The 288,358-nt window shown below is 44.9% G+C and overlaps 3 protein-coding genes and 1 pseudogene across 5 annotated transcripts; 3 read left to right on the top strand and 1 right to left on the bottom strand.

Moving 5' to 3' along the window:
* Positions 1 to 31,893: 31,893 nt before the first annotated feature.
* LOC144498571 (caveolin-2-like) lies at positions 31,894 to 38,773 on the top strand. Its single transcript, XM_078219881.1, has 3 exons — positions 31,894 to 32,131; positions 32,487 to 32,674; positions 36,021 to 38,773. The coding sequence occupies exons 1-3, from the start codon at positions 31,976 to 31,978 to the stop codon at positions 36,169 to 36,171; spliced, it is 495 nt and encodes a 164-aa protein (XP_078076007.1). The 5' UTR covers positions 31,894 to 31,975; the 3' UTR covers positions 36,172 to 38,773.
* LOC144499379 (U2 spliceosomal RNA) lies at positions 34,887 to 34,987 on the bottom strand (annotated as a pseudogene).
* A 3,908-nt stretch (positions 38,774 to 42,681) lies between the features above and the next one.
* On the top strand, positions 42,682 to 57,971 carry cav1 (caveolin 1). 3 transcript variants are annotated; one of them, XM_078219879.1, is made up of 4 exons: positions 42,682 to 42,827; positions 43,017 to 43,112; positions 46,201 to 46,365; positions 55,597 to 57,971. In XM_078219879.1, the coding sequence occupies exons 2-4, from the start codon at positions 43,083 to 43,085 to the stop codon at positions 55,936 to 55,938; spliced, it is 537 nt and encodes a 178-aa protein (XP_078076005.1). In that variant the 5' UTR covers positions 42,682 to 42,827; positions 43,017 to 43,082; the 3' UTR covers positions 55,939 to 57,971. The 3 variants fall into 3 exon arrangements, with proteins under 3 accessions (XP_078076005.1, XP_078076004.1, XP_078076006.1); XM_078219878.1 differs by lacking the exon at positions 42,682 to 42,827 and having other exon boundaries at positions 42,935 to 43,112; XM_078219880.1 differs by lacking the exon at positions 42,682 to 42,827 and having other exon boundaries at positions 43,077 to 43,286.
* A 101,533-nt stretch (positions 57,972 to 159,504) lies between these two features.
* Positions 159,505 to 287,460, top strand: met (MET proto-oncogene, receptor tyrosine kinase). The gene is made up of 21 exons (XM_078219876.1): positions 159,505 to 159,781; positions 190,057 to 191,280; positions 214,018 to 214,209; positions 238,508 to 238,642; positions 241,436 to 241,609; positions 249,859 to 250,019; positions 251,987 to 252,098; positions 254,427 to 254,563; positions 257,061 to 257,225; positions 257,309 to 257,408; positions 262,753 to 262,971; positions 265,021 to 265,173; positions 270,201 to 270,354; positions 272,188 to 272,331; positions 274,265 to 274,495; positions 275,138 to 275,218; positions 275,384 to 275,565; positions 277,038 to 277,147; positions 282,244 to 282,409; positions 284,738 to 284,874; positions 286,349 to 287,460. Exons 2-21 carry the CDS (start codon positions 190,060 to 190,062, stop codon positions 286,557 to 286,559), a joined length of 4,185 nt encoding a protein of 1,394 aa, XP_078076002.1. The 5' UTR covers positions 159,505 to 159,781; positions 190,057 to 190,059; the 3' UTR covers positions 286,560 to 287,460.
* Positions 287,461 to 288,358: the final 898 nt, after the last annotated feature.

The following is a 288,358-nucleotide window of genomic DNA, read 5'->3' as shown; positions in this document are numbered from 1 at the left end:
TTTCTTCACTGTCCACTATCCCACCAACCTTGGTGTCATCTGCAAACTTACTAACCATGCCACCTATATTCTCATCCAAATCATTAATATAAATGACAAATAACAGTGGACCCAGCACTGATCCCTGAGGCACACCGCTAGTCACAGGCCTCCAGTTTGAAAAACAACCCTCTACAACCACCCTCTGGTTTCTGTCAAGAAGCCAATTTTGTATCCATTTAGATACCTCACCCTGGATCCCGTGAGATTTAACCTTATGCAACAAACTACCATGCGGTATCTTGTCAAAGGCCTTGCTAAAGTCCATGTAGACAACATCAACTGCACTGCCCTCATCTACCTTCTTGGTTACCCCTTCAAAAAACTCAATCAAATTTGTGAGACATGATTTTCCACTCACAAAGCCATGCTGAATGTCCCTAATCAGTCCTTGCGTCTCTAAATGCCTGTACATCCTGTCTCTCAAAATAACTTCCAACAACTTACCCACCACAGATGTGAGGCTCACTGGCCTGTAGTCCCCAGGCTTTTCCCTGCAGCCCTTTTTAAACAAAGGCACAACATTTGCCACTCTCCAATCTTCAGGCACCTCACCCGTGACTATCGATTATTCAAATATCTCGGCTAGGGGACACGCAATTTCCTCCCTAACCTTCCACGATGTCCTGGGATACACTTCATCAGGTCCCGGGGATTTATCTACCTTGATGCGCTTTAAGACTTCCAGCACCTCCTTCTCTGTAATATGTACACTCCGCAGACATCACTATTTATTTAACTCAACAAGGCTCCGTTGACAATGCCTTTCAAACCCATGACCTCTAGGACCTAGAAGGACAATGGCAGCAGACACATGCAAACACCAAGATGTGTATGTTCCCTCCAAGCCTAACACCATCCTTTCTTGGAACTATGTCACCGTTTCAACCATTTCTACTTCATCCCCATTGATGTAGACAGGGACATGTTCTCCACTGCGCTTCCTGAAGTTGATGACTATCTCCTTCATTTTGTTGACATTGAGGGGGAGATTATTGTCGTCGCACCAGCCCACCAGATTCTCTATCTCATTCCTGTATTCCACCTCATCATTGTTTGAGATCCGACCCACTACGATGTTGTCATCAGCAAACTCAAAAATCGAGTTGGAGGGGAATTTGACCACACAGTCATAGGTGTATAAGGAGTATAGTAGGGGGCTGAGGACACAGCCTTGTGGGGCACTGGTGTTGAGGATGATCGTGGAGGAGGTGTTGTTGCCTGTCCTTACTGATTGCGGTCTGTGGGTTAGGAAATCTAGGATCCAGTTGCAGAGGGAGGAGTCAAGGCCCAGGCCATGGAGTTTGGAGATGCGTTTCATAGGAATAATGGTGTTGAAGGCTGAGCTGTATTCGATAAATAGGAGTATGACATAGGTGTCCTTGCTGTCTAGGTGTTCCAGAGTTGGGTGCAGAGCCAGGAAGATGGCGTCTGCTGTGGACCTGTTGCGGCAGTAGATGAACTATAATGGATCCAGGCAATCTGAGAGGCCGGAATTGATTCATGCCATGACTGACCTTTCGAAGCACTTCATAATGACAGAAGTCATAGCCACCGGACAATAGTCATTGAGGCACTCTGCCTGGCTTTTCTTTCAATAGTCATTAAGGCACTCTGCCGGGATGATGGTAGTCTTCTTGAAGCAGGGAAGGACCTGAGATTGGTATAAAGATAGGGTAAAGGTGTCTGCGAATACCTCCACCAGCTGGTCCACACAGGATCTGAGTGCTCGTCTGGGTACCTCCATCCAGGCCAATCATTTTCCACAGGTTGACCTTCGGGAAGGCTGCTCTGACGCTGGCCCATAGGTTTATCTGAGGTTTCCGGTGTGGAGGGCGTGTTCTCGCTGACCTCTTGCTCAAAACGGGCATAGAATGCATTGAGCCCATCGGGGAGGGGTGCGTCGGAGCTAGCGATTTTATTTGCCTTCATCTTGTAGCCTGTTAGGGTCTTGCAAACCTTTCCATAGTCAGCGGGAGTCCGTGTGGCTAGCCTGGGACAATAGCTTGGTCTGGTACTGTCTTTTGGCATCTTTGATAGATTTCTGTAGATCATATCTGGATTTCTTGTATGGGTCAGGATCGTCTGACTTGAATGCCTCAGACGTGGACTTCAGCAAGCAGTGGATATCCCTGTTCATCCATGGTTTCCGGTTAGGAAACACACAGATTTGCTTTTTTGGCATACAGTCTTCTACACACTTGTTAATGAAGTCAGTTACTGTAGTGGCATACTCGTTCAGGCTGGTCACAGAGTTTTTAAATACTGACCAATCTACTGACTGTAAGCAGTCCCGTAGGAGATCATCCGATTCCTCAGACCAACATTGTACGACTTTCTTTAACGGATTCTCCCCTTTCAGTTTTTGCTTGTAAGCCGGGAGCAGGAGGACAGCCTTGTGGTCTGATTTGCCAAAGTGTGGGTGGGCGATAGAGCTGTAGGCATGTTTGATATTTGTGTAGCAGTGGTCTAGGATGTTTGGACCTCTGGTGGAACAGGAGATCTGATGGTGGTATCTTGGTAGGACGCCCTTGTCTTGGCCTGATTGACCTCGTGATGGACCTCCAGACCTAATCGGAGGCTCCAAATTTTATATAAATGAGTTCTGGAAGTCAGAGTTCTAAAGCCGGATCTTCTGTCTGTTGGGCCCTCCCTTGTTAACTGTTTAGTTTTCAATAATATTTGTAATTGTATGTCTTTCCTTCCCCTGTAACAATTTCTCCCAAGGTTCATTGCCCTGGTCCAACCTGGCATCAATCCTCCCCATCTTGCACCCGTTCAACTCCCAAGGTCTCTTTGGTGACTAAGTTAAAAGAACTGGGCACAGGTTTAAATGGTGCACTCTACAATTTGTGCAGGATTTCCTTTGGCTTATTCTATACTGCTACACAATTCAGACTTTTCGCTTTGCTGATCGCTGTTCTACATCTTGAGCACAAGTTGCAGGGGGGGTTCCCCGATCTTGACTGTTTCCACTAAGATATCTGGACTGAGATAAACAGAATGTATTTCATTTGAAGAGTGCGTGCACTCCACACGAAACAACTGGAACTTGCTGATTTCCTTCTTGGTGAATTGAAAGAATGTTAATCGCACGTTTCCACACATCAGACACCAAGTTGGCCAAAACAGAATTGTAGAAGGGTTATGATTACCGAGGCTGGAAGGTTGGAGCTACTTTCTTTGTTCAGCACTTGATCAACCGAATAAAACAGTAATCAAAGCATTTTGGCGAGTGATTGTGTCGTTACCATGGTTGCAATGTTATTTTAATGACATTTTAATCCAGTGATGTAACTGTCTGTAGCTTTAAGCAAAAGGTTACTAAAGCCATGAAGTGTGTAGTTTTAAAAATAAGTTTTCATTTGGCAGAGCGACCGAAGCATTTTGGGGAGATTCTGTGACGTTTGAAAGTGTTTCTGTGGCTCGATGTTTGAAAGGTCAATTCATGTCAACGGCAGCCATCGAGGGTAAAGTCATATCCTCGTACAATGGGGGCAGCTTTCCGCAAGCGCCTCTTTCAGCAGAACCAAGAAAGCAGCCAAAACATTTGTGCAATGTAAACGTGCATCCTTGGTTACGGGAATGTTGTTTTGAACATGTAAGCATGCAAAACCGCCACATAAAGTAACTGTCTCCTAATAACAACCATCTGTTTTTAAACCAACTTTATGACAAGGCTATCCCAAATAGAGTAAATAAGACCTTGCATATTTGAGAGTGAAAACTGAATTCTCTGTGTTAATTATTAGTACCAGTAGACACCGTAATTATTTAGTTCATGGAGACTCTTGCATATGTACCATTCCTAATTAAACTAACTTCAAAATGCAATTAGGGAACATGAGTTCGCCATCCTGTTTTGAAACTGGATGGGTGATGTAGATTTCCTTTTTCAGCCATTCAATGTTAATTTTTCTGAATACTCTCTCCTGCTCTCCGCATCCTCTTGTGTCAAATATGAGGGCAAATTCAGCAACCCTGCGTCCCCAGCATGGAGCTTTAGTCAGATGATTGTTCACATTGGAGATACGATATCAACAATATATTTGATTAATTTATTATTGTCACATGTATTAGCATACAGTGAAAAGTATTGCATCTTGCACACTATACAGACAAAGCATACTGTTCACAGAGTATATAGGGGAGAAGGAAAGGAGAGGGTGCAGAGTGTAGTGTTACAGTCGTAGCTAGGGTGTAGAGAAAGATCAACTTATATAAGGTATGTCCATTCAAAACTCTGATGGCAGCAAGGAAGAAACTGTTCTGAGTCGGTTGGTACGTGGTCTCAGACTTTTGTTGTATCTTTTTCCCGACGGAAGCAGGTGAAAGAGAGTATGTCTGGGGTGGGTGGGGTCCTTGATTATGCTGGCTGCTTTTCCGAGGCAGTGAGAAGTGTAGACAGAGTCAATGGATGGGAGGTTGGTTTGTGTGATGGACTGGGCTACGTTCACAACCCTTCAATCTCTGTCTTAAGTATAACTCCCAGGGGAGAGAGACATGGCCAGGCAGTGCTCTGGCAATGCCCCCGGCATAGGTTGACATGTTCAGGTTGGCACCATGCCACCCTGGCAGTGCCAACTTGGCAGCACCACCCTGGCAGTGCCAATCTGGCAGTGCCAACCTGTGCCAGAGGGCAGTGTCTGGGGTGAACCCTAGTGGGAGCCTGATGGCGGGTTTGGAGGACGGGGGACTCATTTATTTGTGGTAGTGGGGGGAGCGGATGTGGGAGCTTGGGATGCCAGCGATGGCATCCCAGCGATGGTTGGGGGGGGGAGGGGGGGCGGGGGGGGGGAATGTTCGGGGGAAGGCAGGGGAGAGATGCCGGCCCAGATCGCCGGGGTGGGGAGGGGGGCTATTTTTTTCCTCTGATCGGGGCACCCTTTAAAAACAGCGCCCTGGCCTGATTGTGGCCAGGTTTTCCTGCCGTGTTTCAGCCCTGCCCCTCAACATGAAACACACCCACCTTTTTTTTAACAAAGTGTCTGAAGATCTGCAGAGAAATAAGTTGGCTTTCAGTCAGACCCTGATACGTTGCCCTTTTTTGGTAAGATTCTGCCCATTACTTCGATTAACACTCAATCTAAACTCCAAGAGGATGGGAGGGATCTTGAGCCCACACACTCTGTGGCGGGATCGCTGGCAGGGGCACAAAATCCGGAGGAAATTGCCAACCAGGCCCAGGGGTAGGCCCAAGGCTGGTCGTCATGGTGGGGGAGAAAAGGGGGGCTCATCTATTTGTGGTGGGGATGGGGGGGCAGCAGGCACTGAGAGGGGTTGTGATTGCCGATGATGTTGGGGGTGGGCTGGAATGGAGATGTGAATAAGGGCAATGATTGTTCTGGCGGGGGTGGGGGGAGGGGTGGTGGGAGGCCAGTGATGATCATTGTGGGGGGGGTGCGGAGGGGGGTGATGGGAATGCTGGCAATGACCATGGGCTGGAGGGGGTGTAGTAAGCTTTACCTAACAAGGTGCCCTTTAATGATGACATCCCGATCTCTGTGCATCCGGTCTTGCCAGATCGAAGAGTCCCCGCCCCACGACAGTGATGGCGTAAACCGCGCCCACTTTTTTTTTTCAGACAGTGAGGCTCAGAATCTGGAGAGAAAATCAGTCAGTGATGCTGGAGAGCGTCACGCCGGTTTTCTCACCAGAACGGACGCTTTGCTGAATTCTGGCAAGATCGCCCCCGATTTTTAGAAACAACTGCAGCTCTTTTTGTGAAAAGGCTGCAATTTCAAACTTGTCTCAACTTCACTTGGAGTTCAAGTAAAGTTTTATTATGTATGTTACGTGAAACAGGGATGTGGTTTCATGGATTTACAAATAAAACCATTCGGCGCTAACCTACCTGTCTCCGCCAAGTCTTTGTAGCAATTGTAACTGAGTAGAGTTTTCACGTATGTCGAATGTTTCAGGTAGAGCTCCTATCCTGCTGACAGTTCAAATCAAAAAAGACTGGCAGCAGAAGGAGGTAGAAAACAAATAAAAAATAAAATCCTGTTTTTTCCAATTATAGCAAGATGCACGTTCTTTGGAAGCACTGCTTCATTTTTTTATCTATGATGAACAGGTGGTGGGGAAATTATTGGAGTCTATTTATTTATTAGTCACATGTAGGCTTACATTTATACTGTAATGGAGCCACTGTGAAAATCCCCTAGTCGCCACACTCCGGCACCTGTTCGGGTACACTGAGGGAGAATTTAGCATGGCCAATGCACCTAATAAAGGAATAGGGTAACTGAACACCTCAAAATGCTCATCATCATCCCATTCACCGTCATCTTGTACAAAAGAAAAGCCAGGCAGCGTGCATAATTACTATCGCCCAGTGGTTCTGACATCCAACACAACTGTCACGTATGCTCTTAAGTATACTAACTGGGAACTACCCAGGACAAGCCAGCTGTTGTTATTAGTACTTCACCTACCACCCCCAAAACATTGACCCCCTCCACCACTGATGCACAATGGCAACAGTGTGTACCGTCTACAAGATGCACTGCAACAACTCACCAAGGCTCCTCAGACAGCACCTTGCTAATCCGCAGACTCAATCCCCAAAAAGGGCAATGGCAGCAGATGCCTGGGAACACCAACATGTGCAAGTTCCCTCCAAGCCACACACACCATCCTGACTTGGAAATATATCATCGTTCCTTCACTGTCGCTGAGTCAAAGTTCTGGACCTCCCTCCCCAACAGCACTGGGGGCACCAACATGACACGGACTGCATCGGTTCAAGAAGGCAGCTCGCCCCCCATTCTCAAGGACAATTAGGAATGGACTGGCCATCAAAACCGATGTCCTGTGAACACATTTAAAAATGCCAAGAAGTATTCTAAGTCTGGTGGCAATGGCACTGACCTCTGCATAGCAGAATTGCAAATGGGCAGCATAGTGGCACAATGGTTAGCACTGCTGCCTCACAGCGCCAGGGACCCAGGTTCGATTCCTGGCTTGGGTCACGATCTGTGCGGAGTCTGCACGTTCTCCGCATGTCTGCGTGGATTTCCTCCGGGTGCTCCGGTTTCCTCCCACAGTCTGAAAGACGTGCTAGTTAGGTGCATTGGCCATACTAAATTCTCCCTCAGTGTACCCGAACAGGCACTGGAGTGTGGCGACTAGGGGATTGTCACAGTATCTTCATTGCACTGTTAATGTAAACCTGCTTGTGATACTAATCAACAAACTTTAAACTTTGCAGAGGAGGAGACTGTTATACTCACAGAGGAGAAAGGCAGCACTGAGGTGTAGAGGGAGAGGTTGGAGTTTCAAGGAATTAGAGTAAGGATGTCTCTAAGCAGGTGTTGATTACCGGGCGTATAATGAGCACGCATGTTACTGTCATGGGAAAAGGGATAGTGTATTACCATATGCCAAATCATTGTGTTCTTCACCATAGGTCCTTGCAATCAGGAGACACGTCACACGCAATCTGCAGTAAGCCAGGCTTCACCTCCGAGGATGATGAAACAGAATATTCAGAGGACACGCCTTCCACCAACACAGAGACCGTCACCTCAGTTAATCACCATCATCCTTGACCAGGACAAAGATGTTGTGTTCCTCCAGGAGTGAGGCAAAGTTCTTGCTGATCTGAGTGTCCATATACAGAAACAGGATGACCACAAGGAATACTATCATAAGACCAAAGGAAGTCTTGACGGGGTCTGGGTAAACAGGCTCCCAATCTTGTCACCACCACACTTCAGGAAGAGTTGAGTTCAATCCCAGCTTTAGATTGGGGATTCAGAAAGGCCCGGGTTACCTCAGTCTGCAGGGCGCTTCAGAGGCTGAGCAGACACTGCCCACCCACCGCCATGTTTATGAGAGGGAGAGAGCATTGGCTAGGGGGGTCACAATCTGATGATCATATCACAGGCATGCCGTCGTAGCTGGTGAAAGATTTGACAGTCGGAAGATTGCTGGACCCCCCTGCTGATGATGGGCCTCTGGGAACAAACACACAAAACCTGCTAGAGATCCAGAGACAGGCAGGGGAACATCTAGTTCCATTATCCCACTTGCGTCTTACAAAATGATGGAGCGTATATAGTTCCATCCATAAATATCTCCTCAATGTAAGCAAAATGTTGAAATGTTTGAACATTTGCTAACTGCTATTAATTCCAGTCACATTAAAATCTCATGATTTATTTTTCTCATACCTAAGTATGGTTATGTAAAATTCTGTCTGTGTTAATATTTGGGAGTTTCACACACATAACTGGTTTCTACAAGAACAGTGCATTGATTTCACTGCATTCTTTTAAATATACACCCATTTTTTTCAGCGTTTTTAGTCAGTTTCTTTGCTAGCATTGCAAATCGCAGAGGGATAGAAACAGCAAAAAGTTTTAAAATAAGCAAAGCTATTTTTTGAAAAAAGTAAATGTGCATATTCACATAAATGTCCATTAATGGTCACCGTACTTACTGCACTGAGGAGGGATGGGAGAATGGAATCACAGAGCAAAAAAATAATCCGGCAGATGTTCAAGGAGGTAATGGGATTTAGTAACAGTATTTGCCCAACGTAGATTTCGGGACATTTGCTCAGGCTGGAGAGGAATTTACAGTGGGATGTGGAGGATCGAGCTGTCGTGGTCTATATCGGCACCAACATCATAAAAAGGATGCGGGAGGAGATTCTGCATAGTCTGTTTGAGGAGCAAGGCACCAAATTAAGAAGTGGAACCTAAAAGATAGTAACCTCTGGATTATTACCTGAACCACGTGCAAATTACCATGGGGCAAATAAGATTAAAGCAATGAATGCATGGCTCAAAGACTGGCATGGGAAAAGTTGGTTTTGGTTTGTGGGGTGCTGGCACCTGTACTGGGGATAGTGGGGCTGTACCATAGAATCATAGAATAGAATCCCTACAGTGCAGAAGGAGACCATTCAGCCCATCAAGTCTGCACCGACCACAATCCCACCCAGTCCCTATTCCCGTAACCCCACATATTTATCCTTTAATCCCCTGACACTAGGGTAAATTTAGCATGGCCAATCAACCTAACCCGCACGTCTTTGAAGTGTGGGAGGAAACCGGAGCACCTGGAGGAAACCCACGCAGACACTGGGAGAATGTGCAAACGCCACACGGACAGTGACCCAAGGCCGGAATTGAACCATTGTCCCTGACGCTGTGAGGCAGCAGTGCTAACCATTGTGCCACCATGCTGTCCATACCATTGGTATGGTCTACACATGAACTAAGCTGTGGCTGGTGTTCGAGCAAGCTGCATAACTAGGGATGTGCAGAGGGTTTTAAACTAAATAGTGGGGGCAAGGGATCAGATTTAGGAAGACGGGGTAAACCAAAGAGTAGAGACAAGACAAGAGAGAAAAGTATTAACATGGGAAATGATAAACAGGTCGTGACATAAAAGAACAGAGAGCACAAATCTAAGAGTAAATCAGCAGATAAGGCTAGATGTTACAAAAATAACAAAAGGACAAAACTAAAAGCTCTGTATCTGAATGCACATAGCATTCAAAACAAAACAGATGAACTGATACCTCAAAAAGAAAGAAATCAGTACAATGTGATAACCATTACAAAGACATGATTACAGGATTACATAGATTAGACCTGAATATTGAAGCATATGTGAAATTTAGGAAGGACAGGAAGTTAGGAAAAGGTGGAGGGCTTAATTAATGATGGTAATAGCACATTAAAGAATGGTGATCTAACTTCAAGAAACAAAGACGTAAAAGCATTTTGGGTTGAGATGAGAAATGATAAAAGCTGGAAATTACTTTACTCTCATCAACTTTTACAGATGCACCATAGAAAGCATTCTTTCTGGTTGTATCACAGCTTGGTACGGCCCCTGCTCTGCCCAAAACCGCAAGGAGCTACAAAAGGTCATGAATGTAGCCCAATCCATCACGCAAACCAGCCTCCCATCCATTGACTGTCTACACTTCCTGCTGCCTCGGCAAAGCAGCCAGCATAATTAAGGACCCCACGCACCCCGGACATTCTCTCTTCCACCTTCTTCCGTCGGGAAGAAGATACAAAAGTCTGAGTTCACTCAAGAACAGCTTCTTCCCTGCTGCTGTCAGACTTTTGAATGGACTTACCTTGCATTATGTTGATCTTTCTCTACGCCCTAGCTATGACTGTAACACTACATTCTGCACTCTGTCGTTTCCTTCACTATGAACGGTATGTTTTGTCTGTATAGCGCGCAAGAAACAATACTTTTCGCTGTATATTAATACATGTGACAATAATTAATCAAATTAAAAGATACAGCAATAATCAGGGGGGTTTTAATCTATATATTGACTGGAAGAATCAAATGGATCAAATGCATTTTGAAATTGAGATAATGACCACATCAAGTACACTCCCTCATTCCACCCTCGCTGAGCAAATTTCGTCAGACAAGCCTTTCCAGATGTCTGTTTTCAGCACCTAACCGCGACTAGTTCAAGAATTGTATGAGAGGAGATGATGATTCATTGCCTATCCATGAACAGGGCAACGCTGAAACATAAATATTTCTGGTATCTATTTACTTCTTTTTAATTATCTGTTGTTATCAGGTTACAATATTCATGACCTGAAAGCATTTTTTAAAACGACAATAATTTACTGTGGTACTTATACCACTTGTGAGTTGGAAAATTGAACATTTGCCCATTGTGAGCCTGCATTGTCAATATCAAGCATCGTCAGTTACAGAGTTCATTTTAGACTATCCCAATACTAGCCGAGTGCACTTAATGTTGGGCTATTATAGTTGACAGACAGAAAGCTTCCATTCCAGCAATGTGAGCTGGTTATGACAGGTAAGAACACGATGTGCTAACCCGGTTCACTAATTCAATGCAGACAGATCCTGTTCCCAGGACGTGAATGTTGAATTTGCTGAGAGATTGTCAAGTGACACAAATGGAAAAGGCGGCACAACTGGCTGGTTTCCAAGTTCTTGAACTTGATTGTGGAGTCCAGCCCTTTGAAGAACTTTGTGTAATTAACATTCCTCAGCTACGAACTGGAGAGGGCACACGAAGTGGAGGAACTGGATCTCAACCATAATATTTCTGCTCAAAGGAACAGGGTGATTTGCATCCAAATACAATGGTTACTTTGGTGTGTCGGCCAACCATTATTAATCATAAACAAACCCAGTTTGAAGATCAACTGAAGATTTCTAGGCCATTAAAAGCTTAAGTGAAGGTGCAGCCTGCACACAAAAATTTATAAGGTACATTTACATTACTTTTTTTTTGTGATTCCACTAACACCTCCATTTCACTTTAAAACTCAGATTGACGAAGCGTTCCGCATGCAATTCCGAATAGAAAATATATGCAGAGGTTGAAAGCCGTTGTGATGACCGGTCAGAGTTCACAATGCTGCTGCTGACTTTGCAAATGAATTTTAACGCTGTCTAACACGAACAGCAAAACAAATCCCTAACAGGGAGCGTGTACTACTGCTGCATCATTTGCCAAGAATGTTTGAGGGGAAAGACTTTGCATCCTACCGACACAATATCTGGAAATTCTGTAATTGTTTTTGGTAACACATACAATACAAAAATTCTGCACTGCCCTGCCTGACTTTTGGAAGGATTTGTAATTTCCATTTGTTCAAATATTTTGAGTCTGGTGTTAAAAAAAACACTAAAATCAGAGGGATAAGAAGAACAAATTTGCATTTATCTTTCACACAGTCAGGGTGCATGCAAGTGTATTACAACTTAAGTACTTTTGAAGTGCGCTCACTGTTGTAAGGTATTAAAAGCAATTCACCCAGTGCAAATCCCCACAAATATCACTGAGATAATGACCATTTGTTTCTAATGATGTTGGTAGAGGTATAAACATAAGCCAGCTATTGGAGTTTCTGATTTAACTGCCCACCCGACCTTGTCTGCCTGTTATGTCGGGAGTTCAAATTTTCCCCATTAAACATCAAAGGGACAAAATTTGCCGAGACCTTTCTTTGGCACAGGGTCGCAACGTGTGATCACACCACAAACCTCATGCTGCCTCCACATCTACCGTAGATGTCAGTGTACATAAACAATTCCTCCAAAAACAGGGGTTGACTTATATTCCGTGTACGAAAGTGAATACCAGCATGGGTGAGGATAGTTGAAATGACATCGGCATCCGGCACAAAGGGTGGGAAAAGACACTCCCCCGCATCTTCTGGGGAGAGGGGGGCCTTCTGGGGAGAGGGGGGCAGGGGATGGTTCATATTGGGTTGGGCCTTGCAGGGGGCATGTCGGGTCAGGTCTTGCAGGGGGCCGGTCAGTTCTTGGGACAGAGGTAGGATCATGCCTTGGGGGGGAATGTCAGGTCAGGTCAGGCCTTGGGAGGGGTTTCAGGTTGTGCTGAGCCTGTGGGGTCAATTGGGTTGGGGCAGGCCCTAGGGAGATGTTGGTTCAGGCCTCTAGGGTGGTGGGGTGGCAGGTCGAGTCATGCCTCAGGGGGAGGGTGGTTGGATTGGGTCAGGTCGGATCCAGCCTTGGATGGGGAGTGGGTCAGGTAGGGCCTGTGAGTGAGGGGCAGGGGGTGAGAGTCAGGACTGGCTGGGGGTGGAGGCAATGAGAGTTGGGGCTGGTGGGGGAACAAAAGGGTTGCGGAGTTGCCATCAGGAGGTGGGAAATCCCTGTGGCTTCGGTGTGGGGAGGGAGGGAGTACTGCAAGGTGGAGTAGCCAGGGTGTGGGCAGAGTTTCATAACATGGGGGTAGTTGAGGAATTGTATGACTCCCCTCTGGGTTCATTGGTGTAAGGGGACCCTCATGGGGGGAGTTGGTGTGGGTTTTGTACAATAGCTGCCTGTAATAATTCTTGTTCACCAGTTAAGGGAAAAACAACACATTTATTTACAGGTAAAGGCTATACAGAGGCTTACAACCTAGTGGCTGCGGCCAACTTCTGAGAAGTTTAAACCTGAGCTCATTGGGATGATGCCCCACCCCCCGGTTCCAATTGGTTCCCTGAGTCATGTGACCCTTACTGCGCAGATTGATCCTTAAAGAGATGATCACACGACTCAGAAGTTAGAAGAAGTTTAACTGTTCCAACTTTCTCTGGGTAACTATTAACATAACAAACGGGACCATTGAAATTTTGCAATTTAAGTCACGTTTTCAGAATGTTCCCTGGGCAGTGCAATTGCCCAGGGGGATTTTGCACTTCCAAGCAATTGCTGTACAAACCTTACCTGTGACCTTCCAGGAGTAGGTTCCCCAGTGCATTTTTCTGGATCCCCTCCCGCCCTGCCAATATGACTCTGGAGCTCGTAGGTTACTGCCCAATTTATTGTTTTTAGTAACGTTACATGAATTTTATTTATTTATTAGTGTCACAAGTAGGCTTACATTAACACTGCAGTGAAGATACTGTGAAAATCCCTTAGTCATCACACTCCGGCACCTGTTCGGGTACACTGAGGGAGAATTTAGCATGGCCAATGCACCTAACCAGCATGTCTTTCAGACTGTGGGAGGAAACCCACGCAGGCCTGGGGAGAACGTACAGACTGTGACCCAAACCAGGAATCGAACCCAGGTCCCTGGCACTGTAAGGCAGCAATGCAAACCACAGTGTCACTGTGAATTCTATTCCCCTTTACACTCAGCTATTTCTGAAAATTACAACTACGGCTATTATTCTTTCTACAAGTGATTCATCCCATGTAGCTTTCATTCTTCTCCCCCTGCTCTCATTAACTCAGACTGTGCCATGTTCCTTGAGCAACATCAGCCTCGGAAACCTAAATGGCCATTCTTCTGTGTGAGTGGAAAAACAGGGAGTATTAGGAGGAAATTAAGCACAGTAGCAGGGGTTTAGAAACCAAACCCATCCCTATGTACAAACAGCATTTACTGCATGCTTATGGCAATGAATGCTTAATTTAACCTGATTGTGTTTTTGTTTTTGCTGGATCTAAGGTGAAGATAAGATCTGTAAAGGTGAAGAGTAGAATGGACTTCCACAAAATCCGCAGAGAAATCTGTATTTTCCTCTTTGCTTGAATTATGAAGCCAACTGGTAAGGTCACAGTCACTCACTGAATAGAATTCATACCTCACGATTCACTGAGGAACACTGGTTTACTGATCACGGGAAGTATTGCATTATTTAACCAAACAATGGGGGAATCATCTGTTATATAACTCATTGTGCGCATGTTTTTTTGTCAACAGCTCAATAGCACCCCAGTACCAAAGATGCAAGTTCACCCAAGGTTCACTCATCAATTTGAAACATTTTATCATAGAGTAGGGAGAGATACTCCTGAAACCAGTGACACAGAACTTAAACCATCTTACCTTTCTCTTTATCGTACTGCACCATCTTTCATTGAAGTATACATTTCTACTAGATTTTATGATGAGATTAGTCCTGCATTTTTTCCTGTTAGACTCCATTGCACCAGTGTTTTTTTTTTGTACAGCAATACTCTCCAGTCATTCCAAAATAAGCTGTTTTACTATCTACACAGCATTACTTTCCATTAAGACACACTTCCAAAATTATGTTGAGGAAGATACTTTGCACTAAATCAGATGGATTGAGAAGGGCGGCATGGTGGCACAGTGGTTAGCACTGCTGCCTCACAGCGCCAGGGACCAAAGTTTGACTTCCGGGTCACAGTCTGTGTGGAGTTTGCACATTCTCCCCATGTCTGCGTGGGTTTTCTCTGGGTGCTCCAGTTTTCTCCCACAATCCAAAGATGTGTGGATTAGGTGGATTGGTCGTGCTAAATTGCCCCTTAGTGTCAGGGGGACTAGCTAGGGTAAATGCATGAGGTTATGGGGATAGGGCCTGGGTGGGATTGTGATCAATGCAGACCTGAATGGCTGAATGGCCTCCTTCTGCACTGTAGGATTCTATGTTCTATGTAATATTGAAGCATATAATTGGTAACTTACTTAAAACAGCCATTCAGATTCAACAACTAGGTATTTCCTCATAAAAATGATCTTAAGTGCAGTCACTCCACAAGAATTCTTTAAAAAGAAGCTTTGAGCAGTTACATACATGCACGGTCATGCAAGCCCATGTTGGAATGTTTGCTGAGTGACATGTTAAAAGTGTGAGAATAACACAGTAATTTACTGTATGTTATCCTTGGCACAACTAACTTTTAACATGGTGACTATCTCAAATAACTCTGTACTTCAACATGTGTTCTTAGCCAGAATCAGCCACAGATAGTTTATTTATTTATTAGTGTCACAAGTAGACTTACATTAACACTGCAATGAAGTTACTGTGAAAATCCCCTAGTCACCACACTCCGGTGCCTGTTCAGGTACACTGTGGATGGATTTAGCAAGGTCAATGCACCTAACCAGCAGGTCTCTTGGACTGTGAGCGGAAACCGGAGCACCCTACAGAGGAAACCCACGCGGACACGGGGAGAATGTGCAGACTCTGCACAGACAGTGGCCCAAGCCGGGAATTGAACCCGGGTCCCTGGCACTGTGAGGCAGCAGTGCTAACCACTGGGCCACTGTGCATTCTCATGTTCGTAATGTTGGTATATATGCTTCATACATTTGAGTAACAGCACAAAGCAAGAAGTAGTTTGGTGCATGTTATTATGTCAGGCAAGGAAGCACCTGTAGGAGCAAGATCAGATAAATGGTTCTTCCTTGTTATCTAAGCATTAGATCTGAGATGTGAATGTTATGGTTAAAAGGGGTGTAGTGATAATTGCTATTTTGTGAAGATGAACATGGTCTCAGAGTGTCAGCCTTGGCTCAGTTGATAGCACTGTATCCTCTGAGGGGCAAGGTTCCAGGTTCAAGTCCCACTTCACGGTTTGAATAAAAGAAAACAAAGCTAATGCTCCAGTCTAGGGATGCTGCACTGTCAAAGGTGCAATCTTTCAAATAGGATATCAAACCCAAGGCTCCATCTGCCTGCTTGGGTGGACAAGATCCCATGGCACGATATCAAAGAAGAGCAAAAGGGGTTAATCCCAGTACCCTGGTCAATATTTTACCCTCAATAAAAGTCACAAAAAGAGATTATCTGGTCATTACCACATTGCTGCTTGATGGGGTTTGCTGTGTGGATACTGGTTGCCACCTTTACTACACTTCATAAAGTATTTAATTGGCTTTAAAGTGCTTTGAGGCATCAAGTGGTGGTGAAAAGTCCTATTTAAATGCAGGTCTTTCTATTCCCATCTGGAATATACATTCAAGACTCTCTGATTCAGCATTCAGGCATGCTGCATATGGTTATCAATGCAAAATCTGACATAGAAAGTGATGTGGTGAATTAATAAGACCGACAGAGGAAATGAATGGTATGGATGGAACGGGGAACTGGACTTTAAAATAAAAGAAATATTGCGGCCATCGAAATCAAGTTGCTGTTCACACATATTATTTTCCAATATTCATATATTTAATTGAGTACTCATGCAAGGTTGCCAACCACTTTCAACACATTTTAATGGGGCCAGCAAGTCCCTCATGCTGGAAAGAACCTGCCTGTATATAGCAACTTTCATGTGCTCCGGACAAGTCCACAGCCAATTATTTCCGAACTGCAGTCACTGTCGTACTGTAAGAAAATCAGTTGTTCTGTGCTCAGCAGGATCCCATAAATAACACTCAGACAAATGATCCGATCAATTTTTTCTGGTGATGTTGGCCGAAGAGTAAAATGTAAGCCAAGTCACCCACAGAATTTCTCTGCTCTTCACGTGGTGTCATGGGATTCTTTACACCCACCTCAGATAGCAGACAGGGCATCAGTTTAATATCTTATCTGAAAGTCAGCACTTCTAACAGTGCAGCAGTTTCTCAGCAATACAGCGAAATGCGAGCCTGTATTATGTGCTCAGATCTCAGGAGTGAGACTTGATTGTTCACCTTCTGACTCAAAGACAAGAGTGCTACCTCTGAGCCAAAGCTGCACGAATAAACAATAGGAAGTTTCCACTTAAAACAGCCATCTGAGAGTCAATGAAAATGTAAATTCAGTGAGTAATTGGGACATGGCACACTCCAGTGAGAATACTGACATATACTGTTAATTGAAGAGGTTTTTAGAAACATAGAAGATAGGAGCAGGAGGAGGCCATTTGGCCCTTCGAGCCTGCTCCGCCATTCATCACAATCATGGCTGATTGTCCAACTCAATAGCCTAATCCTGCTTTCTCCCCATCACCTTTGATCCCATTCATCCCAAGTGCTAAAGTGATACTACTTTCTAGTACTACTGTCCCTGTTCAAATATTCAAATTCACAAGCCACAACAATAGATTGTCTCTTTATATGCAGTGGTCAATGGTAAGCCCTCAAGATGTTGATGATAGGGTAACAGCCATGGTAATGCCATTAAACATCAAGAGGAGATGGTTAGATTTTCTCTGGTTGGATATGGTCATTGACTGGCACTTTTGTGGCACAGTTTACTTGCTACTAATCAGCCCAAGCCTTAATGTTGTCCAAGCCCTGCTGGATGTGGGCAGAAACTCCTTCAGTACCTGAGGAGTGGTAAATGGTACTGAATATTGTGCAATCATCAGTGAATATCCCCGCTCTGACCTTATGATGGAAGGAAAGTCATTGGAAATGGTTAGGCCTGAGACACTATCCTGAGGAATTCTTGTTACAATGCCCTGGGGCTGAGAATATTGGCCTCCAACAACCAAGGATGTGCGGGCTAGGTTGATTGGCCACGGTAACTTGCCCCATAGCGTAAGGGGGGTTAGCAGGGTAAATACATGGGGTTGCAGAGATAGGGCATGGATGGGATTGTTGTTGGTGCAGGCTCGATAGGCCAAATGGCCTCCTTCTATACTTTAGGCGTTCTACGATTCTATAAACTACGAGCATGTTCAAAGAACAAAGAACAAAGAAAATTACAGCACAGGAACAGGCCCTTCGGCCCACCAAGGCTGCACCGACCGTGCTGCCCGACTGAACTAAAACCTCCTAACCTTCCGGGGACCATATCCCTCTATTCCCATCCTATTCATGTATTCGTCCAGACGCCCCTTAAAACTCACTATCATATCTGCTTCCACTACCTCCCCCGGCAAAAGCCTTCCTTTGTGCTTGGTATGACTTCAGCCAGTGGAGTGTTTGTTCTGATTCACATTGACTTCAAGTTTTGTAGGGATCCTTGAAGTCACGGTCAATCACAGCAGCAATTAATTTTTTCCTCCCACAGTTGCTATTTTCTACTAATATGAAACACTCCACCAAGTCGGTCACGTGAGACTTGACATAATAGTGACAGGTGACAAACTCTCAGCTTTAAATTAAGAGACCTTACCAATGTTCAAGTCTGTAGCCTGTACTACTCCTGGATGAGGTGCACAATACTTGCTCTGATTGTCAGAGGGTTAAAATGAATCAACAGAAAAGTGAGATAATAACTGAGCCACTTGGGTGAATTTCCATAATAAGGTAATGGTATAATTATTACAGTCGTGAGATTCAGAGATGGGACTTAGTCAGTTGTCACAAAATGCAAATATTATGTGGTTGTTACGGTAACGTTATCAACAAACCAAGCAACTGGCATTAGAACAATTAAGTACTCTGCAATGTGGCTGGTTACCCTTGGTAGGTTCATGATTATGACAAATATGCTTAAAAAAGTGCAAGAATCATGAAACAACAGGAAAATTGTTAACTCTGTTCTACTGTTTTTATACCAAGAAGAGTGAAACCACAAATATGAAATGTGGAGAGATTATAGCAAGTTTGTACAAGTTTGAAAAGCCTCCAGTATTTTATCTGCAGGCATTTGAATGCTGCAATTCTCATAAATGAAGACAGATCAAGGAGCACAATTAGCCTTGTAGAAGTGTGTCAGAAATACAGATTGTTTTCACGGTGTGCATAATGTGTAGAGAGCATTAGCTTTACAATTCCCTGCATATAATCACTGATTGGCTTGTGCCTTTCAAAGTATTCACTAATTTCTAACCATATGATGGATTGCGGGCATTCTTTCCTCCAATGTTATACTGGGAAACCTAGGAAGGCAGGAATGGAAGTAATGCCAGTTCTGATATGTGCACCCATTGATGGGTGAGTATATTATGTTAAGACGCAGATGCCAGGTATATGCCATACAGTATTCTTCCTATCATCTAACCTTAGCAATGTGAACTTGATGAGCACCATCCAGGGTTATAATGTGCAAAGGAGGGAATTTAAAATTAAATAGCTACAGATTGTCTATCAATCAAGAGATATAGTGCAGTATGCAAAGGGGCAGAATTTAAATGTTTTGCAAATTATTTTATGCCTGCTGTATGCTCCACTGACAGCAGTACAGTGCAGTAAGTGTGGGAGGAACCTCCCTACCGCCACCTGAAGTAGACAGCAGCAGAATTTCTGGAGGATTTCCTGCTTCAGTGAAAATCTACCACATTACAACAAAAAGCAAAATCCTTACAGTGAGAAATTTACCCACAATGGACGTAAAGTTAATTGTCTCACAATATCCTGACAAGGTGGCACAGTGGTTAGCAACTGCTGCCTCACAGTGCCAGTAACCCGGGTTCGATTCCCGACTTGGGTCAGTGTCTGTGCGGAGTCTGCACGTTCTCTCCCATTGTCTGCATGGGTTTCCTCCGGGTGCTCTGGTTTCTTCCCACAATCTGAAAGACGTGCTGGTTAAGCCATGCTAAATTCTCCCTCAGTGGACCCGAACAGGTGCCAGAGTGTGGGGACTGGGGTATTTTCACAGTAACTTCATTGCAGTGTTAATGTAAGCCTACTTGTGACACTAATAAATTTTATATTATGTACATAAGGCGTGTTTTGCATCACTACAGGTCAGTTCCTGCAGCCAAACAAAAGCTACACTTACTACAGAATTCCAAATTAGTGACTGGGTTTGGAATCCAGACTGGTGCAGTGATGAATGTTGTGGATTGTTTTACTTGTTGGGTATGTATGAATGAAGCATGTCTGGGCAGTAATTTCTCTGCTTAACATTTTTGAGAAAAGATATAGATCTATCAGCAGTTCATCCATTGCTGCCTTGCGGATTTCTGCTCTGACAAGTAAAAATTATCACCCAGCCAAACTTTGCACACAGCCCGTGGCTGCAGTTGTCTCCGATGAGTTGGTTGTCGTTTGCTTTACAATGTCCAGAATTTACTGTCCTTTGGAACCTTCTATATATCATAACCAGCCAAATCATTCATCATAATTCATATTTTATCATTTTTAAGGACAATCTTATCCATGCATTATAAACAAATGCAGCTGGTAACTATGGAAGTATTTTTCCACAATGCAACAATACACGACAGGACATTCTAGCTATAAGTTCTTCCTGCGTTAAAAAAAGCGTGTAACTTTTAATTTTTTCCACACATCACTGCACATATTAATTAAGAAAACAACTGCAGGAAAATGGGTGCAACAAGGATTTTAACCTATCGCAGGAAGTGCTTATAATAGGAACTCCCTGCTTCGATTACATCATTATTGTCCTTCAAAAAATACAATGGAAACAACCCTGTTTTCAAAACATTTACCAGTCAATGTGCAGCTTTTAGCATCAGTTACATGGTCTAATTAATCAAAAACAAAGTTACAAGGAATTTTTTAAGTGTAGTATAATTACTTAGGGTTCCTCCTTAGTAATGATTACAATTTGGTGTTATCATCAAATAACCAATTACTGTCAAAATTTTATTTTGCCTGGTCTTCGATCCTTAAGTGGTTTTAAAGTCATCCTTCCTTGAAAAACCTTCAGAAGTTTTTGTCACACTTTCATTATCTTGCTGAGTGGGAAAATGCTCCTTGTTCATCTCGAAAAAGTATCATATTAATTGAATTAAAACTTAACCAACAATGTCACTTTTAAGTAACTAACGGCAAAGTCAATCGATATATTTGAGCAGTAAAAAGTCTCACAACACCAGATTAAAGTCCAACAGGTTTATTTGGAATCACGAGCTTTCGGAGCGCTGCTCCTTCTTCAGGTGACTCACCTGAAGAAGGAGTAGGTGGGTGGCCAAACGTACATATCTACAGGATTTGCTTTCGGTAGAATTGCTTCCATAGTTTACAGCAACTATTCTCATTGCTAAGATGATTTGCCAGATGTCAAAAAGTCTCTGAAGTGACTTGACAAGCAAGGATCTAATCTTGTTCACTTTGTAGGTTGGCTTCCTCTCCTGCTGAGATAGGGGCCATGCTATCTATGCAAGGAATTCAAAGTTCAATTCCAAGAAGGTGCTTAGTTTTCAACCAAAATTGAAATGGTAAGTCATGGAGATGTGAGTCATTGTGTCGAAATCCCTGGTCCAGACAAACTTTGGATCAAAAGTGGCCTCATACATAGAAACATACATAGCAAATAGGAGCTTGAGGAGGCCAATCGGTCCTTCAAGCCTGCTCTGCCATTCATAATCATAGCTGATCATCAAATTCAATATCCTGATCCCCCTTCCCCCATCCCTTGATCCCTTTAGCCCCAAGAGCTATATATAATTCCTTCTTGAATTACACAACATTTTGGCCTCAACTACTTTCTGTGGTATTGAATTCCACAGCTAGTGTGGAACCTCTCAATTTCCACCCATTCAAATAATAATCTGCCTTCCTATTTTGGCTACCAAAGTGGATAATCTCTCTCGGTGAAGAAACTTCTCCCCACCTCAGTCCTAAAAGGTTTACCCCTTATCCTCAAACTGTGACCCCTACTCTGGACTCACCCACCATCAGGAACATTCTTTCTGAATCTACCCTGTCTAATCCATTAGAATTTTATAAGTTTCTATGAAATCTCCTCTCACTCTACTAAACTGCTATGAATATAATCCTAACTGACGTATTCTCTCCTCATATGACAGTCCTGCCATCCCAGGAATCAGCTTGGTAAAACTTTGTTGCACTCCTTCTATAGCAAGAACATCCTTCCTCAGATAAGGACACTAAAATTGCCCACAATACTCCAGGTGTGGCCTCACCAATGTCTTATTCCTATGCTCAAATCCTCTCACGATAAAGGCCAACATACCATTTGCCTTTTTTACTGCCTGCTATACCTGTGCACTTACTTTCAGCAACTGATGCATGAGGACATCAAGGTTTCGCTAATTATCCACCTTTCTCAATTTCCACCCATTCAAATAATAATTTGCCTTCCTATTTTGGCTACTGAAGTGGATAACCTCACATTTATCCATATTATACACCATGCAGATCCCACTCACTCAGCCTGTCCAAATCACACTGAAGCATCTCTGCATCCTCCTCACAGCTTACTTTCCCACCCAACTTTGTATCATCTGCAAATTTGGAGATAATGCATTTAGTTCCCTCTTCCAAATTATTCATATATAATGTGAACAATTGGAGTCCTAGCACAGATCCCTGCGGTGCCCCACTAATCACTGCCTGCCAATCAGAAAAAGACCCATTTATTCCAACTCTTTGTTTCCTGTCTGCTAACCAGCTTTCTAGTCATCTCAAGAACTACCCACAGTCCTATGCGCTTTAACTTTACATAGCAATCTGCTATCTGAGACCTTGGGCCCTATTTTACCATTGCGTCGAGCCTGTTTTTGGGCGCGAAAACATGGTAAAGTCGGGTGTGAGGCCATTAACGCGATCCGCGCCCGCGTCCGCGCAGATGACCACTTTACCGAGACCCGGGAATGGCCACGATCCGATTCGCGCCCAAAACGGACGCAACGGCAAGTTAAATGCATTTGCATGCATTTAAATTGAATTAATGAACTGCCCGCCCAACTTTGTCAGCATTTCCCCCTTTACCACAGCGTTCGCCGATCCGGAATCGGGCCGTAATGGACCCGCTAAATAAAAGTCTGAATCAGGCGCTCCAGCTGCAGAAAAGGCGAGTTCAGCACTTCCAACGGCTCCCTGACTCAGATTGGTGGTGGCGGGAGGGAGGAGGGCAGATCATTCTCTGGTGGGGGGAGGGGGGGGGGATGGAATGGGAGTGAGGCCAGATAATTCTCTGGTTGGGGGGGGGGGGTGGAGGGGAGTGAGGCCAGATTGTTGTCTGGTTTGGGGGGGAGGGCTGATCGTTGTCTGGTGGTGGGGAGCGGGGGGCCCACCGTTGTCTGGTGGGGGGGGCAATTGTTGTCTGGTGGTGGGGGGGGAGGGCCGACTGTTGTCTGGTGGGGGGGAGGGCTCACCGTTGTCTGGTCGGGGGGGAGGACCAATCGTCTGGTTGAGGGAGGGAGGTGGGCCAGATTATTCTTTGGTGAGGGGGTGGGGAGGAAGGAGGAGATGGGTCAGATGTTCCTCTGGGGTGGGGGGGGGAGTGAGGCCAGATCATTCTCTGGGGGGGCGGGTGGGGGGTGTGAGTCCAGATCATTCTGGGGGGGGCGGGGTTGAGGCCAGATCATTCTGGGGGGGGAGGGAGTGAGGCCAGATCGTTCTGGGAGGGAGAGGAGGAGGGAGGCCAGATCGTTCTGGGGTGGGGAGGAGGAGGGAGGCGGGTAATATGTATCTCTGGGGGGCAGGGGAGGCCAGATCACTCACTGGTATGGTGGGGGGGCAGATGGATCTCTGGTGGGGGGAATCCGCTGCCACTCTGCGGGCGATCGGTGGCGGGGGAAGGGGGCAGGGGGTCGCGATCAGTCTGGGTAGCGGGGTAGCTGGGTGGATAAGGAGGACAGTGATGTCTGTGGGGGCCATCGCTGCCGCTTTTCGCTCTCGGGCCGCTTTCTCTGCTTTTTGTGGTCCGGGAGTGATCTGACATGGGCGCGCTTTTTCAAATTTTTTTCAAAGTGCGCATGCGCAGTTCAGAGCTCCGATCGTTTCGGACATGCTAAGCCCCGCCCACAATGCAATTCAGACCTGCGATTTGTTTTTCAGGCTGAGTGCTACAGGGAGCGCCTGAAAGCAGATTTCCAAATCGGATCTGAATTGCGCCCAGATTCAGCACTTAGAATGAAAATGGTAAAATCAGGCCCCTGGTCAAAAGCCTTCTGAAAGTCTAAAGAAACCACATCCACCAGTTCTCGGAATTAAATCTACCGTTGTATCCTCAAAGAATTTCAGTAGATTTGTCAAGCATGCTTTCCCTTTTGTAAATCCATGCTGACTTTGTTTGATTACACCACTGCTTTTCAAATTCTGTGCTATGAAATCCTTGATAATGGACTCTAGCAACCACTACCAACGTTAGGCTCACTGGTCGATAGCTCCTTGCTTTCTCTCTACCACCCTTTTTGAATAGCGGGCTTACATTAACTATCCTCCAATCTGTAGGAATCATTCCTGAGTTCAAAGAATTTTGGAAAATGACTACCAATGTGGTCACTTGGATTTTCCATATGCCTTTTCCAAATCCAAACCAGGATGCTTGTGGTTGGTAACTTGATGATAGTTGTGCCATAACGGGTCAGAGAATTTGGTTTGGCCTTCTTTTGTTGGATTTAGTCAGTCTATGGCACTTATTTATCATAAGGGTTGCCTGCCAGTTGTCCAGATCCTGTTGTAGGATGACATGGGCTGCTTCCTTGTAAGAAATTGTGAATGCAACTGAACCATCAGTGAACCAAACCACCTCCCAACGTACAACAGTCATTTATAAAGCAGTCAAAATTGAGAGTGCTAGTCGTGTGATGAGCAGATCTGAAGACAGAATATCCCATTACACACTTCCATTCAATGTGAATGGTATGCAGACAAAAGGGTATTCCTTCACAATAAAGCACCCACATCTGGTATAGGATTATCAGCATGAGAAGGGCAGAGTTGCCAGAGTTTTGGAATTATGGAGAACAACAGAAGTTGTTTGGAACGCCTCACTTCTACAAGTGTTAGGACCAAGTGAGAAGCCTCCTCAATTGATCACAGCAAAGGTTTCAGTTTCTTTTTCATGAGGATATGCCTTTTCCAAATCCAAATGTAGTTAACTATTTAAGCTGTGAGCAATAAGGAGCCAAACAAACAAGGTTTTCTTGAGTTAAAGAAAGAGCAAATGTATTAACCACTTAAGCCAAGAAAAATATAAAATGACATTTCTCACACACACACATGCACGCATGCACACACACACATGCATGCACACACACACATGCATGAACACACACTCATATAAAATTATTGGAAGAAGATACAGTTAAGTGTCCTTTCCTTGTCCTGGAGGCATAGATTTTTAAACGTTGCAGCCAATTTGAGTTAACTGGTGCTGTGGATACGGTCAGATGCAGAATTATTACGAGTTCTCTGTTGACTGATAGATTTCTAATAATGTTGACTTACGAACAGGGTAATGCACTAGTTCCAAATGAGGGAGAGAAAAAACCCAGCTTAACCTTGGAAGGTGGCCTTGCATTTTTAAGTAGTTTGCTCTGTCTCATTTCAAATTGCAACATTTCCAGTCAAGTTTGAATATCATACTTTCAAAATTAAAGCGGCACAGCCTCGTAACACAAAGTTGAGCAGATCATGGGGGTATTACCAACTACATAATTCAGGTTTCGATGGACAATGAGGCAGAAGGGTTATAGTCTAACCACGGAGTTAAAATAAAGCTCGACTTCAATAATTCAATACTGTCTGCTATTGATGCCACAAACAACATGGGATGGTTGTAAGCCACTTCCCAACTCCCAATCTATTCTTTGAAAAGAAAACCAGCATAATTTTGGATGGAGTCTCATTGGCTCTCTGGTAACACAAGATACACATGGAGTGGCAACACATCATTTGCCAAATGTTTTTAGTGATTTTACTGTCCAGACAGCAAGTGAGTGAGTAGACTGGGTGAGATTCAGCTCACCAATCCTACCCAAATGCTTAGGGAAAGGAGGAGAGGCTATGTTAGCCCATATCTTAAGGAGGCTGGAATTCAAATATGACTAAGAGATGATAGTTTATGCTGTCAATTCTGATTGCTTCCATGTAAATCTTTTCTGCACTTTCTCCAATACTATGTTTCTGTTATGAGAACGAGAACTGTACACAGTACTCCAGGTATGGTCGAATCAAAGTGCTATATAAATGTAACATTACCTCCCTACTTTTGTATTCTATTCTTCCAGAAATGAAACCTAACAACTTTGCACTGTTAATGAATTGTTCGGTGCAAAGGCTGAGGGAGGATATCTTGTGGAAGGTGGGGCTTGGTAAGGAAAGTAGAGAATGAGGCCTTGTTTAGAAAAGGCCAAATGGGCGGATCGAGGAATAATTGAGGGAGGAACACCAGAGGAGTAGGAGGGAGAATACAAGATGTGATTGCCATGTTGTAATTACATTCTTCTGCCAGTTTTCCACTACAGCTACTCAATTTTGCAACTCCCAGCTGTTCAATCTATACTCCACAAAAATATCAAAGTATTATATACAAATACAAACATTCTCCCTCTCTCTCTCTCTTCAGGTATCAGGTCCAAAGAGAGTGGACTCTGTGTGGACAAGCCACCTAGTCCTCCAGGAACTCACCGCAACACCTGCAAAAACACCCCAGAGTATCGTAGAATCATAGAATCCTACAGTGCAGAAGAAGGCCATTTGGCCCATTGAGCCTGCACTGATCACAATCCCACCCATGCATTTACTCTAGCTAGTTCCCCTGACAATTCCCCCCAGGGGCAATTTAGCATGGCCAATCCACCTAACCCGCACATCTCTGGACTGTGGGAGGAAACCGGAGCACCCAGAGGGAACCCAGGCAGACACAGGGAGAATGTGCAAACTCCACACAGACATTGACCCAAATTGGGAATTGAACCTGGGTCCTTGTGCTGTGAGGCAGCGGTGCTAACCACTGTGCCACCGTGCTTCCAACTGAAAATTGCAACAGAAAATGTTCTCAAAATTCACATAACAGTACCTGTAATTTAAGTGCTTGATCCTTTAAATAATGCAAATGCAAGACCTACTTTGCAGCAAAAAACTTACTTCTCGCAGAGTAATCAAAGAATTTGTTGCCAAATTTGATATCCTGGCATAAGGACAGCATTAACACAAGGGCTAATGATGAAGCAAAGGTGGTCCCTACATGTGCCCCTCACCACACAGCATAAGGACCTTGAGAGAAATAGCTGGGGGTGACGGGCACCCCACAGAAGTAGCCTTCGGCCTCTTTCGCTCCATTAAAGGCAGCACTGCACAATTGAATATCATATCCTCTACGTATTGTAACTGGTCTTAAATGGTCTGCCATCAAGCCAAAGCCAAAAAAGCATTCCATTTTAGTCATAGCTCACTCATGGAACATTGAATTTTGCAGTGTAACTCTTCCAGATCTGCAGTTTAAAAATATTGCTTAAGTAGAATAGATTAACCTTTACCATGCAACTAAGACATTCCACATATTTCTTTCCACAGAATTTAGTTTAGTTTAAATATTAAAATATCCTGCTTTCTCTTCTCGAGTAGTTAGCTCTTTGACAAGTGCCCCAGATATGGAAGTTTTTATTGCCTTGGCCTTTTTAAAAGGTGCCGGTCAAAATCAGCGCAGACTTTTGCATTTGCAGCCACCATAGCTGGATTGAAATAGTTGCTCCCGATAGCTGGCTCAACCAACAAACCGGCTCATCTTTTAAAAGACACATGAAGAAAGAATAACAGCAATAAACATTCCCTTCCTCAGTGATGGGGCAGCCCAGCATACAAGTGTAAAAGACAAGACTGAGTTGTTTTCAATATTCTCTCATGGGATGTGGTCTTGCTGATAAGGCACACTCCAAATTGCTCTTGAGAAAGTGGCAGTGAGCTGCCTCTTGAACTGCTGCAGCCCATGAGGTGTAGATACACCCATGGTGCTGTTAGGGAGGCAATTCCAGAATTTTCAATGAAGAAACAGTGATATTGTTCCATGTCAGGATGGTGTGTGGCTTGGAGGGGAACCTGCAGGTGGAATGTGAACTGTTTACAATCATCTTTAACCAAATTGCCAAGAGCGGCACGGTGGCATAGTGGCTAGCACTGCTGCCTCACAGTGCCAGGAACCCAGGTTCAATTCCCGCCTCGGGTGACTGCCTGTGTGGAGTTTGCACGTTCTCCTCGTGTCTGCGTGGGTTTCTTCTGGGTGCTCCGATTTCCTCCCACGCTCCAAAGATGTGTAGGTCAGGTGGATTGACCGTGCTAAATTGCCCTTTCGTGTGCCAGAATATGTAGGTTAGGGGGATTAGTGAGGTCAATATGTTGAGTCATGGGGATAGGGCCTTGGTAGGATGCTCCTTGGAGAGTCAATGCAGACTTGATGGGCCAAATGGCCTCCTTCTGCACTATAAGGATTCTATGAATGATCCATCTTGGCTTCCTCCTCAGTCATTCATCACAGAAGCCAATCTTCAGTTAATTTGATTTGCTCTATATGGTATCTAGAAATCGCTGAACACCCAGAATACAGCAAAGGCTAAATGCCCCAACAATATTCCAGCTGAAATGCTGAAGACTAGTACTAACTCTGCCTCTTGTTAAGTTGTTCCAGCTCAGCTACAGCACTGCTGGCATTTAGCCTCCAAAGTGGAAACTTGCTCAGGTATGTCCTGTCCACAAAAGGGAGAACAGTTCAACATGGCCAATTACTGCCCCATCAGTCTACTCTTGGTCATCAGCAAAGTGATGGAAGGTGTCATCAACAGTGCTATCAAGCAACACTTACACAGTAACAACCTGCTCATTGAAGCTTAGTTTGGATTCCAGCAGGTTCACTCAGCTCCAGACTTCATTAAAGCCCTGTGCTAAACATTGCCAGAAGAGTCGAATTCCAGAGGTGTGGTGAGAGTGACTGCCCTTGACATCAAGGTTATTAGAAGAAATTAGATAGAGCCCTTGGGGCTAATGAGACCAAGGGATAAGGGGAGAAGTTGGAGTCAGGATATTGAATTTGATGATGAGTCATGATCAAAATGAATGGTGGAGCAGGCTCGAAGGGCCGAATGGCCTACTTCTGCTTCTATTTTCTATGTTTCTATGTAACATTTGAGCGAGTATGTCATCAAAGTTAAAAGGCTTAGTAAAATTAAAGTAAAATAATCAGAGGGAAATCTCTCCACAGAGTCAATCCTAGCCCAAAGGAAGGTGATTGTGATCAAGTGCATAAGTGTATGGATGCACAGTAACCCAGAGGGTACTGCACAGGCTGACCACAAGTTGTCCCATTTTAGATAAAGCATGTGCACAGCCATCACATAACAAAATGAAATGTTCCACGCATTAAAGTGAACAGACTGTGCACAATAAGAAAGTAGTGAACATTGATGGGCCGAATGGCCTCCTTCTGCACTGTAGGGATTCTATGATTCCAAGATTGACTGTGATTTTTTCATCTAGCCCAATATATTCTTGCAGGAATTCCTCAGGGCAGAGCCACAGGCCCAACCATTTTCAACTGCTCCATCTATCATGTTTCCCCCATCATGAGGTCAGGAGTAGGATGTTCACTGACGATTGCACAGTGTTGAGTTTTACCTGCAACTTTTCAGATCATAAACCAGCCGGTACCTGATCGGGAAAACATTCAGGCTTGGGCTGATGAGTGGCAAGTAACATTTGTGCCATACAAGTGCCAGGCAATGACCATCTCCAACCAGAGAAATCAAATACCTATCAGCAACATTCTGGGGGCCACCACTGACTAGAAACTGAACTGGATCAGCCATATAAACACTGTGGCTACAAGAGCAGGTCAGAGGCTGGGAATTTTGTGGTGAGTAACTCACCTCCTGACTTTCTAAAGTTTATCCATCGTCTACAAAGCACAAGTCAGAAGTGTGATGGAATACTCTCCACTGTTTTAAATGAGTGCAGCTACAGCAACACAAGAAACCTGATCATTCAGAACAAAACAGGCCACTTAATTAGCACCATATCTACCACCTTCAACAGATGGTGTGTACCATCTACAAGATGCACTGTAGGAACTCGCAAAGGCCTCCTCAATAGCATCTCCCAAACCCATCACCTGGAAGGACCAAGGCAACAGGTACATAGGAACACCACCAACTGCAAGCTCACCTCCAAGTCAAACGTCCGATTTGGAACGATATAATGTGGAGATGCCAGCGTTGGACTGGGGTAAGCACAGTAAGAAGTCTCACAACACCAGGTTAAAGTCCAACAGGTTTATTTGGTAGCACAAGCTTTCGGAGTGTCGCTCCTTCTTCAAGTGAGTGAGCTGTTGTATTCACAAACAGGGCATATATAGACACAAGCTCAATTTACAAGATAATGGTTGGAATGTGAGTCTTTACAGGTAATCAAGTCTTAAAGGTACAGACAATGTGAGTGGAGACAGCGTTAAGCACAGGTTAAAGAGATGTGTATTGTCTCCAGACAGGACAGTTAGTGAGATTTTGCAAGCCCAGGCAAGTCGTGGCGGTTACAGATAGTGTGACATGAACCCAAGATCCCGGTTGAAGCCGTCCTCATGTGTGTGGAACTTGGCTATCAGTTTCTGCTCAGTGATTCTGCGTTGTCATGTGTCGTGAAGGCCGCCTTGGAGAATGCTACCCGAAGATCAGAGGCTGAATGCCTGTGACTGCTGAAGTGTTCCCCGACAGCAAGGGAACACTCCTGCCTCGTAATTGTCGAGTGGTGTTCATTCATCAGTTGTCGTAGCATCTGCATGGTCTCCCCAATGTACCATGCCTCGGGACATCCTTTCCTGCAGCTTATCTGGTAGAAAAGGTTGGCCAAGTTGCTAGAGTATGTACTGTGTACCTGGTGGATGGTGTTCTCACGCGAGATGATGGCATCCGTGTCGATGATCCGGCACGTCTTGCAGAGGTCGCTGTGGCAGGGTTCTGTGGTGTCGTGGTCACTATTCTCCTGAAGGCTGGGTAGTTTGCTGCGGACAATGGTCTGTTTGAGGTTGTGCGGTTATTTGAAGGCAAGAAGTGGGGCTGATAGCCAAGTTCCGCACACATGAGGACAGCCTCAACCGGGATCTTGGGTTCATGTCACACTATCTGTAACTCCCATGACTTGCCTGGGCTTGCAAAATCTCACCAACTGTCCTGGCTGGAGACAATACACATCTCTTTAACCTGTGCTTGGCCCTCTCTCCACTCACATTGTCTGTACCTTTAAGACTTGATTACCTGTAAAGACTTGCATTCCAACCATTATCTTGTAAATTGAGTTTGTGTCTATATCTACCATGTTTGTGAACACAACTCCTCGCTCACCTGAAGAAGGAGCGACACTCCAAAGACTTGTGCTACCAAATAAACCTGTTGAACTTTAACCTGGTGTTGTGAGACTTCTTACTGTTGGAACGATGTAGCCATTCCTTCCATGACATTGGGTCAACATTGTTGAAACACCCTAACAACACGGTGACAGTACCTCGCACAGACTGCAGTGGTTCAAGTGGCTGGCCTCCACCTTCACAAAGGCAACAAATGCCAGCTATGCCAACAACGCCCACTCGCCATGAATGAATAATAATAGAAAAACACATTTTGAAAAAGAATAACACCAACTGAGTATCGATGTGCGGTTTACACAGCACCCCAGGTCACCCCCTTTCCCCAAGAAAAGAAAAGCAGGAGGGAGTGCCTTTGTGCTGAAATAAGCTTTGGGATTTGGGTTACAGAAGGAATGGGAATTCGGTGGGAAAGGAGTTGTTGCATCCGTCCACTTGATAATCGGCTGAGTGAAATTGCAGAATTGGCTGAAACATACACAGACACAGGAAGCTTGCCCATTTTGTTAGTGAATTTGTAACCTCCCCACCCCAGTTACAGTCGCTCCCAGATCTCTCCAAGGTGCTCAGTGGGTGTTATTTTTGGAGATCCTTGTTTTGGGGGGTGGGGGGAGGGATAGATGGCTCGCTTGCTGCAGCAGGGCTGTGAGACTAGCTGAGCTGAGCTGACAGCGCCCTAGCTGCGGGCGTGGCTCTGACCCACCGCCCCCATTCGCCCATCGAGCCGGGGCAGAACTGCAGGAAGAGTGTGAACAAGGAGAGGAAGTGGAGTCAGAAGCGGCGGCGGCGGGGGGAGAGAAATGGGAAAGGAAACGGGTCCAATGGAGAGCGGGGTGAAGTTTGAAGATGATGAGTTTTTGAAATCGACCAGATTGCTTCCTCGCCGGGAAGAAACGCTGCCGGAAGAGAAGGAGCGCCGCAAGAGAGACCCTAACGGAATCAACACTCATGTCAAGGTGAGAGCTCGGATACACCCAGTTCCCTACCCCCTATTCACCCTGCCCCGCTCACCTGGCCGAATAGCAGCTTGCAATACAATACGGCTGCAGATACAATTTCCCTTAATGTGTTGAGGACAAGACTCCAATAAAGGGGGAGTTGTGAGTAATTTGTATCAGATTAGTGTCAAGCAGACCCCCCCCCCTTTCCTTATTGTACAGAGGATAGAGATAATGTAGAAAGGATTAAAGAGTTGAATTTGTTATTTTGAAGTGTCTCCCCCTATTCTATATGTTTAAAAAGGCGTGCTGACATGGTGCCTATACTGACATGGTGTACTCTGCATCTCCCTTTCTCTCTGTCGCCCTACAGGTTTCTTTCGAAGATGTGATCGCGGAACCGGCAGCCACGCAAACTTTCGACGGAGTTTGGATTTGCAGCCACGTCTCGTTCGAGTTCAGTAAATTCGTGCTGTACAAAGTGCTCACACTGTTCCTCGCCATCCCCCTCGCCTTTGCCATTGGCATTTTCTTTGCAATCATTAGTTACATCCACATTTGGTAAGTCTAACCTTCTCCCCAAATCCAGGAAGTGTTTTGTTTTGCAACCTGCCTGCACCCATTGCTCACTCATTACAAATTATTTGTCCTGGATAAGGAAACGTTTATCTTCGAGGGTAATTCTTATTATGCTAAGACAGGAGTTTATTTCCGGCTAATAAGAGGCTCGGTTTGCCAACAGAAACCAAACCTTGTATGGCACTGCAGAAATGTTGATCTTGAACTTCTTGTGTGGGTGCTATTCCCACACCTATTCCCCCCCAATCTCAAAATTCCCTATCAATCCAATAGCCTGCATGGAAAAATAGGGTGTAAATCAGAATAAACAGTCAGAGCCTCAAGAAAGCTCTGAGCTATTTGCTAGAGTGGAGAATATCACAGCGTCCTCAGTTAGTTTGACTTCTTCCCTCTTGCTTAGTATTTTACACTGGTTAGCGCTGCCTCCTCACAGCGCCAGGGACCCCAGTTCGATTCCCGGCCTTGGGTCACTGTCTGTGTGGAGTTTGCACATTCTTTCTGTGTCTGCGTGGGTTTCCTCCGGGTGCTCCGGTTTCCTCCCACAGTCCAAAGATGTGCAGGTTAGGTGGATTGGCCATGCTAAGTTGTCCCTTGGTGTCTCAAGATGTACAGGTTAGGGGAATTAGCCGGGTTAATATATGCGGTTACGGGGATAGGGCCTGGGTAAGATGCTCTATTGGAGAGTTGGTTCAATGGGCCGAATGGCCTCCTGCACTGTAGGGATTCTATGCCTCAACTCAAGATTATTTTCCCCTGTAAGTTGCTGGAAGTGCGACCAGATGACAGGCAACTGAAGGAACCACCAGTCTACCTCCTTAGTCACTGAGAGTGAAGAACTGAAAAATAAAAAGGAACTACAGATAAGAGAAGAATTGCAATCAAATGAGATATAGAAAGAGAAGAGAGAAAGAAGGATTAAAGTAAGAGAAAGCAAGGAATAAAATGCAGGAAGGAAAATGTGATTTTTAAAAACAGGCACTATCTCAGCACTGACATTAACGCTTACACATTAATAACAGTGCACCATTAAATTACATAATTTTGACAGCAACCTCTGGGCTGATACATTTCTCTTATCAAGTTTCAATTCATTCAAACACCATTCATGCACAGCAGCAGGTAGATGCAGTTAGGATGCAAATCAGGTACGATCTGAATAGCAGAACAGGATTGAAGGGGCTGAAGAGTTTATGCCTGTCCCTATGTTCATATATTTCCAAGCAAAATTACAGGCCAATTACTGTTAGTGAAGGAAGTTTGTAACAGAGATAGAATCCGAAAAGGACATCCAGAAAGAAAGCAACAGGAGCTAATACTGGAAGAATTGAACAGGCTTTTTAAAAATTTATTAGTGTCACAAGTAGGCTTACATTAACACCAATTAAGTTACTGTAAAATTCCCCTAGTCACCACACTGCAGCGCCTGTTCAGTTACACTGAGGGAGAATTTAGCATGGCCAATGCACCTAACCAGCATGTCTTTCAGACTGTGGGAGGAAACCGGAGCACCCGGAGGAAACCTATGCAGACATGGGGAGAACATGCAGACTCCGCACAGACCCAAGCTTGGAATTGAACCCGGGTCCCTGGCACTGTGAGGCAGCAGTGCTATCCACTGTGCCACCATGCCACCCAGGCTGGGCAAAAAGATGGAAAAAACTCTTTCTGTTATGTATAGGATAGTCACTCAACAATCGAAATGGAATTTCAAGAGAAGCTTCTTTACTGGGAGATTGGTTAGAATTTGGAACTTGGATTGAAATTCAGTTACTGAGTTTCCATGGAGTAATCTAGTTGAATAGCATTGATGTTTTTAAGAGGAAGATAGATAAACAAACAAGGGAGACGTGAATAGAAGGATAATGACAAAATATGGTGGGTGGATGCTCATGTGGAGCATAAACACCAGGACAGACCAACTGGGCAGAATTAATTGTTTCCAATTGTTTTGTGAAATGAATTACAAATGGTTAAGTACCTGCAATCAGGGAAGTCTTTAAACTTTTAGTGTGACTTATGCTTATTCCTTATAAATGTGTTGAAGCAAACAGATGATACAGATCATGTCTTAGTAAGGGCTAAGAAAAGTGCGAAAATAGTTAGTCATAGAGGTTTATAGTATGGAAACAGGCTCTTTGGCCCAACTTGTCCATGCCACCCAGTTTTTACCACTAAACTATTTCCAATTGCCTGCATTTGGCCCATATCCCTCTATGCCCATCTTACCCATGTAACTGATTAAACTGATAAGAACAGATACTACACTTGATCTTTGCCTAAAGGCCGAGAAGGAAAATGTCAGAAGCATTACTTATTTTGCTACAGCATCTGAAAATTTGGTCATAAGTTTCAAAGTACCTCTGAGAAAGCACAGCTGCAGATATATAATTCATATATAAGGCTTTATAACTTGAGATGTGGCCAGTTTTATGGGAAGAGTTGTGCTTGGGTGCAGGGAATGGTAGACAACATAAAATATCAGAGATTTGGACATATTCTTGTTGCGCACACAACTCATTAATTTAAGCCCCAAATTTTTCGACCCTTTAAGCTATGCATTTGATTGGTAGCCAGAATGCGCTTAATACTGGCTGAAAATATGTTGGAAAACCGCGTGCAAGGACTGTATATTTTGGCAACAAATGTGATGAAAGACCAATGTTGTCTTAAAAGGAGTTATTAGATGTTGCTTCCAAATTTTCCTACCTTATTTTTAAAGAAATTTTAAATTTTAACATTTTAAAAGTTTAACCATTATTCAGATAGAATAGAAAAACATATTTGGCACAAGGATAATCAGTGTGATAGAACATTTTAATATTACAAAAAGGACAAGAGTGCAAAATTGAAATGCATAAAAATGAGAAAATACTGAAGATCTCCAAGACAGTTTGTTTCTGAAAGAGAAAGTTTAATGTTTCAGGTGGGATTCCTCATCAAAATAAGCACGATGAGGTGGGAGAAGTGCCTTTTACAGATATAAAGGGGGAGGAGAAAACAACAGGTCGAAGTCCTGAGTTCAAATGAGCTTGGATTTCGACAAATTTATTATATGGGATATTCGCTGTCCCATTTGTATCCTTAATTGGTTCACATACATACAATTAACAGGCTGGGAGCTAAAATAAATACAAAAACTACAAAGCCTATTAATTCCAGGCATCTACCAGTGACAGTATGGAATTGATTTGTGGTTGGAGGTTGTTGCAGCTTTGAGTACAGAGTTAAATTGCACAGATTAAAATGCTGAGTTTTCCACACATTGACTTGTGTCATTATGAATCTGTAAGATGATTGTGAGTAACTGAGTCCAACATTTTAACTTCAGGTTTCTGATGCCCATCGTTAAGACCTTTATGATGATCCTGCCCTCCTTCAGAATCATCTGGAAAACTATCATGGACATGTTTATTTCTCCTCTGTGTCAGAGTATGGGACGCTGCTTCTCTGCTGTCAATTTCCGCTGCACTCGAGCTTAGAGAAGCTAAAAAAAGACGGTTGGTGGTCAAAGAGGACAACCAGTACCTTAAAGGAGTTTTTTTTCCAGATCTATGAAAAAAGACTAACATTATCTACTCTTATACTTTCCATTCCAAATGCACTTTCAGAAAGTAACTGACATCTTTTTTAAAAAGTATATACGCACTTTCGCCTCAAGTTCATTTAGAAATATGAATACTTATAATTGATATTTTCTATTATAAGCCAGGATGCACACTGTGACTGGTAATAATTAAGGAATATTGTACAAAGATATTGCCATGCAATAATTCAATCTTGTATTATATATCAAGAAATATTCATATCCTCTTAATACTCTGATATCCTCATTAGGTTAAAGCAAAATCCAATCAGTTGATAAGAAACAGTTCTAAGTTTTTGATAGGCTTTGAGGGTAGGAAATAGATTAATTTCAGTAATTATTCTGTTACTTGAAAATGTGAGAAGGCAAAACTGGGGAAATAGAATTATTTCACCTGCTTTGGGCCAAACAATGGGCAGTAACTATGCAGAGGGTGATTTGCAAAAGTAACAAGATATAAATGATACTCAATCATAAACAATTTCTAGTAATTAATGCATTTTCAAAATATGATCCCCACTCCTGCAGACTTAATTCGTATGACTAGGGACTTGTGTTGCTCTTACATTGACATATTCTCTCGTATCTTCCTCGCTAGCTTTGTGTCTTCCATCCACCATAATCTGCAACTGGTCCAAAATGCTCATCCATTGCATTTGTCTTTACTGAGCTACAGTGACTTCCAGTTCCATCATATATTAAGTTTAAAATTCTTATCTTCACATTCAAATCCTTCCAACCCCCCCCCCCCCCCCCCCCCACCTACCTTATCTCAACCCTTGTTCAGCATGGGATTTCCACCGACAATCTTTGATCTTCCAACTCTGCCTTTTTCTCCATCCACTTCTCACATTGGTAGCAGAACCTTCCGTCACCACCGTCCTATTTTATTTCATGAAACCCCGTCTCTCATTTTTATACCTTTCAAATCCTTCTCAAAATCCAAGCTTTCAGTCACTGCTCCTAATATCCTCTTCCATGTCTTGACATCCATTCCCTTATCCATTCCCCTTTTCTACTCCTCTGAAAAGTGCATTGCCACATTCTCTGCACTAAGAATAGTATTTAAATGCAAATCAGGATGAGGAGCTTGGGCTTGTACTCATTGCAGTTCAGAAGAACAAAGAAAAGTACAGCACAGGAACAGGCCCTTTGACCCTCCAAGCCTGTGCCGATCATGATGCCCTAACTAAACTAAAGGAAAAACCTTCTGCCCTTACTTGGTCCATATCCCTCTATTCCCTCCCTATTCATGTGCCCATTCAGATGCCTCTTAAATGTTGCCAAAATGCCTGCTTCCATCATCTCCTCCAGCAGCATTCCAGGCACCCACCACCCTCTGCATGAAAAACTTCCCCTGCACATCTCCCTTGAACTATCTCCCTTAAACTTCCCCCCTCTCACCTTGAACCTGTGCCCCCTTGTAATTGACACTTCTACCCTTGGAAAAAGCCTCTGACTATCAACCCTGTCTGTGCCTCTCATAATTTTGTCGACCTCTATCAGGTCTCCCCCTCAGCCTCCATCTTTCCAGTGAAAACAATCCTAGTTTATTCAATCTCTCCTCATAGCCAACACCCTCGAGACCAGGCAACATCTTGGTGAACCTTGTCTGCACTCTCTCCAAAGTTCCATGTCCTTCTGGTAGTGTGGTGACCAGAACTACATGCAATACTCCAAATGTGGCCAAATGAGAAGTGATTTTATTGAAAAGTACAGTATAAAATTCTGACGGAGCTTGACAGGGGGAATTTAGAACAAGGGGACACAGTTTCAAACTAAGAGACCTCACTTTTAAGATGAAGCTGAAAATGAATTTCATGTCTCAAAGGGTCATTAGTGTTTAGAATTCTCTTCCAAAGAGAACAATGGGGGCTGGGTCATTGAGTATATTCAAGGCACAGTTAGAAAGATTTTTGATTGGCAAGGGTTATGGGGGTGGCAGGGAGGAAAGGGGAGTTAAGGCCACAATCAGTGTGGCCTATTGAAAGGAAGAGCAGGCTCTTGAGGCCGAATGGCCTATTACTGCTCCTATTTCTTCTGATCTTATGTAAATCATCACTGGTGTGGTTGAATACCCAATAGTAATACTTTAATTGAGATGATGTTAATCAAAACAATCCCATCTGTTTCTGTTTAAATGATTGGGTTTTACTTTAATTTTATCAAATCAAGTGGATATGAATATTCAAAGTAAGAATACGTATACACACTGCTTTGTTATAATGCTGTATGTTGTAACTATTGACCAAAATTGTGCTATTGTAATGATGTATAATTATGGTGAAATGTTGGTAATCTTTTAGACGTTGTATTTTGCAGCACTTGAACCAATTGTGCACTGCATTTATGTAAAGGACTCTGCTGTGTAATGTTTGTACATCAGTGGATAGCTACACCTGTGTTTTAAAAGGCTGAGCTCTGTGCACAGAATGTACCCAGTTAAGATTTATTTTGAGGTACCATTACAAAGTTATAAATTAAAGCAATTCAGTGGCATGATACTTTCCTATTTATTTACTTTACATCATTTGGTCCAATATTAGCTTGAAACCAGAATCAATTTTAATAAGAGCATAAGAAATATCACTCTTTTTAGTTTATTTCTTAGTGTCACGAGTAGGCTTAAATTAACACTGCAATAAAGATACTGTGAAAATCCCCTAGTCACCACATTCCGGTGCCTATTCAAGTACACTGAGGGAGAATTTATCATGGCCAATGCATCTAACCAGCACTTCTTTTGGACTGTGGGAGGAAACCCACGCAGACACGGGGAGAACTTGCAGACTCCGCATAGACAACGACCCAAGCCGGGAGTTGAACCTGGGTCCTTGCCACTGTGAGGCAGCAGTGCTAACCACTGTCCCACCGTGCTGCCCTATTATCACATGGACTGTACCATTACCGAATACAGTTACAGTAAATTTATTTTTTAAAATTAGAATCTCCCACTCTGACTTCATTGCAGGGCCTGTAATGGCATTTTCTATATTGTTTTGTCAGACAAACCAGATTATGTTCCATGCTGAGTTAACTGACCACAGTCAGGGCAACAACTGAAGGACCACAATTGATTCAATGCCCTTTGGCTATGGAAAGTTCACCACAAACTACCAAGAGGAAGCTTGCAGACAGAACCATAAAGTCGGCCTTCTGGAGGTCAGCTCGTATATTAAGTTGTCACATTGAATGCCTTGCTGAACTGTCTGGCAGTCTTGGACTTTGAACGTAGCTTACTGTACTGTAACCAAGAGAACCCAGTTATGGTTGAGATACTGCACTCCGTTTAATGTGTCTTCATGTGTGTAATGGTTTATACTCTGACTAGTAGCCACTGCCTCAAATGCTGATTATAACCTCAATGCATAATTAATTAAAACTCTGTTTATAAACCTTGATACTTAAACCTAAATACCAACTGTAATCTCAAAGCCTAACTAAATTATCAATTGTAACCTCAGTGTATAACCTAAATGCTGGTTGTAAACTTAATTCTTGACATTGAGGATTTGTGGCAAGCTAAATAGACTACCTGATAAGCCTTGGAAACGTATCATCGATATCTGAGCTAGATTACATGTACAAAGGACTCATAGAATTGTACAACCCAGAAGATGGTCTTTTGACACATTGAGACTGCACTGACTCTTGAAAAGTAATCCAGCTAGTACCATTCCCCATTCTTCATGGGCCTGATTTTTTTCTCCTTCAAGTTGTTATCCTAATCTCAACCACTCATATAAAAATTATTTTCCTCGTATTACCTCTAGTTTTACAATAATCACCTGATATCTGTGCCCTCGGTTGTTGATTCTTCTTGATTGACTCTGTCTGAGCACTTCATGATTTGAAAAGTCTCTATCATATCTCTACTTAACCTTCTCAGCTATAAGGCAAACATCTTAGTTCAAAGATGTGCAGGTTAGGTTGATTGGCCATGCTAAATTGCCCCTTAGTGTCCCAAGATGTGTAAGTTAGGTGATTAGCAGAGTAAATACATGGGGTTACGGGGATTGGGTCTGGGTGGGATGCTCTGCAGGAGAGTCAACGCAGATACAGGTGTGCCGAATGGCCTGCTTCTACACTGTAGGGATTCTATGATCACAAGCTTCTCTAACCTGTCTGAAAAACTGCAATCCCTCATCACCAGAACCTTTCTAGTAAACCTCTTTGCATGCGCGCCAAAATCTTCACAAATTTCCTGGAGTGTTGTGCCCAGAATTTGGCACAATACTCCATCTGCTGTCAAATTGGTGTTTCATATAGATTTAGCATAATTTCCTGGCTTTCATACTCTATTCATAAAACCAAAGCTGAGTGTATATAGCATATTTCAATACCCAGGACATTCCAAAGTACTTGACAATTCAATACTTCATATAGTCACTGTTACAATGGAGAATAATAGGATGGACTTCAAGTGAACCACAGTGATAATGGCCAGATAATCTGCTTAATGATGTTGCTTGAGGAAGAAATGTTGGCTAAATCACTAAGGAAAGTTGCCCTACTCTTCATTGAATCATGCTACAGGGCTTTTTCATCCCAACTGAGAGATCAAGGCCTTGTTTTAACATCTGGAAGATGGCAGCTCCAGCAGGGCAATGGATGCTCAAGGTTCCAGAGTTGGGGCAGGGAGTAGGTTTAAGGCTGGAGGAGGATGCAGAGATACCAGGGCAAGGTACAGAAAGGATTTAATCACAATGATGATTTTTTTTTACATTTGAGGTGTTGATGATGGTAACTGAGAACATGCATGATGGGTGAATGGGGTTTGGCATGTGATAGGATATTGGTGGCGGAGATTTGAAAGAATTGAAGCTTGCAAAGGATGGAGGAGGAGAGATCGGCCAGAGGAACATTAAAATAGTCAAATCCAGATGTTGCAAAGGCTTGGGAGAAGTTCTCAGCTGCAATAGGGAAGGATTAGTGATGTCATGGACATGGGAGTAAGTGATCTTTGTGATGGAAGGAATGCAAATGGGGTTGAATAGGACACAAGTTGTAAACAGTCCAGATCACTGTCTGGGGGAGTGGATGGAATGATAGCATTTGAGATGAGGCAAGAGTGGTATAAAGAAAACAGCTGTGGTCAAGCCAGTATTTACTGTAAGAGACTGGGAGTTAGAGAAGCAGGCTGTTGACAATGAGGCAATGGAGAGGTTAAGAGCATTGGGTGTTTCAGTGTAATGGGCGGTGATCCCATGTCTGTGGATGATGGTACCAACGGAGGTGGAGTGTTCCACCATGTCAAAGGCTGTAGAGATTTTGGAGCACCAACACAGGGAATCACAACCACAGAGAAAGTACCAGAAATCAGTGGAAATGGAAGGAATGTATGCTTGTATGGAGCTTTAATTGTATTGGTAGATTTGTTCTTAAATTATATTGTAGATCAAGACATAGAGGCGTGTTTATATTTTTGATTGGTCGCCTCATCTTTGCCACTGTAGTACAAAACAGGACAAATCAGGACAATTGAGGTGCAGGTAAAGAAGACTTTTGTGGAGTCCTATTATTAATAGGGTGGCATGGTGGGACAGTGGTTGGCACTGCTACCTCACAGTGCCAGGACCAGGTTCTTCATGTCTGCATGTGTTTCCTATGGTCCTCCAGTTTCCTCCCACAGCCCGAAAGACATGCTGGTTCGGTGCATTGGCCTTGCTAAATTCTCCCTCAGTGTACCCGAACAGGCGCCGGAGTGTGACGACGAGGGGATTTTCACAGTAACTTCATTGCAGTGTTAATGTAAGCCTACTTGTGACACGAATAAATAAACTTAAATTAATAATACAATTAAACCCCACCAGTTTTGCTCATTTGATTACTTTGCACGAAGGGCGGCAAGGGTGGCATGGTGGCACAGTGGTTAGCACTGCTGGCACAGCACCAGGGACCCGGGTTCAATTCCAACCTCGGGTGACTCTGTGTGGCGTTCCCACGTTTTCTCCGTGTCTGCGTGGGTTTTCTCCGTGTCTGCGTGGGTTTCCTCCGGGTGCTCCGGTTTCCTCCCACAGTTCAAAGATGTGCGGGTTAGGTTGATTGGCAATGCTAAATTGCCCCTTAGTGTCAGGGGATTAGCAGGGTAAATACGTGGGGTTATGGGGATAGGGCCTGGGCGGTATTGTTGTCGGTGCAGACGCGATGGGCCGAATGGCCTCCTTCTGCACTGTAGAGATTCTATGTATCTTGGTAAATATGTCATAAGCAAATCCCCACTCACTCCCTGTTCACATGTTCATTCCTATTTGCTGAAAACTAAATTTCATCTCTCACTATTACTGCATTAGCTTTCTCCCAATTGCACTTGTATTGACATGCAAGCAATCCGTTAAACTTTCGTCACTACTTTGTCGGAGTTATTTCTGCCCTTTTTGCACCAATACGCCAAGTTTTGCCCTGTCCTTTCTGCTTGTGTATTCAAACCCTCCACCTCACACATTCTCCAGCTCTCTGATGTTGTTTTCCTTGATTTCACCTTCCTCTCACTCAGTGGCATTAACCCATGGCCAGGTCCCGCAGCCCTGCTATGATTCACCGCCTATGCATGTATGTGTGTGTATGTGTGTGCATGCAATTCCCTATTTCCCGCTGTCACTGGGATCCTGGTCTTCCTTGCATTGAGAAGCGGTGCACTCCAAACTCCGAGCTCCCTACACAGCCCAGGGGAACTGGCTATCCGCCACAAAAGCCCAGCGCTCACTACCTAATTCAACATTATTATCTTCCTTCCGCAAGGGTACGAATACATCGGCCGAAGGCTTGCGGCAGACTTGCTGAGAACGTCCCGTTGTTCGGGGAGATATGTCTGGTGACAAGACCGGAGACTTTGAGGTAAGGAAGGGACGCATCCGCCTCATTTGTAACGACGATTGGAGACTGAATCAGACCGGAGCTTGCAAAGAATGAGGGTGTAGTGTAAGGCGTGCAAGGATAGCAGCGAAGGAATCAGTTATAGCCGGGGGAGGGAGCTGGCTTTGCAAGTTGCGCCTCTTGCCCATTGTGAAGGTAAGTGATAGTGAGCAGACACTGCAGGATAGCTGGTGCTTTGGGAAGCAAAATATTCTGCCAAGTATTAATAAAAAATAGGGCTTTTAAAAAAAATTCGAGATTTTTCTTTAAACAAATTGGATTTTTTTAAAACTTGCAAACCAGTGGAACTCCTTGAAAGTTAGTGAGCCGGATTAATATCCGGGAGTGTTTTTTTTCTACTCTTCGTGGAGCAGAAGTAGTTTTTAAAAAAAATCAGGGCTTGAGAACTTCAGAAGTAGGTGTAGGCCATTCGGCCCTTCAATATGATCCAGCTTTGAGATCATGGCTGATCTAACATCAGCCTCAACGTTCCCATTTTGTCCCATGGTTACATCCATCTCTTTCTAATAGACTCAAAGACAGGTTCACAACAGGGTAGACAATTCCACAAAGATTGACTGGACTTTTAATGAAGAAATGTCTCTTCATCTCAATCTTAAATTGACGACCCCTTATCTTGTGAGAGTGGGACTGTGAGCCTGTGTTCTAGACTCCCCGGGCAGGAGGGTTGTGTATTTTTGTATTTCACTATTTATGGCCTTAATTAAGTCGACTTTATCTATCCCGACTTTAAAAAATCAGAGATGCACAGTATCTCTCAGACAGACGAGTGGTAATATAGAGCACTGGTTTGCACCCAGCATGGGGCAAGGCAAGGGGACAACGCTCAGTGAGCCGGTACTGGGGCCATTCTGCACCACACTGTACACATCTAAACTCACAGACCCCACCAGAAGAAGCTCCCCAATCATATCCCTTTCCTGTTAACATTCCCGCTGCCGCTCATTGAATCCCCAAACCTGTGCTGATGTATTAATCCTGCATTTTCTGTTTTTTTTTGTAATAACTTTTGGGAGATTGGGAATCGGAGATGCCGGTGGAAGGCTGAACACAACTCTTCCGAACAGCCGGTGACTGGGGGGGAGTGAGGCTGTACTGGGAGAATCGCCAGCAGATTGTTCCTGCGCTGTGTTTAGACTGCGGCTCCTGGACTCATTAGCTTTCCCTCAAGGAAGATTACCCAGCAGATCACTCCGCTATTTTACTCGGAATGGGAGCCTGGATTTGTTCACTGGATCCCTTGGGAGGTGGGGGAATTTCCCCAGTAAATGGTTGTAGGGTTCTGCTGGAGTCCCACACTGTGTCTCTTAGTGAGAGATTTCCTAATAAATAGTTCAGTGCTGGACTGTCTCACTGTGTCTCTCAGTGAGAGATTTCCCAGTAGATATCTCAGTGCTGGAGTCCCTCACTGTATCTGTCAGTGACAGATTTCCCAGTAGATATCTTAGTGCTGGGCTGTGTCTTTGTGTCTCCCAGTGAGAGATTTCCCAGTAGATAGCTCAATGCTCTGCTGGAGCCTCTCAGTGAGAGGTTTTCCAGTAGATATTTCAGTGCTCTGCTGGAGCCTCTCAGTGAGAGATTTCCCAATAGATAGCTCAATGCTCTGCTGGAGCCTCTCAGAGAGAGGTTTCTCAGTAGATATCCCAGTGCTGGAGTCCCTCACAGATTTCCCAGTAGATATCTCAGTGCTCTGCTGGAGTCTCAGTGAGAGGTTTTCCAATAGATATCTCAGTGCTCTGCTGGAGTTTCTCAGTGAGAGGTTTCCCAGTAGATATCTCAGAGTGGGCTGCTGTGTCATTGTGTTTCTCAGTGAGAAATTCCCCAGTAGATATCTCAGTGCTCTGCTGGAGTCTCAGTGAAAGGTTTCCCAGTAGATATCTTAGTGATCTGCTGGAGTCTCTCAGAGAGGTTTCCCAGTAGATATCTCAGTGTTCTGCTGGAGTCTCTCAGTGAGAGGTTTCCCAGCAGATGTCTCAGTGCTCTGCTGGAATCTCTCAGTGAGAGATTCTCCATTAGCTATCTGAGTGTTCTGCTGGAGTCTCTCAGTGAGATTCTCCAGTAGATATCTCAGAGCTGGGCTGTGTCACTGTGTCTCTCAGTGAGAGGTTTACCAGTAGATATCTCAGTGCTCTGCTGGAGTCTCAGTGAGAGGTTTTCCAGTAGATATCTCAGTGCTCTGCTGGAGTCTCAGTGAAAGGTTTCCCAGCAGATATCTCAGTGCTCTGCTGGATTTTCTCGGTGAGAGATTCCCCCGTAGATATCTCAGTGCTGGAGTCCCTCATTGTGTCTCTCAGTGACAGATTCCCCAATAGATATCTCAGTGCTGGGCTGTGTCATTGTGTCTCTCAGTGAGAGGTTTCCCAGTAGATATCTCAGTGCTCTGCTGGAGCCTCTCAGTGAGAGGTTTCCCAGTAGATAGCTCAGTGCTCTGCTGGAGCCTCTCGGTGAGAGGTTTACCAGTAGATATCTCAGTGCTCTGCTGGAGTCTCTCAATTAGAGATTTCCCAGTAGATATCTCAGTGCTCTGCTGGAGCCTCTCAGTGAGAGGTTTCCCGGTAAATAGCTCAGTGCTCTGCTGGAGCCTCAAAGTAAGAGGTTTCCCAGTAGATATCTCAGTGCTCAGCTGGAGTCTCTCAGTGAGAGGTTTCCCAGTAGATATCTCAGTGCTCTGCTGGAGTCTCTCAGTGAGAGATTTCCCAGTAGATAGCTCAGTGCTCTGCTGGATCTCTCAGTGAGAGGTTTCCCAGTAGATAGCTCAGTGCTCTGCTGGAGTCTCTCAGTGAGAGATTTCCCAGTAGATATCTCAGTGCTGGAGTCCCTCTCACTGTGTCCCTGTGGTCCCTGTGCTGCCCCCTGCTGCCGCTTGGGGAATGGAGCCGCTGCCGCCAGCCCAGGCTGACAGGGGTGTGGTGCCGCTCTACTTTTCCCTTTAAATGCGATCAGGCTCCAAAAAGTTCCGCTTCGGCATCAGGCGGCGGCTACCTTCAGCGTTTTATGTCGGAGCGGCTCTCAGTTTGTTTTAAGAAGAAACTGTGTTCACCTTTCCCAGGGATTTTTATACCCAACGACCATCAGAGACCACGGGAATATTTACAAACCAAATAATAAGATGGAAGATGAAAAGATGAACGAGAAATACGTGCCTGATGTTCACACCAAAGAGATCGACTTGATCGACAGGGATCCCAAACATCTGAACGATGATGTGGTTAAGGTAAGGGAGAGAGATCTGTCAAAGTTGAAGCTTGTGCAAGAGTTTAAGTTAAGCATTTGTTACAGAAGGCAGTATGGACAGAAGGCAGTATGGACAGGGTAATTCCTAACACAAATCCTAACTCTGTATTGGGAAATCCCTCTGGAAGTGTTATTGTTTCCCCTCTCCCTGTCCCCCCGAGAGAGGGTTCAGGGCTTTTACCCACTGTGGTGCGAGGTTAAACTTAGGCACCAGGGAGGGATCCCAGTGTAAACCCGTCACAGGGCAGTGAAAATAAACATGCAATTGATTCAGCAACAAATCAACCGTGAAATGCTCACTGATTCCAGCTTCCGACAAGAACCTGCTCTGTGAGCACTGTGAAAAACCAGGGGTGCCCCGAGACTGCTGGAAAGAGCCTTGTGGACAGCACTTAACTTTAAATTAGATCTTTACCAGCCCACTGTACCCACCCTGGCCCTGACTCACTGCACCCACCCCCTGCGCCCACCCCTCTGTACCCACTGCATCACTCCTCCTGCACCCACCCCTCTGCACCACCCCTCTGCACCCATCCACACCCCCCTGCACATAGTCCCCAACTCCCAGCACCCATCCAAACCGCCTGCACCCATTCCTCTGCACCCACCCCCTGCACCCACCCCCTGCACCCACTGCATCACTCCCACTGCACCCATCCCCATCACCCTGCACCCATCCCCTGCACCCACTCCTCAACCCACTGCACTCATCCTCAACCCACTGCACCCACTTCCCATCTCCCTGCACCCACTCCCCAGCTCCTGGCACCCATCCCCAACCAACTGCACCCGCTCCCCAGCCCCAGCACCCATCCCCAACCCCCTGCACCCACTCACCATCTCCCTGCACCCACCCCCCAACCCACTGCACCCATCCCCCTGCACCCACTCCCCAACCCACTGCACCCATCCCCTGCACCCACCCCCCTGCACCCAATCCCCATCCCCCATCGCCATCCTCCTGCACCCCCCTGCACCCATTCCCTGCACCCACTCCCCAACCCACTGCACAAGCCCACCACAGCACCAGGTTCACTGCACCCTTCCCACTGCATTTATCTGACTCAGCCTAGCCCTCGGCTATTGCACTTGGCAATTAGTTCTGTGTGCCCTGCAGCTCTCCCACTCAGCCCAGCCGTGACTATATATATATACACGTCATCATGTGCAATAACATAATCAATGCAGTACAGGTGTTATTGTTTCATTGTACCTGACACTAAATTTACTTTATTACACTTTAATAAAAGAAAAGTAAAAGTATAGAAACTATAGTGTTAAAGCTCATTATTCAGTAATCACCTACTACTGTGGAAAAGAATTTCTTTGCTATCTGTTTATCAACTGAAGACTGTCCCCCATCATAGAAAGTATAGTGTCTTTAGCTCTAATCGTGGGAAGCATGAGGATGGTAAATTAGCAATTTAATAATCTTTATTGGCATTTTTCTGATGAAAACTCTGCAGACAAAATTATATGTCGCACTTCCAACCACAATGGAAACATAACACATGGAAAAGTTTAGAGGATCATACATTTATATATATTTATACTTGTTAGATGTCCAGTTACTTCCAAAGTCCACACTTGGAATGCGTATAGTAACATTGCAATAAAGTATTGAAATTAATCTTTATGGCAGGAAAATTAAATTGATAGCATGGAGTATCAAAGCAATTCTTCCACATACAGTTACCCGTGACAATTGCATTGATGAACAGAAAGGTGCTTTTAAGTCTCCAAAGATGTCGCTTTCTTTTGAGAGAACCACTTACTGTGATCAAAAGGGTAACAGTCTTAAACAAAGATCTGCGGGATAGGTGGATTGGCCATGCTAAATTGTTTCTTAATGTCCCAAGATGTATAGGTTAGGGGGGGGTGAGCGGGGTATATGTGTGGGGTTACGGGGATAGGGCAGGGGGGATGGGCCTGGATAAGATGCTGTCAGAAAGTCAGTGCAGACTTAATGGGCTGAATGGCCTCCCTCTGCACTGTAGCGATTCTATGAAAAACAAAAATATTCAATATTTTATGTGTATTAGGGAAGGCGATGGCCTAGTGGTATTATCGCTGGACTATTAATCCAGAAACTCAGCTAATGTTCTGGGGACCCGAGTTTGAATCCTGCCATGGCAGATGGTGGAATTTGAATTCAATGAAAAAAATATCTGGAATTAAGAATCAACTGATGACCTTGAAACCATTGTCGATTGTCGGAAAAACCCACCTGGTTCACTAATGTCCTTTAGGGAAGGAAATCTCTGCCATCCTTACCTGGTCTGGCCTACATGTGACTCCAGAGCCACAGCAGTGTGGTTGACTCTCAACTGCCCTCCGAACAAGGGCAACTAGGGATGGGCAATAAATGTTGGCCAGCCAACGACACCCATGTCCCACGAATGAATATTTAAAAAAAATTTTTTAACTGTTTTTCTATTTAAGGTACAATTTCTTCTCTTAAGCAAAAATCCTCAAACACTAAAACTTCTATTATAAAAATGTGAAAGCAACCACAAGTAGAAGTTGTCAGCTGTCTTCATTTGTGTTGCATTTGTAGCTGAGTGTATATAAAAATAGTACACTCCACCTTTTAAAAAATACAGCTGCAAACTTTACAGCAACAGCATGGACCAGGAGTACGAATGATATCAGCATACACTGTTCACTGCAAACCATGTTTGAGGCAATGCATTGGTTTACTCTTAATGTTAGACGGGGAAAGTATAAAAGGACAGGATGCAAAAGCTGTGTGCGAATATTGATTTTGAAAAATATCTTAACTGGAATAAAATACATGCCGCTTTTCATTCTCAATCTATCCTTGAGTCTGTACATTAGCATTTTTCTTCTGTAATCGTTCAAAGCTAACAAAATCCTTCACCATTTTGAATAAACTAACATTCGAATCTGATTTTCTACTTACTACCCAAATCACCGGCACCCAAACGTGGCATTTAACGTATTGCCATGTCTAATTGGCATGTTTGATTTGTATTTCCTTCTGCACTGCCACATTACTCTGGCCAGAGTAACTCGTAACCGATGGCCAAAAAATGCAACTGTTCCTTACACTTATGGGCATGGATTCTGCATTTAATTCACCCACCAACTTTTTGGTTACTTTATTCCTTGGGCTGCAACCACCATAGGCAGTTAAAAGGAGAGCACAAAAGTCTAAGTGATAAATGTAAACTGGGTTCAGTGAATAAAATTCTTTGTTGTTCCTCCCACTCTCCCACCCGCTGAATCATATGGCATTTGAGCATGTTTGGAATTGTGCCACTTTGAACCATGTTTGAGAGGAGAGACTGAGGCTTTGATTTAAAATAAAATTACTAAGTACCTGCAGAGTTAAAGCCAATTTCCAACTCTTGTAACCTGTGTCAATATTTCAACAGTTGGCAGATGGTGGTTGGCCTGTTGGCTTTTGAGGAAAGTGTTAGTGCCAAGGGAATTCATTTTTAGCTGCCAGCAGATATTAACAACTGGTAAAATCAGGCTGAAATCCTACTATGCAGGGGAAAAAAAAACTAGCTCCCGACTTATAGTGCAGGGGAAGAAAAGAACATACATACCTTACTGAATGGGCGGCACGGTGGCACAGTGCCTAGCACTGCTGCCTCACAGTGCCAGGGACCTAGGTTTGATTCCTGCTTTGAGTGACTGTCAGTATGGAGTTTGCACATTCTCCCCATGCGGGCGTGAGTTTCCTCCAGGTGCTCCAGTTTACTCCCACACTCCAAAGATGTGCAGGTTAGATGGATTAACCATGCTAAATTGCCCCATAGTGTCCAAAAATGTGTAAGTAATGAGGATTAGCCATGCTACATTGCCCCTTTGTGTCCAAAGATGTGTAGGTTAGGTGGATTAGCCATGGTAAACATGTGGGGTTACGGGAATGGGCCTGGATATGATGCTCTTTGGGAGAGTCAGTGCAGACTCAATGGGCTGAATAGTCTTCTTCTGCACTGTAGAGATTTTATGGAACAATTATCCAGTCATAGTTGGGAGTCTTCAGAAGGACAACTAACTTACAATGGAGCTGAATTATTGGTGGCGCAGTGGCATAGTGGTTAGCACTGCTGCCTCACAGCACCAGGGACCCGGATTCGATTCCTGGCTTGGGCCACTGTCTTATGGAGTTTGCACATTCTCCCCATGTCTACTTGGGTTTCCTCTGGGTGCTTCGATTTCCTCCCACAGTCCAAAGATATGCAGGTTGGGTGGATTGGCCGTGTTAACTTGCCCCTTTGTGTCATGGGGATTAGCTAGGGTAAATTCATGGGGTTATGGGGATAGGGCCTGGGCGGGATTGTGATCGATGCAGACTCAATGGGTCAAATGGCTCCTTCTCCACTCTAGGGATTCTATGTAAAATGATGGCAGTGCGACAGTGCCACACCAACAAGATGCCCTACAAAAAAAAATACTTTTTGATGGTATGAAAGAGATATTATGATGCTAAACAATTAAAGCGGGAAAAATCGAGGAACAGTGGTTATTATTAGGTTCAAGATAAAAATGTTGAAAAGGAGAGGAAATTATTTTCAGCTCAATAAGTCAAGGAATCAGGTAAATTTGAAAGAAAAAGTAACTCGTAGATAAGACAACAGAGAAGCAATGGAAAACATTCAAGCAGCAGACTTTTAGGGGAGAAGCTAATATTCCGTCTGGTAGATTATGAAAAAGGACTGTAGACAATGTCAGGAGGATGGAGACACAGAGGTTAGCTGGTCCAGTAGGCAGGAGACTGGGGGATTTTCACAGTAACTTCATTGAAATGTTAATGTAAGCCTGCTGGTGGTGATAAAAAAAAGTCAGATTTAATTTGAAAAAGAGAAATACAAAGCGATATATCTTGAAAGGAAGAATGAGAGGAAATGATGAAGTTTAGAAGCATCAGCAGAAGAGGCTTACAAGTTCAGATATGAAATCTTAAGAATGGAGAATAAGTTGACAGCTGTACATAAAGCACAAAATGTTAATTTTTAACAGGTGTATTTACACAAGGAGAAACAAAATGATTTGCATTCAGATAGCACTTTATACATCTTCAGGTGGTCCCAAAGTACCTACCAGCTAATGAATTGGCATTAAAGTGTGGCTATTATTGTGATAGAGGAAAATGTGGCAGCCAAAACGGACACAGCAAGATCCCACACAATAAAAACAATGAGATAGATAACCAGATAAGACAAGGAGATGGGCCTTGGTTGTTCAAATTTGTTCAATATATTAGCCACATGTGGCTACTTGGGAATCCATTTGTGACTAATTGCATTAGCGATTAATAAAATGATTAATACTTGGGTAGGTGATCTCAATTCTCATAGCCACACAGTGTGTGCTTAAAACTTGTTCCGCTATATGTTTTCTGCATTTCAATAAATTTGTCACTAAAAACAGCAACAAAAAACCCTTCATGCGCATCTGTTGGTAAAATAAAAAAGCAGAATGTGAGGGTTTTTATTGCGCATGTTTTACTGCCTCTGTTACTGAACAGTAGTAGATTTATTGTTAATATACACGTGAAGTACAAGTATGAGTGTGTGGAAGCCACTTTCTACGAAAATTGGTTTGCGTCACCAATGCCTTACCAGTGACTAATCAGCAATTTCTGTTGGGCAACACTGGTTTAAAATGCCACTTAAAAGAATGTACCTCTCACATTTTAACACTGCATTGCAAAGTCAACCTAGATCATAGGTTCAACACTCTGAAGTCAGGCTTGAACCCACAACCAATGTCCCTCTGCTGAGCCAAGGCTGCTTGGGGTAATGGTAAACGTATATAAATCGTTGGATAGACCACAGTTGAAATAAGAGTGGAATGTTGTGCCATTTCCCGTGGTGAGTTTGATAGCCCACCCACCTTCTTGCCTCCAACCCAAAGTCCATGACAGGAAAGTCTATAAACGACCTCACACCCCTCTGCCAATTGTAACCTTTAAGTGAGCAATTAAGTTAACAACTGGAAGGCTTAATTTTATGAACATCACTAAAGTAAAGGGAGAGGTTAGAAGGACAGGTTTTGCACTCGAAGAATTGTTAGTGGAGGCTGGATCATTGAATTTATTCAAGGCAGAGGTAGTCAGATTTTTGATAGACAAGGCAGTCAAGAGTTATAGGAGGCATATGGCAAAGTGGATTTGAGACACAATCAAATCATCTTATTAAATGCTGGACTAGGCTTGAAGGGCTGAATGACCTAATCCTACTCCGAAGTCTTGTGTTCCTATGACATGCATTTCCTGACTGAAAAGTAGAATCTTCATTTACTTTCAAAAAATAAGTATTTGAAGAGGAAATTTTAAAAGTGTACATTGCAGTAGTTCTAATGTAACAGGTCTTTCAGAGAGCTGGCAAAGGTGCAGTGGGCCGAATGGCCTTATTTTGTGCTGCAGAGGTCTCGACTCTACCTTCGGAGAGTGGATAAATATGTCCATCACCATTACAAAATGATAGAATGTGGCTATTCTTCAAAAAGGCTAAATTTAAGTTTCCACTGTAGATAGAAAGTTTATTCCTGCCTACATTTGTGAAGCATCATAATTATGCAGATTCAAGTAGATGCCAAACACTATTATGTACAAGATGTGTAAATATTTTTTAGAAACTATGTAAAAATGTAAAATTTTCCACTGTTGGCCATAGCAAAATAATAAACAAGGCACTTATGATTTTGTTATAAATAGCAAATTGTGCAGTTTTTTGCCATATCTATGAAGCTGTAAAGCGGTCAAGTTTGAAATAAATAACTTGCATTTATAGAATGCCTTTGACATCTTGCAGATGTCACATATTGACTGCCCATTTGTGTCATTGCCATGTGTAGAATTTCTCAAACACTACTCTTGTCTGATACTATTCACCCATAAAAGAAAACCATAGTCAATATTATGGACAGCAGTTGCTAATTATATTGAGGCAAGAGTTACAATACTTCAAAAATTTGCAGTTCATTGCCTAATCATTTTCAGTTGAAAACTTACTACCAAAATTTATCTTTTGTACTTGAGCTGTAGTATTCCCAGTACAGTGATGTATCAGAAGATTATAACTGAACAATATCAAGCCATTATTATTTGCATTGTGTGCAAGCCATTTGGTTTAATTAGTCCAAATTGGCCATAATCTGTTTGAGTTAATGTTTAAATGCCATTTCCTGTGTGTGTCCCCATGCACACATGAAAATCATCAGACTGTTGGATGAATGTAACACATTTCCTTAAAGAGCCAAGCTGTTCTATAACTGATGTTTTCTATTCCCCAGTGATATCACATTGGTTGTGCTTTTCCCAGAGGACAATACAACAGTACATTGCTAGCTGTTACATGTGAGCGATGCAATAGAGTTTTTCAACAGGCACTTTGGGGGGGGGTGAAAAAGTCATGGGCAGTACGGTGGCATAGTGGTTAACACTGCTATCTCGCAGTGTCAGGGTTCGATTCTGGCCTTGGGTGACTGTGTGGAGTTTGCACGTTCTCTTCGTGTCTATGTGGGTTTCCATCGAGTACTCTGGTTTTCTCCCACAGTCCAAAGATATGTAGGATAGGTGGATTGGCCATGCTAAATTGCGCCTTAGTGTCCCAAGATGTGTTGCCCTTTAGTGTCCAAAGATGTGTAGTTTAGGTGGATTAGCCATGGTAAGTGCGCAGGGTTAAGGCGATAGGGTGGGTAAGATACTCTTTCAGAGAGTCGGTGCAGACTCAATGGGCCAAATGGCCTCCTTCTGCACTGTAGGGATTCTATAGTTCTATGGAATCCAGATTAGTCCACGGGGGAATTCTCCGGTATCCCAGCCGTGTGTTTCCCGGCAGTGGAAGGCAGCGTGCTGTTCGATAGCAGTGGGATTCTCTGGTCCTGCTGCTGTCAATGGGAGTTCCCAATGATGTCACCCCACGATACCACGAAACCTGCGGGAGGGGGTGCACTGTATGCAGGACCGGAAAATCCTGCCGGCGTGGACGGCCAGAGAATTCCCCCTCCCTCCCCCATGTTTATAGTTTTGGTTATCATTAGAATGTAACATTATCTAAAAACCAGAACTTAGCGTATCAGGAACTATGTATGTGTTTGCATAGCAAGTGTTGATATAATTGCCATTTTCAGTGTATTTACCTGCTTCATAATACAGAGCACCATTCTTCCAAGCTCTCATATATGCTCTTCCAAATGATCATACGAAATATTCTATCTGATTGTTTTGACCATATACATAAAAATTTCTGATTTGACTCATTTGGACACCTCTCTCAGTTTCTCGACTTTAAACCTATCTACGGTTATTGTGTATCCTAATTCCATTGTTTACCACATATATTTTCCAATCTAATTTTCACCATAAACTCTAAAACTAAGGGCGGCACGACAGCACGGTGGTTAGCACTGCTGCCTCACAGTGTCAGGGATCCGGGTTCGATTTCCAGGATTGGGTCACTGTCTGTGTGGAGTTTGCACGTTCACCCAGTGTCTGCGTGGGTTTCCTCCGGGTGCTCCGGTTTCCTCCCACATGCTGATAGACGTGCGGGTTAGGTGCATTGACCCGAACAGGCGCCGGACTGTGACGACTAGGGGAATTTTGCAGTAACTTCATTGCAGTGTTAATGTAAGCCTTACTTGTGACTAATAAATAAACTTTAACTTAACTTTAAAACCAGTTTCTTTTCTGTATTTACGCTAAAGGAGGATGTCAGGAGGATAGAATGAACATCTTCCTGCCTTTCTGTTGAAAAGACCATTCGCGTAATGAACTTTTAACATTTTCAAACTCAATCCTAATGGAGAGAAGCCAAAAGCTAAAATTGTAACCAAAGGGATTGAGAAAGGGTAGAGCTTAGACATTAAACGATGAGGAAGTTGAAAGAAAACATTCTAAACAGAAGATGAATGATTGGAGGCAGCCAGAATGCAAGACACTAGAGAAGAATTTGAAACCAGGGAGAAGTGTGGGTGTTGCTGCGAAGCAGGCGAGCGACGTTAGTTTGCGATTTTGTCTGCTTAGTAGAATTCATAAATAATGAGTTGGTGAATGTGACATATTCCAACCTTTCTGATTCATGGAGAACAACACTTTTAGATATTATCCATGCAGGATAAGCAGTTCAGTATTGTTGCCACTCAGTATATCTTTAACGGTTAATTTGTGTACAAGTCTCATGCATTTTCTGCAGAGGTTAATCAGAATGCTTCTGTATTTCTCCCGTCATAGGTGGATTTTGAAGAGGTGATTGCTGAACCAGAGGGAACTCATAGCTTTGATGGTGTCTGGAAAGCCAGCTTTACTGTCTTCACCGTGTCGAAATACTGGTGCTACCGCCTGCTGTCAGCGCTCTTCGGGATACCTTTAGCAATAATTTGGGGAATTTACTTTGCAATTATAACATTCATCCACATTTGGGCCGTGATGCCCTGCATTAAGAGCTATTTGATTGAAATCCAGTGCATAAGCCGAGTCTACTCCATTTGCATTCACACCTTCTGTGACCCCTTCTACCAAGCTGTGGGGAAATTGTTCAGCGGCATCCGAGTAACAATGCAGAAAGAAGTGTAATTAGGAAAATATTGATAGCAGTGGTTGGCCACTTTATCATATAAGGCTTCCCACCAAATGGAAGTTCAGTTTCCTTTCAGCGAAACAAGTTGGTGCCTTTAACCTAATAGCACTGACATAGGAAAACATTGGTGCATGATCTTTCATTTTATTACTTATCCCTGGAGCATTCTGTTATCCTTTTATGGTACTCTGCATTTTAACACTGATCTAAAGCTTCACACCTCAATTTCTTCACTGTTATATACCGTATGACTGCTTTTGTAAACAAAATTAGTCATTGCCTTTCTTCAGTAACTTAAACTGCTTTTTCACTCCCTTGTGTCCCATAAAACCAGAGACCGATTCTCCGATTCACAGTACTGTAGTTACAAAGATAAAGGATTAAATACTGAGCATAGGATCCTTCATACTGTTCAAATAGTAGAGACTTGCAACAAAATGAGATAAGACTAATTTTGCAGTGAGGTGATAATGGTTTTATTTCCGAAAAGGCAATACGACAAAGAATTTCCTTTGTTTAGTTTTACTTGAGGTGTTGAGTTTTCTAAAAAAGAACGTTTAATTATAATTTACACATTTATGGAGTGTCAGTCCGGTCTAGACTACAGCTATAATCATTGAATAGAATCATAGAATCCCTCCAGTGCAGAGGAGGCTATTCGGCCTATTGAGCCTGCATTAACAACAGTCCCACCCAGGCTCCATCCTCGTGACCCTATGTATTTACCCTGCAAATCCCCCTGACACTAAGGGTCAATTTGGCATGGCCAATCAACCTAACCTGCACATCTTTAGACTGTGGGAGGAAACCGGAGCACTCGGAGGAAACCGTGCAAATGTGCAAACTCCACACAGACAGTCACCCGGAATTGAACCCAGTGGCTGGAGCTGTGAGGCAGCAGTGTTAACCACTGTAAGCTATAATGCCAGCTAAATATTTGTTGAAAAGTCAACTTAATTGAAACAAAACTCCACAGTGAGCTCTGACAAAGGGTCACCCAGACTCGAAACGTTGGCTCTATTCTCTCTCCACAGATGCTGTCAGACCTGCTGAGACTTTCCAGCATTTTTCTGTTTTTGTTCCAGATTCCAGCATCCGCAGGAGTAATGTTGCATCTTGCTACCATCACGATCGACACCTCCCCACCACCATTCAAATTGTAGCATAGTCTTTATTAAAGTTTTCCTTTAGTAAGCGTTTGAGAAAATGTTTGCCTCCTTTGCCTGTAACCTTTTTAAGCACTCTAAACCTGCTCAGGAGTATTAAAGAGAGCAATGGCAAAAAGGAAGTGTTGCAATACACCTGAGGCTTGCACCGTTTGAAAAGTGGTGACAATTTGTCATCGTGCCGTACGATGACCACGCTAAATTACTGAATGTAACTAAGATTCTCTACATTGTACATTGCGATATGTGAACCAGCTTTATATAAAAAAAAGACAATATGCAACCCAAAGGGGTTAATATCCAGAATTTTCCAGCTTCGACAATTCCAGCAATAGCCTAAAGCCAAAAAGCACAGCACATACTACTGAAGCAGGATATGTTTTGATAAGGAGAGTTACCTGTGGAACACTGTATGCGCCACACCCTCCACTTCTTAAACTTTCAAACATATTCATGGGCTCAATCTTTCTTCATACCAAATACATCAGTTATTGTTACCACATTGAAAACATGTAACAAATGTTAAGATAGGGATTGCTACATCTGCTGTTCTACAGAGACCTTGTTGGAAAATTCTTATGGGGGTTGTATATAGTCAAAATATAGTTTAAGGTCTTCCACAAAATTAAAAAGAAATAATTTTATAACCATAGGGTTTTTTTTGCAGAAGCTATTTTATACAAATGCAATTATATCACTTATTAATCATACAGTATATAAAATTTAGCCTTTATTTTTTATTGTCACCTTTTAATTGCGTCATATTGGAGCTTATTGACGCAGTAGATGTTCAACCATTTAAAGTATGTTAGCATGTAAGAGCTGAAATTATTTGAAAAAATAAAGAACCAAATGTTTACACTAATGAGTTTGAGTTATATTATTTTTAATGTATTTTTTCTTCTATTAATATTGCAAAGTACGATGTTCCTTCCTCAAGTTCAATAAGATCAAATTTGGTCTTTGGTACAACTTAATCATAGCCATAAAGAGATACTTTATCTAACATTTCACACCGGATTTATAGAGCAATGGAAGTGGGTGGAATTTATGTTGCATGTTGTTTATGTTAACTGAATGCCTACGGTTGTAGTTTATAATAATCTGACAACATGTTTATTGCTTCACCAGAGTTGTAAAGAGCATTTTTTAAGGCTGACAACACATTAATTTGTTATAAAAATGAACTGTCATTTATACATTAAGATGTTTGACGCCCTGAAGCCACAAATACTATGTCTCACCAATACGGTAACAGCCTCTTTAAATTCTCTTGTAGAATAGCATTTGGTATCATCTCAAGTTAAGTGTAAAAATAAGTGACATACTATTAATATGAACAGTTCAAGAAATGCTCTTACTTAGAGGTGAGCATGTTCAATAATGGATTGTGTATTAATTCCAACGTTATCGTGCAATTTGTACTGTTAATTCTAGATGGACATTACAAACAATATAATGAAGCAATTCTATATACAATGGAATTCATGGAAAGGCAGCACAGTGGCACAGTGATTAGCACTGTTTTTTTTTTAATACTTTTCCTATTCAATCAAATCAAATCCAATTCAGAGTCTCAACAAGTTGAGACATTTCAGATCCAGGCTGACAAGACAGGGCGAGCGACCAAACCACCCTGTCCTGGGCCTGATCTACATGAGCCAAGCTGATTGGAGAAGGGGGAGGCTCCTCCTCCAAGACTCGAGCTCATTTGCATCTTAGCCAAAAGGCCGAGATGCCGCTTTAAAAAATTGCTTCATATGAAACATATGAAGCTTCAGTGCAACCTAATGACCTCAACCAAGTGCGGCCGACCATGGGCTGCCGACCATACTACACTTGATCTTAGCCAAAAGGCCGAGCACTGTGCCTCACAGCTCCAGGGACCTGGATTCGATTCCAGCTTCGGGTCACAGTCCATGTGAAGCTACCCCTGTATCTGCATGGTCTCCTCTCGGTGCTCTGGTTTCCTCCTGCAGCCCAAAGGTGTGCAGGTTAGGTGGACTGGCCATGGTAAATTGCTCCTTAGTGTCCCAAGATGTGTAGGTTAGTTGGATTAGCCATGATAAATGTTTGGGGGTATATGGGGATAGAGTGCAGGAGAGGGCCTGGTTAAGATACTCTGTCAGAGAGCCATTGCAAACTCAATGGCCTGAATGGCCTCTTTCTACACTGTTGGCATTCTATGATTCTCACCTCTGAGTGAGAAGGTTGTGCGTTCAATTACCATTCCAGAGACTTATGCATAAAAATGAGGGTGGCGCATCAGTGTAGTTCTGGGGGAATATACTGCATTGTTGAAGTTCAGATAAGAAATTTAATAAAGGCTCCTTCTGCTTTCTCAAGAGGTTGTAAAAGATCCCATGGCACTATTGTGAAGAAGAACACAGGGTGTTCTGGCCAATATCTATCCCTCAATCTACATAGCAAAACTGAAATCTTTATCTGGTCATTTTCACATAGCTGTTTGTGAGAGTTTGCTATGGATAAATTGGTTTCTGCATTTCTTGCATTATTTAATTTTGTTGTATAGTACTTTGGGATATCCGGAGGATGCCACGTAAATGCAAATCTTTCTTTCCTAGTCATATTCAGGGATGCTGGTAGGCTTCACCAGTTAAGTCACACATTACATTGAGGTGGAAATAACTTCCACAACAGCAAAAGCTTTTCTTAACCAGCATTCTTTTGGGGGCAATTTTAACCCCAACCACTCTCCGTGTGCCCCCAAACCCCATCCTTAGCATGATAGGTAACATTAGCCTTTTAAAATCAACCCTTTATGTGAAGTGATAAATTCTGAAGTTGTGCTAACCAATCACCTGACAAATTTCTATTAAATAAATAAAATATTTTAAAGAACGTATTAGATGGTAACATTTCCAGCCCTTGCCCCTGCACTCCATGTGTGCAGCTCTTCCCAGTGCCTTGAAATGCCAGGATTTCCTGTGCCCAGGCCCTCAGAGACTAATTGCACCAGAGGCAGAGGGTACAGCCAAAATCCCCTCTAATTGCATAGCATCTGGAACTCACAATGCAGAGGACAAACAGGCCACAGACGAGCAGTAGGGCTCTTTAAGATTTATACCAGTGCAGTCTTGCAGCAATTTTAAAGGGACAGTGCATGGCAACAAATGGGTTGCATTCAGCAAAGGGAAATTAGTCAGGACATCAGCAACTTGTAGCAGAGACAGGAAAATGAGGCGCTGCTCTGTGTCGGGCCCTGATAATTTGGGGTAAGGGCCGGGAGAATCAGCTGCTATGTTAGAAAGATGATCTGATAGAGCTATTCAACATTATGAAGTGAAGGAGCTTGATTATGTAGAAAAATAACTCTACTGGGTCAATAATTAAGTAAGTTTAAGATCCTCACTAAAAGACTGACGGGAGAAGTAAGAAGGAACGTCGAGCCAGTGGAGATCGATAAATATTTGAAAAAGAGGCTACAGGAAAAGGCATCAAGTAGACAGTTGTTTCATAGAGTCAGCAAAGGGTACACTGGCCTGAATAGTCTGCTCTGGTGCCATATTTTGTTTCTCTGTGTGTACTAATTTCCATCCCAATTCGATCACTTTTATTAAGGTACCAATTTGTAAATTCTCATTCTCCCCGTTTCTGCATGGATTTCCTCCGGGTGCTTGGGTTTCCTCCCACAGCCCAAAGATGTGCGGGTTAGGTGCATTGGCAATGCTAAATTGCCCATAGTGTCCCGGGATGCGTAGGTTAGAGGGATTAGCGGGGTAAATATGTGGGGTTATGGGGATAGGGCCTGTGTGGGATTGTGGCCGGTGCAGAGTTGATGGGCTGAATGGCCTCCTTCTGCACTGTAGGGATTCTATGACTCTATGAATGAAAAGTCAAAATCCAGAAACTATTCTCCTGAGGAGCAACCATGAAGTATGGAAAAAATAACTATATTCCCGGGTGAGGTATTTTACATAATTTACACATTGAAATAATTTAAATAGTTAAAAGTCACATGTGGCAAATTTAATTATATATACTCATTGTAATTTTCAGTGTGATATCTATTTATTAATAGTGATTCTGTGCTAATATATTGTCCTGTGACACTAACATAATAATAACTAGCTTGGCAGCTCTGAGACCCGGATTTGAATCCTGTCCAAACTGCTGCTATGATTATCTTTTCCTTCACAACTAGCTCTACCAGCGTTCAGCTTCCATCGCAGCACAGGCAAAAGCCATCCAACAGCTCAGGGCCACACTGGCAGCTTAGACCAAGGTTCATGTTTATTGAGACACAGACTGCTGTTATCATAGCTGTGCTCAAAGGAGAAAAAGGGACTTACACTCAACATTCAGGAGACCAAAGTCCTCCACCTGCAAACTTCAAATGTACAAACCTCAGCCCCATTGATTAGGATTCATGATGAGTTCCTGGAAAATATGGAACACTTCCAGTAGCATGGAAGTTATTGTCCACAGAAGGCTGACATTGATGAAGAAATTCAGCAGAAATTCAGCCTGAAAAATGTTGGTGCAGGTTTTGGCTTCCCCAGAGAAGCGAGTGTTTAATGATCAATACATCAAACCTACAACCAAGCTCACTGTCTACCACGGGGTCATAATCTCTTCCTTACTGTGCATGGCTGAAACATGGACAATGTATAGGAGATACCTCAAAGCACCATCAATGCTGCCTGCAGAAGATCTTACGCATTATGTGGGAGGAGAGACACACCAACATCTGTGTCCCCTCCCTCGCAGGCACCACAAGTACTGAGTCTATGATCACCAACCATCAGCTTCATTAGGCTGGTGATATATTTTGGATGCCAGATATCAGCCTCCCAAAGCCGGTCTTCTCCCAACTCAGTCAGGGCAGGTGCACTAGAGGAGGAGAGAAGAAGTGTTTCAAGGATGTGCTGAAAGCCACAATGAAGACGTCAACTCCTGGCAGGCCATCCCCTTAGAGCAAAGCAGATGGCAGCGGCAGGGTTTGTGGGAAGGGTTCCAGCATTTAGGGACCTACTGATGACCAAATGAAGAGGAAAAGCGAGAGGGGCGAAAAGAACACGTCATGATCCCAACTGAAAATATGCGAGCAGACGTACTACATGACAAGAAATGCCTTACACGCCATAAGGTTTGCACATCCCTTATCAGCCTCAGCATTCAGTCATCTTTCAGACTCCTGGATCTTAATCAACCTCACCAATGAAGGATAGCCAACAATAAAACAGATTATCTCTGTCTCTCTCTGAAGGCTTCAGATGGGCTCCTGACTTTTGTCTGTGTGCAGTAAATCCAAATGGGAAGATAGGACAAGTTAAATAGCGCTCTCTCTGAACTTGGAAAAGCCTATGGTGTGATGTTTCTCATGCCTCTTGATGTTTCCAATTTCCATGGTGGGTTCTCCTAAGAGAATTAAAGACATTTATTTTCAAATCCTTCCTCCAGTTTTGGTTAATTCTCTTGGCAATTCCAAGTATTTTCTTTTAGTAGCTTAAGTATTCTAAACATGTATGTACCATGACAAGTAAGTCAATGGTATACTATATCATGAATAATATACTTGATTATTGTAAGAGCCGCATCCCTTTAATTGTGGCCTGAAGCTCTTTAAGAGATGACAGTAAACATTCTGTTCCCTATTTTCCGTGTAGGCCTAATGCAGGCAGGGGCTAACAATCCGTAATGTCATGTTTTGTTTTATAATGCGCCTGTGAAGCACCTTGGGTTGTTTTGTCACATTAAAGGCGCTATATAAATATACGTTGTTGTTGTAATTAAAATTGACTCCAGAAAATCCAACACATTGACTGGAATTCTCTGACCTCATCTGCTGCTGGGGTTATCCAGTCCTGCTGCTGTGAACGGAGATTTAGCTGAGCGCCAAATTCTCTGTTCTACAGTAGCAGGGTGTGCAAGACCGGACAATCCCGGCCATTGGTTTTGCACTATTTAATTAGCTACAAAGCTCACATTGAAGAAGAATATACATAACAGAGAGAAATTTTTGTAACAAGAGCTATGTCTTTTGTTAGTGACACAAAGAAGGAACAGAGATTTTACCAGAAGTAGCACATCAGGCTGCACCATGTCTTTCTTGATTGAGTATATACCCTGCTGCACTGCCTTGTGGCAGATTACCAGCTATTAAAATGAATGACTTGTGATTTCCAAACCTCTGTGTCTACATTTATTTTTTAAGGGTGGAATTCTTTGTATTTACTTTCCTCCCTCACCGTTGACCACGAAGATACGATTCCCAGTTGAGAAGCTTGGCCAGTGGAAGCTGAGAAATGCACTCCCAGACCCTTGCCAATATCATTTCGAGACTGACCTCCCGAAGGTGTGGTCATGGAGACTCTTGCTGAATTTCCCTCTCCTGCTGTTCAGAGGAAACATCTGGCTTCCCCTGGGCTCCCTCTGGTGCCTGACTTGAACAAAATGGGGCATAGGTTTCAACTCGGTGGGAATGGACAATTGACAGTAGCAGGTCATCAGCTATATATCTCTGTTTCTTTCCATTAATGTCCACTGAAGTCAGTGGAAAGGGAATTTGGGTTGGATGTATAGTCAGCAGCTATTCCAACACCACTAGTTTTCTGGTCTAACCAAAATTTGAAAGTTACTCCTCACAGCGCCCTTTGGACCTTATCCCAAGTTTTATCACTCCACTGATAAGGCTGTCCCGGTTGAGTCTGAAAGAGAAAATAAATACATATTTACGTCAACCAGGCTACCCTGTAAACTAATCAGTCTTATTTTCAAAATGGACAAGGCTTTCCCCTAACTAAGCCATTTCTCATACCAGAGGAATTTCTAGCCTTCAGAGTCTGAAGGTTAGACTGGCAGAGTCTAAACTGAGTCAACCTGGCAGAGACTCTTTATCTTTAAAAAAGGCACTCAAGCCCCTTCCTGGAACTGCACAAAGCTCCTTTGCATTTTTAAAGAAGGATTCTGGCCACCAGAAATATGGTTGTGACTCCTAATATCCAATGTGATTTTAATGGCCCAACTATTACCTTTTCCAAAACACAATGGGTTTCAACCCAGGCTTTGTTAGCCAACCTGAAACAATACTGTCACATGACCAAGACTTGAGCTGTCTGGATTCCTCTAATTAATACATTGTTGAATCTTGTCTTCAGTCATTGTTTAATCTCTGAGGGGAACAGGACTCCAGACAGCAACCTGTGGCTGTCTACCATCTCACCATTGAACAGATATCAACAGAAGGAGGTCTGTCCAGGTACAATCACCTGACCCTCAACTACATTGTGAACTACTGGGACATTGGAACTGGTGCCTTTGAAACTAATTCAACCTTACGGGCCTTCTCTCCTCACGGAAGCCCTCACTTCCAGAAAGACGAATCACCCTGCAACAGTCAACCAACCTACCCTCTGAAGAAACGCCATCAGAGCTTTGATTCTGGATTCTGGGCTCAGATGAAACAATAACTTTCATTGTTGTTGTATTGTATTGTGTTGTTGTGGTCTGACCCTGGGTCCCTTTCTATCCCTTATCCCTGTTTACTTGTATGAATGAAAAATAGGCCGGACTTTCCAAAAACCCTTTCCCACGTTCCGTGTGTGTGTGTGAAATGAACCAGCCCCTTTTATTTCATCTTATCTTGAGTTTACTGTCCGAGTTATTCACAGAAGATTGGAACACTCCAAATTTAAGGGGTGGGGAAGATACACCACCATGGACAAAGGGGGAAGTCAAAAAGAAAAAAACGCTTTTCTGTTTATGGGTAGATAGTGAGAGGAGAAATTGGGGCCTGTAAATCTGTAACAGGACATTCATCACTGACACGGGGATGGGGGGAGGGGGGGGGGGGGGGTGCAAGAAGGGGGATTAGATTTTATGGAGCCCACAAGTGAAGAAAACATAGTGCGTTGACGGAATTCGGTAAGATGCAAGATTTCAATTTCTTGATGGTAATTTGAGATGTAGAAATAATCATAGAATCCCTACAGAGCAGAAGGAGGCCATTTGGCCCATCGAGTCTGCACCGACGACAATCCCACCCAGGCCCTATTCCTATATGTTGGCAATGTGTTTGCAGTGTGTCAGGCCTCACACTGTCCTGTGGCAGGTTCATACTCGTGAAACACTTGCATGCCATGAATACTCATTATCGTGAAACTTTTTAAAATAATGTCCCACTTTCAAGATGAAGTCAGCAGTGCATGAGAATCTCGTCGTGCACTATTCACATTTGTTCAAAGATGGCACGCACCAGTTGGCTTTGTGTAGTGGAGTTTGAGGGCAGTAGTTTTTCTTGTTGAATACCATACCACAAGGAAGGGGAGCAGGAGAATGCAAGGAAGCTCAGGATCTGAGAGGGTGAGTCAGTGGTGATGGGGGTTTTGGAGTGGAGCAGTGTCATGGGGAAGTGGAAGAGGGATCCAAGGGAGGACAGAGGGTCAGATTGGGGGCATGACACACATCATTGTCTCTTCCACAATGAAGAAATGTCCTGGCTTAATTGTAATCATCAACGCATACCCAAGCCAGTATATTTAGCTTTCTGACTAAGCTGAGTCTCAACAAGTAACGATGATGCTGATATGAATGAAGGGAAAGCAATTATTTACAAGTGAAACATCTGCACCACCTCTGTGCTCCCAAAAAGTCTTATATTAATGGCAATGTAGTTGGGTAGGAAAGTTTTGATGATAATGCAGAACCTCTCTGTATGTCCAGGAGGTTCTTTTCTGACCCACCCATAGCCGTTGCATAGTCTGCTGAAGATGGATTTCACCACTGAAAAACAACCCCTGCCACTGAATTACACATGTTTCCCACATACACCACTAGCACTTACAAATTTTAATTGTAATCACGTGGCAGATGGAAAAAGTGAGAGAGCAATAGTGGTGCCTACCTCCAGTTTTGCCATCACTGCTAAAGTTCCACCCATAGTGCCCACACTGCTGCATTATGCACTTTGCAATCTTCTAACTTGCCCTTTCAACAGCCCAGTACAATGTGATTGTAACTCACGGGGCGAGATTCTCTGGCCTCCCAGATGCGTGTTTCCCGCCGGCAGGATGTGGCATGTTGTTTGCTAGTGGCGGGATTCTTTGCTCCCAGTGTCAATGGGCATTCCGATCGATGTCACCCCATGCCGGTGGGAAACCCACGGGCGGGGGTGCGCTGCCGGCAGGACCAGAGAATCCCGCCGACGCAAACAGCCGGAGAATTCCTGCCATGATGCCTCAGATATGATTATTCACACAGTCCATAGTTGTAGCAGTAGTTCAAGATCTTCTCGAGGGTAACTAGGGATGGGCAATATATGATGGCCTTGCCAACAATACCCATATCCCAAGGTTCAATAAAAAAAATCTGCATTCATGAATTGCAACATTTTATTTATGGCAACAATAAGTCTCAGCTTAAAAACAGTTTCCTAAATTTGACAATGAGCCATTACTAGCCAGTTTTCAAAAGTAAAATGATAAATTTGAAAGCTGCTAAATAGCAATGCCAATAAATGAAATATTTTCTACTGTGTTGATATGCAGGGAATTGAAAAAAATGAAACTGCATGTGAATTTTAAAGCAAAAAAATTACAGTTATCTTTGCTACTGTTTTATGACTGATTTATCGTTCCATATTTATTTATTTGGAAGTTTATAACTTAAGGCATGATCTGATAATGCTTATTCTATGATTTTCTAAATTCAAGTCCTGTCATGTAATATATCCAGTAAGTACACTGTCGATTATCTTTGTTTGGTCTTGCACTGGCTATAGTTGTATAGATATTTAGCAGATAAAGACAATCTGAGTCATAGAGAATGTGCGCTCACATGAAATCTATCATTGGCAGTAAACCTGAGGAAAATATCCAAGCTGAAAAATGTAAAAGTGTTACAGATAAGTTGGTTCATGTGGATCCAAAAATAGCCTCATCAAAGGCTACAAAGTCTTCAAACTTATTCTTCAACCTTTCCAACAACAGTGCAAGGAGAAGTGGCTTTAAAAATTCAAGGAATGGCACACAGGTGGCACGGTGGCACAGTGGTCAGCACTGATGCCTCACAGCACCAGAGACCCGGGTTTGAGTCCCGGCTTGGGTCACTGTGCAGAGTCTGCACGTTCTCCCTGTGTCTGCGTGGGTTTCCTCCAGGTGCTCCGGTTTCCTCTCACAGTCCAAAGATGTGCAGATTAGCTGCACTGGCCATGCTAAATTCTCTCTCAGTACCTAACCAGTACCCGAACAGGCACCAGAGTGTGGTGCCTAGGGGATTTTCACAGTAACTTTACTGTAGTGTGAATGTAAGCCTATTTATGACTAATAACTAAACTTTAACTTTAACACATTGTGGAGCAGAACTTGGGGCAGGCTTTTATGGCCTCTCTCATCCCGAAACTGTAAAATCCTGCCCGAGGTCAACAGATCTTTCCGTTATCCGCCCCTTGCCCGCTCCGATTCCCATGCAGACGGGGCAGTAAAATTCCTGCCCATGGAGTCTGAGTGGAGCATTACAGCACCCAATTTTTAACTGGCTGTTTAGAAAATAAAATACATTTGGTAGCATAAATCAGGGTTCTGATGACTTCGTAACTTCACTACGACAGCTTACATTGCCATCAGAATCTAAAATACCTTAATTGCGATACAGCCTCGTAACACATTCCCTCTTAACTTGTTTTCTATATGCGTAAGGGAAGGATGGGTTCACTTTAACTTTGAAACACAAGGCTGACAACTCATCAGCCTGGAGTGTAGTTATCAATTTAACAAACAGATCCTATAAATAGCTGAGTGTAGTCTGATATCAGTGGCTAATAGTTTTAAATCTAAAATGAACGCAGAGAATGAGCACCCTTCAAGGAATGGAGGGATGAGTAATTGTGTATCATGCAGGAAGAATGACCAGACTCAATGTTAAAGTTGGGAATTTATGCTCTAATTATTCTCTTAAACACTACAATGAAGAATCTCGATTGCGTTCTAACAAATGCTTTCCCAAATCTTGTGTAAACTTTGCATTGCATCCATCTGAACTGAAAATACATGGAGGTACAATGATACATCTTGTTCTTCTAAACTTGCATTGTATCTGGAGAGTTCATTTGCATGGAATTATAGAATTCACAGCATAAAAGGAGGACAAATGGCCCATGTGCCTCTACCAAAGCTATTCTTTCAGCTGTAAATATCTGGCCCAATTCCATTTCCCAACCCTTTCCACATATTCTTTTATATCTTCCTTTTCAAATAATGATCTCAATTCCATTTTTAAACATCATAATCTTTGTCTCAAGATTTACTTGTAGAGGACTGAGTGTTCTAAGAATCCTCTGTGTGAAAGCCTTCTGCCAATTCTCCCTTCATTCTTCTAGTGATAATCCACAATTTATGCTCTCTGTAACTGATTTGCCAGCCAATGAAAGTTATCTTTTTGTATTTTGCCCTCTAAAGCCATTCACAATTTTAAAAGCGGTAATATTTTCCCCTTAAATCTTCTCTATTCACAGGGAAGGGCTCATTTTTTTGCTAATTCTTTTCATAAACCTAACCTGTAATTTCTGATATTTCTAATGAAATTCATGGTACTTTTTCTATGGCAATACCGATTTCAGCTTTGCTCAGTTGGTGAACCATTGATGAAAAGTTTCGTTTGTATAGCTATAATAGTGCCCTTAATTGTGGCCATCGTTCTCTCTCTTTAAAATGTTATAGCCAAGGATATTTGGGTGCCCATTAACATTCTAGGGTTACCATTCTTTTGCCCCCTCTCCTCCTTTCATTTCTCCCCTCTGGGGGACTCTACTCTCTCAAATCCCTACCGTAATCCAACAGTATTCCTTGATATTCCTACTCTCCTACTGCTGTGCTGGGCTTGCTTCCCTCTAAGATAAGCCAAAGGTTTCTGTCTGTGCCTCCCTTGGCATCCTCCAAAGGGCCTATCGAGGCATTAATTTGTGCCTCCTGCTAGAAGCAGCACCAACATCCCCATAGCCACTCTCTTGCCAGTATTCCAACCCAGCATGCTTACTCGGTTAATCCGGCTGATCTCCGTCAAACCTAATTCACCCCTCCTAGTGCTGCCTCTTAAAGTTAAAGTCAAAGTTTATTTATTAGTCACAAGTAAGCTTACATTAACTCTGCAATGAAGTTACTGTGAAAATCTCCCAGTTGCCACACACCAGCATCTGTTTGGGTAAACTAAGGCATAATTTAGCATGGCCAATGCACCTAACCAGCACTTCTTTCAGACTGTGGGAGAAAATCAGAGCACCCGGAGCAAACCCACGCAAACACACTGACAGTGACCCAAACCGGGAATCAAATCCAGGTCCCTGGCACTGTGAGGCAGCAGTGCTAACCACTCTGACATATGCCAACACATTGCTGTCCGTATTACCCTCCAGAATGTCCGTTCACTTGCGAATAAGACTTTTGACATCCATGAGCTCATTGTGAATGATTACATCAGCATCATGGCCTTGATATAAACCTGGTTGAGGGGTGATGATAACATCCCCCTAACCGAAACCTCCCACCTCGTTATAGCTTGCTCCATCTAGACTGTCACTGTGGCAGTGTGGCTTTTATCACCAAACTACACCTTGGTCTGTCTGCTCTAGTCTTCTGGCACATTTTCCTCCTTTAAGCACCACGCCTTTTTCAAAACACTTGCTTCTCAACTAAAATCCCTATTCTCTACTGTGTACCCAAGCCTTTTCTTATTAACTCACAGGGTGTGAGCAATGTTGGCAAGGCCAAGAGTTATTGCCCATCACTAACTGCCCGTGGGAAGATGCTGCTGAGCCACTTTCCTGAACCTTGTGGGGAAGATACGCACATAGGTAGGGAGTTCCAAAATTTTAACGCACTGACAGTGAAGGAAGGATGATATGTTTCCAAGTCAAGATGTTGTATGATTTGGAAGAATTAGTGTTCCCACACACTTGCTGCTCCTGTGGTTCCAAGAGGAGATCCTAGGTTTAGGAGCAGCTGTGAATGATGCTTTGGCAAGTTGCTAAAGCGCATTATGTAAAGGTTTCACGTGTAGCCACAGTGAATCAGTGTTGGAAAGTTTAATGTTTAATGTGGTGAATGGATGCCAAGCATTTTGGGCTGCTTTGTCCAGTGGGGGTCATTTGATGTTGGGTCATTTGATGTTGGAACCAGTTACATTGCCGTGCTGTACTGTAAACCCAGACTGCCATCCTACCGAAGCAGAAAGAACAGTACAGCACAGGAACAGGTCCTTCGGCCCACCATGTCTGTGCCAATCACAGTTGTTCTATCTAGACCAACTGCCTGTATCTCTCTATTCCCTGTTCATGTGTATATCCAGATAAGTCTTAAATGTCGCTAACGTGTCTGCTTCAACCACCTCACTTGGCAGTGCATTCCAGGCCCCCACCATCCTCTGTTTAAAAAACTTCCCCCGCACATCTCTACTGAACCTTTCCCCCCTCATCTTGAACTTGTGTCCCCTTGTAATTGCTATTCTGCCCTGGGAAAAAGCTTCCAACTGCTCACCTTGCCTATGCCCCTCATAATTTTATAGACTTCTATCAGGTCGCCCTCAGCCTCTGTCTTTCCAGGGAGAACAATCCCAGTTTATTCAATCTTTCCTCATAGCTAATACCCTTCAAACCAGGCAACATCCTGATAAACCTTTTCTATACTTCCTCCAAAGCCTCGACATCCTTCTGGTGGTGTGGCAACCAGAATTGGACACAGTATTCCAGATGGTGGCTGATGCGCGATATAACTCACGAGGCTAGAGGTACTCGGGGAAATAAAGGCTTTTATTGACTACAACAATAGAGCTACCATATATAAGACACGATCCCAGACTAAAGGGTCCCAGACAGAGCAGTGACCTTTATACCTCTCCCAGGAGGCAGAGCCCGACTGGGATGTACCATAAGAACTATATTACAGGTAGAACAGCCCAACCCTAACCCCAACAGTAACATGTAGAACAGCCCAACCCTAACCCCAACAGTAACATATATACAGACTCATAGTACTGGCCAGACCCTGGCTCAGCACTACCTGGTGGGAACCAACAATGGTTCACCACAGTGGCCTAACCAACGTTTTATATAACTGCCACATAATTTGTCAACTTTATTCTCGATGCTCTGGCCGATGAAGGCAAGCATGCCATATGCTTTCTTCACCACCTTTTCCACCTGTGCTGCAACTTTTAAGGATCTGTGGACCTGTACTGCCAGATCTCTCTGTGTGTCTATGTTCCTGATGGTTCTGCCATTTATATCTCCCACCTGAATTGGATCTTCCAAAATGCATCACCTCACATTTGTCCATCTGCCATTTCTCTGCCCAATTTTCCAGCCTATCTATATCCTGCTGTATTCTCTGACAATCTTCATCCCTATCTGCAACTCCAGCAATCCTAGTATCATCCGCAAACTTGCTAATCAGACCAGCTACATTTTCTTCCAAGTCATTTATATATATTACAAACAGCAGAGGTCCCAATACTGATCCCTGCGGAACACCACGAGTTACAGACCTCCATTCAGAGAAAAACACCCTTCCAGCACTACCCTCTGTCTCCAATGGCCAAGCCAGTTCTGAATCCATCTAGCTAGTTCACCCTTGATCCTGTGTGATTTAACCATCTGCACCAGTCTGCCATGAGGTGCTTTATCAAATGCATTACTAAAGTCCATTTAGACAACATCCATGGCCCTTCCCTTGTCAATCATTTTTGCCACCTCCTCAAAAAACTCAATGAAATTAGTGAGACATGACTCCCTCAAAACCATGCTGTCCATCACTAATAAGACCATTCATTTCCAAATGTGTCTCGATCCTATCCCTCAGAATCTTCTCCAGCAATTTCACTATCACTGACATCAGGTTCACTGGCCTATAATTATCCGGGTTATCCTTGCTACCCTCCCTAAATAACGGGACAACATTGGCTATCCTCCAATCCTCTGGAATCTCACCTGTGGCTAACGAGGAAACAAAGATTTCTGTTAGAGGCAGAACAATTTCATCTCTTGTCTCCCTCAGTAATCTGGGATAGATGCCATCTGGTCCTGGGGATTTGTCTACCTTAGTACTTTTTAATACACCTAACACTTCCTCCCTCGTAATGATGACTTGCTTTAGAGCATCTACAAGCAGCAGCACAGAAAAGGAGCTCTGATTGAATACCTGGCCCAATCTACACGGTTTCTATTGGAACATATATACCATTGCCTACAAGACTAATTCATCTCTAACTTCTCGTGAAGGTGACTCCACTGGAAAAGTGAATTATACAGCATCAGTTTTTAGCCTGCTGACCTCCGTGAAGGAATTCCTCATTGAACTCTGATTCTGGACTCTGGATTCCATGTGAAACAATTCTTTACTCTGTGGTATTCGCCCTAAATATTAATTTTCTCTATCCCTCTTTTACTTTATGAGTGCAAAGGAGGCAGAGTTGCAACCCTTCTCCCACATTTGCCTGTGTGCAATTAAACCAACACTTTGAGTTCAGAGCTGCACACAGCACAGTGGTTAGCACTGCTACCACACAGTGCCAGCGACCCAGGTTCGATTCCGGCCTTGGGTGACTGTGTGGAGATTGCACATCCTCCTCGTATCTGCATGGGTTTCCTCTAGATGCTCTGGTTTCCTCCCACAGTCCAAAAATGTGCAGCTTAGGTTGATTGGCCATGTTAAATTGCCTTTTAGTGTCCCAAGATGTGTAGGTTAAAGAGATTAAGGGGTAAGTACATGGGGTTACGGGGATCAGGTCTGGGTGGGATGCTCTGTCATAGAGTCAGTGCAGACTCGATGTGTCGAAAGGCCTGCTTCTGCACTGTAGGGATTCTATGATTCTATAATTCATCCAATCTCGAGTTTTCTGTTGGGGTTATTATTAAAATTTGATCACACTAAAATTGAGGGGTTGGGAAATACATCGCCGCTTATAAAGCGGGAAGCAATTCAAAATCAAAAGACATACCTGTTTATGGATAGATGGTGAGGGGAGAAATCAGAACTGTTCAAATTGAACCCTGTTTTCTCTGTAACTGTATTGTGCCGTGCCTTGCTTAATGAAATGTTCTTTATTGTCCAATAAATGTTTGTTAGATTCTAAATTAGTGATTAGTGCTTTTTGCCAATGTGATTATTCCTCAATAAGAATAGACTCACTCAAGGGTTTAATATGGTGTCCAAGCCCCTAAACACTCCTTAAAATCCTTTCTGCCCTAAAATTTCCTTGTATGGTGCAGGATTAGATTTTGTTTGATAACATTCCCATGAAATGGGAAGTCACTTCACCTGACAAAGGAGCAGCGCTCCAAAAGCTCGTGATTTCAAATCAACTTATTGGACTATAATATAGTGTCGTGTGACTTCTCTTCTTGTCCATTCCCATGAAGTGTTTTGTAAAGATTTACTATGTTAACAGTGCAATACAAAGACAAGTTGTTACCTTCTCTCCTCTCTGTCCACCAGTTTAGCTTTCCACACCCCTACCCCCTCACTGAATTTACTAGCTGAAACTCGCATCCATAGTTCTAATATTGGTAGAAAAATGCTGACTTGCAGTTCAGTTCAGCTGGAGTCCACTTCTCCTGTATAGCCACTGTATTTTCCACAATTCATACCAATCCTCCAGAAACCTGAGTTCCTTCCTGTTACACCACTCTACCTTGAATCTTCCTTGTTTGTCTCTCTTAGGTCTCATTCCAGAGGATATCGGTTTTGGAGTCATATTTCCTGCACAACATTAGTTCTTTGGTCCTACCAAAATCATTCAACATAGATCAGGATGTCTTTAAGACAGAGATAGATAGATTCTTGATTAATAAGGGGAAAAGGGGTTATGGGGAAAAGTCAGGAGGATTGGGATGAAAAAAAATCAGGCATGATTGAATGGCAGAGCAGACTCGATGGGCCGAGTGGCCTAATTCGGCTCCTATATATTATGGTCTTATAGCGTTGACTCTACAGTCTTGGAGACAGCATGCAATCTGAGCTGTGTGAAGCTAGAGCAAAGGGTTGATGGTGGCAATGGAGGGAAAAATTTGAGATATGACCTTGGAGTCCACACAAAGCATTTTTGACTGAAGTGCGATTGATGTCGAATGCAAAAACACCTGGTGATAACATCGAATGGATGACCTTGCTTTTGTTTCCCCATCTGAACAGGGCGAAGAACATTTCCTTTTACCTGATGTTGTAAACAAAACAGAGGCATGGTTTCCACAGCTGCTAAGATACTTTGCTGAGATTTTTTTAAATGACTCATTTTTAGTGCGTGCTGTTTTACTGGCTAGGAATCTGGGAAATTGAGAAGAATCTTTACATTTCATCTAAAAAAATACAGTGTACAGCTTGGCTAGAGTAATGCTATGTGGAAAATGAGTCATGACTTCCCATTCCAAAACTTTCAAAAAATAACATTAAGGCACTGCTGACTGCCAAAACTGAATATTATATCACATTGTCCAAAGAATAATTTCCTAGCACTTGTTCTAAAACAATAAAATTAGTGGCACCTTGTATTTGAACTGATGAACAACTTTCCTACATGGGCTGTCCTGCAGTTTAGTGTCAGCGTAAAACATATAAAATAAGGTTTGTGTTTTACCAGGTATAATTTTGTGAGTTCCAGCCTTTATTATTTCCTTAATTTGTTCACTATTATAGTGATACAATCTTGCGTTCTGTTATTTCTTTTCCTTTACGCTTGATTCTAATTGATTTGTTTTTGTATGTTGCCATGTTTACTGTTCTTTATTCATAGAATCATCGAAGATACAGAACAGAAAGAGGCCATTTTGCGCATTGTGCCTCTGCCGCCTCTTTGAAGGATCTATCCAATTAATTCCATTCCTCTGTCTTTTCCCCAGAGACCTGCAATTATTTCTTCTTCAAGTATTTGTCCAAAACTCATTGGAAAGTTATTCTGTTTCCATGACTCTTTCAGTCAGCCTATAACAACTCAAAGTTTAAAATAACATGTCACCTCTGGTCCTGTCATCAGTTACTTTAGTTGTTGACCATTCCACCACTGGAGACAATTTCTTCTTGTTTACTCTTTTATAATCTTGAACAACTCCATTGACTTTCCCTTTAACATGAGAAGCTCAACCTGTTTATCTCACAGATATAGTTGCACTTATTTTTAAATTCCTGTTGAAGTATTTTGAACCTTTTTTAAATTTTAAAGTCCCTAGGCGGCACGGTGGCACATTGGATAGCACTGTTGCCTCACAGCGCCAGGGACGTAGATTCGATTCCCGGCTTGGGTCACTGTCTGTTTGGAGTCTGCACGTTCTCCCCATGTCTGCACTGGTTTCTTCCGGGTGCTCCGGTTTCCTCCAACAGTCCGAAAGACATGCTGGTTCAGTGCATTGGCCATGCTAAATTCTCCCTCAGTGTACCCGAACAGGCGCCAGAATTTGGCGACTCGGGGATTTTCACAGTAACTTCATTGCAGTGTTAATGTAAGACAACTTGTGACACTAATTATAGAATCACTGCAGTACAGAAGGAGGCCATTCGGCCCATCGAGCCTGTACCGACCACAATCTCACTACTTGTGACACTAATAAATAATCTTTAAACCTTCTCGTGCTCCATTCATGAAGGTTTTGATTCTTGTGAAGAGGTCATTCATGCAGTCATAGAAACACGTAGCACTGAAGGAGGCCGTTGGTCTCATTGTATCTGTGCTGGCTCTTTGTCTGCTCTATCCTGTTGTCCCCGCTCCCCTATTCTTTCTCCAGAGACAAGTACCTCTCCAATATCCCCCTTGAAATCTGCTCCAATCACCTCTTTAGGCTCAGATCATAACAACTCACTTCTAAAGAAAGTTTAATTCCCTCTCTGGTCCTCTTGCCACTGGGCACTGGGAAGCATCCAATATTTTCTCAAGTCAACCTTTGACGTTGACTGTTGCCAGATTGTTAAAGGCAGATTTTTGGCCTCCTATCCCCAGCCCAGTTAGAATAAATGAACACAGCACAGACCGGGGATGAGTCTGAGATCTTTCTTGTCAGTATGCTTCAGCTATCAATTGGATAAAATTGAAGAACCATCTGGGTCCAATTATATCCACTTTTCATAAATACTGTTTTTCCTTGTAATTTTCCTCTGAAGGGACAATTATCGGAACTTGTTCAATGGAGTGACTGAGAGATGATACAGTTCCTTCTCTGCCTCTGGCTGTGATTCTCCTGAACTGGGACTAATTGTCCACGCTAGTGGGAAAATGGGAATGTTTCCCATTGGCATTGGCAGAGGGGCTGTCAGGTGGAATTCACCCATCTGAAAGATGTTAATAAGCTCATTTTGAGCAATCCGCAGGCCAGCGCTGCTATTCAGAGATCAGGTCACCATTTTAAAGGGCTCCCTGATCTCCTCGCTCAGAAACAGGCCCTCTCCCCCCACAAAAAATGATATAGAGCCTCCCTCCCCTCCACTGACCAGGGGACCACTACCAACCCCTGGTCAAAGATGGGCACCCCCCCCCCCACCCACAAATAATGGGTAAACCACACCCCCCTCACACCACCAGGCGTGAGAGTGACCCAAACTAACCCCCATCCCCCGATCTCCTACCCTCCTCCCTTCCCCTTGAGACCTCCCATTCAGGCTCCCTTCCCCCTCAGACCTCCCACTCAGCCCTCTTCCCTTCAGATTCCCCACTGTGACCCCCTTCTCCATCAGACTCCTCACTCAGTCCCCTCCCCCCTCAGACACCCCATTGAGGCCCATTTCCCCCTCAGACTCCCCAATCAGCCCTTTTCCCTTTCAGACCTCGCACTCAGCCTCAACCCCCCTCAGACTCCCCACTCAACTCCCCCTACCTTCAGACTCTCCACTCAGTCCCCCTCCCCTCTGACTCCCCACTCAGCCCCCCTCCCCCTCAGACCTCCCACTCAGCCCCTCCTCCCACTCAGCCTCCAGCCCCCTCATACTCCCCACTCAGTCCCCCCTCCCCCTCAGACTCCCCACTCGGCACCCCCTCCCCTCAGACTCCCCATTCAGCCCCCCCTCCCCTCAGACTCCCCACTCAGCCTCCCTCCCCTCAGACTCCCCGCTCAGCCCCTCCTCCCCCTCAGACCTCCCACTCAGCCCCCACCCACCTCGGACACCCCACTCAGCACCCTTTCCCTTCAGACTCACCATTCAGCCCTCCCTTCCCCCTCAGACACTCCACTCAGCCCCCACCGCCCTCAGAACCCCACTCACGTCCCTCCACTCAGGCCAGATGCCTTGCCGATGCCAACAGTGCTCTGCCCCCTGGCCTGTCGTCTTGGGCCCCGAGGCAGGGGGGGAGGGGGTCAAGGAGGTAGATCCAGCTGCTATTTACCCCTCTGTCGCTGCCAGGCTGCAGATGAAGAATCCTTCAAGGGACCTGGGGGTTGACTGGGCTCAGTTTGGGGGCAAGACTTTGTTGTTATATTTTGTTCCAATCCATGCCAATTCTTTTCACAAATTCTGATCCCTCTTTTTTTTCCTGGCTGTCAAATCAAAAATATTAAACCGCATGACAAGGACAACCAAATCATGCAATGGTGCAGGAAAATCCTCATGCAAAGTCTTGCCTATAAATCAGTATACAGCATTGAAAGGCTTCCCCAATGTGAGACCACTTCCTTCCTGACGTCTTGCATTCCGAAGTTAAGCTTTTTTTAGACACCAACAAAAACTCTTAATGTACTGTTAAAAATTCTGTCCTGGGAAGAGAAGTGGAGGCATGGTGCGAGGTCACATCTTCCTCTCCACTGCAGCTAAGATGAGTCAGTCTGCAGCGCAGTCTGCCAATATAAATGTGGAACAGCAATCATGCAATTAGTATCTCCAGATAGACAGACATTACAGAGAAACTAAGTTTGCCCTTTAAGGATATAGGCAAGCTAAATCCTTTAAGCACTAAGGATTAATGCAACCTGGATAAAATTGCTGAAGGAATAATAAATTATTCCTTACTGATAATGTCTCCATTTTGTCCATGCTTATAAATGATGGGTGTTGATACATATGTTGATGAGATAAATCCAAGAATTTACTGTTTGTTACACATAACCCAGGAGTAAAATATCCTGCAAGCGTCTTAGTGAAGTTAATGTTTATTTAAAATTGACCCTAGTGTCAGGGGGATTAGCAGGATAAATGTGTGGGGTTGCAGGAATAGGGCCTGGGTGGGATTGTGATCAGTACAGGCTCGATGGGCCGAATGTACTTCTGTACTGTAGTGATTCGATAATTAGGGTCACAAGTTGGCTTACATTAACACTGCAATGAAGTTATTGTGAAAATCTCCTAGTCGCCACACTCTGGCACCTGTTTGGATACACTGAGGGAGAATTTAGCATGGCCAATGCATCTAACCAGCATGTCTTTCGGACTGTGGGAGGAAACCAAAGCACCCGGAGGAAACCCACGCTGACAACACAATGACTCCGCAAAGACAGTGACCCAAGCTGGGAATTGAACCCAGGTCCCCGGCACCGTGAGGCTCGATATGCGCGATCTTCTTGGAGATCCTCTCCACTTGGAGCCGGCAGTTTGCCGTGTCGATGGTAGTCATGATGTGGAGATGCCGGCTCACCTGAAGAAGGGGCTTAGAGCTCCGAAAGCTTGTGTGGCTTTTGCTACCAAATAAACCTGTTGGTCTTTAACCTGGTGTTGTTAAACTTCTTACTGTGTTTACCCCAGTCCAACGTCGGCATCTCCACACCGTGCGGCAGCAGTGCTAGCCACTGTGCCATCCTAGGTTCATCAGCATTAATTCTTGTGTGTTGTAATTACATTTTCTTTATGTATGCTCTTTAGAATGAACTCATCAACAAAAATAACCATTTAATAAGCAAGTGTTAGTAAACCTTTGTTTGGTGTTTACTCTCTTTAATCTATAACATAAATGGTAATTTTAATTTTTAAAGTCGCAACATATGAAAATATAACTTCTACACTCTGCAGTGAAATTGTTTGACTTGAAATTTCCCAAATGATTTTAAGCCTTAAAAAATTAAACTTAGATTAAAATTAGGTGGGCAGAAATGTGAGATTCTAATGTAAGTTGATGCCAGAGGTAAAAGATATTCTTACAAAAGTAGGGAAATTATTTGCATAATTGTTAATATTTCATTGGTGTTGTGGTTTTTTTTAAAAAATCCATTAAACTCCCATTTATTTAAGTTATCCTGCCATTTTAACTGCTGTACCAAAGATAAGGAAACACTGTTTTGCATGCACAGTGGAGGAGAGAAATTGAATTAAATCTCACAAGACTCATAAAGATCACATGAATGCACTAATAAAATGATTAATAATAATTTAAAAATCCAGAATGTTAAATAACATTGTGAACTGTTCTCATTATCAACCACTAACTGTACTGCGACCAACTTTTATACTACACAAAAAACTCTGCCACATAACCCATGGCACGCATTTTCTGATTAAGAAGCATAGCAACCAACGAACCTAACCGCCCCCTGCATTAGCCCAAACCTTGCTGGATGTGGCATCAGATGGTGTGTCTTGTGCGATATGAGGGAACATGGAGGGGACATGAGGACATGGGGCCACGGAGGGGCATTGGGTGGGGGGTGGGGGGAGAACTGATTGGGGGATGGCGAGAGGGTAAAGAGTTTAACAATCATGTAGAGGATGGCCAAGTACCAGAGAGATGAGGTAGGTCATCTAACAAGCCTGCCTCACCACCTGCCTGCCTCAGTCGCTGTCTCGGGCCTGCCTAGTGAGGCTGCAGAAGCGAACCTTGCCTTCCTACGTCTCTCAAAGATGAAAGCTTTGTAAGTGTAAGAAGGGTTTGTGCTCCTGGGGTCAGGAAAGGACCCAAATTGCTTTTTCTGAAGCAGAGAGGAAGGTCCGGCACATTTGTTCTTAAAGCTCCTGCCATCCAAATTCAAGGGTATCTCTAAAGTTGGGTAGAAGATTGAGTTGAAAAACAAGGGTTGGATGCTATGAGTAACTCAATGGTACCTTTTACAATAAATTCTAATGAAAAATCCAATTTCTTTATAACTATTGTTTTCAAAGTTTGAAGTTTATTTATTAGTGTCACATTACATTAACACTGCAGTTAAGTTACTGTGAAAATCCCCGACAACAATCTCTGATGAGAAATCCAATTTATTTATATCTATTGGTTTCAGGAAGGAAACTGTGAAGAAATGTCTCCTCTTTTGCGGAAAATTAGTGATTGTTTGTTAACTCTAGAACAATGTAATTTTAAAGCATAGCTTAGTAAACTTCTTATTACATTTATAATACAGGTTTTGGTGAGGTTGATGGAGTACCCCAGAAGAGGTTAGGACAGGCCCCCAGTAGTTCCTATCTTATCTAATCCCTTCATAATTTTATATGTTTCTATAAGATCTCCCCTCATTCTTATAAATTCCAATGAGTATAGTCCCAGTCTACTCAGTCTCTCCTCATAAGCCAACCCTCTAAACTCCAGAATCAAACTAGTGAATCTCCTCTGCACCCCCTCCACTGCTAATATATCCTTTCTCAAGTAAGGAGACCAAAACTGTACACAGTATTCCAGGTTGACCTCACCAGTAACTTATACACCTGCAACGTAACCTCCCTGTTTTTAAACTCCAACCCTCCAGCAATGAAGGACAAAATTCCATTTGCCTTCTTAATTGCCTACTGCACCTGCAAACCAACTTTCACTGACTCCCACCAACTTCTACAGATGCACCACTGAAAGCATTCTTTCTGGTTGTATCACAGCTTGGGTTTTTCCTGCTCTGTCCAAGACTGCAAAAAACTACAAACGGTCATGAACGAAGCCCAGTCCATCACGCAAACCAGCCTCCCATCTATTGACTCTGTCTATACTTGCCGCTACCTCGGAAGAGCAGCCAGCATAATCAAAGACCCCACACACCCTGGACATACTCTCTTCCACTTTCTTCTGTTGGGAAAAGATGCAAAAGTCTGAGGACACATACTAACCCACTCAAGGATAGCTTCTTTCCTGCTGCCATCAGACTTTTGAATGGACCTACCTGGTATTAAGTTGATCTTTCTCTACACCTTAGCTATGACTGTATCACTACACTCTGCACTGTCTCCTTTCCTTCTCTATGTACGGTATGCTTTGTCTGTATAGCGTGTAAGAAACAATACTTTTCACTGTATACTAATACATGTGACAATAATAAATCAAACCAAATCAAAGTCAAATGGGTGGTGGTAATATAAGTTGAGGAGTTTACATGGAGGAGTAAGGATAAGAGGGCAGTGAATTCTGAGGAGTAAAACCATGATGATCTGAGATTGAGGTTGAAATCAGCGAGGATAAGAAGGTGTTCAATGTGGATGCTGAAGGAGGAAGGCAGTGAAGATATCATGGTGAAAATGTTTTCAATATGCTTGGGAGGGCTGGAGCGGACGAGGATTTTAAATGAGGGGTGAGAGGCGTGGAACAGGGTGAGCTGCTCAAAGGAGGAGAAGGTGCCAGAAGAGCAGGGGATCAGGCCAAGGTGTGATCTGGTGAGTCCACACCATCACTGTGACAATTGTGACAGGCAAGTGGCAGAAGATACAGATTTAAGACAAACCTTTTCATCCTGAGAGTGTTTGGAATGGGGAACTTGCTTTAATCTAAAATATCTGAAATGGCTGAGGGTGAAAGGAATAGAAAAGTATGTCAAGAAAGTGAGATGATGTGGGGTGGGAGGAGATTTGTGTGAAGCATAAACACTAGCAAAGTTCAATTGGTCCAAAAGAACAGTTCCTTTGATGTAAATTCTAGTCCTGTGTAGGTTCCTAGCCAGTCAAGTCTCGAGACTGGAAGGCGCGGCATAATCAAATCAGTGTTTAATATGTTTTAAGTTTTAACGTTTGAGGAAGTGCTCCATGATTTGTCTCATCTGCGTCTCAGTATGAGAGTTAAACCCTGAACAGATACCCTTTTCACTTCATGCATTTATTGTGTATCAACTGTGGGATTTTAATATGATCAGCTGCTTTTCTTTTAATTTAATTTCCAAATTTCAAACAAATCTGAGAGCTGACCAGTAAAGATTTTCAGATGATCACGTTACATGTGACTAAATGCTGTGTTTTCATGCTGTGTTTCACGTGACATTTGGGAGTGATGCCGCCGTGACTTTAATGGTCTAACAATGCTGGGAAAGGTTATCTTCAGGGGTTGAATTCTTGCCACAGAGGGTGAGAGACAGGATCTGCATCTGACCTTGGGTCAGAAACACAGTATCATAGAAATCATAGAAACCCTACAGTGCAGAAGGAGGCCATTCGGCCCATCGAGTCTGCACCGACCACAATCCCACCCAGGCCCTACCCCCACATATTTACCCGCTAATCCCACTAACCTACACATCTCAGGACTTTAAGGGGCAATTTTTAACCTGGCCAATCAACCTAACCCGCACATCTTTGGACTGTGGGAGGAAACCGGAGCACCCGGAGGAAACCCATGCAGACACGAGGAGAATGTGCAAACTCCACACAGACAGTGACCCGAGCCGGGAATCGAACCCAGGACCCTGGAGCTGTGAAGCAGCAGTGCTAACCACTGTGCTACCGTGCCGCCATAGTTAGTCATAGTAATGGAAAACAAATTTTAAATTGTTTTTTTAAAGCTGTGGTGGTGGAGAGACAAGGTCTTTGATATAGGTCGGGTTTTTGTGTGGGGAAGCCCTGAATTAGTATCGAGATGTCTTTCCTGTCCACTGTCGAGCCAGAGGGAGTAATGGACATGGGCCCAAAGTTTGGGACTGATTTAGTCTCCCCACAGCAGCCATCAGGGAAGCTTGTCCAAAGCGAGTGATCTATAGATTGTTGCCAAAGACTTCCACACCATCAAAGAGAAGTGAGATGTCGCAGGGGAGCTGTGGGGTATGGCACATGGGGCAACTGGAGCATTAATGCTGGATGCCGTGAGGGAAAGGTCAGAGGGTGGCAGGAGAAGGTACCATGTCATGCAGCAGGGGGCACCTCTTTTTTCAGTGTCATCTTTCTCCACCTTCTCCTCTCATTTCCTGCTTCTGCTCCTTCCCCAGTGAGTTATTGCCTTCCAGGACCTTACTGTCCTCAAGATCCACATCTCTCGAGAGGGCCATGTAATGGAGCATGCAGGAGGCTGCCACTCAACCGGTCTGAGCACCGGAATGTCATCCCCAGAAGGCCAATGTTCTGGCTTCCCGACTGAGCAGCTTGGATTGGTCATTGTCTTGGTGCCTATATCTGGGGATTCTGTGGCGGGGTGGGTAGCCATGTTTTCAAGGGCTGTTCTTTGACCCCTAGGATCCAGGCACTCTAGGGGATGGAGTGAAAATCTGAACCTGCCTGGACTGTGGAGGATGAAGAAGTCATGATAGCTGTCAGGAAAGTGAGCACAGTGGGAGGTCTTGGTGTGGCCGTAGACCCAGTTGGATGTTGAGGGAGTGAACGCCCTTGCCAGTTAAAGGATGTTACTGGCTGCTCACTGAGCATCTTGATGGTCACATGGATGCAATTGATGTTGTCCGGCACCTGGGGGAAATCCAGCAATGATATGATATATATAGAATCCCTACAGTGCCAAAGAGGGCCATTCAGCCCATCGAGCCTGCACCAACAACAATCCTACCCAGGCTCAATCCCCGTAACCCCACATATTTACCATGCTAATCCCCCTGACACTAAGTGGCAATTTATAGCATGGCCAATCAACCTAATCTGCACATCTTTGGATTGTGGTAGGAAATCAGAAGCTGTCCCTGTGAGGCCATGCCCGTTCTCAAATGAATGTGTTTCCCAGCTCTGGCAAAGACATCATCATTGATCAGCAAAGTGCAAGTTGTGTGCAACCATTTGCAAGATGCCACTGTTGGAAAGAGTCAGAAGCAAGAAGCTGCAAGGCCATGGTGACTTTGACTGCTACTGGCATGACATGGCAATCAATGCTACAAGGCAAGGTCACCGATCCCTGGAGAGTTTCAGTTTGCTGTGGGTCTCGATCATCTGGGGATAGCTCCATCTCTGTTGGTAGATACAATGTTGAGAACCCCTTTCCCCTCCTGTGCTCTCTTGATGCCTGGGGTCCTGCTCTTCCTGTGAAGTGAGCTGTTCCTCATCACCACTGGTTCCAAATTCTAAGATCTAGAAATCAGTTATTAGTCAGTATATTACATAGGATTACATAGCATGTAGAAATGGGTCATTTGGCCCAACGAATTTGGCCAAACCATTGTTCTACTCGACTCTCCTTCCATCTTTTCTCATTTAAATCAACCATTGTAACCCCACTATTCCCTTCTCCCTCAGATACTTATCTAGTTTCTCAGCTATATTATTCACTTCAACCACTCCCTCTTGTAGCAGGAGGATCCCATCGCCTTCTATCCGAGCAGATGGTGTCGTCACTTCAGTGCAGTGAGGTCAAGACTGTGAGGGTGGCGTCCGCAGTGGAGACATTGGCGCAGGATGTGCATTCCATGGCAGGAGATGTCCACACCATAGCTCAGCTCATGACCTCCTTGCCTGAGGGCATGAACTCTATGGTGCAGGGCTTCAATTGCGTGGTGCAGGCACTGGTGGGAATCCATGTGTGTCTACACCAGAGGATAGTAGGGCTTCTGGACCTCACTCCAGCTGCCCCTCTATCCCATGGAGGACCACTGGGCCCATCGGGCACCTGAAGGGATGAGGATCGTCTGGTTCACAGCCCAGGTCCTTCCATCCAGGAGATCCTGGGGGTGTCCAGCCTCTCTGAGTCGCCCCTTCCTGTGAGCGACAGTCCTCCAGCCCCACACACTGATGAAGGCAGCACTGCAATAACGTGCTGCCCGAAAGTAGGCCGGGGCCCTCAAGTTCCAGGCCCCCAGGGGATGCCCGTGAAGATCATCTCAGGCAACAGAGTGTGGAAGTCAACAGGCCTCCTCAACCTCAGCTGCGGAACCTGAGGAAGCACCCAGATGTAGGGGGAGGGTGAGTAAGGGTGAGAAGTGATAGGCACTGAAGAAGGGAAAGGGTTCATTTTTTTTTTGTACTCAATGTATTTTGTACCTAAAAGGTTGAACTTTGTACCTGGAATGTATCACAAACATAACCCTTCCTTATGGTTAGTCTCCCCTTTGTTTATATTGCTCCTGGTAGTAGTATAAGCCATTTGTTCATGGCTCTCTCGCTTGTTTATATCATTATGATAAAACAGACAGTTAAATGTAAATGTTGGGTTGTAAGTCTTACTTTTCCCATAGGCTTGTGTATGATTTAAACAAAGGAAGCAGCTACGAAATGGTAGAGTGTGAGAATGGCCATTTGAAGGAGGACTCCCACTGGGACAGCTGCAATCGCACACAGTCATTCAAAGGAAAAGCCGCAGGAAGAGCGGGGGACCAGAGGTGGCATCTTGACTACAACTACCAGGAGAATTGTGCTTTATGACCCAAGGATACCAGATACACTCTGGTTTATGGTTAGAGACAATCAGAAGCTGTTAAAGGAACTATAATTTATGATCAAGGACTGTTAACTGGACTTTGCTTTATGGCTTGAATTGGGAACCCTGATGTATAAATGTCCACGCTTCTTGTGTTCAGAGAGAACTTTGGCTTCCGCTTTCAAGGGGTCAGGTTCTCCCGCAAGCTTGTCGGAATAAAGCCTTACTGTATTTTGACTCAGACTAGCCTCAGAGGTATTTTTACCGACTTCAGGCACCTAGTTGGCATGGGTGAAAGCAGGCACGGGTGTGGAGAGGTGACCACTGTATAGAGTTACAAATAATAAATCACTCTGTTCACTCATCCTCTACTCATGCCACCAACCTCAGTGAACCCATGCACACACCCAGTGCTTCATTCCTGTGGAGTGTGAGAATGGCTGTGCTTTGTCTCTGCCACACTGAAGACAGAGTAAAGAAGCCCTGCTGCAGGCAACGCCCCCCCCCCCCCCCCCCCCCGCCACCCCCAAGCCCCAGCTAGCCTTCCCAGGACCCCATTCATGGAAGGAGCAAACCCCCCCCTTCCCCTCCCACCGATCAGGACTAGAGGGAGAGGGGTTGTCAAGGTGCTGATTGCCTGCCCACCCGGGGTGTAAGATGTAAGTGAAAACTTGGCCAAAAACTTAGAGGGGCCTGCCATGCCTGAGACTATTATTCAAGCTTTGATGAAGCCCATTATGTGCCCGTTCATTGGCAGGGCACATGCAGCTCTGCGTTAGGCAGGAGTCAGTCACATCGCTGAGGATGAGAGAAGCATCGCTTTGTCCTCGCTGCAGATCACCATGATTCTCTGCAGAGTCCGGCCAATGGCTGCAGCCCCCTGCCTTTGAAAACATGCAACCTAATGGTTAAATAATGCTGACATTACATCATTGAGTTGGCCTTGCACCCACTGTGGGAGACCTCACCACCTGCTACTCCCACTCGCCCCGAAATCAGAGGCGATCAAAGCATCCCTTGCTCGTCCCAAATTTCTGGCTCTGTCCACTACCCAGCATTCTTTCTCCTCTTCTCCCTCGGCATCATCAAGCCATTGCCCTCCTCCACATCCTCCTCATCCGACAAGATCTGGCGCTCGCCCAGCATCTCCAGGTCTAGGTTGTCGCCCCTCTGAAATGCTATGTTGAGGAGAGCGCAGCAGACCACAATAATGCAGGAGATCCTCCGGGGGTTGTATTGTAGGGTGCCCCCCCACCCCCGATCAGTCCAGACACCAGAACCGCACCCTCAACAGCCTGATCGCCTGCTCTACCGACATGCATGTTGAAGCGTGAGCCTCATTGTATCGCGTCTCTACAGGAGTTTGTGGCCTCTGCACTGGCGTCATCAGCCACCTCCTGAGTGGGTACCCCTTGTCCCCAAGGAGCCATCCCTCCAGCCGCTGATTTCCCTCAAAGATAGCTGGGATTTGCAAGCGGCCCAAAATGTAACTGTCATGGACACTCCCAGATAATGGGCTTACACCTGCATGATGCACCTTGTGTGGTCGCAGACAAGTTGGATGCTGAGGGAGTGGAATCCCTTGTGGTTCCTGAATTGGACCGCATGCCATCATGGTGACTTAAAAGTCACATGGGTACAGTCTATCATATCTGGCACCTGGGGCATCCCTGTTAGATGGGTGAAGCCCGTGGTTCTGGCATCCTGGCTCGCCTGGTCCTGGTCAAAGTTGATAAACATTTCAGCCCTGGTATAAAGGGCATCTGCCACCTCCCTAATACATTTATGAGCGGGCAGAATAGGAGATGCCACAGATGTCCCCTATGCAGCCCTGGAAGGAACCGCTAGCATAAGGGTTCAGAGCATCTGTAATTTTAAGGGCCACGGGCATTGGGTGTCCTCCAGTTCCATGTGGTGTCAGCTCAGTATGTGGTAGAGGTGACCCACTGTTCCCTGGGGTCCACTGTACCCCGTGGTCCACAGCAGCTCAGATAACTGCAGGAAGATTCTTGGCCACCGCTGTCTCTGCTCTCCCATGTATGGTTCTGCTCCCTGAGCAGCTGCAGGCCACTGGTCCTGGCCACGCACAGCAGCACGTCATTGTCTCTGCTGCTGGCCAATCCTGATCAGTAAAAACGCTCCATGATTCTGACCCATCATGCACTGAAAGGGTGAGAACACCACAGTGAGCGCTGAGGAGTCATCACAGAAACCTGACCCTTATCACTCCATGTGTCTGTGACTTCCACCCCAGTGCTCCCCATTACCTGTGTGAACTCCTGCTCTCCCTCACACCACCCCCTCTGACACTACAACCACATCGCCACATAGCTTCCTCTGCACTCCAGTAGGATGAATAGCGCTGAGCCTCTATTGTCTCACGGCATCTAACCTGCATCTTCCCCCCACCTCAGCCCAGCCAAAGAACATAAGTCCCGACCTTGCATAGCGCTGAAGTGCATCAGAGAGAACGCATGACAACAAGGTCTGCATCCTGATGGGGCATGTCAAAAATACTTCCAGGCATGATATTAAACAGGGCGAGTGGTGTCCGCTATCACTCTCCCACCTTGCCTGGGGGTTCTCCACAGTGCAGAGCTGTGTACCGCTAAGGCTTGAATTGAAAGCTGTCTCTACATTCCTGGGGCTTAGTGTTCCAAAAGGTTAGCCTTGTGCTCCAGACCGTGCAACTAGATCTAGCTCTGGATATTAAACTGGCATGCTGGACTGCTGGAAGAATCGTAAGTTAGTCACTCTGGCAACAACATCCATCTTGAAGCAACACAGCTAAGTGTTGAGAGGTATGCAATTAGCCTTTTAAGCAATTCCCTAGAGAGCTGTCTCATTCTTTGGGGTCTTCAATGCTGTGCAGTTCAGCAGCCTTGCATGAGAACAATCAATGCACTTTCACAGCTGTGCCTGACTTTCGAGTTCACAGAGAGGTGGAGTTAAACTTTCTGTCCCGTAATCCCCTCTGGCCTTACACAATTGACAGAGTGAGGGTTGTGGGTTTCAGTGCATTCACCCTCCCCCAATGAGAGGGTCTCAATGCCACAGGAGGCAGACTAGCTCCCCATCACTGATATCCCCACACTGCCCTGGCAGGCTGGCCTCTCCCAAAGCAGAACCCTAGGACCTTATAGTCACACCCAGTACCGTCCTTCTGTTGTGGCCACCTCCCACTCACAACTCTCTGTAATTCCAACAAGGAAGGGCACCCACTCAGCGACTGTTTGAACAGATTTTCAGGTTTCAATCAGGTGAGCGAATTGAGATGCCCGGCATCTCGATGGCTATCAAATTTTAGATGAGGACAAAGCCTCAAAATGAAGTCTGTTTGCCACTGGTCCGTAATCTCAGCCAGTCAAACTTCCAAAGGTCAGCATTGACCCCAAGCATTTTCATCAGAAGTGATTCTGGTGGGATTGGCGGGGTCAGGGAATGGAAAAAGCTAACAAAATAGAACAGAAAAAGAAAAGAGCATTCAGGCCATTCGCCTACAGAAGTGTTGACCCAGATCAGGTCCTTGTTACATTCTGTGGAACAGCTGAATCATTTGTGCAATGCCTGTTTGCACAGAGTTATAAACCACTATCTAGTCCCTCACAAAAATAATCAAAATCCTGGGGCATTAAACTTGTTTCTTCAGATTAGGTTTAAATCAGGAGCATTTTGAATGCATTGAATTAATCTAAATAACTATCCCTAATGACCATATTTAAATTAACCCTTATTCGGCATGTCTACAATGTCTCTTGCCAAATTCAATAGGTGGCACGGTGGCACAGTGATTAGCACTGCTGCCTCACAATGGCAGGGGCCCAGCTTCAATTACGGCCTTGATTACTGTCTGTGTGGGGTTTGCACTTTCTCCCTGGGTCTGCGTGGGTTCCCTTTGGGTGCTCCAGTTCCCTCCCACAGTCCAAAGATGTGCAGGTTAGGTTGATTGGCCATGCTAAAATTGACCCTAGTGTCAGGGGGATTAGCAGAGTAAATGTATGGGGTTATGGGAATAGGACCTTAGTGGGATTGTGTTCGGTACGGACTCAATGGGCTGAATGGCCTCCTAGTGCACTGTAGGGATTCTATGATTCTAAATGCACCATAGAAAGCATCCTATCTGGATGTATAGCAGTTTGGTATATGGCTCCTGCTCTGACCAAGACTGGAAGAAATTACAGAGAGTTGTGAACACAGCCCAGTCCATCACACAAACCAACCTCCCATCGATTGACTCCGTCTATATTTCCTGCTGCCTCGGAAAAGCAGTCGATCTAATCAAGGACCTCTCCCATCCTGGCTGTACTCTCTTCCACCCTCTTCCATCGGGCAGAAGATACAAAAGTTTGAAAACACGTGCCACCAGATTCAAGAACAGCTTCTTTCTCGCTGTTATTAGACTTTTGAATGGACCTCTCAGACACTGAACTAACCTTCTCTGTACCTCTCTGTAGTTGTAACACTCCATTCTGCACTCTGTTCCACTACCCTGATGTACATATGTATGGTATAATTTGTGTGGATAGCGCGCAAAACAATGCTTTTTACTGTATCTTGATACATGTGACAATAAATCTAAATCTACACTTCCTTTGTGTAATAGCAGTAGCATCAAGAAATAAAGAACTATCATTTCATCATCTGTTTGGCTGCTGATGATTGACTGCTCCACATGCACCCCGAGCTCTTTTGCCAGTTGCCACTGTTGAGAGTTCTCAGGGGGTGCAAAACAGATGTCTTCCTCGACTTACACTCTGGGCTGGGCCCAGCTGTTGGATCTTTTATGATTTTACAATGAGCACATATTCAGCTTTCATGTTGAAATGCCAGTAATGCCACTGGTTGTAACTAAACAAGTAATCCATTGAAACGATAAATATTTTTCACACTGTGATGTTTTACCACACCCACCATACTTAAAGTCACACTGGGGTCCTGCTAATCTGTAACTTTAAAATCAACATTTGTGCTGTTCACAGCGTTAACTTCTTGTTCAATTCATATCCTCCATTCGTGCAAACTCTTATTAAGCAGATAAAGTAAGGAGCAAATTTTCAGTCAATCAATAACTACCCGATTCTCCCCTTTTCATGTTAAGGCATCTAATGGAATATTTGCAAGATTATGAATGTAGCTCCATTACTGAATGTGTCATGACTGTACAACTATCTGTACACACTGGGGAATCCGTTAGCTCAGTTAGTTGGACAGCTGGTTCATGATGCAGAGTGATGCCAACAGCACAGGTTCAATTCCCATATCAGCTGAGGTCATTCAACAAGGCGGGCCTTCTCAACCTTGCCCTTCGTCTGAGGTGTGGTGGTCCTCAGGTTAAAATCTCTACCAGTCAGCTCTCCCCCTCAAAGGGGAAAGCAGCCGATGGTCATCTCGGACTGTGGTGACTTTACCTTACACTACTTCAAGTCTTGCATATACTATCTGTACATTACTACAAAGTCTTGCATATACTATCTGTACACTATTACAAGTCTTGCGTATACTATCTGTGCATTTCTACAAGTCTTGCATATACGATCTGTACACTACTACAAAGTCTTGCAGATACTATCTGTACACTACTACAAGTCTTTCATATACTATCTGTACACTACTACAAGTCTTGCACATACAGCCCCCATCCTATCAACAAACTTTACTTCCTGTTGTCTCAATTTTACATTGATTTTTATGTTAGTATTTAAAAGGAAAAAACAAAACCATTGGAACACAATGGCTGGAATTTTAGTGGCTCGCCCGCCAAGGGAATCAGAGTGGAGCTTGAGAAGGTTCATTGACTTCGGGTGGGATTTTACAGTTTCCCCCGGACGAGCAAGGCCGTAAAATCCTGCCCAATATTAAAGAAGGAAATCCCCATGACATATTGTGTCACGCTGTATATGTAGCCCTCTGGCTGTTAGGTGGTGTTGTGTGACCAAGTTTCTCAGCAATTAACATTGCAGTGCAGCTGTTCATTTCTATACTGTACTAACCTGATTTTCAAGAATTGTCCCAATTTATCGAGTGTTTGAAGCCTGATTGTTTTGTGTTTATATCTGATAACTGGGCACCTGAGAACAGTACCCCCTTAGGCACCTAATTATTAGCTTTAATTTATAGTCAATACGTGACTCAGCCGCCCTGTTGGTTTCCTCTGGAGATGAAGTCCCTGATTTATGTGGAAGTGGGGAAGGAGTGGGGATGACTGATACTGGCTGGGAAACATGGGATTTCTGGGAATACAGAGGCCCTGCCGAGTTTAACAGGAAGAACTCGGTCATTTGATTCTTCTTTCACTGTGACTGACCAGGCAGCTAGCCAGATTGAGAGGCTGGCTGGCTGACTGGTAAAGGCGTGAGGTAGAAACCACAATTTGGAACCAAAGAGTGGGGAGACGAGGAGGGAGAGATACCAGGGCTGTCCTGTTGAATTATGTCCACTGCAGTGGACATAAACAACATGTACATTTGATGCTGATTCCTTGTTTACCAGATTACAGCATAGGACTAAATATCTCTGATAGTTCTCTGCACAGCAGGGGCTGAGCTGTGATGATAAGACATGGTGCAACCAGTCTTTTGCCCTTTGTAATCATCTTTCCTTCTTAACGAGAAGCTGCAGTGAATTACAGGAGGCTACTGCTGAATAATATTGCTGCAATTCTAAACAAGGGAAATGGGACATTGGGTTAGAGAGAAAATGAGCTTCAGTGTCATTGAGGTGGCGCTGGAGGAGTTAGTGGTGAAAATGGACAGGGGGAGAGAGTCAGTTCTGGTCGCCTCATTACAGGAAGGATGTGGAAAAGATTGAAAGGGTGCAGAGGAGATTTACAAGGATGTTGCCTGGATTGAGTGGCATGCCTTATGAGGATAGGCTGAGGGAGCTCGGTCTTTTCTCCTTGGAGAGACGTAGGATGAGAGGAGACCTAATAGAGGTATATAAGATGTTGAGAGGCATAGATCGGGTGGACTCTCAGAGGCTTTTTCCCAGGGTGGAAATGGCTGCTACAAGAGGACACAGATTTAAGGTGCTGGTGGGTAGGTACAGGGGAGATGTTAGGGGGAAATTTTTCACACAGAAGGTGGTGGGCGAGTGGAATCGGCTGCCGTCAGTGGTGGTGGAGGCAAACTCAATAGGGTCTTTTAAGAGACTCCTGGATGAGTACATGGGACTTAATAGGATGGAGGGTCATAGGTAGGCCTAAAAGGTAGGGATATGTTCAGCACAACTTGTGGGGCCGAAAGGCCTGTTTTGTGCTGTAGTTTTTCTATGTTTCTATGTTTCTATACCATTGTTCTACTGGGGGCCAGAAGGTCCTCATGGAGCACCCTCAGAATGGGAGTTGGTGGCCAGAGAAATCAAATCCCAGCATCTGAACCCAAACCTGACAGCTTCTTCACATCAAACCTCCTACCCACTGTTCCACCAGTCTCTCACACTGCTCACAGCACCACATCCCAATCACCCACCCACCACCAGCTCCTGGCACACAGGACTCCCACCTAACATTTGACCTCTATGCCCACCAACTTCCGCCTAACAAAGAAACATAGGAACATAAAAGATAGGAGCAAGAGGAGGCCATTTGGTCCTTCAAGCCTGCTCCGCCATTCATCACAATCATGGCTGATCATCCAACTCAATAGCCTAATCCTGCTTCCTCCCCATAACCTTTGATTCCATTCGACCCAAGTGCTATATCTAGCCACCTCTTGAATACATTCAATCTTTTGGAATCAACTACTTCCTGCGGTAATGAATTCCACAGGCTCACCACTCTTTGGGTGAAGAAATGTCTCCTCATCTCCATGCTAAATGGTCTCTCCCGAATCCTCAGACTGTGACTCTTGGTTCTGGACTCCTCCACCATCAGGAACATTCTCCCTGCATCTACGCTGTCAATAACTGTTAGAATTTTATTAGTCTCTATGAGATCCCTCCTCATTCATCTGAACTCCAGCAAAAACAATCCTAACCTAGTCAATCTTTCCTCACACATCAGTCCCGCCATCCCCAGAATCAGCCTGGTAACATCCACTTTACCACATAATCCATTGATGCTTGCTTCACACCCAGCCTACACTGCTTCCACACACCTCCAGCTATTCGGCTCTGACAGGCATATCACCCAAACACAGTGCAACACAATCACTGACATTCTTTCCTCACTCATGAACACAGAGTCACCCATAACAAGAGGGAGCAGAGTAGAACCGGTGGAGAACAAGGATGCTGCATCTTCTGAGTCTGGCAGAGGGTCTGATCATAAGAGCCAGCTAACATTGTTGAGAACATTGAGGATGATGGCTTGCTTGTTCCTTGTGTCTCTTCTCAACTCGCAACTCATCCTGTTGTCTGGCATGAACAAGCTGTAACCATGGACCTTCTGCTTTCCACACTGCCCCCATTCCCTCATCCCAACCTTTCTGATTTCCTTCTTCCAAAAACCCAAAAACTGCCCCGCCACAGCATACCCAGAGGAGGGAAGAGGACACAGCATTGCACTGCTGAAGACATCCCATCACTTGATCTGACACTCACAGCCACCAGCTCATATCCTGACACTCCACAAACCTCAGAGGCACGTATAAAGTTCACATCTGCATTGGTGAATGGGTTTCAGCCATGTGGTGGGGAAAGGTTGGTTAGTGTACCACCTGACTGGGAGGGGGTGTGGGAAAGGTCATATACAGGTTCTGCTTCAGAGGTCTCAGGTGAGGAACTCACTGGGGAAGCATACAGGAGAACACTGATGATGATTTCACAGGACGCCTACTGTCACCGACAAGACACATGCGGGAGCCAAGCTCCAACTTTGCAGAGGGCATCACACCGAGATCAATTACCTTCCCTGCAATCCTCTGTTTCATTTTGCTGTGATGTTGCAGAGTCCGGGGCCATGTCCCTGTTGCAGCCTTTGTGTGGCCAGATACCAAGTCCTCTGCCCTCCCTGTGAGGATGAAAAAACAATCCTTGTCACTTCCAGAAACTCCCAACACATCCCAAAACACTTCCAATTCTTTCCAAGACTGTGCAATAGCAGCAGGAGGCTAGCTACCCTACATGCAAATTGGGTGCCTGGTCTGTTGGGAAAACTTAGTGCTGGGTCCTTCCTGTCTACCATCTGGTGAGTGACAAGTGGTTTAATCCAATAGACCAGCATGGTCCAAATTTGTGAACTCAGCCTCTCCGGTAGGGCTGAGTGATGCCATGATAGAATGTATTCAGATGTTTCTGGCACATGGAAAGAACGCCCCCACAAGTGGTGATCACAACATGGTGCAGGCCAGGCCAGGCCAGTAATAACTAGAGACATAGAACATCTTAGCATGAAGGTCAGCTTCTTCAATGGCACTGGAGTTCCAGATTGTATACTCTTTAACTTCTCCTCCCCTCTTCTGTCCTCCACAAGAGCAAAGGCTTCCACATTGGCATAAACATATGAGCACATTTAACCTTTTTTATGGGCATTAAAGGGGCGGATAAGGATTTGATGTGGGCAGGGCATCAACAGACTGCCCATCAGATCGGGCTCGTCCATAGGTGCCCACTTGTCCATCCCTATCTTCACATTTCTAAAAGAACTACCTTTGTAAACAGTGCCCCACCAATGCGAAGGCTTTAGTTCCTCTGTTTTGCACATCCTAACTTCCCAGCCTGTGCTGCAAAGAATCATAGAAACCCTACAGTACAGAAAGAGGCCATTCAGCCCATCGAGTCTGCACCAACCACAATCCCACCCAGGCCCTACCCCCATATCCCTACATATTTACCCACTAATCCCTCTAACCTATGCATCTCAGGACACTAAGGGGCAATTTTACCATGGCCAATCAACCTAACCCGCACATCTTTGGACTGTGGGAGGAAACCGGAGCACCCGGAGGAAACCCACGCAAACACGAGGAGAATGTGCAAACTCCACACAGACAGTGACCCAAGCGGGGAATCGAACCCAGGTCCCTGGAGCTGTGAAGCAGCAGTGCTAACCACTGTGCTACCGTGCCGCCCCAAAGAAACTGCTTTGCTTCCCAAACTGCCATACATTTTGCTTCTTAGCTATAAAGAACAGTGTAAAGCTCATAGAAGAAGGACGGAGGAAGCTATCAAAGACACACACAGTTTGGAAATATCAGAGAAATTGTTAAAAGCTGGGAATCATTAGCAAACAGGTAGAAGCTGACCTCAGGTACGGGGGAGAGTCAGTTAATGACTGGAAGGACATGAGGCTGTGACAGCAAAGAGCTCAAGGACATATGAAGTCACTGGTGTCTGCTGTTCTGTTAACTTATTGATTTGTTGATGCACCCACTTGTCCATTAATTCATTAGTTCATTGGTACCTGCTTCTCCATTGATTTATTGAATTTTCTATGAGCTTGATGCTATCTGAATCAATTAATTATTGGTACTTGCTCTTGCATTAATTTATTAATTACCTTGTGCCCTGTTCTTCATGCATTCTAGGAAGCTTCTGGATCAATTGCATTATTGATTTATTGATGAACTCGCTGCTCCAGTAATTCACTGATGCCTACTGCGCTGTTATAGACAAATTCACTCTGAGATCTCCTGTTGAAGAGTTTCTGGTTTAACCAATCTGAAAGTAGATCGATCATATAGCAGAGTTCTGAGGCCAGGTAACTTGCGAGGATGATTCTCCCTGCCCCTTGCGCTGCTCCAGAGACATAGAGGAGGTCGCTTCGCGGGCTTCCCGCTGCGCGCCACGGCCTCCACGGGTCTCCCAGACTAACATTTTCAGCGTAATCAGCTGCACGCCAAATATCGGTGCGGGGTTGATTACAATGTGGAAATCGCAATTTACATTTCATTAGCGGGCCCGGGACTAAAGCCTCCAGGCCCGCTAGCGTCTCCCACACCGCCGGGAGTGGTTCACTCCAGCGAGATTTACACCTGCTCCCCATTAACGGAGAACAGGCAGTCCTGACCCCACTGGATGGAAGAGAGCCAAAGAGGTCTGGGATAAGAGGGGAGTGCTCCTTGAGCGGTGTTAGCCTAGCACCCTGGTACTGCCCAAACGGCAAACTGGCACTACCCAAGGGGCACCTTGGCACTGCCCACCAGGCATCCGACAGTGCCAAGGGGGTGGGGCCAGATGGGGCGGGGCCTATTGGGGGGGCGATTGTTGGGGTGGGGAGACCCGCTGCCATTCTGCACTTGGGGACGGAGGGAAGAGGCGATCGGGGCTGGTCATCCAGGTTGGGGGGTGGTGGGGTTGGAGCTGTCGGGTGCCAGGGCTGGCCGGGGGGGGGGAGGGGCTGTTGGGACTGTCTGGGGGACTTCAGGACTGTTAGGGGTGGGGTGGGGGGATTGGGACATTAGGACTGCCTGGGGGGGGGGGGAATCGGGAGATCAGGGCTGGCTGGGTGGGGGGTTGGGGCAATCAGGACTGGCCGTGAAATAGGTGGGGGGGGAAATCGAGCCCAGGGAGGTCCGGGAGGCCAGCGACTGGGGTGGTGAGGGATCGGGAGGCCAGCGACTGGGGTGGTGAGGGATCGGGAGGCCAGCGACTGGGGTGGTGAGGGATCGGGAGGCCAGCGATGGAGGCGCTGCTGGGCTGGCCAGCAATCGGGAGGCTGGCAATGTGGGGCCACAGCGCATGTGCCTATCTCTGCTCTGACAGATCGGCGCATGCACAGTGGCGCCATGCTACCAGCCTCTCAGGCAAGAGTTGGCCTCACCCTCTGATTTCCAGAGGGAATTAAGCTGTGGCACTCTGTGATGCACAGAGTGTTGGAGATTCATTCTGGAAATCACGCTGAAAAATACAGCAGGATTTACTCCTATTTTCCCACATGTTGTGGACTTGGAATCTTTTTTGGGAGAATCCCAGCCCACAAGACCAGGGGTCAGAATGTGTGCGAAGTATTTCATTGTGTGTCTCGACACACACAACAATTTGACCTTGGAGACAATTCTTGCACCTCACTGTAGAAGGCCAATTTAACCAGCTGAATTTTGCCACAACCGCAACATTGGTCTCAATAGGACGGCACGGTAGCACAATGGTTAGCACTGCTGCTTCACAGCTCCAGGGACCTGGGTTCGAATCCCGGCTCGGGTCACTGTCTGTGTGGAGTTTGCACATTCTCCCTGTGTCTGCGTGGGTTTCCTCCGGATGCTCCGGTTTCCTCCCACAGTCCAAAGAGGTGCGGGCTGGGTTGATTGGCCATTCTAAATTGCCCCTTAGTGTCCCGGGATGCATAGGTTAGAGGGATTAGTGGGTAAATACATAGGGATATGGGGGTAGGGCCTGGGTGGGATTGTGGTTGATGCAGACTCAATGGGCTGAATGGCCTCTTTCTGCACTGTAGGATTCTATGATTCTAACTCTGGTTTGGGAACCTGGAAATGGCCATGATTCAATATTCAGCAGGACCTTCCTGCAGGTAGACAATTAAGAAGTGACGTTCAGGAATATAGTCCAATTCGGGATGGCGACCATGTTCTAGAGCAGGGGTCTCCAAACTACAGCCCGCGGGCCACATCCAGCCCGCAGCGGGCTAACATCTGGCCTGCAGCCAGTGGGGCAGGATGGGATTCCCGCTGCCGAAAACACTCCCACGTCCGGAACCCCGCTGCTGACTCAGGATCCGGACGTGGGGACGGAAGCCACAGGCCGGACATTTGCTGCCGCTCCGCGCGGTGTCTGATGGATCCATGCCCCGCCCTCTTTACCAGCCTATTGTCCAATCAGAGCTGCCGTCCTGTGACTGACAGTTCATTAAACAAATCAGCAATTGAGACATCTGTTATCCAATTGCTGCTCTGCATTGACTGAGTGACAGCTGCTTTATCCAATCCGTAAGCTCCATCTGTCTGAAATGAGTGAGAACAATGACAATGATGGCGGCAATTCAGACCAATTCAGTTATGGAAGGAAAAAATAAAAGAAAAGTGGACAGTGAGTGCTGCCTGTTTAATGAAGAATGGGGTGTAAAGTACTTCTTTGTACAAGCAGGTGATAAAGCCTTGTGGGTCATATGCAACGAAACTGTTGCAGTTTTGAAGGAGTACAATGTACGTCGGCACTATGAGACCAAACATGAACCAAGTTATTCCCAATTCACAGGAACACAGCGTTCGGAAAAATTTGAATCAAAGCAACGCAGGTTGCTTTCCCAACAAGCTTTTTTTACGCAAAAGATAACTGAAAATGAAGCTTTAACCAGGGCCAGTTACAAACTAGCTTATGTGTTGGCTAAAAGAGGAAAGCCATTCACCGATGGAGATCTCATCAAAGAGTGTATAATGGAAGCAGTGGAAGAGTTATGCCCAGAAAAAGCAAATCTGTTCAAAATCATCAGTCTTGTGGCAAATACTGTTGCTCATAGAATTGAGGATATAGGAAGCAATATATTTCATCAAATTGTAGACAAAGCAAGAAATTTTCAGTTGTATTTTCTTGCACTTGATGAGTCGGCTGATGTGTGTGACACATCACAACTCCTAGTATTCATCCGTGGCGTTGACAGTGAATTTAATGTGACACAAGAATTAGCATCAGTGCATAGCATGCACAGCACAGTAACTGGAGAAGACATCTTCAAAGAATTGCAAAAAACTGTGTTAGAATATAACCTGGAGTGGAATAAACTGCAATGCGTGACAATTGATGGAGGAAAGAACATGTCTGGGGTGAAGAAAGGTTTGGTTGGACAAATCACAAAAGCTTGTGAGATTGTTGGATTCTCAAAGCCCATGTTTCTGCATTGCATTATCCATCAACAAGCATTGTGCGGAAAATATGTGGATATGTCTTGCGTTCTGAAACCTGTTGTTTCAACAGTGAATTTCATTCGATCTCACAGGCTTAATCATTGCCAGTTTCATGATTTTCTGAAAGAAACTGATTCTGAATTTGGTGACTTGCCTTATTATACAGCAGTTCGATGGCTTAGTTGTGGAAAGGTTCTATCACGGTTCTTTCAGCTCAGAGAGGAAATTGATTCCTTTCTCACAGAGAAGAATTGACCCGAAACACTTTTATCAAACACTGACTGGCTTTGGAAATTGGCATTTTTTGCAGACGTGACAGGCCATATGAATCAATTGAATCTGAAGTTGCAAGGTGAAACAAATTTGATTTGTGATCTATTCGCGCATGTCAAGGCATTCAGGGCAAAACTGATGCTATTTCAAGGACAGCTGAAAGTTCATAACTTGGTTCATTTTCCATGTTGTGAAAAATTTCATGAAGAAAGTGAAGCAGAATTTCCTTCTTCATTTGCAACAGAAATCATTAAGGACTTGCAAAAACAATTTCAGGAACGATCTTCTGATCCTGATGGAAACACAGATGAAATAAAGCTGTTTCAAAATCCATTTGGCTGCAATGTTGAAACACTCCCAAGTCAGTTTCAAATGGAAATTAATGATCTCCAATCAGATGACACGCTGAAAGACAAATATAAAGAAGGAAATCTGATCCAATTTTATAAGTCTTTGCAGCCGGAGCAGTTTCCAAATTTGAAGCGATTTGCTTGTGGATTTGTATCAGTTTTTGGTACAACGTACCTGTGTGAACAAACATTTTCAAAAATGAAGTATGTCAAGTCCAAATATCGAGCAAATTTATCTGATGAGCATTTGAAGTCCATTCTAACAATTGGCTCCTCAAGCTTGAAACCTCAGTTCAGCAATATTTTGAAATTAAAGAAGCAGTTCCATCATTCCCATTAATCTTGTGCAAAACTTCATGATTTGTTGGTTACGATTGAAAACTCCAATTGTCAGAAATGTGTAGAAAGGTGCAGACTGAATTTATTTTTGTTCGACCTTTATTAATGGTTCAAGTTTATTTTGAATTTCCTTGCTTTGTTTTACTGAAGTTCTTTCTTGGGGCGTGTTTATTTTTCTTATTGTGTGCCACAAAATTGGGCAAATTCTCATTTCAAGTAAACATTTGTAAAATTTCAGTTAATAAAATTAATTTAAAAATGAATAGCCTGCTTTTCTCATCTGCAGTTAAGTAATTGATTATTTTGTCAGAGCATTTGCTAATGTTTGACATTTTTACTCATTCTATATCATTTCTCAGTGTAAGCACGGCATTCTTTCTTTGTAATTGCCACATTTCTCTTTTGTTCTGAATCATATCATGCTGATTACAAAGATAATCCAAATAAAACTTATTCATTCATTTACATTTTATTCATTCATTTATAAAACTAATTTTTTTTTCTTTGGCCCCCGAAAATGTGTAAAATATACGATGTGGCCCTCGTACTGAAAAGTTTGGAGACCCCTGTTCTGGAGTCTACAAGTCTGTTCAGCGTGGCCTGTATGTGGGGATGCCAGTCTCCTTTGCAGTGTGGGCACTGCTGAGGAGCCAGCAAACTTTAAGTTTATTTATTGGTATCAGAAGTAACACTGCTATGAAGTCACTGTGAAAATCCCCTAGTCACCACTCTCTGGCACCTGTTCAGGTACACTGAAGGAGAATTTAGCATGGCCAGTGTACCTAACCAGCACATCTTTCGGACTGTGGGAGGAAACCAGAGCACCCAGAGGAAACCCGTGCAGACATGGGGAGAATGTGCTGACTCCGCACAGACAGTGACCCAAGCCAGGTCCCTGGGGCTGTGAGGCAGCAGTGCTAACCACTGTGCCACCATGCCATCAGCAGGAGCAATAGCAGCACAATGGAGGTGTCTTGAGTAGGAGAAATGAGGTTGCCATTACAGCAAGTCAACATCAGTGAAGATATCAGTCTCCATGAGTGGGTTAGAATGGCTTACTTTTAGGCTGCAATTTACTGCCACAAAATTAATAGAAGGCCAAAAATGTTGCACATCTTGGGCTTCCCATTGCGAATCTGCCTCCATTACATTGTCAGGCCCCTGACACAATAGAGGACTCATGTGCCACTGGGAAAATTTTAATCCATTTCCAGAATAGGGACCAAGTGAACATGAAAACATAGGAATATAGAACTTAGGAGCAGGAATAGACCATTCAGCCCTTTGAGCCTTCTCTGCCATTCATTAAGATCAACCTGATCTGGTTATGGTACTAAATCCACTTTCCTATCTGCCCCCCAAAACCCATGAGTCTTTTGTCTTCAAACAATTATCTCACTCTACCTTGAATAAACTCAATGACCCAGCCTCCACTGCTTCTGTGGTAGAGAATTCTACATACCAGTGACCTTCTGAGAGATAAACATTCTTTTCATCTCAGCCTTAAAAGGGGGATCTCTTATTTTGATCCCTAGCTCTGGTCTCCTCCACAAAAGGAAACATCCTCCTGCTATCTATGCACTCAAATCCCCTCAGGATGTTAAATGTCTCAATGAAATCACCTCTCATTCTTCCAAACACCAATGGGTATAGGCCCAACCTGTTCAACCTTTATTCATAGATAAGCTGCTCATCCTAGGATTACCCAAATAAGTCCCTACCATCAGCAGGCTGGTAGCTGTCGCTGCTGGGAGCTGCTTCCAAGAAAGGCACATAGAGGCGGGAACATATGGAGTTAGCCCAGCACCATTTCATCGGAATTGCCATGCCAACCTCTCCCACTTCTCCCACGGTGGCAGTAATTAGCACTGCTGCCTCACAGCGCCAGGGACCTGGGTTCGATTCCCGGCTTGGATCACTGTCTGTGTGGAGTCTGCATGGTCTCCCCATGTCTGCGTAGGTTTCTTCCGGATGCCCCGGTTTCCTCCCCTGGTCCAAAGATGTGCGGGTTAGGTGGATTGGCCTGGCTAAATTGCCCCTTAGTGTGTTGGGGACTAGCTAGGGTAAATGCATGGGGTATGGGTTAGGGCCTGGGTGGGATTGTGGGTGGTGCAGACTCAATGGGGTGAATGGCCTCCTTCTGTACTGTAGGATCCCATGATTCTGCCCTGGACCAGGCTGGGAAAACTCACCCCAACATGGTCACATGAAAGTTACATTTACATTGTGGCTCATTGATGATCCAATGGAATTGTACTTACACCCATGTGGGAGTTGGGTACCTCAGCACAAGTCAAAGCTGTGAAGTCAAACTGCATGAATATTGCGAAAGTATTGACTTGAGTCTAAGTGTTACACTGAAGCCAGACAGCGTTCCTCAATGCCAGATTATTGATGTAATGAGGATTCAGTGGAGGCAGTGCAGCTGGAGCTCATGGAGCACTCTGGCTTCTTAGCTTTTCTCTGCTGCTGTGTTGGGTCTCGGACAAAAATCTGTTTTCTCTTGAGCTAATTTTCCTTTCTCCACTGGCTTCTGGCCTTTGCTCCACAATTGATGCTATGTGATACTAACGCTGCATTGTCTGTTGAGAGAAAACAGCATCAACCCCATTGCTATCCTACTCAAACCAGGCAAGTTGAACCCTGCCAGCAGTCAACACTCTGCGTTTCCCTCCAGAATGCCATTTCACTCATAACACAAGCTCCTTACCATCCTCAGTATTATTGTGAATGGTTGCACTGATATCCTGGCTTCTACTTAGCCTCTGCCTAATTATTCTTTCCACAATCCACACTGCTGCAAAATGCCTCTAAGGAATGGCAGCAAGCCATCACTGGAAGAGAAGTGTGCTATGTGATCCAGTCTCAGTTTGACTTTAGCCTGTGAGCAGAACACAACGCACACAGCCCTGCTGCTAATATCTTCAAGCTGTCACTGTCTTCAGCTGCCTAGTGTCATGAGCACCTTAATCACAGGAAATTATTCATCTTCAAGGACGAAGAACATTTGGGAAGAATTCATGTTTTAATAGGCATTGTTCCTTAAAGGGAACTCTGATTGCAATTTCTGGAAAGGACAGCCAGAATGTTCTAATCCGCCACGGTAGGCATTTCCCGCAGTAGAGGCACTTTCCATTGGCCACTGGCGGGTCTTCTGGCTTGCCGAAGTCGACAGTGTTTTGCACGGCTCCCTCATCCTGCCGCTAGGGAACCCAGCAGGGGTCTACTTCAGGCCAGGAGATCCCGTTGGCGGGAAGGACTTGAAAATCCCATGTGTCCTTTTACAAGGAAAGGCGATTAAGCAGTTTTAAATAAGCTGGGAAACATCTTGACCTTGGTGGACTGCATACAAAGGAGGGTCACATGATAGATTATGGCTATGAAATAAAAAAATGCCTGACAAAACTGTGCTCAAAAGTTGGTTTTCGTCTTCATTTGAGTAGAAGGACCAACTGCCTATGAAAAGAAGACAGCAGCCATGTGTTCGTGTCTGTGTGTACACATGTCTGTATGTGTGTGTATGTACATATGCATGTGTGTACACATGGAAGGCCACATTTGGAATACTGCGTCCAGTTCTGGTCACCACACTACCAGAAGGACGTGGAGGCATTGGAGAGAGTGCAGAAAAGATTTACCAGGATGTTGCCTGGTATTAGCTATGAGGTGAGATTGAGTAAACTAGGGTTGTTCTCCCTGGAAAGACGGAGGTTGAGGGGCGACCTAATAGAGGTGTATAAAATTATGAAGGGCATAGAGTGAACAGTTGGAAGCTTTTTCCCAGGTCAGAAATGACGAACACAAGGGGTCACAAGTTCAAGGTAAGGGGAGGCAAGGTTCAATACAGATATGCGGGGGACGTATTTTACACAGAGAGTGGTGGGGGCCTGGAATGCACTACCAAGCAAGGTGGTTGAGGCAGACACGCTAGGATCATTTAAGACTTATTTAGATAGCCACATGAACAGACTGGGAATAGAGGGATACAAACGGATGGTCTAGTTAGGAACACATGATCGTTGCAGGCTTGGAGGGCCGAAGGGCCTGTTCCTGTGCTGTATTGTTCTTTGTTCTTTGTGTGTGCACATGTGTGTATGTACAAGTGTGTGTACACATGTGTGCGTGCTGCAGGCATTTCATAAGAATAATTAGTATACTTTCATATTGCTCACCATATGTTAATACACATTGGGTGGAATTTTCCCGTCCTGCCTGCCATGGGAATTGTGGCGGGCAGGGCAGGACCATGCAAAGGCCCTTTGATCTCGGGTGGGATTTTCAGGGCTTGGGGCGAGCGCAGCCAGAAAATCCTGCCCTTTGTCTTTCGATTTGGCCAGATTATAATATTATGTTATAATAAACGAATAGGTTTGTTGTTTATTGTAAGAAGCCTTGTTAAAGTCTCTTCTTTTCTGGGTAACAGTGGTGAAGGTAAGTAATTAGCCACTTTGGTGAGTGAATCAAACTTTTAAACTCATGGTGTGACCTGTGGAATATTGGGATAATCAAACTCCAGGCTCCTCCTTTTCCAGTCTTAACACTTAACATTCTAAATAAATAAATTCAACGTGTTTACACAATCCCTGAAGAGTGATTGGTGCCTTTATATTATTATAAAAACAAGACATACCATTATGCTCTATTCAAAATGTAATAGTGGCAGTGTGGCCCTTATCACTTAATCACACCTTGATCTCACCTCCGATACTTTCTCCTCCTTTACCTACGCCACTTTATTTCAATCCTCATCTCTCCTTTAAAATTCTCAATCCATGCCATTGCAACTGGAGTTATTCTCTGAGATATCCCCCTCCCTTTCCTCCTTCACTTGCATCTCCTCATTCTCAGTGATTTCAGTCTTTAACTCAGCTCCCGATTTCTTTCCTCCTCTCAATTTACTGCCCTCCTTACCCCTCTCTGCCCAGATAAACCTCCCTTCCTATATAAATAGTCAAGCTACTAATTCTACCATCTCCTGGGGCCTCTGGATTTCCAGCATCTTAATCACTGACATGGGCCCCTCCGATTGGTTTTTGTATCCGGCACCCACTCCCATTCTCTATCCCTTCCAATTCCACTTCTTCCTCTATTCAACACCGGGGCAAAAGAATGTTTCTCCCAGCTAACGACAACTGTACTTTTCAGCTCCCAAGCAGCCTCTTCTCCTTTCCCAAAACCTGCTGCTCTGGTACTCCAGGAAAATGCAATAAATCAGTAACTTCTGGCAATTTCTTTTCCACTACCAATCTCCTCTGTCCCTTCCTCCATCACCTCCAACAAGAATGTAAAGCTAACAGACTACATTGTCACCAAAATTGATACCATCTGTTCAGCTGTCTTTACCACTTCCCATATGTCATCTCCTAGTGCAACCCCACCCCCACTCATGCTTCAATAAAGTTATCACCAGTAAGTCAGTAACGTTGGTGGAAAAGTCTCAGAGAGAGCCGTCTCATTCCAGAATCTGTGCTGATACAGTTCTCAGACTGGGCTCCGACTAGCACATATACACAGCCGTAGAGATACAACTTGTTCCCCCCACAGCTTTAAACATCCCTTTAATGTAACCATAACAGAGGAGTCTATTAAAATGAGAAACATGCTGCAAAGTTCTAAAAATGAGCAGCTGGCTGCAAAGCTGGAGCTGTATTGTGGGAGAAGTTGTACATTATAAAATTCTCACTTGAAAGAGATATAAATGACATCTGGAAAGTAATTAGGAACAGGAATCAGAATGATTTTCCCTCTGCACTGTGGGGGTTTTAAACTTGAGCTGGCGAGAATATGTTCAGAGTTTGCTCCCTTACACCGTCTGCATTTCATACAAAAAGCACAACATCTGTTCGATCCTGGGTGTGGGTCTATTTCAAGAAAGGTCTAAAATTTAGGAAAATCTGTCCAAAGAACCCGGAAAAATTCCTAATACATTTGCTTATCCAGCAAGTGTGGCCTTGCGCACATTGGTGACAGGCTTGTAGTTTTGCAGATTCATTTGTAGAGGTCTCCATTTTGCGGATCTTAGCCCCCAACTCCTGTCTGCAAAGCAGGAATATACTTACATATTGCACTTATAGGATCATACAATCCCTACAGTGCAGAAGCAGGCCATTTGGCCCACTGAGCCTGCATAACAACAATCCCACCTAGGCCCTATCCCCATAACCCCACGTATTTACCCTACTAATCCCCCTAACACTAAGGAGCAACTTAACATGGCCAATAAACCTAACCTGCACATCTTTGGAGTGTGGGAGGAAACCGGAGCATCCGGAGGAAACCCACGCAGACATAGGGAGAACGTGCAGACTTCACACAGTCACCTGAGGTCAGAATTGAACCCGAATCCCTGGCGCTGTGAGACAGCAGTGCTAGCCACTGTGCCGCCATGCCGCCTTAAAATAACTATAATTAATCAAGCTCAAACCTAATCATATATACCGTGAATCAACACTTTAATGAGTAATTTTACAGCTCCCCAAAGACTGAGTTTTTTTATCCATTGACTAGGACATATAGGGGAAGATGGATCTAGGCCCAATCCTTGGGCTGTGCTGAATTTCTGATCTCAGCCAAGAGACTAATAGAGGTGTTTGATCAGTGAGTACATCGCCTGGCAAAGGAGAATTGCAGTAAGGAGTCTAACAACTCCAGGTTAAAGTCCAACAGGTTTATTTGGTAGCAAACGCCACTAGTTTTTGGAGCGCTGCTCCTTCGTCAGATGGAGTGGAGAATTGTCCAGGGTTCCTACACCTCAGCCACTGACTTCAGCTGGGTGGGTGGATATCAGCAGAGGTCAGGATCAGGTCCAGCTGTGATCTGCTGACTTTCACTGTTTAGGCTTATCTGTGAATCAGGACTACTTGGGATGACTGTACAAGAGGGCAAAATTGTTACCTAACTAGACAGCAATGAATTCACGGTGCGAGAGGTGGACAGATATTTAGTGGGAATAATGAGGCATTAAAGTATCAAAACGGTACGTGGGTATTTGATGTGGACCTGAAAGAGAAAAAAAAAGTTGACTCACAAAAAGGTGACCGGATTCTGATTATGACGGTCATTTTCTCAGCATTTCTGAGGCTAGGCGTGGAATTCTGTTCATCTTTTTGCACTTGAGAAAGAACTCTCAATGAGTTACTGCACACCAATCTCAACCCGCCACCTGTGGGATAGAGAGGAAACTGCTCAGAAAGCCTGTCAGTGCTGACAAAAGTTGGATCTTCCAGAAACCCATTTCAATCAGTCCTTGATGAAGGACTTGGGTACTTTGATTTAAAACAATTATGATGCTTTTATAATTGATCTGAATGCTGAATCTGCTGTACAATGTGAATAATTGGTTCTGGGAATAAATATTATGAGTAAGCAGGCTTATTACCAAAGACCAAAACATTTTTATTGTTAAAAATGAAAAGTATTTATGCAGAGTGTGAAAAAAAGTTCAACACTCACAGAAAACCATCTTACATTATTGCAGCATATGCACCAAGGGAGAATAAGAACTAATGCACATTTAGTTACTTCATTTACCATAAATAGCTAGATCAGCTTTACATTCTTGACATCTATTCAAACTCTATCTAATTCAAAAAATATGTTGCATTCATCACTTGTTAGATTGTTGGCTTGATCTAACAGTGAAAAAAATAAAACGGTAATTTTGAATCTGTTTTCCATGAGTAAACTGGAATTAATTCTCTGCGATGATGTGGTTAAAATCCTGCATATGAGTAAAAAGATGCCTGATCTGTTTTGAAGCCTGACTTCTATTTGACTGCAATTATAACCCCAATGCCTTTGGGGACAATTTATCATATAGATAAGTTTAGCTTTTGACTGAAGTGCTGCTGTGATAGAATTGGCTGGTGAGGGTCTTATCAAACTTAACCCAACACCACAGAGTTTGCAATGGCTGCTTTGTACTTTTTCTTGTTCCAGCCATTGAGAGTTCCTTCGGTGAAATCCCATAATACCAAGTGGATGAAGATGCTGAAAAAATTACAGTACCCCCTCAAAGAAACAGACCTGTAAACACATGCCTGGAATTAGGAAATTATGTAAGGGAGAAGCCACTTAAAGGGCAGCAGTTGCCCAGTAAAGCAGAAGTGGAGTCATTGATCATTTTTACATAGTGGAGACATGTGGGCGTTTTTGATTCTTTGGATGTTGAATGTTGAAGGTCCTATGCTCCAAAGATAGCCTTTTTCGGAGCTGAAGATCAATGATTGGCATCCTTCTCTCTGTAGAAAATGGAGCTGGCTACTAAAGAGGCTTTGCAGACAGGAGTTGGGGGCTAAGATCCACAAAATGGAGACCTCTACAAATGAATCTGCAAAACTACAAGCCTGTCACCAATGTGCGCAAATCGGACACTCAATGGAGGAATGCTGGAGTAGGGAAAGTAAGTGTAAAAATTGGAGCAAAAAGGGCTATATTGCCAGAGCATACTGGACACAGAGCACTTCCTCTACACCAAAAATGTGTAAGAAAAAGAATTCTGCAAGAAGAATCTATAAGATGACAGGTGAACATGAAGGCACCTTAAAAGATAATGTGCCAAGACAAGTTCGAGAGTTGAAAGTAGGTGCCTTGTTGGTACATGGCAATTCACAACATTTTTGGGTATTCCCAAAACTTGGTGGTAAACTAGTCAAAATGGAAGTGGATACTGGAACTGCAGTGTCATTGATATCTGAAACTATCTAAATTCAGAAGTTAAAACATTGCCTTTGAAACCATCAAATGTTATCCTACAGACGTACACAGAAGAGGTTGTACAACTAAAAGAATACACTAGGGTACAACTGGAAGTGAATGGACCAACAGTGGAGATGTCTCTCCATGTTGTCCGTGGGAACTTTCCTGCTTTATTCGGTAGAGCATGGTTGGGAAAAATTAAACTCAAATTGGGAGCTGCAAATCAACTTGTCGACAACAAGATTGACCGACTGCTACTTCTGGATAGGTTCAAAAGTGTGTTTGAGAAATCACTGGGCTCAGTGACAGGAATTGAAGATCCACTCAAAATTAAGCCAAACAGTACGCCAGAATGTCTCAAAGCCAGATCAATACCATATGCCATCAGACCAAAAGGCGAAGAAGAACTAAAAAGATAAGTCCAAACAGGAATCACTGAACCAGTTACTACAAGTGATTAGGCTACACTAATAAATAGTGCACTAAAACCTGATGGCTCATTAAAGATATGTGGAGATTTCAAGACGATAATTAACTTGGTATTGTGCGCTGATTAATATCCACTGCCATTGATTGAAAACTTATTTGCTGGACAATCAGGAGGCCAGAAATTCAATAAAATAGATGTATCACAAGTGTACTTATAAGTGAATATTGCTTCAAGTTCACAACCGTTCCTCACTATCGTAACACACAAAGGTCTGTTTCGATACCAGAGATTGCCATTTGGTATAACATCCACACCTGCTCTGTTCCAGAGATCTTTGGATCAAATTCTGACTGTGCTAAATGGTGCAGAGTGTTATCTAGATGATAGCCTCATCATAGGTTCAAGTGAGCAAGAACACTTGAAGAACTTGGAAGCTACATTGAAACATCTGCAAAAAAGCAATCTCTCGGGCAAAAAGGAAAAGTGCAACTTTTTCAATACACCTATAAACTACTAGGGTCACATCACTGATAAAGATGGCTTGCATAACGTACCAAAAAAGATGGTTGCAATTTTAGAAGCACCACATCCTCAAAAGGTGATGCAACTGAGATCATTTCTAGGATTGATTAACTATTGAAGCCATTATTCACTTTTCTATGGGGTAGGCATAATCATCTCTCACATCATGCCCTCAAGAGAAGAGTGAGTGATAGCTTTCACTTCATTAACTAGAGTAGAAATGAATTAGAGTCATCCGGAAAAAGAAGTTTTAAGTATTATATTCAGAGTAAGAAGATACCATCACTACCTTCATGGACGTCATTTAACACTTTTGATGGATCACTGACCCTTTATGACAATCTTCAGGCCGTATAAAGATATTCCTTCTTTAGCAGCCAGTAGGTTACAGAGATGGTCTTTGATATTATCAGCACACATCTACAATATTAATTAATCGTCAATTGGAGCAACATACAAATGCTGATGTTTTGTCCAGATTGCCATTACAAATCTCCTTATGACTTTGAGTAAATTTCAAGAAGAGGTGGACAAATTTTTAATTAGTATGGGTTTGAAGGGCTATGGTGAACGGGCAGGTAAGTGGAATTGAGGTCGAGGTGAGATCGGCTATGATCATATTAAAAGGCGGAGCAGGCTCGAGGAGCTAAATTGTCTACTCCTGCTCCTAAGTTCCTATGATTCTTATGAAATCAAGCAAGAACCTGGAGAAAATTTTGTCAATGTCCTGTATTTCTCACAAGTGGATTGTGCAGTCCTGACTTCATCTCAACTTCAGAGACACACAAGAACCGATGCAGTGATGGGGAAGGTTACGGATATGGCCCTAAAATGAAAGATGACTGAAGCACATCATAAAAACCCAGATCTCGAGCCTTACATCAACATGGCCAATCAACCTAATCCGCGCATCTCTGGAGTTTGGGGGGAAACCGGAGCACCCGGAGGAAACCCACGCGGACACGGGGAGAACATGCAAACTCCACACAGACAGTGACCCAAGGCCGGAATTGAACCTGGGTCCTTGGCGCTGTGAGGCAGCACTGCTAACCACTGTACCACCGTGCCACCTGTGCTGTTGAAACATCAATAAAAGTTATCATTTGGGGACTAAAGAAGTAAAGGGGGCAGGATGTTATGTATTTAAAGTGATTGCATCTCTAGTGGCATAACATCACGCGACCTGTAATGATGTAAGCAGAGGGATTTGTGGGCTTTTGAGTCTCTTCCATCTTGGACCAGGAACAAGCAACATCTCCTAAATAAACCTGCAACGTCTTTGACTTAAACCCTCAAGTGTGTCACCTCATTTCTTTTCTCTTTGCTGTAATTCCCGGTCAATATGTAACAGTTATGCAATGGCTTGTGTGGAGATGAGGGAAGCACGGAGGCACGGATGCAAAAGGATAAGAGGCCGAAGGTTGGTTGTTCAGATGGGAATGTGAGGTGCCTGGAGAGAGGGAGGAGTGAGTGGAGCTGCAAGGTGTGGTGTCCTGAGGACTGCTGCAGAGCACAATGTTGAGGATGTCAGAGTGTGAGGTTTGACAATGAGCATGATATCAATCACTATTCCCGTCCTCCTGAGGCCCTGGATCCTCTCCAGGTTGGATGGACCACGCATCTGCTGCTGACTTTCTCAGCCACTTCCATCCACAGCTGTTCAGTTAGAGAGTTTGTCCTCTTCCTCCTGTCCTCGTGAGAGTTCACCTCACTGCAGCCCCTCACATCTCACGGCTGGTAAGAGTGAGGGATCTGGGGAGCACCTTCCACAGGTTCTCCTCTCCATTCCTGTAGTTACTGCAGCCCTCCAGGCGGGTGCGCAATTCATAGAATCATAGAAACCCTACAGTGCAGAAGGAGGCCATTCGGCCCATCGAGTCTGCACTGACCACAATCCCACCCAGGCCCTACCCCCACATATTCACCCGCTAATCCCTCTAACCTATGCATCTCAGGACTCTAAGGGGCAATTTTTTTTTAACCTGGCCAATCAACCTAACCCACACATCTTTGGACTGTGGGAGGAAACCGGAGCACCCGGAGGAAACCCACGCAGACACGAGGAGAATGTGCAAACTCCACACAGACAGTGACCCGAGCCGGGAATCGAACCCGGGACCCTGGAGCTGTGAAGCAGCAGTGCTAACCACTGTGCTACCGTGCCGCCCTTGCCATGTAAAAATCCCTCCTTTGTCAGAATGGAGGCATCATTTCACCCGCCCTCGCTGGTTGGCTGTGGAAGTTGGATACTAATGCCATGAATCTGCGAAGAGCCTTGGCAAAGCCCGCCAATTAGCAAATACAGTTCCCAGCGAGAAAATGGTCTGTCCCGGCAGGGATTAAGCCCAGAAGGTGCACCACAGAAAATACCTGACTAGGTCTACCTTTAAATTTTTTTCTGAAGGACAGTGGTCGGGATTCTCCCACTTCGCCCGCAGCTGGGATTCTCCGACCTTGCCCGCAACTGAGACTCTCCCACCTCTCCCGCAACTGGAATTCTCCGACTTGCCCGCAGCTGGGATTCTCTGAACTTGATCGCAGCTGGAATTCTCCAACCTCTCCCACAACTGGGATTCTCCCACTCGCCCACAGCTGGGATTCTCCGACCTCTCCCGCAACTGGGATTCTCCCACTCACCCACAGCTGGGATTCTCACACTTCACCCGCAGCTGGGATTCTCCAGTCCCGCTGCAGTGAATGGAGATTTGGCTGAGCGCCAAATTCTCCATTCTTGCTGTCAGTGGCGGCAGTGGGTACAACATCGGAGAATCCCGGCCTGTATTTTGACAATGAACCATCTCTCAATATTACAATGCAGCACCAGACCAAAATTTGTTCTTAAGCTATGGAGTGGACTTTGAACTCAAAAACCTCACCACTGTGCCGAGTTGGCATCGACTGTTGAGTTGTCAAGTCAAATATTAGTGAGTTGCCTTACGATTAATTGACTTAAGAAGGAAAGGAAGAGCCAGTTTAAGCTCCCCCAATGGTTCAACAAGTTTATCCAGTGAGATAATTGAACAAAAAAGACCAGGGAAATCTAAGTTTCAATCCTTGCTCTGTGGTTGGTTTGCTGGATGCCATGGTTGACTCCAACATCTAGGAAAATATTGGCTAGGATCCCTATTTTTGTTCAAGAGATGGTGTCCATAAAACCTGTCTGTGTAGCACCTGGATTTTCAGCGCTGTCAGTGACACTTTACCTCCAAAATGGCGGCCACAGCATGTGCACCGACTGCTGGCACTGGCCACATTTTAGTATGGCATTAGCCAAAGCTAATTTGGCACTGGAGCTGCAATTTGGCTCCACCAAATGCCCTCTCTTAAACACAGATGTTTAGTGCAGGAAGGGTCCTGCATAATCAGAGGAATTATAAGCTACAACCAATCAACTGCCCACAAGCGCCATACTGCCTGTATCAGGAGCCACAGTTGTAACTTGGTCCCACATCACGATCCGCAGATTCCGGGGACCTACGGATTTCACGTCTACCGGAAGCTGTGGAAGTCTATCCATGTCAGGTAAGGATGAAATCAATAAACCTTAGCTCCAATAGCCCCATGGTCAAAGTCATTGATTCTCTAAGGGCATACACATTGGCCATCAGGTTCATTTCACTCATGTGCTGAGGGAAGAACTTTCCAGATCCTTTTCTCCAAGTTGGTCTGTGTTTTTATCTTGTTTCTCATCTCTCCCAAGAGATCACAGGGCTCAGAGTGAAGTGGGTGTTGCATGTATTGTAACGCAATAGTCTCTGTATTGTCAGTCCACTGCTTTAACATCCAGTCCTGAGTGAACCTCAGTTTCTTCCAGTTAAACACTGGGAAAAAAAACTAAAGCCCCGTCACAAACTCTGGTCTCTGCATCACTGATTCCCTCCTCCTCCTTCCCAGCGTCCCAGACTGTCTGTGAATATAACTGTAACTAAATTCCTTCAGTACGTCCTGGGACACCCCCACCAGTGGCGGTACAGAGGTATACAGTCCAGATGGAGGGTCCCTGGATCTCCTCAACATTGACTCCGGATTCCATGAAGGTCAAATAAGGGTCAGGAAATCTGCTGTTGATTACCATCTACCGCCCTTTGTTAGCTGGTGAATCATTACTGCTCCATGTTGAACTAAGAAACATTGATTGTTCCGAGTGAGCAGAACTTGGTAGGGAACTTCGCTCTCTCTCACCACGAGTGACTCACTGGCACCACTGCTGCCTGCAGGAGGTGGTGAAATAATCAACAAGGGGAAGCCTACTTAGAGTCACACAGTCATAGAGGTCTACAGCATGGAAACAGGCCCTTCGGCCCAACCTGTCCATGCCACCCAGTTTTTACCACTAAACTTGTCCCAATTTCCCCCGTTTGGCCCACCTTACCCATGTAACTATCTAAATGCTTTTTAAAAGACAAAATTGTACCCGCCTCTACTACTACCTCTGGCAGCTTGTTCCAGACACTCACCACCCTCTGAATGAAAAAATGCCCCCTCTGGGCCCTTTTGTATCTCTCCCCTCTCACCTTAAACCTCTGCCCTCTAGTTTTAGACTCCCCTACCTTTGGGAAAAGATACTGACTATCGAGCTGATCTGTGCCCCTCATTATTTTATAGACCTCTATAAGATCACCCCTAAGCCTCCTACGGTCCAGGGAAAAAAGTCCCAGTCTATCCAGCCTCTCCTTAACTTGGTCCTGACCAGTCTACCTATCAAATGCATCTGCCCATTACAGTATTGTTAGGAGTGGCTGATGCACAAACCTGCTTTCACACTGAGAATCCATTCCATTGTGTTGCATAGCACTACCACCGTGCTGGATGGGATTGACTCAGTAAGATCTAGTAGCTCAAAAATGGGCATCCATGAAACACTGTGGCCATTGTTAGGGACCAGATCAGAAGCTCCAAGATATATTATGAAGTTAGACTAGACCCCAACTCTTTTTGATTTTGGCATTAGTGCAAGCATAAGGTGTTTCGCTCCAGGTGTGATTCTATTGACCAACTAGGAAGCCTTTATTAAAACAAACTTTATTCAACACAGTTAAAATATAACAAAAAGAATCAGCAAAACTTTTACCAAGTGAAATATTTACAAAAGTAAGGCCATTCTTAACAGCCAGCTATCTCTATAGTTCCAATGTAAGCAATATCCCCACAGACATAAATCCCTCTTCAGAATAAGTTCGCGCAAAAAAAAAATTGGCTGATGTGGATGCTAGATTTCCAGCCTTTTAACCCCTCTGGACAGATACAGAAAGACACCTGTCTTCCGACACCCACACAACAGCTTCCAGAGAAAATACTTATTTCCTGGCAATTCCCAGACTCCAAATGCAGAGAGAAAATGAGAGGCACTGCTCTCAAACAATTCCAAGCAGCAACTGACTTGATTTCTCTGTCTAAACCCAATCCTGCCCAGTCACGTGACTTTTCCTGTCAATCAACCTAATCAGGCCTTACTCTGAAAAACCCCGGGAGAAACACTAAAATAACAGAATAGCATTAGCCCAGATTAAAACAAACATTCTAGCAATTAGGATCAATTATGCTGCTGCAGTAACAACAAGGGCCATCGGTTACAGACAAAACGGCACCAACAAATGGAACTTACTACTAAAACAAATACTGCACAAGAAATGTGACACAAATACATTTATTAAAGGCACAATATAGTCACACCATCAGCAGCAAAATTAATTGAACTACAATCATAGCTGGTATAACCCTCACTCCACCATTGCCATCATGCTAGATGACTGACCCTGATTCAGTGAGGAGCATAGGAGAGTATTCCAGGGCAGTGCCAGGGACACCCAGTCATTAGATTCCAATCTGGTGAAGCTACAACACAGGGCTACAGGCATGCTAAACAATTGAGGCAACATGCAACAGATAGATCTAAGGGATTCCATAACCAACAGATCAGACCTCTTCAGTCCTGTCACAACTAGTCATGAATGTCAGTGGACAACTAAACACAGGAGGAGGTGATAAAAGCCCAGAATGGCAGGACAGAAGATAAGGCTGAAGCAGCCTCTTCACCGTAAGTGCCAAATGAATGATCCATTCTCAGCCTCCTGCTGAGGTCTCCATAGCATCACAGATGCCAGTCCATTCACCTCATCATTGCCTCATCATGTACCTTTAAATGGTTATGCCCTAAGTCTCCTCACTCCCCTCCCCTCTACAAAACTCTCCACCTCATCACCTCTCATCCTTTAAGATGCTTTTAGTCACCCATCCTACCTACTATCTCTTTCCTCAGTAATTGCACTCCCATGAAATGTCCTGGGATGTTTTAGTACAGTTTTAGTAAGGGCAGCGTGGTGGCACAATGGTTAGCACTGCTGCCTCACAGTGCCAGGGACCCGGGTTCGATTCCCGCTAGCGTCACTATCTGTGCGGAGTTTGCATGTTCTCCCCGTGTCTGCATGGGTTTCCTCCGGGTGCTCCGGTTTCCTCCCACACTCCAAAGATGTGCGGGTCAGGTTGATTGGCCATGATAAATTGTCCCTTAGTGTCAGGGGGACTAGGAGGGTGAATATTTGAGGTTACGGGGATAGGACCCGGGTGGGGTTGTTGTCAGAGCAGGCTCGATGGGCCAAATGGCCTCTTTCTGCACTGTAGATTCTATGGTTCTATGACACTAGGCCCTTTATATGTGCGTGATATTGCAATACAAGTGCATCAGTATAGCACTAAGGCACACAGACCAGGAAGGACAAGTACAATCATTACGCAGAGCTGAATAAGGTCATCGTGGTTGAGGTGAGGAAGGACAAATCACTACTCTGTAAATCATGCTGGAAAGAATATATATGTGGATTATCCATCTAAATGTCTGCAAGGTGGAAAAGACTACCACCACATCATTGCATTTAAATAGTGACCGCTTAGCTAAACAATATGATGAAAATAGCACCTGAGAAATATCAGCCCAACCTTCAGGAGGTGTAAGGAAAAATTTAGAGAGATAAAGAATGTGGTTAAAAACTGGGATGCAGTTTCCACTTGTTTGCTCCAGTATCTCAGTACAACCTGGGCAGAAACAGCCAAGCCAGTGTGAAAAATCAGTTAGTGTTAAACATAAATCAACTACTGCCAAAACCATTTACATTTGTGATTTCAACAATCCTTTAGCCGGTTTATGAATCAGTTTGCCTGGATTAGGCCCCGTCTACAAAATAACAGTCACTGCTGACATCCTCTGCTCCTCCCTCCGATATGGACAACCACTACACCTAATTAAGCCCCCCCCCCCCGCCCCCCATGAGGCTCCCACTGGGGCCTGCCCTTGGCACAGGTTGGCATGGGCATGATGCCAACCTGGCAGTGCCAACCTGTGCCAAGGACAATGCCAGGGGGCTTTGCCAGGCCACTGCCTGGCTATGTCCCTCTCCCCCAGGGGCCATACTCTCCCGGGTAGAGTGTCGAAACCCACTGAATATCCAGTGAGGGGGGATAATAACATACTAATGGATTGATATGAGCTTTCTGTGGTCCCGTGACATGTTTCATGCCATTTCACCGGCGAGGGGCTGGTAAGATTGGAACTCGGAAACCCGCTGGCGCGAATCACGCTCTCCAGACTTTGAGCAGACGCCGTCATTCCTGCAGACGGAGAACGCGGACTCAAAATCGCCGCCACTGTTAAAGACAACAATTCCATTCTAATATACCCAACAACTCATAAGCTGCCTTGTAGAGCAGCACCATCTGGTGGCAGCACTGTGATATTACCCCAATGCAGTCTAGTCGCTCAGCTCTGGTTAAAGTGGCCCAGAGCTTCCAACCTCCACATGGTCATAACCTGAGGTAACACCCCCAAGGCAGGCTACAGGATCCCTTAAAGATCCCAATGCACTGAGTACACAGAAATTGTCCTGAAGTTTGAACTTCCAATGGGTAATTCCTCTGTACCTGGGTCCCTGGGGAACTCTGAGATAAAGTTGGAGACTTCGGATGGTTCCCGCTCACTTAGCAGAATAGTTACTCAGGGAAACCTAGGAAGATTAAAACCAGTTCTAAATCCTGGGTCACAATACTACTGTGCCCCCAACACCTCACTTGGGCTCTGCTACCACTGCCCCCGACCTGACTGTACTACCAACCTCACACTGCCTGATCCCTTTGACAACCCCTCAACCGCCTGACTACCCCCCTGACCCCCAACATCCCACCGATCTACCCTTAGCCCCACTGACTAACCCCAATCAAACTCTCTCCCGATCTCCTAATTGCCCCCAATCCCACAAACACCTCCCAAATACCCCCATGACATCCCTCCCACTGACCAGTCCCATGATTACCCCAAAACCCGACTATCCTCCTCTGACCCTCAACAACCCCCCGCCCCCCAAATTGGCTATCCCCAACACACTGCCTACCTACCCCGCACTAAATCCCCCAAAATGGCTATTCCCTGATCTCCCGACTACCCACTGACCCTCAAATACCCCCCACGGCTACCTGACTATCCCTGACCTCTCGATCCATCCTATTCCCTGCACACCTACCTGCCACTCTACTTACCCTCTCACCCACCAATCACCCTGCCTCTCACCCACTCACTTGCCACCATATCCCCTCACTGGCTTACCTTACACATTTATCGTCTCTCCGTAGCTCCTCAAAGTGATGTTGAACCCTTAAACTCTCGACTTAAGCACTGCTGCCTCACAGCGCCAGGGAACTGGGTTCGATTCCCAGCTTGGGTCACTGGCTGTGTGGAATCTGCATGTTCTCCCTGTGTCTGCGTGGGTTTCCTCCGGGTGTTCCGGTTTCCTCCCACAATCCAAAAGATGTGCTGGTTAGGTGCATTGGCCATGCTAAATTCTCCCTCAATGTACCCGAACAGGCGCTGGAGTGTGGCGACTAGGGGATTTTCACAGTAACTTCTGTGGTGATATAAACAGGACCTAGTTTTAAGGCTGATAAAATTGGATATCCTAAATTAAAGAATTGGGCATATTAAAATCAAACACAGTCAAACCTCAGGCAGGCCAATTATACAAATACACAAACGTGTCTGGGCCTGACCCATCAACCACCCATCAAAGGTCATTATACTCTACTTGATACTTAGCAGGAGGTCATGGCACCTCATTGAAATGCATCGGCCTATTGTTAGAAGCGCAGATCGAGCCAGACTATCTGTCACCAAGAGTTCCTGTAGATACCTTATCTGATAACAAGTTCAACAACATGGAGATGGACACCTGGGGGGCGGACCGTGGTGTCCTGTCAGGCAGACATCAAGAAACCCGCTGGGTATTGGAACCCCCTCCTGGGAACTCATTGGCCGGAAGCCAGAGAAGTTTCTGGAAAGGCAAGCAGGCTGGGGGATAAAGGGACAGACTTCGAGTCACACAGGAGCGAAGATTCGACAGGGGAGACGACCGTGACCATTCGGAAGAATGACCAGAGAAGGAAGGAAGGAAGAAGCGGCCATCGAGACTCACCTTCGTAACGACGGACCAGAGGGACTCAGAGAATCGGACCTGCAGTTCAACCAAACCATCTTTACGGGTAGTATACTTGAATCTGCTGGGGTATCCTCTTGTTTTATGTGGGTAATTTAAGGGTTAATAGTGTTATTATTAATAAACTTGTTGAACCTTTACTTGTGTTTGTCCTTTGTCCATCTTGCAAACAAGTTCACCGGGGTAAAACCTTGGAGTAAGTAAACTGGTTGAAAGTATCTGAGAATTAACAGGTACAACACTTCATTGCAGTGTTAATGTAAGCCTACTTGTGACACTAATAAATAACCTTAAAAAAAATTAAACTATGGCAGCTACGGCTGTAGGAAAGGGGGTGCAGCTTCTGCAATGATGTCGAGGGTATTGCCAAAACCAGATTGGTGACCCCAGTGAGGAGGGTGAGGGTGGTTAGCGGGTCAGATTTGAGAGACGAGGGTGGGTAATGTAAAGGGATAAATGTGACCCTGGTGGAAGGGTAGGGGGTGCCTCCAATGGGCACAGGTCACCCGCAACGCAAAGGGTCCCACCGCAGCTCACACCAGCCCCAGGCAGATAAAGTAGCCAGGGTTCTGGCTTGACACAGGCCTCTCCCTGCAATGAGTTAAATAGCGGTGGAGGTGAGATGAAACCATTGAGGGGCCAAGGACGGGTAAGCTGCCTGACGCCGCCAACAGGCCCGTAAAATCCAGCCCCATGTAATCGCACTACATTGGAAGATAATGGGTTCAATTCCTAATCTGTCCCAATGGTTTATCTTAAAAGAAAGTGAGAGGTGATAAAGGGACACAAAGGGACAGACAGAATGGAAAACATTCAGGAAAAAGGAATGAGTCCATGGGATGAACTTACATAGCAGGATTTTCCATCTGGGGTCAGGACTCTGACATTGGAACCATTCCGGGACCCAAGCCCTCTCCAAGTGGGATGCAGTCACAGCTGCCAGCTTTCCCCAGTGTTGGCCCTAATTGGCTAGAGAGCAGGCTTGTCAGCCAATTGACAGCAAGGGATGTGAGAGGGAGGTTGGCCTTGATGCAGCCCATGGTGTGTCAGCCATCTTGTAAATCAATGGCAGGCAGAAGGGAGAAGGAGGAGGAGGAGGAGGAGGAGAGGCTGAGGCCAGGCCATCCCCAAGGCGATGCCACCTTTAACATTACATTGGAGGCTAGGCACGAAAGGCAAGGGGTCTTGTTCCTGAAGACTGTCAGGAAAAGGCCATCCAGCCAAACTAAAGCTGACGTGACTGGAGGTGACAGAAAATGTGATCATTTGCAGTGTTATCAGGGGGATTCGATTCTGCTGTGGACCTGGCAGCATTGATAGATGCAGCTTCTTATTTAAATGAGCTGCTGGAAATAATGAGAAGTATCAGCATTGCCTTATCTCTCTCTTTTGTACTTGCAAGAGATGAGAGCACACAAAGCCAGAGAGAGGATGCACACAGGATAAACAGTGCCCAGGGTCAGCACTGTGACCACAGTGGAGGAAGAGGCATTGGGCATTGTGAGGGTGGCACCTTGTGAGGAAGCGGGCAATAGCGAGATGGGAATTGCTGGAGGATTAGCTAAATAGACCGCAGCCTGGATCAGCGTCAATAATGGGCACTTCACCAGTGACAATTTTACCCACTTCATCCAATCCCAGCTGAAGCAGATATGGGCAGCAGCGGCACTCCAAGCTAGGTTCAGTGAGAGTCTGGGGAAGGAGAGAGCATACCCCTTCTAACGGCATGTAGCTGCCATAGTCAGGTACATTTTTAAAAGATCTCAAGTCTTTTAGTGAGTGAGTGAATGAATGGGTGAGTGAATGAATGAGTGAGTGAATGGGGTGGGTGAGTGAGTGGTGATTGAGTGAGTGATGAGTGAGTGGATGGGTGGATGGGTGAGTGAATGTGTCGATGAGTGATTTTGATTTTATTTATTGTTATTGGTATTAACATACAGTGAAAAGTATTGTTTCTTGCGTGCTATACAGACAAGGCATACCGTTCATAGAGAAAGAAAGGAGAGAGTGAAGAATGTAGTGTTACAAGCATAGCTAAGTGAGAGACTGAATAGATGGATGACTGAGTGAGTGCGTGAGTGAATGAATGGATGGGTGAGTGGGTGGGTGGGTGAGTGAGTGAGTGAGTGAGTGAGTGAGTGAGTGAGTGAGTGAGTGAGTGAGTGAGTGAGTGAGTGAGTGAGCGAGCGAGCGAGCGAGCGAGTGAGTGAGTGAGTGAGGTGGGTGAGTGGGTGGGTGGGTGTAAATGGATGGGTGAGTGAGTGGTTGGGTGAGTAGTGGGTGAGTGGGTGGGTGAGTGGGTGGGTGGGTAAGTGGATGGGTGAGTGAGTGGGTGGGTGAGTGGGTGGGTGGGTAAGTGGATGGGTGGGTGAGTGGGTGGGTGGGTAAGTGGATGGGTGTGTGAGTGAGTGGGTGAGTGATTGAGTGGATAGGTGAGTGAGTGGGTGGGTGAGTAGTGGGTGGGTGAGTGGGTGGGTGGGTTGGTGACATGATTAGGTTGGTTGTCTGGGTTAGATGGGTAGGTGCATGAGTGCATAGGTAAGTCAGGGTGGGTAGTCACATTGTTGGGGAGTAGTTAGGTCTGGTTGGGGTCAGTTGGAATGTCAGGGCATTGTTAGATAATTGAGGGATAGTTGGTTGGGGATAGTCATGTCTGATCAGGAGAGTAATTGATGTGAGAATATAGTTGGGACTGATTGGGCGATAATGAGGTAATCTGCGGGTAATCGGGTGTGGAGGTATATGTCGGTCTGATTGGGGGCTTAGTCGGGTGGTTGGGGGGGTGTAATCAGGTGCGAAGATTTGGTCAGGGGATTGTCGTGTGCAGGGCAGTAGTTGGGTGCTTGGGGATACTTGGGTCAGATCGGCGGTTGTCAGGTGGTTGGGGGGTAGCTGGATCTGATCAGGGGTTGTCAGTTGTTTGGGGGTAGTTAGGTCTGATCAGGGGTTGTCAGGTGGTTGGGGGGGTAGTTGGGGCTGATCGGGGGTTGTCAGGTGGTTGGGGGGGTAGTTGGGGCTGATCGGGGGTTGTCAGGTGGTTGGGGGGGTAGTTGGGGCTGATCGGGGGTTGTCAGGTGGTTGGGGGGGTAGTTGGGGCTGATCGGGGGTTGTCAGGTGGTTGGGGGGGTAGTTGGGGCTGATCGGGGGTTGTCAGGTGGTTGGGGGGGTAGTTGGGGCTGATCGGGGGTTGTCAGGTGGTTGGGGGGGTAGTTGGGGCTGATCGGGGGTTGTCAGGTGGTTGGGGGGGTAGTTGGGGCTGATCGGGGGTTGTCAGGTGGTTGGGGGGGTAGTTGGGGCTGATCGGGGGTTGTCAAGTGTTTGGGGATAGTTGGGTCTGATCGGAGGTTGCCAGGTGGTTGGGGGTAGTTGGGTCTGATCGGGGGTTGTCAGGTGGTTGGGGGGTAGTTGGGTCTGATCGGGGGTTGTCAGGTGGTGGGGGGATAGTTGGGTCTAATCGGGGGTTATCAGGTGGTTGGGGGGGTAGTTGGGTCTGATCGGGGGTTGTCAGGTGGTGGGGGGATAGTTGGGTCTGATCGGGGGTTGCCAGGTGGTTGGGGGTAGTTGGGTCTGATCGGGGGTTGTCAGGTGGTTGGGGGGTAGTTGGGTCTGATTGGGGGTTATCAGGTGGTGGGGGGATAGTTGGGTCTAATCGGGGGTTATCAGGTGGTGGGGGGCAGTTGGGACTGATTGGGGGTTATCAGGTGGTTGGGGGGTAGTTGGGTCTAATCGGGGGTTGTCAGGTGGTCGGGGGGTAGTTGGGTCTGATTGGGGGTTGTCAGGTGGTTGGGGGGTAGTTGGGTCTGATCGGGTGTTGTCAGGTGGTCGGGGGATAGTTGGGTGAAGAGAATTAGTCGAGTCTGTTCAGGGGTAACTGTGTTCGGGGGAGTAATTGGGTTGAAGGTAGTTGGGTGTTTGGGGGGGGTAATTGGAAATGTTTACGGGGGTGGGGGGTTACTCAGGTGGTCAGGTGGGGTATAATCGGAGAGTCAGTTGTAGAGTTACCCAACTGTTAGACCAGGCTTTTAACTGCCTAATATTTCCTGCTTCAGCGCCAGGGTAAATCCCATGTATCTGGTTCATACCAGCTGAAACCATTAAAGTCGAAAACACTTATCTCACTCCCCGTGGAGTGAAGAAATCTCAGTTGGTCTACCCCATATCCTGAGACTGTGTTCTCGATTCCCCACCCAGGGAAAACGTCCTCCCTGGAACGTGGCTGGACAGACCAGATCATCAGAACCACATTCTATATTCCAGATTCCTAGCATCTGCAGTATTTGGCTTGAAACAGACACATGGGCTTGGCACAGGGAATAACAGTGTTCCTGAGGCTGGGACAGTCTGGGACACAATTCACTGCTCCTATCCCATAGCAGAGCACTGAAAATCATTCTGCCCTTTTCATTATTGCCCATCAACAAAGCTGGTGAAACTCAATCAGTTTTTAAGTGAAATGTGAAGTTACTTTTCCTTTTCTGAATCATTTCTTCAAAGCTGCCTGCAGGATTCTCTTGTACCAAACCGGCAGCTGGAATTCGAAGCATTTCATTGTGCCTTGTGTCCTGCACTTGCCCAGCTGTCAACCTCGCTGAGCGATCCCGTGTAAACATAAGGATGTTCAGTGTCTGCTTATTATCCCATAAATGCCACAAATATTTGAACAACTGACCAACAATTTCCCCAAGTTGTTAATGTGCCGTGTGGAAATTTTTCGCAAAGATGTAAAACCTGAATAATTTCTAGATACTGGAAACACTTATTTGGGTACGTTATCTCACATTGTTTTAAAAGTAATCAAAACTGACTACGCTGTGGTCCATAAACCCCGGTTAAGAAAGCCCACCAATGCCTCTACTTCCTCAGGGGGCTAAGGAAATTCAGCATGTCCGCCAGGACTCTCACCAATTTTTACAGATGCACCATCGAAAGTATCCTTTCTGATTGTATCACAGCTTGGTATAGCGCCTGCTCTGACCAAGACCACAAGAAACTACAAAAGATTGTGAATGAAGCCCAGTCCGTCATGCAAAACAGCTCCCATCCATTGACTGTCTACGTTTCCGGCTGCCTCGGCAAAGCAGCCAGCATAATTAAGGACCCCACGCACCCCGGACATTCTCTCTTCCACCTTCTTCCGTCGGAAAAAGATAAAAGTCTGAGATTACGTACCAACCGACTCAAGGACAGCTTCTTCCCTGCTGCCATCAGACTTTTCATAGAATCATAGAATACCTCCAGTGCAGAAGGAGGCCATTCAGCCTATCAAGCCTGCACTGATAACAATCCCACCCTGACCCTATCCCCACAACCTTACATTTTACCCTACTAATCCCCCTGACATTAAGGAGCAATTTAGCATGGCGAATCAACCTGACCTGCACACCTTTGGACTGTGGGAGGAAACCGGAGCACCCGGAGGAAACTCAGGCAGACACAGGGAGAATGTGCAAACTCCACACAGACAGTCACCCAAGCCCGTAATCGAACCTGGGTCCCTGGTGCTGTGAGGCAGCAGTGCTAACCACTGTGCCACTGCACTGCCCCTACTTTTGAATGGACCTACGTTATATTAAGTTGATCTTTCTCTGCACCCTAGCTATGACTGTAACACTATATTCTGCACCCTCTCCTTTCCTTCTCCCCTATGTACTCTATGAACATTATGTTTTGTCTGTATGGTTGTGGTAAACCACTGTTAGCTTATTACCTGTGTGTGTGAGACATGCCTGGACATGCCCCTGCCGGCCCTGCCTGGGACTCCTCCCCCCCGGTCCAGGTATAAAGGTGACTGCTCCCCACCCCCTGCCTCAGTCTCTGGACCAGTTCATCGGCATGGGTGTGCTCCAAGTCTTTTGCTAATAAAAGCCTATTTGTTCTTGCATACAAACTAGTCTTTGCTTGATTGATAGTGCATCAATAGTGAACAAGAAATAACACTTTCAAAGTCCAAAGATGTGCGGGTTAGGTTGATTGGCCAGGTTAAAAATTGCCCCTTAGAGTCCTGGGATGCGTAGGTTAGAGGGATTAGCGGGTAAATGTGTGGGGGTAGGGCCTGGGTGGGATTGTAGTCGGTGCAGACTCGATGGGCCGAATGGCCTCCTTCTGCACTGTAGGGTTTCTATGATTTCTATGACTTTCCACTATATACCATTACATGTGACAATAATAAATCAAATCAAATCTGCCCTTCAATTCTCAGGAGCAAACAACAAATTGCCAATGGTGACGGTAATGATTTTGCTTTTTGTTTTTAAATTAACATGCCTGAACCTGGAGAAGAAGAACTCCAGGAATAAAATGGAGGTGTGTGAGCATATCGGTTAATTGAAGGCACAATCCTTTAGTGACAACGGTTGAAGACAATGTGAGTAATTGTTGTAACTTTATCTTGTCTAAAGTCGGACTGGCACAGACAATACAGTGGCTGTAATATTCACAAAGCTCTGGGGGATAATTTTCCCCAGTATCCACTATTGACAGAGAACCCTGCAAACTGGCAACACAACATCCAGAGATCTTATATCCACTGACATTAATTGTATTTGGAAACTTGCCCGTTTATATTTCAGTTGGGGCTTAGCTTGCCCAGAGCACAGAAAGGTCCGTCAGCTGCTTGCTGGAGAATTGTGGAATGTTCTAATTCCCCTCAATTTCTGCTTCACTTTCTCAGCAACTATTCATCTCTTGTTAAATGTCCCTCACGAGCTTTCTGCACTCTTCGGAAATTGGGATAGGTAATAACTGGCAGCTAATCTGACACAACACAGCAGCTGAAAGTTAAAATGCTCCCCATTCTCTCATCCACAGTTTTCCAGCATTTTCAGTGTTTCTCTGTACTTGATGGCCAGAATTCTCCAGCCGTTCATGCCGGCGGGATTCTCCAGTCCCGCTGCAGTGTACAGAGATTTGGCTGAGCGCCAAATTCTCCGACCTCGCTGGCAGTGGCGACGGGGCGTGAACGGCCAGGGAATTCATGCCAATGTCTTTCTCATTGCTCCCTCTCGATAGTATTATTCCTCTTATCTCCTCTGAAGGGGACTCTATTTTTTTATGAGTGATCGAATTAGGGTGGACGAAGATTAACACTGGCTTCCATTTAGTCTCTTGTTTCTCCTGCTTGGTCAACACAGCTCAGTGATTGAGTTCAACATGGAGCTGATGTTTATAATGTGCGGCAGGTTAAACGGAGTTCAGCTTTCACGGTCAATGACATTTCTTGTCAAAACTGGAAAAATTTGGAGATGGAACAAATTTTGAGCAAGAGGCAGCGAAATGGGGAGTAGGGAAAGAACAAAAGGCAAGTGGGGGGGAGGTGATCTTACCAAAAACGTTCTAAGTGCTGAACGGGCGTGAAAACAGGAGAAAATCGCACTGTTTTTTCTTACCTCACTCTGTGATAAAAATGAAGCTAAATCTGTTTCCCGACAGCAGGGGAGGGGCGGGCCTAAGCTCACCGAAAGCCAGCAGGTAACAAAAGAAGGCAAAATTGCTTATGCTCTAATCTCTGTGTTTTGTCAACACAGAGATCTTTCATTCACTGCCTCCCACAGCTACTGTTGGCTTCTGAAACCGGTTGCCCCCCTCCCCCAATTCCCAGCTACCACAGGCCTCTGTGGCCAATCCCCCCCTCCCAGACCGATGGGCACCCCCCGGGCACCCCCCCACCCCCTTACTGGCCAATCCCTCCCCCACGCATGCAGAGACCGGGCAATCGTGAGTTGCAGAGCGCACTACGTCCCCGTCCCCCCGCCCCCCCAATCGCTGTTGCAGAGTGTGCAACATCCCCCACACGATTGGACTGCCCCTTTCAGGCCCCACCCATCAACTGTCCCCACCCCCTCAGCCTCCACCCCTTTGGCACAGCCTGATGGGCACTGCCAGTGTGCCAGGCTGGCAGTACCAGGGTGTCCCCACTCTGCCTCTGACTTCCTCGGGGAGCCTCAATGGCCTTCCGTCCTACCAGCGAGGCCAGCACATCTGGTCCCTGTTGATGGGGACCATATGACATTCTTACCGGTGAGGCCACTATGGCAAGTGAGGCCAGACGATAGTGTCCCGGGCTCACTTGTAATATTTAAATTTTCATCAGATATCCGGTGCTGGTAAGATCACGAAAGGCAAGAAAGTAGGCACGAACCTGATTCCTCGGCTCTCCTGCAATCTTACCGGCTCACCCCGCCCATCGGTCGGCAGGGCGAAGTGGTACAATCGCGGCCAAGAACTTTGAAAAGGTGGAAGGCAAGAGAAATTAAATGACAAGGAAATGATGGAGCATGGAAATAGGAGGTGGTAATAGAACAAATAAAGAAATAAAATATTGGGGTGGAATTCTCCCAAACGGTCCGCAGCAGGTTTTGCAGCGGACGGCCACGGCAGAATCTGACAGGAGGCTAAAACTCAGAAACCCGTCAGCACAAAATACTGTCTCAATTCTCCCAATAGTGGGGTCATTCTTCCTGCTGACTGGTATTGCAAACATCATTCATAGAATCCCTACAGTACAGAAGGAGGCCATTTGGCCCATCGAGTCTGTAATGACCACATCCCACCCAGGCCCTATTCCCATAACCCCACGTATTTACCCTGCTATCCCCCTTACACTGGGGTCAATTTAACATGGCCAATCAACCTAATCCACACCTTTGGACTGTGGGAGGAAACCGGAGCACCCGGAGGAAACCGACACGGACACGGAGAGAAAGTGCAAATTCCACACAGAGAGTGATCCGAGGCCGGAGTTAAACCTGGCTCCCTGGTGCTGTGAGGCAGCAGTGCTAACCATGGTTCCACCATGCCGCCCACAATCGCATTAATTTGCATCTCATGAATGTTCGTTAAAACAATTGGCCTCTGGAATTCTGTCTGGCCTTCCAAACTTGCGTCACACCAGTGCAAAGTCACATCAGTGTCAAACCCGATTGATAAAGAGTAGCGTGCTTAAGATGGTCCCCAGTTCACCACAGACTTTGAGGTGAGTGCAACATGCAAAGCCTATCTGCCATTGCGCTGCGCTTCTCCTGATGTGCTGTTCACCACTCTGCCAGGCAGACCGGTTCCTGCCCTCCATCTCCATGCCAAGCTGGTCTTCATGGACAGCACCGTCCTGTTGGACTCATGGACTGTTCTGTATCATGGAGTCAGATCAGTACTGTGTCTGGGGTTGGGGAGTACAGGGGTCTTCTTGTCCCTGGTGCCACACACCAGTGTCTATCTGGACAGCACTGTGCTGACGGATTCATGCAGTCATCACAACAAAGTTCCCCGGGGTGGTTTGCGAGTGAGGGTGGAGTGGGCAGATGAAGACAAGTGGTGGGAGGGGAGGCAATCTGGAAGAAGGATTCGGCAAGTAGAGGGGTGGGGAAGGGCAAACACTAGAGGGTAAGGTGGATGGAGAGCCTTGCAAGGAGGGAGTGTGTTAAGAGCTCACAATGTCAGGCAGAGGGACAAGGAGGTGGATGAAGAAGATGAACAATGGAAGGCAGAGGGAAGATCGAGGGGAGGAAACTGGACCCTAAAGAGACTGCGTGACACGCAGACAAACAAGGGGTCTAAGGAAAACACCTGTATTACTCGAAAGGGATGCATGCAGACTGCAGGTTATGGGGTAGCTATGTTTTAGTGTGGCACATAAGGTTTGGCTTGCACAAACACTAAACAGGTCGGGGCGGCAGTTCTTTGTGAAGATCACTGTTGTCCATAGTCATCTTTCAAAATGGGAACTATCTCGAGGCTCCTGTTTAAGTTCAGGGGTTGGCAGGCAGGAGTCAGAGAGTGCAGACTTTCCTGCTGCGAAATGGAAAGCAGTCCCTGGGCTAGGTGGGTTTCAGTCTGAAGTCAGAGATAGGAGACAGTGGGCATGCAGCAGGAGGAATCATTGGGAGATTGGTGTACCCCAGCCGCAGGGTGGGGTAAGGCCTGTGTGCTTCAAAACACAATTTTGGTTCCCTATTCCGCCAACTTTTAACTTATTTACATCATCATAAGCAATCATCCATTTAAAACACAGATGAAGCAAAATAGTTTCACTCAGAGGGTCGTGAGTGTTTGGAACTCTCTTCCTGAAAAGTCTTTGAATATTTTTAAGGCAGAGTTCGAGAGATTCTTTGTAAACTAGGGGGTGATAGGATAGCAGGTGTAGGCAAGATGCAAATTTAAGGTTACTATCAGATCAGTTATGATCTTATTAAATGGCGAGTATGGAGAGATTTTCTTCTGAGGTGAAGTTCTGTAGGTTGGGCCTGTACTCATTGGAGTTTAGAAGAATGGGACGTGATCTCATTGAGATATATCGGATTCTCAGGGGGCTTGACAGGATAGATGCCCGGTTGTTTCCCCTTGTGGGACAGTCTAGGACCAGGGGGCATAATCTCAGGGTAAAAGATCGCCCATTTAAGATTTTGATTTGATTTGATTTATTATTGTCACATGTATTAGTGTACAGTGAAAAGTATTGTTTCTTGCGCGCTATACAGACAAAGCATACCGTTCATAGAGAAGGAAAGGAGAGAGTGCAGAATGTAGTGTGGAATATCTTCTCTCAGGATCGTGAATCTGTGGAATCCTTTACCACATGGGGCTGTGAAGGCTGGGCCATTCGGTATGTTTAAGGCAGAGATGGACAGATTTTTAATCAGTAAGGGAATCAAGGATTATGGGGATAAGGCGGAAAAGTGAGTTCAAGGATTATCATTTCAGATCAGTCATGATCTCATTGAATGGCAGGCAAAACAAACAGGAGGCATGGGATTGAGGGTGATTTAGCGGTTTGGATCAGGAATTGGCTAGCTGTAAGAAGACAGAGGGTGGTGGTTGATGGGAAATGTTCATCCTGGAGTTCAGTTACTAGTGGTGTACCGCAAGGATCTGTTTTGGGGCCACTGCTGTTTGTCATTTTTATAAATGACCTGGATGAGGGCGTAGAAGGATGGGTTAGTAAATTTGCGGATAACACTAAAATCGGTGGAGTTGTGGACAGTGCGGAAGGTTGGTGCAGGTTACAGAGGGACATAGATAAGCTGCAGTGCTGGGCTGAGAGGTGGCAAATGGAGTTCAATGCGCAAAAGTGTGAGGTGATTCACTTTGGAAGGAGTAACAGGATTACAGAGTACTGGGCTAATGGTAAGATACTCGGTAGTGTGGATGAACAAAGAGATCTCGGTGTCTATGTGCATAGATCCCTGAAAGTTGGCACCCAGGTTGATAGGGTTGTTAAGAAGGCGTACGGAGTGTTAGCTTTTATTGGTAGAGGGATTGAATGTTGGAGCCAGGAAGTCATGTTGCAGCTGTACAAAACTCTGATGCGGCCGCACTTGGAGTATTGCTTACAGTTCTGGTCGCCACATTATAGGAAGGATGTGGAAGCATTGGAAAGGGTGCAGGGGAGATTTACTAGGATGTTGCCTGGTATGGTGGGTAAATCGTATGAGGAAAGGCTGAGGGGCTTGAGGTTGTTTTCGTTAGAGAGAAGAAGGTTAAGAGGTGACTTAATAGAGGCATACAAGATGATCAGAGGATTAGATAGGGTGGATAGTGAGAGCCTTTTTCCTCGGATGGTGATAGCTAGCACGAGGGGACATAGCTTTAAATTGAGGGGTGATAGATATAGGACAGATGTCAGAGGTGGGTTCTTCACTCAGAGAGTAGTAAGGGCGTGGAATACCCTGCCTGCAGCAGTAGTGGACTCACCAACATTAAGGGCATTCAAATGGTTATTGGATAAACATATGGATGGTATTGGAATAGTGTAGGTTAGAGGGCTTTAGATTGGTTCCACTGGTCGGCGCAACATCGAGGGCCGAAGAGCCTGTACTGCGCTGTAATGTTCCATGTTCTATGACTTGATGGGCCGAATGACCTCCTTCTGCTCCTCCGTCATATGGTCTTATGGCAGCCCAGGCTCGAGGGGTTGAATAGCCTACTCCTGCTCCTGCTGTTTGCTGGTGTCCTGCCCTGGATTTGACTTAAACCCTCAGCAATTTCTTGTGACAGAAATCTAAGAGGAAGTGAATACACTAGGGGGCAGGTCATTTCACAACTTAAGAAGTTAATGTAAGAAGGCACTTGGAAATTCTGACGCTGGCTAATGTTTTCTCAAATTTGAAACCATTCCCTCTTGTTTGACGTTCTCAATTCAATTAACAGAATTTACTGCCATCGCCGTGCATTTGACCCCTTCAGAAGTCCCCGGAGTTTCTGCTTTGTCTACACGTTCATTAATTTTTTAAACTTTCGTCGGATCGCCTTTTATCCTTTGTGCGCTAAAGAAATGTTCTTTGTTCCTTGAACCCATTTTCAAAGCAATAACAGTCAAAGTCTGGAGTTCCTCTTTGTTACTCTCCTCTGCTTTTTCTAATGTACCAATGTCCCTACGGAGATATGATAACCAAAAGTGAATGCATTACTCTAAATTCAGTCTTTTCAATGCATTATACCAAGGTAACAGGATGTCAGTGGATTGGAATTTTATGTTCCTGGCAATGTGCCTTAACATTCTGTTTGCCTTACTAATTGCCATTTCATATTGAGATGTAAAAGATAATTACCTCCAAATTCTTTTGTTTAAGAATCCTTCATCCAAGGGTGTTTCTTGATCCACTGAGATGTAACCCTGAGACACTATTCTTAATTTTGGTTTCTACATTGCGAATAAATATCGTCATTTCAACAGAATTTTGTTCTGAGTCATCAGGTTACCTTTCACCATTTTTCGGTAGGTAAGCATCATTTTGCAATGTAACCTTTAGGGCTAAAAATTTGTTTTCCCCATTTCCTCAGCTCAGGGGTCACAATTTACATGCACTGTTTCCACTGGGGGTGGGGGAGCAGTATCCAAATTTGCTGCTCGCACCTTAGTGCCATGTTTGTAGTGTGAATGCCTTCCTCATGTGGTTAGGCTGCAGCCTCAGCACAGATACTTACTGTGCCTCACCACAGCCATGATGTGGAGATGCCGGCGTTGGACTGGGGTAAACACAGGAAGAGTTTTAACAACACCAGGTTAAAGTCCAACAGGTTTATTTGGTAGCAAATGCCATTAGCTTTCGGAGCGCTGCTCCTTCGTCAGATGGAGTGGAACTCTGCTCTCAAACAGGGCATACAGAGACACAGAATCAAGTTACAGAATACTGATTAGAATGTGAATCTCTACAGCCAACCAGGTCTTAAAGATACAGACAATGTGAGTGGAGGGAGCATTAAGCACAGGTTAAAGAGATATGTATTATCTCCAGACAGGACAGCCAGTGAGATTCTGCAAGTTCAGGAGACATGCTGTGGGGGTTACTGATAGTGTGACATAAACCCAACATCCCGGTTGAGGCTGTCCTCATATGTGCGGAACTTGGCTATCAGTTTCTGCTCAGCGACTCTGCGCTGTCGTGTGCCGTGAAGGCCGCTTTGGAGAACGCTTACCCGAAGATCAGAGGCTGAATGCCTGTGACCACTGAAGTGCTCCCCAACAGGAAGAGAACAGTCTTGCCTGGTGATTGTCGAGCGATGTTCATTCATCTGTTGTCGTAGCATCTGCATGGTTTCCCCAATGTACCATGCCTCGGGACATCCTTTCCTGCAGCGTATCAGGTAGACAACGTTGGCCGAGTTGCAAGAGTAGGTACCGTGTACCTGGTAGATGGTGTTCTCACGTGAGATGATGGCATCCGTGTCGATGATCCGGCACGTCTTGCAGAGGTTGCTGTGGCACGGTTGTGTGGTGTCGTGGTCACTGTTCCCATGAAGGCTGGGTAGTTTGCTGCGGACAATGGTCTGTTTGAGGTTGTGCGGTTGTTTAAAGGCAAGAAGTGGGGGTGAGGGGATGGCGTTGGCGAGATGTTCGTCTTCATCAATGACATGTTGAAGGCTCCGGAGGAGATGCCGTAGCTTCTCCGCTCCGGGGAAGTACTGGACGACGAAGGGTACTCTGTCCACAGCACCAGGGTCCCAGGTTCCTCACCATAGCACCAGGGTACCAGGTTCAATTCCAGCTTCGGGTCACTGTCTGTGTGAAGTTTGCACGTTCTCCCCATGTCTGCATGGGTTTCCTCCGGGTGCTCCGGTTTCCCCCCACAGTCCAAAGATGTGCAGGTTGAAATGGCGAAGCTAAATTGCCCCTTAGTGTCTGGGGGATTATTTTAGTATCTCATCAGCCAGTTAGACTGAGTGGCATCACAATAGTTCTTCTTCAGAGATTTCCTTTGCCCTTAAGGATGTCCATGCAGGTGTCATTCTCAGTAAGAAGTCTAACAACACCAGGTTAAAGTCCAACAGGTTTATTTGGTAGCAAAAGCCACTAGCTTTTGGAACAGGCTGTTCCTTCGTCAGGTGGTTGGGAGTTCTGATCACAAACAGGGCACAAAGACACAACCTCAATTTACAAGAATAATGATTGGAATGTGAGTCTTTACAGCTAATCAAGTCTTAAAGATACAGACAATGTGAGTGGAGGGAGCATTAAGCAAAGGTTAAAGAGATGTGTATTGTCTCCAGACAGGACAGCCAGTGAGATTTTGCAAATCCAGGCAAGTTGTGGGGGTTACAGATAGTGTGACATGAACCCAATATCCCAGTTGAGGCCATCCTCATGTGTGCGGAACTTGGCTATCAGTCTCTGCTCAGCGACTCTGCGCTGTCGTGTGTCGTGAAGGCCACCTTGGAGAACGCTTACCCGGAGATCAGAGGCTGAATGCCCGTGATCGCTGAGGTGCTCCCCAACAGGAAGAGAACAGTCTTGCCTGGTGATTGTCGAGCGGTGTTCATTCATCCGTTGTCGCAGCGTCTGCATGGTTTCCCCAATGTGCCATGCCTCGGCACATCCTTTCCTGCAGCGTATCAGGTAGACAACGTTGGCCGAGTTGCAAGACTATGTACCGTGAACCTGGTGGATGTTGTTCGCGCGTGAGATGATGGCATCCATGTCGATGATTCGACACGTCTTGCAGAGGTTGATGTGGCAGGGTTGTGTGGTGCCGTGGTCACTGTTCTCCTGAAGGCTGGGTAGTTTGCTGCGGACAATGGTCTGTTTGAGGTTGTGCAGTTGTTTGAAGGCATGAAGTGGGGGTGTGGGGATGGCCTTGGCGAGATGTTCGTCTTCATCAATGACATGTTGAAGGCTCCGGAGGAGATGTCGTAGCTTCTCCGCTCCAGGGAAGTACTGGACGACGAAGGGTACTCTGTCCACCGTGTCCCGTGTTTGTCTTCTGAGGAGGTCGGTGCATTTTTTTGCTGTGGCGCGTTGGAACTGTCGATTGATGAGTCGAGCGCCATATCCTGTTCTTATGAGGGCATCTTTCAGCATCTGGAGCTGTCTATTGCGATCTTCCTCATCCGAGCAGATCCTGTGTATACGGAGGGCTTGTCCGTAGGGGATGGCTTCTTTAACGGGTTTGGGGTGGAAGCTGGAGAAGTGGAGCCTTCAACATGTCATTGATGAAGACAAACATCTCGCCAAGGCCATCCCCACACTCCCATTTCGTGCCTTCAAACAACCGCACAACCTCAAACAGACCATTGTCCGCAGCAAACTACACAGTCTTCAGGAGAACAGTGACCACACAACCCTGCCACAACAACCTCTGCAAGACGTGCCGGATCATTGACACGGATGCCATCATTTCACGCGAGAACACCATCCACCAGGTACACGGTACATACTCTTGCAACTCGGCCAACATTGTCTACCTGATACGCTGCAGGAAAGGATGACCCGAGGCATGGTACATTGGGGAAACAATGCAGACTCTGCAACAACGGATGAATGAACACCGCTCGACAATCACCAGGCAAGAGTGTTCTCTTCCTGTTGGGGAGCACCTCAGCGATCACGGGCATTCAGCCTCTGATCTTCGGGTAAGCGTTCTCCAAGGTGGCCTTCACGACACACGACAGCACAGAGTCGCTGAGCAGGGACTGATAGCCAAGTTCCGCACACATGAGGACGGCCTCAACCGGGATATTGGTTCATGTCACACTATCTGTAACCCCCCCACAACTTGCCTGGATGTGCAAAATCTCACTAGCTGTCCTGTCTGGAGACAATACACATCTCTTTAACCTGTGCTTAATGCTCCCTCCACTCACATTGTCTGTATCTTTAAGACTTGATTAGCTGTAAAGACTCACTTTCCAATCATTATTCATGTAAATTGAGGTTGTGTCTTTGTGCCCTGTTTGTAATCAGAACTCCCACCCACCTGACGAAGGAACAGCCTGTTCCGAAAGCTAGTGGCTTTTGCTACCAAATAAACCTGTTGGACTTTAACCTGGTGTTGTTAGACTTCTTACTGTGTTTACCCCAGTCCAACGGCGGCATCTCCACATCATGGTGTCATTCTCAACAGGGTGTTGCTGTACAGGTCACACCAGGAATATTGCAACATGCCAACAAAATGGTGCTGGACCTTTGTATTATCACTAAGCAGAAATTTACACCATTACTGTTTCTCTTCCTTCCCTAGCAGTGGTTCTCTTTAAAATAAATATTCAACAAGTTCTGCCTTTTGTCATTGTTATCTTGATGAATCAACATCAACAATTAGAGCCCACTTCCACAAGTTATTTGGTTCAAGCACTTGGGTGAGCTCAATAATTGTTTTACCAGGCACAATGGCCCCGATATTTACATGGAGCTGAGATCAGGGAAACTCAGAATGCCGAGAAGGTGAAACATCAAAGAGCAGACATCGACTTTGACATGTCTGTCTGACATGAGGAGCTCTTTGACATAATCCACATTGCCCAAAGGATATTTCTCAGTATGAAGACTTCATTATCTCATCTGAAGTAGAAGAGAAAGAAGAGGAAAGGACATGGGAGTGTGGGGCTCACATTGTGGGAATTGCCTCAGGCACAAGCTCTGGCACTGAACGTATACTTGACTCAGCACAGAATTCCTTTGATGAATGCAATGTAAGGATTGTATCCCAGTTGGAGGTCCAACCACGGCACATCAGGGAAAAAAACAAGGATGCTGTTAATGATATCATGATGATTTGTGATACTTAATTTTAGCATCCAGTATGTGGACTGTTGTAAAACCAATTTGGAAAAACTTACACCAAGCAGTGTTTGATGTTTCAACGGCTGATAGGTTCCATTGATTTCCATTTCACAAAGGGATTTCTGCTTAGGCTGCTTTGCTGTCTTTCAAACTCATAAGTGGGCCTGAGTTAGAGGGAGAGGTTGGCCAGGCTAGGGCTTTAATCCTTGGAATGTAGGAGAATGAGGGGTAACCCTTTTGAGGTGTTGAAAATCATGAGGGGCATAGATAGGATGAACACACATAGTCCTTTTCCCAGGGAAGGAGAATTGAGAATTAGAGGGCATAGGTTTAAGGTGAGGGGGGAAAGATTTAAGAGGGACCTGAGGGCAACTTTTTCACGTAGAGGGTGGTGCGTATATAGAGTGAGCTGCTAGAGTAAGTGGTTGAGGCAGATTCAATAGCAACATTTAAAGCATTTGGATAAGTACATGGATAGGAAAGGATTAGAGGAATATGGGCCAAACACAGGCAATTGGGACTAGCTGGGAGGACACCATGGTCGGCATGGACCTGTTAGGTCTAAGGGCCTGTTTCCGTGCTGTATTGCTCTATGACTCTAAATATCCCCTTTGTGATTCCCTTTGTAAGTTCTTTGAAGGCCTTTCCCTACAAACAAAATTAATTACATTTTTAAAATAATTTGTTGGCTGTGAAATAGAAGTATAGAAACACTGAAAGAAGCTCTTTTTCACCTCGAAGAAACATTTTTTGTTTGTTGGTTTAGGTATTAGTGTCATAAGTAGGCTTACATTAACACTGCAATGAAGTTACTGTGAAAATCCCCAAGTCGCCACACTCCAGTGTCTGTTCGGGTACACTGAGGGAGAATTGAGCATGGCCAATGCACCTAACCAGCACGTCTTTTGGAGTGTGGGACGAAACCGGAGCACCCAGAGGAAACCCACGCAGACATGGGGAGAACATGCAGACTCCGCACAGACAGTGACCCAGCCGGGAATCGAAGCCAGGTCCCTGGTACTGTGAGGTGGCAGTGCTAACCACTGTGCTGCAGAATCCATGGGAGAAATTTTCCCCGAGACGTCTGTGGTGTTTTATGGTGGGTGGGAATGGAGAATCCAGCAGCAAGTGAAACGCCAGAAACCCACAAGTTTGCGATTCTCCGGATGGGGAGTTAACAGCGGATCGGTTTACTCGCTGGCTGGTGGTGGGAACACAATTTGCATTAATTTAAATCACATTTAATTATGTATTAATGATCTGGAATTTGGTGTGCAAATTTCAAATTTTGTGGATGATACAAAACTGGGAATCATTGTAAACTGTGAAGAGGACAGTGTAGAACTTCAAAAAGACATAGGCAACTTAGTGGAGTGGGAATATAGGTGGCAGATGAAGCCCAATGCAGAGAAAATGACTTGGATGCAAGGATAGTAGGAACCAAAGCCAAATTTGGAAATGGCACTAAAATAGGTGGGGTAGTAAGTTGTGATAATGAAATAAGAAATTCACAAATGGATACGGATCGGTTAAGTGAATGAGTCAAAATTTGGCAGATTGACAAAGTAGATGTGGAGAGGATGTTTCCTCTTGTAAGGTAATCTAGAACAAGAGGTCATAGTTCTGGGATAAGGGGGAGCAGATTTAAAACAGAGATGAGGAAAAATGACTTCTCTCAAAGGATGGTGAGTCTGTGGAATCCACTACCCCAGAGTGTGGTTGATGCCAAGACTTTGAGTAAATTTAAGGAAGCGGTGGACAGATTTGTAATCAGTAAGGCTTTGAAGGGCAATGGTGAACGGGCAGGAAAGTGGAGTTGAGGCGGAGATGAGATCAGCCATGACTGTATTAAATGGCAGAGCAGGCATGAGGGGCTGAATTGCCTACTCCAGCTCCTAATTCTTATTCTTATGATTTTCATGCTTCATTCATAACAGTCTCTCGTACTTTTGCTGTTATTGGCCTCAGATTAACTGGTGCATAATTCACATAATTCAAACATGTGTATTGAGACCGCTTCTGCCAGTTTGAGGCACTATGGGCAGAGCTTTATGGCCCTGTCATGGTGGTGGGGGGCGGGGGGGGTGCTGTAAAACGCAGCGAGCCACCCGAAAGTTAATTGACTGCAGCAGAACCGGAAAATCCTGTCCTATGCACTTTCATAGGTGCAAAGTGCCTCTCCCAGTAATTTGATTTTGAACAGTTTTGCAATGTGAGTGACAGCAACCAGATTGATTTAGCCTTTAAATTAACTTTAGGTAGCTGTAAAAGGTGGTGCAAGGAACCACTTGACCACATCTTACATATGGTTTAACACTACATTGGAGTCACAGTCCATGTGGTAAACCAAAACAGTGTGAGGCTACGCATGTTTTTTAAGCAAGCCTAAAGATGTTAAATATTGAGTCACGTTTGTCCGATACAATTCAGCATAGGGTGTGGGGTTTGCAGTAGTTTGAACCAATGCTAACCCAATGCAATGGTAAACCTACTGTTGGAGCCTGCTAAACTCCATTACCGCACCGGTAATGCTGAGATATGAACTACTCATCTAAAGCCTGTCACTGAAAGATAATCAGACATTGAGATTTTGGAATCCTTCTGGCATTCTGTTTCAATCGCCTTCATAAAAAGATTCCAGTGCGGTTATTCATTAAACCTAAGCAACTAGCAACTTGGAGTTACTGAAAATACCACATATTGTGACTATGACTTAATATCACATGTTCCCTATACATTCTTCCTGCTTTGTTTGGCAGTTCTGATTATTTTCTTCAAATCTCAATAAAACTCACAGTTTTTTAAAATCAAATCCACATGCCGATAGGAATAACAGGAGGGACAGTTGGGAGGACGAAGCTTTGAGTAGACTGCCTTGTGGTTTGTGACTCACTGGTGCACTGGTTGGATTGCTGAATCAAAACTCCTTCCCCGATCTTCAGTATGAAATGACATTTCTTTTCTTTGCCTCCTCCAAGACAGGTTCTTTTAGGCACCTCGCAAATTGAGCGACTCTACCGAAATCTTTTGCTCTCTGGCTAAGATGGGGTGGCACGGTGGTTAGCACAGCTGCCTCATAGCGCCAGGGACCCAAGTTCAATTCCTGGCTTGGGGTCATTGTCTGTCGGGAGTTTGTATGATTCCCCTGTGTCTGTGTGGGTTTCCTCCCACAGTCCAAAGATAAAGAGAACAGAGAACAAAGAAAATTACAGCGCAGGAACAGGCCCTTCGGCCCTCCAAGCCTGCACTGACCATGCTGCCCGACTTAACTAAAACCCCAAAGGGTTAGGTGGATTGGCCATGCTAAATTGACCCTTAGTGTCAGGGGGACTAGTTAGGATAAATGCATGGGGTTATGGGAATAGGGCCTGGGTGAGATTGTGGTTGGTGTAGACTCAATGGGCCGAATGGCCTCCTTCTGCACTGTAGGATTCTATGCAAGGAAAAGCTTGTAGGGTGATCTCTCTCTCATTTTGTCACAACTTCCCCAGTTTCAATATTGTGGGGCTCCCTTTTAGTCTTTCCTGCTTCCTAAGATCTGCATGCTTTCAAACTTTTTTAACGCAGCACTAGTTATCAACTGTTATAGCACAAATTAAAGTTAGGAAGAATTGTACTATAGAGAGGTGGAACTTCCTGATGTTGCACATCTCTGGCAAATCTGAATACAGTTGATGACTTACTTGTGAATGCTCTGTTCAGGTTTTGCTGTCCAATGATGTTAGTGGGCAGAAAATCACAAGCAACATAATGTCCATTTTCCTATAAGCAAAAGGCTTACGAAATGTTCCACTCAAAACATCCAGAAAATCCAAGGTCCAGATCGGATAAATCCTAAGGTCCTGAAGGAATAATAATGCCCTGGGTGATATTTTTTTAAGAAATCCATATATACTGTAGAAGTAGTTGGAGACTGGAGAACAACAAATGTTAAGCGAGACACAAACCTGTAACTAAAGCCAGTTAACCGACCATCTATAGTGAAAACAAAACCATCCTTTCAGACGGTAATGAAGCTAATGATTTGATTTGATCTGATTTGATTTATTATTGTCACATGTATTAGCATACAATGAAAAGTGTTGTTTCTTGCGCGCTATACAGACAAAGCATGCCATTCATAGAGAAGGAAACGAGAGAGTGCAGAATATATTGTCACAGTTATAGCTAGGGTGCAGAGAGAGATCAACTTAATACAAGATAGGTCCATTCAAAAGTCTGATGGCGGCAGGGAAGAAGCTGTTCTTGAATCGGTTGGCACGTGACCTCAGACTTTTGTATCTTTTTCCCGAAGGAAGAAGGTGGAAGACAGTATGTCCAGGGTGCGTAGGGTCCTTAATAATGCTGGCTGCTTTGCCGAGGCAGTAGAGAATGTAGACAGAGCCAATGGATGGGAGGCTGGTTTGCGTGATGGATTGGGCTACACTCATGGCCTTTTGGAGTTCCTTGCAATCTTGAGCAGAGCAGGAGCCATACCAAACTGTGATACAACCAGAAAGAATGCTTTCTAATGGACAAGAATCATGTAGTGGAGGTAATTTACTTGAATGTTGAAAAGATATTTGACAAAGCACTGCAAGTGAACTGGTACGGCCTGTTGGAAGACCCATTCACGAGTTGTGTGCCTGGTGTGCAGTGCAGGCTTTGGGCCTGCTTCATCCAGGTTTATTCAGCACACCCCTTCCCCACTAACCACCTCCTCACCCCCCTCTCCGCCCAAAACCTGGCCAGCAACTAGAATTTTAAGTTATCTGAGGAGCCTGCAGTAAACACAGGCCTCATATTAATATTTTAATGAAGTAAAGGGGGTAAATCCAGCTACATGCCTCAAAGTTTCTTTTACCCAACTTGCAAGGCATCTCAGCAAATGAGTGTCCCGAGATACCCAGTACAAAGGCTTTTACCCACACACCTATTGACCATTATCAGGTTAAAAATAGGCAAGCAAATGCTTTATTATCAATGGAATAAAGGAACCTTAAAGAATCCTTACAGTGCAGAATGAGGCCTTTCAGCCTATCAAGTCCGCACTGACTCTGCAACAGAGCATTCCACCCAGGCCTACCCTACATGCCCTATCCCATAATCCCACATATTTACCTCGCTAATGCCCCTAACATACACATCTTGGGACATGAAGGGGCAATTTAGCATGACTAATTCACCTAACCCAAGCATCTTTGGACTGTGGGAGGAAACTGGAGCACCTAGAGGAAACTCACGCAGACACAGGGAGGACGTGCAAACTCCACACAGATACAGTAAGAAGTCTCACAATGCCAGGTTAAAGTCCAACAGGTTTATTTGGAATCATGAGCTTTCGGAGCGCAGCTCCATCGTCAGGTGATGAAGTGGTCACTCACCTGATGAAGGAGCAGTGCTCCGAAAGCTCGTGATTCCAAATAAACCTGTTGGACTTCAACCTGGGGTTGTGAAACTTCTTATTGTGTCCACCCCAATCTAACGCCGGCATCTCCACATCATGTCCACACAGATAGTCACTCAAGGCTGGAATTGAACCCGGGTCTCTGGCGCTGTGAGGCTGCAGTGCTGACCACTGTGCCACCGCGCCACCCCGAATGTAATCGCATGTTACATTCAGAAACCAGCACCTACAATTTTGGATATGAATTGCAGTTCTCAGATCACAGTGTAAGTAAAATATTCTGAGTTTAGATCTCAAAGGACAAAACTAAATAGAGAAAACTTTTAAAATACCTCATATTTTTCCCTGATCACCTGTCCCTCCTACAGATAATAATGTGGAAAATATGTTTCCTTGCTGCAAAATTACCCAAAATGTTTTCATACACATGTGACGTGACATCAAAACACCATCACATTAACAAGCCCCTGGGGTTTTGGAGGCGCCAGTGTGAATACCCCCACCAAAATCAAAGCAAATGCATGAGTTGTCTGCTCTGAGTTCACCCAATGGAGTCTAAATATCCGGCTAAAAAAATGACCCAGTGTGACTTATTCACATCAGTACAGAAACCAACATGCTGCATCTGTTGATTTTTGCAATGGAACAAAAGGTATTCCTAACCTGCGACTAACTCATTCATTGCAAAGATGTTAACATTGGTCTATCCCACAAAACATTTTCCAATATTCTTGGTTTAGATGTTGGTCTGTTTAATCTGGCTAATTGTCAGTTTGACATCTCAGTTCAATAGATTCAGACAGAAAGATCAGTCAGATGTCTGTGGACACTAATGTAAGTGGCAGCTGTGTATGTGGGTAAATGTTTTAATTCCCTTTTGTTCTGGGAAATAAGGGAGGGTTTCAGTCAAATATATGAGGGGTGGGGAGGATTCTTTGTCTCTCTCTCTTCATATACAGCTGTGTAACCAGAAACTCTTCAGTGTGAGCTTAATATTTGACCACCTTCATTCAGCCTTCTGAAGTTAGAGGGAGACAGAAATAGAGAGAAAGATAGGATTCCATTAATTATCACATGGGACGGCACGGCAGCACAGTGGTTAGCACTGCTGCCTCACAGCGCCAGGAACCCAGGTTCGATTCCCGGCTTAGGTCACTGTCTGTGTGGAGTTTGCACAGTCTCCTCACGTTCGCATGGGTTTCCTCCGGGTGCTCCGATTTCCTCCCACTGTCCGAAAGACATGCTGGTTAGGTGCATTGTCCATGCTAAATTCTCCCTCAGTGTACCCGAACAGGTACTGGAGTGTGGTGACTAGGGGACTTTCACATTAACTTCATTGCAGTGTTAATGTAAGCCTACTTGTGACAATAAAAAATAAACTTTAAAACTTTATAATGTTCTGATAGGTACTTTGTTTATGTGCAATTTGAATTTTAATGCGAGATGTGTGACTGAATGTTGTATATCTGGAGGAGGATTGATAAATATATGGGGTGAAATTGGTTAACAGCTTAGCATAAGACAGATTGATAGTGAATGAGAGGCCCAGTCACATCATTTCTCCTACCCATTGACTCCCAGTTGTCCTCAATCTCACACACTCCAATGTAAAAATCAGGGTAAACAAGTGAAATTTAGCAGAAATAACTGGGGCAAAATTCTGAGCTCACATCAGAGGAACATGCAATTAATTTTTAAACTGATTTACACTGGTGCCCTACAATATATTTTATGTAAACAGATATCCAAGTAGATCCATGTGTGGACCATTAAAAAAAATGCCCAATAAAATAACGGCAAAATCCCAGGAAAATGATGGCCAGAATTTTCCAGCCATTCGCGCCAGCGGGATTCTCTGGTCCCGCTGCAGCGAATGGAGATTTGGCTGAGCACCAAATTGTCCGTCCTTGCTTGCAGCGGTGACAAGGCGAGAACTGCTATAAAATTCCAGCCGACATGTTCCAGCTACATCTAAGATTCTTGGTTTAATTCTACATTCATTTTCAACCAGCATGACTATAGGGAACTTCCATGTATGACTCTTAGCCAGTGCGATGTGGGGGGGGGGGGGGGGGCAGTGTCACTGTGATAAGGCTCCCACCTGGAACACTGGCTTCACATTTCGAAGCCTGCTTGAAAATCGAGTCAGGTGAATCTCAGGCAATTTTTCTATGATTTTTGTCCATGTCTAAATCTTCCTGTTTGTCAGTGTCAATACAGTCCCCCAAACAGTCCTCTTAAGCTCAGCATGATGCACACTCACAGAATTCATCAGGAACAGGAAAGGACCTGACGTGCCTTCTGCTTATAAGAAGACTCCAACCACTGGAGTGATTACCCACTCGCAGTCCCAATTGGTCCCCCAAGCCAGGTGACCCTTGTGTCGTGTTGCCCTTAAAGGGACAATCACCACAGTTTTATATTGTCCTAAATCTCCAGCAATAAATATAGTATAATGGAAAATTTTGGTAAGGAAATAATCACATTAAGTTTTCAGCGTAACATTTCACTCCACCACTTTTTCACTGATTAAATACAGTGGATTTAATTTTCCACTGTGTCTCCTGCCAACATAAGATGGCCACCGACACCCGACAGCAGATATACACTGTTCAGCAAAGATGCAGACATGGCCTGTGGGGCGGGCAGGACAATGTAACAAGGATCAAGCGTCAGGGAAATAATAGTTTAGCATTAGTAGTGGAGTTGTGGTCCAAAAAGAGATAGTAGCCGGTTAGCAATTTGTCCTCGGGTAGTTAGGTCTTTCCATCATAAAGCAGTGATAGTCTTCTCAGTAGAGTTAGAGCAGGGTTAGGAGTGGAGAGCTACAAATTAAAGCAAAATGAATCAGTGGGTAAAGGGAGTGGAGAATCTCAGATGGAATCCCTTACATTGACATAAACCCCCCCTCCTTTTGCCTGGGAAAACTGCTTCCCAAGGTCTGGGCTGTGTGGGAAGGCCCCAGTAAAGGCTGTCATATTAAAGTTACAGCTGAAGAGAAGAGCACAGTTGGAAGCTCAAAGATGGTCCAAGAAATGCACGCTCCCTGGTTTCCTGACCACAGCCCTGCCCCATGCTCCTAAACTCCGCCCCGAGGGAAGCTACAACTGCAACAAACACAGCCTTAATTTTCACTGCTTTCACCTGGCATTAACAGGGTGGTAACAGCCTCAAAACGGTGTCAATAACTTTACCACCTCATTAACTCAAGCCAAGCATCAGGCTCTATTTATAAAGGGGTCAAACATTAAGTGTCCAAAATACACAAATTCTTCAAGCAATAGGCCCCTCTTATTCTGGAAATTGGAATCCCCTGACAGATCCTCTAGGCTCAATCATCTCCATCTTCATCAATGACCTTCCCGCCATCATAAGGTCAGAGGTGGGGATGTTCGCTGATGATTGCACAATGTTCAGCATCGTTCGTGCCTCTTCGAACACTGAAGCAGTCCATGTCCATATGCAGAAAGACCTGTTTGGTGAACATTCAGGCTTGGACTGAAAAATGGTAAGTACTTTTACATCACCCAAGTGCCATGCAATGACCATCTTGAAAAAGAGAGAATCTAACCATCTCCCTTTGACATTCAATGGCATCACCATCTCTGACTCCCTCGCTATCAACATTCTGGGGGATACATTAACCAGAAACTGAACTGGACTAACCATATAAATTCTGCGGCTACAAAAACAGGTCAGAGGATGGGAATACTGAAGCAACTATTGCACTTCCTGACTCCTCATAGTCTGTCTACCAACTATAGGGCACCAGTCAGCAGTGTAATGTAATACTCTCCAATTGCCTGAATGAGTGCAGCTCCAATGACACATAGGAAGCTCAACACAATCCAGACAAAGTAGCCCACCCCATCCAACATGTTAAACTATCATCCCTCTCCTCTATGCAATGTGGCTGCAGTGTGTCCATTGACATAATACAAGATACACAAGATGCACTGCAGCAACTCAAGAGGGCTCCTTCAATGGCACCTTCCAAACCTGTGACCTCTACCACCTACAAGGGAAAAGGCAGCACATGCAACAACATCTGAAAATTCCACTACAAGTCATGCACCATCCTGACATGGAAATATATCGCCATTCATTCACTGTCTTTGGGTCAAAATCCTGGAATTCTGTAGGTGTACCTACACCACATGGACTGCAGCGGTTTAAGACAGCGGCTCACCAATACCTCGTCAAGGATAATTAGGGGTGAGCAACAAGTCAGCGATGTCCACATCCTGTGAAAGAATACAAGAAAGAAGAAATGGAACTCAGATTGTCATTTTTGGTTGGAGTGATTGGATGCTGTGCAGTGCACATTCCAACCTCTGATGATGAAAGTGAAAAGGCTTGCAAAAGGTCTGTGTAGAATTACCGTTGGTGAAATGGCATTGAGAGAGCTTTGATGATAGGAATTAAAAAGATTCTGATGAAGGGTTTCTACTCAAAACAATAACCTTTCTTTTCTATTTTTGTGTAGATTTATGCATTGCCAATTCTTGCTTTTCATTTGAGAATTATTTTAAGATACCCAAAGACAGAGAGAAACATCAGCCTGCAGGTTTATATTGTGCCTATTGATAGACAGTGATACGAGACAGAGGAATTTTCAACCCACTGCCTGTGTGGGAGCTCAGCCGAATGGATGTCTAGCCTGATATAGAACTGGTCTGATTCCAATGGAATGAAAATTGGCCATTTTCTGCAATGAGCCTACAATCCACTCTGCCATCTCACCACCCGGGTGGCAATGTATATTTGGGAGAAAGAAGAGTGGAAACAAAACCTGTTTTCAAACCCTTGAGACATGTATAGAGACTGGTGTAACAATTGGAACAACAGAAATAGTTCGGTTATAATTCAAACTATTGCTTTAGTAATTTTTCCATTGTTAACGATTCTGCATGGATTACATAGTTGAAATGTTTCAATATGCAATTATACTTGGACGTGCCAACCATCAGCGATGTAGTTGGTAAATTAAGTGAGACTGAATTACCTTTCAATAACAGATAGACAAGAAGGCGAATCATTACTAAACATGTATTGCAATGGGCTTTCATGCTTGTTGCAGTCACTAATGTTTCTTTCCAATGACTGATCACAATATTGTGTCCAAATATAATCATAATGCCAACTTCACTATATATTATGCTGGAATAGAGGAATGTGGGTAGACTAAATCGCCAAGTATCGTAATCAATCCAGTTAGTTTGTACATTATAGAACACACTGGGATGTTCAGTATAGCCATTAGCTGACTAACTGTAACTATTCTACTTGAAATATGATTTTTGTTTCACAAATGCTAGCTATTAGCAGACACCACTGGTACCTCGACTGATTACGTGGGCTCTTTGAGATAGCAGAGCTACTAATCGAAATATATTACTGCCATTATTGTGTGGCTTTTTAGTGTTGGTAGCAGAATTCCATTAGGTATATTTGCTCCTAATGTAATGTCATCAAGATTTTCCATTCCTTAATGATTCTTTATTTGCATACATTTTACCTGTGGGATACATTGAAATGGTAAAGTTAACCGAAACAAAATGTCTGTGTCAGATTGATAAAATTAATTAGCAAAAGGTGAGAGTGACTGACTTTGCCATCAAGGCAACATTTGACCTAATGACTGTGCTATAAGGAGTCCTAGCAAAATTAGAGTCAGTGGGAATCAGGGGAAAACTCCATAGGCAGGAGTCGTACCTAGCACAAAGAAAGATGGTTGTGGTTGTTGGAGGTTAAGCATCTCAGTTCCAGGACATCACTGCAGGAGTCCCTCAGGGGAGTGTTTAGGTCCAACCATCTTCAGCTGTTTCATCAATGATCTTCCTTCCATCATAAGGTCAGAAATAGGAATGTTCATCGATGACTGCACAATGTTCAGTATCATTAGTGACTCCTCAGACACTGAAGCAGTGCATGTCCAAATGCTGCAAGACCTGGATAAATCCAGGCATGGGCTGTCAAGTGGCAAGTAATATTCATGCCACACAAGTGCAGACAATGCCCATCTCCAATAAGAGAGAATCTAACCATCACCCCTTGACATTCAATGGCATCACAATCATTAAATCCCCCACTATCAACATTCTGGGGTTACCATGGACCAGAAACTGTACTAGACTAACCATATAAATACTGTGGCTACAAGAGCAGGTCAGAGACTAGGAATTCTGTGGCAAGTAACTCACCTCCTGACTCACCAAAGCCTGTCAGGAGTGTGATGGAATACTCTCCACTTGCCTGGATGAGTGCAGTTCCAACAACACTTAAGAAGCAATGACACTATGCAGGACAAAGCTTGATTGAAACCCCATCCACAAACATTCAATCCCTTTACCACCGACATACAGCAATGTGTACCATCGACAAGATGCACTGCAGCAACTCACCAAGGCTTGACAGCAGTCTCCAAAGCCACAATCATTACTATGCAGGATCAGAATCCCCTCCAACTGGACTTTTATTAAATATAGAACCCCAGAAACTTCATGGACATAAATACTGCAAACAAGCCAAACCTCAACAGTAACTGTAAGGGGTTAATCTTTAAAACATATTGATACCGAAACCAAGACACCGGGACATTATCATCTCAAAGACAAAACAATAGCCTTCAGATAATCCAATTAAAGAAATTGGGAGATCATCAGAGTTGATGGACCTAAACAGCCAGTATACAAACACACATCGACAACAGCTAAGGAGTAATGGCCTTTATCACATACATAACAATTTGGAGCCAAAGACATCTCAATAGAATAAGGTCCATTTTTTCGACCGTGGAAACAGCATCACGATGAATGGTTTGTCTGGACCAAGTAAGATGTTTAACAACATCAGGTTAAAGTCCAACAGGTTTATTTGGTAGCAAAAGCCACACAAGCTTTCGGAGCCTTAAGCCCCTTCTTCAGGTGAGTGGGAATTCTGTTCACAAACAGGGCATATAAAGACACAAACTCAATTTACATGAATAATGGTTGGAATGCGAATACTTACAGCTAATCAAGTCTTTAAGATACAAACAATGTGAGTGGAGAGAGCATCAAGACAGGCTAAAGAGATGTGTATTGTCTCCAGACAGGACAGCCACTGAGACTCTGCAGGTCCTACTCTCGATGGTCCTACTCTCGATGGTACACATTGCTGCATGGACTACTCTCCGGAATCGGTTGCATTCTTGGACACACGCATCTCCATTAAGGATGGTCACCTCAGCACCTCATTATACCGCAAGCCCACGGATAACCTCACGATGCTCCACTTCTCCAGCTTCCACCCTAAGCACGTTAAAGAAGCCATCCCCTACGGACAAGCCCTCCGTATACACAGGGTCTGCTCGGATGAGGGAGATCGCAACAGACACCTCCAGACGCTGAAAGATGCCTTCATAAGAACAGGATATGGCGCTCGACTCATCGATCGACAGTTCCAATGCGCCAGAGCGAAAAACCGCACCGACCTCCTCAGAAGATAAACACGGGACACGATGGACAGAATACCCTTCGTCGTCCAGTACTTCCCCGGAGCGGAGAAGCTACGGCATCTCCTCCGGAGCCTTCAACATGTCATTGATGAAGACGAACATCTCGCCAAGGCCATCCCCACACCCTCACTTCTTGCCTTCAAACAACTGCACAACCTCAAACAGACCATTGTCCGCAGCAAACTACCCAGCCTTCAGGAGAACAGTGACCACGACGCCACACAACCCTGCCACAGCAACCTCTGCAAGACGTGCCGGATCATCGACACAGATGCCATCATCTCACGTGAGAACACCATCCACCAGGTACACGGTACATACTCTTGCAACTCGGCCAACGTTGTTTACCTGATATGCCGCAGGAAAGGATGTCCCGAGGCATGGTGCATTGGGGAAACCAAGCAGACACTGCGACAACGGATGAATAAGCACCGCTCAACAATCACCAGGCAAGACTGTTCTCTTCCTGTTGGGGAGCACTTCCGCGGTCACGGGCATTCGGCCTCTGATATTCGGGTAAGCGTTCTCCAAGGCGGCCTTCACGACACACGACGGCGCAGAGTCGCTGAGCAGAAACTGATAGCCAAGTTCTGCACACATGAAGACGGCCTCAACCGGGATATTGGGTTCATGTCACACTATTTGTAATCCCCACAGCCTGCCTGGACCTGCAGAGTCTCACTGGCTGTCCTGTCTGGAGACAATACACATCTCTTTATCCTGTCTTGATGCTCTCGCCACTCACATTGTTTGTATCTTAAAGACTTGATTAGCTGTAAGTATTCGCATTCCAACCATTATTCATGTAAATTGAGTTTGTGTCTTTATATGCCGTTTGTGAACAGAATTCCCACTCACCTGAAGAAGGGGCTTAAGGCTCCGAAAGCTTGTGTGGCTTTTGCTACCAAATAAACCTGTTGGACTTTAACCTGATGTTGTTAAACTTCTTACTGTGTTTACCCCAGTCCAACGCCGGCATCTCCACATCTTGTCTGGACCAAGGCAGGAACCAGGCTCAAGGAGATTAAAAGGTGCTAAGCACTGATCATCCAAACAGAATGTTTCCAGGAAATGTGCTTTGATGTTTGTGATAGAGTTTCTAACAAAAAGACCATCTTAAGTCTTGTCTGTAGTCACAAAGGAGGGCTAGGAATGGTCACCCTGATTCACGATCGACCCCTCACATCGAAACAATCAGCCATGCAGGGAGTTGTAAGTATCAGCCAGATCTGTGGGACATTGGGGCTGGGGTTTAAGGATACTTTAAGGGGAGCAACTAAATCCTGAGGGAGTCTGAGTTGAGGTTTGGGTCGAAACTTGGGGTTTTGCCTTTGGTTTTTTTGTGGAAACTTTAATTAATAAGCCATTGTTTCAAGTGTTGTGCAGCGTCATTACACTAATTTAGAGCTCGTGTATTAGGGCATCAGGTGTTCTTTTGCTAATAAAATGATTGTGGTTAAGCCTAGAAATCTGTGTTTGTGGGGCAGCACGGTAGCACAGTGGTTGGCACTGCTGCTTCACAGCGCCAGGGACACGGATTCGATTCCCGGCTTGGGTCACAGTCTGCGTGGGGTTTGCCCGTTCTCCCCGTGTCTGCGTGGGTTTCCTCTGGGTGCTTTGGTTTCCTCCCATGTTCTGAAAGATATGCTGGTTACGTGCATCGACCCAAACAGGTGCTAGACTGTGGCGACTAGGGGAATTTCCCAGTAATGTCATTGCAGTGTAAATGTAAGCCTTACTTGTGACGAATAAATATAATGAATAAAGTTTGTCCTGCATAAAATCCTAAACTCTAGAACCAATAGTAAGGGTAAACGGGAACATGCAACTGTTACACATTCATCCACTCACCTGATGAAGGAGCAGCACTCCGAAAGCTTGTGATTCCAAACAAACCTGTTGGACTTTAACCTGATGTTGTGAAACTTCTGACCGTGCCCACCCCAGTCCATCACCAGCATCTCCATCTCATATCTAGAAGAACAAGGACAGCAGACACACGGAAACACCACCACTTGGATAACAAGGGTGGCACGGTGACACTGTGGTTAGCACTGCTGCCTCACAGCTTCAGGCACCTGGGTTCAATTTCGGCCTTGGGTGACTGGCTGCGTGGATTTTGCATGTTCTCCCCATGTCTGAGTGAGTGGGCGAGGATATGGCAAATGGAGTATAACGTTGATAAATGCGAGGTTATACACTTTGGAGGAAATAATAACAAATGGGATTACTATCTCAATGGAAACAAATTAAAACATGCTACCGTGCAAAGGGACCTGGGGGTCCTTGTGCATGAGACGCAAAAGCCCAGTCTGCAGGTACAACAGGTGATCAAGAAGGCAAATGGGATGTTGGCCTATATTGCGAAGGGGATAGAATATAAAAGCAGGGATGTCTTGATGCACCTGTACAGGGCATTGGTGAGGCCGCAGCTGGAATACTGTGTGCAGTATTGGTCCCCTTATATGAGGAAGGATATATTGGCATTGGAGGGAGTGCAGAGAAGGTTCACCAGGTTGATACCGGAGATGAGGGGTTTGGATTATGAGGAGAGGCTGAGGAGATTGGGTTTGTACTCGTTGGAGTTTAGAAGGATGAGGGGGGATCTTATGGAGACTTATAAGATAATGCGGGGGCTGGATAGGGTGGAGGCGGAGAGATTCTTTCCACTTAGTAAGGAAGTTAAAACGAGAGGACACAGCCTCAAAATAAAGGGGGGTCGGTTTAAGACAGAGTTGAGGAGGAACTTCTTCTCCCAGAGGTGGTGAATCTCTGGAATTCTCTGCCCACTGAGGTGGTGGAGGCTACCTCGCTGAATATGTTTAAAGCGCGGATGGATGGATTCCTGATCGGTAAGGGAATTAAGGGTTATGGGGATCAGGCGGGTAAGTGGTACTGATCCACGTCAGATCAGCCTTGATCTTACTGAATGACGGGGCAGGCTCGAGGGGCTAGATGGCCTACTCCTGCTCCTATTTCTTATGTTCTTATGTTCTTATGTCTGCATGTTTTCCCCGTGTCTGCGTGTGTTTCCTCTGGATGCTCCGGTTTCCTCCCACAATCCAAAGATGTGCAGGTTAGATGGATTGACCATGCTAAATTGCCCCTTAGTGTCACAAGATGTGTAGGTTAGGTTGATTAGCCATGGTAAATGCACAGTGGTGGACTTGGGTAAGATGCTCTTTTGGAGAGCCAGTGCAGATGCAAGGGGCCGAATGGCCTCCTTCTGCACTGTAGGAATTCTATGGCTCTATCCCCTTCCAACCACTGACAATCCTGGTTTGGAATGTTATCACTGTTCCTTCACTGTCACTGGATCAAAATCTTGGAACTCCTTTCCTAAGGTCACTGTGGGTGTGCCTACACTACATGGACTGCAGCGGTTCAAGAAGACAGCTCCTCACCACCTTTGTGAAGTTAGCGTACCTTTAAGAGTTTGTTTTAATTTATGCTCACAGCCATAGGTGATGTCATTATTGGGAAGAGGAAAAAACTATGAGCAGGTCAGGTGACAGGAGTTCATTTTCAGTTTCAGTTTAGTGAGTTGGATTGTTAGAAGCATCAAGCTGAAAGGGAAGTCTCTCTCTCTTTCTCTCCCTATTTTTTCTTTGGAAATTCTGTTGGTGAGTTGAAAACAAGAACTTGTTTTCCTGAAGGGTGAAAATCTGCTGTTGTTGGGGGCTGAACCAGAATCTCTCTGGCGTTTTGGGAAGATGTCTTGTCTTGAAACTGTTCGGAGTGAATCCAGAGAACTGCAGACTTCAACCAAAGGACTCAATTTCCAGTATCACGTGAGCAGTAAGTGTTGCTGAATTGAACCTATTTAAAGGGTTTTGTCTATGGCAAAGGTTTTGGTTTGATTGGAACACATTAGATATCCTTGTTAAGGGTTATACATTATAATGATTATTTGTTTCTTATTTGTAATTAATAAAAGTTCTTGCTAATTTTCTTACTATACATGTTAACTATATTCTTAAATAAACTTTGTTTGATAAAATCTCCCTAGTGCATCATTTGAATCGTACCTGAGGTGAAGCCTATCATGCTTATCCTAGCCAAATTCAAGATGCAAAACTTATGATCCAGACAGGTTCCATAAAACATTATGGAGTTTCTGACCTGAACCATAACACCTTCTTGAGGGCAATTTGGGCTGGGCAATAAATGTTGGCCCAGCCAACAATGCCCACATTCCGTGAATGAATAAAAAACAAAGATGACATGTTTTATAAGGGTAACAATTCCAATCACCAGAAATGGTAGGACACGCAAAGTCACGATTGACTTGCTTTATCTACAGGGTAAGACTGTATACATAATTGTTCATTGTTGTTGTTCGATCAAGCAGATATGCAAAAGCCTCATTAATATGCTGAGAAAGTATACAAATTATGTTATTAGGATGCAGCTCTCAATTTTCTGTGCTTCTGATAACTTCCCATGACAAGTTCCTGTCCATTTAAAAGCATTTGGAAACCAGCCCTGTTATCACCTATTCAAATGGGAAGTCCTGATGATATACTGGCATTTTTCTAATAAATAGTCATTTACAATAGAGTCATAGAGATACACAGCACGGAAACAGGCCCTTCAGCCCAACTTGTCCAAGCCGACCACGTGTCTTAAACTAATCTAGTCCCATTTGCCTGTGTTTGGCTGATATCCCTCTAAACCTTTCCTATCCATGTACCTGTCCAGATGTGATCCTGTGTAGTGAGTGTATATACTAAAGATGTGATCTGTATAGTGAGTGTTTATACCAAAGATGTGATTTATTGTAGTGAGTGAATATACTAAGATGTGATCCTGTGTAGTGAGTGTATATACTAAAGGTGTGATCCTGTGTAGCGAGTGTACATACTAAAGATGTGGTCGAGTGTGGTGAGGGTATATACTAAAGATGTGACCCCATGCAGTGCATGTATATACTAAAGATGTGACCCCATGCAGTGCGTGTATATACTAAAGATGTGACCCCATGCAGTGCGTGTATATACTAAAGATGTGACCCCATGCAGTGCGCGTATATACTAAAGATGTGACCCCATGCAGTGCGTGTATATACTAAAGATGTGACCCCATGCAGTGCGTGTATATACTAAAGATGTGACCCCATGCAGTGCGTGTATATACTAAAGATGTGACCCCATGCAGTGCGTGTATATACTAAAGATGTGACCCCATGCAGTGCGTGTACATACTAAAGATGTGACCCCATGCAGTGCGTGTATATACTAAAGATGTGACCCCATGCAGTGCGTGTATATACTAAAGATGTGACCCCATGCAGTGCGTGTATATACTAAAGATGTGACCCCATGCAGTGCGTGTATATACTAAAGATGTGACCCCATGCAGTGTGTGTATATACTAAAGATGTGATCCCGTGTAGGCACAGTAAGTCGTCTCACAACACCAAGTTAAATTGCGACAGACACCTACAGACCTGAAAGATGCCCTCGTAAGAACAGGATATGGCACTCAACTCATCAATCGACAGTTCTGACACGCCACAGTGAAAAACCGCACAGACCTCCTCAGAAGACAATCACGGGACATGGCGGACAGAGTACCCTTCGTCGTCCAGTACTTCCCCAGAGCGGAGAAGCTACAACATCTCTGGAGCTTTCAACATGTCATCGATGAAAACGAATATCTTGCCAAGGCCATCCTCACACCTCCACGACCTGCCTTCAAAAACCACACAACCTCAAACAGACCATTGTCCGCAGCAAAGTACACAGCCTTCAGGAGAACAGTGACCACGACACCACACAACCCTGCCACAGCAACCTCTGCAAGACGTGTCGGATCATCGACACAAATGCCATCATCTCACGTGAGAACACCATCCACCAGGGTACACGGTACATACTCTTGTGACTTGGCCAACATTGTCTACCTGATACACAGTGAGAAGCCTCACAACACCAGGTTAAAGTCCAACAGGTTTATTTGGTAGCAAATACCATAAGGTATTTGAAATACCATAACCTTATGGTATTTGCTACCAAATAAACCTGTTGGACTTTAACCTGGTGTTGTGAGACTTCTCACTGTGTTCACCCCAGTCCAACGCCGGCATCTCCACATCATGGCTACCTGATACACTGCAGGAAAGGATGTCCCGAGGCATGGTACATTGGGGAAACCATGCAGACGCTACGACAACGGATGAATGGACACCACGCGACACAGCAGTCAAGCGCATTCAGCCTCTGATCTTTGGGTAAGCATTCTCCAAGGCAGCCTTCATGACACACGACAGTGCAGAGTCGCTGAGCAGAAACTGATAGCCAAGTTCCGCACACATTAGGACAGCCTCAACCGGGATCTTGGGCTCATCTTACATTATCTGTAACCCCCACGACTTGCTTGGGCTTGCAAAATCTCACTGACTGTCCTGGCTGGAGACAATTCACCTCTTTAACCTGTGCTTAACCCTTTCTCCACTCACATTGTCTGCACTTGTAAAGGCTTGATTACCTGTTAAGACTCGCATTCCAACCATTATCTTACAATTGAATTTGTGTTTATATATACCCTGTTTGTGAACCGAACTCTTCACTCACCTGATGAAGAGGCAACGCTCCGAAAGCTCATGCTATCAAATAAACCTGTTGGACTTTAACCTGGCGTTGTGAGACTACTTACTGTGCCTACCCCAGTCCAACGCCGGCAACTCCACATCATCCCATGTAGTGAGTGTATATACTAAAGATGTGAATCTGTGTAGTGAGCGTATATACTAAAGATGTGATCCCATTTATTGAGTGTATATACTAAATATGTGAACCTGTGCAGTGAGTGTATTTATAAAGATATGAGCCGTGTAGTGAGTCTATATACTAAAGATTTGATTTGATTTGATTTATTATTGTCACATGTATTAGCATACATTGAAAAGTATTGTTTCTTCCGCGCTATACAGACAAAGCATACCGTTCATAGAGAAGGAAACGAGTGCAGAATGTAGTATTACAGTCATCGCTGGAGTGTAGAAAAAGATCAACTTAATGCAAGGTAAGTCCATTCAAAAGTTTGACAGCAGCAGGGAAGAAGCTGTTCTTGAGTCAGTTGGTACGTGGCTTCAGACGTTTGTATCTTTTTCCCGATGGAAGAAGGTGGAAGAGAGAATGTCTGGGTTGCGTGGGATGGCTGCTGGCTGGCTGCTTTGCCATGGCAGTGGGAAGTGTGGACAGTCAATGGACGGGAGGCTGGTTTGCGTGATGGATTGGACTACATTCATGACCTTTTGTAGTTCCTTGTGGTCTTGGGCAGAGCAGGAGCCATACCAAGCTGTGATACAACCAGAAAGAATGCTTTCTATGGTGCAGCTGTAAAAGTTGGTGAGAGTCATAGCTGACATGCCAAACTTCCTTAGTCTTCTGAGAAAGTAGAGGCGTTGATGGGCTTTCTTAACTATAGTCAGCACGGAGGGGACCAAGACAGGTTGTTGGTGATCTGGACACATAAAACCTTGAAGCTCTCGACCCTTCCTACTTCGTCCCCGTTGATATAGACAGGGGCATGTTCTCCTTTACGCTTCCTGAAGTCGATGACAATCTCCTTCATTTTGTTGACGTTGAGGGAGAGATTATTATTGCCGCACCAGTTCATCTGATTCTCTATCTCATTCCTGCACTCTGTCTCATCATTGTTTGAGATCCAACCCACTACAGCGGTGTCATCAGCAAACTTGAAAATCAAATTGGAGGGGAATTTGGCCACACAGTCATAGGTGTATAAGGAGTATAGTAAGGGGTTGAGAACACAACCTTGTGGGGCACCGGTGTTGAGGATGATCGTGGAGGAGGTGTTGTTGCCTATTCTTACTGATTGTGGCCTGTGAGTTAGGAAGTTCAGGATCCAGTCGCAGAGGGAGGTGCCGAGGCCCAGGCCACAGAGTTTGGAAATGAGTTTTGTGGGAATAATGGTGTTGAAGGCTGAGCTGTAGTCAATAAATAGGAGTCTGACAGAGGTGTCCTTGTTATCTAAGTGTTTCAGGGTTGAGTGCAGGGCCAGGGAGATGGCGTCTGCTGTGGACCTTTTGCAGCGGCAGGCAAACTGTAGTGGATCCAGGTAGTCCGGGAGGCTGGAATTGGTTTGTGCCATGACTAGGCTTTCAAAGCACTTCATAACGATGGATGTCAGAACCACCAGCCGATAGTCATTAAGGCACGCTGCTTGGTTTTTCTTGAAACAGATAGGGATCTCAGATTGTTGTAAAGAGAGGTTGAAGATGTCTGTGAATACCCCCGCCAGCTGATCCGCGCAGGATGTGAGTGCTCATCCAGGTACCCCATCCGGGCCAGTCACTTTCCGTGGGTTGACCTTCGAGAAAGCTGCACTGACATCTGAAATGGTGACCCCAGATATAGGTTCATTCAGGGCTTCCAGGGTGGAGGGCATGCTCTCGCTGACCTCATCCTCAAAACGGGCGTAGAATGCATTGAGCTCATCAGAGAGCAGTGTGTTGGAGCCGGTGAATTTACATGCCTTTATCTTGTAGCCTGTTATGCCTTGCCATAGTCGGCAGGGGTCGGTGTGGCTAGCCTGGGACTCCAGCTTGGTCCGCTACTGTCTTTTGGCATCTTTGATGGATCTCCTTAAATCGTATCTGGCTTTCTTGTATCCTGATGTGATCCTGTGTAGTGAGGAGTGAGTGTATATACTAAAGATGTGACCCTGTGTAGCGAGTGTACATACTAAAGATGTGATCCTGTGTATTGAGTGTATATACTAAAGATGTGAACCTGTGTAGTGTGTGTACATACGAAATATGTGATCCTGTATAGTGAGTGAATATACTAAAGATGTGATCGCATGTAGTGAGTGAATATACTAAAGATGTGTAGTAAGTGCATATAGTAAAGATGTGACTCTGTGTAGTGAGTGAATATACTAAATATGTGATCCTATGTAGTGTGTCTATACTAAAGATATAATCTTGTGTAGTGCGTGTATATACTAAATATGTGATGTGTAGTGAGTATGTATATGAAATATGTGACCCTGTGTCGTGAGTGAATATACTAAAGATATGATCACATGTAGTGAGTGTATATACTAAAGATGTGATCCGGTTTAGTGGGTGTATATGCTAAAGATGTGACCGTGTGTAGAGTGTGTGTACTAAAGATGTGACCCTGTGTAGTGAGTGAATATACTAAAGATGTGATTGCATATAGTGAGTGAATATATAAAAGATGTAATCTGTGTAGTGAGTATATATACGAAATATGTGACCCTGTGTAGTGCGTGTATATACTAAAGATGTGATTTGTGTAGAATGCATATACTAAAGATGTGATCTGTGTAGTAGTGTATACACTAAAGATATGATCACATGTAGTGACAGTATATACTAAAGACGTGAGCGCGTGTAGTGAGTGAATATACTAAAGATGTGATCCTATGTAGTGTGTCTATACTAAAGGTATAATCCCGTGTAGTGAGTGTATATAGTAAAGATGTGACCCTGTGTAGTGAGTGTATATAGTAAAGATCTAACCCTGTGTAGTGTGTATATAGTAAAGATCTAACCCTGTGTAGTGAGTGTATATAGTAAAGATGTGACCCTGTGTAGTGAGTGTATATAGTGAAGATATGACCCTGTGCTTTACTGATCTCAGTAAGAAGTTTAACAACACCAGGTTAAAGTCCAACAGGTTTATTTGGTAGCAAAAGCCACACTTATTACAACTAAGCAGCAGGTTATTCATGTTGAAACTCACAGCCTGGCATTTGCACTCGGTTTCACCGAGAGAATCTTTAACATTGTGTTTCGCCATCCCTGGCGGCGGGAGGAGGGAGGCTCACCTGTGGAGCAGGAGCCTGCTACTTGTGGGCAGTGAGGATTAAAGAAAGTCAGACTTAGCACTGATCACCGTGGAGAGGCTGCAATATCTAACACGGAGAGAAAGCTGTTTAGTTGTAAAAAGTGTGGCTTTTGCTACCAAATAAACCTGTTGGACTTTAACCTGGTGTTGTTAAACTTCTTACTGTGTTTACCCCAGTCCAACGCCGGCATCTCCACATCTTTACTGTTCTCGCAGTAAGATTAGGTTGCTAGCCGCAGATCCGACTCGATGAGGATCAGACAATTGATGAGATAAAGTCTGGCTGGGCACAGCTCTGGGAATGGGGTTGCAGAGCTGTACACCTTGTTATATTAACACTTCCTGGAGGAGGAGCGAATCCGCTCAGAGTTTATGAGCGGCTGCGTCAGGAGCAGCAGGTTATTCATGTTGAAACTCACAGCCTGGCATTTGCACTCGGTTTCACCGAGAGAATCTTTAACATTGTGTTTCGCCATCCCTGGCGGCGGGAGGAGGGAGGCTCACCTGTGGAGCAGGAGCCTGCTACTTGTGGGCAGTGAGGATTAAAGAAAGTCAGACTTAGCACTGATCACCGTGGAGAGGCTGCAATATCTAACACGGAGAGAAAGCTGTTTAGTTGTAAAGCATTTGTTACAGCATTTATTGACTGAAATCCGGCGGAGGGGAGAGGAATGCGGAGTGTGTACTGGAATGAGAAGCGCTGTCTGGGGGTCTGACAAGGAGAAGGATCCTGGCTTTGATTTCAGGACACACTCAGGTATGTGTTTCGTTTTAACTCCACGCCAATGTGAGCAATGACCAATTTATAATCGGACAGCTTTTCACCCTGAAATCATTCATTGCCAATGTGTGTGTGTGTGTATATGCGAGAGAGTTCAGGTTGGATTAATTATGCACTCCAATACTTGTTTTTTTTTTGTTATTTTGGTTTTTGTTCTGCTAAATTTCAAACGAGCTGTAGATGATAATTTTATTTTGCACCAACTGTTACAAATGAAGAGTCAGTTGTGGTGGAATGAGATCATGAGCACACTATGTATGATTCATTTTCCTGCATCCATTCTGTGGAGACTACAGGGAAAGTGTTAAGAAAAGATTTGGTACAGTGGGGATTTGGTGCCAGTCATTTGATCGATACATCTCCCTGCCCTGAAGAAGCTGGTTTTATTTCCTTATTTATACAGGTTTGAAAGTGAGGTCCCCCCGCCCCCAAAAGAGACAATTCATTTTATTTGGTATGCCTAGGATAAATGATTTCAATTAGCTCTTTAAAAATAAATTTATGCTGGGTAGGATTGTGCAACACTTTACAGCCCCCGCCCCCCACCATGTGCGACTGGAACTGACACAGAAACTGTGTGGAGTTTGCATATTCTCCCCGTGCCTGCGTGGGTTTCCTCTGGGTGCTCCGGTTTCCTCCCACATTCCAAAGATGTGCGGGGTTAGGTGGATTGGCCATGCTAAATTGCCCCTGAGTGGCAGGGGGACTAACTAGAGTAAATGCATGGGATTATGGGGATAGGGCCTGGGTAGGATTGTGGTCGATGCAGGCTCGATGGGCCAAATGGTCTCCTTCTGCACTGTAGGTTTCTATGATTCTATTTCACGCACACATACACAAAGAGAACAGTTATCAGGGCCACAGTACTGCTTAGCACTGAGGGATTAATTATCAGTCTGGCTACACTCACAAAGAGTTTCAGCAGCTAGCCATACCTTGTGAGTGTGGTTCATCTGATCAAACTTCAGCAGTAGCCTCTTTGGCAAACTTGGCTCTTGCAAACTGCTTTCTGGACTGAGTTAAGAGTGTGTCACTGTAGGAAGGACATGTGAATTTGGTGGCAAGCAAAGCTTGTCTGAATCTTGCAGAGATTTGATATGCAAATCTTGAGCGCAGGAATTGGTTTCTGAAAATAAAAGATCAGCGAGAAACAAGATTGTTTTCAATGGGGGGGGGGACAATAGATTCCCTGTCAATCTCTCTTCTGCCTCTGTGCTGCAACATGTATGATCCTTGCACAATAGCAGCAACGTATCTGCTTGTTTACTCCTCGGGCTGTTAGATTACTTGCCAATGGTAAGCATACCCATCACTACTGGTTGGGTCAGCCATGGTTTGGAGATCAGCCAGCCATATGTACCAGAAGGTTACCAGTTTAGTCCTTGGGAGGCGATTCTCCCCAAAAAAATTCTAAGTGCTGAATTGCAGGAAAAATGGTGTGAATCAGGATTGCTTTTTCAGTGGGAATTCAGACTCGAATCTCCCACACTCTGTACAATACAGAGGTCACAATTGTGAATATCATTAAAAGCTTGGGGGCGGGGCCTATTCACACCAGAGTCAGACAGTTCCGGGCCTCTGCACATGCGCAGTGGCCCTGAACTGCCAGATTGTACTTTGCTAGCCAGCTCGACCACCGGCCAGCCCGGGCCACCCACAGGCTGGCACTGCCAGGGTGCCCATGCCCAGGGGGCTCCACCTCTTCTGCTGCCTGACCCCTGGGGGGGGGTCCGATTGCCCCCCTTTCACTCCAGTGGGGTCTCCCTCTAGTTCCCCGAAAGTGGGAAGCTACTCTAAACCCCGCCGGAGTGAAATACTCCTGGTGGGGTGGGAGATGCTATCAGGCCTGGGACTTTTAAAATAGGTTAAAAATAGATTAAAATTACCTGGTCTTCCCGCCGGTTTCCAGCGCGGTCTCAACTGCACCTGATGTCCCGCTGTGGGAGACGCGCATGCATCAGGAACGCATGCGTGAATCCCGAGAAATGGCCAACACCTGCATCTCCCAACCCGAGACGCCAAAAACTAGCGCGTTGCGAAGGGAGAATTGGGCCCCTGAACTTTGCTGAATTAGTTGTTCTCACCCAGGGCAATGGTAACTACTACAGCTGGATACCAAAACAAGCCTTTGGTTTAATGGGAGATTCCCTGCCTGCAGAAACTGTAGGATTTAAATACTGATCCTGACAGTTGTAGCAATTGGAGAACTGAGCTCTGGCACAGAATATTTCATTGACAATCAGAGACATATTCATATCTGGTGGGTACAGGTCCCTCAATGTAAAGATTGTGAGAGACCATTCCATAATATCTTCATATTAGTCTAACCGCCATTTCAGCTGATAGACAAGTTGATGGAAGGAATATTCGTGTTACAGCCTGCCAGATTGTAGGTTTCAGTACTTTAATTTTAAAAAAAGAATGAGAAGTTATTGACAAATACAACTGGCTTCTATGCTCCTAGGCCTAGGGCAGGTGCATGGAGTTAGGCCACAGATCAGCCATGATCTTATTGAATGGCGGAGTGGCCTCAAATGGCCTACTCCCGTTCCTATGTTCCTTAATACTTCTTCCCTTGAGTGCACATGAAGCAACTAATTTCTTCCCTTTCGTTTGTAAATTCAGTAGATCATATTTTGTATGAGACTTGTAACTAAATCCTTTTCATGTGGTAAAATTTTTAGTTTGACTCCCATCTCCTCACCAGGACAATGGACTAGATGCAAAGGGTGAGGCCATTATTTCCCTTCCATTGAAAGCGAGTATCGTACCTAATGCCAATTCAGTATTCAGATGCTGGAACTCTAAACTTGGGCTGCCTGCTCGCCAGGATAGTGTCAGCAAGGGAGCCTGATCTATTCGCATTTGGCTGGATGCCAGTATTTAGAGTGAAGAGCTTTTGTTTCAACTGTCCAGTGTTGTCTGGAATGGGACGCAAACTCATAACTTTCCAACTCAGATGTGGGAATGCTACCTTTGAACCCAGGCTCAAGAAGGGATTTCCAAAACTTAGAGCCTCAGCAAGCTGAAGCATTGGCCACTTGTGGTGGAGTGATTAAAATTTGAAATATGCACAAAGACGCCAATGTAACATGTTTGGCAAGGGAAACAAGGGCGACATGAGGAAAACTTATTTACACAGCACGTATTTAGGGTCTGGATCAAAGCAAATTACTGCAGATGAAATTACTGCCAGTAATTTGCTTTTATCCAGTGTTTAACTCACTGCCACTTCTCTTCCAGGAATGCCTACCCTGAAGAAGTACTGCTCTTCTCTCCAACAGGATTTCCATATACCTCTTTCCCCGCCCCCCCATCCACCCAGTTTTGACAAAGGGTCATATGGACTCGAAACGTCAGATCTTTTCTCTCCTCACAGATGCTGCCAGTCCTGCTGAGATTTTCCAGCATTTTCTCTTTTGGTATTTAGGATCTGGAATGCACGTACTGAGAATGTCGTTGGTGCAGAATCAACTGTGGTATTCAAAGGGAGTTGGATACTCATCAAAGGAAAAAAAATGCAAGACGAAGGGGTGAAGGCAGGAGAGTGAGACCAGCTGAGTTGATATTCCAAGAGAACCAATATGAACAACATATTATCCTTCTGTGATGTGACCATTTATGATTCTGTACGTGACAGGAATTGGAGAAGTGCTGATATCTCTGAGTTTAAATCTGGAGGATATTGCAGAGATTGGGAGGGGCAAGGCCATGGAGGGATTTGGAAACAAGGATGGGAATTTTAAAATCTATACACTGCTTAACCAAGACCCAATGGAGGTTAGCAAGCACAGGCATGATGCTCAGTAGGTGAACAGGACTTGGTGTAAGTCAGAATATGGGCAACAAGGTTATTGACCCATTTAAATTAATGGAGGGTGAAAGCTGGGAGGCCAGCCAAGAATGTGTTGGATTAGTCAAGTCTAGAGGTAACTAAGGCATGGATGAGAGTTTCAGCAGCAGATGAACTGAGACAGGGGCACATTTGGGCAATGTTATGGAGGTGGAGTTAGGTGATGTTAGCAATGGTGCAGATGTGTTGGGGGGAAGATCATCTGGAGGTCAGAAGTAACACCAAGGTTGCAAACAATCTGGTTCAGTTTCAGAGATTTGACAAGGAGATAGTTGAAGTCATCCGCAAAGAAACAGAGTTTATGAGCTGGACCAATAAACAATGGTTTCTACCTTCCAAACATTGAACAGGGGGAAATGTCTGCTCATCCAGTACTGAGTGTTAGACAAACTGATAATTTGGAGAAGGAGAGGTCAGTAGAGTTGTGGAGAGGTGGAGCTAGGTACTGTCAGTGTATATATGGAAGCAGCTTTTGAATGATGTTGCTGACAGGCAGCATGTAGCTGAGAAATGGGAGCGGGTCAAGGATGGATCCTTAGGGAACACCAAAGGTAATAGTGCAGGAGTGAGAAGAGAAGCCGTTTCAGATTACTCTCTGTTTACAATTGGTAGATACAAATAAAATCAAGCAAGTGCAATCTCATCTTGAAGTTGGGGTAGAATTTTATGGCCACCTGTGCCAAAGGCTGCAGACAAATGAAGGGGAATGAGGAGGGACAGTTTACCTTGGTCATTCCTTTGTTTGTATTCAGTCAGTTTCAACTGTCTAATCCAGAATTCTGTGAGAGAAGAAGAGTATGGCTGCAAAATCCAGCTCTGTATTACTGGGCTTATCAGCATTACAAGTGCAGTTTTGCTTCCAAAATGACTTTCAAAACAATGATATTGTTTATGTCAGGGGGTCTAGCAGGGTAAATATGTGGGGTTACGGGGATAGGTCCTGGGTGGGATAGTTTTGGTGCAGGTTTGATGGGCTCCTTCTGCACTATAGGGATTATATGATTCTAGTCTATTTCTGGTGCTCACTGCGCCTGACACCATTTTGCTGTAGCATTTGCCGAAGTGTGTCCTCTGGAGGTATACAGAGTAAGAAGGACATGATGTCATGCCGGCACTGCTATGCAGGAGCTCAACATGCCAAGCTAATGCCCCCTCTTAACCTTGCACAGCTGAGCACATGTTCAGCAGTGGGAGGGACCCACATCCCTGCCTCATCACCATTATTTACAGCAATCATCAACAATATTGATTCTTGCTATGATTGTAGAAGTGCTTAGTGGTTTTTAGGGTGGTTTAAAGTTGCTGAAGATTACGGACTGCATGGTGGCGCAGTGGTTAGCACTGCTGCCTTACAGCACAAGGGACTCAATTCCAGCCTTGGGTGACTCTGTGTGGAGTTGTCATGTTCTCCCTGTGTCTGCTCTGGTTCCCTCCCACGCTCCAAAGATATGCGAGTTATGTTGATTGGCAATGCTAAATTGCCCCTTAGGGTCAGGGGAACTAGCAGGGTAAATACGTGGGGGTTGCGGGGTAGGGCCTGGGCGGGATAGTTTCGGTGCAGGTTCGATGGGTCGAATGGCCTCCTTCTGCGCTGTAGGGATTCTATGATTCTATTCTATGATTCTATTCTATGATTCTACACATAGTGGGGTGTCAAGTGACATGAAACTTTGTCCTGTCTTCAAGGATTCTGCACAAGGCATTTGATTTCAGAGATGGGTGCAGTAATTTACTTGGCTTGCAATACGATTTAGACAATGAGGGGAAGAAGAGACAAACTGCTGGAGGAGGGAGGAGGAGGCGGTGGAAAGGGTTTTCAGCAGGAGGCCATATCTGTTCAGGGCAAAACTCTCATACCTGAAGTCACCAAGGAACAATTAGATATCTCCGCTTAATTAAGGATGTCCGTGGATGACTGAAGTCTGTCACCTGTTACATGAACAAAGTCGTGCAAAGGGGCATTAGCGGTGGCTGCAGAAGTGTCAGTTGACATAAACCTTTTAAAGCATCTTCTTCCAGACTGTGGTGGGCAATATTTGCAACAACTCCCAGTCTGCCATCCACTGTTCCATAAAGGAGGTCACTAAGGTTCTGTATTCCATGAGAGCTAAATACATTTCATACTCTCTTGCCAGAGAGAAGCAGTTGAAGTGAGCATATGATTCTTGAGGAGTGCAGGCTTCCAAATGGTGCAGGGTGCCATTGACTGCGTGCACGTTGCTTTGCAGTTGCTGCATGTCAACTCCGAGATAGCCCACAATCAAAAAGGAATTCCACTCCATCAACACCCAGTTGGTAGGCGATCAATGCAGTGTGTCATTCAGGTCAGTGCCTGGTATCCAGAGGTGATGCTTCCATTCTGCACTTCAGCCACCAAGGCAAACCAGAAGGTGGCTACTCATTGAAAAGGACTATCCTTTGATAACATGGTTCGTGGCTCCAGTGTGCAGCCCTTGCACACGTGGCAGCTTGCATATAACAAAAGCCATGCAGTGGTAGAGCGATCTTGAGGGTGGTTAAACAGCATTTCACACTCAGGATCACTCTGAAGGAGTACTCAGTACTCAACAGAGCTCATATCAAGATTCGTGGTGGTCTGTGCAATGCACGCTACATAATCTGGCTATTATAAGGGCACAGCCCTGTTATCAGGTATATAGTGACCAGCTGAGGCAGAGGAAGAGGAGGAAGATGCGGGGAGACGACCAACACAACCACTTTCTGGCCGGGCTGGAGGTGAGCAACTCATCTGACTGCAATAACAATGAGCACATCCCCAAATTCCTATTCAGCTGCAGCTCACCATCTTACCTTCCCCCGGTTACTGAATGGCACAGCAACTGTTCAGCCACAACACAAAAATAGAAAAACATTTTGAACCAAACCTATGAATCAAACTATGCCAAATTGCATATCAATGACAACCATTTACCCTTTCATATTTCCTTCGTGCCTTCAATGTGCCGCTGCCTGGCCTAGTGCCGGAGTGCTACTTCCCCCATTGGCTGCAACATTGCTGGGGCAAGGCTGATGACTTTGACTGCGAGAGACTGCAGATGATCCTGCATGCTGACCTCAAAAAGCTCTGCCTTCTGAGCCCGGCTTCAGATTGCATCAGTTTGGCACTGGATGGATGGCTGGCAACAGCATGGACCCTGGCAGAGTGATGCGCTGGCTGGCAACAGCATGGACACTGGCAGAGTGACAGTGGTGGGAGGACAATTACTGTCATCCTGAGAGAGGACAACTGGTTTGCACTGCCACTCCCCTGAGGCAGTGCCTCAGCAATCCCAGTACTGTGTTGGAGTTTGTCTGGAGGGCCTCCTGCCTCGCTATGGATAGCTGCATCTCTTTCTGTTACAGGATACAAAACAGTTATATCTTTTCAAATTATGATAGGAATAGGAACATTTTATAACTAACTAAAAACATTATGGACTTAATGGTAATATCATGGATTATCTTCTTTTGCTTCAAGTCAATAGTATTCAAGTTACTTATTTAAAATGTATTCCAGCTGTCACTTTCAGTAATCCACCACTTTTTGTCAAACTCCTTTTTGGTAATTTCCCTTTATAACAAGTGTGCACCAATGTAGATAAATTAATTATCAGGTTCCCAACTACACTTTTGATATTACTTTGCATTTATTAATAGTGCTCTCCTATTTGTACAGTTCAAAGCTGAATTGGACTAAGTATTGACAGTGGTTCATGAACCATATGCTTGTCCATGTTATTAATTTTCTACATTTATAAAGCACTTTTAACAAAGGAAAATGTCTCAAAGGACTTCACAGGAGCAAAATCAGTCAAAAATTGACACTGAGACAAAGGAGGCAATATTAGAATGTGTGGCAAAAGGTTTGATCAGAGTTAGGTTACTGTAATGACCTCAACAAGGCCCATTGAGATGGGCCTCTTGGAGTATGAGCTCCCTGATTGAGGTAATGATTGCCTGCCCTATCAGGGAGTCTCACCTGAGTGTCAGGGCTACTGACACTCCGGATTCTGACTTTGTACCTGAAACACTCTTAGGAGGGGGGATAAGTTTGCAAATAAAGGGAATCTGGTGAAGGGACACCGGCCTCTGAGGAGTTATTTCAGTGATAAAGAACATCTTGAAGGAGAGGGAAGTGATGGAGAGTTTAGGGAGGGAATTCCAGAATCTTGGACCTAAATGGTTAAAAACATGGCCATCAGTGGTGGTATGAAGAGAATGGGGATGTAGAAAAGGTCACTGTCAGAGGAACACAACTCTTTGTGAGTAACACAGGGCTGGAGGAGGTTATAAAGACTGGGGGAGGTAAGGCCACCAGGATGAGAACATTATATTGATGTTGGTGGACTGGGAGTCGAAGTAGGTCAGTGAGCGCACAAGTGATGGATGGAAAGGACTTGGTGTAGGTTAGCTTTCAGCTAGCTGAAGATTATGTAAGGTAGACGATGTGAATTTAGCCGGGGGAACAGTGACGTCATTGATTCTGAAGTAACAGAAGCAAAAACAACAATTTGCATTTCTATAGCACCTGTAACATGGTTAAAATAAAAATCCTATGGTGCTTTACATCATTCTCAAACAAAATTTTATACCGAGTCACGTAAGAGCATATTACGACAGGCAAGCAAAGACTTTGTAAAAGTGGAAGGTTTTCAGGAGCACAGATGTGGAGAGCTCCTGTGAAGCACCTTTACGATATTAAACACAAGTTTTGTTGTTGTTTTTCAACTCGTGTACGCTGCCAGGAAATGCATGGCATGGATGATAAAGTCAACAATCTGTTAAGACATCGAGTCCACGAGTAGTGTAAATACCTAGTTTGTCAGAAAATCAGCATGCAATCTATTTACACTATAGTTCAGACCTGGTCATTGCAGAGGAAGTGTGTTTATTTTTCTTGTTTGGTTTCGGGGTTTGTAACTTATTCCAATGAAACCTGGGGGACTTGTGGTGGATCGATTGAATTCATGGATGACATGGACTTAAGACGCACAGTAAATTATTGCAGAATTAGTGTAGAATCATAGAATCCCTACAGTGCAGAAGAAGGCCATTCAGCCCATCAAGCCTGCACCAACAACAATCCCACTCAGATCTTATCCTCGTAACCCCACATATCCTCCTAATCCCCCTGACACTGGAGGGCAATTTATCATGGCCAATCAACCTAACCCACACATTGTTGGAGTGTGGGAGGAAACCGGTGCCACCCGGAGGAAAACCTACACAGACTCGGAGAGAACATGCAAACTCCACACAGATAGTCACCCAAGGCCAGAACTGAACCTGGGTCCCTGGCGCTGTGAAGCAGCAGAGCTAACCATTCTGCCACCATGCAGCCCCACATAGTAATAGTATATTATTTCTATGAAAAAAAGACGCAGAAATTGAATTCTAAGCAGAGAACCATCATTTGGTGTAGTAATTGCACTTTGTGCCAATTGACACGGGTTACCATTTTATAACAGTAATGCCATATTTCAAACACAGCTAAATTAATCACGGATCTCTATATCTCAATGAACTATAATTTCTGGCACACCAGGTATGCAGTCCATTGGAAAAATATCGGTTGCAATGTTGTACTGTTTGCTCACAGTCCTGGAGCGCCACGGTGGCACCGTGCTTAGCACTGCTGCCTCTCAATGCCAGGATCCTGGGTTCAATTCCGGCCTCGGGTGACTGTCTGTGTGGAGTTTGCATGTTCTCCCGTGTCTGCATGGGTTTCCTCCGGGTGCTCCGGTTTCCTCCTGTTGTGCAGGTTAGGCAGAATGGCCATGCTAAATTCCTCTTCGTGTCAGGGGAGTAGCAGGCTAAGTACCTGGGGTTACAGGGATAGGGCCTGGGTGGGATTGTTGTCGGTGCAGTCTCAATGGGCTGAATGGCCTCCTTCTGCACTGCAGGCTTTCTATGATTCTATGATAATGAATACTCTTGTCAAAGAACAATGTATAAATGTGGCTAAAGAAAAGGGCTTTGTTACAGTTATTGCTGTACGTACCTGACTGGGGAAATCTTCTGATAATTTAAAAGATAGACAAAAAAAAGGAGCCTTTCGAAATGATGGGTGCAGCCTGTCTAATTACATTGTTGGCAATCCATTCCAATGCAAGTGGCAAGATTATGAATGGATATTATTGTGGCTGCAGGAGATATGGAATCAAAGTCAGTGCTTAAGGATGTACAGAGACAAGTTTTCACTGGTCAGGATATTGTAAGAAAATTTCTAATCATCTGAGTCATTGTGGGGAGAGGTTCCAGTAATATTGGGCTGTATCAAAAGCATTCTGAACCAGACAAAATGCATATTAGGAATGTAATACTTAACCTTTCAATAAGTGGTAAAACATAAAAGAATGATGGGTTCATAAGGTCACTTTTGATTTAATCTTCTCAGAAATTACAGAAAGGGCTGGAGAAAATATGTCTGTAGGCAGATCAAAGATGAGTGAAATTATTTGCAGGCAAGTGTAAAGTAGGGTTGACTAATTGGCAACACGAATACTCCATGAATTGTGTCAGAATAATAAATGATGGAATGAAAGAGACAGTGAAGTCTTAATAGACTCAAGATCAAAATGCCAAACAAAGAAGTTATCAACCAAACTGATTGAATGCCAAAGCATCAAGCTAAGTAAATTGAGATGACACAGTGTAATGTGCTGATTAGACCATTCTTTGAGTACTGTGTCTAATTTTGATCACCTCGGCGCACGCGGAACATTTAAGCTGGAGGTAGTTGTGCCAGAAGACCAATCCCAAGTGTGAGAGGTCTGAATTGAGGAAAGGCCGCAGAAACTCGTATTTCACAGCCTTGAATGAAGGGGCAGGATTTTCCCTGGCCTTGGGTAGGGGAAATGGAGCCGGGAAGCCAGGAGAATATTGGTGAGCCACGCCACGATGAGTAATGTTGCCAGGGTTGGGCAGAAACCCGGATCAACTGCCCAGTGAATAGAGACAGGCAAATTAGGAGCGATTTAGATGACCGATGAAGCATCTACCAATTCCGTGGATGTGGCCTCCTTTGTAGTCTGGAGAAGCTATCCGAGCCAAGAAGGGGACTGCGGGTAAGAAAAACCACCCCCAGTGTTCCAACAAGCCATTCAGAAATGTTTCATCTCTGATCAGAGGGGCTTACTCACTTAGCCCCTCAGAGCTTTTATCTTACCTCTCCAATGACGTCTATACGCTTAGGCATCTTCTCAATCCCTGACCTCTGACTGGGCTGGCAGCATAAAGAGCTGTACTACACCCTACCCCCAGTGCCTAATCGTACAGCGAGGTCAGAGGCAGCCAATTAGGTGGCTGGCCTGCTGCTGTAAAGTACAAGCTCTGGTTCCCATTTGATCCCAAAGTTTGAGTTCCAGAGACCTGCAGGAAACTTCAGCCTAATGTGTCTGAGGTGTGAACTATGAGTTAAATATGACAGCAAACAGTATCACAAAGCTTAATTCAGATAATTGAATTAAACAGAGAGAGTAGAATAAGGGGCCAAATGTTTAAGCTAATAAAAGCAAATTTGGGACTGATTTCAGGAAGTTCTTCATATACACAAGATATTGAATGGATTCCTACACCTTTACTTTGGGTACGAGTGGAAAGAGGTGATGGTAGGTTGCCAGGCATTTTACATGTCTCGAGAATTATTGGAAACAATCTTCTGCATTTTGGTCCCCCTGTTCCAGCAGAGACGTTTTTGGGTCAGATATCCAGTTTACTAATTGCTGGACTTAGCTGAGTCTCGTTCCCAGACCAAGGGCATTAGCATCCTGCCCCAGGGTTGGACAAGGAGCGAAGGTGGGATGATGCACTGGATCTGTCAAAGGAAAGATTTCTGACTCTTGGAACCATGATAAAGGCTCTCCGAAACTTGGTTGAGGCTTCAGCAACCACAGGAATGGAGAGGAAACCTGGGATGGCTGCACCCACCTCCTCTCTTCCAGGTTTCCACTCTCACCGGGGGAGAGGAAGGGGAGTGGACAGGAGGGGGGAGCAAGGGGAGGGGAAAGGGGGAGAAAGGGGGGATGGGGAGCAGGGGAAGCAATGGGGGAGCAAGGAGAGGGGGAGGAAGGGGAGAGGAGGGAGAAAGGGGAGGAGGAGGATGGGGGCCTTGTCTCCTTCCTGTCTCCTTCCAGCTGGATTCCATCCCCTCTGCACTGTAGCTATGCAGGCATGGGGAAGGCTGCTGTTGAAGCCGTTAGTGAATTTAACCTGTTGTAAGTAAAATAATAAAAACACTCCGGCAGGCACAAGCATACATACACACACACACTCAAAAGTAAACACACACACAAATAGGTTATGAAGTGGGAGGATAGATTAAGCAACTTAAAGTCCAGTGAAGTTAAAGGATATATGGTTCTTGATGGTTGGTGATTTAGCTGCCTTCAGGCTGAACTGGACGAGCCTTCTGGGTTTGGCATCAAAATGATGAAGATGTTATAGGCCGATTTAATGCTTCTTCCAGAGACTGCAACTGCTCAACTGAGGTCTTTTTAATATCTCTGTCTGCAGCACATGAATAGTCAAATAGCATACAGGGTTCAAACTTGTGGAAGTGGGTGGAGAGAAAGGCCCACACATGGACCTTGCTTCTTCAGCGTCTCATTTGTTTTTGCTGGTCTGCAGAGAAAACAGGTGCTTAAAAACACAAGAGTTAGCTGTCTTGTCACACATAAGAACATAAGAACATAAGAAATAGGAGCAGGAGTAGGCCATCTAGCCCCTCGAGCCTGCCCCGCCATTCAATAAGATCATGGCTGATCTGACGTGGATCAGTACCACTTACCCGCCTGATCCCCATAACCCTTAATTCCCTTACCGATCAGGAATCCATCCATCCGCGCTTTAAACATATTCAGCGAGGTAGCCTCCACCACCTCAGTGGGCAGAGAATTCCAGAGATTCACCACCCTCTGGGAGAAGAAGTTCCTCCTCAACTCTGTCTTAAACCGACCCCCCTTTATTTTGAGGCTGTGTCCTCTAGTTTTAACTTCCTTACTAAGTGGAAAGAATCTCTCCGCCTCCACCCTATCCAGCCCCCGCATTATCTTATAAGTCTCCATAAGATCCCCCCTCATCCTTCTAAACTCCAACGAGTACAAACCCAATCTCCTCAGCCTCTCCTCATAATCCAAACCCCTCATCTCCGGTATCAACCTGGTGAACCTTCTCTGCACTCCCTCCAATGCCAATATATCCTTCCTCATATAAGGGGACCAATACTGCACACAGTATTCCAGCTGCGGCCTCACCAATGCCCTGTACAGGTGCATCAAGACATCCCTGCTTTTATATTCTATCCCCCTCGCAATATAGGCCAACATCCCATTTGCCTTCTTGATCACCTGTTGTACCTGCAGACTGGCCTTTTGCGTCTCATGCACAAGGACCCCCAGGTCCCTTTGCACGGTAGCATGTTTTAATTTGTTTCCATTGAGATAGTAATCCCATTTGTTATTATTTCCTCCAAAGTGTATAACCTCGCATTTCTCAACGTTATACTCCATTTGCCATATCCTCGCCCACTCACTCAGCCTGTCCAAATCTCTCTGCAGATCTTCTCCGTCCTCCACACGATTCACTTTTCCACTTATCTTTGTGTCGTCTGCAAACTTCGTTACCCTACACTCCGTCCCCTCCTCCAGATCATCTATATAAATGGTAAACAGTTGCGGCCCGAGTACCGATCCCTGCGGCACGCCACTAGTTACCTTCCTCCAACCGGAAAAACACCCATTTATTCCGACTCTTTGCTTCCTGTCGGATAGCCAGTCCCCAATCCACTTTAACACACTACCCCCAACTCCGTGTGCCCTAATCTTCTTCAGCAGCCTTTTATGGGACACCTTATCAAACGCCTTTTGGAAATCCAAAAACACCGCATCCACCGGTTCTCCTCCATCATCCGCCCTGGTCACATCTTCATAAAAATCCAACATGTTCGTCAAGCACGACTTTCCCCTCATGAATCCATGCTGCGTCTGATTGATCGAACCATTTCTATCCAGATGCCCTGCTATCTCCTCTTTAATAATGGATTCCAGCATTTTCCCTACTACAGACGTTAAGCTGACCGGCCTATAGTTACCCGCCTTTTGTCTCCTTCCTTTTTTAAACAGCGGCGTAACATTAGCCATTTTCCAATCAACCGGCACTACCCCAGAATGCAACGAGTTTTGATAAATAATCACTAACGCATCCACTATTACCACACGACCTGCTCTCTCCAACTGCCCAGTCACCCAAGTATGGTCATGGCTAATGGATTCCAGTGCCTGGTTTACATCATTAGGTTAGGTCTGAAAAAGTGCAAGCATTTTCTTCCCATCAAAACCTTCACAGAAACATAGAAGATAGGAGCAGGAGGAGGCCATTTGGCCCTTCGTGCCTGCTCCGCCATTCATCATGAATATGGCTGATCATCCAACTCAATATGCTTTTTCCCCATAACCTTTGATCCCATTCGCCCCAAGTGTTATATCTAGCCGCCTCTTGAATGCATTCACTGTTTTGGCATCAACTACTTCCTGTGGTAATCAATTCACCACTCTTTGGGTGAAGAAATGTCTCTTCATCTCCGTCCTAAATGGTCTCCTCGAATCCTCAGACTGTGACCCCTGGTTCTGGGCTCCCTCAACATTGGTAACATCCTCCCTGTAGCTACCCTGACTAGTCTTGTTAGAAGTTTATAACAGTCTTTGAGATCCCCCCTTCATTCATCTGAACTCCAGCAAAAACAATCCTAACCTAGTCAATCTCTTCTCATACATCAGTCCCGCCATCCCCACAATCAGCCTGGTAAACCTTCGCTGCACTCCCTTGAGATTTTGAACACCTCCATTAAGCCTCTTCCTATCTCCCTCCACCCTTCTCTGCTCTAAGCAGAAGAACCCCAGTTTCTCTTGTCTCTCGATGTAATCCATTCTTGGCACTGGTCTGGTAAATCCTGCACCTTTTCCAGGGCCTTGATGTCCTTCCAAAAATGTGGTGCCCAGAATTGGAGACACAACCTAAAAAACTTTTCAAATCTTACTTATAGTCTTGCGTACTCCTATAAGAGTATCTCCCAAAACATTTTCTTTTAAGACAGAGCCCAAGTTGCTTCAGTTCACAACTAAGACTGGGAAACAACATGGTGTCTCTATTCTTTGTGCTGCCCTCCATGCTCAAATGCCACCTCTGTGATCAGAATTGCGTACGATACTCGAGGTGTGGTCTGACCAGAGTATTATACAGTCTGAACAGAACTTCCTCTGATGTCTACTGTTTTGGAAAGGTTCTGCCATGTCTTCTGCTTTTGCATCAATTGCGAGTGAACATCATGTTGAAACCTTGTTATGATGCAGCTCTTGTCGGAAATGGAACCAGGCGAGAAATGAACAGAATAGTCCATTTGCAGTTTGTCCCAAAGGAGAACTTTTAAAATAACCTTTAAACCCAGCCTAGCAAGAGTGAACCCTTAGAATTTGTTTCTCTTCCCCCAATGTTTCGTTTATGATGGGCAAGTTAATACGCGAGGGGATGAGCTTGGATGAACTGAATGGGTTTTCTTAACTTAGAATCGTGTTTTTATGAATTTGGCCTGTCAGTGGCACTGCAATTAATAATCTAAGGATAAAGCTCCTTTAATACACGTCAGCAGCGGAAGCACTTCACATTAGTTTATTAATGCAAAGGTTGTGGGCCTCCGAGAGAACTGTACAACTTGATTATTCAAAGTATTGACAGAAAGTAATGAAATCAGGGAGTGAATTTTCAAGACCATGTTATACCATTATGGACAAAACCACGATTAGATTGCTGCATTGGAAAATCACACCGATCTCTTTTCATTAATGTGGCGCATGCATTCTAGTAAAGTTAGAAAGCAATTTTATGTAATTTTTGATAGCAGAATGTCATCCCTGAACATTATGGTTAATGTGCTGGGCTCTTTCACTGAGGGAGGAATCATATAGGTGACCTATCCACTTGCTGCAGGTTTATTGAGACATCAGTATATTGTCAGAGAGATTCAGCACTGCACCAATTCAGCAGCACTTGTGAAAGTGTTTGAAGTGCGAGGGAGTGAAAACATTTTTTACAAGAGTATACATCCCTTCCTCTGGGCTCTAGATGAATCAGAAATATATACTTGTTTCAAATCGTCTGCAGGGTACCTATGGACGATGCTGAGAGAGGAAGGAGACGTAAACATTGCCAGCATCTTTCATCTTTTGAACGATGTGTCCAGTGACCATTTTCTCATCAGCTCAAAGGGGTGAGGGGAGAAGCAATTATGTGTAGATAAATCACTTCAGAGATGCTTCAGCAACCTTTTATGTTTGTTCCGATATCCCAGAGGGAAATCTCTGGCAAGTACAGCTGTAAACATGCATTGAAAATCTCAATATATGAACTTCTGTGGGGGCAATCTCAGCACCTTTCCAGGATTGGGGAGGGAAGGGGAGGGAAGAGAGGGGGCTTAAATTCTTAAAAAATGGGAACATCAACCCACCACGAATATGCTTGCTTCCAATTTAACTGAGTCGATTTGGACCACGCTAATAACCTGTTCTCAGGAGGCGAAATATAATTTTAAATGTTAATGAGACTGCTTGCCTCGGACTTCTGCAGTTATTGGGATTTTAATAGCTGTGGGCTTGGCTTCTGGGGCTCAGGATCTCCAACAACTGAAGAAAGCTGAGAACTTTAGGTGTACCAGTTAAATGCAGTTCCAGCATGCCTTGTGAAGCAGCAAGAACAGGACTCCTTCATCCCCCCCTCACCCAGCACCTCAACCCCCAAGAAAAGTTAACCTGCTTTCTCTTTATCTGATGACGATACACACACCATGGCTTGATGATGATTCATTGTCTCTGCCTCTCCCACAATCTGTCTCTCCTCCCTCTTTTCCTCTCATGCCTTCTTTACCCTTTCTCCCCTGCGATCTCTTTCTACCCTACAATCACACACTTACCACTGCTATTACTCTCCTATGTGGGCTTCATCTGCCCCATAATCATTCTTCCTCCACTATTGACCCCTCTTTCTAGGCCTTCACTCTCTCGTGCCCCTGGTCACTGGCCTCTCGATGCCCCCTGCCATCGCCCTTGCTCATCCCAAAACCCCCCACATCACTCCCCAACTGCCATTTCTCCCTCTGTCCCCACCCCCACTTCCATAAGATGTAGGAACAGAATTAGGCCATTCAGCCCATTAAGTCTGCTCCGCCATTCAATCATGGCTGATATGATTCTCATCCCCATTGTCCTGCTTTCTCCCCGTAACCCTTGATCCTCTTATTGATCATGAACCTATCTATCTCTGTCTTAAAGACACTCAATGACCTGGCCTCCACAGCCCTCTGCGGCGATGAGTTCCACAGATTCACTAGCCTCTGGCTGAAGAAATTCTTCCTCATCTCAGTTTTAAAGGAGTGTCCCTTCACTCTGATGTTGTGCCCTCGAGTTCCAGTCTCCCACTAGTGGAAACACACTCTCCACGTCCACTCTATCTAGGCCTCTCAGTATTCTGTAAGTTTCAATTAGATCCCCCTATCCTTCAAACCCCTTCAAGTATAGATCCAGACTTCCACACACATTGCTCCCTCTCCAAACCTTGCCTACCCACTCAAGGCATTGCTTCCCCCCACTCCCAGCTATCATTCTCTTCCCCACCGTTGGCCATTGTTCCTCTCCCCACCGGCCTTTGTTCCCACTCCAACACCACACCCCTCTCCCCAGCCCCGGCCTTCTCACTCTTTTCCCTGCTATCGCACCCTTCCCTCCCACTATTGTCCATCTTCCTCGTCAATTTCTCCTCCTCGCTGCACCATCCCATTTCTGCAACACCATCGCTCCATTTCCTTTATGATTGCTCGCTCTACCCAGTGATCCTGTCTTCTCTACCCCCAATCCTCTGCTGTCGCTGACTGACTTCCTCACTCAAATCCCTGGCTGTGGTTGTTCAGTTGTAGGCCCGCCCACCTGACAACTGGCCACCTCTCAATCGAGCTGGCTGCCCACAGGAAACGGCTAATCAGATGAGGGCCTGCTGTGACATTCAGCAGGATATCCATATGTACGTAATTCCTGGCTGCTAAAATTAGCCCCACTCCCTCCTCACCTTCGCCTAGGTATTGGAGCCTGCATTTACTTAGATGGAGGAGGGTAAGTATTTTAATCCTTTGGCAACCAGAGTAGCTCAAAACAGCACCTTAAAAATGAGGGCGATTTCTCATAACCCCAGCTGGAACAGGTGGAATGTGTTTAAACAAAGGAGGCAGATGAAACAACACAGTCAGTGGAAAAGTGACTAGCTTTTAACCTCTACAACTGGCAACTTGTACCTTTTAATCCCAGAAGCAAGTTTGCACCTGCAAACTATGTAAAGATTTCTTTATTTGCTGCTCTGAATAAATTGTTTGTGCCAGCCTGAAAATTGGTTTGTCATACTAATACCTTTTGTGCCAAAGATTGTTGCAATGGACTTGAGTGAAGGGTGTAACTATTTTCTCTCTTAGTAATTTGGATAGGTTGAACCAAGCTGTTACACTTGAACTGCCTTTATATAGTATTTGACCTGTGCGGCTGATGTTTGCTTATGACGTACGGGTATTGCGCAGTCGGCATCAACCCACAGATAAAGTTAGCTGGGATTTGATAAAAGGACCCAGTGTTGAGCAATATAAAAGAGTTCAAACATAGTTAAAATATACAAAGGTGAGGATGTCATCGGCAATGAGGAGTTCCATTGCAAAGACAGAAGATGCTGGCAGTATGCTACAGTATTCTTGTGGTTATATATTTGAAACCCGTTGAAAGTAATTCTAATCCGACCTGGAGTTTAAGTTCAGTTAATTAAATAAAATCTGGAATTAAAAAGCTAATAGCAGTAAAGCAGTCCAAAGATGTGCGGGTTAGGTTGATTGGCCAGGTTAAAAATTGCCCCTTAGAGTCCTGGGATGTGTAGGTTAGAGGGATTAGCGGGTAAATATGTGGGGGTAGGGCCTGGGTGGGATTGTGGCCGGTGCAGACTCGATGGGCCGAATGGCCTCCTTCTGCACTGTAGGGTTTCTATGATTTCTATGATTTCTATGAATGGATATTATGATTGTTGTGGGGAAAAAAAAGTCCAGATCACTCATGTTCCTTTTACAGAAGGAAATCTTCTGGTTTAACTATCTGTAACTCCAGATCCACAGCAACATGGTTGACTCTTAACTGCCATCTGAAATGGTCCCCCAAGCCATAAAACAATCAAATTAAAACCAGGCGGCACTGACCTCTGACACTGGAGACTACAAAGGCACATCTTACCCAGTCAATCCTGCAAAGTCTTTCTCACTAACATCTATTTCCCAATACATGTGACAATAATAATAAATCAATCATTAAGTCAATAACTTCTGCCAAAATTGGGAGAACTTTCCCCACAGCCTGACATTGTTCTATTCATTGAATCATATCTTTAGCCAGATTCATCCATCACCCATTCTTGGGTATGTCCTGCCCATCAGAGGTGGAGGCACAGTGGTTCATAGGTATGAGAGAGTGGTCCTGGGAATCGTCAGCATTGACTCCAAACCCCATGAAGTCTCATAGACTCAGGATCATTAGGGCAAGAAAACCTTCTATTGAACACCCCCTACTGCTCTCCCTCAGCTGATGAATCAATGCTTCTCAATGTAGAATGCCACCTCACTTCGGGGAGATGGTAACTCAGAGGACTAGTAATCCAAAGGCCCAGACTAATGCTTTGAGGACACTGGTTCAAATCCCACCATGGAAACTGCTGAAATTTAAACCAATTAATAAATGTGGAATATAATACTAATTTCGGTAATGGTGACCATCAATTGTGAAAATCCATCTGGTTCACTAATTCCCTTAGAGAAGGAAATCTCTGTCCTTTTCTGAACATGTCTCTGCAGACCTACAGCAATGTGGTTGACTCTGAACTGTCCTCTGCAATAGCCTAGCAAGTTGCTTCATTCAAGGGCAATTAGGGATGGGTAACACATGTTGGCATTGCCAACGATGACTACATTCCATGAAAGAATAAAGAAAACAAACTTGGAAGAAGCATAGAGGATAGCGAGGACACAAAATGTACTCTGGGTGGGGTATTTTACCAAGAGTAGTCAGTAGCACTACTACTGGTCAATTCCTGAAGGGTATAGCTGCCAGATTGTACTTGGTGCATAAACCAACATTAAGGATAAACTTACTTGACCTTGACTTCACTACTCTATTTCTTGAAGATGCATCTATCCACAATCCAGTATTGGTAGCAGTGACCACTGCACAGTCCTTTGGAGATGAAGTCCCAACTTCACATTAATGTTCTGGGGCCTCAGGTTTGAATCCCACCATGGCAGATGGTGGAATTTGAATTCAACAAAAAATATCTGGGATTAAGAATCTACTGATGACCATGAAACCATTGTTGATTGTCAAAAAAAAAAGCATCTGGTTCACTAACGTCCTTTAGGGAAGGAAATCTGCCATCCTTACCTGTCCTGGCCTATATGTGACTCCAGAGCCACAGCAATGTTGTTGACTCTCAATTGCCCTTGGGTAACTAGGGATGGGCAATAAACACTGACCAGCCAGTGGTCCCCATGTCCTACGAATGAATAATTCCCACTAAGAACACCCCCCTTCATGATGTTTGGCACTATCACTTTGCTAAATGGCATAGATTCAGCACAGATTTAGCAGCTCAAACTGGGCATCAATGAAGTGCTATGAGCCATCAACAGCAGCAGAATTGTATTCAGCCAGAACCTGTAATCTTGGGGCCTGGTAAATCCCCGGCTCTACCAGTTACCATCAATCCAGGGGACCAACTCTGGCTCAATGAGGAGTGTAGAAGAACATGCCAGGAGCAGCACAGGGTATACTGAAAAATGAGGGGCCAGTCTAGTGAAGCTATCACATAGGACATGCACATTAAATGGAAAATGCAACACGCTATGTAGACAGAACTAGGTGATCCCACAATGGATCAAATTAAAGCTATGCAGTCCTGCCACACCCAGTCATAGTAGGCAATTAAAGAAATAACAGGAGCTTGAACATCCACATTCTTAATGAGATGAAACCCAACACATAATTGCAAAAGGCTGAAACATTTGCAATCATCACCAGTGGTGTGCCCCAGGGATCTGTTCTGGGACCCTTGCTGTTAGTCATTTTCATAAATGACCTGGATGAGGAAGTGGAGGGATGGGTTGGTAAGTTTGCCGACGACACGAAGGTTGGTGGGGTTGTGGATAGTCTGGAGGGATGTCAGAAGTTACAGAGGGACATAGATAGGATGCAAGACTGGGCGGACAAGTGGCAGATGGACTTCAACCCAGATAAATGCGTCGGGGTCCATTTTGGTAGGTCAAATGGGATGAAGGAGTACAATATAAAGGGAAAGACTCTTAGTACTGTAGAGGATCAGAAGGACCTTGGGGTCCGGGTCCATAGGACTCTGAAATCGGCCCCGCAGGTGGAGGAGGTGGTTAAGAAGGCGTATGGTGTGCTGGCCTTTATCAATCGAGGGATTGAGTTTAGGAGTCCGGGGATAATGATGCAGCTATATAAGACCCTCGTCAGACCCCACTTGGAGTACTGTGCTCACTTCTGGTCGCCTCACTATAGGAAGGATGTGGAAAAGATTGAAAGGGTGCAGAGGAGATTTACAAGGATGTTGCCTGGATTGAGTGGCATGCCTTATGAGGATAGGCTGAGGGAGCTCGGTCTTTTCTCCTTGGAGAGACGAAGGATGAGAGGAGACCTAATAGAGGTGTATAAGATGTTGAGAGGCATAGATCGGGTGGACTCTTAGAGGCTTTTTCCCAGGGTGGAAATGTCTGCTACGAGAGGACACAGGTTTAGGGTGCTGGGGGGTAGGTACAGGGGAGATGTTAGGGGTAAGTTTTTCACACAGAGGGTGGTGGGCGAGTGGAATCGGCTGCCGTCAGTGGTGGTGGAGGCGAATTCAATAGGGTCTTTTAAGAGACTCCTGGATGAGTACATGGAGCGTAATAGGATGGAGGGTTATAAGTAGGTCTAGAAGGTAGGGATGTGTTCGGCACAACTTGTGGGCCGAAGGGCCTGTTTGTGCTGTAGTTTTTCTATGTTCTATGTTCTATGTTCTATCCTCAGCCAGAAGTGCCTAATAGATAATCCATCTTGGCCTCCTCCTGAGATCTCACCATCAGGGAAGCCATTCTTCATCCAATTTGATTCACTCCACATGATACCAAGAAAGGGCTAAGTGTGCTCAATACAGCAAAGGTGATGGGCACTGACAACATTCCAGCTGTAGTGCCGAAGACTTGTGTTCCAGAATGAGCTGCACTGCCAGCCAAGCCTTTCCAGTAGAACGAAGTAGAAAATTGCCCAGGTTTGTCCTGTCCATAAAAGCAGGTCAATCTGGCCAACTTTCACCTCATCGACTGCTCAAAGTAATCAATAAAGTGATGGAAAGTGACAGTTCAATTGAGCATGACTTACTCACCAATAAACCACTCCCCACTACTCAGTTGGGTTCCACCAGGCGCACACAACTGCCGAACTTATTGCAACCTTATTCTGAATGAGGATTAAAATGCTTAATTCCAGATGGGTGGTGGCGGGGGAGTTGCTGAGGTGAAAGTGCTCATTCCCATCCAGGACCACGCAGCATGCATGTCTATCCCATACCTTAAACATTCAATTCTCCATCACCCACAAGCTATGTCTGTTGTGTGCACCATCGACAAGATGCAGCAGAGCAACTTGCCAAGGCTCCTTTGGCAGCATCTTCCTGACCCGTGACCTCTATCACTAGAAGGACAAAGGTAACATGCATATGAGAACACCATCCCATCCAGTTCCCCACCAAGTCATACACTACCCTGACTTGGATATTGTCATTCCTTCAATGTCGCTGGGTCAAACTCCTGGAACTGCCTGAGTACCAGCACTGTGGGTGTACATGAACTGCAGTGGTTCAAGAAGACAGCTCACCACCACCTTTGCAAGGGCAATTAACAGATTAAGAACAAATGTTTGCCTTGCCAGCAACACCCACATCTCATTAACAAACAAAATATATATATCATCGTAAGTGGGAGTTGCTTCATTCAAATGATCTGATAATCCAAATAATTTCAGAAGTAGCTCCCACATTATAATGTTATTTACCTTGCTTAATTCAATACTTCAGATTGTTTTCTTAAAACAAATAACAACTGTGAATTATCAAGAGTAGACTGTATAATGGATTATCAGTCATTAGACAAAAACAGGTTCATGTACTGGATAGTACTGTTCCCACATTTCCTGTTTATGATTTAGATGACCAATGTTAGTGCTTTCATGGTTGGTCAAGAACAGTAAATTGATGTTTTAGATGGAAGAAAGAATGCTTTTATGTTTCAAATTTGCGCAAAGCAAAAAGACAATATCCATATGAAGACTGAATCCCCTACGAACTAAAATTTGTAACTTTATACATAACCTTGATTGGGTTAGGATGTCATGAGATTAACAATTATTCCTTGGCTGTGGAGCACAATACACTGAACATTACATAGGATGTCCACTAAGTTTTCCTGGCATTTTGAAAAGGCAGGAAATAGCATTCCATTGGACGGATGTACACAATCTATTGCAAATAGACTTATTTATACAAAGAGATATTGTGGTACATTACGGGGAATACAATACTTATGAAAACAGAGATAGAATGAGTCCACAAGAGCTACTGTATTTCTTACAGGGAGTGGTAACCAGCAGGCCGTTTAGATACAACAATTTTTCTTCCACTGACCTTTGTAATAATAAATTTTACGTAGCTGCTTCTCCAGGCAAAACTAAAGACTCCCAAGTAATCTCCTGACCTGAACAAGTCAGAAATGCCGAGAAGTCTGAGTTGGAGAGAGTGCAGAGGAGATTTACCAGGATGCTGCCTGGTTTGGAGGGTAGGTCTTATGAGGAAAGGTTGAGGGAGCTGGGGCTGTTCTCTCTGGAGCAGAGGAGGCTGAGGGGAGACTTAATAGAGGTTTATAAAATGAAGGGGATAGATAGAGTGAACGTTCAAAGACTATTTCCTCGGGTGGATGGAGCTATTACAAGGGGGCATAACTATAGGGTTCATGGTGGGAGATATAGGAAGGATATCAGAGGTAGGTTCTTTACGCAGAGAGTGGTTGGGATGTGGAATGGACTGCCTGCAGTGATAGTGGAGTGAGACACTTTAGGAACATTTAAGCGGTTATTGGATAGGCACATGGAGCACACCAGGATGATAGGGAGTGGGATAGCTTGATCTTGGTTTCAGATAAAGCTCGGCACAACATCGTGGGCCGAAGGGCCTGTTCTGTGCTGTACTGTTCTATGTTCTATCTATGTTCTATTGTCAATAATCCTTCAATAATGACACAATGGTCAGGAAGATTTTATAAGAGGTATTCCTATTATGTCTGGGCCTCTTACACCTCCCAATTTTTCACTGAGCAGCAACAAACCCTGAGTCATGGAGGGAGTTGGGGGGTTTTGTTCTCCTACGTGCCCACCACCCCCCCCCCCTCCCCCCCTCTCCTGACAAGACCACTGGGCTTGTTTGGGGTGTTTTGGGCTATGAAAGAATTAAATGGCGACCATTCCCTAATTCTGGTTTCAAATTGACCCGAATTTTTGAAAAGGTGGGAGCAGGCTAGACAGGGTCAGAATTACGCCCCCTCGGTGGACAGGGAGTCCACCCTCGAGAGCTGCCCGCCAATCTGATTAGCCAGCAGCTCTCACAGTCCCAGCAACTGGGTAATAGGTAGAAAGAGATAAGAGAGTCGAGGGACGGAGGACAAGGGGGTGAGGAGGTAGATGGAGAGAAATGAAGTTGGGATACCCCCAATGTAAACCCACCTCCCCCCATCCAATTAATATGGATTCCCCCCCCCTCCCTCCCACCCACCCACCCTTTCCAAGAACCCATTTCAAACATGGCCTTTGCATTCTGGCCCACTTGCCATTGTGGTAGTGGAGGCAGATTGACAAACTTTAATTGCCAATTAATTGGGCAGTTAAGGACTTCATTGGGCCTGAGGGTAGTGGGCAACGTACACTACCTCCCCCCCCCCACCCCCAATACTTTGGGGAAACAAGTCGGGGATGGGTAGGACAGAGATGGGCTGAGCACCCAACCACTACCAAATTTATTTACAATTTTTCAGCTTCCCATTGACTTTTCAATGCCAGTTTTAGGCTATCCTACACATTTTAATTCCACCTCAGATATATTGATTATAGCATTCCACACAAGAGTGGAAAAAGAAACGGCTGAATTTTGTGGGCTGGCGGGGGGCGGGGTGGGGGGGGGGGGGGGGGGGGGGTGGTCAGGGGTGGGGTGGGATGGGGGTGGATGGGGGTAGGGGCTGGATGGGGGAGGGGTGGATCGCTCTCCCCACTCCCAGGAGGAAAGTTGGTCTCGGACTGACCAAACAGGGGTCTGTAAAATCCAGCCCACAAATAAGCATTGGGAGACATGCAAGAGACACCTGATCCTTCAGGTTAAACAAACCTTTAGCGTGACAGCGAAATTGGAAATGCCCCATCAGAAAAACTATTTACTGTTGCTTTTAGAAGTGAAGGAAAGCAGCAGAGACTGATGGCTTGGGATAGATTTATTCTCAAAGTATTTGGCTGGGGAATTAAATCTATCAAGATTTACAGCTCACAAGACCTGTGGTGTGGAGAGGCTGTAAAGATTTGACTCCTTTTATAGTGGTTGAAATTCAGTCCTGATTATTGGATCACAAATAATTGCCACAATGTGTTCCTTTTTACTGGATTAGCAGCGACTGAAAAATCTATACCTCCAGAAGTACTGTATCTGCAGTTTCAGCTCAACCATCGATTGATGGGGTATTGCTAGTGGCTGGGACCACCCCCATGACCTGGGCCTCTCTTCCAATCATATCAATCACCGACAAGGCCATCTCTGACCACTCTTATCCCCTTCCAAACCCACTCCCTTCTGCTTCAGTCCTGAGGAAAAAGCATTCCCTTCCAGGTATCTACAATGATAGTGGAAAATTCCTTTCATGCTAGGCTCTGGCCCTCCAATTGCCACAATAACTTCTGCAACTGTCAGTTTATTCAATCACCTCCTAACCTCTCCCTCTGGTGTCCTTGACCCCAGCACAACCCTTACACCAAACTGTGCATTTGTCCTTTGAAGCGCGCAGCCCTCACCCCTCCCTGTATCTGGGGTACACCCTGCTCCTAATGATTGTTCCTGCTGCATGGTTGCTGCTGTTCTGCACTGTTTCCTCTCTCTAACTTCAGACTGAAGTCCACATAGGCCCTGAACAGTCTAACATCTATAACTGCTTTGCATTTCACAGCAGGAAAGTCTGCACTCTCTGACTCCTGTCTGCCAGCCCCTGAACTTAAACAGGAGCCTTGAGATAGTTCCCGTTTCCAAAGAGGACTATGGACAACAGTGACCTTCACAAAGCAGTGCAGTCCCGACCTGTTTAGTGTTCATGTGAACCATCTCTAATTTGCCACAGTAACAGGCTCCCACCCCATAACCTGCAGTCTGCATTGCATCTCCTTCCAGTAATATGTGTGCTGTCGTTGAATCCCCTTGTTTGTCCACGTCTTACAACCTTGTTGGGGTCCAGCTTCCCTCTCCTCGATCTTCCCTCTGCCTTCCATTGTTTGTCCGCTGCATCCACCTCTTGCCCCTCTCCCTGCCCTTTTTACCCTTCCCCACCCCACTCCTTGCACAGCCCTCCTTCCACATTGTTACCCCCTTGTCTTCATCTGCCCACCTCCGGTCGAACTTGGGACCTTTCTTGTGGCGGCTGCATGAATCCTGCAGCACAGTCCTGTCTGATAGGACTGGGTTAACAGACCTTCACATTAAGTCCTAATTTGATGTCAATTATCAATGGAAGTCACTGATATATAAAGGGGTCTCAGGTGGCACTGGTTGTTGGTGAAGAATTGTGTGTGGAGTTGGTTCAAAGAAATAAAGGTATTTTATGAAGAAGCAGAACTTGTGTCTCCTTTACTGAACAGCAACCAAGAGACTCAAACACTGTCCAGGTAGATGCTGGTGTGTGGCACCCAGGGCAAGGAGACCCCTGTACTCCCCAACACCAGGCACAATAATGATCCAACTCGATGAAACAGGAGGTTACATGGGTGCAACAGCACGGTGCTGTCAATGAACACCATGGAGATAGGCAGGAACCAGTCTACCCCAGCAGGCTGGTCTACAGCATATTAGGAGCAGCACAGCACTAGGGCACTAGGGCAGTAAGGCTTTGCATGTTGCACTCACCTCACAGACTCTGGTGAACTGAGGACCATTTTGAGTATGTCAGTCTTTATCAATTGGGTTTGATGCCAACCTAATTCCCCTCTGGCGTGATGCAAGGTTGGACAGCCTGGTAGGATTCTGGTGGCCACCTGTCTTAATGAACATTCATGAGATGCAATTGCCATTTGTGCCTCCCAGTGGGAAGAGTGAGCCATTATTAACCCACCATTGGGAGAATTGCAACATGTTTTTGCTCCGGCAGGTATTCCGACCTTTTTGCCTCCCCTCAGATTTCCTATGTAAGCTTGCCATCAATTCTGTCATGGGTGGATTGGGAGAATTCTGCCCAAAGTAATCTACCATATTGGCGTCCAACTGTATTGACAAATCGAAATTGCAGACCACTGTTCTAATTGTCCGTCTTGTTTATTCGACATTAGTAGAACTGTCTTAATCTTTCTCTTCAGACGATCGAAGAAGGCCGAGGAAATAGGATTACTTCCCTTCTTTATGGTCACACAATTAGTATTTCAAGGCTTTCTTTCTGATTTTGCATTGCTGTCCCACCCGACGTCAATATCAACACATTAATCGGACAACTGCACAGCAAATTGATTGCATACATGTCAACTGGCACTCTGTAACTTTGGTTTAGCCGAGCATTAAAAAGTTGCCACTTTAGTTTCCATTGCAGAGTCTTCATCCCGACCTACAGAAAGGCAGTAAGTTTTTAGAAGCATCGTGCCCTAGTATATTGTCATAAAGTTCTAATTGGGATCAACCACACGGGTTGTTTTCATCAATACCAAATTAAAAGCTGTTAGTCAAATCATATATGTGGGTAGCAGTTTTCTAAAGGGCTGTTATTTCATTGTGTTGTAATGCTTAGTGAAATTAGTTGATTTGTTGCGCAGCCTTTCACCACATCATTGGACACAAATATAATCTTGAAGAGCAAGCACTATTGCCTTCCATGAGTCAGTCGTCTGTGTTTACAGTGGTATTATAAATAAAATCCACAAAACCACTGATCAATTCCTTGGGGAAATTACTAAGACGAGTGAAAGCATATCTTTGATAGGTGCGGGATAATAATATACCACAGCTTCCATTCAAAGGGGGAGGAAATATGCATTTTGTGTTCTTGTTGATGACAAAAGCAAAATGACAATGGACGGCTAGCAGAGAAATGAGTGTTGTGTAATCCAAACCCCCAGAAAGGATTAGGCTAAAATTAAAATTGCTTGATGTCCCTTTACAAAAATCTTCAGGAATGAATCACATGAATTGAAACAGTGACCTTATCAATGCATGCAATGCTTTGCAGTACTCTTTTGACTGATACTGAGCCACAACAAATTTTCAGAATGCAGGCATAGGGGGGAATGCTCCCATTTTGAGACTAAATTTTACGACCTCGCTCAAGTCTAAGTCTGCATGTTTTTTGGCAGGTTCACACTGCGAGATCGTAAATCCCGCCTAAGGCCAATGGAGAATTTGTTTCTGCGATTCGGGGTGGGGGGTGGGGGGGGCGGCATGCCAGTAAAATTCCAGCCTAAGAGTGAGATTCTCAGCCTCTCAGCCACTTATTTCTTGGCAGTAGAAAGCAGCATGATTCTCTGGTCGCGCCGCGATCTCATTGAAGGCGCTCCACGCCACTGGAGAACACGCGAGCGGGGTGCGCCGCCAGCGGGATCAGAGGATCCCGCTGGCATGAACAGCCGAAGAATTCTGCCCTGGGTCCCATGGTGGGGCGGGAATGTGGAGTGTTTCCCACTGTGGAGGTCAGTGGGAAAACACGTCAAATCCTCTGGCCCCAAACTCATTAATTATGTACCCAGGTCTTTCACACTGTATGCAGTGGCGGGGAACGTCTGGACGGAGTGTAGTGCACTATCGTGTCTGGGCATTGTTACCTGATCTCTGCTGGAACAATTGGAACATAACCATTAGCCTTTGATGCTCTTGGTTCTGGAAAGGAAGGGCTTTTCAGCCCTTGATTGCTGGTAATTCTTGCTGGAGGGTGCTTGTTAAATATGAATAATGGAACACTCTGCTGTTTTGCTACCTTCATTTTAAAGTCTTTCAACTATCTCAGAATGCAACCTGAGGTACGGCCTCCTGGGTGAGTTGCCGTGGGAATCGTATCCCAGGAAGAGAAAATGTCTTCCAACTGAAAGAAGGGAGAAAATTGAAATAATACTTTTAAATTACTTATTTTCCTCAAATTTTTAACCACTTTTGATAACCTTTCATTCGAAAGATATTGACCCTCACTAGATAAAATTACTGCGGATGCTGGAACCTGACCCTTACTGGAGTGTGATTCCATGGTATTGGTAACCTTTCGATACCTTTCTCATGCTGTGTCACTAGATTATAAGATGGTGGACAGCACGGCAGGCACTAGACCTGAGCCCTCAGCGCCTTTGGGGTGGCATGGTAGCACAGTGGTTAGCTCTGCTGCAACACAGTAAGAAGTTTAACAACACCAGGTTAAAGTCCAACAGGGCAACACAGTGCCAGGGACCCGGGTTCAATTCTGGCCTTGGGTCGCTGTCTGTGTGGAGTTTGCATGTTCTCCCCGTGTCTGCGTGGGTTTCCTCTGAGTGCTCCAGTTTCCTCCCACAATGTGCGATTAGGTTGATTGACCATGCTAAATTGCCCCAAGATATATAGGTTAGCAGGCTAAATACATGGGGTTACGGGGTAAGCCTGGGTGTTGGCGCTAAATCAGTGGTCCAAATGGCCTCCTTCTTCACTGTAGGGATTCTATGATTCTCTGACCGAACCTCTTCTTGTTTCCACTTCCAGCAGGAATCCATACATAGCCATTGGTTGTATAACCCTCTTCCTCCATCTAAGTAAACTGAGATCAATTCCTTCCACCACCATGACTGAGATTAGCTAACTCGGTTCAACCCAGTGTTCTTGGTGCTATGTATGAATTGACTAATCTTAACTAGTTTAGCCATCAGGAGACTGCAGATATTCTGATATTATATGTGTCCTGAGGAAATATTAAAATTAAGCAGATTACAAATTGTAATTAGTCTTGCCTTTGTTTGTAATCTCTCACTGATTAAACTATATTTTTATCTTGCAGCTGATGATACTTTCAACAATGAACCACCCAGCAAGCGTTTCTTGCCTGTTGATGTTTTTGGGGGGTTTGACAGTGCACTTGAGCAATGGAGAATGCGAACGTGCCAAAAAACATGCAGACTTAGACTTGAATGTACAGTACAACTTTCCCAGCTTCAGTTCAGAAACACCGATACAGAACCTAGTCTTCCACAAGCAGCATATATACGTAGGAGCAATAAATAAGATATACGTGGTCAACAATAACCTAGAAAAGCTCTCTGAATTCAAAACTGGCCCTGTGTCGGAATCCCTGGACTGTTCGCCATGTGACCGCTGCGAGGGGGGCGATAACAGCTCTGCAATTGTGTGGAAAGACAACAACAACGTGGTCTTACTTATAGAAACCTTTTACGGGGATCAGCTCATTAACTGCGGCAGCGCAAGGAATGGCGTTTGTTTCCTCCACAATCTCCAGCACAATGATCCTGCTAATATCTCGAGCAACGTTCAGTGTATGTACTCACGCCAGAATAACAAACCAAGCAAGTGCCCGGATTGTGTTGCCAGCCCTCTTGGTACAAGAGTGCTGATGGCAAAGCAGGCTGGATTTCTGAAGCTGTATGCAGGAACAACACTAAGTTCTACCCCTCTGCCATTCCAGTTGCATTCAATGTCTATAAAAAGGCTAAAGGAATCTGAAGATGGTTTTCAGTTCCTCACTGAACGCTCTTATATGGATGTTATTCCACAATTGAGGGATGCCTATCCTATTAAGTATCTTTATGCTTTTGAAAGTAGCGGCTATGTTTATTTTTTAACAGTGCAGCACGAATCTTTGGACTCTCAGGCATCTCACACCAGGATTATTCGATTAAGCTCATCTGATCCATATTTACATTCTTATATAGAAATGCCAATCGAATGTTTTATCACTGATAGACGGAAGAAGAGATCCTTAAATAACGAAGACTTCAATATCATGCAGGCGGCATATGTGACGAAACCAGGCGCAGATCTTGCTAAACAATTAACTGTTTCTACCGAAGAGGATGTCCTGTTTGCAGTATTCACACAAAGTAAACCAGGATCGACTGAACCAGCCAATAGATCAGCTGTCTGTGCATTTCCTGTACAAATCATCAATAAATATTTTGAACATTCCATTGACCATTGTTGCAAAAAAGGTCTCGCAAAGGGTCTTCATCACTTTTACAACACGACTGATAGATACTGTGTGAATAAGGTGAGATATTTTAATGATGATGTTGCAAATGCATGATCTAGTACATGATCTGGCACAGCGGTTAACACTGCTGCCTCACAGCGCCAGGGACCCAGGTTCAATTCCAGCTTTGGGTGACTGACTTTCTGTCTGTGTGGAGTTTGCACGTTCTTCCCGTGTCTGCATGGGTTTCCTCTGGGTGCTCTGGTTTCCTCCTACACTCCAAAAGATGTGCAGGTTAGGTTGATTGGCCATGATAAATTGCTCCTTGGTGTCAGGGGATTAGAGGGTAAACATGTGGGGTTACGGGAATAGGGCCTGGATGGGATTGTTGTTGGTGCTGGCTCGATGGGCCAAATGGCCTCCTTCTGCACTGTAGGGATTCTATGATTCCAGCTATGATGCATAAAAGGGCATGTTTTCATGTGATGTTTATTATTAAGACATTAAATTTTAAATGGAAGTAAAAATGATCATGCGCAACTGACTTTTATCATTTTAGTGTATTGGTTCTTTCCTGTGGGTTGCTTTTGTAATATCTTTCACCAGATTGATTTCAGAAATCAATTTGATCACAGCAACAGATGAGTTTTCTTTTTTTCCTCTAATAATGGATAAGAATAAAAGAGATGACAGGAAGACTCTCAGTGCTGTTATTGTGCGAATGCTTAAGATGCTGGTATCAATTTCCTTTCTCTTTTATTTAACCGCCTTTTTAACGGGTCTATTTTAAACTGATTAACAATTCCATTAGAATGATAGAGAAACATTGGCAAGGGATAAAACACTGTAGAGAGAGAAAATCACACTTCCTTGCCAAGAATCATTTTGCTTATGTAAAAATGTGGGAGTACAGGAATGTACAAGACCACAGAAGACCATTAGGCTAGTCCAAGTGTCTAGGAAATATATTTCATACCCGTCTATCAGTATTTCAGCCAAGTATTTCCAAATGCTTTCTGGCAAAAAAATCAACCACCTGCCCACATGCAAATGCCTCCCTAGATGATCTGTTCCATGTATGGACTAGCCTCTGTTTAAAACCTAGGTTGTCTTTTTACATTCCCCTCTTCTAAGCTTGAGGTTACATCAAGTTTGTGCTGATCATGATGCCCTAACTAAACTAAACCTTCTGCCCTTACTTGGTCCATATCCCTCTATTCCCTCCCTATTCATGTACCCATCCAGATGCCTCTTAAATGTTGCTAAAGTGCCTGCTTCCACCACCTCCTCTGGCAGCGTGTTCCAGGCACCCACTACTCTCTGCGTGGAAGAACTTCCTCCCGCATATCTCCCTTAAACGTTCCCTACACATCTCCCTTAAACTTTCCCCCTCATCTTGAACCTGTGCTCCCTTGTAATTGATACTTCCACCCTAGGAGAAAGCCTCTGACTATCCACCCTGCCTATGCCAGCCTCTGACTATCCACCCTGTCTTTGCCCGTATTCTCTCATGTATAAAAGAAATCCCACCTTGTGTAGGTTCACCTTCTAACCCCAGGGCCTAATATAGTTATTAATTTAGTTGCCCTTTGCTCCATTTTATCCAATGGCCATGAGGGTCCTTCACATGATAAAGGAGTCACAGTTATAGACAGCACACCTGGTGGGCCAGAACAGTATTCTGTGCAAACTCAGAATTTCTGCTTGAAATTTATGCACTGTCCTCTTGGCTATATAACCTGTGATCACATTTGCTCTCTTAAGGACTGGGGCACAGAATGCTGATGGCTTCGTATTATCTTCACACCAATAATCCCCAGTTTGAGCGAAGATGGTTCTGCCAGTTTTACATTCATAGTTTCTCTGAAAGGGTTAAAAGGGAAAAAAAAGAACTTTAAACTCCAGAGTAATTATTTTAAACACCCATAAAGAGCCCCGCAAGGGATCCCCCACATCCGAAACCCCCCCAAAGGCCCCACCACACCAGCCTCTCCCCATCCCCCAACCAATTACCCCACCACCAGCCTGCCCAGTCCTCCCCCCCAGTCTGACTCCAATCTAGGCAGTGCCGTTAAAAGGGGGCGTATCTTTCCTCGCTGCACTCCATTTATTCCACGCTGATGCAGCCAGGAGCACGTTTTGCTGCTTCTTTCTCATCCCTGCCTGGGTGAGAAATGTCCGGAGAGGCAGGGGCTTTGTAATTGCCGTGGAGGTAAGTCCCTCCAGAGTGGAAATCTGCCAGTGATTGCCACTCTGAGGAAGTTACAGGCCAATTACCTCTTTATGAGGTGGCACGGTGGCACAGTGTTTAGCACTGCTGTCTCACAGCGCCAGGGACCCGAGTTTGATTCCCGGCTTGGGTTACTGTCTGTGCGGAGTTTGCATGTTCTCCCCGTGACTGCGTGCGTTTCCTCCGGATGCTCCAGTTTCCTCACACAGACCAAAGATGTGCGGGTTAGGTTGATTGGCCATGCTAAAATTGACCCTGGTGTCAGGGGGATTAGCAGGGTAAATGTTGGAGTTACGGGAGCATGGAGTGGGATTGTGGTTGGTACAGACTCGATGGGCCGAATGGCCTCCTTCTGTACTGTAGGGATTCTATGATTCTTATGCAAGTTTACTCTGTGCAAGTTGGCTGCTGTATTTACCTTCATTACTTCAGTGACTACTTTTCAAAAAATACCTCTTTGGCTGGACAGTGCTTTGGGGCATATTGAGGTGATGAAAAGTGCAATAATGATGCAAGTCTGTTCCCTTCCTCAACATCTGGCAGGTATAAGCCTCACTCCCCAATCTTTGCATTTGATCAGCCAATTCCTGGCTGCATTCAATCCTTTCCATTTTCGAGCCATTTTAAAACTTGGGAGAGTTTTGCTTTTATACAATCACTTTGGTACATTTGTAAATAGCAGCAGCAGATCCCTGAGGCATCTGACTAATTACTTCTTTCTATGTCTCCCATGTATAAACTACCCTTTGGTTTCTCTCCTTCAGCTTATTATTGATCCAGCATTTCAGCAGTACTCCACCTCTCCTGTGCCTTATAGTGTCACAGACCAATCTCCTGTGTGACACTATGTTTGTAGCTTTACTAAAATATCAATAAACACAGTCCATTAGTGGTACTGATGTAGTATTGTCAAGAAAATAATATTTTTTGCAGAAATCCAAAGGAGTGATCTAATAGGGGATCCACAGAGGACTGAAAATTTGGCAAGCAATTTTTAAACCGATTTACACCAAATTGTCAATTTATATCCTAATTACTCAGCATTTTGTCTCACCTTTCTTTTTCCCCTGTTTTACTTCTAAAGGGATCATTTGTCTTGTATAGCCATTGTGGATACATGCATATGTTGAAAGAGAACATTTCATAGCTTTCCAATGACACTAGCAAGCAAGTGTGGGTCAGATGCATTCAGCAGTAGCAGTGTGACTGGTCCTGGTTAGTAAGTGCAATCCATCCATTCATTGAGAAAACAAGCTCAATGAATTCTGTTTTACCTCCTTGGATGTTCTATTTACAAGTTTTGTTAGAATTGCAGGCATTTTATAAACTGATGGCACTTTCGTTAGCACTGCTGCCTCGCAGCGTCAGGGACCCGGGTCCAATTCCAGCCTCGGGTGACTGTCTATGTGGAGTTTGGACATTCTCCTCGTGTCTGCGTGGTTTTCCTCCGGGTGCTCCGGTTTCCTCCCACAGTCCAAAGATGTGCAGGTTAGGTGGTTTGGCCATGCTAAATTGCCCCTCAGTGTCCCAAAATATGTGGGTTAAGGGGATTAGTGGGGTAAATATGCGGGGGTTCAGGGGATAGGGTCTGGATGGGATTGTTGTTGGTGCAGGCTTGATGGGCCAAATGGTCTCCTTCTGCACAGCGGGGATTCTATGATGTCAGTACAAAATTGAGGTTTTTTTTCCCTCTGAGTTACACACACATCTGCAACTCTTTAACTAGCAATGTGTAAAGGATTGCCTTTTGTCAGGATTCCTTTAAAAGTTTAACACGGATGCTTCCATTAAAATATTAAGAAATCCTAAGCAGTGTGGCAGGGCCACATAATTTTGCACACAATGCCACTGATCCAAAGTAATTATTTGATTGTAATACAGCAGCCAGTTGCTTTTAACTTTGCGTGAAGTAGTGGAATAGCTATAAGTTCTTCAGAAACCTTACTCTTGTTTCCTGATTTAGTGAAACAGATACGGATAAATGTTATTACACGTTCCTTTTTTTGTCAAATCAATTTGTCCAAGTTTTATTTCTTACTGAAACTTAGAGCATGGGTATTTTATATACAGTGTAAGCACTGGCAATATTTTTTTAAAGAATATTGATTAAAATCCTTTAAATTTTTTGAAGCAACATAATGTGGACGTTGAATTCATTAAGTCTGTGAGTATATCCATATCTCTTTGTTTAATTACACAAATTGACATAGCAAATTGATTTCTGCCTGTAATGGCACTTACATTGTGATAGACCGTGTCCCTTAAGAGCTCAGATTAGTGTCTGGTAATGGTCGGTATTGATTTGTCTCGACTGTAATTGTCCAAATGAAGCAAACTCTACATATACCGTGTAAGGAAAAACTGGTGTTCTTAACAGAGAACATTTTAATATTAATTTGAAAACCAACAAACTCCCGGTGACATCAAATGATGCATTTTGAACTTTCATTGAGGGTGGCATGCTGAGTTTAGTCCGAGTACACTAAAGCTGGACTGTATTTTTTTTATATTTATCATGGGAGTCATTCGGAAAGTCAACATTTGTCACCCATCTCTAATTGCCCTTGTGAAAGGTAGGACTGAGCCATCTTCTTAACAACTGAGGGGTTTGCTATTTCAGAGGGCTGTTAAGAGTCAGCCAAGTTGCTGTGGGTCTGGAGTGTAATAAAGACCATTGGGCAAGGATGGCAGAGTGGGTTTCATAAAGAACATTAGTTGACTTTTACAAGAATCCAGTGGGTACATGGTCACCATTGTTGATACTGGCGTTTTCAGATTTATTCAATGTATAATGTTTAAATTCTGTGGTCACTGTGTTGAGATTTTGAATTGACGGTCCGGATTGTATGTCCCTCAATGGAGGTGGAAATGGGGCCGGAAAAGTGAAAACATTAGGAACTGGCAGCAAATTCACAATCCCTTCATGACCCCACACTATTTTTGTGTGGCCTTTTCGCAGATCGGGAAAGCCTTGATTGCAAACCTTGCACGTGAATCTCTTCTGAGGTTGGGGTCACCAGTGTGACGACCATAGAAAATTTGAATTAACTCTTCTCCCCACCGCCCCCCAACTATTTTTATCTGCTGGAGTGAATGTTGGGAGCCCTAAAAATCCCACCAGGTTTGAGAGCTCATGACCACTAGAGGAAGCTAGCTGAGAAGTTAGGAACATCCTGACAGGCAAGTGTTAAATGTTTTGACACTTTAAGTTGTCACTATTAGATGTTGTAATGTAGATGTGTTTTAATGCAATGATTGATCATAGAGCTATTTCCTATAAGTTGACCATTACATTGACTGTCTGAGATGCATTACAGTACCTTGCTACTGGAGAAAGTGCCATGTTGCACTCAAAACTGTAGAAAAACATGCTGGAAAATGTTCCTATCGTTCTTTAGACTGAGTTAAAAAACATTACCCTGCAGCCAAAAGTTTTTTTTAAATCACATTCCTGATCCAGGCAATGATGACAGGCAATCCACATTGAAATGGAAATAGAACACAATCTGTCTTTCAATTTCAGAGTCTGGAGCTACAAGCTAATGTTTTAATAGCTGTGACCATTATCAATGATTGGCTGGGTTCCAAAAGATGCTTGAATACTCAATTCAGTAAATGGTCTGTTAACACAATTGTTCAGGGGGGTAATTGACAATTTTAAGGGGTTGTAATAACATTGTCTGCTTTTGATGCGGTTTTTAAATAACTGCTTGTGCGTTTATATAACTTAATGGCCATTTAAGGGAATTTAACTTTTTTCTATAGGAATACATTTTTTTCTTGGCAGTATCGATGACAGATATTTGAATGGGAGTTTATCAATTGTTACAAGTTTTTTTTGAAACCTGCATTTAGAAGAATTCCCATTGCTATTATTGCCTGGCTCCTGAGAACTGGATATAGTGGATACAGGACGAGTGATTCTGGGCAATACATGGAGGCACATGAGGTGGCAATGGGATGACATGGGGATATGAGGGGAATTTAGGAGCCATGGGCCTATAAGAGGTCATGGAGGGGGCATAGGTTGCATGGGGGATATGAGGTGGCAGGGGGACATGAAAGGGCATGGATGTTTTAGAGGACATGTTTTATTATTTATTTAAGTGTTGTGGACGTCACTGGCTAGGCCAGCATTTATTGCCCTTGAACTCAGTGGCTTGCTCGGCCATTTCAGAGGGCATTTGAAAGTCAACCACATTGCTGAGGGTTTGGAGTCAGACGTAGACCAGATTGGGTAAGGATGGCAAATTTCCTTCCCTAAAGGACATGAGGGAACCAAATGGGTTTTTACAACAATCGACAATGGTTTCATGATCATCATTCGACTTTTAATTACAGATTTTTACTGAATTTAAATTTCACCATCTGCCATGGTGGGATTTGAACCTGTGCCCCCAGAGCATTGCCCTGGGTCTCTGGATTACTAGTCCAGTGAGTATACCACTATGCCACAGCCTCCCCAACAGGGAGGGGCATGAATAGACAGGGCATGAGTGAGGGATGAGAAGAGTGCGGTTCATGAGGTTCGGGGGGCATGTTGAGAGCAGAGCTTCTGTCCTTGAGAACCTCGGTGAGCCTTCCAACCAGCCCGCCTCCACTTTGGCACTCTTCCCACACTTTATCATAACTCGCAAAATCCAACACCTCCCGATCCATGTATCTTAGAGGCAGAAAGTTAAAGTTTCTTTATCAGTAGGCTTACATTAACATTGCAATGAAGTTACTGTGAAAATCCCCTAGTCGCCACACCGGCACCTGTTCAGGTACACTGAGGGAGAATTTAGCATGGCCAATCCACCTAACCAGCACGTCTTTTGGACTGTGGGAAGAAATCGGAGCACTCGGAGGAAACCCACACGGACGCAGGGAGAACGTGCAGACTCTGCACAGACAGTGACCCAAGTCAGGAATCAAACCCGGGTCCCTGGCGCTGTGAGGTAGCAGTGGCTATGGGTGTTTGGGCCAGGTTAAGTGGCCACTTATGGGCCTTATTAGTGCCATGGTTGGGCTGCCCACCCGAGGCTCTGTCTGCCCTATGGTAAAATTGCATCTGGGTCGGGGCAGGTGGGATCCCAGAGGGAATCTAACTATGCAATTTTATGCTCTTACACCCCCACCCCTTGCCATGCAACCCATCTGGGGGAAGATTAAAATTCTGGCCATGGAGCACTGTGAGCAGTGCTAGACACCACACCTCATGAAGGATATATTAACCTTGCAGGGAGTGCAGCATAGATTCACCAGGATGATATTTGGACTCCAAGCCTTAAATTGTGAGGAGGAATTGTACAAACTACGGTTGTATTTCCTGAAATTTAGAAGGTTAAGGGGTAATTTGCTCCAAGTTTGCAAGATGTTGAGGAGAACAGATAAACTATTTCTGCTGTTTGAGGACTCAAAAACTAGGAGATATTGGCCTGAATTTTCAGGGTGGTGAGTGCTCAGTATCCGTCATCTGGAGAGTCAGCGGAGAACACCTCTGCGCCGACCCTGACAGGCCCACTGCTATTTCACACTCTAATGAACATTGATTGGCAGCAGGCAAGGCATCCATTTGCATCTGGAAGGAAGTCACGCTTTGGAGAGCTGACAGCTCTCCAGCCTATCCAGCCATAGCACTGCAGTGGCCGGAAGAGGTATTGCAGCGCCGTGCCTAAGAACTACATTGATGGTAAGGGGTCCCTGGGACGTGGGGGCGGGGGGGGGGGGGGGGGGGGGGGAGTTGCTGCAAGGGGAGGCGATCTTGCTGTCAGTTGGGGAGGGAGGACCATAATTCTCTGGTTTGTGAGGTGCCCACAGTCTGAAAGTGCTTTCCGATGGAGGTGCACCCCCACTTCATGCCCGAATTCAAGGGTGAGACCTTTTTCTGTTTCCCACCCTCAGTCATCGGCCGTCTGCCAGCCTAAAATTGAGGTTGGGCAGGAAAAAACCTTTAAGTGACTACTTAAGTGCCTTAATGTGGGCTTGGGTGGGCTTCCCATTCGAAGCCCTGTCCACCTCACTATAAAATTGTGTCCGGGTCAAGGCAAACTGTTTCACACTCCTCCCCCGCCTCAGAACATGCCTGGTTTCCCAGGCCTTGAGAAACTTGGCGAGGAGGGGAGAAGTCCTGAAAAACAATGTGCCTTTGTAACACTGGTTACGGATGAAGAGGAGAAGGAATATATCTTTTCTCACCAATGAACTGCCCAGTAAATACCACTCTCCGCATGATCCACCTGCTTACCTCTCCCTCACACCCACCAACATTTGTCCCCCTGACCAACAAGGTCCAGCAATAGGCACAGGATCTCTCCCATTACACCCACCTGCTCTTGTTGACTGCAGCCTTGTGAAACAAGATGGGTCACCAGCCATCTGGGCAGCAACTGGGCAGAAAATTTAAAAGGAGCCCTACCGTTAAAAACGACAGGATCTTCAGGAAACCCATTCTTCTAATTTTCCTGATTTCACACCATGCCAATATTGAAAGTTCAGTTTAGAGGGAGAAATCAGTCCGAGTGTTTCATAGGGCGAACCATGTATTTGGTACTGCGGTGGTTTTAAAAATAGATTGCAGGCGTTGAAAGTTCAAACAACCCAAGAGTTTTATTGAAAGGATGTTAACACTACAGGCTGCTAAGATAGACTGCCCGTTTGCCTGTGCAATCGGCCAATAACATCATCAGTGACATCACATAATCATCTCTTAAAGTGCCCCTGCTCCACTGCAAAGGTGCTGGTGAGGAAACATGAGAAATAACAGGAATCTACAACACTTCTCCTCACCCTTTAAATCAAATGTTCCCGACGCCAATAACAGTATAATGTTAACAGCATGAACAATTAATAAACAATACTCATTAGGTCAGACATTCCGGAGGCCGTCGCTCTCTGTGTGGTTGTCAGCTAACCTCAGGAGTCTGCTTTTTAGTGTTTACTGCAGCCTCCAGGGTCTTTGGTTTGGTTTGGACGTCGTCTGTGTTTGTCCTAACTGGAGTCGATGTAATACTCTGAGGTTGACTCAGTGCCTGTTTCTTAACTGAGATACTGTCTTCCCCAATTGGTTCGGGTACTGTCATGTTCTCAGGAACAGTAAGAAGTCTCACAACACCAGGTTAAAGTCCAACAGGTTTATTTGGTATCATGAGCTTTTGGAGCGCTGCTCCTTCGTCAGGTGAGGGGAGAGTTGGGTTCACAAACACGACATATATAGACAGAGAGTCAATTGCAAGATAATGGTTGGAATGCGAGTCTTAACAGGTAATCAAGTCTTTACAGGTACAGACAGTGCGAGTGGAGAGAGGGATAATCACAGGTTAAAGAGGAATGAATTGTCTCGAGCCTGGACAGTTAGTAGGATTTTGCAAGCCCAGGCCAAATGGTGGGGGTTACACGAAGTGTGACATGAACCCAAGATCCCGATTGAGGCCATCCTCCTGCGTGTGGAACTTGCCCGGAAGGAGCAGCGCTCTGAAAGCTTGTGTTACCAAATAAACCTGTTGAACTTTAACCTGGTGTTGTGAGACTTCTCACTGTGCCCACCCCAGTCCAACGCTGGCATCTCCACATCATGTTCTCAGGAAGATCCAGGTTTTCTTCTTGGCACAGCTTCGTGTGGACTTTCTGGCAGATTGGTTCTTGTTGTCAAAAGTTGATCCACACGGCTTCTCCATATTACATTGTCTCGTGTTTGTACAATATAGGAGACCAATCTTCTCTGTGCGAAGGTGGTGGCAGGTACCCACTTTTCACTGTTGATTAGGTGCATTGGCAATGCTAAATTCTCCCTCAGTGTACCCGAACGGGTGTCAGAGTGTGGCGACTAGGAGATTTTCACAATAACTTCATTGCAGTGTTAATGTAAGCCTACTTGTGACACTAATAAATAAACTTTACTTTACTTTAAAACTTTAAATTTTATTTCCTTGCCAGAACTTTGGTTATTGGGGTGTGTAGCATAAAACATAATAACCTATAAAGTGCATGGCAGAATGAGTGGCAGGAAGAGGCTTGCAGCCTGTGCTGCTGACAGAAGTCAGAAACAGTTGAGAATTATATCCAAACTGAGGTAAATTTGATTGGTCGGACAGATACTGATTCAGAGTGCTGACTGTTGCTTCAGCACATTTTTGCTTTTATTTTGTTCCAGTTTTGTGCTGATGACTTGTAAATGCTTGTACTTTCTATAAGCCTTACTAAGTAAATGTCAAGAGTTAGTTTGTGAAATGTGGAGCCAAACCTTTTATACAAACTGCACGCAGAATAAAACATTACCTTTTTAGGGATAGGAGAATGTTAATTTAAAAAGTACTGATTTTTATCTGTTGCCAGCCATGATTTGCTTCTCTCTTTATAAGTGGTGACATGTTTCCCAACATCTCAGTTTTGGTGTGATCCAATTTTCTGTTAATAGCCCCACAGCAAACTCATGATATGATTAACTTAGAGGGTTAGTTTATTCACTAATAAGGAGAGGGGATCTCTACAGTGCCCCCTCTGCACTCATACAGTAAAAGAGGGATAGAGAAAGAAAGATTTACAAAGCAAAGAACACAGAGAAAACAATTAAAGCAAAATACTGCGGATGCTGGAATCTGAAACCGAAAGAGAAAATGCTGGAAAATCGCAGCAGGTCTGGCAGCATCTGTCAGGAGAGAAAAGAGCTGACGTTTTGAGTTCAGATTACCCTTTTTCACAGAGAAAATAAATATTGTTTCAAGGGCGGCACGGTGGCACAGTGGTTAGCACTGCTGCCTCACAGTGCCAGGGACCCAGGTTCAAATCTGGCCTCGGGTCACTGTCTGTGTGGAGTTTGCACATTCTCCCCGTGTCTGCGTGAGTTTCCCCCGGGGGTTCGGTTTCCTCCCACAGTCCAAAGATGCGCGGGTTAGGTTGATTGGCCATGCTAAATTAACCATAGTGTCAGGGGATTAGCAGGGTAAATATGTGGGGTTACAGGAATAGGCCCTGAGTGAGATTATGGTCGTTGCATACTCGATGGGCTGAATGGCCTCCTTCTGCACTGTTGGGATTCTATGATTCACATGTGTTCAGAGTCCAGAATCAAAGTCCAATGAGGTATTCTTTCACAGAGGTCAGCAGGCTGATAACCGGTGCTGTATAATTCACTATTCCAGTGGAGTTGACTTCATAGAAGATGATGGGTATGCAGAGTGAATCAGTCCTGTAGGCGATGGTACAGAAGTTCCAGCAGAAACAGCCTGGGAGAACCCTTTAGCTGTGTTGCTGCTTGGAGATGGTAAAAATGGCAAACTTGAGCTTTTTTTTCAGTACAGCAAGACTATATTGCAAATCACACACATGAGAGGATTCGATGTCACATTACTTCCATTTCCCCACTTTGTTTGTGACAAAGGCTGTGTATCCCCTTTCCGCGTTCCCAAGATGGTTAAATGTTTCAACCCTTAAGGATTTGAAAGGAGGGTTGTGGGGTCCTTTGTCCTAGCAGATGACTTGGCTTTCATTGGCCAGGCTGGCTTATGAAATACAGATGACTTTTGGGGCCTCATGAACGATAAGCCCCTTGCCATTAATTACCTCTTTAAAGATCTGAGTGAGGATCTGGAACTAAACTAGCAGCCGGGTTCCTGACCCACAATTGAAAATCCCTGCCAATAGGACGAACAGCAGAATATACACGTTTCTGATTGTTGGTCATACTTTCCTTATTTGCCAGACATGTAAATCATAGAATCCCTACAGTACAGAAGGAGGCCATTCGGCCCATCGAGTCTGCACCGGCTCTCTGACAGAGTGTCTTATCCAGGCCCCCTCTCCACAGCCCTATCCCTGTAACCCCTCACATTCACCCTGGCAAATCCATCTAACCTACACATCTTAGATCACTCAGGGGCAATTTGACGCGGCCAATCCACCTAATCTGCACATCTTTGGACTGTGCGTGGAAACCAGAGCGCCCGGAGGAAACCCAGGCAGACACGGGAAGAATGTGTAAACTCCACACAGACAGTGACCCGAGGCCGGAATTGAACCCGGGCTGTGAGGCAGCAGTGCTAACCACTGTGCCACCCCTGAAATACATTGACCTGCATTGTGCGTAAGGCGTTTCCACTAAATTTAGTGCATGTGGCTAAAATGGTGTCACTGGAGCTAATGCCTGTGGCTGTCGGGAATCTCTGTTAGACAACACTGCCTGAAACCTTCATAAAGATATCTATTCACGTTGCTACTTCTGAAATTCTGTAGCTAGTCAAGTGACCCAGTTAGCTTGCAATGTTATTAGCCTGCAGCAATAATTTTCACCACACAAGTGCTGTAACCTGAACAAGATCTTCCATCTGTTGGTTGCATTATATGAGTGGACGAAGCTGTGGTTTGTGGCAAGATAGGAAGGAGACTACGCTTCAGCAAGTTTCATACAATAGACTTTGTTTCACAATTGTGTGGTGTAAAACACAGCAGAAAGCCTGTGTCCCCTGAGATGTTTAAGCTATAAAAAGGCTGTGGTTCATCGGAAGCATATGATTCTGAGTGTGTGTATGTATTTGTTTTTAATCTATTGTTGCTAATTCTGATTTCTAGCCCGTGCCAAGCTTTCTGTTTTCTTTATGCAACTGCTATTTAAAGTCAAAGTTTATTTATCAGAGTCACAAGTAGGCTTACATTAACACTGCAATGAAGTTACTGTGAAAATTCCCTAACCGCCAAACTCCGGCACCTGATCGGGTACACTGAGGGAGAATTTAGCAAGGCCAATGCACCTAACCAGCACGTCATTCGGACTGTAGGAGGAAACCGGAGCACCTGGAGGAAACCCACGCAGACGCAAGGAGAGTGTGCAGACTCCACACAGACAGGGACCCAAGGCAGGAATCGAACCCAGGTTCCTGGCGCTGTGAGGCAGCAGTGCTAACCACTGTGTCACCATGACGTTTCTGTGCCTCCTGATGGCCTTGTTGTGGTCGGGGTGAACATGCTGACAGCTCCCCTCTCCAAAGTTGTTTGGCGTTTACTTGCTTGTGAAGTCTGTTCCATGTGTTACGAGCAAGTAGCCAGACACTTTTGTTAAGTACGATTCATTATTGACTGATCAATTCTGGTAAGAATTCCTCACTAAACTCCAAATGAATATCCTGTTGTTTCCTTTTGTACGTGGAATTCATTGTATCAACTTTTTATTAATTCATGGGACATGGGATTCGCTGGCTGGCCAGCATTTATTGCCCATCTCCAGTTTGCCAAGGGCAGTTGAGAGTCAACAACATTGCTGTGGCTCTGGAGTCACATGTAGGCCAGACCAGGTAAGGGAGGCAGATTTCCTTCCCTCAAGGGCATGAGGGAACCAGATGGGTTTTTCCGACAATCGACAATGGTTTCATGGTCATCATTAGATTCTTAATTCCAGATTTTTTTTATTGAATTCAAATTCCACCGCCTGCTGTGGCAGGATTCGAACCCGGGTCCCCAGAACATTAGCTGAGTTTCTGGATTAATAGTCTCGCGATAATACCATGAGGCCATTAATAACACTGCAGGCGGAGAAGGGGTGGGGGGAGCGGGGGGGGGGGGGGTGAGAGAATGCACAGCCCAACATTTTCAAATTTAAAGTCAAAATTAATCTAAGCAGCTGAGTCACCATTGTGGAAGGGGAAATCTTTCCTGAGGATTGCGCACAGTTACAGCTTTGGCCAGACACAGAGACTGCCTCAATAAACTGTGCTTGCTCTCTCCAAATTGGCTGCTGCGTTTTCTACACTACAATATTAATACACTCCAAAAGTACTTAATTGGGCGTAAAGCTCCTTGAGATGTCCGGTGGTCAAGAGCAGCAATCTATGAATGCAAGTCTTTCCTTCTTACTTTCAAAGGGACCATGGTTTAAGATTCACATCCTCTTTTTGAGTGCTGGATCTCTGCTATCCGAGTGTAAAAAATCTATTCCTGGATCTTTCCATTTAAGCCTCTTTTTAAATAATAAAAGACCCACTCTGGGCTGCCATTGAGAGGCTGCCATCAAGGCAGCGACTTCATTTTCTGACACCTCTAGGGAGCTGGAGGCTGACTGCAAAGTTCCTGTCAGCCTGCTGGCCTCCAGCAATAGGCCTGAATAAACCTCCAACAAGGTGAATAGGCTACCCACTACTTATGGGTGTGTAGCCCTGTCTAATCCATTCCATCTCTGAGGAAAATGACCAGGAGCAGCAGTGAGCTGGGGAACATGGATACCGGTGATACAAATATCCACACATTTACATTGGGGGCCTAAAATTTGAACTCTTCATTTAAGCACAAGGTCACCAGTTGTATATGCTTTTAAATGACAAAGTACATAGGGTGGCACAGTGGTTAGCACTGCTGCCTCACAACGCCAGGGACCCGGGCTCGATTCCCGGCTCGGGTCACTATCTGTGTGGAGTTTGCACGTTCTCCCTGTGTCTGCGTGGGTTTCCTGCTGGTGCTCCGGTTTCCTCCCACAGTCTGAAAGATGTGCAGGTTAAGTGAATTGGCCATGCTAAATTCTCACTCAGTGTTTCCGAACAGGTGCCGGAGTGTGGCGACTAGGGGATTTTCACAGTAACTTCACTGAAGTGTGAATGTAAGCCTACTTGTGACTAATAAATACACTTTTTACTTTATTTAACTTGCTGAGAATCTGAGCACTGTGCATCAATGGTTTGTGTAGGTTTTTTGTTTTAAAAGTTATTTTCAATTATTTGAAATTGGATGACTCACAGATGAACTCGACATTTTGGTTAAAAATATTAATTTTTTGTGTTTAATCCCACTTTCAGCTCTACTCATCAAACCACGCTAATATATTGAGGAATTTTTAATCCAATTTTTTTTAAGTTCCATTCTCAAGTCCCTCCCCATCGCAGTGACTTTTTTGATTTGATTTATTATTGTAACATGTATTAGTATACAGTGAAAAGTATTGTTTCTTGTGTGCTACAAAGGCAAAGCATACTGTTCATAGAGAAGGAAACGAGAGAGTGCAGAATATAGTGTCACAGTCATAACTAGGGTGTAGAGAAAGATCAACTTAGTGCAAGGTAGGTCCATTCAAAAGTCTGATGGAAGGTTTTACATTTGCGATGATGCAAATAAATTTGAGTGGAAACATGTGCAAAACCAATTTTACATTCAGAAAGCTCGTGCAATTTAAGCACAGTTTACCCCCGGATGGTTAATTGCACCAAAGTGAAAACTGTACCCAGATGGCACAGACTAATTATTTACATTTTAGACACCTGGGTTTTATATTTCTTCCAAATAATATTCAAGAGCTAAAATGTGACATAATACAGCTTCCACTGAGTTAGTTGGTGAACCCTGGTCAGAGGAAGTGTACAGCAGAATCAAGGAAACAATCTGCAGTCTGAATCAGAGTTTTATTTAGAAACAGTGGATGGAGAAATCCGGGTGTAGATTTATGCACAGGGGTGGGGGAAGGGGCTAATGGTGGAGATTCAGTCTTAAAAGCACGGTGGCACAGTGGTTAGCACTGCTGCCTCACAGCACCACGGACCCGGGTTTGATTCCCAGCTTGGGTCACTGTCTTAGTTTTAGTTTATTTATTAGTATCACAAGTAAGTTCACATTAACACTGCAATGAAGTTACTGTGAAAATCCCCTGGTCACCACACTCCGGTGCCTTTTCGGGTACACTGAGGGAGAATTTAGCATGGCTAGTGCACCTAACCAGCATGTCTTTCGGACTTCTGAGAGGAAACTGGAGCACCCAGAGGAAACACATGCAGAAACGGGGAGAACTCCGCACAGATAGTGACCCAAGCTGGGAATCAAACCCAGGTCTCGGCGCTGTGAGGCAGCAGTGCTGACCATTGTTTCTTCTTATCTACCTTATCTACATCCCTCATAATTTTGTACACCTCCCTGGAACCTAATCTGATAAGATCTGAATATGGACAAATCTACATTTGGGCCAGTGGGCTGACAAATGGCAAATGGAGTTTAATTTAGATAAATGCGAAGTGATGCATTTTGGTAGATTGAACCAGGGCAGAACTTACTCAGTTAATGGTAGGGCGTTGGGGAGAGTTACAGAACAAAGAGATCTAGGGGTACCTGTTCATAGCTCCTTGAAAGTGGAGTCACAGGTGGACAGAGTGGTGAAGAAAGCATTCGGCATGCTTGGTTTCATTGGTCAGAACATTGAATACAGGAGTTGAGACGTCTTGTTGAAGTTGTACAAGACATTGGTAAGGCCACACTTGGAGTACTGTGTACAGTTCTGGTCACCCTATTATAGAAAGGATATTATTAAATTAGAAAGAATGCAGAAAAGATTTACTAGGATGCTACCGGGACTTGATGGTTTGAGTTATAAGGAGAGGCTGGATAGACCAGAACTTTTTTCTCTGGAACGTAGAAGGCTGAGGGGTGATCTTATAGAGGTCTATAAAATAATGAGGGGCATAGATCAGTTAGATAGTCAATATCTTTTCCCAAAGGTAGGGGAGTCTAAAACTAGAGGGCATAGGTTTAAGATGAGAGGGGAGAGATACAAAAGTGTCCAGAGGGGCATTTTTTTCACACAGAGGGTGGTGAGTGTCTGGGACAAGCTGCCAGAGGTAGTAGTAGAGGCGGGTACAATTTTGTCTTTTGAAAAGCATTTAGACAGTTACATGGGTACAATGGGTATCGAGGGATATGGGCCAAATGCGGGCAATTGGGATTAGTTTCGGGTTTTAAAAAAAAAGGACGGCGTGGGCAAATTGGGCCGAAGGAATAAAATTGACTAAAAATGCCACTTTATTTTTAAAATGTTCTCATTTTCCGGGGATCATTCCTGATTCCCTGAAGAGATTCACATGCTTGTGGTTTTTTCAAGAGGAGCTTATGAAAGCACTGATTTTGGAAGTAAAGTGTAAAATTCAACTGTTGATGTCTGCACACTGTTTACAGATGTAATCTAGACCATGTATTTGGCTCCAAGCAGTTGTTATGCTGGTTTTAGAACTGCTATGTTAAATGGAATTGTGATCTGCTGATGATTGACTAATATGGCAGGTTTGAATTTCAATAATTAATACAGCAAAACAAAATGTCAGATTTAAACCAAGACACAGGGAACACTGTCACTTGTTTTTTTAAAACTCTCCTTGTTTCAAATGTGGATAATAATTAACTTTACCTGTTTACTTTCATTTGTTTGAATAAATATCGTTCAAAGTTCAAAAACTATACTATTTTCACTGAGACATGCCGAGCCCTTCAAATGGCATAACACAGAACAGGGAGAAATTTGTTATGGTCCATTGTCAGATGCAGTGACATGCATGAAATGTGCACCTTAACTTGGAGGTCCAGTTGGCACAAATGTAATTAGGCCTCAAGCCTTCCTTGCCTAATCTAAGCAAGCTGCTGCTGCCCATCGTGCTGCCAGAAGCGGCTTTCTTGACTACGGTATCCAGTTTCTAGCCACCTGCCTCATCAGTAGTGGCCCTCAAGTAATTTGCAGCAGGCAAGGCGAACAGCAGGAGAGCTGATCGTGACCCTCAGGCAGGCTATGGAGGACCCCTGTTCCCTGGTGACCAATAGAAGGTTTTTTAAAAACAATAACATTTTGATGGCATCCGCTGCTTAGGCCCCAGCGGTTGCTGAAGAATCTTGCTGGAGGATGCCTAGACGGTTGTCACAACTCCATTTAGCATGGCGGTTCTAAAACCAGAGTTATGCTTCTCTGTATTTGTAAAGGGGCCAATTTGCTGATTCTGGGTGTGCAGCAGAAGCAACTGGAAAATGGCCAACACAGCATTGAGCCAGTCAACATTCAAACAATTGTGGGGTGCGGGACCCTGAAATTAGCCCTCAGTACATCCACTGCATGGAGGGTCTTGTGGCTCAGAAGCCACAGTGCTCCTGCCTCGAACATAGGAGCGCTGGCGTTAAGTCCCACTACAGGACTTGTTGACCATGGAAGGAGTGTTCATGACTTGGTTTAAATTGGTTGATACTCAGCCTAGTGATCCTTCCTGACATTTCTCCACTATTCCTCAAAGGGAGAAAAAAGTGCTTTGAGTAAACCACGGCTGGAATTCTTCAACCTCGCCTGCGGCTGGGATTCTCTGACCGTGCCTGCAACTGGAATTCTCCAGTCCCGCTGCAGTGAATGGGGATTTGGCTGAGCGCCAAATTCTCCATTCTCGTTGGCAGCGGTGGTGGGGCGCACGAAACCGGAGAATTCCAGCCCACATTTCTGTCGTTGGTTCACTTGGATTATGAAGATCATGTGGCACCAATTGAAGAAAGGTCAGGAATTCTTCCTCAGGTCTGCCTATATTCCTTCCTGTTTTTTTAAAACTAAAATCAGATTAACCGGTCATTGATTTCAGTGCTACTTGTGGGAACTTGCTACGCGCAAAAATGACTATCACATTAAGCTACACAACAGTCCACACCTGTCTAAGCAATTTATTGCACAAAGCTTTTTTATTAGTCACAAGTAAGGCTTATATTAACACGGCAATGAAGTTACTGTGAAATTCCCCTCGTTGCCACAGTCCATCGCCTGTTCGGGTCAATGCACCTAACCAGCACGTCTTCCAGAATGTGGGAGGAAACCCACGCAGACACAGAGAGAACGAGCAAACTCCAACAGACCCAAGCCAGGAATCGAACCTGGTTCCCTGGCACTGTGAGGCAGCAGTGCTAACCACTGTGCCACCGTGCCAGCAAGAAGTACTTTGAGATGTTTTAAAGTGAAAGACACTACATAAATGGAAGTGTCTTCCCGAATGCCAGGCTGTAAATCTTTGTTCCATTATTTCCCATGAAAGAACTCAGCAGCAGCTAATGACTGAGAAGCGACAGGAAGCATTAATGAAACCCTGCTAAAGATGGACTTCAGTTTTTTAAATTGTTGCTTCAGACCAGAGGCTCTTCCTTCTTTCTGCATTTACCAGCTAAAATTCGCCAAAGTGTTTGGTCATATTTGAGCTGAAATGGTGCCTGGAATTTTCAGGGCCCTTTGAGGATGGGATGGGAGGTGAGAAAGTTGACGAAATAGCACGTGAAGGATGAAATGTCTTGGACTTCCAGCTGCCCTGCCACTTTGACAATAACCTGCCTACCTGGAGTCCCTTGAGCTGCTAAGGAGGCCAATTTCATAGAATCCCAACAGTGCAGAAGGAGGCCATTCAGCCCATCGAGCCTGTACCAACAACAATCCCATCCAGGTCCTTAAGCCCACATATTTACCCTGTTAGTCCGCCTGTCACTAAGGGGCAATTGAGCATAGCCAATCCATCTAACTCGCACATCCTTGGAGTGTGGGAAGAAACCGGAGCACCCGGAGTAAACCCACGCAGACAAGGGGAGAATGTGCAAACTCCACACAGAGAGTGACCCAAGGCCGGAATTGAACCCAAGTCTCTGGCACAGTGAGACAGCAGTGCTAACCACTGTGCCACCCAATAGAGAGACCTCATTTTTGGGCACTCTTTAGCCTTTGTATGGGCCTTCCGCGGGCATTAGCTGATCCCATGCTATCAGTGCCACCTGCCTTCATCGACCACCCACACCCCATTGCCTGACCCCACTTGCCTGGTTGTGAGGGCACATGTCCATCTCTGCAATCTCCTCCTCCAGGTGCAGCGGCTGCAGCTCCCAGTTGAAATTGCTGAACTTTGACCCTCTGGGCCGGCAGCCCTTGAGACACTGGATGGCACTTAGTTGGCTGTGGCTTGTAAGATGCGCCCCAGGGTCTTGCCATCCACAAAAGCAGGGTTGCCCCACCACCAGTCTACTTCCAACCCCAGCAGTGGGATCGCTGTTACTTCAGGAATATCCCAGTGGTGTGCTGCAGGTCTATTCACAATGGAGCTTGATTCTAGTCTTAATCAGGACTAGCACAGGAGCATTTACCAATGGGCATCAATCTACAATAATCAGGAGTGAGAACTCTTCCAGCCTCTTTTTTCCCTCTTCCATCGCCCCCTCCTCTTAATCCTTCTGATAAGACGCAAGCCAATTGTATCACTCCATCCCCATTTCTGCTAATCCCACAGGTACCAGTGATCCTGGGCCTTGTTGTTCAGTTACACCGGGCAATCTGTTTTCTCCCATTAAATTAGTTTAATTTTCCCTGAAAGTTTCTACGCATGGTTCTACTATTGATAATTTCAGTTTTAATGCCTTCCGCTTACTGCTTAGCAGTTATCGCCAGAAATATATATTTTAAAACTGCCAATATTCTCTGCCTAACAGTAATAAAATTGACTGATGCAGACTCCCTAAAGGGAAATAGTGTGAAAGGTCAGTGCAAATGGATAATCTATATTCAATCTTATCTGTGCATAGAGTGTGGAATGTGAACTATCTACAAAATAAACAATGAGTAATGGCATCTGATATAGCTGGCATTGCTCAAATGTAGCTTGTACATATAATCCTGATTAATGGTACGTGCTTGGACCTGCACCATGACTACTGCAACTGTGCCTATCTTTGGTAATATTGTTTCAGTTGTGTTTCATACCATACAAACCCAATTGAATTTTTTGAAGAAGTGATTAAATTAGTGCACAGTGGAATGTGAATGGATATTATTTTCATGGACTTTCTGAAAGGATTTGGTAAGGTCCCTAATAGAAGCCCAATCAATCCATGTTCCACTCGAACCTTCTCCCATTTTTCCTCATTCATAGTGGTGCGGTGGTTAACACTGCTGCCTCACAGCACCAGGGACCCGGGTTCGATTCCAGGCTTGGGTCACTGTCTGTGTGGAGTTTGCGGCTGGACTTTTACCGTCCCGCCATCCCAAGAATCGGGGCGGGTGAGGCTCACAGAATGGCATTCTCCGTTGGCCTCGGGCGGGATCTTACAAGCCTCGGACGGGCGAGGTGTAAAATTCCTCTGTGCATGTTTTCCCCGTGTCTGCGTGGGTTTCCTCTGGGTGCTCCAGTTTCCTCCCACAGACCAAAAGATGTGCTGATTAGGTGTATTGGCTGTGCTAAAATTCTCCCTCAGTGTACCCGAACAGGCACCAGAGTGTGGCGATTAGAGGATTTTCACAATGACTTCACTGCAGTGTTAATGTAAGCTTACTTGTGACGCTAATAATTAAACTCATTTAATTCTCCCAGCATTCCCTTGTCCCTTGTGCTTATATGATGTGTGGAGTTAGGTTATCAATCAAACCTAACATTATTGAATTCTGGAAAAGACCTGTGGCCTAAATGGTCTGTTCCTGTCCTTATGTTCATCCTATATTCTTCCACAGCCAGAGAATAGCAGGAATCAGGGCCTCCATCAAAGCACAATATTATATAAATGGTATGACTTGTTCACTGATGTATGGTCTAAAATATCTCTTCTGGATAGAGATCAGCACAATGGTGGAATTCAGAATTTACGTACCTTACTTCCTGAAAGGTGCTGTGGTGCAGTGATAGAGGATAAGGAATAAACCTTTCAGGATTGAGGTGAGGAGAAATTTCTTCACCCAGAGGGTGGTGAATGTGTGGAATTCACTACCACAGAAAGTAGTTGAGGCCCAAACGTTGTGTGATTTCATAGAGATCAATGGGTATGGTGGGAAGAGGAGGGGGAATCAGGATATTGTTTCTGATGATTAGCCATGATGATAATGAATGGCGGAGCAGGCTCGAAGGGCCAAATGGCCTCCTCCTGTTTCTAGTTTCTATGAAGACATCTCTGTAAATCCTTCCAATGTGCGTGATCGCAGGTGGTAAAGGGCGGGAGAGTTTCCTGGTCAGCCATACTGCAGAAGGCAATGGCCAACCACTGCAACCCTTTGCCAAACATAATCACGGACCAAAAACGGAGAATGCTGGAAAAACTGATCTCTCCCTATTGATTGCTGCCGGACCTGCTGAGTTCTTCCAACGTCCTTTGTTTTTTGTTTTAGATCCAAGCGTCCGCAGTATTTTGGCTTTTACAATCATGGACCAATCCAATGGAAGTCCATGGTCGCTAATGTGCTGTTAGGGCATGGTGCCTGAAGAAGGAGGAGGTTCTTGAAAAACCAGTGTGAGGTGTTTATCTGACGATAGTGTTTGTACCAAGATGATGGCATGCCGCAAACTGAAACACCAGAGTGGTTCTCGGGATGTGCTTTTGACCTTGAATTGTTGAGCAAGATGTCACACTTCGCTGATGGGAAGTAAAATCAGGATGGCTATCTCTTTACTGGATCACACTTCCTGTTTTAAAAAAGGACTGTATCTGTGAAAATCATTGGAGGTGTCCACAATCCTTTGACCTCTGTCACGGCAACGAGGGAAAATGAAAGGTTTTATTTCACCTGTTCCCTTCTTATAAAGTAAGAAGTCTCACAACACCAGGTTAAAGTCCAACAGGTTTATTTGGTATCACGAGCTTTCAGAGCGCTCTTATTGTGCCCACCCCAGTCCAACGCCGACATCTCCACATCATCCCTCTTTATAAAGGAATAGGGGAAATATAACAATATTTTAAAGATTATTTTAACTATTTCTGACTTTTTAATTTTAACCCTAAGTCCCAATGTCTGATCAATGTCCTAATGTTTAAATGACCTTCTAGTGCCATCTTGAAGAATGAATTTTGATTGTTTTGAGTATTGCTTTCTAAATGTTGCTTTCTTCCTGTAGAATTCATCAACCAAGGCAACAAATTGTGGAGGACAGAGTGATAGATTCCAGATGGAAATTAAATTCCCCGTAAAACGTCTGGCCCTGTGTTTTGGGCAATTCCGAAATATCTTGTTGACTTCAATCGCAGTTTTCACTCAAGGCAATCTAACTATTGCAAATCTTGGAACCGGTAATGGTCGTATTATACAGGTAGGCCTGGGATGATGCTATTCCTATGATGATTGTACTCCTCTTCTACGTGCAGCCCCTGACCCTCGAGTCCCACCCTGAGTTTCTCAATAATTTATCCCCCCCCCCATTATTCCCTGCTCTGAGTGATTAACTCTTCATCCGTGCTGAAATCAGCCGTCATCTCAGCTCCCTTCACCCTCTCTCTTCTGAAGTCATTGCTTCCTTGACCTCCCTCGATCTGCTTTTTCGGTTAAAACCTTCCTATTCACATTCACACCCACCCTGTCTGCCTTGCCATCTCATCTTTACTCCTCTTGCCTTGATCACAGGCAGGGCTGTCTCCAGCTACTTTCCATTCCTCCACCCACATCCTCTATGTTTTCTGTCAACCCCTGGAAAAAGATCCTGTGCAGATGCAGTTTCTCACTCTCGACTACCTAGCCTGTTGTTCCTTTATTTGCCACCATACATCTTCAGCCTTCCATCTGCTCAATCATTCATTCTTTGATACCCTTGCCCAGAAAATCCTTTACTCTCACCCATTCCTGTGGCTTCTCCTGATGTGGTTCCTGTATTTTCTCCTTCAAGTGCAGATGTGACCATACCGAGTAGTTAACTGATCTGGCCACCCATCAGCAAATGGCCTATGACCACCACTGTCCCTGCCATCTACTGTCCAATCGTTTTTTTCCCCAGAGTTTTTGAACTTGTTGTTGCCTCCCAAACCCATTCCAATTTTTCCACAACTCCAAATTTAAATCTATCCCCTCAAATTTCTATCCCGGCTACAACAGCAAAAAGGATTTTATCTCTGTCTGCAACAGTGGTGCGTTCTCACTACTCAGTCTGCTCAGCCTTTCTGCAACTTCTGATTTATTATTGTCACATGTATTGGGATATAGTGAAAAGTATTGTTTCTTGAACACTATACAAAGCATACCGTTCATAGAGTACATAGGAGAGAAGGAAAGAAGAGGGTGCAGGATATAGTGTTACTTCCATCGGGAAAAAGATACAAAAGTCTGAGGTCACGTACCAACCGATTCAAGAACAGCTTCTTCCCTGCTGCCATCAAACTTTTGAATGGACCTACCTCGCATTAAGCCACTCTTTCTCTACATCCTAGCTATGATTGTAACACTGCACTCTGCACTCTCTTGTTTCCTTCTCTATGAATGGTAAGCTTTGTCTGTATAGGGCGCAAGAAACAATACTTTTCACTGTATACTAATACATGTGACAATAATAAATCAAATCAAAATCATAGCTAGGGTGTAAAGAAAGATCAACCTAATATATGGGAGGTCCATTCAAAGGTTTGATGGCCGCAGGGAAGAAGCTATTCTTGAGTCAGTTGGCACGTGATTTTCTGACAGAGTCAACCGTACCATTGACCTCCCAACTCTTGCCCTTCCCTTCAGTGGGATTACCCCAGCTATCTTATCTTTCAATGGTAACTAAGGCATTTCCAGCAATGCCTTCCATATCTGTTTCCAGTTGGGTTTTCCTAAAGATCTTTTCTTGGTTCTCTCCCCTTTATTTTCTACGTACCACCATTTGGCAGTTATATCTGCAGATATAGGGTCAGTTTCCATATATACACTGATGGCACCAAGCCATCTCCTCAAACTCTCCACTGCCTGTGTTCCCAGACTGGTTGATTATACAGTCCTGAATGAGCTGTGGTTTCCTCCAATTAAATATTGAGAAGCCAAGCCTTTGCCTTCAGACCCCACCACAAACTCTACAACCTCACCATCAATTCCATTTCCCTCCCCACATTCTGGGTAGGATTTTATCAGCCCTCGAGTGATAGGCTGGGAGATGGGATATAGGGTTAGGGTTAGGGTAAGGGTTCCCTGCTGCCATCAAACCTTTGAATGGACCTCCCATATATTAGGTTGATCTTTCTTTACACCCTAGCTATGATTTTGATTTGATTTATTATTGTCACATGTATTAGTATACAGTGAAAAGTATTGTTTCTTGCGCTCTATACAGACAAAGCTTACCATTCATAGATACCCATAATATAGTGAGAGAAGGGGGGGTGGGGGAGGTGCGGCATAGGGGGATCCGTAAAATAGTGAGAGAAGGCAGGAGTGGGGCGGGGGGGGGGGGGGGGGGGTGGAGGGAGTTGAGCGTCCGTCTCCTTTCTGCGCCATGGATTTTACCAGCAGCCCTCTCACCCAGATACTAATTAGCCATTTAAGTGACCAATTAAGTCCCTCTTCCTGCCACTGCTGACATTCTACTGGAGATGGGTGGGCATACTGTGACCCACTGAGGGAGCCCCATTGTAGTAATAGCTGGCCCCGCAGCAACCTCCCCCCTTATCAACCCTTACTCTTATCAACTGCCCACCACCACCACCTCCACCGCCCCCCCCCACACCCCCCCCCCCCCCCCCCCCCCCCCCCCCCCCCTCACCAGATTCTGGCTGAAACAACCCGACTCTACTTAGCAGTAACAAGGGCAGTGTCCTTCTATGGTTTCCTGTCTGCTGATGCAGTCCCAGCAGTGACCACTGCTCCTGGTGGCGCTGCTGAAACTGAAAAGCTGCCTGCCCTTCAGTTGGCTGGCCGGGGGTCCTTGGGGCAGGATCCCAACCTTTTAAAGGGACAGGAGCCTGACAACAATGAACTAGTTGCTGGACAAAGGGAAAATACAGCCAGGATATCCCACAAATGGCCAAGGAGTGGTGTCCTCGACTTTCAGGAGAGTCACCAATTCCCCTCCCCCCCTCCACTTCCAAACACTGTCCCGGTTTGGATCAGACTGTTCACAGTCTTCAACCCTGAACTGAGCTTCCAAAAATAGATACACAAAAAGCTGTCAAGTATCACCTGCCTCAGCCGAACTGCTGCTGAAATTTTTATTCATGCCTTTCTCATTTTCTGACTTCAGACAAGTGGAGCAGTATTCTATCATACTCTTGACTATCGATGATGAATAGGCATTGAGGAGTCAGGCAGTGAGTTACTCATTGCAGAATTGCCGACCTCTGACCTACTCTTGTAGCTGAAGTATTTATATGGCTCATCCAGTTAAGGGTTTGATCTATTGTAACCTTATAATGTTGATGGTAGGGATTCCACAATGGTAATTCCCGTTGATTGTCAAGAGGAGATGCTTACTCTCCCTTGTTGGAGATGTCAGTTAGTTGGCACTTGCATGGTGCAAACGTTACTGGCCACTTATCAGCAAAATCCTGAATGTTATCCAAGTCTTGCTGCATGCAAACCTCATAACCTGAAGAGTAGTGAATGGCACAGAACACGGTGTAGTCTTCAATGAATATCCATACTTTTCCCCTTATGATGGGGGGGAAGGTCACTGATGAAGCATCTTAAGGTGGTTGGGCCAAGGACATTTACTTTATCAAAACCTCTAAGAAGTTTAAAGACAACTGTTCAGTCACCTTCAGACTTCTCTTTTGCAGAGAAATGAGCCCTAACCTGGCCAGACATTTCTAATAAGTATGTCCTCTTAGTTTGAGTATCATCCTTATAAATATTTTTTTACACACTCTCTAATGCCTCTGCATCCATTTTCAATCACCTGCTTTGGTTCAATGTCTGTTTGTGTTTGATTATGTCTCTGTTAAGTGTGTGTGTGGCTGTTTTCTTCCACATTAGAGGCATTATAAAAGCTATAGTTTTGACAAAGAAGCAACAGGAAACATATAGGTTAAAGCCACATCCAACATAGTGAAACTGAGTGCAGCTCCAGGCCGGAGAAATAAATCAGGCCGAATTTGTCGAATTTAAATGTCAACTAATGTTGCATTTAGAAGCTGATATTTCAAAGAAATCGTCTTTCCTACGTGACTAAAAATCGACAACTTTCCCTCTGCAATCTAGCCAGAGTATCTGAACAGGTAATTGTATTGAACCTCATGTCTTGGAATATTGCAGAAGATCAGCCAAACCTTAAAACAGGAACTAAAAGAGAAAATGCTGGAAAATCTCAGCAGGCCTGGCAGCATCTGTAAGGAGGGAAAAGAGCTGACATTTCGAGTCCAGATGATCCTTTGTCACTATTGCTGCAAACCTGGGCCACTAAAATAATGCTTGTTATTTTGTTGGCTGTCTTTGAATCTTGTTTTGAAGTTTTACGTTTAGTTTCTGTCTTAAATAAATAATAACATAACCTTGTCTTTGCTCTATTAAGTGTTTAGAACAATGACTGGAATGTTGCCACCGTTCACGCCGGCGGGATTTTCCTATCCCGCTGCAGTGAACGGGGATTTAGCTGGGCGCCAATTTCTCCAACCTCGCTACAGCGAGAGTGTGGCATGAATGGCCGGTAAGATTGCGCCCAACATGTTTGTGATTGTCTTGTTTATTGCCTGTTGAATTAGCATTGGGTGAGCAAGGCGAATGTCATGCACAATTAGGCGGCTGGATGTATTTAAATTCTGATGTGGAGATGCCGGCGTTGGACTGGGGTAAGCACAGTAAGAAGTCTCACAACACCAGGTTAAAGTCCAACAGGTTTATTTGGTAGCACAAGCCACAAGCTTTCGGAGCGCTGCTCCTTCATCAGGTGAGTGGGAGTTGTGCTCACAAACAGGGCATATATAGACAAACTCAATTTACAAGATAATGGTTGGAATGCGAGTCTTTACAGGTAATCAAGTCTTAAAGGTACAGACAATGTGAGTGGAGAGAGGGTTAAGCACAGGTTAAAGAGATGTGTATTTTCTTCAGCCAGGACAGTTGGTGAGATTTTGCAAGCCCAGGCAAGTCGTGGGGGTTACAGATCGTGTGACATGAACCCAAGATCCCGGTTGAGGCCGTCCTCATGTGTGCGGAACTTGAGTCAACCTTATCAGAATACAACAGGATTTGTGTTTCTGTTCTGATGTGTGACCAATTTTGTGGCTGTTTGCAGGTCAAGCTGTGTGTAAATTGGGCAATGAGGCAAAGCAGTGCCTTCAGCGAAGGTGACTATGAGTCACAAACATTACATTGCATGAGAATTGGAGTAAGTGTCAACAGTGGATGGATAAATGGAGAGGCAATGAAGTGAGTAGAAAGTGGAGGCGGGGTGCTCCTGAAAGTTGAATGGGTGTGAGGAGTGAGCATTCAGCAAAACAGAGTAAGGAGGAGGGATGCTTAAAGCATCGGATGTAGATGAATCAGCAAATGTACTAATTAAACCACTTCCTCCATTGTATCCACAACTTGGATTCCATGCTCCTCCTGCTGCTCACCTCTTCAGCTATCCCTAACTGTGCTTGTGAGAGTAGCAGATTTCCTCCTTCCCTTGCTGTGGATGGCATATTCCCCTCATTGTCCTGACTGAACCCAGCAGCAAGACCAGTCATTGCATCTTGGGTGTTGCTTTTGCCATGTCTCTATCCTGAGCAGCTCCAATTTCAATATTTACACCATCCCTGCTGAGATTGTGTCACGTGGGTGTGCATCACGCCCACTGTATGACACGGAGACACAAAAACCAGAAGCCAAAATTAATTGGCACAATTCTGTTGCAATCTTAAATTCTGACCTGATTAGACACACACACACACACACCACACCCCACGTCCCATACACACACCACACACACACACACACGTGCGCAGACTGAGTTCAAAACACACTCGCCGTTGCATAAAACAAACCTGTAGTATTATAATTCCCAAATCTCAAACATGCTGGGCGGCACGGTAACACAGTGGTTAGCATTGCTGCCTCGCAGCGCCAGGGACCCAGTTTTGATTCTTGGCTTGGGTCACTGTCTGTGCGGAGTCTGCATGTTCTCCCCGTAGGTTTCTCCAGGTGCTCTGGTTTCCTTCCGCAATCCGAAAGACGTGCTGGTTAGGTACATTGGCCGTGCTAAATTCTCCCTCAGTATATCCGAACAGGCGCCAGAGTGTGGTGACTAGAGGATTTTCACTGTAACTTCATTGCAGTGTTAATGTAAGCCTACTTGTGACACTAATAAATAACTAATGCTGCAACATGGCGTCCTTCCAAGAAATCAGGGGCAGTAACTACTCGTTCACTGAATGGTAAGTATGTTTCGAAATGGTCTCGCGGAAGGAAAGCATGGGTGACCTTTGGGTCCAACACTGGCCCCCACCAAAAAATTACTTTTAATGTCCTCTTCTGATCCCAGATCCTCTTCTCACTTAACTTTACCTGGAAAGTGACTTCCCACCTAGCAGCCCATCAAAAGTTTGAGTAATTATTTCTGAAGTCGACGAATAATCTGAAAATACATTGAAGCCAGGACATGGTCAAAGATGTTAATGTTTAACAAATCTGAACATCTCTTCTTTCATGGGTTGATTGATATTTTAATAAAGGAACAATCGGCCTAATTCTTAAGAAAATGATGAAAGGAAAAGCTGCTCTGACAGCATCACTAATGTCATACATGAGTAATTGAGGAGAGTTACAATGGTGTCATTTAATCTTATTGCTAAAAATAGTTATTAATCACTGTGCTAAAGAAAAGATCCCAGCAATAGTGGTTCCTTCATCTCTGTAACATACTGTCTTAACAAAAGGTTGTGGCTTGCAGTACATGGTATGTAAACAACAAAAAAACAGCTTGCATTTATATAGGGCCTTTAATAAACTCTACAGGAATGTTACAGAACGGAATTTAATCTCATTGACACCAAAGTATATATCTGGCCAGATGGCCAAAAATTTGGTCAGTGAGGTTGATTTTAAGGAGCATCTTAAAGGAGGAAAGAGAGAGGAGAAAGCAAGTGAAGGAATTCCAGAACTGAAGACACAGGCATGGGTGCTAATGGTGAAACGGTTGCTCAGTGGTTATCACTGCTGCCTCACAGCGCACCAGGGACCTGGGTTTGATCCCGGCTTGGGTCACTGTCCGTGTGGAGTTTGCACGTTCTCCCTGTGTCTGTGTGGATTTCCTTCGGGTAAATAAACTTTTAAATTCGAATTGCAGTGGCAGAGAGAGAGAGAGCCTGCTAAAATACAACTAAAAGAAATTTCTTTTATCTAACCCTGGTGCAGTGATAGAAAATGGTTCATTAATTTCCAGTGCGTTCCCACTTCTTTTCAAATCTATCGGCATCATCATCTCCTCAAACGTCCCTCCCTTGACCCCTCCGTCCTTGCAAGTATCTGTCTCCAGCCTCCTTTTCCTCTCCATTCACAAATCTGTGCCCACCTTACTCTCAGTTCCGCGTTTAACTTCTTTAACCAGCTTCACACCCCACCATAGCATTATAACAGCAGCAGTCAGTCACAGATGAACACCCACCTGAATGTGACCTCAGGCTAAATTAAACAGAGGTAAGCGGGCACCACCCCATTCCCTCGTGCCTACATACAAGATGGCATTGGGTTGGCAATCCCATCAGCATAACACCGGTCCCGATAAGCACAGTGGCACAGTGGTTAGCATTGCTGCCTCACAGTGCCAGAGACCCTGGTTCGATTCCTGGCTTGGGTCACTGTCTGTGTGGAGTCTGCACATTCTCCCCATGTCGGTGTGGGTTTGCTCCAGGTGCCCGGTTTCTTCCCACACTCCAAAGGTGTGCTGGTTAGATGCATTGGCCATGCTTAATTCTCCCTCAATGTATCCGAACAGGCACTGGAGTGTGGCAACTAGGAGATTTTCACAGTAACTTCATTGCAGTGTTAATGTAAGCCTATTTGTGACACTGATAAATAAACTTTAATACAGAAGCGAAAGACCATAAATTTGAAGTCCACCAGCCTTCATGTAGAGGTTAGTTCAGAGGTGATTCAGTTTGTTAATAATGCCATTGACCCAAACTTTTCATGGCCCATTTCATTTTACAGAAGTCCTATGGAAAATTGTGGAGAGCAAGTTACTCCAGGTATACAGGGGCTAGCACATGATAAATCCTGCAAGGTAGACGTAGCAGCAGAGTTTGATGCTCAAGGCATTTGGCTAAGAGTAAATGCAAACTGTTAAGCTGACACAACAATTGAGGAGAGAGTGAGAGGGCAGACAATCTGGAATCAGGGGCCTTCCAGGGCATGAGGACTCCAGCAGAGGACCCCGAGTTTGCTGTCCCCATGGGGATTATGCACTCTGGAGGTAGTTCCACCAGTGAGGAGGAGACAGAGGAGGCCGGCTGTCCTGGGACAGGTGCGCCCTTGAGGTCCAGGCAGGGGCTACATAAGGGCCAGAGGAAGATGGAAGAGCAGACAGTCCTTTGTAGAAGCCACTGTCCTGCGCAGAAACCCCTACAGGCAAAGGATGAATCCCCTTCCATTCTCCGAGCAACAGTGTCTTTACAAACTGTCTCTCTCCAGGGATCGTTTATCTTCCTTTGTAAATTGCTCACTGTGGAAGTCTCCTCAAAATGTGGGGTAGCCACCCTGTGCTGCTCTCAAAATGACTGTGGCCTTGAGCATTTGGTTGCAGCATTTCTTAAGCTGCAGCTCACCATGACATAACGTTAGTCACAAATACAATGTTGAGGCCAACGAGTGATTTCATCTCCTTCAGCACCGGTGACGATAATCAGGTTGAGAGAGCCAGAGGTTTCGTGTGTATTGCTGGATTCCCCAAGTTCAAGGTGTGATAGATTGCAGCATGTGGCCCTTAAGGCTGCAGCAGACCAGCCAGGGGCATTTGTCACTCATGATGGTCATCCTTCCATCAGTTGTGTGTGACCATTGTCAAAGGCTCATTCTGGTATGTGTCCGTTATCCTGGAAGTGGTCCATTCCAGGGATTCTGTCCAACAGAGCCATCGGAGGGTTAGATTCTTGGAGACAAGGGTGATCTACTGAAGAGATGCGGTAAAATGAGGGCCACACATCTAGCCGGGGCTTCACTGAGCAGATTGTGGTGAACCATCGTTGGTTACCACTGTGGGGTTATTCCTATGTTACTGTTGGGTTAGGGTGTTGCCACTGTGGGGGTTGTATAATGTTGTTGGGTTAGGGTGTTTACCTGTGGTAGATGTTGTTATGGCACATCCCGGTCGGGCCCCGCCTCCTGGGGAGAGGTATAAGACCCTCTGCTCAGGCGGGACCCCTCCAGTCTGAATTGGTGTACTCGTGTTAGTTAGTTCCATTGTTTGCTAATAAAAGCCTTCAATAGCTGAAGCCTTGTACCTCGTGCTTGATTGTCGCGCATCAATTTTATTAGCAAACATAAAACTCTCGACAGTAAAGGGAGTATGGAACAAATACTAAAACCAGAGCGTCTGACGCTGGACCCACGTGCGGTCGGTGCCGCTAACACCTTCGACCACTGGTGGAAGTGTTTCGAGGACTACCTGGCAGCCTCTGCAGCTGTTACTACGGACGACGACAAACTCCAGGTCCTCCACGCGAGGGTAAGCGACACGGTCTATCTTGCGATTCGTGCGGCCACCACTTACCCGAGGGCCATCGAGCTCTTGAAGAAACGATACACGAGACCACCCAACGAGATCCACGCTCGTTACCTCCTCGCTACACGATGTCGGCAGTCGGGCGAAACCATGGAGGACTACGCCAATGAGCTCTTGCAGCTTGCCAGGGGCTGCGACTGCAAAGATGTGTCGGCAGAGCAATATATGTACGACCTCGCCCGAGATGCGTTCGTAGCAGGGGTAGGGTCCTCGTACATCCGGCTTAAGCTATTAGAGAAAGGGAACCTCAACTTGACCCAAGCGATGGAGATGGCTGAGATGCTGGACGCAGCGTCGAAAAGCTTGGCTCTGTACCCCGAAGACCACGTGGAGACAACGTGGCAGGAGCAAGCACAAATCCCTCCTCGCCCCACGGGCTCGCGCTCCCATATCGATCCGACGACGGCGGCAGCTCCAGGCGGCCAGCGATGCTATTTTTGCGGCGGAGCCAAGCATCCACGGCAACAGTGTCCTGCAAAAACGGCGATCTGCAGTCAGTGTGGTAAAAAGGGGCACTATGCTAAAGTTTGCAGGTCGAAGCCCAAGAACGGCAGTGCAGCCTGTGACCCTCCAGAGCGGAGACAATCTCCTTCGACGTCGCGGTATCCACGAGGCCCGACCACGTGCGAATCCAGGACGGCGCCATCGTGGCTGACGGAGGAGGAGGAAGACCACCAGGAGTCGCTACGCTTGGCGCCCTCAGCCACGTGCGATTCATGGGGGCGGCCATCATGGTCGACGACGACCAGGAGCGACCAGCAGGGGTCCTCAGTATCAACCTCGGCTGCATGCAGTGACGCCCAGGGGCCAACGGTGGCGTCGATCTCTCTGGACCAGACAAAGCATCACAGGCTTGACAGTTCCATGATGAACATCAAGGTAAATGGTCGTACTGTGTATTGTCTGTTTGACAGTGGAAGCACCGAGAGTTTTATTCACCCTGACACTGCAAAAAGGTGTGGACTCCGGGTTCTACCTGCCAAACAGACAATTTCTATGGCATCACGGTCCCGGTCTGTACCGATCCAAGGACGTTGTATGGTAACCCGAGAGGTGCAGGGCACAATTTACGAGCGATACAGGCTCCTTGTGTTGCCGCACCTTTGCGCGCCAATTCTCCTCGGACTAAACTTTATGGTCCACATGAAGAGTGTGATCCTACAGTACGGTGGGCCACTCCCTTCACTGGCAGTAGGGAATCAGCCGCAGCCTCCAAATTGCCCAAAGCGCCCCGCATGCAATCTTTCCACACTGAAGATCACCACACCTTCTTTATTTAAGAATCTGGTACCAGGCTGCAAGCCCATCGCTACTAAAAGTAGGCGTTACAGTGCTGAAGACCGGATCTTTATCAGATCTGAGGTTCAGCGGCTCCTCAAAGAAGGGATCATACAGCCAAGTGCTAGTCCGTGGAGAGCGCAGGTCGTGGTGGTTAAAAGCGGGAACAAACCTCGGATGGTCATCGACTACAGTCAGACCATTAACCGTTATACGCAGCTGGATGCGTATCCTCTCCCGCGCATATCTGATATGGTCAATCAGATTGCGCAGTACCGGGTGTTCTCCACCATAGACCTTAAGTCCGCCTACCATCAACTCCCCATCCGCCCAGAGGACCGACAATACACGGCTTTTGAGGCGGATGGTCGTCTATACCAGTTTCTTAGGGTTCCATTTGGTGTCACCAATGGGGTCTCGGTCTTCCAGCGTGCTATGGACCGAATGGTGGACCAGAACGGGTTGCGGGCTACCTTCCCGTACCTGGATAACGTCACCATCTGCGGCCATGACCAGCAGGACCATGACACGAATCTCCAAAACTTTCTGCGCACTGCATCTCGCCTGAATCTGACCTATAACAGGGAGAAGTGCGTATTCCGTACGCGCAGGTTAGCCATCCTTGGATACGTGGTGGAAAACGGGGTCATCGGCCCTGATCCAGACCGTATGCACCCCCTTACTGAACTTCCCTTGCCCGCTAGCACGAAAGCACTGAGGAGATGCCTCGGCTTCTTTTCGTATTATGCGCAGTGGGTCCCCAACTACGCGGACAAAGCCCGTCCGCTCATCAAGTCCACGACCTTCCCACTCACGCCGGAGGCCCAATTGGCCTTCAAGGCTTTGAAAAGCGACATTGCGAAAGCCACGATGCACGCGGTGGATGAATCCATCCCTTTTCAGGTGGAAAGTGATGCATCTGATTTCGCCCTGGCCGCCACACTAAACCAGGCAGGCAGGCCCGTCGCGTTTTTTTCCCGCACCCTTCAAGGTCCCGAAATTCGGCACTCAGCGGTGGAGAAGGAGGCTCAGGCTATTGTGGAGGCCATCAGACACTGGCGCCATTACCTGGCGGGGAAGCGGTACACCCTGATCACGGATCAACGATCCGTGGCGTTTATGTTCGGTAATACGCAGAGGGGCAAGATCAAGAATGATAAGATCTTGCGGTGGAGAATTGAGCTCTCCACCTATAATTACGATATTATGTATCGTCCAGGGAAGCTCAATGAGCCCTCGGATGCCCTCTCGCGCGGAACATGCGCCATCATGCAGGAGGACCGCTTGAAGGCCCTCCACAATGACCTGTGCCATCCTGGAGTCACCCGACTCTACCACTTCGTAAAAGCCCGCAACCTGCCCTACTCGGTGGAGGATGTCAGGTCAGTAACAAGAAGCTGTCGGATTTGCGCGGAATGCAAACCGCACTTTTATCGACCGGACCGGGCACAATTGGTCAAGGCCACTCGCCCCTTCGAGAGGCTGAGTGTGGATTTTAAGGGCCCCCTTCCCTCAACGGACCGAAATGTCTATTTTCTCAATATCATAGATGAATACTCCCGGTTCCCGTTTGTTGTCCCCTGTGCGGACACGTCGACTGCCACAGTGATTAAGGCATTCAGTGATCTTTTTACCCTGTTCGGGTACCCCTGCTACATACATAGCGACAGGGGCTCGTCGTTCATGAGTAACGACTTGAGGCAATTCCTGCTCTCATACGGGATTGCCTCTAGTAGAACCACGAGCTACAACCCTAGGGGTAACGGACAGGTGGAGAGGGAGAATGCTACAGTCTGGAAGGCTGTCCTACTGGCGCTGAAATCCAGGGGCCTTCCAGTCTCCCGTTGGCAGGAGGTCCTTCCAAATGCGCTTCATTCCATTCGCTCCCTCCTGTGTACGGCAACCAATGCTACTCCCCACGAGAGGATGTTCTCATTCCCTCGGAAGTCGTCCTCGGGGATCTCCTTACTAGCCTGGTTGACGTACCCAGGACCCGTCCTTCTGCGGCGACATGTGAGGGCCCACAAGTCCGACCCCTTGGTCGAACCGGTCCAACTCCTCCACGCCAACCCTCATTATGCCTATGTGGCATATCCTGACGGGCGAGAGGACACAGTCTCGATTCGAGACCTGGCGCCCGCAGGGGACGTAGCAACTCCTGTCGCTCCCATACCCCCTGTCACGAATCCCCTATCACTTATTTCTTCCCCAGACGTGGCGCGGTCAGCACCGGGACCAGTGCATAACAGTTATACTCCCATGTACAGCTTGCCTGAGACTCGGAGATCGGCGCCACCACAGAAGGTTCCAGGATCCCCTGCACAATCGCCTCACCAGGGTCAACCGGCCCGGGAGTCCTCGAGGGGACAGCCGGACGCTGTTTTGGAGAGAACGCCACCGCAAGCACCTGCTCCGGTGTCGCAACCGGTGTTGAGGAGATCACAGCGACGGTGCGGTCCTTCAGACCGTCTGGACTTGTGAATTTTGTATATATGTGACCTGTTTTCGCACCCCGCCGGCCTTTGTTTTTAAAGGAGGGGTGAATGTGGTGAACCATCGTTGGTTACCACTGTGGGGTTATTCCTATGTTACTGTTGGGTTAGGGTGTTGCCACTGTGGGGGTTGTATAATGTTGTTGGGTTAGGGTGTTTACCTGTGGTAGATGTTGTTATGGCACATCCCGGTCGGGCCCCGCCTCCTGGGGAGAGGTATAAGACCCTCTGCTCAGGCGGGACCCCTCCAGTCTGAATTGGTGTACTCGTGTTAGTTAGTTCCATTGTTTGCTAATAAAAGCCTTCAATAGCTGAAGCCTTGTACCTCGTGCTTGATTGTCGCGCATCACAGATTCTCTGCAATATTCTCTAGTTTGCCTCTTGCTGCTTATCCTGGTCTGCTGCACCATGTACAACCCAGCGCTCTCAAGAAGGGCGGCCTTGGCAGTGAGTGATCCACCAGAGCATGCCACATCCTCTGACAACAAGTCTCAAGTGGATTTTGAGGACAGGCAGGGGGAGTCAGGCCGGCCAACAGTGGAACCTGATTTACGACAGGCATTGGCAGAGAGGGGCAGGGATCCTGTATTGCAATGTTTTACTGATAAATATGGAATTCATTAAACAAAACCACCGTTGCCTCACTTGTATCACTCTGAGTTATCAACACCAGAGCCAGCTGTGCACGTGCCAAGAGTGAGGCACACGGTGAGTCTATTCACAGAGGTCCAGATGAGCAATAATTCCCTTGATAGAAGTCAGTCCATTCAAATCTCAAACAGGAAACCACACTCATGAAGCCCAACTGAAGCCAGAACAGCAAGCACACACTTAGACACAAGTATTAAATAACTATTTTCATTGGTGAATCTCAAATCCAAATAAAAATAAACAGCCACCCCTGTGCACCAATGTGTTTTCTTATTTCACTTGCAGTTGCTAAGGTGCGGTGCTACTGTCCTGGTTGCCAGCTTTGCCTGGCTGGGGGTCTCCTGCACCGAGGCAAGAATCTCGCCTGTTGCTGAGGCACTTTCTGAGTGTCACGGGCAGAGGAGAGGCTGTCCCCATCAGAAGCGCTCTGAGTGGTGCCCCTGATGATGACAGCAGCTACTTATCCATCATCTTGAGATCCCTTTGGCCCTCCCGCTTTTCCTAAGAAGAACCAGAAACCTGGCACCAACATCAGAGTTCTCATCCCCCTTCCTTCCTTTGCTCTGCCACCTTGAGCTCCGAGACAAGGTGTTGCACTGCAGATCAGAAGAGACATATATACTCAGGCCCGGATTTTTAATGCAATGGAGAGGTTCTTAGTCAATATGGAGCGAACAAATGTTCATGAGGGCTTGCCATTAAGTTTAGCAGGACCTCTGCGATGTTTGCCTTTCTTGGTCTTTCAAGCTCAGCCTTGTGGGTGTAGAAGGGGTGGAAGAAGTGAAAGAAATAGTGGGCAACGTCTTGTGGCAGCAATGGGGTTTCAACCACTGGCTGGGTCCGTGTCGCCTTCTATTCAGGTAGGCCCACCACATCCTGTACCGTTTAGGCATTTAACAGGCCAGTGGTGGGCCTTCCCCCCACCTCCCCCACCCCAGATCAATGACTCTGGGAGCAGAGTTCCTGCCCGCCAGGAGCTGGTGTCCAAATAGAGGCCAGCAACTCTTCCATGCTCATTGGCACCACGAGAGAGACAATGCCTGCTGCCAGTACGACACCCACCCAAGCCGTCTGATCAAGGAGGGAGCCAGGCACAGAAGTGCGAGGCTACCCAGGGGTTCGAGGGATGGGGGTCATGGAGGAGAGGTGAGGATCATGGAGGAGGGTTGAGGGTCGTGGAGGAGGGGTTGAGGGTCGTGGAGGAGGGGTGGAGGTCGTGGAGGAGGGGTGTCAGCTTCAAGGTCAGTGGTCTGGCTCTCAACGGCATCCCCTCCCCCTTCCTGCTGCTGGGTGCTCCAATCAGGCATTAAGTGCCTCCTGGCGAGGAATGAAATAGTTTTGAGGACAGGTGGCAATATTTGGTTAATATGACTGTTTGTAATCAGAAACAAGTTTGTTGGTATTTGTATTTTGGATCTATAAAATATTAAATCCAGAACTGTTCTCAGAGTTGACCCATTTGATATCCAGTCATGATGATGGCTGGATGTCTGTCCTTCACACTCTCAAAAGAAATGGCAAAATTGATCGAATAACATATTGCCGACTGTAAATAGTTCTTTAAATCTTAGAGATTCACAAACATGGCATAATAAGTGATATTTCACCCATTGTACCACCTCCTTTGTTTTTACATACATAATATATCCAGCCCATTCTAAATATTACCTCCTCCAATTTTATTACTACTTCCGGTTTGACAATCCCTGCAAATTGGGTTCATTTGCATTGAGTTTCTGAATTCCCGTCTTTGATGTCAATTAGAAGCAATAATGATTTCAACACCAAGCCTCGGGCATCCTGCTCAGTATTTCATTTCCCGATCCCAGTCCCAGTATTCTCCCATTACTTTCTACACTACAGCTTTCATTTTCATGTGGAATCTTGTCAGCTGCCCATTTGGAAAGGTTTTCCACAGTTCTCTTGGTCGTCACGGCCTGAAGAAAATCGAGGAAATTAGTCAGGCTGAATCCTTCCCTTCTGTGCCCGTGTTGACTGTTCTTTACTGGGTTGTTGCTGTGTAAGAACCCTAGCATTTCATCCGGTGGCCAACTCTATTATTTTGCAATGAGAGTAATGAGTTTATCGTTGCCTACGTCTGCTTTGTTGCCCAATTTACATAATCGGTTGTTCCCAAATACAGTGTCCAGTAGCTTCCATGTTACAAATGCTAATACCTCACAAATCTCCAGCTAATCTTATTCTTCACTCCTGGAGAAATGGGCTCTGATATTTATTGGGGCGGGATTAGTAAGCCAGGGAAGGAGTTCTGGTCTGACTTTTCCCCAAGTGCCATGGGAATGGCAGGCTTAGCTCCCTGTTGGAAGCTTCAAGAAAAGGCCCAGGACCAGGCAAGTTTCCTGGGGTAAAGATCATGAAGAAGGGGGTGGGTAGAGCATGGTATGAAGAGTTGAGATGATCACAGCGGGGTTAGAGAGAGAAATCAGAGGGGAAGAGATCGGAGGGGTGGGAGTAATGGGGATCTATGATGGCTGGGGAGGAGGTTCTGATAATAAGAGGAGGGAGAAGTTGAGTTGCTTGGAGTAGAAACAAGGTTTAGTTGTGGGGCCAGGAAAGGTATTTCTGCTCCTTTTGGACCACCAGCTGTGGTGGAAAAATACTGAACTCTTGCATATAGCAGTCCTTGCCTCCTTTTAGCTGCTGGCATTCCCAAGGCTCAGGAAACATGACTGATGAAAGTTAAAGCTGGAAGAGAGATTAAACCTGAGCAGCCTCACTAAAGTATCTAAACGCGCAATCCACCTCCATTCAAACCAGAAAGGATACAAAGCAGCTTGGGTTTTGGTTTAAGGTTTTTATACACTTCAGCATCCCATCCAACCCAAATCACCCATTTCTGGTGGTTAGAGTTTATCCTCTTGGTGCCTATCATTGATTCCTGATGAGCCCTTTTAGTAGATTCAGACTCGCATGTCATAATAATTTAGTTCCGCAGATTTCACAGTGGTTAGCACCGCTGCCTCGCAGTGCCAGGGACCCGAGTTCAGTTCTGACCTTCAGTCAATGTCTGTGTGGAGTTTTCACGTTCTCCCCATGTCTGTATGGGTTTCCTCCGGGTGCTCCAGTTTACTCCCAAAGTCCAAAGATGTGCGCGTCTGTTAGGTTGATTGGCCATGCTAAGTTATCCCTTAGTGTCAGGCGGGTTAGCAGGGAATACGTGGGGTTACAGGGATAGGGCCTGTGTGGGATTGTTGTCGGTGCAGGCTCGATGGGTCAAACGGCCTCCTTCTGCACTGTAGGGATTCTATGATTCTTTGATTTAAGTTGAAGTAAACCACCAGAAGGAAATTACAGTAAAAGCACTAGGGCTCAAAAGATGCTTACAGAGATAATATTGACTCATTTCGCAATGAAAGAGCAGGATAAGAAGAGTGCATACCAGTCCGGACAAGTTCAACTCCAAAGACTTGAGCACATATGTAAGTAACCCTCCAGTACAGTACTGAGGGAGCATTGCACTGTCTGTGGTATCACATTTCAGATGTGCTGTTAAACTCCATCAGCCTCTCGGGTCCTATGGAGGATTTGAAAAAGAGCAAGGAAAGGAAAAAAAGAAAGGAAGTTTTCTTGTGATATTTATTGGGAGATAGATATCATGAAAACAGATTATCTGGTCACTATCTCACTGCTGTTTACGGAACCTTGCCTATAAATTGGCTAGCATACTTCCGACAGTGACTACACTTTAGAAACACTCCATTTATTGTAAAGCACTTTGAGACTCCCTAAGGTCATGAAAAGCCTGATATAAATGCAAGTTATTTCTTTTTAACAAGAAGTAAACACATTATTTTAATTAAGGTGTCTCAAGGTTTTACATATAAAGATCATTCAATTTCAAATGTTGGCAATTTCTAACCGGTATATTAGCCATAGAATCGGGACAGTCGTTGTAGGATTTCATGCTGAGTGGTTAGCAATCTTCAGTAACGATAGGCAACTCTAGCCTGGTGTATAAAGATTTAGGTTTATTGATTTTAAACTAGTGTATCTCTGCAACTATTCAATCGATTTGAAAGCTTTCCCCAAAAGCATTTTAAATATGCCTAAACCTTTGGGGTTGTGCAACTTTCAAATGAAATATTGAAGCTTTCACGTCCTTTATATTTCCATAAATGAAAGAGAAAGCGGGAAATGTGGGCCGGAATTCTCCAATGTTGTACGCACCACTGCCAGCGAGAATGGAGAATTTGGCTCTCCATTCACAGCAGCAGGGCTGGAGAATCCCAGCTGCGGGCGAGATAGGAGAATCCCAGCTATTACCTTTTACAGAAAAGGTGGTGGGTTCTTATTTATCGCATAGCTGAATCTTTGGTCTTTCCAGCAGTCAATGCGCTGAACAGATTTGGTGATTGTTTAACAGGTGAATGAATGTTGCTTGTAAAATTCCCCCTTAACCAATGAATCACTCCTAAGAAAGCATGACTGGTTAGCTTGTATATCTGGGTAGAATTTCACTAATTCAGTCTTGAGTGAAACATTTCCTTGTGTGATTAATCTCTCAGTTCTGCTTCCTTCACAGCTGCTCTAATTCCAGTAATCCTTGATTCAAGATAGAAATTAGTGAGCATTTTGAAATGCATGTCTCTGTAGATAAGAGGAATCACAAAAGCTTTTCAGAAGATACTTGTTTAGGTGTCTGGATGATTAATGGAAACATTCAGGTCCATAGCAGAAGAGAACTTGTATCAGCAGATTTAGAAGGTCGATCAATGGTCAGTTAATGAGTGTTGCTCAAAGTTGTATAAGGTGGAGAGTGGCATACTCAAAAAACTGGTATTGGGTCCATTTTTGTGTTCTCTTCCCCTGTATTCATAGAATCCCCACAGTGCAGAAGGAAGCCATTCTGCCCATCATGCCTGCACTGACAACAATCCAACCCAGGCCCTATCCCCATAGCCCCATGTATTTACCCTGCTAGTCCCAATGACACCAAGAGGCAATATAGCATGGTCAATTAACCTAACCCACACATCATTGGACTGTAAGAGGAAACCGGAGCAGCTGGAGGAAACCCACGCCGACACGGGGAGAATATGCAAACTCCACACAGACATTGGCCCAGGGCCAGAATTGAACCCGGGATCCTGGTGCTGTGAGGCAGCAGTGCTAAGTACTGTGCCACCGTGCCACTCATATGAGTTGGATTTGGTCATAGGGAGTGCAATGTTTGAAATTGGCTAATTGCACAAAGAGGGGGGGGGTGTTCAGCATTGAGAATAACATTGTGAACTGCAGTAAACATGGGCAGATAGATTACAGTCCAATTTAATATGAAGCAATGCATTGTGAGAGGAAAAACAGTGAACGGAAGCAGACACTCAATGAAAAGACAATGAAGAGTGACATGTATGAAGGAAAACAGACACCAAGGGGTGGCAAATACATAATTTCTTGAAAATATGAGTGAAGGGAGATTTATTCATGGTCAATGCTATTCACTTTTTTGATCCCATAAATAGTGGCATAGAGTATAAGATCAGAGCAAAAGATAAATTAGTACAAGGTAACTGTCAGGTCACCAGTTAGTCTGTGGAGTTTTGGTCATTTCATTTTAGGAAGGGCATTTAATAGAAACATAGAAACTAGAAGCAGGAGGAGGCCATTCAGTTCTTCAGTTCTGCTCCGCCATTCATTTTGATCATGGTTGATCATAGAATTCAATATCCTGATCCCCCCTTCTTCCCATATCCCTTGATCCCTTTGGCCCCAAGAGATATGCTAATTTTTTCCTGAAATCAGACAATGTTTTGGCCTCAACTACATTTGGTGGTTGTGAATTCCACACATTTACCACCCACTGAGTGAAGAATTTTCTCCTCACCTCAGTTCTAAAAGATTTACCCCTTATTTTCAAACTATGACCCTTAGTTCTGGACTCCCCCACCATTAGGAACATTCTTTCTGAATCTACTCTGTCTAACCCTGTTAGAATTTTATAAGTTTCTATGAGATCCCTTCTCGCTCTTCCAAACTCTAGTGAATATAATCCCAACCAACTTAGTCTCTCCTCATATGACAGACCTGCCATCCCAGGATTCAGCCTGGTACACCTTCGCTATAATCCCTCTATCGCAAGGACAGATAAAGACACCAAAACTGCATACAATATTCTAGGTGTAACCTCACAACGCTCTATACAATTGCAGCAAAATATCCCTATTTCTATACTCAAATCCTCTCGCTATGAAGGCCAACATACCACATGCCTTCTTTACTGCCTGTTATACCTGCATGCTTATTTTCAGCAACTAATGCACGACGACTCCAAGGTCTCGTTGAGTATCCACCTCTCTCAATTTACATCCATTCAAGTAATAATCTGGCTACCAAAGATAACCTCACATTTATCCACATTATACTGCATCTGCCATGCAGATGCCCACACACAGCCTGTCTAAATCATGCTGAAGCATCTCTGTAGCCTCCTCACAGCTCACCCTCCCACCCAATTTTGTATCATCTGCAAATTTGGAGATAATACATTCAGTTCCCTTTTCCAAATCATTAATATATAATGTGAACAGTTGGGGTCCTAGCGCAAATCCCTGCCAAACCCCACTAGTCACTGACTGCCAATCAGAAAAAGACACATTTGTGCCAACTCTTTGCTTCCTATCTGCTAACTAGCTTTCTATCTATCTCAAGACATTACCTGCAATCCCATGTGCTTTAACTCCAGGGGTGGCGATGGCATGGTGGCATTATCGCTAGACTATTAATCCAGAAGTTCAGCTAATATTCTGGGGGACCTGGGTTCAAATCCTGCCATGGCAGATGGTGGAATTTGAATTCAATAAAAAAAATCTGGAATTAAGAATCTACTGATGACCATGAAACCATTGTCGATTGTCAGAAAAAACCCATGTGGTTCACTAATGCCCTTTAGGGAAGGAAATCTGCTCTGCTTACCCAGTCTGGCCTACATGTGACTCCAGAGCCCAGCAATGTGGTTGACTCTGAACTGCCCTCTGAACAAGAGCAACTAGGGATGGGCAATAAATGCTGGCTGGTCAGCCAGAGATGCCCATGTCTCATGAGAGAATTTTAAAAAACTTTCCATAGTAGCATTAGCTTTGTTAGGAAGAAAGAAGTTAAGGGAAATTTTTCGATTATGGATCAGCGAGTAGTTAAGGCAGAGACATTTGTGTCATTTAAGGGGAAAAAGGCTAAATGACTGAAATCATAGAAACCCTACAGTACAGAAAGAGGCCATTCGGCCCATCGAGTCTGCACCGACCACAATCCCACCCAGGCCCAACCCTCATATCCCACCCACTAATCCCTCTAACCTACACATCTCAGGACACTAAGGGCAATTTACCATGGCCAATCAACCTAACCCGTACATCTTTGGACTGTGGGAGGAAACCGGAGCACCCGGAGGAAACCCATGCAGACACGAGGAGAATGTGCAAACTCCACACAGACAGTGACCCAAGCCAGGAATCGAACCCAGGTCCCTGGAGCTGTGAAGCAGCAGTGCTAACCACTGTGCTACCGTGCCGTCCCAAAGGCGGCAGAAATATCCTGTATATGTGGAGAAAGCAAGGCAGTGGATTCATTTTCATTCATTTTAAGAAAGAGAAGGCACAGAGACCTGTGATGCATTGAGGGTTCAATGTTCTTCCTCAATGCTACACACTTTATAGCTCTATAATTTTGGGTGAATGATTATTATTATCCTGTGTGAAACTCAGGGCTTCAAAACACTGGGATTAGTGATGAAAGAAATGTTTCTCGCTCAGTGCACATAATGATTCAGAAATCATGTATGTTTTCTCAGAAGAAGGGCATGTAGAGGCATGACTGTTGCGTAATTTGTGGAGAGGTAATAACAAGGAATCCTTAACAAAATTAAATGAAAATTAATAATAGGGAGACATCTTTGATTATAAAAGCTATCAATTAAGGCTCAAAAACCTAGATTTTGAGGTAGACCATTTAATTTGGAGAACTGTTTAACTTCCTCCTCTCTACTAAACCAATCCAAACCTACTTTGTTTTGAGGTGAAGATTGCCTCCATGGTACCAGAATGTGCCGCCCTTAAAGGTATCAAACAGGAGAAGACGTTTGGACCAACCTAGCCACAGCACTCCTTTTGGGTTTTTCTAATAATCCTGAACCCCATTTGTGAACATGGATTAAGGTTTCTTGTTCCATCACCTTTGCCGATAATCTGTTTTACATACTGACTAACAGCTTTAACAAAAAAAATGGCCCTGCTGCATTTCCGATATTCAATGTCAACTCCGCTGTGTTTAAATTGTATGCGTGGCAGCAAATTGTATGCGTGACACGGTTATAGTCAATGTTCAGGACCAGACACATTGGCAGGGGTGCAATGCTTCAGGATCTAAGGTGACTCCTAGCTTTATCATGCAGCCCTTCCTGGCATAACTGCTGTCTGAAATGCTATGGTCTTGAATTACAAGTATGAACCTGATTGTACCATTCTTTGGCACAGTCCAGGTTTACAATGCCAATAAAAAATATTTTCAAACTGAAGTAACTCTTGCAGTGTTTTGCTTACAGAAGAAGCAAAACATGATACATGGACATAGGGGCGGCTTGGTCACACAGTGGTTAGCACTGCTGCCTCACAGCTCCAGGGACTCAGGTTCAGTTCCGGCCTCGAGTTCCTGTCTGTGTGGAGTTTGCACATTCTCCCTATGTAAGTGTTTCCTTCGGGTGCTCCGGGTTTCTCCCACAGTCCAAAAATGTGTGGATTAGGTTGATTGGCCATGCTAAATTGACCCTAGTGTCAGGGGGATTAGCAGGGTAAATATGTGGGGTTACGGGAATAGGGCCTGGGTGAGATTGTGGTCAGTGCAGATTCGATGGGCCAAATGGTCTTCTTCCGCACTGTAGGGAATCTATGATACTGAACCCAGAGAAACAGGCCAATTCTAGGCATCCGTCTATAATTGGAATGGTTTTGGTTAATCATTTATTATGTCCATTGCATGATAAACATTGATTTCAGGTTTAAAAAAAATTGATTTGACGATAGGATCATCATGATCCCTGACTTAATGTCGCTAAACAATGATGTCTAAGATTTAATTGCTGTTCAACAGAATCTGAACATGGTTAGAATAACCATTACTACAACTTGCACTTTTAAAAGTTTAGCTACAGGGGGAGGGGATTTTTATCACACTGGGTGGCATTTTCCAGCCCTTCCTGTCAGTGGGATCTTCCAGTCATACCGAAGGCGACCCCCTGCTATGGGTTCTCTGGCAGCGGACGAGTGGGGTGGCGGATCCTGGCCACTATCTCCTCAATTTCAGAAAGAGGTATTTTCATATAATTATCCAATTCTCTTTTGAAGGCCTGGTTTGAATCTGCCTCCATCACATGCTGAGGCTGTGTATTCCAGATCCTAACCACTCGCCGCTTTAAAAAAAAAGTTTTTACTCTGTCCAAGCCCCTTATGATTTTGAGCACCTCCGTCAAATCTCCTCTCAATCGTCTCTTCTCCAAGGAGATCAGCCACTGCCCCTTTAATTTCTCCATGCGGCAAAAGTTCCTTGTCTCTCGAATCATTCTTGTGAACCTTTCCTGCAATGAGCATCTGAAGCTTCCGATGGCATCATTTGGGGAGCTGTATTACTATATTAGAAAGAGGGCAAGGGAGGGCTCTACACTATTTTCAACATTAGGGCTTCTTGGAGACTTGAGGAGGGAGAGACTTTTTTTTCTCACATTATCTCCCCAATTTCAGGCAGTAGCAAGATGGAAAAGGAACAGAAGTCCATGGAAATGGACATGAAAGTAGGATGAACACAAAGAAAAATTAATAAATGAATAGATAGAAATGGGTTTAATCCTCCATTTCAGCTGCTTACCAATGTCGTGGTAGTTGACATTTTTAGATTCATTGACCATGACTAGGAGGGAGGGTAGCAAAGAAAACAATGAACTCTCAGTTGTGATATGTCCATCCATTTCAGCATCTCCTACCACTCCACTCAAGTTGCATTGCCATAGCGTCCCAAGTCCTTCCCTCCTCCTATATCTGTGGTTTACCGTCTAAAAAATCTCCTGCAGATATATTCAACAATTCCGTGACTAATTACATCATCGTGACCCCATACCATACTGGAAGTGATTTCTCGACTTGCGTTTGGAGGTAGCTGCAGTGGGTTGCAAAGGTGGAACTGCATTACTTCCGTGCAGTAGATTCTTGCGGATGCTTGTACGGAATAAGTTTGACTTGTGACCATTGAATCAATCCACATTGAATCAATCCACATTGTAACTAGCTTCATTAAGTTGAATGATAAGAGACAGTAAGTAGTTTCCACTGGCTCGCAAACCTTTTCAAAATCAATATAAAGGTTCACAATTAATTTCCTCCTCTGGAGCAGACATTAAAATCCTTGTGACATTGCAGTCATAATTAATTTCCCTTTTGATGTCATTGCATTAGTGATGGCTTGTGGCAGATAGAACACTCAGCAATTCCGCAGATGTTTGAAATTTGTTCAAAATGCTTTCATTCCAGGTGGTGGTTTCCCGAACTGACCGATTGACCCCCCATGTAAATTTCCAGTTGGATTCCAGCCCAGTATCGCCTGAAATAATAGTTGAACAGTCTGGATCTGAAGAAGGCTATATAATGGTTGTCACAGGGAAAAAGGTACATTTTGCTTTCATAGTACATACAGTATCTATTCACATGAAAGAGTGGTTTCTTAAGATTATTTCACCTTCAAATACTTGTTTTAGCGACAGTGTGACATGACGACTAGTTAATTTATCTTTTATGAATACAACAGTACAAGTTGATCTCCCATACTGTTTAAAGGCACAAATGTTTTCATCATGGTCCCAAATTATGCTGGGAAAGCAGCAACGAGTTTCTTGCGATTATTAATGTGTCAGGAACGCAACAATTTTGGAGCAAGGAGACTTGCCAATTGCCCAAATTGCTGAACAATTTGCATAGCTCCGTTATTAACCTTGTGAAAACGGTAGCTCACCATCAATTTCAAGAAACTGCTTCATTTGCACAGCTAAAACAAGTTAAACCTGGCACAGAAAGGGGAATGGGAGGGAGTCTTGGCACAAAGAAAACAAAGAACAGTACAGCACAGGAACAGCCTCTCCGGCCCACCAAGTCTGTGCCGAAACAGATGCCACTCTGATCTAATATTTTCTTGTCTCTACATGGTCCGTATCTCTCTATTCCCTGCCTATTCACGTATCTATCCAGGTGGTGGAAGCAGAATCTGCTTCCACCATCTCCTCTGGCAGCGCGTTCCAGGCATTCACCACCCTCTGTGTGAAAAACTTGCCCCTTACATCTCTTTTAAACTTTCCCCCTCTCACTTTCAACCTATGCCCCCAACTAATTGACCCTTCAACCCTGAGATAAAGACTCTGATTATCTCCACAATCCAAGCCTGTCATAATCTTGTAAACCTCTATCAGGTCCCCCCTCATCCTCTGATGCTCCAGTGAAAACAATCCAAGTTTGTTCAACCTTTCGTCATAGTCCATATCCTCCAAACCAGGCAACATCCTGGTAAATCTCTTCTGCACCCTTTCCAATGCATCAACATCCTTCCGGTAGTGTGGCTACCAGAACTGTACACAATACTCCAAATGCGGCCTAACCAAAGTCTTACACAGCTGCAACATGATTTTCCAATTCCTATATTCAACGCCCTGACCGATGAAGGCCAGCATGCCGTACGCCTTCTTGACCACCTTGTCCGCCTGAGTTTGCCACCTTCAGAGAACCGTGGATCTGCACGCCTAGATCCCTCTGTATGCTAATATTTCTAAGGGCTCTACCATTTACTACATACTTTCCTTCTGCAGTAGACTTTCCAAATCGCTCACATTTGTCTGGGTTAAATTCCATCTGCCATCTCTTGGCCCATGTCTCCAGCCGATTTATATCCTGTTGTATCCTCTGACAATCCTCCTCACTATCTACTACTCCCCCAATTTGTGTATCATCTGCAAACTTACTAATCAGACCATCTACATTTTCAAATCAATCATACATATGTTACAAAAAACAGAGGCCCTCGCACTGATCTTTGTGGAACATTGCTTGTCATAGACCTCCGGTTAGAAAAGTACCCTTCCATTGCTACTGTCTGCTTTCTATGCCCAAGCCAACTTTGAATCCATCTTACCAGCTCACCTCGAATCCCATATGACTTCACTTTCTGTATCTGCCTGCCATGAGGAACCTTATTGAAGGCTTTACTGAAGTCCATGTATACAACATCCACTGCCCTGCCCTGGTCAATTTTTCTCGTCTCTTCCTCAAAGAAATCAATCAAGTTTGTGAGACATGACCTCCCCTTCACAAAACCATGCTGCCTATCATTAATAAACATGTTCTCTTCCAGATGTGAGTACATCCTGTCCCTAAGAATCTTCTCCAATAATTTCCCCACCACTGATGTAAGGCTCACAGGCCTTTAATTTCCCCGATTGTCTCTTCTGCCCTCCTTAAACAGAGGAACGATGTTAGCTACTCTCCAATCCTCTGGTACCTTGCCTGTGGCTAAAGAGGATACAATGATTTTGGCCAAGGCCGTAGCAATTTCTTCCCTCGCCTCTCTCAGTATTCTGGGATAGACCCTATTTGGCCCTGGGGACTTGTCCACTTTAATGTTTTTCAAAACCTCCAATAACTCCTCCCTTTTCATCTCAACATGTCCTAGAATGTCAACATCCTCCTTTCTACACTCACCATCCACCACATCTTCTCCTTTGTGAATACTGATGCAAAGTACTCATTAAGGACTTCACCCACCTCATCTGGCTCCACACACATATTCCACAAAACAGTGGCACAGTGGTTAGCACTGCTGCCTCACAGTGCCAGGGACCCGGGATCGATTCCAGTCTTGGGTCACTGTCTGTGTGGAGCTTGCACATTCTTCCCGTGTCTGCGTGGGTTTCCCCAGGTGCTCCGGTTTCCCCCCAGACATGTTGGTTAGGTGCATTGGCCATGCTAAGTTCTCCCTCAAGTACCCAAAAAGGCACCGGAGCATGGCGACTAGGGGATTTTCATAGTAACGTCATTGCAGTGTTAATGTAAGCCTACTTGTGACTTATAAATAAAGTGATTCTAATCACTTTAAAGTGATTCTAAATGTGCTTACCGGCCCTGTTATATCTGGGATTCCAAGGTTTCTAAGGTGAAACGATGCTGAATGAGACAACTATGAATGAGGCTCTGTATAAAGTAGGCCCTAGTGTACTTAATATGACCCTCACAGCATTACCTGTAGGCTCAATTCTTTTGGAATGTTATGGGCACTCAGTTCAAATGTATAATAAATTAATAGTTTACTTATCTGTTTCACTAATGGAATAGAGAAGCTTTTTTATTGATGTAATGAATTCCCAACTGTACACAAAAACTAATTGCACTGTAAAAATTTACTGTGTTCTTTCTCGCTAGATAAGCAGAATACCTTTAACAGGCCCAGGGTGTGGCCACTTCTTGTCCTGCAGTAAGTGTTTAACAGCTCCTTCCTTCATGCGGTGTGGGTGGTGCGGTGCTAGGTGTTCCAGAATACAGGAATGTACAAATCAGAAATGGGCCCAGAATATCTGCCCACCCGTCATCAGTGAGGTAAGCTTTTCTACTGTTTCTGAACGTACAATAAATGACTAATTAACTGCTGCTCTTTGGATTATATTCCATTTGCAGTACTTTTGATTAAAAAAATACATTGGGTGCATTTAAATCCAACTTCACCAACCGGAAGATTGTACGATCAAAAAACTCATCCTTTCATCTGATTCTTTTCTTTATTTATTCATGGGACATGGGCGCCGCTGGCTGGACATATATTGCCCATTCCTGTTTGCCCTTGAACTGAGTCACATGTACTCATTGAGAACACATTGCTGGAGTCACATGTAGGCTGTAAGATAGATCAACCCTCATCACATTTGTGCTTTGTTACAAAAAGCCCGTGGAATAAACTTCCAATCGTCCTCCCAGTTTTAAGCTTGACTTGAAAATAAAGTCTCTTAAAAGTTTTCTTTAAAAAATTCACATAGGCTTAAGGTTTAAAATCTGACCAAGAACATTTGCTGGGCCGCAAATAATTTTTATCAGCTGGATTTCACAGTGGGTGGGGTGGTATTGCTACCCCCCGCTCCACCGTTGCGAGAGATGACCAGCACATCTTTAAAAAAATAGCCCACTCCACAATCGTAACACACTGCGGGTGGGCTGAACGGGGATAGAGTGGGTCTTGCACCTTCAGAGGCTGGAAGCTCCAGTAGTGCCAGCACCACCAGAACTGAATAGTGGCCACTGCTGGTACTGCAAGGAGGCCTACGCAGAACTTCAATGGGCCCCAGAGGCAGGTAAGACGCTTGCTTTTAGGGCAGGGTGGGATTAGGCAGCCTGGGGGGGGGGGGGCATTGGTAGAATCAATTTCCCCACAGAAACTCAGGATATAGGCACATTGTCCTCAAGGGAATGGCTAATGCTGTGGAAATAGACTGGGGTTCTGCAGCTTCTAGAGTTTATGATGTGCCATCTAGTCACATAAGTGTAGAGTATATGTCACGGAATGGTGATGGCCAAATGAGGAGCATGCATACAGAGCAAATTTATTATGAATATTATAGATTTTGCTTGTACTGCACTTTCTGGTGGGATATTCATTGTCTGAGTACCCTCTGTGCAAAAAGAATTACTGCAAAATTCTCACTCATTCTTTTATGATGATGCATTGAAACCATCTAGCTATATTATATATCATCTAGGTACTGAATCACTGACCAGAATAAAGAGTTTTAAATTATCAAAACCTTCATTGTTTTTACAGCTTTATCAATTTATCCTCCCAATATTTATATCTGTCTCTTTCAGTTAGTGAGTCAGTGGCATGATCTCTGGTCACACTACACATTATCTCAGTCGAGTAGTAGGAAAAAGCAATAAGAATATAGACATTAAAGGGACAATATACTGTATGTCGAAGTGACTGAAAGAGATAGAAATCATAAAAAATTTGGTGGTGATGGTGTAAATTCAACTAGGTTTGAAACTTAAACAGATGATGCTGGCAAAAATACATTAGGTCCACCATTTCAGGAAGGACAGAAAACAGGTCCAGCAGGAAGGATTTGATTCTGATTTGATTTATTATTGCCACATGTGTTAGTATACAGTGAAAAGTATTGTTTCTTGCGCGCTATACAGACAAAGCATAACGTTCACAGAGAAGGAAAGGAGAGAGTGCAGAATGTAGTGTTACAGTCATAGCTAGGGTGTAGAGAAAGATCAACTTAGGTCCATTCAGAAATCTGATGGCAGCAGCAGGGAAGAAGCTGTTCTTGAGTCGTTTGGTAAGTGACCTCAGATTTTTGTATCTTTTTCTCGATGGAAGAAGGTGGAAGAGAGAATGTCCGGGGTGCATGGGGTGCTTAATTATGCTGGCTGCTTTTCCGAGGCAGCGGGAAGTGTAGATGGAGTCAATGGATGGGATGCTAGTTTGCGTGATGGACTGGGCTTCATTCATGACCCTTTGTAGTTTCTTGCGGTCTTGGGCAGAGCAGGAGCCATACCAAGCTGTGATACAACCAGAACAAATGCTTTCTGTGGTGCATCTGTAAACGTTGGTGAGAGTCGCAACGGACATGCTAAATTTCCTTAGTTTTCTGAGAAAGTAGAGGCATTGGTGGGCTTTTTTAACGATAATGTCGGCATGGAGGGGACCAGGAGTGTGTCTGATAAAGTCTCCCGCCACCCAAACTGCTGTTTTCCACCCCCCCCCCCCACCACCCCCCCCCCCCCCCTCCCCACCAGCCCATCCCCCAGTCCACACATATCAACCTGCAAAACACCAGTAATGCTGCTGTGAAGGAAACGGAAGATATAACTGGAATCTGAAGTCCGTGTTCAGACCATAGGGGTGTGAGATTGCAAGCTAGGATACTGTTTGTGAAGCTGCCTTTGAGTTTTGTTGGAACAGATCAGAGGCCAACAAGAGGTTAGGAGGAGTTAAAGTGGTGACCCACTCATAGGATTGGATTTAATGGGGCACCAGAGTATCTGCGATAAAGCCGCGATTGAGCTACGTGGGGAAATTGGGAGCTACGGTAGCTACGAAGATTGATTGGAGAGATTGGGGGCTGTTTTCCTTGGAACTGAGAAGGCATGATTGAGATATACAAAATTTTTCAACGGGAAGAGATAGAGTGGACCGGAGGAACCTGTTTACCTTGGCAGAAAGCTCAAAAACCTGAGGTCATAGATTCAAACTAAGTGACAGAAGGATTAGAGGGGACATGAGGAAAACCTTTTTACGCAATGGGTAGTGGATGTCTGGAATGCGCTGCCCAAGTTGGTGATGGAAACAGAGTCCCTAAACTCATTCAAGAAGTACCTGGATCTGCACCTTAAGTGCTGTAAGTTGCAAAGCTATGTGTAGGAAGATAGGATTAGAAAGGGCACCTGGATGTCTTTGGGTTGGCAAGGACAAGATGGGCCAAATGGCCCCCTTCTATGCTGTATAATGTCTATGGTTCTATGGAGCCCCACCCCCCAGTCTGGTGGCTCACTCCACAGGCAATTAATGCTCAGAGGAATACTAAAGGCCAGACTTCCACCCCCATCTGGGCATGGATTGGGAATGGTCTCACTGGGACTAGGCAGGAAGTGGGCTGGTGAGTTGCCTCTTCCAGAAAAGGGATGATAATTCCCTGAAGAGTGAGATAGAAAATGAGGAATGCACTGGGCCCAAAAACATTCCTGTTCCTATGATTTGATTAAGATGAATTGTATCCCAACAATCATTCAAAAGATATTTCCCTCCCGTTCTGCTTTTATTCTGCTTTTCCAGGTCTTATTTTTTCAATTCTGAGTAGGATACAATCCCAAAACATAAATTGTCTGTTCTTTCCCCCAAATGTTTGGTATACAGTGAATTCTGAAGTTTTGATGTCCTATTCAGTTAACCATAATCCTTCTTTTGATGTCATCTGCAAATGTTCCTGTTACACCTTTTTATATATAAACTACAGTTTGTATCTGTCCAATCCAAAAAAAAACATCCATTAACTATTACGAACTGTTTAGCCTTTAATCAAGTCTTGACCCATACTGCCACATTCCCCATAATCCCAAGTGTTAACTTTATCTGCAAATTTCCTACATTGTGTGTTAATTTGTGTTGGCTGCTATAAGAAGATGTCAGGACGAAATGCCTTCCTATTTGTTAATAGAAGTCCACCTTGAGCCACTTCTGGTGCATATCATGAAAAGACAGGAGACTGATAGGAAAGTGAAATTTCTATGGCAAAAGATAAAAATCCTTTATGTTAGATATGAAAGGAACCATTTAATATTCTAAGGAACAACACCGGATATATGTCGTGTCTTTAAAGTGACAAAATGTCCCAAAACACTAACTAGCATTAATCATAGAATCATAGAAACCCTACAGTGCAGAAGACAGCCATTCGGCCCATCAAGCCTGCACAGACAACAATCCGATCCAGGGCCTATCCCTGTTACCCCACATATTTACCCTGCTAATCCCCTTGACTAAGGGGCAAGTTAGCATGGCCAATCAACCTAACCCACACATCTTTGGACTGTGGGAGGAAACCGGTGCACCTAGGAGAAACCCACGCAGACACAGGGAGAATGTGCAAACTCTACACAGACAGTCACCCAAGGCCAGAATCAAACCTGGGTCCCTGTTCTGTGAGGCAGCAGTGCTAACCACATCATAAAATAAAATATGATACCATGTCACATCAAGAGATATTTCCAATGGACTTGGGACCCCCATTTGGTCCTGACATGAATGTCCCTGGGACCAGATTTGGAAAGCTATTTTCCCCACTTGTGGCCACCTAATTGGCTGCATCCAAGCTTGGCATCCAATGAAGGCTGGCGGGCAAGGTACCAATGCTGTTGGCCCAATGCACACCCAATCACTAAATGCACACCTTACTGAAAGAGGTAGATGTACCTCAAAACAAAGGCACGCTCAGAAGAGTTAAAATAATTACACTTTTCAGAGGGGTCAAGCAGGGAGGTAGCATTGTGCTGTAAGTGAGGCCTTTTCTGTTGGCAGACACCTCTGAAAGGCCCCGGACTGCCGCACTGAGGCTGCCCCATTAAGCTAGCAGCCTTCCCAGGTGGTGGGGAACGGCTCCTCCACTGATTAAATTCCAGCGAGCACTCTTAACTGTGAGCTTCACTTTGCAAATCAGCTGCCCACTGGGAAACCTCCGTTATGGCAGGAAAGTGTTTGGGAACCATCCCAATGTGTCTCACCACTTGACCCTTCCCCACCCCACCATCAGTGCTCTCACCCACTTGGACCAGGAAATTCAGACAATTAGGTCAAATCACCAAAGCTTGGTCAAAAAGCTTGGTTTTAAGAAGGTCCTTAAAAGAAGAAGGTAAGGTAGAGTCGTGATGGGGTATAGTTTAAAGTTTAGTTTATTTATTAGTCACAAGTAGGCTTACATTAACACTGCAATGAAATTACTGTGAAGATCCCCTAGTCGTCACAGTCCGGTGCCTGTTCGGGTACACTGAGGGAGAATTTAACATGGCTAATGCAATGTATAGGGAAGGAATTCCACAGCTTTAGGGCCCTGGCAGCTGGGGGCACCAGCATCAATGGCGGAGTGATTAAAATCGGGGTTGCTGAAGATTCTAGAGTTAAATGAGCGCAGATATCTCAGAGGGTGATGGGGCTGGAGGTGATTACAAGGAGAGTGGGGACCAGGCCATGGAGGGATTTGAAAAGAAGGATGAGAATTTTGAAAGTAAGGTGTTGCTTAAATGGAAGCCAGTGTAACTGAATGAACACAGGAGTGATGGGGAAATAATGGCACTTGGTGAGAGTTAAGACACGGGCCGCTGAGTTCTGGATGACCTCAAGTTTATGGAGATTAGAATGGGGGAGACCAGCCAGGAGTGCTTTGGTATCGTCGAGTCTAGAGCTAACGAAGGCATGAGTGAGAGTTTCAGCAGCAGATGGGGTTAGACAGGAATGAAGTCAGGCAATGTTACTGAGGTAGAAACTGAGGGTCTTAGTGATTGCCTGACTATAGTAAACTCGCCATAGGTCCAGATGAGGATAGGCTGCTGTTCATTTTGAGAGGGAGAGTTGATTGGTGGATCACTATACTTCAGGCAAAGCTGAGCCTTCATGAATAACCTCAGCTGGTACGGGAATCGAACCTGTGCTGTTAGCGTCGCTCTGCATCACAAACCAACCATCCAGCCAATTGAGCTAACTGACCATCCCGAGTCATCCAGGGAACTCGGATGACTCGGGATATTGAGGCTCTGGTCAAAAAGAAGAAGGAGGCATATGACATGCATAGGCAGCTGGGATCAAGTGGATCCCTTAAAGAGTGTAGAGAGTGTCAGATTAGAGTTAAGAGAGAAATCAGGAGGGGAAAAAGGGAACGTGAGATTGCTTTGGCAGATAAGGCAAAGGAGAACCCAAAGAGCTTCGACAAATACAATAAGACCAAGAGTAATTAGGGGGACAGTAGGGCCTCTTAAGGATCAACAAGGTCATCTATGTGTGGATCCACAAGAGATTTCAGCATTTACTGTTGAGAAAGGCATGGATGATGGAGAGCTTGGGAAAATAAATAGTGATGTTTTGAGGAGTGTACATATTACAGAGAAGGAGGTGCTGGGAGTCTTAAAGGGCATCAAGGCAGATAAATACCCAGGACCTGATGACATGTATCCCAGGACGTAATGGGAGGCTAGGGAGGAAATTGTAGTGCCCCTAGCAGAGATATTTGAATCATCGACAGCCACAGGTGAGGTGCCTGAAGATTGGAGGGTGGCAAATGTTGTGCCTTTGTTTAAGAAGTGCTGCCGGGAAAAGCCAAGAACTACAGGCCGGTGAGCCTAACATCTGTAGTGAGTAAGTTGTTAGAAGGTATTCTGAGAGACAGGATCTACAGGCATTTAGAGATGCAAGGACTGATTAGAGACAGTCAGCATGGCTTTGTTAGTAGAAAATCACGTCTCACAAATTTGATTGAGTTTTTTGAAGGGGTAACCAAGAAAGTAGATGAAGGCAGTGCAATCGACATTGTCTACATGGACTTTAGCAAGGCCTTTGAGATTAAATCTCACTGGATCCAGGGTGAGGTAGCCAATTGGATACAAAATTAGCTTGATGACAGAAGACAGAGGGCAGTTGTAGAGGTTTGCTTTTCAAACTGGAGGCCTGTGACCAGCGGTGTGCCTCAGGGATCAGTGCTGGGTCTATTGTTATTTGTAATTTATATTAATGATTTGGATGAGAATTTAGGAGGCATGGTTCGTAAGTTTGCAGATGACACCAAGATCCGTGGCATAGTAGACAGTGAAGAAGATTATCTAGGATTGCAATGGGACCTTAATCAATTGGGCCAGTGGGTTGATGAATGACATATGGAGTTTAATTTAAATGAATGTGAGTTGATGCATTTTGGTAGATCGAACCAGGGCAGGGCTTACTCAGTTAATGGTAGGGCGTTGGGGAGAGTTTTGGAACAAAGAGATCTAGGGGTACAGGTTCATAGCTCCTTGAAAGTGGAGGCACAGGTAGACAGGGTGGTGAAGAAGGCATTCGGCATACTTGGTTTCATTGGTCAGAATATTGAATACAGGAATTGGGACGTCTTGTTGAAGTTGTACAAGACATTGGTAAGGCCACAGTTGGAATACTGTGTACAGTTCTGGTCACTCTATTATAGAAAGGATATTATTAAACTGGAAAGAGGGCAGAAAAGATTTACTCGGATGTTACCGGGACTTGATGGTTTAAATTATAAGGAGAGGATGGATGGGTTGGGACTCTTTTCCGTGGAGCATAGGAGACTTAGGGGTGATCTTTTAGAAGTCTATAAAATAATGAGGGACATAGATAGTCAACATCTTTTTCCCAAAGGTAGTGGAGTCTAAAACTAGAAGGCATAGGTTTAAGGTGAGAGGGGAGAAATACAATAGGGTCCAGAGGGGCAATTTTTTCACACAGAGCGTGGTGAGTGTCTGGAACGAGCTGCTGGAGGTAGTAGTAGAGGCAGGTACAATTTTGTCTTTTAAAAAGCATTTAGACAGTTACATGGGTGAGATTGGTATAGAGCAATATGGGTCAAATGCAGGCAATTGGGACTAGCTTAATGGTAAAAACTGGGTGGCTTGGACAAGTTGGGCCGAAGGGCCTGTTTCCTTGCTGTTTCTATGACTCTAATATGTATGAATATGTGGCTAATAATTCATCCTGGGGTCAAATATTGCATCAAGATTGCAAACAGATTGGTTTTGACTCTGACTGTTACCAGGAAGAGGGCTGGAATTAGAATCATAGAAATCCTACAGTGCAGAAAGAGGCCTTTTGGCCCATTGAGTCTGTACCGACCCCAATCCCACCCAGGCCCTACCCCCATACCCCTACATATTTACCCCCTAATCCCTCTAACCTACGCATCTCAGGACACGAAGGGGCAATTTTAGCATAGCCAATCAAACTAACACGCACATCTTTGGACTGTGGCAGGAAACTGGAGCACCTGGAGAAAACCCACGCAGACACGAGGAGAATGTGCAAACTCCACACAGACAGTGACCCAAGCCGGGAATCGAACCCGGGTCCCTGGAGCTGTGAAGCAGCAATGCTAACCACTGTGCTACCGTGCCGCCCGGTTTGAGAATTTGGGAGTTTGAGAATGGAGTTTGGGTTGGGGACTGATGGCAAGAAATGCAGCTATTAATTTTTGGAAATTCTCCGTATTGCATTTTTATCTTTTTGATTTTGAGTGTTGTACAACAGTAAATTTGCGAATGTCTACAGTTTGTATATTACTGTTTCTCAATATTTGTAGGTCTCCCCACTGACTGCACCTTTTGAGGGAGGAACAAGACTATCCATTTGTGGGAAGGATTTTGGAGCACTGAAAGCTGGAAAAATAAGTGCTAAAATGATTGCCATCGAAGTGGGAAATGCTACCTGCAAACTGGAGGCAAACAAAAGCAATAAAAACAGGTGTGGCAAGAAGAATACAATTCTGGCTAAATACCGACTGCTTCTATATTTTTAGCGGTGGTCAAAGAGTCATATCCAACTGGAATTAAGAGAAAACTTGCCCCAACTTCGCCTACACTGGTAGACAAATGATCACTTGCATCAGGCCACAAGTCTTGCTCCAGATTTATAGATCATAAAAGCCAGCACAAATATGTGGCACAAGGTTTAAAACGATCTACCATGGTCAAGTTAATGTTATCTCTTTCTACTGGGGCTGCTAGATGGAGCTCAATATGGCTATGAGACACCTCAGAGCCAATGCTAACCTGGCTTGTCTGCTGGGAACGGTGCAGACGGGGTTTAAAATAGCTGTCCGTTCTTCCCACTTTTGTAGCCACTGCTGTTTTAACTCTTGGATGTTCAGGAGTAATGAGACTGCCTGGCCCATGCACATGGGAGCCTCTTCATGATCAAAATATCAGTATTTATTGGCATCTTTCAAACCTTAACACTAACTGGGGAAATGCAGCTGCAATGCCAAGTGCCAGAGTCACTAGGAAAAGTTACTGACTAGGACCAGGAAAGATCCAGATAACTGATTGTTTTTACCTAACATGTCTCCTTGTGAACCAAAATGGGCTCCTCTCCACCTGTCAAGGGAATTTTGTGTCTCCTGTGATCTGGGCTTTCCCTGACCACAGTTCCCATCAGACCCCAACCTTATTAGACTTATCTTAGTGCCAAGAACAATTCTCCTGGATCTCCAATGACAATTGGATTGCCTGAAGCCAGAGTCTCACTGGCTGCATAGCCACTGTCTCAGGAGTCAGCATGACAACATGTAAATTAGGCCCAGGAGTTCAGTCTGGTCACGCTGCATGGTGGTGCCATCACGGATGCTTCCTTGCTGCTAGGGCCCCCACATACCACACTTCTATTGCAGGTTAAAACCAGGGCTAGACATCTAGAAAGGAGGGAGGGGTGAAAACAATTAGATTCAGAGAAAATTCGGCCCATCGAGTCTGCATCAACTCTCCAAAAGAGCATTTTACCTAGGCGCTCTCCCCCCACCCTATCCCTGTAAACCCACACATTTACTATGGCTAATCCACATAACCTACACATCTTTGGACACTAAGGGGTAATTTAACATGACCAATCCACCAAACCTGCACATCTTTGGGCTGTGGGAGGAAACCAGAGGAAGCCCACGCATACACAGAGAGAAATTGCGAACTCCACCCACACAGTCACCCGAAGCTGGAATTGAACCCAGGTCCTGGGAGCTGTGAGGCAGCAGTGCTAACCGTTGTGACACTGCGCCTAATAGAGTGCAGTGTCTTAAATCCAGCTGTCCAAAAGCCAGAGTTGTCAGATAACCTGACACTTTTAGAATGTGCCATGTATCAATTTTAATACTAAAAAACTTACCTGGACAATTCAGCTAGGCACTGAATAATGGCAAAGTGTGTGTGAGTGCATGCGCGTGTGCGTGCATCAAGGTTACTGGTTTTGGGAGACTACTTTTACTGCCTATCTCTTCCTCATCCCATTGCATATTCTCAGTTACTTGCAAAGCACATTTACAATATTTTGGGAGGGATTCTCCAACCATCCATGCCAGCTGGATTCTCCAGTCCCGCTGCAAGTGAACCTGAAATTTGGCTGAGCGCCAAATTCTCCATGCTCTTTGCCAGTGGCGATGGGGCATGAACGGCTGCAGAATTTATCTCTCGCTTATACACCATGATTTTCCAGCTGGTTTGTACTGATGATTGTCTAAAAGCCCAGTCACCTTATTGGAGACTTCAGACTTGAATTGTCAGTGAAAAATAATACTCTTTACCAAGAAAAAGATGGGAATTGTAGAAACAAGCCAGTGTATCCAGACTATTTGCTCAGCAGAATGTAAACAATAAAATAACTACTATTTAGAATCATGTTTCCTGCCTTATGATAGCAAATTTCTCTTTTTCTTTTCAAAGACTCCTGTGCACATTGGAAGCAGTTAATGCCACACAAGATTATAACCCCGTCTATATTAATTTAACTTTGAACAGAAGTTTGTCAACACAAATGCACGGCTTCCATTTTGTGGTAAGTTATGGAGTCCACTCTTTTTATTCAGAATTTCTAACCTTCTAGAATGTGACGATGTGAGACTTAATTGTGGGTAATCAGAACCAAACATTTACCGAACTCTCTTCTGTAACATTATGGGTCTGGTCTGTCTTTGCAGGCACTTTTATAAGACTTTTGAAAACACTTTCACACAATCCAGGCCCAGTCATCACCCAAGGAAGAGAGATGGGCGAACAGTGTCATCCATTGCTCGCTGCATTGATCTGTAAAGACGTCCACACCCTCGAATATCCTCCAACCTATTTTTCACAAATTGGTCCTCGGTTCCTTCAGAAAGTTGTTGTACGGGAAAACCTGTACATGCATCAACAAGCACCGAGCTGTCACCAGCAGTTAGGATTAGCCAATTAAGATTTGAGAAAATGTCTGAGGTGCAGTGCTCTCATTAGGCAGTTATTTCAAAAATGTGCATGGGCTGCTGTAAGCTGTCTACTGTGAAAACTGAAGGGAGAGGAAAACTTCTCAAATCTTTTGATCTTAACTGTCACAAAACTGGCGACACTTGATTTTCATTTGATCAAACTGGCTTCATGCAAATTGCCGCCATGTCTAACGACTCAGATTGTGTGTTGTGCAGGAAGAAAGAGAATATTGCAATTTAAAAAGGGTCTCCACAGAGTTATTTTTATGTTCAATTTATTTTTTGTCTTGATATTTTTTGCCTTTACTTCTCAATGATTGCTGCAGCACCTTCTTACGTTTTATCATGGGAATTTTCTTGACTCCTTTCTGGTTGATGTTTTTCATAAGGAATCATCTGAGTGCATCTTTGTAATAACCTGTAACTGTAAAGATGAGAATTACTACTTATCTAATAGTTCTATCAGTAAGCCCCGTGCAGCTAGTTGTACCGACCAGGAGTTCATCTGCAACTAATTGATCTAGGCTGAAGGTGTAGCACAGACAGGATGGGTGGAATTTAATATCATCCCCCTTGGCAAGTTTGGAAAGGGGGATGGGCGCATTTCATAGGTCAGGAAGTTGGTGGGTGAGTATCCGTGCCAACCTCCCACCTCTGCCATGATTAAATCTGGGATGGGAAGGCGTGTAGATGGTCTGCCTGCCCCAACACCATTTGAGGCCCTTATGTGGATAATTAAGGGCCTCATTCTGTCACCACTGATGTTCAACGAGTGATGGCTGGGCCGGTTGCCACACAGGAAACCCAAAAAGCAGACACTGTCGGGTTTGCTTGAGAGGGGCATCCCTTGGTCCAATGCCTGATTGAGGGACCTGGAATTGGGAAGAAGGGTGGGGTCCACTGAGAGCCAACGTGTCCCCACACTCTCCCAACCCCTGCTTGTTGATCCCACTCCCATCATCCGCACTGCACGAACCCCATCCTGCAATCTGGGTTCCTTGGTGATTCTGGGCCTCGAAGATTCTTGGCTCCCCCAATGGAGATACTTCTCAATGCACAGCGAACAGCTTCTAATTGGCCGGAAGTCCTCAGGGGCGGGATCGCCACCTCCAAGGTCCGCTGGCCGCTGAAGTGCCTGAGAGGCTCTGAATTTGACAGGCCTTCCCCAAAGGAAGTGATGCAGAGCATCACCAGCTCTCTAACCAGTGGATCAGACTCTGCCACTTCCACTAAACGCTGCCATATGATTGACTTTAGTGTCACCCGGGTGAGAGAGGGAACATCACAGCGGTTAGCACTGCTGCCTCACAACACCAGGGACCCGGGTTCGATTCCAGCTTTGGGTGACTGACTGTGTAGAGTTTGTACGTTCTCCCCGTGTCTGCGTGGGTTTCCTCCGGATGCTCCAGTTTCCTCCCACAATCCAAAGATGTGCAGGTTGGGTGGATTAGCCATGATAAATGCATGAGGTTATGGGGAGAGGGGGGGGGGGGGGTTGAGCATGGGTAAGATGCTCTTTTAGAGAGTCGGTGCAGACTCAATGGGCCGAATGGCCTCCTTCTGCACTGTATGGGTTCCATGCTTCTATCGCCCAAGGTTCCTGTTCCTAATGAGACACAATAAGGATCCCATCACTAAACAGCCAGCCAACACTAACTGAGAGGTTCAAATTATGAGGGATATTTATGTAGTGGAGGAAGCTGAGGGCAGCTGCTAACTATGGAAGCATTGCGTAACAAAATGATACCCTTCAGAAGGGGAGGGGAAGAAAATTGGTGTATAAAGAAGGGAGATGGGGACAAAACCAAAATAAGATCAGAAAAATTTAGTGCCGACAGCTGTCCAGTGGATTTTGTTTTACCAACAATAAATGATGCCAAGTTTGACTTTTCTTTCTTTTGCATTCGGGGGGTGCGGTACAGAATCCAGCGATAACTCATATCTCCCCAACTCACGGCCCCAAATCAGGAGGAACCTTACTCACTCTGACGGGAAAGTATTTGAATAGTGGAAGCAGAAGACAAGTTTTCATTGGAGGAAAAGTGTGCGATCTAAAAAGGTATGCTTTCCATTTTCTTTGAACGTACCGTTAGTTTTCAGAAGTATTGAAAAATGCTCTGAGTGCAAGGTCTTATTTTTAAGCTTTTCCCATTTGTTTGAAAGTTTGTATTGATTTTCTTTAGTGCTTCAGCTGTTACATAATCCAAAAACAAACTGCAGTTCCTAGAAATCTGAAGCAAAAACAGAAAATGTTGGAAACTGTGTTCAACCTTACATTTGTTTCTCTCTCCATGGATGATGCTGGAGCTACTGGGGGTTTCCGGCATCTTCTGTTTTTATTAGAGTTGCTACTTGTTGAACAAGATGGCGCTGGAGTGAGGTGACTTCTTGCGAGCGGTCCCCAGCATACCCTCTAATTCTATCTTTTACTCTCATTCTATGCTCTTAAAACTTGACTCTAACTCTGATCTTTCTCTACACCCTATCTTTAACAGCAACACAGCGCTGCACTTTCACCTTTCCTTCTCCCCTCTGTACTCTATGAATAACATGTTTTGTCTGTGTAGTGCACAGAAAACAATACTTTTCACTGTATCCCAATACACGTAACAATAATAAATCAAATCAAATCAAATGGGTTTTTTAAAATTCTTTTACTCCATCCTTAAAGTTACAAAGTCAATGCTCAGAGTTGACCGGGCAAACCCAAATCCATTTCTTCCTGGCTCCAAAGACCAAATTCAAATTCCAACTGAATCCAATTCATGGTCCCCCCCTATGAGAGAGACAGACAAGATCCAAGCTGACCAGATGAAGCATTGCTCTTGGACTTGATCTGACGCTTCACAGAATTGTTATACGATGGTGTATTAATGCAGTTACTCTGTTCAGCTGAAAATGGCCAAATGGGGACGCAGACCTGAGGACCAGAGTGCTGTTGGAAGACAGAGCAGTTTGCACACAGCTCCTCTTCAATGCCCAGCAAAGCTCGCTGCCACTCTAATCCACTGACCTAAAATGGGAAGGTGTGCAGTCTGCTAGCTCAATTGCTCCATCTACTGCTCCAGCAGAAAACTGTCACAATTTACCCAATAATGGCAGGTGAAGATCTTTAAGAATCAAGTTAGATCTGTTGACTCAGTTCAGCATCTTATGATCAGAAATATAGAGCCTTCCTGAGAGAGGTTTTTGTGTAACAATTTGTTTTAAAGAAAAATGAGCATGTTGCTTTTTTCTCCTCCACTGAAGAATCAGTGATTATTTTATCAGCTCGTACATTATGTGTCTTAATTTGTTAATCAAATGCCTGCAATGTTACTGAATTACTTCTGAATGCCACCAACTTCTATTGGTGTTGTAATTGTGACAATATTTTTATTCAATTCCTATATTTGAAGCATATTAAGAATTGCTTATTCCATTTATAACCATGTCAGCAGCAACATTCGGTGCTTTGCTCGTGTCAAGTATATATTGAAAGTTTTATTGCTAAATCCAGCTGGTTGATCATTTGTATGTATCCACTCCCAGTATGTATTTATACTGACTCTACAGAGGTTGGAAAGATAATTTTATCCTGTGCCTCATTATTAAACTCAGTTGGTTAGGATGCTTTGAAATGGAGGCAACCATGGTGGCACAGTGGTTAGCACTGATGCCTCACATCGCCAGGGACCCCGGTTCAATTCAGGTGACTGTGTGGAGTTTGCACATTCTCCCTGTGTCTGCGTGGGTTTCCCCTGGGTGCTCTGGTTTCCTCCCACACTCCAAAGATGTGCAGGTTATGTGGATTGGCCAGGCTAAATTGCCTCTTAGTGTTCCCAAGATGTGTAGGTTAGGTGGATTAACAGGGTAAATGCAGGGGGTTATAGGGATAGGGCAGGGGAGAGGGCCTGGGTAAGATACTCTTGTCAGAGAGAATGTGCAGACTAGATGGGCCAAGTGACCTCCTCTACACTGTAGGGATTCTATGGTGGAAGCTATATGTGACCATTTCAGTCAAATAGATTGTGTGTGTTTTGCCCAGAATTTTCCTTTATTTATTTTAGTTACTCATTGATGTGGGCCTTTATTTTGGTCAGCCTCACAAACAGTCACTTATCTCTGCTCCTAAAATAATATTTTCACATGCTTCTCAAGATGCTGACTCTTTCTGTGCCTTTACAAATAGCGCTTCCAGCACCTCACGCGAGTGCCAGTTACCCAAGCACGAGCCTTGGTGCTGAGTGTCTGCAGTCTATCAGGCTGTGGAGGTCACCAGAACTGAGCCCAGTTCCATTCCCACTTTAATATCCATTTTCTTTCCTGATGTTCACAAGCATACGATTTCCAGCAGAAGTCGAGGACTGGCCATCAAAAGCGAAAGTCTCTCTCTTCTATTTCTACTCGCCTCAGAATTGTTGTGGTCAATGCGTCACCCTGACCACTTCCACCAGATCACTTTGCACAGACTAAGGTCTGTGATCTTTTTGTGGTTTACTTAACAGAGTGTCACCTCTTAAGCCAAGCTTTCATGTCCTGCTTCTCTCTTTGTTTTTATTGCATATTCCTTCCAGCGTCTCCGAAACGAAGATTGAATGCTCTACCCCTGCCCACACTTTGCTGCTGACACATTCTGTGGTTTTGAAAATAGACTCCGCCGTACGCGAGGTCAACGACTCTTTCACATGTGTGGAAAATCCATCCATCCGCAACATTTATCCAGTCTGGTCATTTCGCAGGTGAGATGTAGTATGTTATTCCATGTTAATCTGCGTCTCTCTTCAAGACACTGGGAACTCATGTTTACTTCTCTTCATTGCAGTGGAGGAAGCACGGTGACAGTGAAAGGAATTAACTTGAATTTTGTACAGTCCCCTCAGATGGTCATCACAGTACAGCAAATACCAAAGGCTTTCCAGGTGGTAAGTTTTCCAAATACCTCTGACATGTCCTGACCTTGTTGCATCGGAAGACGAAACCAGGAGTCGGCCATTTAGCTCCTCAAACTTCCTCTGCGATTTGATTTGATTTATTATTGTCACATGTATTAGCATACAGTGAAAAGTATTGTTTCTTGTGCGCTATACAGACAAAACATACTGTTCATAGAGAAGGAAAGGAGAGAGTTCAGAATGTAGTGTTACAGTCATAGCTAGGGTTTAGAGAAAGATCAATTCAATGCGAGGTAGGTCCATTCAAAAGTCTGATGGCAGCAGGGAAGAGGTTTTTGAGTCAGTTGGTACGTGATCTCAGACTTTTGTATCTTTCTCTCGACAGAAGAAGGTGGAAGAGAGAATGTCCAGAGTGCGTGGTGTCCTTGTTTATGCTGGCTGCTTTTCCGAGGCAGTGGGAAGTGTAGACAGAGTCAATGGATGGGAGGCTGGTTTGGATGATGGACTGGGCTTCATTCACGTCCCTTTGTAGTTTCTTGCGGTCTTGGGCAGAGCAGGAGCCAGACCAAGCTGTGATACAACTAGAACGAATGCTTTCTATGGTGCATCTGTAAAAGTTGGTGAGAGTCGTAGCGGACATGCCAAATTTCCTCAGTCTTCTGAGAAAGTAGAGGCATTGGTGGGCTTAATTGGATTGTGACAGATGTGTACCTAAACTACTTTTTCCTGCTTTAGCTCCACCTCCCTCTGTGCCATTACCACTAAACATCTGTCAGTCTCAGTCCTGAAGAAATCGATTGACTTAATGTCTGCGGAGGTGAAGGCACCAAATTCCTACTGACCTTTGTGTGAAAGACCTGCCCTGAAATGTAGGCCTGGACGTTCGCTCCCGAGTTGAATGCGCGGAATTGGGAAATCTCCTGGCTTGTCACACCCGCCTAAGGAAAAGGTGCCCTAAGTGGCGGGATCTTCATTTCGGGAGGGGGCTGGAGGTTGGCAGGGGCAGGATAGAATCAGCGCCCCCCCCTCCCCAAACGCAGATTGGTGGTGCCCACGGGTGGGTTTCCTGATTTGCTCGCTCTTCTTGTCTGAAGGAATGTGAGGCTGGAGGGTTATCATCCCCTCGCGGGGCTCTTTTCCCTGAGCATCCAATCTCAGGCTCCTGTAGAAAGGCCAAAGACGGTGAGTAGGGCTCACTGGCGCAGGATGAACGCATTATTTAACGCTGCCAGGATAAATGTGCATTCATGTTCTTGGCGTGATCGCATACCCAACTGCATGTGAATGGAGTTGTGCCCCTTGTGGTTGGTGTACCTCTCCCTTAGTGGAACCCATTGAGCAATGGTGTCCTGCACCATTGGATATCCTGATATCCTGGCAAAGCTGCCAGTTCTTTCATCCTGAGTGAGGAGATAATGTACCCTCTTCTTTTGGGTAGATGGTCTCTGTGTCACATCCCCCACCAGAAGCTCCAAGGAAAAATGTACTGAAATATGTCAGTGCTGGTGCCATCTGCTGCTCCTGTCTTGAAGGACCTGGATGGATAAAAATTAAAGGTGGCTGACCTTCATGGCAATGGCAGGGCAGTCTCCAATACTGGCCCAGCCGGTGACACCCACATCCCATGAAAGAATAAAAAAAAGTGAGACTCCCAAGTTAGGTTGTAGAACCTGAGTCTCTTTAGTCACTGGTTGCAGATCAGGTGTGGGTGGGAGAAACCTGAGACGCTCTTGGCGGGTAAGGTCTTCAGTGTAGAGCCTCCTTCTCCTCACTCCTTACAAAGCTTCTGTCTCTGCATCCTCTGCTCAATCTGCTGGCCATGTGGCAGACCAAGAGACATGGCAACCACAGCCTCGATACCCTGGCAGCAATTCCTGCACTCCCCGGATTGTAAATATCAGCTCTCAAAAACGCAGGCCTGAAAACACAGCCCAGTACTTACCCAATCTCGGCCTCAGCAGCAAGAAATCTAAAGTACCTCACCTGTGAGTTATTGTCCGACCCTAAAAGTAACACTGGTGCTTGGTGCTCCTGGCAGTTGACCACATGTTCTTTGCTGAGTGAGAAGAAAATACATTCTGCAGGATATTCTGGCCATTCCTGCCAGTGGTTCTTGCGGTCCCGTCAACGGTGAACACCTGCAGTGTGTTCCCCGGCGGCGGAGCGTGTGAATAACGGGAAACCCTGTTGACAGCAGTAGAACCGGAAGACCCTGCCACCAGCCAACGGCTGGGCCACCTCCACTGCTGCAGAATATGCCGCTGGGGCAGAGAATCACAGGATATTACATGCAGAAGAGGCCCTTCCGCCCATCGAGTCTGCACCGATACATGAAAGGCCCTGACCTGCCCACCTAATCCCACTTGCCAGCACCTAGCCCATAGCCTTGAATGTTATGGCATGCCAAGAGGGTGGTGGAAAATCCCACCCATCGAATGTGCCAGCATGGTCCAAGTTTTCAAATATAACATCAAATCAGCAGCTTCTGGCGCATGAAGGAGATGCCCACGCGATTGCCCTTCTCAGCATGGTGTGCCAAATGGAAAGTGCCAGAAATGGCAGCAGGCGCAGCATGACCTCCGAGTTCCATGCCACCATCCTCAGCATCGTTACAGATCTGAATTTCACACCACTTGAGTTAAAGACTCAAGTGATGGATTTTAATGAGCCATTCACAGTTACACTGCACAAGCTGTATGTACTTAGGCATCCGGGGTTTAATTTTTGAGACTGGCGTATGTTACTGACAGTATCGGACAGATTGCTGAACCACACTTTCATCACCTTGGAAAGGATCTGGCTGGTATATCAACAAGTTTGAAAATAACATGTTGGACATAAAGAAATTTGCCCCGCTCAGTGCGAGTCAGTGATTACACAATCGCAGCAGAGGTGCCCAGCTTCTGGATGTGGGGGAGTTTTAGGAAAGGATTTGAAAATCGCTTTACCAAAGATTTCCTCAGCGATGAAGCAGTGAGTGCTTTTTGATTGATCACTCAATTCCCACCCCCTCGTTTCCCAGTGCAGCAGGAAGCTGCCTGGCATGTGGACAAAATTGGAAGCACAGGGTACTCGGGTAACGTGATCAGAACTGCTACAGGGCAGAGCAACTAAAAGCAGGTAGGGAAAGTGCTTGGTTAGGAAGCATCCGGGGTGGCCCCACCTCTGGCTGGGCAAAGCTGCAGAAGAAGGCAGAGGGCTCCAGCCGCAGGTGGCTACACCAAGAAGGGTCCAAACGCTGGTGAGAGAGCACCGGACTCACCCAAGCGACCTGCAGATCTCCAAGTGACAATGTCAGTGAAGAGTGTGATTCTCGAGGGAGGCCGTTGTCAATCTAGCTGCCGTGCTGAAGCATGAGCTGTAGCCAGTGGTGTTTTGGAGGGCACCCAATGCCAAGGCCATGAAGATCACCATGGCTCTTGGCTTCAACACATCTGGATATTTTTGGGGATTGACTGGGAACATGTGGGGGCTTTGCCAGCCACTGCTGCATCAAGGAGGTGACCAATGCCTAGAGGGCTGGGAACTATTTGTGCTTCCAAACTAACCCGGGCCGTGAGGAAGAGAGTTCCTCAGCTTCAAGGCCATTACTGGATTCCCCTAGGTGCAGGTTTGATCGATTGCACGCACGTGACCACCACGTTTCCTATGGACCAGCCAGCGACCTTCATCAACAAAGATGGCTTTCATTCCATCAACATTTGACTGGTCTGCATATTCTACAGGATTTCTCAGAGCAGCTAGGCCATTTCAACACTCCCAGCTGCCACAGCTGTTCCAGCCCCACACGTACCCTCAGAGATGGGACAAACTTGGCTGCCAGTGAGATGCCATCGCATTGCAGCCAAGGAAGGGTACATATCCTGCCACAGTCGACCCAAGCGAGCATCGAGTAGGCCATTGAGATGAGATTCTGTTGCCTGGACCAATCTGGTAGAGCCCCACTGTAATCTCCAGGTAGTTTTCCTTTTACATTGTTTGCTGTGCTCTGCACAATCTAGAACTGCTATCATGCCCCTGGGACGTCTCCTTCACTGCCTGGTTGAAGCACAATCCTTGCTTTTGATTCAGATGCGGTCTCTACTGTACCTCCTCCATTCAGCAGTTCTCAGGCCGCAGGGGTCCGCTATGGAGCAAATATTTGTTAATTTCTGACTTTCACACTGAAGAGATTTCACTGCTTTGAAAGTTGCAATAGATGTTAGCTAAACCTGAGGCTTTGAATGCAAGATTTTTAAACGTATAGATGGACAAATATTAGAATTGTAAAAATAGATTTCATTAATAAGAAGCAGCAAAGCAAACATAAAGTGAGGAAGAGGAGAAAGGGGGGAAAACATCAAGCATTTTCTTTGTTCAAATTATTCTTCATTACAATATTCACTCTACATAGCCTAAATAAAGATTCTCCTAACATTGAATTAGCGCTATCACAATGATATTCGTGTTTGTCTCAGCAATCAGTGTATGAACTGAATGAACGCGATTTTTGAATTCTATGATTCTGAAAATATTTTAAATAAAAGGGTGGCCCTGCAAGCCTTGAATTTCCTGACGTTTTCAATGGTGGGTGCCTTATTATATTTCTGACGCATGCATCTCTTGTAAGTTTTTCAAATTGTCTCTATGCCAAAGAAAAGTCTAAAGGAACAAATCATCTTCAAGTATGTCTTCCAGTAGGAGGCAGGTGTTTTAATTACATTTCCACCTCAAAGCTGTGTAACTTAACAAACAATTTTACAAAAAACACCAAAGAAAAATATATTCTTTGACATAATGCACAATAATGTATATCCATGGAATTACTTTGCACAAGTGTTGATGACGGTAGAATTATTCATATTTCCTGGTGAGGATTAGAATTGTCACCAGATCTATGTAATGTAGCTAAAGCTGTTTTTGTGTTTGAAACTGCATAAATATATATAGGTGGCACAGTGGTTAGCACAGCTGCCTCACAGCGCCAGGGTTTAATTCCGACCTTGGGTAACTGTGTGGAGTTTGCACATTCTTCCCGAGTCTGCCTATGTTTCCTCCGAGTGCTCCGGTTTCCTCCCACACTCCAAAATGTGCAGGTTAGGTGGATTGACCTTGCTAAATTGTCCCTTAGTGTTCCAAGATGTGTAGGTGAGGGGGATTGGCAGGGTACATATGTGGGATTACGGGGATAGGGTGGGATGCTCTGTTGGAGAGTCGGTGCAGACCTGATGGGCCAAATGGCCTTCTTCTGCACTGTAGGGATTCTTTGATTCTTCTATGACATATGTCCTCTTTTCTGAGTGTGTATATGCAGTTTTAATTCACAAAGTTAAATGTATACACTAAAATATTGATTCATGAAAAGGTAATACCTGTTTGTTTTCTTCTCTAATAGACATGTAGACATGTGGATGACTTGGAGGTGATCCACTGTCAAACTCCCACTCTGGATCCCTTTAAACTGACACTACCTGCAAAAGGCAAAGCTTCCTTTATCTTTGATAATGTCACTGTGGGATCCTTTGATTTTGGCTATACAGAAGATCCTTTGCTTCAGACATTTAAAGTCCCCAAGGAAATCAAAAAGGGTGGCAGTAATGCTCTCGAGATTAAAGTAAGTGACTGGAATCTCAGCACATGTTCCTGTAAGAATGTAATTAAGAGTTAAATCTAATGAGATAGTTCTGTGTAATTTAATTTCCATACCTAGTTGGCTTATTACTTCCAAACGGTTTGTCGGTTGAGAAATTCAGCTATTTGATTTTATAACACAAGATATTTTTTTAAACTATGCACAAATACAATTGCCAGCCAGTGGCAATATAGAACAGAAAATATGTTGACCATGTGATAGCACCTGGTAGTGATTTTACATTGGGGTGGGCAGGGCATCGGAAGGAAAACCTGCCCTTTCCCCAATCAAAGCCCTTAAGTGGACATTTAGGGCGGGATTTTCCAGCCACGATCGCCCCAAGACTGGAAAATCCTGCCTGAGGTCAACAGACTTTTGCATGGTCCGTGTTCCGCCCGCTACACTTACCATGGCAAGCGGGATGGGAACATTCCGCCTTTAATGTCCAGTCAAGGGCCTTATCCTGCTTAGCCTTAATTTTCTAGGCCAATGTGTGGATGACAATTCAGGTGGTTGGGGGGAAGGCTAGATAAAAATATAATTCAATCTCGGGAAGCAGGAGTGCTGTGACTAGGGCCTGAATTTTTAGGATGTTGGGTGCTCGGCCATATTACTCTCTAACGAGAATTGATTGGCATTAGACAGGACTTCCATCTCAAGGAGGAAGCTCCGCCTTGGAGAGCTGCCAGCCAATCTGATAGGCTGGAAGGTCTCCAGTTCCTCAAGGCAGAGCACTGCAGTGGCCACTGGAAGAACTGGAATGAAATCCTGGGACATGGAGGACAGCTAAGTGGCAGTGGTCGCAGGGATAGGAGAGTAAGAAACGTCTGCTTTGTCATGAGGGGTGGTGGGCGATCGGGATCTTAGGGGATACGTCAGGTGGGATGAGAGGCGAGGGCCCGGGATCACTCAGCCTTAAGGGGGGGATGCCCCTAGTCACAAGGGGCCTACTTATGGAGCCCATCTCCCGCTTTTCGAGATCAAATTATGTTTTTATCTAGCCTTCCCCCACCACCTGAATTGTCATCCACACATCAGCCAAGAAAATTAAGGCTAAACGGGAAAAGGCCCTTGACTGGACATTAAAGGCGGACTGTTCCCATCTCACCCACCACGGGAAGCGTAGCAGGTGGGACACAGACCATTCAAAGGTCTGTTGACCTTGGGCAGGATTTTTCAGTCTTGGGGCGAGCGTGGCCGGAAAATCCCGCCCTAAATGTCCACTTAAGGGCTTTGACTGGGGAAAGGGCAGGTTTCCCTTTCGATGCCCTGTCCACCCCAGTGTAAAATCCATTACCAGGTTGCAATAGGCGGGAACCTGGAGGGGCGGCACGGTCGCACAGTGGTTAGCACTGCTGCTTCACAGCTCCAGGGTCCCGGGTTCGATTCCCGGCTCGGGTCACTGTCTGTGTGGAGTTTGCACATTCTCCTCGTGTCTGCGTGGGTTTCCTCCGGGTGCTCCGGTTTCCTCCCACAGTCCAAAGATGTGCGGGTTAGGTTGATTGGCCAGGTTAAAAATTGCCCCTTAGAGTCCTGGGATGTGTAGGTTAGAGGGATTAGCGGGTAAATATGTGGGGGTAGGGCCTGGGTGGGATTGTGGTCGGTGCAGACTCGATGGGCCGAATGGCCTCCTTCTGCACTGTAGGGTTTCTATGATTCTATGAATCCCATCCAAGCAATTACACATTGCCCCCACCTCAACCCACCTCAGACCCACTGGGGGTGAGGGGGGAGGGCAAAGTTCTGGCCCAGGTCTTTGTTCATTTCCAGTTAATCATAAAGCATGAACGTATAGGCTTCTACTAAGCAATGCTCAAACTTTCTAATTGTCCATCAGCTCCAGAAACCAGCAATCATCACATCTCCGACCGTGCCATTATAACGTAGTCTGTTTTGCCAAAAAGATGGTTTTATTTTATAGTAAAGAGACACTTGCCTTTTTGAAGAGTTTGTTTTGATGAATTAACAGTAATTAAGGATGCTATTTGTAATGATACTTGCAAATAACTTCATCAGTGCTTTGTTTTTAAGTTTGAAGGGGCACAGGTTAAGCCTGAAGCTGTTGATGGTAAAATCCTAACAGTTGGAAACCAAAGTTGTGAGAACGTCTATACAAAGCCACATACCTTGATTTGTATCATACCCCAGGATCTTTTACATTCAAGAAGTGAATTGGATGTAGAGGTAAGACATTTTATGCTCACATTTTGTATGATTACATTATATGTGGCCACATGGTGATTATATGACTGAAGATGCACTCTAGATAATCTTGATCTGGATGCTTGACTGTGATGGATAGAAACTGATAAAAGAAACTGATGAGAGTCACAAGAGTTCACAAGCAGGAACTGATAGTCTCATCAGAATTACAAGTGTGCACTGGAAGAAACTTTAGCCTGATAAAGTGACTTTTGAATGTGTTTTTTTCCCCCTAAATCCTTAATTGAAGTCTGAATGAAAAACTGACTCTCTTGCGCTGTCTGTATTTCATCTGGATGGAAGCTTGTTGAAGTCAATATTCGCCTGGAAATATTTAGAGATACAAATCAGTGGCACCCCCTGTTTCTTACCTGGTGTCAGAATTATGGTTTGGGTGGCACAGTGGTTAGCTCTGCTACTTCACGGTGTCAGGGACCTGGGTTCGATTCCTGCCTTGGGTCACTGCCTGTGCGCAGTTTGCACGTTCTCCTTGTGTCTGCGTGGGTTCCCTCCGGGTGCTCCATATCCTCCCACAGTCCAAAGATGTGCGGATTAGGGTGGATTGGCCATGCTAACTTGCTGCTTAGTGTCAGGGGGACTAGCAGGGTCAATACATGGGGTTACGGGGATAGGGGCTGGATGAGATTGTGGTCGGTGCAGACCCAATGGGCCGAATGGTCTCCTTCCGCACTGTAGGGATTCTATGATTAATTCATGCGATAACCTTTCAAAATCCTTTAGATTTCAGGTGATTTGTCATAGCCTCTAAACCCCCCCATCCTGACTGCAGAGCCCCAGCTTCTTCCACTACTGTCAGTGTTTCCCTTTATTCCTCAAGCTCTGAGTGTAAGAACTTCCATGATATGTCTAGCCCTCCATCTCCTGTTGCGGACAGTATCCAAAGTCTCGAATGCTCCCAGAATAGAATAGAACCATAGAATCCTTACAGTGCAGAAGGAGGCCATTCGGCCCATCAAGTCTGCACCAACTCTCTGAGACATAATTCAAATTTTAACTGTAGTTCAGAACTCCAATCTATTGGGTGGAATTTTACCGGCGCACCCCATCCATTGATGGGCGGAGCGAGCCGGTGAAGTCGCGCAAGAGCCAAGAAATCAGAATCATGCCCAATTTCTCAGCTCTCATGATTTTATGAGAGCCGGATTTCCGGCGAGGTCAGCCTCTCGCCGGGAATGGTCGAGAGGCTGAATAATTTATTTAATATATTTAAATCACACTTAACATGTGTTTAGCGACCCCAGTGCTCAATCGTCCGGGCTCACTTGCTTTTATGGCCTCGCCGGGAGGTGTTCTCTCTGGTGAGGAAAACACCTGCTCCCACGAATGGGGAACAGTTCTGTTGGCCTCGCCGGTGGAACAGGAAGCCATTAATGCGCCCCCCCCCCCCCGTCCCGTCCCGGGGAGGCCGAGAGCAAGGGGGGTGGCCCTTGGCCAATGCCAGCCTGGCACCTGGGCAATGCCCAGCACGTACCTTGTCACTGCCTACTGAGCCTATGGGGGCGGGGCCTATGGGACGGGGCATGAAGGGGCAGCCCGATTGCGGGGGAGAGGAGCCCGCTGCCACTCTGTAACGGGATCGGATTGGGGGAGGGGCCTGATTGGTCTGGGCGGTGGGGGGAGCGGCGGGGGCTAGATACCCATGCATTGTGGGGCTCGCGATCGGCCGTGGGCCCCTGTGATTGCGGGGACGGGGTTGGTTCAGGCTGGCTCCAGCAGCAGGGGCCTGACAACTCGCTCTCTGTCTGTCAGACCCCTGCAGTTGCTATTGAGCATGCGCAGAATCAGAGGTTTGCACATGCACATTAGGTCCCTCTACAGGCTGGCTGGTGAATTAAGCCCAGCCCACTGCCTGCAGCAGCAAGAAACATACTGCACCATTTTTCCAATGACTAAGTTAGCACTGCTGCCTCCTAGTGCCAAGGGTCCCGGTTCAATTCCTGGCTTGGGTCACTGTATGAAGTTTGCATGTTCTCCCCTTGAATGTGTGGGTTTCCTCCAGGTGCTTCGATTTCCTCCCACAGTCCAAAGACGTGTGGGTTAGGTTGATTGACCATGCTAAACTAACCCTCGTGTCAGGGGGATTAGCAGGTAAATGTGAGAGGTCACAGGAATAGGACTTGGGTGGGATTGTGGCCGGTACAGACTCAATGGGCCAAGTGGCCTTCTTCTGTACTTTAGGGATTCTATGATACTCTTCCATGAAGTGCATAAAACTGGGCGTAAAAACTCACCCAAAAAATGGATCAGGAACACTCCCCATTTCACTCCAACTGGACACCTAGAATCATTCTCGTAAAATTCTGCCCATTGTATTTTTGTGCCCCGCCCCCCCCACTGCATGTATTTTTGATCGAGAATTGTGCTTCATACAGCATTGAATGCCATGTAACTTCTATCTGAATATTAGATGCCAATCTCTCCCAACACAGTAGGGGAGCTGGGGTGGACGGGTGGGGGCTAATATTTCCCTAGCTACCCATCTCACTTCTGAGTTCAACTCCTCTGCATAGATCTTTCCTTCCTCATCAGAGACGAATGGTTAATTAATAATCTGAGCATCGATGGTTGTCCTGCTGGCTTTATATGAAAGAAAGATTGCTAATTTTCTGGGCCTTTGTGAGTCTGCTGTCAACCCCTTTGAAATCTGAAGGTAATGAGTGAAGGTCTCAACACATACTAACCATTGATATCTTTCCATTTGGTTTTCCATTAAATACAGTGTTAATTCAAACAAAATCACAACTGTCCCGTGATTTCTGCTAGACAGGAACAAGTGTGGAATGAACAAGGATTATATTCCGTAGTAGTGTGCATTTGTATGGCAGTGACTGAGCAGGTAGAATCGCCCCAATTGGATCAATTATTTGGGAACTACTGGTGGTGGCTTTGGGATTTTATCACCCCATTCATGCTTAACTACCTCCAGGACAAGTAAAAAGATGAGAGAATATAAAAGAGGGAATTAACCTGAGGTAGATGCTGTTACAGAACTGCTTTTCTTGAAATACTATGGGCTAGATTTTATATGCACAAACAGTGCAGGCCGCCACCCACTCCGCCCACCCCACCCCCTCCGCAAATGTATGACGCTGGTCACCGATATAATGTCATCACATCAGTCTCCAAAATTACAGAAGGCAAGCTGCCGTGGAAACCAACCCGCCATTTTGCAATCACTGATTGACAAGCTATTGAGCCCAATCCTCTGAACCTTTTCACTGCCCACTGCATTTTTCGGGCGTTCAGCCCTGAAGAAGTTTGGGAATGTTTCACAGCAGCTTTGACAAGGCCACACAAGGGTGGAAAGAAAGACCGGCCACCAGCACCGGGGCTGAAAGTACCAACCGATTCTGCTGCTGAAGGTGTGGCGGCATCTACATGTTGTGTTTAACTCGTCTCTGAGCTGTTGTAAGCCTTTAATAACCTTTTAACATGTATCTGTGACTGACTTCTTGTTTGCGACATAACCCCCTGTCACGTGAGGTCCCTGCCTACTGTCCCAACTGGGTGCAGACTCACCCCTCTGCCACCCCCCCCTCACCTCTAATTAGTCTCCTCCCGACTGGACGGTTACAGAGGAGGAAGTGGTGTAGTGGTATTGTCACTGGACTGGTAATCCAGGAACCCCAACTCCGGGGGCCCAGGTTCAAATCCTACCCTGGCAGACGGTAAAACTTGAATTGAATAAAAATCTAATAATGACTATAAAAAGTGAGTTAGTTTCCATTCCACCTCCCTCACCTCACTGAAAAATGTAAAATCCAGCCGAATCTGAAATTAAGTACAGATACCGGACACCATCGTTGGGATTCTCCCAAAAAGGTGTTGAATTCACGTAAAATCTGGAGTAAATCCCGTTGCTTTTTTCAGCAGGAGTTTTGAAATGAATCTCTCACATTCTGTGCACTGCAGAGTGCCCTAGCGTGATTCAGTCCGGAAACCAGTGGACGGGGCCTATTCCCGCTGGAGAGGCTGGCAGCATAACGTTAAGTGGCCCACTGCGCATGCGCTGATCTTTCAGTGCCGACATCGCCACATGCGCAGTGGCCCCTGTCTGCCGGCCTCCCTATTGCTGGCCAGCCCCGCAACCCCCACATCATTGGCCCTCTCACGTCCCTCCCCCCCCCCCTCCCCCCCCCCCGCGACCCGATCACTGGCCCCCCCAAACATGCCTGAGCTCCCGATCGGCCGTGGGCCCCTGTGATTGCAACCCCCTTCACTCCAGCGGGGTCGGACCGCCAGCTCCCCACTTGTGGGGAACTATTGTAAACCCCACTGGAGTGAACCACTCCTGGTGGAGGGTGGAGGGGGGGGGAGGTGGTGGAGATGCTAGCAGACCCGGAGATTTCAGTCCCAGACCCGCTACTTGGATGCTAATCGCGATTAGCATAATTTATTCAGCTTCACACCGATTTCTGAAGTGGAGCTGACAGTGCTGGAAATCCGGCTCTGGGAGACGCGCGGAGGCTGTGGCACCCAGTGGGAAGCCCTGGAAATGGCCTCCGCTCAAGTTTCCCGGCCTACTGCGCTAAAAAAGCAGCGCAGCAGGATGGGAGAATCGCCCCCAATATCTGGGAAGCTCAGGATCGAACGTGTACCAGATATGGGTTTTTCCAGATTTTGGGTGGAGGGGGTTGGAGGGCGGAATAGGATAATTTGACGCTAGGCTGATTTCTCCTTTGAGCTGCTGGGGCAGGAAAAGGAAGGAATGAGGGACAAACCAGATCAGCTTCCGCCATTAATCATGGACCTAAAGAGCAGAGGAGCAGCTGCTGCAACCTGGATATGATGGACAGCAATGCCTGATTGCAGCTTCCAGGGCAGGATCCAGATTTTGGGTCATTCCGGACTTTGGGATGTTGGATACAGAGTCTTCCATCTGTATTTCAGGCAATTTGGTATTAAATCAACAAGAAAAGCATTGGTTATATATTTTCCACAACATTCTAGTGTCTAATTTCTTTGTTAATATAATTGTTTCCTTTCAGTGGAGAAAAGTCAATTCATCAATTCACCTGGGCAAAGTAATCATCCTTGAAAATAAGAATCTTACTGGCCTCTTTGGCGTAATTGGAGTAATATTGCTGGCTCTTTTGCTACTTGGAGTATTGGTTTGGAGATGCAGAAAGAAACAGATAAAAGGTATAACACATTTGATAAACCATTTATAAACTATGCGTTTTAGTGAATAATTCTACAAATTACAATGGCCTGGATTTTGCTGCCTTTTTTCCTGACCTCAAAGAAACCTATGGGGGAAAAATGTTGGATCTCGGGCGGAAAGTGGAAAAGGGTGGATCTCCATCAGAAGCCCTCTTCTGACTGGGTTGCCCTACACATAATGCCCAGTGAACTCTGGGCTTCTCTCAAAACTCCCCCCCCCCCCCCCCCAAGACTATTCCCCAAGACCCCCAACCCCCCCAGGCTTTCCCTACCATCCCTGCTCAGGGTCCGTGGACATTTATCCGTCGTCCAGGTCCCAGGCCTTAGCTCTGGGCTTCTTCCAGCCACTACAGCACAGTGCCTGGAAGCAATCAGATTGGCTGGCAGTTCTCCAAGGCAGGACTTCCTCCTAAGTGAGGGTGGAAGTCCCACCTTATGCCAATCAACATTCGTTAGAATATAATAAGGCACTGGGGCTGCTAGAGTTGGTGGGGATGTGTCCCCATTGATTCTTCAGTTGGTGGGTGCCGAACCCCCAGCATGCTACAACATCAATTATCATGAGAGATAATTTCAAATTACACAATTATAAACTTAGTTTTCAAGGGCAAGAGTGCTTGTTCAACAGTAGTTATGACATGGGACATTGTTAAAAATCAATTTAGCCACATTAACAAGGCATAATCATTTGCAACTCCTCAGAATATGAAGCAGTGCATGTCCATGTGTAGCAAGACCTGGACAACATTCAGGCTTGGGCTGATAAGTGGCAATTGACATTCGTGCCACACAAGTGCCAAACAGTGACCGTCTCTAACAAGAGAGAATCCAACCATCTCCCCTTGACATTCAATGGTTTTTCCATCGCTGAATCCCTTGGGGGTTACCATTGATCTGAAACTGAACTGGATCTTCCACTTAAATACTATGACTACAGGAGCATGTCAGAGGCTGGGAATTATGTAGCGAGTAAATCACCTGATTCCCTAAAGCCTGTCCACCGTCCACAAGGTACCAGTCAGGAGTGTGATGGAATATTCTCCACTTAAGTGGATGAGTGCAGCTCCAGCAACACTCATGAAGCTCAACACCACCCAGGGCGAAGCAGCTCAACTGATTGGTGCCAGATCCACCAACTTAAACATTCACTCCCTCCACCACCAACACACAATGGCAGTAGTGTATGCCACTTACAAGGTGCAATACAGCAACTAAACAATTCTACTTCAACAGCACCTTCCAAACCCACAACACTTAGCACCCAGAAGGATAAGGGCAGCAGATGCATGGGATCACTACCACCAGCAAGTTCCCCTCCAAGCCGCACACCATCCTGACTTGGAACTATATCACTGTTCCTTCACTGTCGCACGGTCAAAGCCCTGAAATATCCATCAACACTGTGGGTGTGCTTACACCAAATGAACTCCAGCATTTCAAGAAGGCAGCACACCACCGCTTTATCGGGGGCAGTTAGGGATGAGCAACTAATGCTGGCCTAGCCAGTGATGCCGACATCCTGTGAAAGAGTAAAAATAAGTTTTCATGTAGTTTTAACAATGACATTACAGTGTGAAAGGGAAAGTTCTCATCAATTCCATGATTTCCAAAAGATTGATGTCTGTAGGGGCTGCAACAGCGTTCCCTGTGGAGGAGTAGGGAATCATTGGCTGCAACTTCTGGATTTCTGTGTTCAATTGTGCCTTTATTATGTTGGCAAAATCTGGCCAATGTTCTTCTGAATTTTGGTGTTAATTCAAGTTGCAGCATTCTCGTGTTGTACGCTGTAAACTTGCCTTGCTTTATCAAAAGATCTAAACACAGATGAAGTGCGAAATGATGGGAGAACACATACTTTGCACCTGGATAGGCTGGTTAATACAAGAGCACGAAACAGTATCACTGCGGAAATGATCTCTCATGACTCCTCTGACTATCGAACGACTCTTCAAGAAGGTATGAATGGTTTCATTATTAAGTGATCTATCATTTCAATTTTGAAATCACATACTTGTGCAATTTTCCCTCCTGAAGCTAATAAATTGTGCTGTGGTGGTGATTCCACTGCTGCCAGTTGTTCGCCAATACCTCACCCAAATGGGCATTCTACACTTTGTGAATTTGAATATTGACTATACAGCAAATTACCTTGATTTTTTTGTAACTGCCCTGCTATAATGTCTTTAATAATACTTCCAATGTTTTTCATATGACAGATGTTAAGCTAGCTGGCTTGTACTTTCTTGCTTTCTGTCCCCCTTTTTGAATAAAGGAGTTATGTTCACTATTTGCTAATCTAATGGAACTTTCCCTGAATTGAATGAATTTTGGAAAATTAAAGCCAATGCATCAACTGTTTCATGAGCCACTCCCTTTGAGAACCTAGGATAAAATTCATCAGAACCCAAGGACTTATCAGCCCACAGATCCAACAATTTGCTCAGTATCACATCCTTGGTGATTGTAATTTTATTGAGTTCCTCCCTCCCTTACTGAGGTACAGCTATTTCTGGGAAGTTACTCATATCCTCTATATTGAAGACTGATACAAAATATCTATTCAATTAATCTGCCATCTCATTTTCCATTAATTTTCCTGACTCATTTTATATAGGACCACTGCTCACTTTGTTAACATTTTTCTTTTTAAAATAGCAATAGAAACCCTTACTATCCATCTTTATATTTCTAGCTGTCTTTCTCTTGTACTCTACTTTTTCCCTCTTTACAGCCTTTAGTCATTATTTGCTGTGTCCAGTCTTCTGATCCGCCATCCATCCTCGCGTAATTAAATGCTTTCTATTTACATTTGATATTTGAGTTAATCATGGATGATGCCCACCCACCCCCTCCCCCGAGATTTTTTCTTTCTTGTTGGAATGTATCTAATCTTTGTATTCTGCAATATCCCTTCAAATGTCTGCCACTAAATCTCTTGTTAATCTAATTTGCTGGTTTACTTTAGCTAGCTCTGCTTTCAAGCCCTCAAAAATGCCCTAATTTAAGTTTAAAAAACTAGCCTTGGACCCACTCCTCACTCCCTCAAACTGAATATAAAATTCAGTCAAATTATGAATGCCGCTACTTAGGGGAACTTTCACTATGAGGTCATTAATTAATTCTATCACATTGCACAATACCAGGTCTAATGCGGCCTGCTCTCTGTTTGGTTTCACAACATGCTGTTCTAAGAAAGTACCCAAAAACATACAATCAACTCCTCACCTAGGCAACCTTTGCCCACTGATTCTTTCCAGTCTATATGTAGATTATTGCAGTACCTTTCTGACAAGCACCTATCATTTCTTCCTTTATACGCCTTTCAACCATGTGGTTACTGTTAATGTAAAGTGGTGGACAGAGATACATTTGTAGCCTTCAAAAGGGAATTGGATAAATATGGGGTAAGAGCCAGGGAGTGGAACCAACTGGAATGTTCATTGAAAGAGCTACTGCAGACTGAATGGGCTGAGTGGCCTTCTTCTGTGCTGTGCTATTCTACGATTCTATGTCTTTAGAGTTTCTGATTTTTCAGGATTTGGTTTTTGAAGGGACAACTAAAATACCTTAAGTGAGTAATGTATACTCGTAATTGTCATCACAAAACATAATGTTGAAAAGGGTTGGCATACAACATTAACAGCAGTTCAGAGCTACACGTTTCTGAAATGTGTTCAGCTATCTTTCATTTCTACCGGCGACAGAAGCTGGGCTCTTATTCTATACTGTCCATTGTTACAGGAATGATGAGCAAATGGAGTACTCCTTGAACTTGAGAGGAAAAACAGCAGAGTGTGTCATCAGAAATCAATGTTTCTTTTTATTCTGAAATATTCATTAAATGTAAAAGACCTTTTCAGTTGAAAGTATATATTTTTTTTATTAATAGATCCATTTCAGAATTTGGCACAGGTTTCCTCACACAGACAAGCCCAATTTTCACATTCAGATCTTACTTGTATATTATCAAATGGAGACTCGGACTCAACTGTGCCATTGCTTCAGAATGACGTGAATATCAGCTTCTGCAGCTTGGACTCTGAACTACTGAAAGAAGTCCAGCACATGGTTATCAGTACTGACCATCTCACAACACACACCACAGAAGTGATTGGAAGAGGCAAGTTTCCAAACATTTTCTGCCATAAAATCCAGGATGCGAAGGAAGCCGACCATCTTGGAATAATTTAATGTATCTTTAGGCTTGTCTTAAGACTGTTGTTTCCTTGAATGCTTAAATAACAACCACATCACTTAATAATGAGTTTACTCCATGCTAGTTGAGGCCTATTAATTTAGCATAATCTAGAAATCAGACCTTGGATTTTTGTCACGTGACTAAATAAGTGTTGCTTTAATCTGTTGAGCCATCAACACAGCCTAATACTATAGAATCATTGATCCTTGTCTTGTTAATGGTCATTGATACTTGGAAATGCTTGAAACAGCGTTACACAGAATACTAAGACTGAAATTTGAGGGTTCATTATCCAATGTTGGAAATGTGATGGAGCAGGACTCCAGCTTGCTCTGTTCTAAGTACCGGTGACCATTAACAAGAGAAGGGCCAAAGAAAATAAGACGGGGCAAAAATCATTTCCATAATAATTTAAGGTTCAAACAGGAAGTAAATGCGTCGTTGCATCTAACTGCGGCTGCTGTTCAGATTGTTCTTTCTTCTGCATGTATTTCCACAATGAGCCAGTTGTCTTTTTGTTTAAGGTCTGTACTTTTCTTTGTTTAATGTCTCAAAATTTAATAGGTCATTTTGGGTGCGTATTCCATGGAACTCTCTTAACCCAAGATGGGGCGAATATACATTGTGCAGTGAAATGTCTGAATAGTAAGTAAACAAAACATTCGTTTTAATAGGATTTATAATATGATTCAATGCGTGACTGAAGATAGGCCTTGAATCAGATATTGAAAACTTTGTGTAAGCTCAGCAAAGTGAAGGTGCACAAATACACCAAGTGAAGTGCTAATTATGTCATATCCACTTGCACAGGAATCACTTGCTTAGAACAAGTAACCCAATTCCTGAAGGAAGGATTAATAATGAAAGATTTCGAACACACCAACGTTCTCTCTCTGCTGGGAATCTGTCTTCGGAACCAAGGATCCCCACTGGTAGTCCTGCCATATATGAAACATGGAGACCTACGGAACTTTATCAGAGATGAAAGTCATGTAAGTAAAATCAGAGCTTCGTAATGCTATGGAGAGAGTTTGAACAAAATACTTGAGGCAGGTTTATCACTTTAGACCTAATTTGTCTGGAATGCACCACATCTATTACAACAAGACGTGCGGGAATGTAAAAATTGCTGTCAGTGATCCTTTGCTCCTCCACAGGGTTGAAGTCCCTACAGTGGCAAATCTTTAGAAATTGCTGCACTGTACTACACTGTATTACCACCGTTAAAACCCCCTGAGAAAGGTACACTTGGGTAACAAGGTGAAACTGGTTTTTAAGCAGCGTACCAGGCTACATTACAGCTGCTCTTCACACAGAAAATCTCATTTTTAATGCGTCCTATTGTTCTATTATGATTTTTATTTAAATGTTGTTTTTAATCATTTTTATTTAGTATATTTTAGCTTCTAATATATATGAACCAATCTTTATTTCACTCCCTGAAACATATATCAAAAGTAAAGGATAATCAGTGCACTTTACTTACTCGTTTGCTGTTTGTGAGAATTCTTTAACGTGTTTGGCTTTTTCCCCTGCATAATGACATCATTGTTGCGCGATGCCTGAGATCCTCAGGACTTAGCGCCAAATTCAAATTAATTTTGGGAAGGGGAAATCCATGCCAGAAAGTTTGCAAGATTTTTTGTGGGCAGCTTTTGTTTGAGGTCAATAGCAAGTTCCATTCATTCGCCATAGTCTGTAAATCCAGGCCATTAGCAAGACATCCCAAAGCATCTTGCTGCCCTTGGATTCTGCCTGAAGCTGAATTACCCTTATCTTGTAGTGAAATGTGGCAGCCAAATTGCAGAGCATGATCCCACAAACAGTTCATCTGCTTTTGAGAGAAATCCAAAAGATGTCATTTATCGCAATACTGGTACTGTGTTAGGTCTCATCTTAGACATTGTATATATTGGGTTCCAATGCCAGTTGGTGACACGGTGGCACAGTGGTTAGCACTGCTGCCCCACAGCGCCAGGGACCCAGGTTTGATTCTGACCTCGGGTGACTGTGTGGAGTTTGCACGTTCTACCCATGTCTGCGTGGGGTTTCCTCTGGGTGCTGTGGTGTCCTCCCACACTCCAAAGATGTGTGGGTTAGGTTGATTGGCCATGTTAAATCACCCCTTAATGGTAGGGGATTAGCAGGATAAATACGTGGGGTTATGGGGATAGGGCCTGGGTGGGATTATTGTCGGTGCCGATTCACTGAACCAAATGGCCTTCTACTGCACTGTAGGGAATCTATGAGATTGTGTACTCAAGTCATGAGTAGAGTTGGCCTTAAGCTTTCTTAACTCATCTCACTCAGGTGAGAATGCTACCAACTGAGCCAAGCCAACATTTTGAAAGCTTAATGAAAATTTTCCATTGCAGAACATTTTATATCCGGCTCATCAGGCTATAGTTAATGATTTCAGTAAGAGTATCTTTAAAAGCCTCTGATTAGTGCATGTTTCTCACAGAATCCAACAGTAAAGGATCTGATTAGCTTTGGGCTTCATGTTGCAAAAGGAATGGAATACCTTGCAAGCAAAAAGTTTGTTCACCGAGATCTTGCAGCAAGAAACTGCATGTGAGTATGAAAGTCGAAATTAACAGAAATGTAGAGTGCATTTTGCTTTGTAGAGCACTTAAGTTCCACCCTGAACTTTGTACTACATTGTTGCTACGATAACGCAGATACTTAACATGTTTGTCATACTTAAATGATGCCTTCATTTGTTGGTGTTGTAACTCAGAGAGCCAATTGGTGAATGAAAGTATTGGACCTAGTCTTTACTCTCTGACATTTATTTACAGAGTTAAACATTACAAACACACATCTCGTAACTCTACCCCACAGTTTCAAGAGGCGTCTCTTCAACAAGTATTGAAGTGAATTAATGCCCACCATCTGCATTCAACTAAACACAATTAAAATTCAATTAACAAGGCTATCTATCAATCGCACAGAACACTATGGTGTGGCGCAATCTACTGTCATAGAATAAGAACATAAGAAATGGGAGCAGGAGTAGGCTATTTGGCCCCTGCTCTGCCATTCAATAAGATAATGGCTGATCTTTTTGTGGACTCAGTTCCACTTACCAGTCAGCTCACAATAATCCTTAATTCCTTTACTGTTCAAGAATCTAGCTATCTTTGCCTTAAAAACATTCAACGAGGTAGCCTCAACTTCTTCACTGGGCAGGGAATTCCACAGATTCACAACCCTTTGGATGAAGAAATTCCTCCTCAACTCAGTCCTAAATTTGCTCCCCCTTATTTTGAGGCTATGCCCCCTAGTTCTGGTTTCACTCGCCATTGAAAACATCCTCCCTGATTCTATCTTATCTATTCTGTTCATAATTTTATATGTTTCTACAAGATCCCCCTTCATTCTTCTAAATTCCAATGAGTATAATTGATGCGCGATAAATCACACGGGAGGCAGGATGTACTCGGGAAATAAAGGCTTTTATTGCCAACAATAACAGAGCTACTATATACAATCCCAGACTAAAGAGTCACCAGGCAGAGCAGTGACCTTTATACCTCTCCCAGGACGCGGAGCCAACTGGGGTGTACCATAGGACTATATTAACAGGTAGAACAGCCCAACCCTAACCCCAACAGTAACATATCTACAGACTCATAGTACTGGCCAGACCATGGCTCAGCACTACCTGGCGGGAACCAACAATGGCTCACCACATTCACCCCTCCTTTGAAAACAAAGGCCGGCGGGGTACAAAACACAGAACAATTGTTCATCTGTCTATAAGTTCAAACGGTCTGGAGGACCGCACCGTCGCTGTGACCTCCTCAACACCGGCGATGACACCGGTTCAGGCAATCGCGGTGACGTTCTCTCCAAGGCGGTGTCCAGCGACTCCTCCAGTTCCTCACGGGCCGGTAGACCACGAGGTGGTGACAATCCGCTGAACTCGGGCACGCCTTGAAGTGGCGACCATCTCCTGGACTCAGGCAAGCTGTACACGGGAGTAAGAGGGTTAAGTGGTGGTCCCGATACTGCCCGCGCCGTGTCAGGAGGGGAAATAATGGTTGGGGGGTCCCTAACAGGGGGTGTGGGAGCGACAGGGGTTTCCAAGCCCCCTGCTGGTGCCAGATCTCGAATCGAGACCGTGTCCTCTCGCCCGTCAGGATATGCCACGTAGGCATACTGAGGGTTGGCGTGGAGGAGATGGACCTGTTCAACCAAAGGGTCGGACTTGCGGGTCCTAACATGCCGCCGCAGGAGGACAGGTCCTGAGTACGTCAACCAAGACGGTAATGAGGTCCCAGAGGAAGACTTCCTAGGGAATGAAAACATTCTCTCATGAGGAGTAGCGTTGGTTGCCGTACACAGGAGTGAGCGTATGGAGTGGAGCGCATCTGGGAGTACCTCTTGCCAACGGGAGACTGGAAGACCTTTAGACCTCAACGCCAGTAAGACAGCCTTCCAGACTGTAGCATTCTCTCGTTCAACCTGTCCATTACCCCTTGGGTTGTAGCTCATGGTTCTACTAGAGGCAATCCCATATGAGAGCAGGTATTGCCTCAAGTCGTCGCTCATGAACGACGAGCCCCTATCGCTGTGGATATAACAGGGGTAACCGAACAGGGTGAAAAGATCACGAAATGCCTTGATAACCGTGGCAGCGGTCATATCAAAACAGGGAATGACAAAAGGGAATCGTGAGTACTCATCAATCACATTGAGGAAGTACACGTTCCGATCTGTCGAGGGAAGGGGGCCCTTAAAGTCCACACTTAGTCTTTCGAAGGGACGAGTGGCCTTAATGAGGTGTGCCCTGTCAGGTCGGTAGAAGTGCCGTTTGCATTCCACGCATACCCGGCAGCTTCTGGTTATGGACCTGACATCCTCCACCGAGTAGGGTAGATTCCGGGCCTTTATGAAGTGGAAGAGCCGAATGACCCCCGGATGGCAGAGGTCATTGTGGAGAGCCTGTAATCGATTCTCCTGCACACTAGCGCATGTTCCACACGACAGGGTGTCCGAGGGCTCGTTGAGCTTCCCTGGACGGTACATGATATCATAATTGTAGGTGGAGAGTTCGATTCTCCACCTCAAAATTTTATCATTCTTGATCTTACCCCGTAACGTGTTGTTGAACATGAACGCCATGGACCGCTGGTCCGTGACCATGGCTCAGCACTACCTGGTGGGAACCAACAATGGTTCACCACAATAGTCCCAGTCTACTCAGTCTCTCCTCATAAGCCAACCCTCTCAACTCTGAAGTCAACCTAGTGAATCTCCTCTGCACTCCTCCAGTGCCAGTATATCCTTTCTCAAGTAAGGTGACCAACACTGTACGCAGTACTCCAGGTGTGGCCTCACCAGCTGCAATATACCTTTCTGTTTTTAAACTCCATCCCTCTAGCAATGAAGGACAAAATTCCATTTCCCTTCTTAATTGCTTGCTGCACCTACAAACCAACTTTTTGCGATTCATGCACATCCAGGACATCCAGCAGCATGCTGCAATTTTTTTAACCATTTAAACAATAGTCTATTTTGCTGTTATTCCTACCAAAATGGATGACCTCACATTTACCAACATTGCCCTCCATCTGCCAGACCCTTGCCCACTCACTTAAACTATCTATATCCCTTTGCAAACATTGCAATACTTTGCTCTGATGTCACGCTGCTAAATTTGACTTTGTACTGGATGTTTTTGGCCCTAATAAACACAGCACAATTTCTCCACCATAGAATGCTTAGTTCTACCTCTGCATCGTCCACCTTGCCCCTGCCTCACTGTCTCCAATCTGCTCCATCTTGCACTATGCATTTAGTGTAAAATTCTTGCTGTTACTTACAGGTGTCTCCTTTCTGTGTCAATCTTCTGCAGTTTCCTCCAGTTCTGTGTTCCTCACAGCACCATCAGTGATGGAAGAACCTTCAGCCATTTCTCTCCTTACTTGCAGGAACTTCCCCTTAAAGTCTTATTACATTTCTACCCACCTTTGGAAGTTTCCTCAAAACCTATCTTTGCTGCGATGGTCATTTCCACTCATTCTTCCAATATTGTTTAGTGTCCATTTGCCCTCCCTTGTGGGCCTTGCAATATTTCCTACATTAAAGTCACTGTGCAAATTTAGTTGTTGGTTAAACTATGCCAAAATAATAGCAGATTGCTATAAACTTTGATGGTCTTCAATACAACATGACGCGTAAGTTTGAACACACAAATTATAACTGGTGAGTTTGTTTCACCTTCATAGGGGGCGATCTTACCAAAAGAATTCTAAGTCCCGAACACACGTGAAAATGGGAGAGTATCAGATCGGTTTTCGTGACAAGGCCACAAATTCAATCTTACGCCACTCTGTGCAGAAAATAGTGCACAAATCTGTTTCCCGTCAGTAGGGGGAGGGTGCAGGGCCTAGGTTCGAGGGATAGCCAGCAGCTGACAGTAAAGGGTACAATTCCCCTCCCCGGCCAATTGCTGCCCCCACCATACCCCGTGTCGATAGCCGGTTGCAGATTGCGCAGCTTCCACCACCCCCCCCCCGCCCACTCCTCTCCTCCCCACCCCCCCCGTGCCCACTCCTCCCCCCCCCCCCCCCAGACTCCTGCCGATCCCAGTTGCAGAGTGTGCAGCTTCCCCACCGCCCCACCTTAGGGAAGCCATCACAACATGGCTTTGATGGGCCATCAAAGCTGATGGGGATCATACGTGACCCTCGCCGATAAGGACCTTCACCAGCCAGGCCGCTAAGGCGATTGCGTCCTGGGTTCACTGATGAAATTTCAATCCACATTACCATGGATTTAAATATTGAGATCAGCCTCGTGCTGTTTCCGGGTGCGAGGCTGATCTCACCGGAAATCCAGTCCCTGGTAAGATCGCGAGAGATGAGAAATCTGGTACCAACGCAATTTTTTGCCTCTCTCGTGATCTTACGGGTTCTCCCCCTCTATCGAGCAGTGGGATGAGAAGGTAAGATCGCCCCCATAATCTATACACAAACCAACATCGTCATGGGAAAAGATTATTGATTTTCGCTCTTTAACACTTTACCCTCAAGGAATAGGATGAAATGTTCCCTTGCAGCATTGTTGCCACCACAAATAACAGTGTCCCCTCACTCGTCTCCAGACGGCATTCACAATTCATGTGTTTTCGCTGTTAAGAAGTAAGGCTTTTCACTGCTAACATTTTTGATTCAGCTATTCAGAGCAGGAGTTAAATTTTAATTCTCTGTCTGCTTGAGGGATGCTACTGCGGCTCTCGTTATGACCAGTGAAAAATTCCATTTTCTAGCCTCCCATTTCTGCGCTGTACTTCACCTCTAACTAGAAGGCAGACAAGCAACTCTCTGCCAGGCCTGTGCCTGTATGGTTGGCTGCTAATTCACATACGAGGATAGATGGAGCTGATTAGGCCCACACATGCTTCTCTTCCTCCCACCAGTAAATGCCTGGTCTTCGCTCTGCATCAGGGGCTCGCTATTTATGGAACAAATCTATTTCCTCCCACAACATGACAGAGTACACGGACTGGACATTCTGTAAATGTTATCATTGCTTCCTTGGAACGTTTCAGTAAAAAGGCCTCGCAGGCTTAGGAAAGCATTAATCCTGTATGCCAGTGTCAGTGAAATATATTTCTCCGTTCTCTTATTGTATAAAACCTGATGTCGTTTGTGCTGTAGGTTGGATGAAAACTATGTTGTCAAAGTTGCTGATTTTGGGCTGGCAAGGGACATCTATGAGAAGGAATATTACAGCATTAATAACAAAAATGGTGCCAAGTTGCCGGTGAAGTGGATGGCTCTGGAAAGCCTGCAGACGCAGAAGTTCACAACCAAGTCTGATGTGGTAGCGTATTGCTTCATTTTTCTTGTAAATTACCAATAATTTAAAGCAGATCTACTGTAAAGCTTATTCTTTTTATATCTGCAAGTCGTGGCTCAATAGAAGAATTGATTCAAGTAGGCTTTTAATCGGCGTAAAACTACTTTGAATCTTGCCGTGTATGTTCAATCATGTGACAGCTACACAGCCAAGCTGATGTGTGAGGAGTGACCTGATTGAGGTGAACAAAATTATGAGGGACAATAGATAGGAAGGAAATTTTCCCCTAGTAGAGAGGTCAATAACCGGGATTTGAGTTAAGGATTTATAGGGGATTTGAGGAAAACCCCCTTTTCACTCAGAGGATGGTGGGAATCTGGAACTCACTGCCTGAGTGGGTGATAGAGGGAGGAACCCTCACAACATTATAGAAGTATTGAGATGAGTGCTTGAAACACCATAGCATACAAGGCTACAGGCCAGATGCTGGAAAATGGGGTTAGAATAGATAGGTACTTTATGGCCAGCACAGACACGATGGGCCAAAGGGCTTCTTCCCCATTCCACCAACGGTGCACCCCCACTACGGGTTTCCCAGAGGCAAAGAGTGCATTCAACAGGAAACCTCGTCGACAATGGCGGGACCAGCCATCAACCAATGGCAGGCCGCCTCTGCTGCCACAAAACAGGCAGCAGGTTGTGCGGAAAATCCTGCCCGTTGACTCTATAAGATTTTTGCCAAAAATCTCCATCCTCATTCGTGACTGGAATTCTCCAGTGATGCTGAAAGTGAATGGAGTTTTTATTGGAACGCCAAATTCTCCATTCTCACTTACAGCAGGGCGGGCAAGGACGAGATTGGAGAATCTGTTCTTTATCTTCAAAGACATCTCCATACCAGAATTGTTAAATACAACCATAGTAACTACAGATTTTACTGCTCTCCTCAGAATATCATAAAAGCAAACCAGCTTTCCTCGACTAATGATAAAAATGATCACTTGTATATCAAATTGAAATATGCATTATATGCATTCTCTTCAGTTTAAGGAAGTGGCTACCATAGCTACAATTTAAACTGCCGGCCAGCCTCCTGTGCAAGGTATTATAATATTCTGCCATCACTCCTGTGTTCGCTGTTCTACATTGGCTCCTGGTCCAATAACACCTCGATTTTAAAAATTTATATCCTTGTTTTCAAATCCTCCGTGGCCTTGCCCATCACGATCTCTGTAACATCCTCCAGCCCTACAACCCTCACAGGATCTCTGTAACATCCTCCAGCCCTACAACCCTCACAGGATCTCTGCACTCCTCCAATTCCTGCCTCTTGTATATCACTGATTTAGTTATCCATTATTGATGGCCCTGCCTTCAACTGCCTCAGCGCTAACTCTGGAATTCTCCTCTTTCTGCCTCTTACCTTTCTCTCTTCCATTAAGATGCTCTTCGAAACCAAGTTTATGGACACCTGTCCTAATCATATAGTAAGAAGTCTCACATCACCAGGTTAAAGTCCAACAGATTTATTTGTTAGCACAAGCCACAAGCTTCAGAGCGCTGCTCACATATAAATTCTGTTCACAGTTTGTGAACAGAACTCCCACTCACCTGATGAAGGAGCAGCGCTCTGAAAGCTTGTGGTTTGTGCTACCAAATAAACCTGTTGGACTTCAACCTGGTGTTGTGAGACTTCTTACTGAGCTTAGCCCAGTCCAACGCTGGCATCTCCACATCATGGCTAACCAGCCTTCCATCCATTGACTCTGTCTATACTTCCAGCTGCCTCGAAAAAGCAGCCAGCATATTCAAGGACCCCACGGACCCCGGACATTCTCCCTTCCACATTCTTCCATCAGGAAAAAGATACAAAAGTCTGAGGTCACATACCAACCGACTCAAGAACAGCTTCTTCCCTGCTACCATCAGACTTTTGAATGGACCAACCTTATATTAAGCTGATCTTTCTCTACACCCTAACTATGACTGTAACACTACATTCTGCACCTTCTCCTTTCTCAATGAACGGTATGCTTTGTCTGTATAGCACGCAAGAAACAATACTTTTCACTTATGCTAATACATGTGATAATAATAAATCAAATCAAAATCAAATATGATAACGGTGCTGAATTTTGTTTGGTAACACACTCGCTTTGTCATGTTAGATACAGTGTGATGTAATAGGTATAGATTTATTAGAAAGGCAAGGCACCCACACCCACTCCCATGTCCCCATCTATTACCATTTGAACTCTTGGAGAATAACCATGTATTCCAGAAATCTATGCCATTTAATTTTTGCAGTGGTTCTTTAGTTATGAGAATAAAAGCATTTTGTGTTTCCACCAGTGGTCTTTTGGAGTACTGTTATGGGAATTGATGACACGAGGGGCGCCACCTTATCCTGATGTTGACTCATTTGATGTTACTGTGTACCTACTACAAGGGAGGAGGCTGCTGCAGCCGGAATACTGTCCTGATTCACTGTAAGTAGATTGTTCAGTATAACTTAACATAGAAATTAGGAGCAGGAGTAGGCCATTCAGCCCTTCAAGCCTGCTCCACCATTCATTATGATCATGGCTGATCATCCAACTCAATAGCCTGATCCCGCCTTCACCCCCATATCCTTTGATTCCCCTTTGCCACAAGAGTTATATTTGATTCCTTCTTGAAGACCTCCAATGTTTTGGCCTCAACTGCCTTCTGCGGTAGCGAATTCTCTGGGTGAAGAAATTTCTCCTCATCTCAGCCCTAAAAGGTTTACCCTCTATCTGTACCTCACATTTATCCACACCCTCCCACCCAGCTTTGTGTCATCTGTAAATTTGGAGATATTACATTTAGTTCCCTCATCTAAAGCATTAAAATATATTATGAAAAGCTGGGCTCCTTGCACCGATCCCTGTGGTATCCCACTAGTCACTTTCTGCTATTCAGAAAGTTACCCGTTTATTCCTACTCTTTGTTTCCTGTCTGCCAACCAGTTTTCTATTCATTTTAATACACTACACCAAATCCCATGCACTTTCATTTTACAAATTAATCTCTTATGTGGGACTTTCAGAAATCTTTTGACAAAGTCCAATAAACACATCCACTGGCTCACCCTCATCAAATATATTAGTGACATCCTCGAAGAATTCCAGTAGATTTGTCAAGCATAATTTCCCTTTCATAAGTCCATGCCGATACTGTCTGATTCTACCACAGTATGCCAAGTTCTCTGCTAAAAAAATCTTTGGATCATACACTCTAGAATTTTCCCCATTGGCGCCGTCATGCTGAGCAGTCTATAGTTTCCTGTTTCCTCTCGACCCCCCTTTTTAAATCATGGAGTTACATTAGCTATGCTCCAATCTATAGGAACTGTTCCAGAGTCTATAGAATCTTGGAAGATGACCATCGATGCATCCATTGTTTCTAGGGCCACTTCGTTAAGCACTCAGTGAGGTAGATTATGAGGTCCTGGGGATGTATTGGCCTTCAATCTCATCAATATCCTCAACACTATTTCTCTACTAATACTGATCTCCTTCAGTTCCTCCCTCTCATTAAACCCTGTGTCCCCCAATATTTTTAGTATGTTATTTGTGTCCTCCTTTGTGAAGTCAGAACCAAAATATGTATATAGTTGGTTAGCCATTTCTTTGTCCGCCATTATAAATTCCCCTGTTTCTGATTGTGAGGAACCTGCATTTGTCTTTACCAATCTTTTTCTCTTCACATGCCTATAGAAACCTTTAGTCAGTTCCTCGCAAGCTTACTCTCGTACTCTATTTTCCCCTTCTTAATCAATCGCTTGGTCCTCCTTTGTTGAAAACTAAACTGCTCCCAATCCTCAGATCAGTTGTTTTTTCTGGCCAAAGTCTACGTTTCTGAAACAAATGGATGTGAATGTTGATTTTGCTGTTAATAATTTACATGATAGAAACCTTATTCAATATTCTTCCATTGCAGATATGAAGTAATGCTAAAATGTTGGCACCCAAAACTTGAAGCACGACCAACTTTCTCTGAAGTTGTTTCACAAATATCATCAATTCTTTCCACTTTTGCTGGGGATCACTACATACAGTTAAATACAACTTATGTGAACCTAAGCTGCGGAGTACCCTATCCACCTGTTTATTCATCTCAAGATAATTTGGATAGAGATGCTCATGTGTGATCAGAGGCAGATTTTTGTAAAGGATATTTTATCAGCAGACGATGCAGGAAATCAGTTCTGGCAGCTACAAGATACAAGCTCTATGTAAAATGAGCTGTTTGTGTCAACAATGTCAAACGTGTGAACCTTAAATTACTTTAAAGAGAAATTGAATGAGATGAATCACATTTGAAGACTGTTTAGCTGTTTATCATCCTTGGGAAACTCATTTGTGGTCACTGTTGTAAAACATTGTGCTGTTAACTGTAAGAAAAAAATCATTATGACAGATTTAAAATCAGAATTACTTCCGTCCTCTTAAAATTAATGAAATGTTCTATTTTTTTATTAAGAATAGGTTTATTTTTAATTAAGTAGGAACCATCAACAGCAACATTACAATTGAACCATTTTATTATTGCACATAAAAATTCTTTTCTGAACTAACATTTTTTCTTATTTTCCCACATCATCTGCAGCATAGCTATGTTTATAAATAACACTTTTTTTTCCAGTATTACTAGCATTGCAGTGTCTTGAATAGAATCCAGTAATAGTGATATGTTGAAATGATCACAGTGGTGGATGTAACTGACTGTACCTGAAAAGAATGATGTAGGTATTAAATTATTAAAATCAAGTCTCTAGAATATTATCCATTTAAAAAGGGCTACTTTTAGCTTACCACCTCGTGATAAGATTAAAATTACCCCAAAAAGTTTGTCTTAACGTGGGGGCTTTGTTACTGAAAGTGTACATATCACTGAGAAACTTTGCGGTACATTTCATTTTTAAGAGTATGTCTTTATTTTTAAGTAAATAATAAACAATAAAGGTTGTCCAGACTTATGAGCAGTTTTATCTTTGTGTTCAATATGAGCAGATACATGAACATTTAATAAATTTACGAATTTATGTTTCCATGATGTTTTCAGAGGTTAGATGCATCTGTGACTAAATGTAGTCAAATGTAATTTTGTTCAAACAGAAATCTAATATCAGGTATATAATATCCCTCATGTAATTTAGAAAATTTAGTTAATAACAACATTTTGCATTTATATAAGTATTTTGTAGAGACGTAAAGGGAAAAAAATGAATTCCAAGACGTAAAATGCAGATATTAGGAGAGATGACCACAATTTTGATCAGAGGTGGGCCTTGAAGGAGGACAGGATGATAGAGAGGTGGGGAGGTTTAGGGAGGGAATTCCATCCCATTGCACACTTTCTCCTACCTCTGTTAACTATTACAATGCACACCTGCCCGACCTCCCATCCTTCACGCTCCCTGAACTTCAGCTTATCCCTCTGGCTTGTTGGCAGAAGGCATGACCATCAATGATCAGGCAAAGAGAGGGACGAGCACACAAGAGGCCAGAGGCCGAGGAGCAGAAAATTTGTGAGATGTTGGGAGACCAGAAGTCAATGTAGCTCAGTGAGAACAGAGGCGACGGTTGAGTAGGACTTGGCGTGGGATGGAAAATGGACAGTAGAGTTTTGAATGAGATGAAATTCAGGGAGGGTGAAGAAGGATCGGAGGTTGGGCAGGTGTGCATTGTAATAGTTGAGCTTTGGTGACATTGTTAGGAATGGAGGTTTCAGTGGCTAAAGCTTGGGGCAGAGGCGGGCAATGTAATACAGGTGGAAATAGGTGGTCTTTACAATGAAGAGCCTGCAAGCTCGCTTGCAGATTGATGGAATGTTAAGGTTACAAACAGTATGAGCCTGATTATGGCCAAGGCGGAGAATGGATTTGGTAATAACGTTATAGTGTTTGTGGCAAGGGACAAATGCAATGGTCTACATTTTCTTACTTCT

Source organism: Mustelus asterias, chromosome 9 (assembly GCF_964213995.1).
Source record: "Mustelus asterias chromosome 9, sMusAst1.hap1.1, whole genome shotgun sequence".
Lineage (NCBI taxonomy): Eukaryota > Metazoa > Chordata > Chondrichthyes > Carcharhiniformes > Triakidae > Mustelus > Mustelus asterias.
The sequence above is the reverse complement of the archived record's forward strand: the minus strand, read 5'-3'. Positions and strand labels throughout refer to the sequence as shown.

What these genes read in the sequence shown, in the direction of transcription:
- LOC144498571 (XM_078219881.1), top strand. Translation starts at nt 31,976, where the DNA reads ATGGGAAAGGAAACGGGTCCAATGGAGAGCGGGGTGAAGTTTGAAGAT. An exon ending in GAATCAACACTCATGTCAAG is followed by an intron (nt 32,132 to 32,486) that starts GTGAGAGCTCGG and finishes GTCGCCCTACAG; the next exon opens with GTTTCTTTCGAAGATGTGAT. An exon ending in ATTAGTTACATCCACATTTG is followed by an intron (nt 32,675 to 36,020) that starts GTAAGTCTAACC and finishes TTTTAACTTCAG; the next exon opens with GTTTCTGATGCCCATCGTTA.
- cav1 (XM_078219879.1), top strand. Translation starts at nt 43,083, where the DNA reads ATGTCTGGTGACAAGACCGGAGACTTTGAG. An exon ending in ACAAGACCGGAGACTTTGAG is followed by an intron (nt 43,113 to 46,200) that starts GTAAGGAAGGGA and finishes CACCTTTCCCAG; the next exon opens with GGATTTTTATACCCAACGAC. An exon ending in TGAACGATGATGTGGTTAAG is followed by an intron (nt 46,366 to 55,596) that starts GTAAGGGAGAGA and finishes CTCCCGTCATAG; the next exon opens with GTGGATTTTGAAGAGGTGAT.
- met (XM_078219876.1), top strand. Translation starts at nt 190,060, where the DNA reads ATGATACTTTCAACAATGAACCACCCAGCAAGCGTTTCTTGCCTGTTG. An exon ending in TTATCAGAGATGAAAGTCAT is followed by an intron (nt 275,566 to 277,037) that starts GTAAGTAAAATC and finishes TGTTTCTCACAG; the next exon opens with AATCCAACAGTAAAGGATCT. An exon ending in CTTGCAGCAAGAAACTGCAT is followed by an intron (nt 277,148 to 282,243) that starts GTGAGTATGAAA and finishes TTTGTGCTGTAG; the next exon opens with GTTGGATGAAAACTATGTTG.